Here is a 256,476-nt window from a genome sequence, read left to right on the forward strand (position 1 = left end):
GAGAGAGTCATACTGAAGATTCTTTGTCCCAAAAATGTTGATGAGGCTATAAAATGACGTGCTCAAAGTCATCCAGCCAGTGAATAAGGATGTGTATAAGAAATATCAACATAGCAAAACTGAATCAGCTTGTAGCTAATAATACATGCTAAGGGGAAAACTGAAATGATCTTGAAAATTATTTCTTTAGTGTTTTCACATATAGGGCATTATCAGAATTGCTGTTAAATCAAAAAAATTCAACACAGATGTTGTTAAATAGTTATTATTAAATTTACTCTTACATACCCCAGTTTACATAGGACAAAACTGATGTTCAGAGGAGTTAAGTGCTTTGTTTGAGATTACTCCAAAACAGTAGCAAAACTGGGAGTAGGACTCAGGACTACTGAATCCACATCTTGTGTTCTGTCCATGAAGCATGTCCCACGTGGTGCTTATCTGATTCTTTAAATTCATGTTCAAGACTGGGTCCCAGGGAACAAGCCAGAGGATGAAAACTTTTCTGTAAAACTGCCCTTGAGCTGTTATTGAGGCATATAAATGACAGCGAAGGAGAAGATGTGAGGTAGATTTTATAAATTATTCTAATAAATGGCAAGTCATTAGATTATTCATGCAAATGCATGATCAATCTTGAATTTTTACAAAGGAAAGAAAACAAAACATCTTTCACCACTGAAAGGTAATTTGAAATTTGTTACACTTAAGATGTTAAAAAATCGAGGCAAACCTTAGCTGTGCATGCTTTGATTTTAAAAAGCTTTCACTCTTGGGTGGAAAATTAAACGTTCTTATTCCTATCCCTCATGAGAGGAAAAGAAAAACTTGAAGGAATATAGAGGAATTGTTTTCTTTTTTCACATAAACAATGTTCTGCTGTTGAGTTGTTCTTGTAAAAAAAAAAAGTAGCTTTAAGCAACGTCAAGAAATGCAAATGGGGTTTCATCAGAATGGTATTCTTGACAATAAAGGAGAAGGAAATCTCATGAGAAAAAAGGAGCCATAGAAGAGAGACGAGAGTCCCCTCAAAGTCATTTGGCTCCAGAGGCTGAAGGATCACATCAGTTGTGCCACAGCAAGAGTTACTGGATGGCCTCAGCTCTGCTTCCATTAGCAGGACCCACCTTCCCTCTCGAGTGCTGTCTTCCTTCTCTACACAACCCATGGTGGCTGTTGAGATCTCCTGGGCCTCAAGGAATGCGGTTGTGACCCTGGACATGGTCTCTGCCTCCCTGGACATTAGAGCTCATTGAAACTCCCTGCCACATCATAATCACTATCAATTTTGTCCTCTGCTCTGCATCTTTTCCCTACCTTATACCTCTGCTTCCTCATACTTTTAGATGACCATTGCTTTGGTTTGTTTACAGCCCCACTAGGCCTCTGTGGCCCTAAGGCCTCAGTCTACCTGAGTTCTGTCCATGGGAGTTTTTGGCGTCAGCCCCTGCCTTCTATATTTCCATTCTATATTCCTCAATTCGCACCATGAGCGAAAACCTGATTGGCCTGGTGAATGGGCCCCATTCTGATTTTGACACAGCTGTATCTAACAGGTCCTGCCACTGACTGCTGTTGGGCTATGGATTCACCACCCTTGGCTCAGGCAGTCACCACTCCCCCAGCAAGCTATAGCCAAGGGTAACATCATGGAGAGTAACATGGCATACGACATGAAGACAAGCTCTGATCTGAAGTCCGTGTTAAAATGCCAGCTCTGTCAGCCATGGGACTTTGGGCAAATCCCTAAAGGCTTCTTCTATAAAAGGAGGGGGATTGTAACGTCTGTCTCACTGGGTTGTCGTGAGCACTAAATGAAGTAACACATGGAAAACCTTACCACTGTGTTTAGTACCCAGTAAGGGCTCCATTGGTATCAGCTGCTATTACTGTGGGTTTCTACTGACAGTCCTCAGCAAGTGGCCACGAGCAGGCCAACTGCCCTTGGCTGGGGACTGTGGATCCAGAGAAAGTCATCAAGGACCCTGCTCAATCACAAGTATACAATGTCTTCAACCTCGGCTCTACCTGTCGAAGCTCACTCACAGATCTTTTTAAGTGGGGAAGATGCTGAGAGGGCTTTGGATTTTTTTTCTACACGAACACTTTTCACATGACCAATTTAATCCACAAAATCAATATACACAAATGTGGGTAACTGCGGGAATAGGCTGTCAAAAGTGCCCTTTTTCAGTTGAGCCTTCTGTGACATACTCCTGGTTGTTTAGCCAGGTTTTTATGGTTGTTTAGGTATTTGTGTGTGTGTGTGTGTATGTACAGGTGTGTTTTAACAAGAACCCCCTCATTATTATGTGACCTGTTGAGATCTACAGGAATTATCTGGTAACCTGGGAAATTAGTTTATTTAAATCTGGTTCAATCAGGCCTGTTAAGTCACCTAAGTAGAACTAACTAAGTATTTTCATTTGAATTAACAATTGTAACTGTTATATAACAATACAGAAATGGGTTTGGTCCAAGGCAGGGTGGTTAGTCTCTGACCCCATCTGAACTGGGTTAGACATGAAATGGCCTGTGACACCAGCTGACTCTTGAGATGACATGAAATCACTGCATTCCATTGTCTGACTCCAGGGAAGCACCTTTCACACTATGTTCTAGTATATACCATGACAAAAAACAGCGACTTCTGAAGTCTAGATGATGCAGAAAAATCTCACTAGGGAAGGGAGGGGGGCAGCGTTTGTCAGAGGTTGAAGTATAGCTCTCCCACACAAAAACCTGAAAATTATAAATTGGATTATGATAATTCCCATTTTCAATGCTTCCAATAGCACAGACATGAGTTCTTTACCGTGTGAGAGTGCTGCTGCCTCTCTTTCTCTAACTCGTGGTTCAATACACGTAAGCTGCTCTGCTTCCAACCTGTGCCCAGCACATACCAAGGTCTTTCCCAGCTCAGGGGCCCAGTCCCCTGTGAGTCCTCTCCCTCACCACCCACCTGAGATTCCTCCAGCACAGCCAACTCATTATTTCCTATCTCGATAAGCACCCTAATGTGTTTCTTACATAGCACCTGTCATGATTTATAATTATTTTATTTATAAGCTCACTTGAATTCTGAGATCTTTGTTCCTAGACTCAAGGCTTTCTGAAAGCAGAGACCATCTCTGTTTTATTTACTGTTAGACCTCCAACATTTCGCCCAATGCCTAGCCCACAGGAGGTACTCAATAAATATTTGTTGAATAAATTAAAGACAAGAGGGAAATCGAAGGGCAATTCACATGCTATAGGGAAATAAATAGATGTCTTGTTCTTTAAATGGGTGAATCGTATGGTGTAAATTGTATGTTATGTGAACTATGTATCAAAAGAACTGTTCTCAGAAGAACAAAAACTTACAAATGGAATCTGTGCTCAGAACTTTGAGGCTCCTTATAGGATTGTGGCATGCAACTTCATTTCGTGCACAAGTAACGTGGAGAATTGTGTTAATAACAAAGAAACAGTGAACTGCTGCACCATTCGTTGGTTATGAAAGGGCACACCAGTCCTTAACAGAAACTAGAGATCAACAAACCGCAATTAGAGGGTGGCTGATAATACGTGTGCCTAGACAGGGAGTCCCGTGATGCCTACTCACCCTTTGGAAGACCAGAGACTGGACGAGGTAAAGAGGAAAGTGAACTTTGTTTCTGCTGCAGTGGGATCCAAGAGGTTGGTTGGGAGTGGAGGGCAGGGGAGGATTAATATCTTCTCCCCATCAGCTGTGTTCACTGCTTGATCTCCTAAAGCATTCAAATGTTAAAATCTGATTACAGAAAAGCTTTTATTTCGTTTTTGCCACTCGTGTATCTATACCACTTGAATATGGGCAAAGCAATCTGTAGTTATTATTTTTTGCCCTTATTCAAAGTACTTTTATGCTGAACAGGTAGGTTGATGTTTCAAACTCAGCTATATCTGGGCCCTTTGTATGATGAGAATAACAGAATGTCCCAATCAACTTAAAATAACTCACTTGGGGGCTATCTTCTTAGGAGATGCCTGTCCTATCTGTAGATAAAGCTACTTATGGGATTTTGTAAGCTGTTTTATGGACCCTTAGAGCTCTCTAAAATTTTTTCTGGATCAAGGTGAGCATTTACAAAATAAACCATCAGTAACCATTGGTAAGATAAATAGGGTGTAAGTAGCTCCTTGTTCCATCCTATAATAGCAGAGAGTCCCTTGGCTTAAAGGAATCAGGTCTTTGGTGGAATGTCCTTGGCTCTTTCTTTACAGAAAATGGTAGAAAGTAAAATTCCCCTTACAGAATTAACCATCTCTTAAAGGTTAAGATACCGCTTGGATTCAACACCTCCACAGATCCTAGAAACTGACTAATAACAGGTGCTAAATTAAAACTAACTTGGGTCTGATCCTAACTCAACCACTCCGTGAGATTATATATGACATAGACAAGTTATTTAGCCTCTTTAAGACTATCTTCCCATCCGTATGATGGAAATAGGAATATTTACTACCTTCTCTCGGAATAAGAATACTACTACTTCACGGATGAAGTAAAACAGAACACAGCAATCACAGTGCCTGGCTCACAGAAGGCACCGCAATAGTAGGCCTTAGTTGTTATTGTTATTCCAGGAGAAAGTTCTGTCAAAATCATACGGTGTTTCCCCACACACCAAAATACTGTATGATGAAAGCGAAACCCCTCCAAACCTCAGTTTCCCCATTTTTAAATAAAAATAAAACAAAGAGCAAAAGTAAGAATTAAAGAAGAAAATACATATGACAGCCATCTGTAAATTATACAGCTGCATTAGCCTTATTTAATATATTGGTTTTATCATTGGTGCTATCGGTACTATAATACTGGAAGCAATCATAACTCCTGTCATATACCACAAAAATCCACAACCAGTTCAGCCTCAGGATTAAAGATAATGAAGAGACACTATTTTGTTTCCTGAAGGGAGGAAAAAAAAAACACAAAAGAAAAGAATCATTATGGAATGCAACAGCACATATCAGTGTTAATTTTTTAAAAGGGCAAAATCTGTTAACGTTTTCAGCCTTACAGTTTGCACCAATGAGGAGGGAAATAAGTTAAATATTTGTATGCACATGCAGGGAGAGTAAGACAGGATTTGGTCGTAAGAAGGATTCCAAATCCTATTGGTTTCCCTGGGGCAAAAATGCAGGGATAATATGACAAAATATAGATGGCCGTCAAAAACGATATCATGAATCTGATCTCAAAATTTGGTCCTTGGCAACAAGTGCAAAAGCATCTCCATGGCACAGAGGTGACCTATTTTTGAGGCTAGAGGAAGGAATTCTCAACTTTGAGCAAGCATCAGAATCATGCAGAAGGCTTGTTAAAACACAAATCGTGGGGCCCTACCATGTCATCTGAATGAGCAGGTTGTGGTGCAGGCCAAGAATTTGTGACGCCGACACTGGTTTCTACTTTGAAGACACCGGATCGATAATGTAGGTATTTCTGTAGTAATGCTCAACTCCATGAGGATGGTTGGAAGGAAAACATGATAGTATTTTGTTTTGTTTTTTAATTTTATTAAGGAATAATTAGCATAATTATTATATGCTATTATATACACAATAAATATAATTGTGTGTATTTAAGGTGTATGACATGATGATTTGACATATATATATGTTGTAAGATTATTACCAAGATCAACATAATTAAATACATCCATCACCTAACATGCTTATGCTGTACTCCTTTTTTCATTGTGTGTGCGCGTGTGTGTGTGTGTGTGTGTGTGTGTGTGTGTGTGTGGTTAAGAATGCTTGTGATCTACTCTCAGCAACTTTCAAGTACCTAATACCATATTATTAACTACAGTCAAGATGCTGTACTTTAGATCCTCAGAATCCATTCTTCTTATAACTGAAAATGTGTACCCTTTGACCTGTATCACCCCATTTCCCTTCCCCCAGCTCCTGTCAACCACCACTCTGCTGCCTGTTTTTATGAATGCATCTTATTTTATATTCCACATATAAGTGATATCATACAGTATTTGTGTTTCTCTGTTTGGCTTATTTCACTTAGCATAATGTCCTCTGGTTTCATCCATGTTATTGCAAATGGCAGGATTTCCTGCTTTTTTATGTCTGGATCCTATTCCATTGTGTGTGTGTGTGTGTGTGTGTGTGTGTGTGTGTGTGTGACTATGTGTATACCACATTTCCCTTATCCACTCATCCATCAAAGGACATTTCAGTTGTTTGCAAATCTTGGCTATTGTGAGTAATGCTTCAATGAAAGGGGAGTGCAGATATCTCTTCAAGATACCAATTTCAATTCCTTCATATATATATACCCAGGGATGGGATTGCTGAACCATATGGTAGTTCGCTTTAAAATTTCTGAGGAACTACCATATTGTTTTCTATAATGACTGTACCAATTTACCTTTCCACCAACAGTGTATAAGGGCTCCCTTTTCTCCACACCCTTGCTAACATTTCTTATCTCTTGTCTTTTTGGTAAGAGCGATCCTAAGTGGTGAGAGATGATACCTCATTGTGATTTTATTTGCATTTCCTTGATTATCAGTGATATTAAGCACTTTTCATATACCTATCGGTATGCCATTTGTATGTCTTTGGAAGAATGTCTATTCAGGTCATTTGCTCATGTTTTATTGTATTATTTGCTTTTTTGCTATTGAGTTATATGAGGTGTTTTTTTTTTAAATATATTTTGGACATGGACCCCTTATCAGATATATGGCTTGCAAGCACTTTCTCCTCATCTACAACTTATATTTTCAATTTACTGATTGTTTTCTTTCCTATGCAGAAGCTCGTTAGTTTGATGTGGCCTCACTTGTTTATTTTCATTTTTGTTGCCTTTGCTTTTGGTGTCTAAGAATCATTGTGAAGGCCAATGTCAAAGATCCTTTTACCTATGTTTTCTTCTAGGAGTTTTATGGTTTCACGTCTTACATTTAAGTCTCTGATCTATTTGTGAGTCGTGTAAGACAGGGGTCCAGTTTCATGCTTTCACATGTAGATATCCAGGGGTGCCTGGGAGGTTCAGTCAGTAAAGCCTCTGACTTCAGCTCAGGTCGTGATCTCGAGGTTCTTGGGTTCGAGCCCGCATCAGGCTCTGTGCTAACAGCTCAGAACCAGAGCTTGTTTTGAGTTCTGTGTCTCCCTCTCTCTCTCTCTCTGCCCCTCTCCCACTCTCAAAAATAAACAAACATTAAAAAAAGTTTTTAAAAAAAGATGACATGTAGATATCCAGTTTTCCCAGCAGCATTTATTGAAGAGACTACCCTTGCTATCCTTTCCACATTTTTCATTCTTGGAGCCATTGTCAAAAACTGGTTGACCCTATACATGTGAGTTTATGCATGGGCTCTCTATTCTGTTCCTCTTTTATACCCCTACCACACTGTTTTGATTACTATTGCTTTGTAATATAGCTTGAAATCAGGAAGTATGATGCTTTCAGCTTTGTTCTTCTTTGTCAGGATTGCTTTGGCTATTCAGAGTCCTTTGTGGTTCCATAAAAAATTTTAGGATAGTCTTTTCCTATTTCTGTGAAAAATGCCATTGATATTTTGATAAGGATTGCATTGAATCTATAGATCATTTGGGGCGGTATTGACATTTTCACAATATTAATACTTCCCATCCAAGAAAATGAGAGATCTTTCTATTTATTTGTCTTCTTCAGTTTTTTCTTCAATGTCTTATAGTCTTCAGTGTACAGGTTTTTCACTTCCTTGGTTAAATTTATTCCAAAGTATCTTATTGTTTTGATGTTATTGTAAATGAAATTGTTTTCTTAATTTCTCTGTCGTATAGTATGCTTTTAGTGTCTAGAAATGTAACTGATTTTTCTATGCTGATTTTGTATCCTATAACTGTAGTGAATTCATTTATTCTAATAGTTCTTTAGAATGTTCTATATATAAGATCATATCATCTGCAGAGATAATTTTATTTTTTTCTTTTCTAATTTGGATGATTTTTAGTTCTTTTTCTTGCCTAATGGCTATGGCTAGGACTTCCAGTACTATGTTGAACAGAAATGGTGAGAGTAGGCATGCTTGTCTTTTTCCTAATCTTATTGGAAAGGTTTTTATCTTGTCACCATTATGCTGTTAGCTGTGGGCCTGTCAAATATGGCCTTTATTATGTTGAGAAGTATTTCTTCTATAATTAATTTGTTAAAAGTTTTTATCATGAAAAGACGTTAAATTGTGTCAAGTCCTTTTTCTGCACTTCTTGAAATGATATGATACTTATCCTTCATTCTATTAATGTGGTATGTCAGATTCATTGATTTGCATATGTTGACTCACCCTTGTATCCCAGCTTGAATCCCACTTGATTATGGCAAACGACCCCTTTAATGTGCTCTTGAATTCAGTTTGCTAGTATTTTATCGAGAATTTTTGCATCTATGTTTATCGGGGATATTGGCCCATAATTTTCTTAGAGTGTCCTTGCCTTGATATCAGCGTAATACTGGCCTCATAAAATGAATTTGGAAGAGTTCCTTCATCTTCAATTTTTTTGAAAGAGTTTGAGAAGGATTGGAATTAATTCTTCTTTAAGTGTTTGGTATGATTCACCCATGAAGCCATATGGTCGTGGGCTTTTATCTGTTAGGAAATTTTTCATTACAGAATATAAGGGTGTTTGATTTAATTTTTTTATTTTTTTATTTTTTTTAACGTTTATTTATTTTTGGGACAGAGAGAGACAGAGCATGAACGGGGGAGGGGCAGAGAGAGAGGGAGACACAGAATCGGGAACAGGCTCCAGGCTCTGAGCCATCAGCCCAGAGCCTGACGCGGGGCTCGAACTCGTGGACCGCGAGATCGTGACCTGGCTGAAGTCAGACGCTTAACCGACTGCACCACCCAGGCGCCCCAAGGGTGTTTGATTTTAAATGGAAGTATCGCCATAAAAGATGGGGAATGGGAGGTAAAAAAATTGAAATTATGATCAAGATGCTGTTATTTGTGGAATATCTTTTCTGTGAATCAGTGGAAACCAGGGATTCCTCTGACCCTACTGGCTTGGTGAAGTCTCAAAGTATTGGCAGGCTCCCAAATGATCCCCCAAAATGCAACTTAAGTGCAAACGAAAGTCAGTTTGGCCTGATGAAGACACCACAATCCTGGGCACTGTTGAAAGGATGTGAAAGGATGGGAGAAAGTCATTCAGCAGAGACCTGAATGTTGTTCTGTCTCTTTATTATTCAAGTTGAGCAATTTCCTCTGGTATTACCAGATTCCCAGCTGTGACTGAATTCCAGGCCCACAAAAAGCACTTTCGCTATTGCAACTGGGCAAAATTAGGGATCATAATGGCCAGTACCTGTCTGGGGCTCACTATGCACTGGGCACTTTACATGCAGTATCCTATATAATCCTTATATCAGTCTGTAAAGTAAGAACTACTATAATTCCGCACGCCTCCCCCCGCCCCCCATTGTTTAAGGGAGCAAACCGAGTCTAAGCAAGTGGCTCTGAGTCACAAAGCCAGTAAATAACAGAGCTGTATTTGAAAACAGAGCTCACTCACTCCTGAGCCTGGTCTACATCCAGACAGAACTTGGCACACATGAAGGATGATCTGTGAGGTACATATCAGGAAGACTTCACCGGCGCCTAAGAGCCTTTAGAAATCAAACACATTTCTCTAAGTGTATCTTCCCACTCCTCCTGAAACACATGATTATTTCTTGTTGCCATTATACAACAAACTACACAGAGAGAAACAAACGGAATTCCCTTTGTTCCATCAGCCTCATAAATATTTTTTATGCTATTACAACAGCAGGAATTCTCTTTGTCCATAGACTGTACGTTGATTTCTACCGAGGCTGGGAGGTCCTCTTCCCTTCTTTTATAGGAATCTTGGTCTTTCTCTTAGTCGCCATATGTCCCTAAGCTAAGGAAACAAACATCTGAAGAAAGCACATGGTTTCCATAATTCAGCACCTAAAAATACTTCATGGGTTTGCCTTCTTTAATATTCCCAACAATCTGCAAAGCAGACACTGTCCCCCCCGTGTCATGCATGAAGAAATGAGTGCAGGAGTATTGGGTAGCGTGGTTAATATCATGGAGCCAGCTGAGATGCTCTCTGTGTCCAGGTCCTTTGACAATAAAGCCTCTTTTTCTTTCTGCCTATTCTCCTTGCTCTTTCCACTGCTTCTGCACTTTTCAAGCATCAATTCCATAAAGCCTACATAGGAAGGGGGAGTGCAACGTCAAGAGGAAAAAGAAATTTTGTAAATAAAAATAAAGTCCTGGTTTTTCAAGGTCTTGGTAGAGCACTTACCCCTGAAACCCCACAGCATTGGGACCACTATTGTTATTCACCTGAGGTCTCTGATGATTCTTTTCCCTTGGATTACCCAGAGAGGAATGAATTCCACGTGTTTGCTTGCATGACAGGATAAACTGCCAAGGCCAGTCTTACTAGCAAGGGTTTCTCTGTCTGACATTTCCGCCTGACCTGGTGAAAAGCAGTCGGGAAGGTACAGACCTTGTCCCCCATGTTTGAACTGTGTAATGTTATACTGCCACCTTGTGGTCCCTTCGTTGCGAGCTCAAAAACAAAGCCAGAGCTTGACAAAACCAGCAGTGGTGGAAACCAGTTTTGCAACTCGGGCTGAAGAAGTCGAAGTTTGGGAGAGAATATAGGAGAGATGTCCTAATTTGTCAGGAAAAACGTTAAGTCATATATGTCATAAAATAATTTCCTGGTCAAGGGTACAGGACCTGGAGTCAGATGACCACAGTTTAAACTTACCCACTAAATAACTCCTTCTTTGGGCATTTTTCTTGTCTATATCATGGGAATAGTAATAATGTCTCAGGACTGCTATAAGAATTAAATGAGATCATGCCTGCAAAGTGTGTGGCCTTAAGCCTGGCACATAAGTTTCGCTGTTACTGTGGAGCCCAGACAAGAAAGCACGCTGTCCTCTCCAAAGCTCAAAAAGGTCCTCTCTTCCCTGTCACTTCCTGGGACCTAACCCTAACCCTCTCCCTTCCCACTCTGCTGTTCTTTGGTTTGAGGCTTAAACATTTCATCTTTCCCTACCCCTGAAGCGTGACTTTGGGGGAGTCAAGCAGAACACATTTCAAATTTCATCTTAATCCTCTAGCAGGTTTATGACTTTTGCCAAGTCATGTAAACTTCCTGAGCCCAAATTTCCTCCTCTGTAAAATAGGGTGAATAATACCCATGTCTCCAGATTATAGAAAGAACTGGAAATAACATATACAAAGCATCTGGCTCAGTGTATTTCTCATAGTTGTGGATTTTTTTTTGTTTTTTTTGTTAGTTTTTTTAAGTTTGTTTGTTTGTTTGTTTGTTTTACTTATGTATTTTGAGGGAGAGAGAGTGAAGGAGGGACAGAGAAAGGGAGAGAGAGAGAATCCCAAGCAGGCTCCACACCGTCAGCACAGAGCCCTATGCAAGGCCTGAACTCATGAACCATGAGATCATGACCTGAGCCAAAATCAAGAGTCAGATGCTCAACTTACAGAACCACCCAGGCGTCCCATCACATAGTTGTTTTATTCTTCATGGTGACATTATTATTGTCATTATTACCTGTATGTATCCTTCCCCAATCCTTCCCTTGTCCTTCAAGAAACAATAAAACCTTTAAGCTCATCTTACCCATCAAAGGTCCACCAAGTAATTGGAAAAGAAAGAACCAGTCCTTCCGGTGTCTCATTATGCAGCTCCAATAAAACATTATTTTCCCATGATTTCATAACATATTTATTTTCTCAAGGCTAAAATTGTTCAAGGCAATTTGCTCACATTTTGATGTTTCTAATATGGAAGTATATTTTATAATCAATAGGTACTTCTATATTTGTTTCTTCTCTCCAACCCCTAACTCCCTCAAAAAAAAAAAAAGATATAAAGGTACTACTAAATCAAGGTTAATCTTATATTTAATGACAACTTAGGACTCAAGAATATAAGTGGATTCTGCTTTCATCCACCCTAACATCCCAAAGTCTGGATCTATGGTGACATCTTAAATGTTCTTAGCCATATGAATAGGAATTTCAAAGGTACAATGCTCTTGTATGTGAAGCAGTAATGCTAAGGAGACTGGGGTGAGGGGGTGGGGGGACCCAACAGCCCCACCCACTCAGCAATATGACGATCCTCTTCCCTTGCAGCACAGAATGAGATTGGAACTCTTGTTTTTCCCACTTCTCCATGTCCCAGAAACAAATGACAAGCCCTGAGCCCTCTAAACTCAGGTGGGAAAGATTTGCACTTTCTTCTGCATATGCAGACAGCTAATCACCCCCAGGACACCCGAGCTGGCAGGGCAGATGCCGAACACTGAAACTGCACGACCTTGAGCCAAGTAGGAACCGGTACATTCGGTCACTAAGGTACAGCCGGGATCACTGCCTGGGTTTCTAATGAATGAGGACTTGTTGCCTAATTGAAAACAAGCCTAACATGCTTCATTCATTAGTGTTAGAAGAAAGAAAAAGAGAGAGAGAGAGATCCTGATGCCAACTTTTCAAAATTCCCCCTGGTCAGTTTTCCTGTATAAAAACCAGCCCATCATCCCCAGTCAGTGCGAGACTTGGCAGCAACTTTTTGGGTCCACCCCTTCGCACTGAAGATAAATGACCTTTGTAGTTGCTTCTTTGGAAAGGTAACTTCAGTGCAGTGGAATAACTAATAGGGAAGAAGGAATAAGTAAACATTTCACTCTGGCCTCGACAGGCTGTTTCAGCCACAGAGTGCGGCCGGTAGGTCAGCCAACCAATACCTTTTGCTAATTCTTCCAAAGAAAAACAAAGTGAACTTGGACACCCCCGGGGCCCTAGAGAATGTTGCTGGCAGCCAAGCTCAGCTACCGCCAGTAACTGCAATATCTTAAGCGCTAACGGCTTACTCTTTCTTTTCTCTTCTCCATGCACCTCTCCTGAGGTTCCTTCTCACTGTCAGTTGTCCAGGGCACCTGAGAGGGAGAGACACCCACTAAGACACAGGTGGAAGTCGTCAAACAGATTGCCTTTAGCTGCCATCTTCACCTGAGCTAAGTGGACACTGTGACCCCAATGCACAGATTTTGTGCACAAGTTCCTTCTCAAGATAAGCCATTAAAGGCAATTAAAATGAGTGATCACAGCTGAGTTATTATGTCAGGGTGGCGCCCCCGCTGCCGGGAGCAAAGCAAAAGCTAAAGAGGGCTTGGTTTCAACTGAATAAAGATTTTTCTGAGAGAAGTCGCTGCTGGGTTGCCTTCAACCCAACTGTGGGCCTGTGGGAAGGCTCCAACTCCTGTGTCTCCATAGCCAAAGTCAATCTCCACAGAAATAAAGAAAGCTCATCAAAGAGCTGGTCTAGAAAATGGCCTGCATTCTGGGCTACTCAATGACAGCACGAGCAGAAAGATCTTAATCCCGAACAAGTGAAAACTCTCCAGCTGAGGAGTACCAGACGGGAAAGGGATAACAGGAGGATCATGGGAGGCTTGCAACGATAAAAATAGTAAATCATTTATCTTCAAGGAACTAAACCTCTCTTGCTGGAGAGAGACTCTTACAAGATGAATTAACCGCACTCCTCACATCTTTTAACTCCGTGTCACTTCCTAAAAGCATCAAGGAGTTAAGCCAACTTATGACACAGTTTATTTCATTTATTCCACAAATATTACTTGAGGTCCTACCACACGCCAAGCATTCTACAACGGCAAAGACGCTAAACCAATCTCAGTCTGCACAGAATATACAGTCCCTTGGAGCTGACTGCCCCTGCAGTGAGGTCATGCACTCTGGTCAGAGTCCAGGCAAGTGAGGTCAAGTTTAGGCTCTGCCATTGACCTTATGTATGACCATGAGCCAATCGTATAGGTCTCCCCAGCCCTTAGTAAAATGAGGGCTATTTTTGAGCTGCCACACTGTTTAAGCTCAGGGCATCTTGAAGGCAAGATGAAACTTGTGGGAGCAGGCTGGCCACAGATCTTCTGCCCTCAACTTTGACCTCAGTTCTTCTGCTTGCTTCTGGTTTAATACACTGGAGGTCAGGGGCACCAGGGTGGCCCAGTCGGGTAAGCATCCTACTTTGGCTCAGGTCACGGTCTCACAGTTGTGAGTTCAAGCCCAGCATCGGGCTCTGTGCTGATGGCTCAGAGCCTGGAGCCTGCTTCACATTCTGTGTCTCCCTCCCCCCCCACTCATGCTCTGTCTGTCTGTCTCTCTCTCAAAAACAAACATTAAAAAAATAATACGTTGGAGTTCATAGTATTGTTTTTAATATTTTTTAAGTTTGTTTATTCATTTTGAGAGCGAGAGGGAGCACAGGAGGGTCAGAGATAGAGGCAGAAAGAGAATCCCAGGCACTATCAGTGCAGAGCCCAGCGTGGGGCTTGAACTCACGAATCGCGAAATTATGACCTGATTAGAAATCAAGAGTCAGATGCGTAACCAACTGAGTCACCCAGGCATCCCTTGGAGTTCAGAGTATTTGAAGGAAAAAAATTCAACAGCTAAAATGAGTTTTGAAAACTATTGCCCTATGATTTTAATATATTTTTTAATGTCTATTTATTTATTTTGAGAGAGAGAGCGCAAGCAGGGGAGAGGCAGAGAGAGAGGGAGAGAGAGAATCCCAAGCAGGCTCCGTGGTGTCAACACAGAGCCCGATACAGGGCTCAAACTCACTAACTTCGAGATCATGACCTCAGCCAGAATAAAGAGTCGTATGCTTAACTGACTGAGTCACCCAGACACCCCTGCCTTAAATGATATTAAAGTCCATTCCCATTCTGTGGTTTGTTTTCCCAGATTTCATGGAGTTTTTCATCTCTGGCAGATAAATCACCCAGGGAAATCTCTCTGAAAATAGTTCCTCTCCTTGGAACACAGACTTCTCTCATGAATATTATCCTACCACAACCTTGCATGGCTTGTCCATCTCTCCTCTGAACCCAGATTTCCTCTTTTCCTCCATCAAATATAAGTTCACCAATATATGGTCATCGCTGGTATGATCAGCTCATTTCCTCTCTAAATTACCATACTTGACATCTTTTTCCTAACATAAACCACGGTGTTTCCTATTTTTGCCAACATTATAGGCAGCTTGTCCTTCCTGGGGAAGATTTTGGGTTTTGTTTCTTCACTGTCTTATATTCCAACTTATTCTCAGAAAGGATCTGCAGGAATGCATAACATACAAGTGCACGACATCTTTAATCGATATCAAAGTAATTTATATATACACATTTAAAAAAATAGTCTGAAGAGAATTTTAAAAATAGTCCCACTTCCCAAAGCCAACTACTTTAAATCATGTAGCTGTTTTTTGACAAATCCTGGCCATTGCTTTCCTATCTCTTAATAATATGCTGATATTGCTATTTGTTGATTTTTACACTTTTTTTTTTGCCAGATCCATTGATTTCTGCTATTATGAATGAGGAGTTAACACTCACCTTCCCCATTTTCCCTAGATAAGTGTGCCACTATTTTACGTAAATCAATATACATTTTTCTACTGTGATGATTATGTATATGTCGTTTCTGGAAAGGCCAAGCAGGTTGCTAAGCATGCAGCTTAAATGGGAATCTAAAAGTGGAGAAATAAAGGCGAGGAAATAAAAGAGAGCTGGCAATAATTTAAGATTTAAATGCATACTCGACAATATATGAGTATTTCTCTGCTTCCATGAATAAACCACCACTGAGATCAGTCTCGGACTTAGAACGTGCATAAAAATCACATGGGATCTTGTTAAAATGCAGATTCTGATGCAGTAGGTCTGGGTGGGACTTGAGATTCTTGCATGTCTGACAAGCTCCCAGGTGATGTCGATGCTGCCCGCCTATGAACTACGTTTGCAGTAGCAAGACTGCCTCTGATGATTTCCAACTCTTCTCCACAGAGAGCCCTGGCTCTTCTCAATAATCCCAGTCTGTTCCGTTTTCTATTCCAGAGTGAGCGGCAACATGGCATTCACCATAAGTACTTGCATGTGGGGAGGAACAGGTGTCCCATCTCTGTCTTGCAGATGGGAAACGCTTTGGCAGGTAAGGGACTCATGCGGAGCTAAATGACAAAATTCTCTAATATAGAAAGAGTGCTTCAATTTCTACCTTCCTTGCTAACAGTCTCAGATGACGTTTAAACACTTGGAAACAAGCTACAGAGCATGTCTACCTTGCATCTGATGGAGGTGCAAGTCCCTAGGGTAAGCAGAGGATCAGCCATACTTCCTGTTTCTTTTTAATTATCTCCATTTCTTTGCATTTCTCCAGGGTGCCCTCTCTTTGCTCATATCCACCTGGGCTGCCAGAAATCTAGAGACACAGGTTGATGGAAAAGATACCAAAGGAAGCCCTGCTCTCCTCTATTATGGCTGTCCTCCATCACGAAAGAAACTTCCTCCGAATAGTCTTAGAAAGTGGTACCTGTCATTTGTTACAGATATAAAGGCCAGTGGGTGCTATAAATGTTTAACCACTAACTGGCAAAAAAATGAGGCCCTGATTTGTAGCATTGCCAAATGCCATGGTGTAAATATTCCCACTCTGGCCAATTTCAAGCAACCAATGTGACTTTTCTGAACATGGAATTAGAAGGGGACGAGTACAGTCGGCTCTCACGAGCTGGTCCAAGCTGGCTCCAGCACATTGCAAGAAAAGCCTATCAGTTTAAAGCCAGACAATTAAAGCTGTTTATTCAGTAAAGATTTACAGCTGTTTTATCAACCTTTTCATCACCTCCCTTTACTACCAGAAGAAGCTGACCTGGCAAGGTCTTTAACAGTTGATAATTTTTCTTTATTACAAAGTATTTGGCAGAAATGTTCCCACCACATAAATTAGGCCCTTGGTCTGTAGATAAATAGCTTTCTTTGTCTCCTATTGAATATTGCTTTGGACCAGAGAAATAGAATTCCCTTCCTGATGGTTCCCATGCATTTGGCAACCCTCTGGAAAGAGGAGGGGGAAAAAATTTGCTACTCGTATGCTAAAATTAAAATTAAAAACATTCTATTATGTGCTTGTTGTATATCTCAAGTTTATTTCTGATATTATAAAGGTGTGTTTTAAATAAACACATTCATGGGGCACTTGGGTGGCTCAGTCGGTTGAGCATCCAACTCTCAATTTTGGCGTGGGTCAAGATCTCGCGGTTCATGTGTTCGAGCCCCACATCAGGCTCTGCGCTGACAGTGTGTAGCCTGCTTGGTATTCTCTCTCTCCCCCTTCCCTCTGCCCCTCCCCCACTCATGCCCTTGCATGTTCTTGCTCTCTCTCTCTCTCTCTTAAAATAAATAAATAACCTTTTAAAAAACACATTCATAAACTGAATTTGCTGTCTGAAGGAAACTTGAGAAAAAATTTGTATACAGAAACAGAAAGATCTTATGCCTTTTGATCCACTGGATCTTAAAACTTTATGAGTGATCAATCTCTAGTAGTTTAAGAATTGTTAGTTTAAGCTGAAAATAGAAACTTCAGGAAATATATATACTTGACAGCTAGTCGGGGTTACGGAAGTTCAAACATATTTGCCTGAGAATAAATGGAAGGTGAAGCTAAGTGGATTGCTAAACGACCACAAATTATGTCCCTCCTTGTATAGCCGCGTCCTTTGCTATATGACTTCGCAACTCCTCCCATTAATAGGTGAGGTTTACTTCTAGCTCTTGAATGTGAGCTGGCCTTGTGACTTCTTTGGCCAATTAGAACATGACAAAGGGCACGTGTGGTGCACGACTAGGCTTCAGGAGGACTTGCAGGAGTTCCCACTTGCTCCTTTGGGGAACCTGGCATCATGGGAACCAACCCTCCCGGGAGACAAGAGACTTCTGACCCAGCACCTAATCACACCCGCACCCAGCCCTACTTGCCAAGCTATGGAATCTCATGCTAAATGAAAGAGTGTTTAAGTGTTTATGTACTTAGTTTTATGGGGATTGCACAGCAAAAAGTGCTACAATCACTTCTAGATTAGAGAAATCTCAAAAGACACACACCACAAAATGTGATATGTGGATCTTTTATTTTCTGGACACTGATTGAAATCAACTGTAAAAAAACATTACTAAGATAAATGGGAGAAATTAAAATGAAATGAGTATTGAGGAATTATTGCCAATGTTGTGAGATGTAATAATGGCACTGTGCTTAGGTTCATAAAAAGTCCTTGTCTCTTAGGGATATATATATATATAATATTAATTATTATTTATTAAATTGTATAAATATATAATTATAAATATAATTATATCATGTGATATAATTATATTAATTAAAATATTCATATATTATTAATTAATAATAACTAATATAAATTAATTTATATATAATAAATATAAATATATATATATTAAACATGTACCTACACACACACATATACACATACATACACATAGAAATATTTAAGAGCCAGAGCACCTGGATGGCTCAATCAGTTGTGCATCTGACTTTGGCTCAGGTCATGATCTCCAGGTTCGGTTTGTGAGTTCAAGACCCACATCGGGTTCCCTGCTGTCAGCGCAGAGCCTGCTTCAGATCCTCTGTTCCTCTCTCTTCTGCCCCTCCCCCACTTGCACTCTCTCAAAAATAAATTTAAAAAACATTAAAAAAAAAAAAAGAAAAGAAATGTGTAGGGGTAAAACAGCATTATGCTTGGAATTTGCTTTAACATTCTCCAGTAAAGCAAAGAAGGGGGGTGGGCAGTGAATAAGAGATAAAACAGGCAAATGTTACAGTGATAATGTTTGGTGGTTGATAATGGCCACGTGGCAGTTTGTTATACTATTCTCTCTTTTGCATATGTTTGAAAACTTCCAAAGTAGTTTCTGAAAATATTTCACCTGGGAAGAGGTTCTTAAGGTTATTTCTGGGATTTTTCCAAGTACCTGGAAAGAAAGCAATCACTGAATAGAAAGTCCATGTAATACAATCACTGGCCTGATTGTCTGCTCAAATAAATAGCAATAAATTTCACAATGCCACTGTGGAAGCAGAAGAAATCAAGTAATGGAGGTGGCGATTAGATTAGCTGGAAAGCCATGGTAAAAGTCAAACCCCAGAAAGTAAATCAGTTTACAACTGTAAACCCAACATGCACTGAATGGAAATTACAAAGTGGATAGGGCAAGGACAGGGAACGTGGCTATTCTGATTTTAAGGCCAGTATTTTTCCACCGCAACATGGCCGCGGCTTCACTTCATGACATTGGAACGGCCAAGAGTTGCAAGCAGGGCTCTTGTGGTGGTGAGTGAAAAATGCAAACTAAGTTAGCCTAAGCAGTGAAAGGTTAACTACTAGATTTGTTAGTTAAGGTGTTCATCAGTAGCTGCTTAAAAAGTTAAATCCCCAGATCTCGGTGTCTTCACCCAATGAACGTTTATTTTATGCTGACGCAACTGTTCAAGGGCGGTATCCTAGACAGATGGCTGCAGGAGCCGCCCTTCCCCAGAGCCCTGGTCTCTCACCCAAAGGATAGGGACATGAAATGAAAGATCCCTTATGGGATGTGTCTGCAGGCTAAGCCTGGAAAGAGGCTATATGTGCTTTGGCCACATTTGGTGAAAACTCTAGGCCATATCCAACTGCAAAGAGGGCTGGGAACTGTAGGCTAGCTGTGTGAACTAGAGGAAGAAGTGGGTCTTGGTGAATATATTGCCCTTTCTGCACAACTGGACTTCACTCCTGGCGAGACAGAAGTGATACATTCCGCACAACTGGGTCCAGGCTCCCACCATGATGAGAGGTCTCTCTCACACTCTCTTTTCCTACCTTGTTTCTATCATGTTCCATCTCGCCTCTGCCTTATTCTGTCTGCTGTCTGTTTTTTCATTGCTTGATTTGTCATCTGCAGGATGCTCAGGCATCGTATTGCTTATAAATGTAGCCAGCAGGCAGGACGTAGACACTGACTTTCCTTCTACATCACAAAATTCAGTTTCAGCCATTCATCGAAACATCCTTGTTTCCAGTGGAGTCCCATCTAACAGAAATCGCAAAGGTGGTATGCGAAGCGTGAACATTTAGGAAAAGCTGAAATAACATGATCCCTCCCTCTTCATGTTTTGTGGGCAGGAGGACATACAAGTAACAGAGAAGACAGACAAGATGGTGTGTGTTATGCAAGAATTATAAACAAAGTGCTCTAAGAATCCAGAGAAGAGTGCACGCATGGCCCAGAGTTGGAAGAACTTCCCAGAAGGGTATGGTCACATTCCTCTACAGAAGGAGGGCCATTCAGAAAGAGGAATCAGTGTCCAGAAAAGTATAGAACTGAGACCGTACGTGCATTTGAAGGAGAAAATTAATGCATTTGGACCACAAAGGCCACAGGGTAAGTGAACAACAACAAAGATATAAAGAAGTCTAAATACACAAGGTCTTTTCTACCAAGCTCAAGAGTTTGATTTTGTTTTCACTTAGACTCTCTCCTTGACCAGACTCTAGCCAGGCTCCACTGAGGACTCTTCTGAACTAGGCTTCAATGTGGCCGAGGAAAATCTGAACAAATAACTAACATGATCTCTAACAGCTCAAGGCTGTGCCCCTAGGATGACCCTCGTCCCTCCTAAGGTGCCTGCCCAAGGAAATTCAAGGCTGCCAAGAGAATTTATTATTTGTTCCAGCCAACACCTGAAGGTAGAGCCACTTCCTGTCCCCTCACCTCCAGGGACGCGGAGGAGCCTAACTTGAATAAGTGCCAACTAGCAAAACCGGATGGGTTTCACACAGACCCAACCCCCTTTCCACTTTTATAATTTGTCACTGCCCTGACCCTAGTGAGCCCACCAATCCTTCCCTGTTCCTCATTCTCCCCTTAAAACACCCAGTCACCCCTGTACAAACCAAAATTGTGTTCAGTTCACGCTGGACTCTTTTCCCCAGGGTGGCAATAGATTAGTGACTAGAATCTGCTCTCACCACTTCCCCTAGTATCCAGCTTTGTTTATCTTCCACCGTTACCATATATATAGGGAATGGAGGCTTTTGATTCAGAAAATAACCCAATGTGGGGCTCACGTGGGGCTCTTTGTTTCAGTTTTGTTGCTGTTCCTCTTGTTGTTTTAGGTCTAAGAAGATGTAATCTGATGGAGTGTAGCAGGTGACTTGGAGCAAGATGACACCAGACACCTGAGGTCCAGAGAGGAAGATGATAGAAATAATGCAGGCAAAGGAAGGTGAAGCCTGAGCTAAGTCTCTGTCTGTCTGAAAAAGAAAAGAGAGAGAGAGAGAGCAATTTCTCAATTAGAATTTGCAAGATTTGGCTACTGAGTGGATGAGGTCAATGAGACACAGAGGAGCTGGAAAAGTACCTGAAGTTTCCAGATGGAGACACGGATGGAGGACCCCACTGAGTTGTTGTTTCAAAAAGAAACATAATTCATGTGAGCCATATTTCCACATGCTTAAGTTGTAAGAAGAACATCACCAAAGAAAATTCACTGCGAAGAGATTTGTGTATCAGAGGCTTCCAAAGCGATTATAGAGCACAAGACAAATTAAAATAGCAGGGATTACATCATGCGAAGTTTGATTGCTAAATAGTACGTACGGTGTTTCCAAATGAAAACCAAGGTCAGAAATCGAAGCCCACAACTCTTATCTCACTAAATATTCTAAGTTTGAAGAGCTGAACCCCCCCCCCCACACACACACACAGAATGTTATACTTTAAAAAAAAAATTCATTCCTTTTTTGCATGAAATCCAGATTAAAAATTAAGGGAATCCAGAAATTTATGCTGGCTGCTACCTGCAGTAATTTTAGTTTAGAAATGTTTAACAGGAAACAAATCACAAGACTAAACATTTCAGTGGAGAATTTCTACATGGCATTACCTGGAATGCTGCACAAGAATGGACTAGTGATGTTTTATAAGAAACTCACAGCAAAGGTTTTAGAAAAATAAGAGCCATATTTTTTTTTAAATATTTACCACAAATATTGGAAACTAAAATTGAGAAAAGTGTCTAAAGGACTTTAATCCTTAAAGTCCTTTTGAAAAAGGATATAAAATGCCTCATGTTTCCCCTGAGCCAACTAAATGTGGCAGAATTGAGCCCAGGGAAGAGACTTGGAAACCAGAATACTTCTTTAAGATTATTCAGAAAAAGTAATTATGCCCTCATTTGTTCTAAAAACATTTTATATAGTTTTAATAAAAACAAGATACTTGCACCATTCATTGATTTTGCCTAATTATCTATTGCAAATGTTGGAAATGTAACAAAATCCCCACCGTGGGGAGCTCCCCATTCCCACAGTGCCTCCTTTGCAGAAGATGAAGGGAAAAAGCAAACACTCTTCCTCCTGGCTTTGAAAAAGCATCCTACACCATAGGCAAAGCCCAAGCACAGTTGCTCTGAGGGGCTGCAGAGCAGTGGTGGAAGGCAGGGAGGCCCCGAGAAAGCACTGAATCTGCCCTCCCAAGACACGAGTGGACAGTCTTTCCTCTATACCAACTATCCATGGGACTCGGAGCAAGTCAATGAAACCCTCTGCAGCCCTAAATGGTGAACGATTAAAGCTTGTCTTTATTAGATCTTTGCTTCTGAGTGCATGTGTAAGGACAAAGTCACATAATTCATGCTAGTTTGGGCCATCATGTCAGTTTCCTCTTCGAATGTGGTAGATTCATAATGGTTTTCTTGTCGTGTTGACCAATGTGTATCTTTTGTATACAGTTTAAGTATATGACACAAGAGAATGGAGTGAGAATAAGCAAAATATCGCTCAGGAAGCCCTAAAAAATAGCACACTGGATAAATCTTAATCATCCAGCTCTGTTAAGAGGGAAAAATCAACAAAAGAACCTGCACAACTTTCTTGAGAATGATCTAGGAGATCAACAGATTTGATGACTCCCAAAACATAAGTAATCACTATCATTTTATTAATAGGAGTGTAGTATCTATGAAGTGTAACATTCAATTCCCTCCCCTTCCATCTAAATTTGCATTCGTTATATCCCCACATAAATTAAGGGATTTTAATAATTTTCTCACAGTTATCACCTTTATAGTTGCAAAAAACAAATGCTTGTTCATTTGCTGTTCATTAAAGAACATGAAAAGGGCATATGGGAAATGGAGTCAACATCGATCTGTTACACCAAACAATACGCTTTGTCTCAGTTCTAGCTAGGAGACATCATTATTGGGACAATATAGGCCTTTGCAAAACCTCTTTCATGTCTATGGAGTCAGGCACTTGCAAACGTGCTCACAGACCGCAGCAAGTAGAGGCAGAGCAACTAGATTTGTGGGTCTTGAATAATGCTGTTTACTTGGGATTTCAGTGCTCAAACAAGTGATTCTGAAGACTTTTATTGCTCTTTAACAACCCATCAAATATGGCCAAAATAACAACTGAGGGATAATAATAATTTTAGAAACATGATTTTCCTTCCCACCTTGCCTATGAGCCTCTCAGATCACTGCCTCCCCCTCTCCTCCTGTCCAGTTCCCCCTCACAGAGGACGACTTCATGTGCATGCCCAGGCTCTTTTTTTTTTCTCCTATTAAAGCTGTATCTTCAATCCTCTACCCCCTCCCCCAACTTCCATCCCTAGTTCTCTATCTTCTCTCCCCACAAAAAAAAAAAAAAAAAAAAAAAAAAAAAAAATGTCAACCATGAAACCGTCTGCTTGCCAGAACCCCCCAGCCTGGTCAATTTTGCTATCTGTGGTTACGCATCATTTTGTGTCATGGCCCTCCTAGTTGGGTGAGGATCACTGTCTTTTCATGGCCATCCATTGCCAAGCTGACCCTCTGTTCACATGTGACCCAGAGGCAGGGACGTGACTGTGGTGACAAGACTGGAAGGAAGGGTTGCTGTAGAGCAAAAGATTGCTCAATTTGATCACTTTCTCCAAACTGATGCCTTTTCAAAAATTTTAAGCCAATATGTTGACATAATGATTAAGATGTACTAAACATCATCACAAAAAGGAATGTAAGGTGAAAGTTGTAGTTAGATGGTAGTTAACCTTCCTTCCGAAAGCGGACCCCGTTTGGTGCTTGCTTTTCTGTCAATCAGTGGACATCGGCACAGGCCCCTCCCACTCTCCCATCCTCCCCCTCCTAGGCCCACCCTCAAGGCTGAGAGACCTGTGTTATCTGTGCACTTCCTCCGCTGCTATGAGAACAAGGTTCTGCTGGTATTTGATATTGGAATGAACTTTTAAATTTTAAAAAACTTGTCAAGGTAAGACAAGAAAGGACAACAATAATTTAATGTGCTTATATGTGGTTTGTTAATACTTGCCAAATTCCTTTTTATCCTTTAATATCTTGTGTAGTGGGTATATGTCTCCTTATATTGATGAGAAAACTGAGGTTCATGGTAGTGAAGTCAGTGACCTAAAATCACACCATCATTAGGATCCAATCCCTGGACTTCAACTCCACGTCACTGGCAAATATAATAAGTTGGTTCCCAACCTATGTTGGGATTAACATAAGTTAATAGATCTTAAATTATGAAAGATATTAAAAGAGTCTAAAAGAAACCAGACTAAAGGCAAGTGAATATTTTAGTACTTTTCTATTATTATTTTCATTATTATTAATGACCCCCTGGTGGGATATTTTAGGATATTGATGAGCCTTGACCTTGGATGCCACACCATCATGCAATTATTAAGTGTCAGAAGAATTGATAGCTTTTAGAAAGTAACAGCAAGGCTGAAATTAACTCCCAGCCAGTATGCAGTTGACAGCCGCTGATGGATGAGGGTGAGTTCAAGAAAGATGTGGTTGCAAAGGAAATCACATGTTCCTGCCCCCTGAATCAACCAAATCAACTCAACTTGGCTCAGATTAGCATCTGTGTTTTCCCCACTCTCACTTGAACTCTGGTAATGGAAGGAAGTGAAGGCCTTCCCTGTTTCTTCCATTGACCACTGAGCTGAAGGACATTCATCTGTGGGTTCCCTTGTTCAATGTAAAGAACTGTTAACCATGGAAGAGATTTTACAGCCAGTTGGAGCTCAGAAGGCTCTGTTGTCTTCTGGTTTTGTCAACGTGATCTGAATGTAAGTTAGAAACAAGCAGTCCAAATAAAAACTTGGAAAGGGAAAATAGATGTCAGGAAAAAGATGCCCTTTAACACATAGGGACTTTTTTTTTTTTTTTTAACTCCAGAAGACAAACAATTCCTGGAAGAGTGGAGTTTTTTATATCAAAGTTAGCTTTGACCTTTGGCTTGACTGGCATATTCCTTCTGATGGCTCCTAAATAGAACCTCTCCCACTGTGGGGTGATTCTGAGCCCCGTTCCTTGGATAAAAATCAGAGACTCTAGTCTCCAGCTCTTGGTGTTTGGGCTGGCACTCCATTCCCATCCCTCTTGCCAGTTCTCTGCCGGATCTAACATCTTTTGCAAAAGAGGAGGAAAAAAACCCCAGGGAGACTTTGGGAAAGCTTGCAACATCAGTCTTGCAAAGGGCACCATGACACTGTAAGCACTGGTCAGGACACAAGCGGAACCTGAAGACATTTAGCCAGAAAACCTCAACCACATAATCACGAAGATGATTATGACCTTCTCAGAAGGCCACACTTTTCTTCTTCTTTGGGCAGATGTTGGAAAACTGTGGAGGAGGAGAAGTGTACAGATACATGAGGTCTAACTCAGGACTGTGAGGAGGGAGGGAGAGACTGGGAGAGGAAGAGCAGGACCAGTCTGCATACTGGCGACTCTGTAAGAAAACCATCTTGCTGTTCGGTGATGTGGCTTCTTGCTGAAGCATTGGATGTGACTGCCAGTCCTTAAAGGAGAAAGCCGTGCCCCGAGCAAGACACAAAATAAGAAACCAAAGATTGAAAACAATGCCCTTCCAGTGCTGCGGCTCCAAGCCCATGGACCCCTGTTTCCCCGGGGGTATGCCGCCCCAACTCTCAATGTCTCCTCTTGGTGACTGCCATCTGAATCATGGAGCGAGATGAGCCTCGAGTCCTAAGTAGGAAAGCGGGCTTCTGGCAAGTGAGCGTTCCGGAGCCCGGGTTGGGGGACTGTGACAGAGAAACCGGGAGCAGTTCCAAAGCTAGGGAGAAAAACTGATCGTGGGAGGGGTGGTAACAGGAACTTTCGAACTTCCTCCACCCTCCACCCCTCACGGGTCCCGGCTCGAAGAGCTTCCCCACATCCTATTCTCAGCTGTCTTGCTTTCTACCACACTTTCAGCAACCTCAGAAGACCCTCTTCTTCCCCCTCCCGTTTCTTACCCATCTCTTCCCTCCCATTTGAGTGGTTGGGGGGTTGCCGCTCATTGTTTTAAGCCACCCCAAGCCCACTTTTCTAAGTAGTAGGAGTAAATAACTAAACACTCACATGAGTAAGTAAACAAGGTCAGCCTTAATCTCAACCAGCCTCCAGGCTTTAACTCTCCCCGTGAACAGGATCCCCGAACCTGAGTGTTCAGGCCCAAAGCTTTGTCCCACAGTCAGGTCTGCTGGCTCGGCTCTCTGCTCAACATCTCTACCCGGTGCCCGATGAGCAAATGGCACGCAGAGCCCAGAGCCCCAGAGAGCCCTCCTCCCCGCATCCGTCCCAAACTTGCACTGTCCCTGCACTCCTGACTTAGAGCATGATGATCACTGTCCACCCTTCAGCCACACCAACACTCCAAGCCACCTGTGATTCCTCTCAAATGGGACATCTCGATGGACTAATGACTAATCAGCCATGATCACACATGGGCTAAATATCTGCGTAGTTGTGAAATACCCTCATCCTTGAATCCACCTCCTCTCTCTCTCTCTCTCTCCCTCTCTCTCTCTCTCTCTCTCTCTCTGCAAGCCCTTTCACAGTCCCAGAACTCTGTACCCTTCCCTATGGTATTGCAACAACTTCTTTCCCAGCCTGCCTCTTTCCTACCACTGACCCCGCCTGCATAGGGTGCACATTCAGTTCATCATCCAGACCAGGACTCTTCTGAGTGGAAGGGGCTCTATACGTGATCACCCCGGGACAACAGGCGTAACCCAGGTCTATTCTGGATGTATGGGTACGTTGATCCTATAGCCTTCTGGGCAGCCTGATCTTCCTAAGGCTGAACTCTGATCTTGCACAGCCTGAATGAAAACCTGCGCTAATTCATTGGCACATATCAAATAGATGTCTTAACACAGCGTTCAAGAACATAGCATTCAAAGCTCTGCCCCAGCCCTCCATCCCATGATTTCTCGCTACCTTTCTTCCTTCCCTGCCACTTCCACCAAGCTCAGGAGTCTATGCCCTCCTATCCCCAGTGTTTGACATTTGCCTTTATCTTTAATATCCTCCCCTCCCCCCAACCACCACCCATCTCCCAATATCCAAACCTTATCTAGTTTCCAAGGTCCATGGTAAAGGCCACCTCCTCCAGGAAGCCATGCCTATGGTCAACATGGCAGACTCTGGAATCAAGCTCAAGCTGCCTCAGTTAAGACGGCAGCCCATCCATTTACAAGTAGGCCATTTGACAGCTTACTTCTGTGTTGTTCTCCTCCTCTGTGAAAGCTCACAGAGATGCTCTGGGGATTAACTAAGTATAGGCTGAAAGGTGTTTAGAGCAGTGTCTGACCCACAGAGAGTACCTGACAAACGTGGGCTATCATGGTTACCTCCAGATGTATCTTTCCTACATATGTGCAGAGCCCTGCTTTCTATATAGCTCCCATAGACCCTCACCACATTCTACTCTGTACTTCAGTGTTTCCCAAGATGAAATATTAAGACTCTTAATCACAGTAAACAACACAAAAACAACAGAGACGCTACTTCATGGGTCCACCCCACCTGATATGCAGATCCTCCAGGTAGTCCGTATTATTCCCAAAGGTAGTCAGAATTTTGGAGGAAGGGCTCCCTCATGGATCTTATGGTATTGGGGGATGGGGCCACAGTGAACACAGCCGCCATAAGTGCTGTGCAGGACCAGCACTGTGGCGACTGGAAGCCTGAGAAAGTGACAACAGAGCAGAAGGAAGGTGAAGAGGGTAACAGGCGAATATGGGAGGGGACGAAGGAATTCTCCACAGGGAGGGAAGCTTGTCTAAAGATCCTGTGGCAGAAAGGACCACGTCACGTTCAGGCGGCCAGGGAGTGACAGCACAGAGAGCAAAGGACAGTGTGAAGTGAGGTGGCAGCCAGAACACCCCATGGGCTGTGTTGAAGAGATTTCACCTCATCCTGAGAGCAATGGGGAGTCACTGAAGGGCGCTGAGTGGAGACCGGGCAGGTTATTTGTCTTTTGAAGCAGTCCCTCTAGGGTGGAGAATGCAGGGTCTATGCTAATCCAGAAAGCAAAGGGAAGTTGAGCAAAGGGAATCCACCTTCCTTTCTTATGAGACTTCTCCAAGTCTGTAAGATCGAACATGCACGGGGATCTCTAGGGAGATGGGGCAGTTAAGATGCAGATTTTCACACATTTGACCGTGGAACTCTAATTGTTCCTCTTCAAGCCATCTATGATCATCTCTTAAAACATTGTTCCTTGGAACACCAGTTTGGGAAACACTGGCTAGGCTTAAACTAGAGTCCAGGCTACTCAGGTGTTTATGTGTGTGAACCACACATAAAGTCTCCAGGGCAGACCTATTCACTGAATTTTCCCACAGTTCCTAGCAGGCAGCTTTCCTTGCAATGTGTGTAAATGATGGTCCTATTGACAGTATTATTATTGCCATTATTGCTATTATGACCATTAGTTAGTATTTATTGAGAACTTGCTGTATAGGTGGTTGACACTAAGTGCTTCACATATCTTATCTCATTTTTTCCTCATAAAGTCCCTCTTAACTTAGTGGATGGTTAGCAGATGAAAATAAATTTCCATGCGGTTTTAGCAAAGACATCATGAAGCCATCCAACGATAATCTCAAATTCTTAGCAATTAATTTCACTGATTTTATTTTCCTTTCCTGTTTTACTTTTTTTTCTTTTCGAAGAGGGGAGGGGTGGTGGCATTTTAAACCCATCAGCGAAAGCTCTCTGTAGCATTCTCTGCCCCTGTCAGGTGTGGCTTTTTGGTAATGCTGCAATTATAATTATGACAAACTTGAACAGCTAATTTTAGAAAATGTTTTTCCACAAAGCAGGAGTGAAATGACAGCTTGCTCGCAGATGAGGAGATGATTCAATATGCAAAGGACTTTTATATGAGAACCGGGAGCTAGAAGATTTAATGATCAGGTACTAAAATCCTTTTTGGCCACCCGCCCAGCAGTCTCCTCCCGGAGCTCAGCTCAGCCACCATCAGGCAGCCACCCTCCCGCACTGGCTGCTCCCCCTCTGGCCTGGGAGGAGGGGAGCGCTGCGTGGGAAGTCCCCCGGTCCCCAGGGCTTGCAGTAACACCATCAGCCTTCAGGAGTCACACCAGCTCTATTCACTCGAAAGCGAACCGGAGAAAAGCACCACGGATCACTTAATCCCCAAATGCGGCCTGAATCGCCCCCACAAAGGTGCAAGATGTCTCCTGAGAAACAGAAGGTTGAGTTGGTTCCAGAGAAATGCATGTTTTCGTGTTCGTTTTGACCTTCACAAATACCTGGGCCAGTTTGCGCCCCTGACTGACCAATAACAACGATGATGGTGGGGGGTGGTGAGGGGAGCGCAGAAGGGACGCTTTTTCTCTCTGTGCGGAATTATTCGGAACGTGCAGATAGATAAAGATCAGAGTAGCAGTTTTATTACTGACAGCTGGACGGGAGAATGTGACATTAGGGCTACCTGAGAATCCCCCTCTCCGAAGAATTTACCCCCCCCCCCCCAAAAGCAGTAAGGATCCCCATTGACAGGACAGAATGTACCTAGATAAACTTTCAGTACAGTAAGGAGCAAGTGAAAAGGTGCTCCCAATGCACAGGGAGGTGAGCAGGCTCGGTTTTTCTCCGCAATCTCTAGTCAGAGAAGCCATTCCTCCCCTTGTAGGAAGGAGGGAGAAGAGGCACAGAGAGGAGGTGGAGGTCTTCTTCCTGATCTTTTTTAATTCTGGGGATTGGGGTAAAAATCCCAGTCCTTCTACTAAACCAAGAGGTACGGAACTTTCCCACAGACGTAATCAGCACTGGAACCACAGCCATGCAGGCTAACCTTTACCTATCACCAGGGATGCCAGAGCTCACGTCAACCCCAGGAGGGCAGTGCTAATTCCAGTCCCCATTTTACAGGTGAGAAAAGCCGGACTTTGTGAGGTTAATTGACTTATTATCTACAGAGTTAGTAGGTCAGCACTCACATTCAGGGTCAGGGTCTGACCCTGAAGGCCATTTTCAACCACTTTTCTTTGCTGCCTTAAAATGGGGCCACTAAGTAAACCCAAAGGTCTGATCTCCATAAGAATTAGTGCTAAAAGAAAGACTTTGGGTCTGTGATTATAAACTAGAAGATGAAGTTATCTACAAGTAAGTGCTTCTGACTCCCAGGGGCCAAGAAAGTCTTTCAGTGGCTTCGGCCTATGTGGGGAGACTTTTCAAAGCTGTGTGGCTGGTTTCCCAGCTGCTACCAGTGACAGTGCAAGGCACCAGTGCCTGACAACCTGCTGTGCCCGCTGCCCCCAACCACCAAGGGCGTGGCCTTCAGAGTTGGACGAAGAGCCAAGGGCTGGAGACGTTACTCACAGTAGCTGGATCTAAATCCCATGTTTGCTTCAGGTGGAATGTCTCAGAGGCCAATATAAGGAGGAGCCCACAAAGCAGGAGCTCATCTGGACTCTGTTCCCTCGAGCTCCCCTGAGATGTGATTTGGGGGGAACAGATTGCCCACTTCATAAGCAAGCGGTCCATCCCTAGGTGTAAGTAGGCACCCTCTGAGATGGCCCTGATGTGGGAAACAAAGGCAGAAGGAAATGGCAGATAAAATTAAATTTCTCTATAACCTGAAGCCCATTGACAAATACTTGAAGCAGGCAAACTGGAAGTTTCTCTAGGCACTCCCTACTGTCTTAAGGCTGATGCTTTGCTAGAGGGAAAAAGCTTAGCTTGACAATTGCTAGGCTTCAGTATCCTGTGAGTCTTCTGTAGCATATGAAAATCTCATTGGAAACTTCCCCTGGACTTTACCTCCCTCGACCCCATAGTATATAACCAGTCTCTCCATCCATCGCGGACAGCTCTTTCTGCCCACAGGTCCTGTCCCCATGCTTTAATAAAATGACCTTTTGGCAACAAAGATGTCTTCAAAAATTCCCTCTTGGTCGTCGGCTCTGGACCACCCCACCATCTCCCCAAATACCTCATCAGCCCCCAGTGAACCTAACCCCCTAGCACTCGTCTTGAGTGTGTGTGTGGCCTGGACCTAGCAACTCACTTCTTGCCACCTCCAAAATTAGATTACAAAAAGACCATGACCTCTGTCTTGAACACTCAGCCCATCCTGGGACACCCGCTCTGAGGGAAGCCAGCTGCTATGTTGTGAGCCGCCCTAGGGAGAGGCCCACTTAGCAAGAAGTGATTTCTGTAGCCAACAGTCAGGAAGGAGTTGAGACTGCCAAGTGACCCTCTTCCACTGGAGCCTCAAGGTGATCACAGCCCTGGCCAACCCTTTGCTTGCAGCCTCTTGAGAGGCCTGAGTCAGAGGCTCCCCGCTAGGCTGCCCCTGTGGGGTTTTGACCCACAGAAACTGTGAGATAGTAAACATTTCTTGGTTTGTTTTTGTTTGTTTTTTGTTTTAATTTTTTAATGTTTATTTATTTTTGAGAGAGACAGAGACAGAATGCAAGTGGGTTAGGGGCAGAGACAGAGGGGGAGACACAGAGCTCTGAGCTGTCAGCACAGAGCCCGACGCAGGGCTCGAACTCACGAGCCGTGAGATCATGACCTGAGCCAAAGTCGGATGCTCAACCGACTGAGCCACCCAGGCGCCCCAATATTTCTTGTTTCAAAGTCACTAAGTTGTGGGATAATTTGATCTATAATGAGGAGACAAATCCATGGTTGAACGCGAAATGGTGACCCCTAATGCTTCTAACAGATTCACCTGTTAATACTCTTCTCCCTATGATTATCTGTGGGGGAGCAGAATTTCTTTGGGTCCCTGACATGGTAGCAAATAGGGCTTGGTGAGTTTGTACTTGAAATTTCAAATATAAAAAGCTCTGCTTTCCTGTCCTTATCTGCCCCTGTCTAGCCCAGCACCTGCCTCTTCTAGAAGAGCAAATCATGTCTGTGTCATCAGCTTCCTTTCTGAGGACCTCTCCTAAATTATTAAGTGTCTTTTTTTGTATGTTTCTGTTCTTCTTTAAGTCTCTCTATACATAAGCATGTATATGACATATTTTCCTTATATATTGATACAAACTGTCAGCTCAATTATATGAATGAATGAATAGGATTGCATTAAATGTGCTGTACATTTAATAAAGATGTGCCTTTATCCACAGGGAAACTGCAGAGTCATTGTGCTAACTGGTAAGTGCTGTAGCAAAAAAGGAATGGAAAACTGCCTTTGCTTTACTAAGGAGCAATGGAGCAGATTTGCACCACATAGAACAATTTACCTCCTAACCGAATATGAAAACAGAAATCGTTAAGTGTCATTTCATCACCAAATAGTTCATCAGTAAGAGTTCTTTTTCAGCATCTCTCACTTTCCCATTATAGCTGCCTCTCCATGAGTTTTATTTTCCTCATATAAAGAAATAATTTTTGCAGACAAACACTCTCTCCCATTTGTTCAAACTCAACTCTCAAACTCTGAAAAGCTCATGACCCCATTTGGCTCTGGAAAAGAGAGAATGAGGATCCTCTACAAATGAACCCTACTATAGAAAGACAACTAATTGGTCTTCCATGGTGGGTCAGAAGGATGAACACCACTGTGAATACAGAATAAGATATCCTTGCTCTTGTGAGGCATATGCACACACTCTCAATCTCTTCCCCCAAAGTAGCTATACTTTTCCCAATTAAAATCTGAACAGTGATAAGGATTTAAACCTCAGTGCGTAATTGGTTACTATGTGATGCTTAAGATCTCCCGAAATACAAGAGAGTTTCCAAAGCCGGATAGGCTCTGTAATGCCACACATTAACTTTCCCAGAGGAGAAAGCAGGTAAAATATCCTGCCTCATAAGCAAACGAGGCACTGACTTTCATGCTTTAGGGATCACATTTGCACATTCTGGAAGCAAACATTGTGTACAAAACTGTCACCAGATTGACCCTTTCCTCACAATGCTTCCGCCTGATGCAATTTCCGTCTCATTAGAGCCATCTATGCAAATAAGATGGAAAAACAGGCAGCCAGGTTACCATTAACAATGAGGCGATGCAGTGTGGATGTGTGTTGTGCTTGCACGCACACACAGCTGTTAAAGGTGGGGCTGGGACCAGGCGATGTACGGTTTTGTCAGCCCGGCAATTCTCTGCACGTAGAAGGCACTCAGTAAATACTTGTTGAGCGAACATTCTCACAACAAGTTATGAATTAGAGCTGGTGTTCTTCCATTTTACAGATGGGAAATCAGAGATTCACAGGAAAAAAGTGTCTAAACTTACATAACAAAGAATTAGAAAATCTGGAAATCAAATCTGATCTTTCCACTTTTGAGTTCGTGCCTCTCTCTATCATTAAGTAAAAGCACTCAGTAGACGGAATCTACTGTGTTTACAAAGTGTCTATAACAGTGCAATGCTATGACTGTTTTCATTACTTTGTTATTATTGCTAATATTGCATCTTAAGATCTTTTAGATGAACAAAATGTACATGAGCATTGCCTTGCAGGAGTATATCATTTGGGAAATAGAATAAGACAAGTACATAAATAAGTATTTGTGGGGCAGGCACCTGGGTGGCTCAGTCGGTTAAGCCTCCGACTTTGGTTGAGGTCATGATCTCGCAGTTCATGGGTTCAAGCCCCGCATTGAGCTCACTGCTGTCAGCCCGTTTGAGATCCTCCGTTCCCCTCTCTCTCTGTCCCTTCCTTGCTCTCTAAATAAATAAATAAATAAATAAATAAATAAATAACTATTTGCTGTTGCTGCAACCTGGACAAGCTTGGCTTGAACCACTTTCCAAGATTCAACAGGGGCCCCAAGCTTTCCGCCGGGTCCAGTGGGAGTGGGCACATCCAAGCTCTTTCTTTGCTGCCTGCGCCGGCTCACTTTGGGACCACGCTGCAACAGACAGACATGTGCACACGGCCACACACCGAAAAGATTTCCGGTTATGGTAGAATTTACTGAAGGTTTACAATAGCAAGGTTAACATCTAGTGGTGCATTCCACTTCAAATTCAACCGCCGGTTCAGGTTAGACAGTAGGTCTCTCCGTTCTTAAGATGCCTTTTAGCCAACCAAGCATCCAGGAAGTTTGGCCACTTCACCCCTGAGGAAACCCAGCCACAGTGCTTGTCTGGATGTCTTCTTACTACCTGCACACACACACACCCCTCTTGCTCCTCTGTCCTTTATCTCCTTCCATTTATCTTTCCTAAAGCATAAGACCTTCATCTGATTGTCCCCTTTATAGGAGTATAACCACACCTTTGTTCTCTTGGCTCCTGCTGAACGCCAGCACCATCTTGGCCTGCAAGAACCTTATCAGCGTATCAGTGTTTTTTCCTCTTGAAGAGTTAGTCCAGCTGTTCAAATAATCCAGCTGTTAAAATAATCCACTAAATACCTTGTTACAACTGTATTATTCCAAGGTTGATTGAGAAGCTTAAGAAGATAAAACAAAATTTGTAGATAGAAAGAAAAGGAAGACTTCCAGTTATAGATATTGAAATCCAAAGTGAGGAGGTTAGAAGGCAGAAGGGAATCCCAGGCAATGGGGACCCCATAAGCAGAAAAGGGGCGCAGTTCTACCTGGGAAAGATGTTTGTTCCAGGACCCAGGATTACAGAGATAGAAATGGGGGAAAGGATGGGGAAAGCACTCTGAAGTCAGAGTGTGGAGGGGTTCGAAGAGAACTTCATTTCAGTGTATAGGAAGTGGGAAGCTATTTTTGAGCAGGAAATGATTTTACAGTCTCAGGGTAGGGATGAGAAATAGAGAAGATCATTTATCAGCACAGAAATAGCTTTCCACAATAGCAAAGAAATGTGCACGAAGGATGAAGGAAGACCAGAGTTCAGGTTCAAGAGTTCTCCAGACCATTTCCTTGGCTCCTTAGGGAGCTCCTTAACTGTGCTGACCACAAGGTAAGCAATCGCTCGTGTCTGCCACTGTTGTCCGTCAACAGTTGTGATCATCCACTGATTACGATTTTACCGCTGGTAGTTTTCCTCCAGCTTGGAATAGAACAAGGATCTCACCCTGCCTGTGATACTCCTCCTAACTATGAAGAGACTTTGGCCAGGAGGTGCCAGTTGCGAAGGTGTCTGAAGGCATAATACATAGGAGAGGGTGGAATCTGACTATTGATACACGAACAATTTGTACATAGACTTTAGAGTGGGACAGATTTGAGATTAAACCTAGTTCTGTATTTACCAGCCATGCGACCACAAGCAGGTCAATTAACTTCTTTCTGAGGACCAGATACAATTGTAGCCTAGATTAAATGAGTGAACCTCCGTCAAACAAAGAGACAACGTATGCAAATATGAAATGCTCACTAAATAAAAGCTATCTTCATCATTATCGTCACCTTACTCTTCCTACACCAAGGTGCTAGGGAATTGAGCAGAAATGCCATGTGTAGGTCTCTCCTACTGTACTTTCCTGGGCATCAGGATCCCTACATAAATCACGTTAGGGTGCTGCTCATCCTGGCCTTGCCAGTGATAAAAGATGGCTGACCCCAGGTCTGTTCAACTTTCCTGTCAGCACACCCTTCTGCCCTGTCACCACCTCGTGCCCACCTCCTTCCCCAGCACATCCTGTTCATACTCAACTCCAGGTTTTATTGGAAAGCCCTTCTACTTCTCTGTGCTTAGCCAAATCCCAATGCTACTGCAGACAGGAACTGGGCCAGGTGCTGGGACAAACACCAAGATAAACGAGGCCTAGCCATGCCCTCAAGGAGCCTGCAAATTAGCAGCAACTGTGTCTTATTCATCATTCTGCCTCTGAATCTTGGCACAAAGAACTCTTCGTTGCTGTTGCCACTATTGTTGTTATTGCTTTTGTTAATATTTAAATGCTTGCTATCCTGAAGTAGTAAATTAGTCTTCACTTCCAATGTGGAACTTTTTTCTTGCACTGGAACACTTACTGGTGTATATTTGATCAGGAAGTACCGTGGCTCATGAACCAAATGTTAGAATCAGAACAATCTATAGTAAGCTTCTTGGAGCCAACTCTCAGAGATAATGACAGAAGCAGGGGAGCAAGAAAGGATCAGAGAAATCTATAAAATAAATAATAATAAATACTACTAATAAAAATCTAATACCTAGATCCATAAAATAGAGATACTCTATGACCACATAGTCATTTTGCTTCTCCCAAATCAAAAGCCATTGTTTCTCACTATTTCTTGGGCGCAACAGGTGCTGTGAACTCACACAAGACTACGCCCTGAGATGGTTCTTCAGTTCTGATAAGAATGACCCCTCCTTTGTTGCTCAGACCTCCACAGGATAGAAAATTCTTAAAACATGGCCAAAGACAAAGCTGCCAGAATAAGTGTTGCCGTTAAGTTCTTTGGTGTCACAGATAGTGGTTATAAGGCCTGTGGATGTCTTGGCTTACCTGAAAAAGGTAAAAATGAGGATTCTTGAGATGCTAATTGATGAAGGAAAAGTCATAAAATATACATGGTGGTATCATCGTCCTCAACATTTACTATGAGTGGCTTTACAACAAAGGCTTGGCCAGTGACAGGCTTTGGAGAGAGCACTGAACACGGAACCAGAAGTCAGGATTCCCAGGTTTCGATGCCAGCAGCACACTGGAAGCTGAGTCATCCATTTAATATCACTGGGCTTTCTTTCCATGATTGAAAAATGAAGGTGTTTTGACTGGTGACTCTGTACCTTCCTCCGAGGAAGTTCTCTTGAGAAGGCTGTGCCAGGAGGAGAAGCCATTGTCACCATCCATATTTTCGGTGACTTTCTTTTTGTTTTCAGCCAAATGGAAATTTTTGAGACTGATTTTGCTGCCGGCAGAAACCACGGGAAAGGAAGGAAGCATGTAGGAGTTTTGACCAAAGGTATCTAGAAGCTAAGAAATAAAAACATGAGAAAAAAAATAGATATAATGAGCCAGGATAACTCAGTCATGGACCTTCTCAAGGTTTATTTATTTTTGGGACAGAGAGAGACAAAGCATGAACGGGGGTGGGGCAGAGAGAGAGGGAGACACAGAATCGGAAACAGGCTCCAGGCTCTGAGCCATCAGCCCAGAGCCTGATGCGGGGCTCGAACTCACGGACCGCGAGATCGTGACCTGGCTGAAGTCGGACGCTTAACCGACTGCGCCACCCAGGCGCCCCAGTCATGGACCTTCTAATGAGACAACTGTGTCTGCAAAACAGTGAAGTAAAACCACGTTCAGAACCAAGGAAAACATGTTGGAACAATGAGTGAAGGATGCTTCCATTTCCCTAATCTCTGGACAATGCTAATATCAGGAGAGAATAATTAGAGCCAAAATTTAGCAAAGTTAGCCTTAGTTTATGGATCCATTGAATTAGAAATGCTTAAATAGGGGTACCTGGGTGGCTCAGTCGGTTAAACGTCCGACTTGTCATGATCTCACGGTTTGTGGGTTAGAGCCCCACATCAGGCTCTGTGCTGACAGCTTGCTCAGAGTCTGGAGCCTGCTCCGGATTCTGTCTCCCTTTCTCTCTGCCCCTCCCCCCACTCACACTCTCTCTCTGTCTCTCTCAAAAATAAAGAAACATTTAAAAAAATTAGAATTGCTTGTATATCCTTCAACAACAACAACAAAAAAAAACAGGGTTCTGCTGATGAGAAAATGTCACAGACATCAAAGTGGTGCCTTAAACATTTTGAAATCCAGTCATTTGGGAGTAGAACAAGAATTCACTTGAAATAATCCCAGATGGGGCGCCTGGGTGGCGCAGTCGGTTAAGCGTCCGACTTCAGCCAGGTCACGATCTCGCGGTCTGTGAGTTCGAGCCCCGCGTCAGGCTCTGGGCTGATGGCTCGGAGCCTGGAGCCTGTTTCCGATTCTGTGTCTCCCTCTCTCTCTGCCCCTCCCCCGTTCATGCTCTGTCTCTCTCTGTCCCAAAAATAAATAAAAAACGTTGAAAAAAAATTAAAAAAAAAAAGAAAGAATCCCAGAAATAAATAATATGAAGGATCTGTCCTGATAAATGTCAAGACTCTATTCCTGTGGTCTTCCCAGGACAGTTTTAAGTGAGAAATATATATGGCAGTGAACGGCCATTGGAGTACATCTGCTTGTAGTGTGAATAGGTTCGTTCCATATAACAAAGGTGCCATTATTATGCCTTGTGACTTATAAGTTCCAACGTCCTTCTCCTGACAAATGTTACTAGTCCAATGACTGAGAGAAGCAGAAGTCAGATAGATCTGGTTTGAGTTACAGCTCTGCCATTCATTAGCTAAGAGCTGAGTGACAATTTGGACAATGTACTTTACTTCTCGGAACTTCAACTTCTACATCTATAAAACAAGGATATGATAGTGCCTTCCTCCTGTGGATTTTGAGCATGGGTTTAGAAGACTACCTAAAATATAATACAGGGACAATAGATTGCTTTTATCTTGTTGTTGTTGTTGTTGTTGTTGTTGTTGTTGTTGTTGTTATAACCCGCATGGGCATGGTCCTGGAAGACTTTTTTTTTAAATACCAAAAAGCTATGTGTATATCCATTTGTTTGTGAGTTCCCAGTGACTTAGAAGGGTTGAAATATATGGGCCTTATATGAATTCAGGGTGGAGGTGGTTGGGGGAAGCTGCTATGAATTACTGGGTCCAAGATATTTCTTTCATCTAGTAGTGGCAGTAGCAGCAGAAGTAGCTAACAGTACTAGTAACGAGGCATCATTTCAGCTGAAATACTAGAAAAAACGAAAAGACCTTTCTATGTAAACTGAGACTGTTAGCTATGTTCCTCCCTGGAGACATACGCTAAATCTTGCATGAGTTGAAGACTGGCTTGACAAAAGCAGAGGGACACAGCTAGAAGCTGAGAAAAAAAACAACCCAGTTTTTGATAGTTACATGAGCTGGCATTACAGATGAAATCCAGAAAGCCCTAAATGCATGGCCATTTTTCCCTAAGGCATTTATGCAGTTTCCCACAGTCTCACGATGCCTAGGTGATGAAATTTCACAGAAAGGAGTGCTCTGTGACAAGCATGCCATAGACCTCATCCTTGAGACATCTAACAGAGGTGGACTAAAGTTAACTAAATTCAGTGTTTACATATGTGATACCAAGTCAAAAAACTACAAGACATGTCAACAGTCATGAAAAACAGGCTAGTAATCAAGAGCAAGAAAAAAGCAATACAATTAGGTCCACATATGACCCATACATTGGAGTCAGCAGACAAAAACTTTAAAATAGCTATAATAAATATAATAAATGTGCCCCCCAAATGGTAGAAAGCTGAGAAAAATAAAAAGGAAGGTAACACAGAATCGTATCTATTAAATAAAATAAGAATGGAAGTTCTAGAACTGAATGAATAAAATATCTGAAATTAAGAATTCATGGGTGGGTTTGACAGTAGACTAAAAGTGGAAGACAGAATTAGTAAAATCAAAAATAGGTCAATAAAAAATTTGCAGACTGAAGCCCTGAATTTTAAAAAAGGGGGGGTGGGAAGAGAATGTTAAAACAATGTTCCAATGTTAAAACAATTTTGTATTCTTAGAATAAGAATATTCTTTGAATATTCTTTGAATTCTTAGAATAAGCCACCCCCACTGCAGTCGAGCAGCGCCTCTCCAACTTATGTCAGTCCAGCTCTTTCCCCTCTTAGAAGGTCAAAACATTACAGCTGACATCCCTTGGCTTGCCCCAAGCTAGAGCCTGAGCTTCCCTCATCCCATTATCACCACCCTTAAAGACCTGAGGACCAGGAGCTGGGCCACAGCCACAGGTATCCTTGGTTAGCATAGAAGTTTCTTGCTACCATATTACTGCTCTAGGATGTAGCCTTCTGAACACTTATGAAGCAGATCTTCATTCTGACACAGCCCTAAGTGTTACAAGTTTTTATTTATTTAGAGCCAAAATCTGCCTCTCTCTAAATTACAACCTAATTCTGGTATGAAGCTATCCAGAATAAGACTATTACCACACAAAAGTTGTTTAAACGCATATACTCCCAGCTGTCTCATATAAGCTAAACATCTCCATTTCTGTTGACTAAACCTTACCTCTCTGTTAATTGCGACTCTTTTAGATATCTGTGATAGAAACCTAGCTAACCTCGGCTTTAAAAGGGAGAATTTATGTCACAGCTGGGAAATGTAAGGGATTAGAACTGGCTTCATGCATCCATATGCTTTATTTTCCTTGAGTTGACGTCACTTTGGAGAAGGTGTTCCCAAATGGTAGCAGGTATGGCCACGAGCAAAGCCCAGTTGATGCCATCTTCACAGCATGTGATTGACGATCAAGCAGTACCTGCTTCTTGGAACCCTAGCAAAAGTCTTGATTGAGCTGGATGGTAATTCTTGTCAACTACCAACCAATGACATTGGTGATAAACTGTTCTGACTGACCAGCCCTGGTTCTGTGTTGAGTGGAAGAGGGAAGGAAAATCAGCCCCATTCCAACCAAAAGAAAAGGGATACAATTACCAGAAGGGGCTGAAGAAAACCACTCTCATCTAGCAATGTCCTGCTACAGATTACAGTGATATCAACAGTCTTGATTACATTTTTTAAAGTCTGCACAATGGTGTTGGAACTTGTGAAATAATAAGAAATATATATTTTGGTTTCTGCCCCTGGGTCCTGACACAGAACTCCTAAAACCCTTGTCATCCCCTAAGCAGTAGGGGTTCTTAGAGCATCTTTTGTTCTAACATTTGGTCTTTGACCTGAGTTCCTGACACAAAACTCCTAAATCCCTTGGAATTTCCTGGGTGATAGCAATGTCTTTTGTTCTAATGAGATGACTCTGGGTGGGCTCCAGAATAGCTCTCGGATGGGGCTGGTTATGAGAAAGACCAGTCATAATCAGCAGCCTGGAATGTTCAACCCCATCCTCTATCCTCTGAGGAGGGGAGAAAGACCAGATATGGAGTAATAATCTAGGCAGTAGTAATGAAGCTTCAATAAAAATCTCTAAAGTAGAAGTTTGGAGAGCTGCCAGGTTGGTGAATATATGTATGTGGCAGGAAAGTGGCATACCCCAAATCCATGGGGACAGAGTCATTCTTGTATTCCTTATCATAGCCTTTATTACATAATAAACCAGTACATGTAAGTATCTCCCTGGGTTCTGTGAGCTGTTCTAGCAAATTATTGAACCCAAGGAGAGGGTTGTGCGACCTCAATTTACAGCCAATTGATCAGCAACACAGGGTACAACCTAGGATTTGTAATTGGCGTCTGAAGCGGGCACAGTCTTGTGGGCTGAGCCCCTGACTCGTGGAATCTGCCGAATTCCAGGCAGATCGTGTCAGACCTGCACTGAGTTGTAGGACACCAACTTGGTGTCAGAGAATTGGTCAGCATGTAAAAAACCCACATATCTGGGTACAGAGTGTTGGTGTGAGTAGGACTAGTGGAAGCAGAGGGAGAAAACAGTACCAGTCCCATCCATAAGGGTCATGACCTAATCGCTTCCCTGAGTCCTCACCTAATACCATCATATTTGAGGGTTAGGTTCCAACATATGGATTTGGGGAGGACATGTGCAGACTATAACGGGACCTAACTTCACCTATATATTTTTCACAGAGCAATGTGGGGAATAAGTTTAGGAGTTCCCTGAGCTTGCACCAATGGGTTAACAAGGCTTCGGACGAAAGCGTATAGAACGGGCAAACAGGTAAACAGGGTGATAGACCACCACAGCAGCGTGAAATTGCCTGGAGATAATTAACAAAAGAAAGGTACCTTGTTAAGCCTGAGGTAGCATGTGCTGTCCATCTTATCCCCTCGAAAAGTTAAGATCAACAGACACGCCACCCGGTGCCTGCCATAGACAGCCATCTGCTCAGCACCAGGATTTTGTTTTGTATTGACCCAAACCCCTAACACCACATATCTTCAAACCCCCCTTTCTCTCATACACATGAGTTAATAATCACTGTTTCTCTGTCTCTTTCTGCATGTCCATCACGTTTGTAAGCCTTCTGATCCTAATAGATATGGAGCAAGGACCCTTGCTCGGGGTGGGGGGGGGGGGGTCTTGTCTCCTCCTAGACATTAGCCTCTCTCGTATTCAATTCTGCATCTGCTGTCTGGCTGACAAGAGAGAACTCCAGACTCAAAGTCTGTCACAGGGCAACACGTTTCTGTATTGCTTATATACATCCACAATATATAAATATAAATACATGTATGAGCATGTACACACACATACACGCTCATATTCTTTTTAAAAATCTATAAAGCATGCTGAAATGCTACAGTTAGGAAGTGAGTACATGAGAAACTTATTTTCTTTTTTGTATGATTTAAAAAAAATTTTTTTTAATATTTATCTTGAAGGAGAGAGAGAGCGTGAGCAGGGGAGGGGCAGACAGAGAGGGAGGCGGAGACAGAGAATCTGAAGCAGGCTCCAGGCTCTGAGCTGTCAGCACAGAGCCTGACACGGGGCTCGAACTCATGAGTGGTGAGATCATGACTGAGCTGAAGTTGGACGTTCAGCCAACTGAGCCACCCAGGAGCCCCTGTATGATTTTTAAACACTTCTTTAAAAACTTATTTTTGAGAGAGAGAGAGCAAGGGAGGGGCAGAGAGAGAGGGGAACAGAGGATCTGAAATGGGCTCTGTGCTGTCAGCCATCAGCCTGATGCAGGGCTCAAACCCATGAACTGTGAGATCATGACCTGAGCCGAAGTCAGACCTTTAACTCACTGAGCCACCCAGGCACCCCAATTTTGATACATTTTTAGTATCTAAAAATAAAATGTAATAAAGAAAAATTTTAATCTCTTTCATTGTGTATCCTAGTCATACACCATTTTCTTGGATTTCTGTCCTACTTCAATCAGTGAGGGGGGTTGTCTTGTGTAATTTTGATCATCTGTCCATTTCATCAGCCACACCATCTCTCAGGGGCATCCACAAATCTGATAAACAGGACTTCTAATCCATCATACAAACATTTATAAAAATGTTGATTGACACAGAAACTTGTGACCCCTCTGTATAGCCTGCTGTCCAACTTACCTTCATGGGTTTTTTCAGGGTACAATTGGTCCCCATTATCCTACCTGAACTCCAATTTAGCCCACATTTGCCCTGAAAGATAGCTGGAAAATCTTTGTTAATTTCCACGTTAAAATTAAAGTATACCTCATACACATACAAAATTCTCCTTACATATGAAAAGCAGAAAATAAGAATATAAAGCATTGGTTTTTCAGACAGTGACATATAGATCCCTGGAATCTTTCCTGAGTTGATTGACCCTGTGAGCTGAGTTTCTAACCATGTACAAAGAGCACTCCTAGGCTAAAACAAATTGGATAGCCACCAAATACAGCTATCTCTGGCTGCTAAAAGAAACAAGAAATGAAACTAAGTAATTCCAAGTGATTATTTAACTTTCTAATGTATTATCAGCCTTGTACACTGATAATTCCCCAACAAATGCACTTGCCATGCTAATCAGTTTCTGATTATAATAATCTCCGGAACAACAACCTGAGAAATATTCCTGCATGCAAAGAAATAAAAAATATTATCAGGTAAGGTGCTTTTAGTCATAAAAGTTTAAAGATGACTTTATTTTTATATAATAACTGTAGGTTGTACAACAAATAGTATATACCTATTACATTTTGAAAACTAGTTCCATCTATATACAACAAGACAGAAATATGACCTATCTCACAAAGTCCCTTTGCTTGAGAAGGACTCATAATTGTCATTTGAGAAAATGGATCCACCTTCTTTCCATTTAGAAATGATTCTAGTTTGGGACACCTGAGTGGCTCAGTCATTAAGCATCTGGCTTCAGCTCAGGTCATGAACTCACCATTCGTGAGTTTGGGTCCCACTTTGGGTGAGCTAGAGCCCCACTTTAGTAAAACACAAGCCCTTCATGAGCCCCACTTCTCTCTCTCTCTCTCTCTCTCTCTCTCTCTCTCTCTCTCTCTGCCCCTCGCTCACTTGCACTCTCTCTGTCAAAACAAACAAACAAACAAACAAAAGAAATGATTCTAGTTTATGTAACAAACCATGTTTTCTCTCTCCACCCCCCACTTCCTTTGCTGTCCTCAGGAACATTTTCAGAAGAGCAGAAGGTTTATGCCTCTCCGTTTCTAGAGCTCCCGCTGCTTCTGCTTATTCACCTCCTGAAGTCTTAATTCTCTGTTTATAACACCACAGTTGGCTACTGTGGAGATAATTTTGACATAATCACACTAGAATTATGACTTGGGGACAGAGAACATAGTGAGGTGGGGGAAGTCTTACAATGGTTCCTAAACCACAACGAAAAACCAAAACCAGGATAATTTTCAGCCAAATTATCTGTTCTAGCTTTACTACATTTACAAATAAAATTCACAGACTCATTTTCCCCCCTATTGGGCTTTTAAGACTCATTTCTAGGGTTATTATTGCAGTCATTAACTTCTTCACAGCCAGAATTCTGACAAGGGAGGCAAACTCAGTCACTTTTAAAATGTCATTACAAAAAATTGGTTGAGTCAAGCTGGATGAAATGTGCTGGGTAAGCCAGCAGCAGCTCAGGACTTCAGCACCAGACAGAAATGAATTTCACACGTAAATCTCATCTCCACTCTTTCCAAAGTAGGCGATTTGCTGCTGGTTTAAGCAACATCAGTAGAAATTCATTCACGGAAGTCTAAGTGTTACTGTAAGCCCCTGTTGAACGTCAAAGCAAAATTCAAAGCAGCCCACACTACAATTAAACGAAAGAAATAGACCCCACGGTGCCTCCGTTGGGTGTAGGCAAACACAGATGGGCTGGTACAGAGCCAGGGCCAGCCTAAGGAATTGTGAAATCGTAACTGTGCCTACTTCGTGGGTTTCTGTGATGTGTGGTTGCTTGGTTTATTTCCACTTCTCCAACTGGCTTCTATCCCTCAGAAACACTAAAATCATACTTCAGGCCAATCTGATGTCAAAGAGTAAAAGAAAGATATGGCTCAAGAGGTTGGGGATGTCTCTGGCATAGCTACATACCAATTCAAAAACGTTTTTTTTAAATACTTTAAAATTTAAATTTTAAATTTTAAAATAATTTTCAAAAGTTAAATTACTATCGAAAAGACTGTAGTTGGCACCACCTATTGGGCCCCCCTCCCCAAGTCACACTCTTGAGTAATCCCTTCCCTAAGAAAGTGGGTAGGACCTATGATTTGCTTCTAATCTATAGAATATGACAAAGGTGATGGAATGTCACCCCTGTGCTTATGTTACAATAAATCTACAAGACTCTATCTTACCAGACTGGAGGGAAAAACTGCCCCCTGGCCTTGAAGAAGCAGGCTGTAGTATGATCTGCCTATGGAGAGGAGAGTATGGCAGGGAATTATGGGTGGCTTCTAGGACTGGAGATCCTCAGATCTACCATTACAAGGAACTGAATTCTTCTGACAACCACATGAGAATTCCATATCCAGGATTCCTAGATGATGGCAAAATGAAGACAATTTCAGATATGAAACTGTTTGGAATATGTACTGCCTAGAAACCTTTTGTTTTTTTTTTTAATGTGTTTTATTTATTTTTTGAGAGAGAGAGAGAGAAAAAGAGTGCTAGCAGGGGAGGGGCAGAGAGAAAGAGGGACAGAGGATCTGAAGCAGGCTTTGTGCTGACAGCAGAGAGCCCAACATGGGGCTCAAACTCATGAACCATGAGATCATGACCTGAGCCAAAGTCAGATGCTTAAACAACTGAGCCACCCAGGTGCCCCAGCCTAGAAAACTTTCTTAAATAAGTACCTCAAAGAGGTTGAGATATATTTAGAGGCATGGAGACTAATAATTTTAAACCTGGTTTCATTGAGTTGTATAACCCTAAAACCTACAAGAAAACTCAAATAAAAATCCTACCTCTTTCAAACACTAGGGAAAAATTTTTTTTAGAAATTGGCCAATTCAAAGATATGTATTAGCCAGCAAGTCATATAAACAAGTAAGCAAACCAGGATATAATCTGTCAGCCCAGACATACTTTTTTAAGGACACTATTTACTCAAGCAGAGCATACATAAACAAAAAAGTGCTCCTAGCATGAGCATACCAGAGAATGCATTTCCACAAAGACAATATGCCCAGGTACCAGCACACAGATCAGAAAATTGAACATATAAGCATCCCAGAAGCCACGCTCCTGCCTCCCCCCAAAGATAAAAACCATCATCCTAACTTGTAAGACTATTGATGAACTCTGCCCATTCTTGTTCATGTGAATGGAATCACAGAGTCTGGCTTCTTTCATTGAACATCATGTTTGAGGCTAGAGCAATTGTTCCTTTACTTTCATAGGTGAGTATATCAGTGTATCTGTCAGTTGGCGATGGACATGATATTGAAATTAGCACTGGGGTTTTTCCAGTTTGGGGCTATTATTTGTAGTGTTGTCAGAAGAAATAAGACCACATACACAATGACAAATAGGACGCAACACTAGCCTCAGGAATATTGTAGGAACTGGCAGAGAACGTGATGAAATGGATGCTGTTTGTCCCATCTGAAACATAAAGCCTGTCCTCAGGTCTACTCCTTTTATATAGATATGGAAGTATTGGAATATGGACATCGCGTTGTCAGATTAGTTAATACAATTCACATTTTCTTTTTTTAATTAGTTAATTTTTAAATTTACATCCAAGTTAGCATATAATGCAAAAATTATTTCAGGAGTAGACTCCTTAATGCCCCTTACCCATTTAGCCCATCCCCCCTCCCACAACCCCTCCAGAAACCCTGTCTTTGTTCTCTGTATTTGAGTCTCTTACGTTTTGTCCCCCGCCCTGTTTTTATATTATTTTTGTTTCCCTTCCCTTATGTTCATGTTTTGTCTCTTAAAGACCTCATATGAGTGAAGTCATAGGATTTTTGTCTTTCTCTGACTAATTTCACTTAGCATAATACCCTCCAGTTCTATCCACAGAGTTGCAAATGGCAAGACTGCATTCTTTTTGATTGCCAAGTAGTACTCCATTGTATATGTATACCACACCTTCTTTATCCATTCATCCATCGATGGACATTTGGGCTCTTTCCATACTTTGGCTATTATTGATAGTGCTACTATAAACATGGGGGTGCATGTGCCCCTTCAAAACAGCACACCCGTATTCCTTGGATAAATACCTAGTAGTGCAGTTGCTGGGTCATAGTGTAGTTCTATTTTTAATTTTTTGAGGAAACTCCCTACTGTTTTCCAGAGTGGCTGCACCAGTTTGCATCCCCACCAGCAGTGCAAAAGAGATCCTCTTTCTCCGCATCCTCACCAACATCTGTTGTTTCCTGAGTGATTAATTTTAGTCATTCTGACAGGCGTGAGGTATCTCGTTGTGGTTTTGATTTGTATTTCCCTGATGATGAGTGATGTTGAGCATTTTTTCATGTGTCGTTTGGCCATCTGGATGTCTTCTTTGGAGAAGTGTCTATTCATGTCTTTTGCCCATTTCTTCACTGGATTATTTGTTTGTTGGGGTGTTGAGTTTGATAAGTTCTTTATAGATTTTGGATACTAACCCTTTTTCTGATACGTCATTTGCAAATATCTTCTCCCATTCTGTCGGTTGCCTTTCAGTTTTGCTGATTGTTTCCTTCACTGTGTAGAAGCTTTTTATTTTGATGAGCTCCCAACAGTTCATTTTTGCTTTTGTTTCCCTTGCCTCTGGAGACGTGTTGAGTAAGAAGTTGCTGTGGCCAAGGTCAAAGAGGTTTTTGCATGCTTTCTCCTCAAGGATTTTGATGACTTCCTGTCTTACGTTTAGGTTTCTCATCCATTTTGAGTTTATTTTTGTGTATGGTGTAAGAAAGTGGTCCAGGTTCATTTTTCTGCAGGTCGCTGTCCAGTTCTCCCAGCACCATTTGCTAAAGAGACTGTCTTTATTCCACTGGATATTCTTTCCTGCTTTGTCAAAGATTAGTTGGCCATACATTTGTATGTCCATTTCTGGGTTCATTCTCTATTCTGTTCCATTGATCTGAGTGTCTGTTTTTGTACCAGTACCATACTGTCTTGATGATTACAGCTTTGTAGTATAGCTTGAAGTCCGGGATTGTGATGCCTCCTGCTTTGGTTCTTTTTCAAGACTGCTTTGGCGATTCAGGGTCTTTTCTGGTTCCATACAAGTTTTAGGATTGTTTGTTCTAGCTCTGTGAAGAATGCTGGTGTTATTTTGAAAAGGAATGCAAAAATAAACATTTTCTTTAAAAAGCTTGCAATCCAAATTTTTCTGTAAAATCTCTTAATTTTTAACGTTGGGTTAATTTTTTTTAAGCTAAAGGACCAATCAGAACTCCAGAGCTTTATGTCTCAGATGCAGATATTGATGAAAGAAAAATAGCTTGTGGACTTTAGACTGCATGGGACACATCCCGGGTGGCTTTCTCCACAACCAAGATTTATCCTGATCCAATAACCTAGACCAGAGACAAAAGCATGCAGAGAGCTCCCCCTCTACAGTATAGGAGAGAATCTTCACGTGTCACACTGAGACCTAAAGGGCCACCTTCATTTTCAAGGCAGTTGCCCCAGGGTCTTGAAGGAAAAGCTGACCTAAGGATTGCCTGGTCAGCCAGGGCTCCCCCTCCCCATCCAAAATTCCTCCCAACTGCCCTTCTCCTTAGAAGTTGCGCTATTTTCTTTCTTGGTAATACCTTTGTGACCTTTCTGTAGACTCTTAATTTTCCTATTTAAGTTACAACCAGAGGTTGGAAGTTTCTGGATGGGGATCAAATATTCCATTATCATGTCCCCCGGGAGAGACAGTTTTATAATCATGCATGCATGAGGAGACTAGGAGATAAAGGACAACCTTCCTTCTACAAACCAAAAGCTGAAACATTCTATTCATTTTTCTTTCTTCCTAAAGTGAAACAATTCATTTCTAGCCTTGGCAGGAACTCAGACTCTTTTTTGTACTGGCTTCATGCTGGTAAAATAGAGAAATGCCCTTGATGCCTCATTTTTGGTACGGTGGTGGGGAGAGTGGTAATGGTTGAAAAGGGAGGAGTTCAAGTCATTTTCCACAGTTCTAAGTGAGTGATGTTCTAATAAGGCCAAAAGGGGAACATTAAAGACTAATGCAAAGTTTATCGCAAAGCCAAGATGGATAAAATTAGACCCGGTTTTCCCTATGGCAACAGTTCTCAAATTTCTAACAAATGTGAAAATCCCCCCAGGAGGACTTGTTAAAACACAGACAGGCAGCCCCACCCCAGCATTTCCAGTGCAGGAGGTGGGGGAAGGTGAAAGTTTGCCTTCCAAAGGAGTTATCAAGAGATGCTCATGCTGCTGACCCAGGCACCCCACTCTGAGAACCACTGACAGCAGAAACCTTCACAAGAAGTACATGTAATGATTCTAAGCAATGAACACATCAGTAAGTTAGGCTTAATTCAAGTTTGTTTGAATTTGCTTTTATAAAGATTCCGCAGATATTCTGTAGCATTGCATACATTCTTGGGTCCTGCTTAAATGGGAATGCTGTACCTGCACATATTTTTCCATTCCCATTTTAATTATTTGAAGATTAACATTCACAGATTTGTTCCCAAGTACGATGATCATTTCCTCTATTATTCAGTGCTTATCAAAACAGCCCACGAATTAAATAGAGCCACACAAAATGTTTTCAGATGCAAGCAAAGTCAAGTTGAAAGGAATGATTCTCACAACTTTAGAGAAAATAAAGAGAAGAGAACCACCTCGCCGAACAATCAGTGATTATTACTGAACACCTGGAGGTAAGGAAAAAGCCACATTTGCATCATTTCTGAATCGGATCATCCATTGTTCAACAAAAACAAATCACCAGACTTTGTCTTAGCCGGTCTTAGTCTTAGATTCTGAACTTTCTTTCCTTTGGGCTTTTTCATAAACAAATAACTAGAAAAGTCTCTAAGGAGGAGAAAGGCCAGTTCCTCATTCAAACTCGCCTCAAGTTCACCTGCACTCGGCCTGGAGAGTCCATAGTTACAGGTGTGGAACCTGTTCTTCCGAGCCTTTGCCTGGCCATTCACTCTGGATCTGCTAACTCCCCTGTCAGGCCACACTGGGACAACGTCACCTTCGGAGGTAGACCATCCCAATGGTGGTAAAGCCAACATTCTGGGGCTGTTTCCCTCTCAGACTTTCCATTTGTTTAGATCCTGTTGCTACCAGTTTCTCTTGGTTCTGGCTGGCTGGTCTCTTCAGGTCTGAGTAGAACCGGTGAATCATTAATCTGTGTGGTTTAAATTTGAGGACACGGAGATTCCTTCCCCGACTGTGTGGGTGGTGTTTCCTAGGTTCTTACAACGCTTGGGAGGTCAAAGCCTGGTAAATCTTTTTAATGATCATGTGTTGTGTTTGTCTTTCAGAGAATATAAAGGAGAAGAGTTAGCCTTACTTTTCTGATACCTTTTGACTCCTTACCAGATCCATGGGGGTAATCATTTGGGGAGGGCCTCCCAGGAGCCCATGCATTATATCCACTAATCCCTGCAGCCATCCAGGGAGGGAGGTACTCTGACGCCCTTTCATAAATGTGGCCTGGAGGCTGACAGAGGGGGTCACAGGCTAGCTGGCAGTGAGGTGGGGATAGCCAGCAGGTGGTAGACTCCAGAGGCTGGGCTCTCTGCTCTCCGCAAACTGCCATCCAGAGACCTGCTATATTTAAAGTTTCTCCAGTTCTGCGGTGAATCATGTCAGCCATCGCTACTGCTTTAGTTCCAATAGTTCAGACACCGACCAATAAATAGTATTTAATGATCCTTACATTATATGGGACATAATGACTTCCTACTGGCCACAACAACTGGAAACAAAATCCAAAGCAGGGTCCTAAACCCTCAGAGGAGGAGAAAGAAGTCACAAAGACCAAGGGGAAACCCAAGGACTAAGAATTCTGATAAAGCTCTTCTGCAAGTGCCTATGGAAACGTACTGAATCCTTTAGTGGTGTTGCTGCCTAGAACTTGGACGTGGCTATAAAGGAGAAAATAATACAATTTCCTGGGTGTGTATGTATGTAAAAGTACCTGTACCTCAACTTGGCCATTTGTTCCTTGAGAGAATGAGGAACAGGCCGCTCCAATTCAGGAGCTGAAAAGAAACCTAGTATCATCAATGGTGACCATAGACCTCTCATTCTTCTCCATCAAAGCTGGTAGCAGCCTTTCAAGCAGCAGCCAGAAATTATTAATCTTAGAACAAAATCAGTTCAACCGCATTGTAGCTAAAATGTAGGTTTCTGGGGCGCCTGGGTGGCGCAGTCGGTTAAGCGTCCGACTTCAGCCAGGTCACGATCTCGCGGTCCGTGAGTTCGAGCCCCGCGTCGGGCTCTGGGCTGATGGCTCAGAGCCTGGAGCCTGTTTCCGATTCTGTGTCTGCCTCTCTCTCTGCCCCTCCCCCATTCATGCTCTGTCTCTCTCTGTCCCAAAAATAAATAAACGTTGAAAAAAAAATTTTTTTTTTTTAAAATAAAAAATAAAAAATAAAATGTAAGTTTCTTCGCTGGTATCACCCTCTTCCATCGTCCCCAAAATAAGGTACGTCACACATTTTTGTCCTACATGTGAAGTTTTGTAACTCCACTGAAAATATTAAAGCAAATATTTTTTTAATTTAATATTTATTTTTGAGAGAGAGAGAGAGAGAGAGAGAGATCGAGAGAGAGGGCGCAAGTGGAGAAGGGGCAGAGAGAGAGAGGAAGACACAGAATCTGAAACAGGCTCCAGGCTCTGAGCTGTCAGCACAGAGCCCGAGGCAGGGCTTGAACCCACGAACTGTGAGATCATGACCTGAGCCGAAGTCAGATGCTGAATCAACTGAGCTACCCAGGCGCCCCTCAGCAACTCAGTATTAAGAATTGCAGATTTCTTTTGTAGGTAAGAATTGAATTGACTTTAATTTGTATCTAAGAAGTTCCTTGAACAACTCTCCAGTCTAAAATCTAGTATCTGTTAGTTTCATTTGGCCTTAAACCAGATGAGAACCAGACAGTAAACATAAGAGAACATGGAGTCCCCCAAGTCAATGTCACAGTATTTTCATGACAACATCATAACATTGGACTCCTATTCTTTATTGATGTAAGAACCTATGAATCCTCTCTACATAGGGTCATTGGACTTCTATGCCTGAAACAGACTGGAAGAAACAAAGGGGAGAGAGGCTGCTTTAGGCAAGTACCCCAACTGTAATGAGAAATAATGAATAAAAATTTGAGAATATATCGGTGTGAAGCCATTTAGTCATATGCTATAAAAATCTGTAACAATTATTGTATTCTTCATAAAGCTATGGTAAACATAGTAACAACCATTGCATGTCAACTAGTACTATGAGTGATAATCAACATAAAGAGGCTAGGTCATCAAGAAAAGATATACAGCTGTTCAGTGTTCTCTATTATCAAGTTGAGGAGGTAAATAATACACTGTAGAAAAAGATCTACTAAAAAGTGTTGTCAGTGCAATTAAAATCATGGAGTACTAAAGAAAATTATTAGTTATCCTTAAAATTTGGCCATTCAAATGTGTTCATTCCCAATGCATTCCAGATGGCTGAGTTTTGCTTTAGAATTACAGACTTGCTAAAATTGTTACTGGAGATCTCATAATATGTGATCAATTACTGATACGTCATCTATAAACAAGCCATGCACAGTCTGAAACCGCTTCCCACATTGTCCATTGCAAAGGAAGATAGTATCTTATCCACAGCCCCACACCAGGCCTGTAAGTAATTGAGAGGTGACTCTTACACAATCTTTAGCAGGATGAGCAAGGATCAATGCTTTCCCACACAAAGCTACTTTCTTCATACGGTAAACTACAAAATAACAGAGCTGTAGTAAGTCGTTTCCATGTTGTCATGGATCAAGTTGTCAAATGGTAAAATCAGTTTACCTTGAGGATGAGAAAAATATAATTGAGAGATCATTCTGCATTAGTGAGTCCTATAAAGCACCTCTAATCACAAGAAGGGCATTTGGGTGACATATGGGTTTTTCTTTTCAGATTTACAAGTTATTTTTCCAAAATACAAGGATAGACAAAAACCTAGAATGCCTTTTGCAAAATTCTTTACAGCGATGACTGAAACCATGCTTCATCCTGTAATTTAAATCTTGAGGGAAAGGGTTTTGTTGTCGTTGTTGTTTTTTTCTTAATACATATATATTTTTAAACTTTTATTTATTTATTTTTAAAAGAGAGAGACAGGGAGCATGAGCCGGGGAGGGGCAGAGAGAGAGGGGGAATAGAAGATCCAAAGGTGGCTCTCCATGGACAGCAGAGAGCCTGATGCAGGGTTCGAACTCAAGAACTGCGAGATCATGACCTGAGCCAAAAGCAGACACTTAACCAACTGAGCCACACAGGCTCCCTGTTCTCCTTGTTCTTATAGCCTTATATCCCTGAAATACACCAAAGCATAAGATAGATAGATGATAGATTAGATTAGATAGATAGATAGATAGATAGAGAATGTAAGAAATGTTAATGTATATTTAATTGTCTTAAAATGGAATAATCAAAAGGTGTTGAGCTTTGTGGCTTTGGAAAGTCTCGTAGGTCACTAAGGTTCTTAAAACATTCTTTGTTTCAACCTGGAAGGCATAAGTAAACAGTATACAAATTTCAACATACAAACTATTCAGATGGGAAGGTTGGAATCGTTTATGTTATTTATCCTCAAAACTTAAAGGATGCTAATAACTGGTCTCTACCGATGTCCCATGACAAATTAGAGGTTTTCACCTGAAATTTCAGATACCTTTTTTTCTCATGTTGCTCTCCCTCATTTGCAAAAGACTGCACACTCTGGTCTTCCTCACTAAAAAATGCAACAACCTGCATGTAAATTTTTCCTCTGGAAAAGGGCAGACATACCAGAGGAAGAGTGGCACTTGAATTCAGAAACTGAACAACCCCAGTGTGGTCCCAGGAACAGCAAGTCCAACAATGTCCCCTGGAAGCTTCCAGCAATAGGGTCTCTTAGCTGCATAGGAAAGATGGAGCCACCCTGCCCAGAGGTGCAGATAAGAGGCTGTGGGGTGTCTCCTCGGTTCTCTGTGAGGAGTCGGTCAAAGAAGCACTGCGAGAACCAGGACAATCTTCTCCACTCTGACCAGCAAGCCCCAGACCGCATCTCTACGTCTCCCACTTACAGGAGATTAAGGGGCAATGTCTGTGGAGCATCACACTGCTGCCTCAGCAAGAGACCTAGGAAGTGCTCACCCGGAAGGAGCCTGGAAGCCAGCAGGAGCCTGCAGGCTCTCCATGTTACCTCTCCAAGAGTCCGCCTGGAAGCCCAAAGAATTCTTCACATTCTCTATCGCCCTTGAGACTCCAACCAAGATTCCCTCCAGATCCCCAAAGGTCCTCAACACAACTGGCTCATTTGAACCCCTTCTCCTATCTACGGCCATACCACCCTGAACACATCCAATCTTATCTGAACCCCTTCCCCTGCTTCAGCCCATCAGTAGGGGGTCTTTTTCCCAGGCCTCTCTTCCAGAGAGAGGAAGCCACTCACCACCCAGCCCTGCCACAAGGCCTCCTGGTTCTCGGGTAATACGGTGTCGGACCTCCCATGCTCGATCAGAGCACTACAAGGCAAGATGGGTCTCTGGGTTGCCATATTACCCCAAATGCCACGAGGTCCTATGATGGGAGACAGCACAGGAAGTCACACACTTTTCAGGACATGTTGGCTCCAAGTAGTTTAGAGAAGAGGGAGAACAGAGGTCTAGTTCACTTTCTTCTTCTAGAGTAGAAGGTCAGGTTAGCGATGGTCTGCCGGCCATTAGGTATAGTAAAGGCAGCCCTCTTGCGATCCAGGCCATTGAAGACAACCTGGTAGGGCTAGTTTAAAAGCAGAGAAAGAACAAATTGTTCAAATATCTAATCTTCTCCCCCTCCTCACTAAAAAGAAAATATCCAGAACATTTTAGCTAGGAAAGTTCATTGCCTCTCTTTTCCAGATGTCTGCTTTCGAATTTGGGGTGGATTTAAGCAAAACTGAAACATACATTTGAAAAACTTATTTCAGAGAGAATTGCACCCAGCCAGCTGGGCACGTCTTTATTTTCTCTAATGCTGTGAAAACTGTCCACTGCTGACTTTTCTCTCTCTGTGGCTGTTCTGACATAGCAAACCTGATGGCACATTAATCAGGGCACTTTGCTTTACAGCCCCCGAGTCGCTTAACATTTATGGGTGACAGAGTCTTAATTTCAAGAATCTCCTTGAAGGCAGAGCATTTTGCTGTGGCTTTTTGGGGCAAGGTATGACGGCCACATGCGGTCATGGTTTTCATTTTGAATTGCCAATGACTTGGCCCTGTGGCTTAATTAACATCCACTTAGTAATTGGTTTTGTCAGGCTGAGAAAATATAAAGGCCAGAAACATTCAACAGCTCTTCAAAGAGAAACTCAGAGGACAAGGATAAAAACAGCAAGATGCTCTGTTTGAAGCTAGGACGACCTTTCAAAGGTCTCTTCTGACAGATCGTGTCTGTATTTGAGAAGCAGGTAGGCTGTGTCAGAAACCAGCTCTGGATTTTCAGCATGGTCCCCAGGGATGCGCCGGGGGGCTTGCCATTCTTCGCGGGGATGAAGAGCCTCTATGACAGCAAGGGAAAGATCCATGCTCAGTTTCACCCACCCCGTTTGCAAGCTGGGCAGGAAAGCCCTTATTTCACTTGGAAAGTCACAGAGAAATTGTCAGGAAGTGGCCATTGTTTTATTACAGGACCTCGATCCTCAAGCAAAATATTACTGTTTTCAGTCGGAGGAATGAGATCCGTGTATGCCATCTTTGTTGATCCTAACCCTCTTAACCCCAGCTGACCTAAACATATCGACTAAGGCTGAGGACATTTACAAAGCCACACGGGAAAATGCGGATTATTGCGTTAGTGTTTCCATTAGCTATTCCTATATGACCAACCACCCCGAACCTCAGGGGCTTAAAACAACAACCAGCTATTTTTTCTTATGTATCTGTGCATCTATCAGGTGTGAGTTGAAGTAGGCTGGTCTCAGCTGGGTAGATCCATTCTGCATGTTCCTCATCCTTTTCATGGAACGAAAGGGTATATTCTTCTTATGGTGAAAGGAGAGGTTCGGGAAGACACTTGCAGCATGGGCTCGGTGTCTGTCCTAATTCTACTGGCCAAAGCAAGTCACATGACTGAACTCAGTGGGGGTGGGGTAGGAAATTATGTGTCACCTACATGGGAGAGCACGGAAGTGTTACTTGGTAAAGGGTGTGGATACAAAAGTTGGTGAAGAATGGAATTATTGATACAAATCTTCTACAGACACAAATGAGAATAAAGCTCTAAAATAATACCTGATTCAGGTGTGTCAGAGGAAGGGAAAGAGAGAGCAGTCTCAGAGGAAGATGATGATGTTAGAGTCGATCATGCAGAGTCTAATAGGGTGTTTGGGATTTTGTTCCTTACCCTAAGAGCAGTCTGAAACCACTGACTGGACGGACACGGCCAGATGGATAAAGGGTAGACATGACATTTAGGTGAGAGAGGACTCCAGCAGAACAATTAGAATGTTCAGATATGAGAAGTTAGTAGGCTAGGCTCTGATGAACGCACTGGAATTAAAAAGAAGTATTTCAGTTGAGGAGGTATTAGGAGGTAGAATCATCTAGACTTTGGGAATAGTAGACCATCAGGGTGAGAGGAAGGAAGTTGTCAAGAATGATCTCCAAGCTTCTGGCTCGCATCTCTGGGTGGCAGATAGTTCCATTGACCAATCTAGGTAACCATGTGCGGACGGGTGAGGGAGGAGAAGAATTGGGGAGGGCGGGTTATAGGTCTTGATGTCAAGTTTGGGCATCTGACCTCGGCTCAGGTCATGATGCTGTTCACAAGTTTGAGCCCTATGTTGGGCTCTGTGCTGACAGCTCAGAGCCTGGAGCCTACTTCGGATTTTGTCTCCCTCTCTCTCTGCCCCTCCCCCTCTCGTTCTCTCCGTCTCTCTCTCTCTCTCCTCTTTCTCAAAAATAAAACATTAAAATAAATTAAAATTTTAAAAAAGAATGCTTCCCAGAGCAGGTAAAATCTGTGTGTAGCTCTGATTATAAGATAAGTTAGCAGACATATAGTTTAAGTGATAGGACACAAACAACCAGCCAGTTGCAAAAGATAGCAGGCAGGTAATTTTTACTGACATGCAGAATCTTTGTAAGATGATAACAAAACTAGTTTTGGTAAATTCAAAGGAACAACTTGGCAGGGAACCTGGGTGACTTAGTCAGTTACTTGTCCGATTCTTGATTTTGGCTCAAGTCATGATCTCACGGTGGTGACATTGAGCCCCGCATCAGGCTCCACACTGAGCATGAGCCTACTTAAAGTTCTCTTTCCCTCTGCCCCTCTCCCCTGCTCTGTTTTTTTCTCTCTCAAAAAAGTGTTTTTAATAAAATAAATGAATGAATGACTAAATAATATGTCTATTAAATGATATAAAGCATGAGCTAGCAAACTACGGCCTCTAGGCCAAATTCAGTCCTCCATCTGTTTTCGTAAATACTTTCGCTGGAACACAGCCACACCCTCTGATTTGAAAACTGGTCTTGGCCGCTCTTACAAGCCAATGGCAGAGTTGCACTACAGTCATTACACAGACCATAGTGCCCATCAAAGCGTAAAATGTTAACAACCTGGCAGTTTATTAAAAAAGTTTGCTGACCCCTAGGATATTCAATGAAGAAGTGCTTGCCTATATGTGTATCAGTCAGTCACAACATTTTTTGCCTTATAGAATAGACATGAACCCTTTTGTAAAAATACTGATTCTTCTTTTATTATGGGGTTTTAACATGTGGCCTGACAATTGAGCAGGCTCATCTCAGTTCTGAAATCAGCTCAGGGTTATGACCTTGATTCCAGGTTTTCGTGAACTTTTTTTTTCTTGCTGCCATTCCCTCTCTCCCTCTGTACTATTCCTTTGAACTCACACTCACTCCAAACCTTCTCCTATCACCAAAATACACCTTCTGGAAAAAAAATCTTTATAGTTCATTCTTACTAAAGTGTGAAGGACTTTAGGCTTAAGGGATATCTGTGCCCATCTTTCCAAATAGAGCAGTGTATCCTTTCCTTTTGGGGGAGGAATTCCTCCCTAAACCTATGTCTAAGACACTGATGCATTTCTTTTCCATTTGTCCGCTTCCAGAGTCAAGACCTTCCTGAGGGCAGAGACCTCTTATTTACCTTTAATCTTTGTAAGACGATGCCTAGGTCACGTAGTCGGTTGGCAGGCAGGCTGGCAGGTGGCTTGACTTACAGTGTCACTTATCAATCCCTGATTTGTGTTTTGACAGAGGACATGACTTGAGGCCAAATGATGAAGGTGTGTTGGTGGGATTTCAAACATCAGGAAGCAAACAGGGAGATTTTATGGGCAGGGAGATCTTTCTAGCCCCCTTAAAATTTGTAACAGAAAGCCGTCTGCCTCACTTAATTTTTCAGTCTTCCCTGAAGCTGAAAACGGAAATGGACAAACCACCTCTAGGAACCATGCTGGGCGTGTCTGACCACAGCAAACCCCTCAGGCATAGGCTCCTCTTAAGAATGTAACAGACCCCACCTACTCTCTCTGAGGTTTCCCTTAGGAATTTGACAAAAGACCTAAGTATGGCCCCAGACCACCCCTCATACAATGGAAATGAGCCAATCAGGAATGGACAACCCAGCACCTAGAGCTCTTGGGGTAGAACCTGAGAAGGAACAAGGGGGAAGGGAGGGGGTGGTGACCGGAACCTTATAAACAAGGACCCTCCCCTATACTCCTGGGGCATCACTTTGGAATGTCCCCTCTCTGTAAAAAGAGCTGTCCTACTATTCTCCTTTTCTAATCTTATATTCTAATAAATTTTTGCCTGCTGCTCATTTCGTGTCCACCTCTTCTTTCTTTGAAGCGGTGAGACAATGAATCCTGAGTATTGTGGTAAAAAGCCCTACAACAGTAACATCGGCACAAAACCCAAATAGCAAGATACGCAAAAATCTCTCGAGGAAGAAACCAGACAAAAACATTGAATGCCAGTAAGACATCCCCCACCCCCCCCCCCCACCCCCAAGTCAGATCTGAAGTAGCACAACATAGTGTTAGGGAGCTTTTAGAATCAAACTCCCTGAGTTTGAACCCTGTTTCTCTCTGGCAGTGTGGTCTCAGGCATGGTTTAACTCAAAACCTCAAAATCTTCAGCTGTGAAATGGGGATGCAAATAGTACTCATCTAATAGGCTTTGGATGTGGTAAATAGAGCAACACAAATATTAGTGTTTTGTTTTTTTTTAAACCATGTACTCATTCATTCATCAAGCACTTCCTGTATGCAAGTTACGGACCTATTCTTTCTAAGATATTCTGATCTCAGAGTAAAATGGTCTATCACCCGAAGTTCACCTGAGGTGTCTGAACATTAGATTCAATACAATGTTATATCCTCCACAGACTTTTATTTAAAACCTGACATACACGTAGCACTGTCTCTAAAGCTTGGGTGGCACCCAAGAGGGAGAACACCCTGTCCTGGCTCTTGCAGAGCCTAGAAGCTTGTTAGAAATGTATTAACTAGAGACTAATAGATTGTATATTGATCGTTGGGTTGTTTAGGGTTTTTTTTAGCTGTTTTGAAAGATTTTACACTCCACAGCATCATATTTTACTGGATTGCACTTTCTCTTTTTCTCTCCATGTTATTGCGATATAATTGACATACAACATAGTGTAAGTTTAAGGTGTATATTACAACGATTTGATATATGTATATATTGCAAACTGATCACCACCATAAGTTTAGTTAACATCCATCACCTCATATAGTTGCAACTTTTTTGCCCTTTGTGGTAAGATAGACGGCATGTTGTTACTTAGTCAGAAGGGGAGACTGGGGTCTCAGGGAGGCTGAGCTGGGCGTGGCTGGAGGGCAAGGCTGCCGGCCAGCTTCCTTTCACAGCAGGAACCGTGTGTTACTCTTCCACTGGCATCGGCTCCTCTAGAACGGACGCTCCATGTACGCAGGGATCATGTCTGTTTTGTTCATTCCTATATCCTTAGTGCCTAGAACACAGCCTGGCGCATAGTGCATGTTTATTTAAGAAAAAAGGAAGTTAGTCGGTGAGTTAGTTAAGTTAGGACAAGCCTGGTAGGGGAAATTGTATGATCCCTTTTGTGTTTTGTATATTTTCTCCTCCGGATACTTTTCTCCCTCCAGCATCTTGTAACCTTCCCCATCTTCCCAGTCTGAATTGTGTTTCTCTCTTAAGTGTACCTGGAGTTGCTGGGCATTTGCACAACTATTGCCTCTTCCCCCTGGGCTGTGTTGCAACTTCCATTCCACAAGGACAGTAGCCTGAAAAGCTGGTGAGAGCGGGCAGCTACCAGTACCAGCAGCTGCCCTGGGGCCTGGCCCACACATGTGTTTGGTAACTACTGCGGGGTGAGCCCTGGAGGTCACAGCTTTGGGAGTTCTCCACACTGATGAGACTTCACAGGCTGGCTCTGTTCTGTGTTGAAACTGGCTTGTCAGGGATGAGTCTTCTGTATGTTCACTCTACATTCATGAAGGGGCCACTATGTATCAGGCCCTGGACAAGAGCCACAGGCTCACTGTCCTTTCTGAAGTCTCAGTTGGATTCTAGAAAATGGAATCTTTTGGTAGAAAGTTGAGCTGGAAATTATAGTCAAACAGGAAAAGGAACGTTCCCAATTATCTTCTGAGACTCGTAACGGAAAAATATATCCCAGATTTCACCGACTGGCAATCTATTTGTCATTTCTCTGTTGATTATTTTAAAAGGGGATATTTGGGGCGCCTGGGTGGCTCAGTCAGTTGAGAGTCCAACTCTTGGTTTTGTCTCAAGTCATGATCCCAGGGTCGTGGGATCAAACCCATGTGAGGCTCCGGGCTGAGTGTGGCACTTGCTTAAGATTCTCTCTCTCCCTCTGCCCCTCTCCACCGCTCATGTGCTCTCTCTCTCTCTCTTTCTCTCTCTCTCTCCCTTTGGCCCTCTCTCCCCTGCCTATTCTCTCTCTTTAAAAATAAAATTAGGGGCAACTGGGTGGCTCAGTCCATTAAGTGTCCAGCTTCGGCTCAGGTCATGATCTCACGGTTTGTGGATTCAAGCCCCACGTCAGGCTTTGTGTTGACAGCTCAGAGCTTGGAGCCTGCTTCGGATTCTGTCTCTCTTTCATTCTGCCCCTCCCCCTCTCATTCTCTCTCTCTCTCTCTCTCTCTCTCTCTCTCTCTCTCGAATAAACATTAAAAATAATAAAAAAATTAAAATTAAAAAATAAGAAAAAATAAAAGGAGATAGATATTTTTTAAGATTGTTGCTGATTCTTAATTTGCTCGTCTTGTATAATCAACCCATAGTTCTAAGCAAGCATTCCAAATTGCACTGTCTCTCTTGCATAGAGTAAAACACCATGGTTCTTAAAATAGAATACCTACCTTGTCTAGTCACACAATTACTGGAAAACCACCTGCTGGAAAAGGTGTATTTACCATGAATTTTACTATCAGGCAAGGATATCACATCCGAGGAATGCAGCCTGATGAGCTTGCCTGGTAAGAAAGAAACCACTGGGCAACATTCATAACAGGAGGAAGAGTTAGATTATGCCTTATCCAAAATATAGTACCTTCAATAAGATTTTTATGTCATTAAGACACACATATCACCATAGGGCAGCAAGTAACCCCCGTAATCTCTAGTATTTTTCATTATTTTCCTTTAAAATTTGCACCCAGGAATTAGAAGCCAACAGTTCTTGGTTTAAGCCCATTGCAAAAAAATGCAAATGATGCACTAGTCATATTTCTAAAGGAGGAGCTTTAATTATTCATCTTCAAACATTTCTGCCAAGATAAAGGTCACCGTATAATTACTGCTCCCACCCACTGGCCACTGGCATGGAAACTGAGAGCAGTGCTCCTAAATCCTTGATTCACCAGAGACAGAAAGGGTCTCACTACGGGTGTTTTCCACATAAGGAAGCTGAGGCCCAGGAAGACCCCATGCCAAGGTCAAACGTAATGAAGGTCAGAGTTGGGAATCAAGTTGGCCAGTGCCCTTGCCACTCACTCGCACTACCCCCTTTATTAGTCTTCTGTGGCCTCTATAATAAATTACCACTAACCAGGAGACTTAAACAAAGAGAAATTTACGCTTTCACAGTTCTGGAAGTCAGAAATCCAAAATCAAGGAACTGGCAGAGCTGGGCTCCTTCCGAAGGTTCTAGGGAAGGACCTTTCCTTGCTTCTTCATCCGGGTGTTCCTTGGCTGGGGCTGCACCACTTTAATCTCTGCCTCTATCTTCAGATAACCTTCTTTCCTCTCTATGTCTATTCTCACCCTGTCTCTTATTAGTACACGTGTAGATGGATTTAGGGCCCACCCAGATAATCCAGAACAATCTCATCTCTAGTTCTTTCATTTAATTACACCTGCAAAGACTTTAGCCAAATAAGATCCCAGGTACGGGTTCCAGAGTTTAAGACATGGACCTATCTTTCGAGGAGCTTCCATTCAACCCACTCCGTTTCTTCTTCTACCCAATGTAACCATCATTATATCAATTAAAAAATAAATAAATAAATGTAGTGCTCTAACATGGTTTGTAGTATCTTTCTCTTCCCCCTATTTACAAGTCCAACTTGCATATTTAAACTTTGAATTCTGGCTCTGTGTTCACTAGCAAGGCAACCTTAAGTAAGTTGTTTATCTTTCCCTATAAGCTTCAGCTTTCTTGGCTCTAGAATGAGAACAGTAAATTCTACTTTGCAGGGTGCTTGGGAAAATCTACATGATAATGATGTTAAAATACTTAAGTGGCCAATAAGTGCCAGCTGATTTTAAATTAGAATAAAATATTTACCAAGACCAATCTGTTCTTTACCATGTGTATGCATTCGAGGTCCACGGTATGGGGGTTGGGGACACATCTCCACCTGCCAGAAACTTTTCTGGCACTAACGTGTAAGAGTAGGCTCATTGTTGACTGTTGATGCATGGGTGTGTGGCCTGCTCAGCAGTGGGAGGAGAATTCTCTGGATTCTCTAAATTGTTGCTGTCCCAGCCCACACCACGGACCTTTGAATCTTCAGTGGAAGATAGAATAAGGAGACGTTCTGGTACCAGAAAGGAGACAAGATTATTCCAGCAACTATGGGACTAGTCCCTTGGTATACGACTCCCCTGGGGCAACGCAACTCAGGATTAGAGTGGTTGTGTTTGGGTTTCTGGATGCTGTGTGGGGTGGAGAGGGAGGGGAGGGGGGATAGGCCGACCAGCCCAAGAGGGCTGCAAAGTCTGGGTCAGGTACCTGGTTACACAACCTCCTGGGTCCAGAATTTCATCCTGAAGCAAATAACCAGAATAGCCAAGCATCGAACGAGCAAACAAAAAAGAAAAATGCGTTTCTCAAGGATGTTTGTTTAGTTGTGCGCTTCCAAACAAATAAAGGCAGCATAAGTTATACTGTATTTACACAGAGACAACAGACTGCCAGCCACACCCCAAACCCCAAACATGTTTGTATTTATTGTTAGTCCATCTCCTAGTCTGACCTCTCTGTGAGGAAATTAGGTTTCAAAACCTTCCTTCCACCCCCTTCCACACAGTATGCCACTACCCTATGCACACACCATTTTGTTTGGGAGAGGGAAATAAAAAATTCTGAATTTGTTCCAGTAATTGTTTCTAGTGAATAATCAGTCCAGAACTAGACACAAGGATCCTGCACGCATGCCATTTTTCCATAGAAAGCAATTCTATTTGTAAGAACAAAACGAAGATAACCAGTTTGGAATCACCAACACCCCTCTTACCATGAGACCTAAATTCAAAGTCATTCTGAATTCTCTGCAACCATTTGCATTAACGTCATTAATCCAATGATCCTAACAGGCCTGGCTGCCACAGACATGGGGTTCTTGAGAGAGTACCCAGAAATCTAATCCACTGTCAGGCATGGGTGATGCAGGGGCAGGTTTTCTATACCAATTCGTGTCTCTTCATGTTACTATATGCAGATGTTCTTTCTTATTGTTTTCCTAGGTCTTCATATAATTACCCTGTGGTTCTTGATATTTTTATTAACCCATGGCTGCTTCTTATGAACATAAAAGGGCCATGTCCACACAGATTCTGTTTTCCCCTTCCAGGGCATGCCCACCTTTCCAGAATGAGCATCATTGGGTTTTGAACACCAAGGCAACAAAGCCGAGGTCAGGGCTCAAGGGCTGTGCCAGCCAGTTGTCTTCCCCCTGCTCCATATGTGCAAACTGAACTCCCAAACCTGGTCTGTGTGCTCCTAAATGGATGCTTTATGTCAGAAGGTATCCTGGATAAGGTAGAAATGGATAGAGTAATTTAACTACCTCTAATGAGGGGGGGGGGGGAGGGGGGAGGAGGATTCATACTGCACTTTGTTGTTGTGAATGCATATGATTATTTATTTATGACTTAGAATGGGAAAGCACATTCATTAGAGGACTGTCTGTGTATCTTTCTATAGATCAACGTGTCTATTCCTTTAAGAAGCTTATTTGAATACCTGCTCTATGTCAAGTGCTATGCGAGGTACTTGGGTTCTGTAATATATAAGACACAGCATGAGCCTTCCTGAAATCATTATAGAGTAAAAAGACAAGGTGAGGGTAGAAGAGGGAGGGAGAGAGAGGGATGGCTCTTCCTGAGAGGATCAGAACAGACTTTTGGAGGAAGAGAGTCAAAGCTGGAATTTAGACATGTATGTGGGTTTGTTTGCCAGGCAAAATGGAGATCGGAAGGCAGATGGGAGCTACCTGAGCCAAGGTGCGGAGACGTGAAGGGCAGGGTACATTTAAAGAACAGCGAGCAGCTTGCTATCACTGGATTACACATTCTGCAAGAGTTCATATCAGGAAACGACAAATGACGATTCTGGGCATGTGAGAACCCTCACATGAAATGCTTACGTTTCATTTATTCAAGAAATGTTTGTTGAGCTCATACTAAACAGAAGGATTTAGAACAGGAGCTAGGAGCTTAGGGTAAGGGAGGAGATAAGACATAAATCTGCAAACCACCTTATAAAGTAAGACACTTTCCACGAGGGAGGCAACATCAGAGAGGTATTTCATTCGTGTGCCTCAATAACGATGGATTGAATACTAAATGGATACTCACTACATTAAGAAATAAGACATGTTTGGCAAGGAGCTGGCAATCTAGTAGAATAAATAGAACATCATATCACAGTTTATTCAATAAGCAATGTAATAGCGTTTATTGACAGCTTACTAAGTTCCAGACACCGATCTAAGTGCTTTATGTTGATTAACTTCAATCGTCCTCACCCAATAGGTAAATATCATTATTGTCTACATTTCACAAATGGCAACATCAGGCCCAGAGAGGTTATTAACTCCCTCAATCACAGCTAAGATTAAAATCCAGACAATTTGTCTCTACATTCTTACCCATCACTCCAGAGAACTATGAAAGCAGGGGAGAGAAACACAAGCCAGCCTAGACATGGCTGGGGAAGACTCGTCCTTTTATTCCACGAGTAGTTATAGGATTATAGTTATCGCTTATAGAATCTTAGGAAACTACCAAACTTCTGATACTCACCAGATTATGAAACATCTAGAGTTCAAGTTCAAGGGTAAACCTTTTCCCCAAAATCCAACTAGGTTACATTTCTCACTCACATGATTAAAATTTTTCCATGCCCCATCCAATCCAGGTTCATCTATCCCCTCAAACACCAACTCTAATCATATGCTTCTAGGATCTTTATCAAGAGAAGTATAAATTTAATGGGGAAACTGCTAATATTTCTTTTCAGGGATCCCCTTACAGGCTCCCAGCATTTTATGTTATCTAATGGCTTTGGAATGGCACTGTGAAAATTCCTGGCCGGATGTGCAAACTGTTCATTTATTATGTATCAGTTGAATTATCTTACATCCAATGAAATTAGAATATATTTCTCATTCAAATCACTGTAACTTTTCCATCTCCGAATTCAGCCCCCTCTATCCTCATAACCACTATAGGCATTGGGTTGGCAAATAGCAAGAAGGGGAGAATTGTAAGAAGTTAATGATTTTCGAATCATCTCTAATGATCTTATTATGAAACCTCATCATATATAGATGGTAAAAGAGTCACAAGAGGTCCAAATGCCAAAAGATGACCTTGTTCTTAGAGAAGGAAGTCCAGGATGGAGAGATCTGTGTAAGTTAGGATAGCATTTGCCTGCAGGTAACAGAATCCAACTAGAATGACCTAGACAAATAAAGAGTGTTTCTCCTGTAATATGACCAGAGCCCAGGCCAGGTGTCAGCAACCTGCCAGGCTCCTTCTGTTTTTCTGTTCTGCTGTTATCTTTGCAAGACCACTGGTATGCTTTCAGATACCAAGCCATATTCCAGACCACAAGAAGAGCAAAGATCAGGGATGCCTGGGTGGCTTCGTTGGTTGAGTGTCATGACTTGGGTCATGATCTCACAGTTCATGAGTTCGAGCCTCACCTCAAGCCCCATGTCAGGCTCTGTGCTGATAGCTCAGATTCTGTGTCTCCCTCTCTCTGTACCTCCCCTGTTTGTTCTCTGATTCTCTCTTTCAAAAATAAATAAACATACCATATATATATATAAATATTATATATATTTTTTATATATATATTATGGCTATATGTATATATAAAAGACAGAAGCTACCAACTCTGTCCCCTTTGAGAAAGTTTTTCCAGAAGCCGCATCCTGCAACTCCTGCTTAAACCTCATTGCCATATTTGAGTCACATGGCCTCAGAGCAAGTCAGCATGTTAATTCTGCACCTGCCGCCAAGCAAAGCAGGGTTTTTGTAGCAAGAAAAATGGAGAGCACACATGTTGGGTTAGTGCCTAGCAGTACCTGCACCATTATCTTAAAATTTTCCAATGAAGATAATAGAGAGGGAGAAGACCAGAGAAAGATCAAGTCAAAACAGATTTTAAAACTCAAGGGCACACAGCTAATTAAACACCAGCCTAATGTGAAGTATTTTCCCTTTTAAGTTACTTAACAGATAATCCCTGGCCCTAAATCTCACAAGATGACTAGGAGTCGGGCTTGGGGAGGGCAGGAAGAGGGCAAACACCGCCAGTGTGGGCCGCTCTGTGTGGAAATTACAATCCATTCCCTGTTTCCAGAAAACAAATTGCAAACTAAGGAATATCAAGAAGGTAAATGGGCCACATCATGAGAGGCTCATGTGTGTGCTTAAAAACATGTCTTTCTGGTACAAGACAAAGAGCCAGTGAAGTGTCTGAAGCCAAGAAGGACTCAGTCACGCATACATTTTAGATAACTTGGATTCCAAGGGGGGTGCTGGTGGCCACATCCATGGATCCTACTCACCTGGGAGGCAGTGTGCATCTTTTGCACATGATTTACTTCTGCCTTTGAGGGCTTTCTCCTGGTATCCTTCTGAGTCAGAACATTTCAGTCAGGTATGTTTGCATTGACATTTCCAGGTGAGCTCTCCCGTTTGCGGGTCAATCAAAATCGTGAATGGTCAATAAGCCTCCCAAAGGTGTTGAGTACATGCGAGTGAGTGAGTGAGTGAGTGTGTGTGTGTGTGTGTGTGTGTGTAAGAGAGAGAGAGAGAGAGAGAGATCACAGCCTTCCTGTGCTTGGAATGTGTAGTGGCCTCCAAGTCCTTCTGAGAAAGCGGCCATTAACCAGGCGGCTGGCAGTCATTTCCAGATGCCCAAAGGAGGCCCAAGGGAGGACCCTCTCTGTGTGCCAGCTCTAAGCTCTCCTTTCATCTCTCAAGCACAGGTTCTATGAGCATGGGCAGGGTTTTGCGGTGCTCAACTTCCCTGGACTTGAGGTGTTCCCATGGGAACATTCTGGTGTCAGATGTAGCTGCAGATTACCTGTGCCACCCCCTTCTGCTACCGAATTCAGGTCCCATTTGCTCCTTCTCCTTTCACTGCAGACATGTCATGGGGACAGCTATTGTGACGAGTAGGGAAGGGGGTCTTCAAAATATTTCATAACTAATAGAACGTGTGCAGCAACCAGTTAGAATGCATGTGTCACCAATCAGGACAGGCATCGGCCATGAATTATTGGAACCAGCTGAATACCAGTCTTGGTATTAGGCGTTAACTTACAGAGATGTATAAGGTATGGGTCTTCTCTCAAAATCTCCTCTTGTCAAATAATTTACCCCAGGTCTAGGACCTAGAATAGGTTCACCAGTGACAGTCACCATCGGGGAGCAGAATGCTCTCTCTGTGCTGGGGGGCACCTTCCCATCATTGTTGTATTGGTGACCCCACCTCCCTCCTGGCCTTCAGACTGGCACTGATTTTCCATCCAGGGTGGTGGCATGTGGAGGCAGAGGTCTTGGTGACAACAGATTACTGTTAGAGCAGATTAGAGAGGGGCAGGTTTAGGGCTAAATTGTCTGCATCTTCAACTTGGTTGTGAAAGAAAAGAACAATCGTGCTGTTCTGGGGACATCCTCCATGAGTCTGAACGTGAACTTTGAAAGCTGAAGGTTATCCTTCCTGGTAGTCTTTAAATGGGTTTTGTTTTTAGCGGTGCCCTCTTTACAAAAGCATTCTTATTTGGAAATCCAATCCAGGTGGAATTGCATTGCTGGAAGCTGGGGAAAGTCCCACAGGCTCACCTTCAAGGCATCCCCAGAAGCCCTGGACCCCTGACAACACCAGGCTCATTCCTCATTCACAAAAGGGGGAAAGCGAGACTCGGAAGTGATCTAGGCCTGGTGTCGGACGGCTTGAGTCAGACAAATGGCACCTAGGCTTTTAACTGCTAACCATACCCTTCCTCCCCCTCCGTCCCCTTTCCCCCCTTCCCCCTCCAGCCAGCTTGCTTCGGCCACTCAGCATGGGCAGCGGCAGGTTCTGTGTGTGGAACCAGGAAGCCACTAGTGAATAAATCATAGCTAATATTTGTTTGCTCCTCACTCTTTAGGGATCCCTTTCACCTCTTCTGTCTTATATGACACAACAATCTGAAAGGGCGGACCTATGCCACCGACCATGCCTCCTCCCCTTGAGTAACCTCCCACTCACCTGTTCAAACTTCCGGATCAAAACACACCCGGCGACCTGCATAACAGGACTCCGACCCTTCCCCAGCCAATTGGCTGAGGCCACAGCCATTACCTCACCAACTGCCCCTAGACCCCAATAAAACCTTTGTGCTTTTGAAACTCGCTCTCTCTCCCTGGTATCTCACCGCTGCGTCGATGCAGGTAGGGGATTGAGCTCGAGCTAGCTCGAATAAAGGCTCTTTTGCTTTTGCATCAGACTCGGCTCCCTGGTGGTCTTTGGGGATCACGAATTCTGGGCATAACAAATCCACATGAACATGTACTGTCTTGTAGGACATAATAACCCAAATGAAACAATCAAGTGGGGTTAAGCAATCTACTCAAGGACAGATCCCTAGAAATTAGAACTCATTCTAAACACAGCAGACGCTTAGCACAAGTTAGTACACTTTGAGAGCAAATGCTCTGCATGGATTAACACCCAGAGCGGTGTTTCCCAAAGACTGGTGGCCCCAGAGCAGAGCTTCCATATTAACTTGAGAAACTGTCAGAAATGCAGATTCCGGGGCCCATGCCAGACCTTTTAAATTAGAAACTTCAGGGGTGGAGCCCCAAACACAGCAACCTATTTTTTTTAACAAGACCTCCAGTTGATTCTGATGCCAGCTAAAAAGTTTGGGAACCTCCACACTAAGGAACACAGTCATATTTCGATCTCCCATGCAGCCCTTACTGGGGGGCCCTCTGAAGAGCAAATGGGAGATGTCCCTTCCCCTGGGACCTCAGACCTCAGCGGTAACTGGCCCTGCCTGCATTTATGTCAGGAAGGAGCCCAGGAAAGTCTGCACCATTCATGGTGCTTCTAAATCATACTAATTGTTCTCTCTTGTGTGCCTACCATCATGGGAAATACCACATAGTATAAGATATGCAACATCTTCCACGGTACCCCACCGCATCTCCTTTTCAAGGAGTTTCGAACAGAGTCTCCAAGTCCCAAAATCATGGTACGTGCAGTGCTTCCCAAGCTTTGATGTGCAAATGTGTCATTTAAAGATATTGTTGAAATAGAGATTCTGTTTCAGCAAAACTCAGTACTTGATACAGATAATAAGATTGTGGATTCAATAAAGACTTTCAAGCTTCTCCTGAACACTTGTGTCTCTTCCCCAAGGCCCTAAAATTATCCCCAAAGTTAGAAAAGCAGAGAGAAATTTGCTAAGACCAGAGACCCCAATTATTGCCGTTCAAATTGGACATAATAATTTACCACTGGGCATTCGAGGGCTAAGAGTTGCGAAGCTGATTCGTCCCTACCGAGATTCCACCATCTCTCCTTTAAAAAGATCAATAAGGTGGTCAGAATGAGCGAGATAATCAGCTAGACAGTTGCCTTTCAGGGTTCCAGTAGGAAAAGTCCCTCAAGCGCATCCTTTGTAGTAAGTGCTGCTTGGGTAATTGCTTCTATTTGATTGAAGTATTCTGCAGAGTCTCCTGATGAATTTAATAGATAGGAGACAGACCCACAAGACATTCATTTTGTAGACTGAGTCATCAGAGCATTTCGTCTAAACCTAAGAGACAGTTCCCAGCTTTTTCTGAGTAGCATTGCAAGTTGATGCAAATGACATAAAAATCGAGAGGCCAGAATCTAATCCCCACTTCCTGATAATCCCCAAAATGACTTTCTTCTCAATTGAAAGAAACTCCCAAGGATTATTTGGATGGTGGTCAAGGACAATAGGGCTCCTATTTCAGGAGTCCTCCTAACCACACCTGGGGATTATCAGGTCCATGCAATCTCCATGTATCAAGTCTGGCCAGGCTACTGAAGTTGCAGGTGCTGGCCTGGTGTAGGGTAGAACGGTAGAAACAGGACTTTCTGACTTCAAGAAATTACTGGACATCTTTAACGCAGTTCATAAGTTTCTCCTCAAGTGATGGGGGAAGAAAGCTAAACAATACTACAAGAGTAAAGAAGCAGGGCAATGTCACCTTAAGGTAGCCAGAGGACACCGACCTTTAAGTTGTGACATTGCTTTATTTGCTCATCTGCATAAATATAAATATTCATTCTGTGATTCTCAAGAGGAGAATCAAAGCAGGATAAATTCTGTTGGGCTCATTTGAAAGGGCAGGTTTAGTAAACCGCTGTAATGATCTGTCACCAGTTACTTGAATTACTAATATATGTTCTTTCATTTCACCTGGCAGAATCCCAAAAGCCAAGATGGTGTTTCTCCCAGAGAGGCACGGAGAGTGTTGCACATAGTCATTTTTGTTTCCATTAAGCCTCTGGTAGCTAAGAAAGTAAGAGATGGCCAAAGAGCCCCCTTCATCCCACTTTATCTTTGCGTGATAGCAGATGGCACGTGGAGTTTAACTGATATCATCGCATCCGTGACAGTGGCCGCAGAAGGTGCCAAATGATGCCATTTTGTGCAGCGAAACATGCTAATTGCCAGTGGCTAATGAGCTCTGCAAAAACAAACAAACAAACAAACAAGGAATCCTAATATTGTGATGCTTCACAACCCCAGATTTACAACTTGATACAGCTTAGGAAACAGCCCGCTCGTTGAAGTAAACTTGCACAAGCGTATGCCCCAGCTTGCAATCAGCGCCATGCACATTGGGAACGCTGAAAAATTAATGAGCTATTACAGAAACACATTCCACACGTACACATCTACTTCTGGGAAAGCCAGCTGGATTAATCCTAATAGGTTTTTAAAATTCATTCTTGATTCCATCAATTATTGAAGAGTTATAAGTCAAGATCAATGATCCCTGGTTCTTTACTACCTCAGACAAGGACTGGCCATAATCCAGCCTTTCCTTCAGGCCTGCTTCATTGACGTATAGACACGCCTACAGCCAGCAGAGCGGTAGGCCTTATGGGTAGTGGCTGTACCTCGTTCTAATAAAAAATCTACCCACGTGGCCTCCAATCAGTTTGTCATCCGTGGACACACACACACACTGATATTTTTTTTATAAGTCCTATAGTGAAATCAAAAGCCCTCTGAGGTTCCAATCTATGCTGTTCTGACTACTGCTCTGTGACCTTGGCCAAATGAATTACCCTCTCTCAGCTTCAGGTCTTTCCCTGTAAGGAAGGGATGGTAATAGTGCCTGTCTCATAAGGTGGTCATGATGAGTAAATCAGATAATGTTTGTAGGAGCTTACCACAGAGCTGGGCATGTGGTAGACACTCAGTCAGTACTGGCCACATTATTGGCAGTATTATTTTAATTGGAATTTGTAAAACTACTTGTTCTCCTAACTGAATATATGAATGACTTTCACATAATTTTTTCAAGCATAAGAAATCTATATGAGTGTCTTCGTCAGCTTGGACTGCTACCACAGACTGGCTGGCCAAAACAGCAAACACTTATTTCTCACATTCTGAAGGCTAGGAAGTCCAAGATCAAGGTGCCAGCATGGTTGAGTTATGGTGAGGGCTCTCTTCCTGGTTTGTAGGTGGCCACCTTCTCCCTGCAGCCTCACATGGCTGAGAGAGAGCACACTGGTATCTCTTCCTCTTTTTATAAGCGCCCAGGTCCTATCACAGGGGCCCCAACCTCATGACCTCATCTAAACCTAATTACCTCCCAAAGGCCCCGTCTCCAAATGTACCAATGCATTTGGCAGTTAGGGCTTTGACATACAAGTTTGGGAAAGACACATTCAGTTTGTAGGGACACAGTCTAAACATCACAAGCTTCAAATCATAAACTACTGGTTCAGTTCTGACACTGTTTGCACCAGGGTTGTTGCTCATTGTTCATTCTCATTTAACCCTTCTTTAGGGACATGATTGGGCTGTTTTCCTGGCAGATCTGAGACTGCCTGCAGTGCAGCCTTTCCTGGGCTCCTTCCTCATAAAAATGGAGGCAGGGCCCATTACTAGTCGGGTGTGAGGTGCCAGGAGAAGGGGAATCTCCCACCAGCTCTTCTCCAGAACAGGGAAGTTCTAAGAACTGCCAGGGAGATAGAACGTGCTATCAGACGAGAGAGACTTACCTAAGGAAGGGATGCTCCTACAAGTCTACTCCTAGAAGATGTCCAATCTATTTTTAAATCCGACAGGTCTAGTTTTCCCCCTAAAGGAGCAACATGTTCCACATGTGCTGGGTGACTGTATGTGCCAAGCACTGGGCTAGATATCTAAGACACCAAGATGCCCTCTCCTAACTCACAATTAAGAAGGTTGGACTGACATGAAAATGAGAAAAAAAAGAACGTGCTAAATGGCTTGCACAATGTTGGAGGTGAGTAGGCAGTGGTGGAGATCCACAAAGAGAATAATTAGGGGAATGACAAAACGTTCAGCAAATGTTCTCAGTAGTGAAGGGAAATTCATTTCTTGAAGCCTCATTTTCAAAAGGATGCAATATTTTCTCCTCTTCAAATTGACTTGTCTACTCGCTCCTTCATCTTTGGAGCCTTATTTATCAAGTAATTCATATCTCCATAAATGATAATCCACAAGAACATAACAAACGCACTGCTATGTTGTAACAGATTCCCCCAATCTATTACAGATTTTTCCTTTCTTGCCATCCTTCCTTCTCTCCTTCATTTCTTCCCAACGATCAACAGCAATATTAGTGGGGTGCTTGGGTGGCTCAGTTGGTTAAGCATCTGACTCTTGGTTTCAGCTCAAGTCATGATCTCATAGTTTGTGAGACCCAGCCCCTCATCGGGCTCCACACTGATGGCGAAGAGCCTTCTTGGGATTCTTTCTCTGCCCCTTCTCTCTCTCTCTCTCTCTCTCTCTCTCTCTGTCTGTCTCTCTCTCTCTCAAAAATAAATATATAAACTTCAAAAAAACAATATTAGCAATAAAAGCAAACACATATATCATGTTTCCAGCTACCAGGCACTGATTCTGTTATACGTGTTCCTGTTTATATATGTCACAGTTTACACATGTTGATTCATTAATTCTCACAACAATCCAACAAGGTAGGTCACATGACTATCCCCTTTTGCAAATGGGTAAGTCAAGGTTTGGAGAGGCTCAATAGCTTGCTTGAGTCACACCGCTCTTAAATGGTAGGGTGGGGTCTTGTCCCCTCCCCAGCAGTCCCAGACAATCTGGCTCTGAGTCTGTTTCGGTCCTGACATTGCCCTGCTTCTCCAAACGTGGGGCTTCACGACCAGACCTGAACAGTCTTCATTCGTTTCTCTTATCAGAGCTCTCAAAAACCTTGCCTGTTCCTACCGATTCAATGTCATTTTTGTCAACCACTCCAAAATGTATATATCCACATATGTCCATTTTACTCTAGCTCCAAGATACCAGTGGCTACTGCAAACTTCCATTCCATCCACCTTTTAATTATTAAGTTTGAGACCCCAAAATTAACCTTGGCTTATTCCTTTTCTTTACCCTCTATATCCTTTCAAATATGCTTCAAATGCTTTTCATTGCCTCTCCTAACCAATACCACCAAAGCAGAAGCAACAAGGTTTCCAACAATGGGTCTGTTACCCTAAAGAGCTAATATGACCTCTCAAATGACTGTCCCCTCCCTCCTCACTGGTATGTCCACCAAGCATTTTGGTCAAGAGGTTGGTCAGACCCATGGAAAGTAACAGTGAGTGCCCCTGAAGATAGAGGGCTGGTGCCCACTTTCCCATAGCTCCAACACTGCTTCTATTGTCTCAGTTTCTTTATTTTCCCACTGCCTGCTGATTTTTTAATTTCCACAACATGCAGTCACTATGGTTTCAGACAGCAACAAAAGGCATATGTCCTAAATCCTGTAGGAGGTCTCCAGCTGGCTGCAAGATTCCTTTGCTACTGTGGAAGCTAATGAGCCTCTAATAGATTTCTTTCTCCAGTGCCATAACCCTACCAGAAAAACCAGCCACAGCCCGTGAGCACATTCTAGAACTATTACAGTTCTCCTTTCACATATATACAGGGAGCCATCTGCCCACAGCAGCAGATAACTCATGCCTTCTCTTGCTCCTTAACGTAAAGTTGAGTAACTTCACCAAACTGCTTAGATCCACCATTATGCACCATACATCATGCACCCTGAGGCAACAGAACAAGTTAAAAAATTATCTGTGATAAACGTTCTTTTGAAATGCAGCCAAGTAGACTTCAGAAAGCCCTCCACATTGTTATGAGCGTTTCTTCCCGGTTTCGTTGGTAAAATGAACTGTTTAAGTGGATAATTCATGATGTTGCAACAGACTACTGAATGAGTCAAATAAAAATATAAAAAGATCGCAACATATTAAGTTTAAAAACCAAGTTGCAAAAGGATGGGTAAATATGACACCATTAAATATGAATCATAAATACCATCAGAAAAAGGTTTTCAGGAGTTATCTAGACATAGGGATTATGGGTTACTTTGATTTTGTGTGTCTCTCAAATTTTCTGTCATAACCATGATTATCTTTGTAATCAGATTTTTTAAACTAACATTATTTTTAAAAAATTGTAACAATAGCAACAATGACAACAAAAAATGTGGGTGGTTCCATTCTAAGGAAACTAGAGTTTCTAGAATATTCTGATATTCTTTAGCACAGAATTATCATGTTGGACAGTCCTTTAACACTGGGCTTTATTTAGTCATCTGCTAAATGATGAGTTGAAATAAGACATCAGAGGCACCTTCTGTTAAAGTTCTATGATCCAGTATTTGGAGAAGTTAGGATTGAGAAGGACGTTCTGTCTCCCACAAGGCAAGAGAGAAACTAAAGTTTATCTGTCTGCTGAGTCTGCTATATATGATTGTCCTGAGTCTTGGATTTTTTTCCTTTTTATAAGTAAAACAAGATACTTAGACTAGACATCCTCAGCGGTCAATGTCCTCTGGATCTAAAATTCTGTGGTTCTATGGGTCAGACTATGACTCAGAAATGGCTTTTTTTTTAACTTTTTTATGTTTATTTATTTTTTGAGAGAGAGAGAGAGAGAGAGGCAGAGAGAGAGGGAAAGAGAAATCCCAAGAAGGCTCCATGCTGTCAGCACAGAGCCCAATGCAGGACTCAAACTCACTAACTGTGAGATCATGACCTGAGCCCCAGAAATGGCTTTTCAAGTGTTAGTGGCTTACAGACAAAATGTGCAATCTTTTCTCATGCATATTAGAGAATGGAAGATGCTGTGGCTACTAAAGTTGTGTCCTTAAAGAATTTGTGTTTGCAAATCCTATTTCTAATGTTCTTTAAGCAGGGCAAAGACAAATACAGGCACATACCTGACCTGGAGAACTGCCTGTCCTCAGTGAAAATTACAGACTTCAGGGACTGTGAGTTCCACTGCCATAACGTAACTCAACTTGTTTGCTGTAAGGCTGGGTTTTTTTTTTTTTTTCTTGTAGTCATTATTTTAAGTTGTCAGATTATTCCCTTGTTCATAATACCAGCAGAAAGCAGGAGACAAGCTGAGGCTGAGCAGAACATGGTCTGCTCTCTCTAATGCACACTGAAATCTGGGAGAAGCTATTTTATCTTAACAAAGGTAATGGCTATAACAGCACTTTGTAGACCAGAAATCCCTGTACAAATGTGGAAAGTTATTATTATTCACATCTCTGGGCCTTTTTTAAAAATGTTTATTTAGTTTTTGACACAGAGAGAGAGAGAGAGACAGACAGAGCATGAGTGGGGGAGGGGCAGAGAGAGAGGGAGACACAGAATCTGAAACAGGCTCCAGGCTCTGTCAGCACAGAGCCCAACACGGGGCTTGAACTCACGGACAGCGAGATCATGACCTGAGCCGAAGTCGGACGCTCAACTGACTGAGCCACCCAGGGGCCCCTCTAAGCCTTTTTTGATAAGATAACTTTTTTCTTAAACTCAAGTTGGTTAACATACAATGTAGTCTTGGCTTCAGGGGTAGAATCCAGTGACTCCTCTCTTATGTATAACACGCAGTGCTTATCCTGGAAAGTACCTTCCTTAATGACAGTCACCCATTTAGCTCATTCCCAACCATCCCCCTCCAGCAACCCTGTTTGTTCTCTGTATTTAAGTCTTTTATGGTTTGCCTTCTTCTCTGTTTTTACCTTAGTTTTCCTTCCCTTCCCCTAGTTGATCTGTTGAGTTTCTCAAATTCCACATATGAGTGAAATCACATATCTTTCTGTCTCTGACTGACTTATTTCATTTACTATAATACCCTCTAGTTTCATCCATGTTGTTGTAAATGGCAAGATTTCCATTTACATATAAATGGAAATATAAATTTTACATAAATATAAAATATTCCATTTTATGTATCTCTTTACCCATTCATCAGTCAATGGACATTTGGGCTCTTTCCACCTTTTGGCTATTGTCGATAGCACTGCTATAAACATTGGGGTGCATGTACCCCTTCAAATCAGCATTTTTGTCTCCTTTGGATAAATACCTAGTAGTACAATTGCTGGGTCATGGGGTAGTTCATTTTTAATTTTTTGAGGAACCTCCATACTGTTTTCCAGAGAGGCTGCACCAGTTTACATTCCCACCAATAGTGTAAGAGGGTTCCCCTTCCTCCGCATCCTTTCCAACATCTGTTGCTTCCTGAGTTGTTAATGTTAGCCATTCTGACAGGTTTGAAGTGGTGTCTCATTGTGGTTTTGATTTGTATTTCCCTGATGATGGGTGATGTTGAATGTCTTTTCATGTGTCTGTTGGCCATCTGAATGTCTTCTTTGAAAAAGTGTCTAAGGGATGCCTGGGTGGCTCAGTTGGTTGAGCGTCTGACTTCGGCTCAGGTCATGATCTCGCCGTCCATGAGTTCAAGCCCCGCGTTGGGCTCCGTGCAGACAGCTTGGAGACTGGAGCCTGCTTCGGATTCTGTGTCTCCCTCTGTCTCTGCCCCTCCCCTGCTCATGCTCTGTCTCTCTCACTCTCAAAAATGAATAAATGTTAAAAAAAATTTTTTTAATTAAAAAAAAAAAGAAAAAGTGTCTATTCATGTCTTTTGCCCATTTCTTCACTAGACTGCTTGTTTTTTTTTGGTGTTGATAAGACAAATTCTCAAGGTCTCTTTAAACGTTAAAACTATTATTTCATGATGCTTCAGTAGTTAATTTCAACAAGCATTGCCAGTGGAACCTGGATCAGACTTCCCAATTCTGAGGTTGGGGTTCTTTGAGGGTTTGGGGCAATAAACTGGAGAGGGCTCATTAAATTCTGAAGCATAATTCAAAACAACATCAATTTAGATTTCTTCTCATTATGGATACTATGCTTCCCATGCTTTGCATCAGGAGGAATTGGCACCCCAAAGTCCCTCAGAGAGAGGAAACTTCTTTCTAACTGATATGTAAGTTCTACAGTCTGAGTAGCTTGCAGAACCACTAGCAAGAGGAATGCCCGGGGCCTGCAGTGGGAAACATGGTTTTGGAAATCACCTGTTCCTGCTGCTTTGCAAGTCAACTCACCGAGGTGGAAATGTTTTGTTCTCCCTTTTCTCCCATGTCCTGGATAAAACCTGGAATGAAATCATGGAAACATATCAAAAACTTCCTACCAATTAATTAGACTTGAGAAAGCAGCAAGTGGCCGTGTTGGAAGTCTTCACGGGTGAATGCATTGATTCCTTGGACCATTTTATCAGTTCCTAAGATGGTAATGTGGCTTTCAGTTTCATAGTAGATGGAAAATATTAATTTGATTCTTTGGGGACTCATTTCTCCCTGCCATGCTAAAAAAAGGAAGTTGAGGGGAAGGTCCCTTCTTTCAGGGAATCTGAAGAAAATTGCATTTATGGTGTATTTTTGTTTATCTGCTGCTTGGTGTCTCTTTGTTCCTTTTTTTAAACATGGCCTGTTTGGTTTGTGTGAGATCTTCTGAGTAAACTAGTCCAGCTCCCCATCTGATGTCTGAATCTCTTCTGCCTTCTCACCTCATGTTCACACACTTCTAGAGTGGGGGAGCTCACCGCCATCCTCAAAGTACCTGTCCCACCTTCAGTCAGTTCCCTCTTTTGGAGCTCTTGTTCCCTCTGAACAATGCCAAGCAAATCTTCTTATCAGCCACAGGTCACAGATTTCTGGGGCAACCATCACACGTGATGCAGTGGGGTCAGATTCCACAGTATATTCGTGGTATCTGTGGGAGAAATGGTGCCCCCGACGTTGTGTGCTGCTGCAGCCGTGATTGAGTGCAGTTATGAGCAGAGAATTTCATGGCAAAGGATTCCTTTCCAGGGCAAAGGATGGGCAGGGAGTAGCTCCCTTCCAAGATGACAGGGGAGGAAGAGCCACATTGCTGCCAAGGTTGCCTCTGCCCATAAGGCTTTGGCACTCAGGCTACTCTGTTACACAGGAAAAAATGCTGTGCTTGGAGACTTGGGTTCAAGTTCTGGATCTGCCTCTGGCTTTGACCTTAAGAAAGTCTAGTCCACCATTTCCTAAATCCGGGGTTGGCAACATTTTCATAAAGGTCCAGACAGTAAATATGTTAGGCTTTGCAGGTCACGTGGTCTTTATTGCAACTACTCAACTTTTTTGTTGCAGTGCCAAAGAAGCTATAGATAATTTGTAGGAAAGAAAGAAAGAAAGAAAGAAAGAAAGAAAGAAAGAAAGAAAGACAGACTGAGGGAGGGAGAGAGGAAGGAAGGAAGGAAGGAAGGAAGGAAGGAAGGAAGGAAGGAAGAAAAAAGAAAAATAATGTGCATAGCTGTATTACAATAAAACATTATTTGAGTAGCAGGCCTGGCTGATCCCACAAGTTGTCATTTACCAATCCCTCCCCTAAGATATAAAAGAGGGATGACGATACCATCTCTGGCTATCTCATAACATCTAATCATTGCCATGATCAGATTAGCTTTCTTTGACATCTATCAGGTGCTATATAAATGTCGGTTAAAATGTAAATAATATTGATTGGGTAGGTCACAATGTTATGTACTTTACTGGCAAAATTTAAACCACAAAGACACTCAGAAAATTAAGACTTAGAGATGATATCTGTTAGGGTACAGAAAACTAGCTTAAGTAATGTAGGATTTTATTGGCCCATGTGGCTGTAAATGTCACAGGTGGGAGAGAGTTCAAGGTTGGTTTGATCAAGGAATTCAAAACCAAGGAAAAATTTCTTTCCATCTCTTATCCCTGCTTTCCATAGCATCAGTCTCATCTTATGACAGGCTTCTGTTATAGTCACAGTTGGCTGCTGTCCTTGAGGCCATAGAGAGAGAGAGAGGGACAGAGGAGATCTCTTCTCAGCATTCATAGCCAAAGTCTTCATTTTCATTCTGATTGGACTGGCTTAAGTCACATGCCCTCTCCTGAACCAACCACTCTGATGAGGAAGGAAAGTGCTAATTGGCTTAAAACAATGAAGACCCATCTCTAAGAGTAAGGTCATTGTGATACATGGCACATCCGAGGCATAGGGACGAGTAGATCCTGAGGTGAATACCAGAAGATGTTAGGGAAGGGGAGTTTTGGGTGGTAACCAATAGATGTTCACTATGGAGCACTAACCCCCTGAGCTATGCTACCGCCCTTGCCCTAATAAACAGCATAAGAATTATTTAATCCCACTGTAAGCTACAGAAGCTTTTCAAACTAGCATTTTCTGGGGGTTTTTTAAGGTCAATTTGAGTTTATTTATTTTCAAATGTCCCAGTGTATTTAGAGGATACATATCTTCCTTTACACAATCAATACAAGTTTCCCAAAGTTATTTGTTGTAAGTCAAGTGGTAAAATAAATCTACCAGAGGACTCACTATTTTTTTAAGTGGCAAAATTTTGTATAAGGTTAAGAATCTTATAGCAGAAATACTATTTCTTCTAAATTTTCTCAAAGATTCTGTAGCAATGACTTCTGTCTCTTACAATTATGGTTTTTAAATACTTGGATGTTTCCAGATTTCCAGACAACAATACTCAAGGCATACCTCAGAGATATTGTGGGTTTGGTTCCTGCCCACCATGATAAATGAATATGGCAATAAAGCAAGTCAAATGAATCTTTGGGTTTCCCAGTGCATATGAAAGTTATATTTACACTATATTGTAGTCTATCAAGTATGCAATAGCAGTATGTCTAAAAAACAGTGGTTTACCTTAATTTAAAAATACTTTATTGCTAAAAAATGCTAACCACCATCTGTCTGAGCTTTCAGCATGTCATAACCCTCATGCTGGTAGAGTGTGTCGCTTCAGTGTTGATGGCTGCTGACTGCCTAGGGTGGTGGTTGCTGATGGCTGAGGAGGCTGGGACAATTTCTCAAAGCAACAATGAAGTTTGTCACATCAATTGACTCTTCCTTTCACTTGAACACTTAGAGACCACTGTAAGACTATTAATTGCCTACTTTCAATATTGTTGTGTCTCAAGGAATAGGGAGGCCAGAGGAGAGGGAGAGAGATGGGGGGAATGACTGATTTGGGGGGAACAGTCAGAACACACACAACATTGATCGATTTTAACTTCACCCTTTTATATGGATGTAGTTCGTGGCACCCTAAAACAATCACAATAGTAACATCAAAGATCATGGATCACAGATCACCATACAAAATATAATAATAATGAAAAAGTTTGAAACATGAGATTTATGAAAATGTGACACAAGGATAGAAAGTGAGTAAATGCTATTGGAAAATGGCACCAATAGACTTGATCAACACAGGATTGCCACAGACCATCAATTTGTAAAGAATGATATATCTGTGAAGTGCAAGAAAATGAGGTTTGCCTGTACATGAACTTTGGGAAGCTCTAAGTCAGTGGTTCTCATAGTGGGGGTCCCTACACTGGCAACATCAGAATCACTTGGGAACTTACTAGAAATATATATTCTCAGACCCCATCAGAGACCTACCGAATCAGATACTTGGGGGTTGACACTAATGTCTGATTTAACAAGGCCTCTAGGTGATTCTGATGCAAGTTCTAGAACCATTCACTGCATTAATTAATTTTTTTTAACCTTTATTTATTTTTGAGACAGAGAGAGACAAAGCATGAATGGGGGCGGGGCAGAGAGAGAGGGAGACACAGAATCTGAAACAGGCTCCGGGCCCTGAGATGTCAGCACAGAGCCCGACACAGGGCTCGAACTCACGGACCGCGAGATCATGACCTGAGCCGAAGCCGGACGCTCCACCGGCTGAGCCACCCAGGCGCCTCCACTGCATTAATTAATATGAAAATGGAAACTGGAGAAGACTGGTGGTCTAAAGTCTAGTTTTTTCACACCTAAGCTCTTTGAAATAATTGGCCCCTTTGAATGTTTCATCATATTTTTACAAAGTAGTCCTGTTTCAATAAATTGATCTCTAGTGTATAGAATGAGGGCAAGTTATCTGGAGAAGTATAGTTCCTTCTTGATTTGCTGTTGCTTTCCTATTGTATGAAAGCATCTGATCAAGTAATAATAACATAAAGACTCCCTTAATGTCTCATTAATATTTATGCCTTTCTCCAAATCTAAACATCTTCCCTGTTATCAGATATTAACTCATTAATTGTTTATTTTTAGTTTCCTGAATGTACAGGATATTTGGGTCTTTTGCAGAGGAAGGAACAAATGAAAATTTAGTATGAATGTTGTTTTGGTCTCAAGTTAGTGCCATGGCAGGAAGAGAACCTTTGAGACTTTTCTGGCCCCCAGAAGCAGAGAAGGCCCATTTGAACAGATTATGTTCAGCAGGACTGTTGAGGGGGCTCATGCAAGCAACAGCGACTTCGTACAGAACAGCACCTTTCCCATATGTGTTCTATGGAGCTTAAATGTCATCATTTGTATTTAGTAAAATTCTTAAACCTTGAAAATACTGGTTGCTACCTTGTTTTGTAAAGTTATACTCAAGTTTATGTTCAATGTTCTCCCAAAGGGCAAGTTTCAAAATTGAAAAATATAAAGTAATGTGCATTGCATTTTCTAAAAAGATCTTCATGAATACACTAAAATATCTACAAACTCATGAATATCTTCTGGATGTAGATTTATAGAGACTTTTTGCAAACCTAGAAGAGTTAAGTCAGGTGAGTCAAAGCAGGAAGGTTCCAGTAGCCATGTTTTAAAATTAACCAGAAGGGGGCATCTGGGTGGCTCAGTCAGTTAAGCTTCTGACTTCAGCTCAGGTCATGATCTCGAGGTTCATGAGTTTGAACCCCATGTCGGGCTGGGTGCTGACAGCTCAGGGCCTGGAGCCTGCTTCAGATTCTGTATCTCCCTATCTCTCTCTTCCTCCCCTGCTCATGCTCTGTCTCTGTCTCTCAAAAATAAATAAATGTTAAAAAATTTTTTAAAATTGTTTATTCCTTACCCTTGGAAGTATGTGTACTCTTGTCTTCTTTCTCTCTGACCCTAGACAAGCTTCGATTTTGTAAACAGTGTTTTTGGCATCATCAAGGACTATGCTGAGCCTTCTGAGACCTCACTACTGGTAGATTTCATCTCCATGCTCACAAAGGCAAAATCCTTCTGGGACATCCCAGTTTCATGCAGTAAATTCACCCACCTCCCAGGATAGCTGTTTACATCCCCTTGATGTGTGCGTGTGTGTTATTGTGCTTGAGAAAGTTCCATCAGCACCCTCCCACAAAGGAACCATCATCTGATGCTCTGTCAGTTGACATTTTCAAAAATAACTGGCAGATTTCTGTTTGCCATTGTCACCTCTCCTGTGTGGGTTTTATTAACAGAAAATTCTGCATTCATGGAAAAACCATTTCCAAGTCTGTTTTTTTAAATTGCTTCAACTTACAGCAATATTCATGGCAATAGTTAGTGTAGGCTAATTACATGGTTCAGTTCTTCTTCTAACGAGGTTCCTGGCTCTCAGAAAGGAACAAAATAAACCTTCACATTTATCAACACCCTTAATAAGACTTCTGTATGGAAGGAGAAGAAAAGAGGAAAGTCTGTACCTTTGGTATGATAAATGCTATTTACTTCCTGAGTAGATATTTGGACTTTCTCCCCCACTTTTCCACTTTGACCTTTTTAATCCATATCCTCATTCAGCAAAATTTAAATTTTTACAATCCATTTAAAAAAATGTAGGAAAAAATTTAAAAATAAAGTAAAATAAACATAGATTGAGATTTATTGAGCGCTTACTAAGTGCTTAGGTGTGGAGCTGAGACCCTATACATGGTAATGTGCAAAATTAGATACACTCCCTGGTCCCGGGGAGTTTTCAGTCTAGTGGGGGAGAAATTAATCCAATAATGATGCTAATGATACAATCAAATTGAGATAAATGCTGGGGGGCAGGAAAGGAACATAGATATTATGAAAGAAAGCTTCTAGGTTGGGGCAGATGGTGAAGTAGTTACAGATAAAAGATTCTTTGGAAGGCAGTGACACTCGAGGTGAGATATGGAGGAAGTACTTACTAAGGTGAAACAAGCATGAAATTAGGTGATAGTAAGGAGATCTTTAGTAAATTTTGAAAACAGATTTGAATAAGAAATGCTTTGAAAAACAAGAGGAAGAATGTAGCATTGGGAATTAGGTAAAATCTCAATCCTTCAGAGTCGGAACGTATTTACATGTAGTTTTTAGTAAATAGTCTGGAGAAATAGCAACTTCTCATCAAAACACATAAGTTGTATTCATCTGCTCCAGCTGCTATAACAAAATATCACAAGAGTGGGCAGCTTTGAAACAACAGAAATTTATTGCTCATAGTTCCGGAAGGTGGAAGACTGAGATGAGGGTGCCAGCGTGGTCAGGTGAGGGTCCCTTCTGGTCCCATTGTATCCTCACAGGGCAGAAGGAGGTAGAGATCTCTCTGGAGCATCTTTTATAAAGGCACTAATCCCATTCACAAGGTGTCTACCCTCATGACCTATTCTCCTAAGGGCCCACTTCCTAATACTGTCACATTAGGGGTTAGTATTTAACATATGAGTTTGAGGGGACACCAATATTCAGACCACAGCATGAGAGCACTTTACAGACTACTAAAGCATGGTGCATCAATAGACTGTTTGCCAAAGTCTATAATATAACCCACACGTGAATGCTTCACATAATGTTACAAGTGTGCAAAGATGGATTATAAAAGCTTTTCCTGAATTTAAAAAGTCCTCTATCGGTCAGGTTAAATTCATTTTTGTACCACAATAACAGTCCCCAAATCTCAGTGGCTTGGCTCATATCTCACTTATGCTCTGTTTCCATTTTTTTGTCACTGACCTCGCTCTGGGACCCATGCTGAGGGAGCAGCCACCACCTGGAATGTTACCAGTCTTCATGGCAAAGACATAAGAGATCAGCGCAAAGCACTCACTGACTCTTCAAGTTTCTGCCTGAAGCAACGCACGGCATGTCTGTTGATACTTCAAAGGTCAAAGACAGGCACGTGGCCAAGCTCACCCTCAGTGGAGTGGGTACGTGCAATCCTCCCCAGGAAGGGGAAGCAGACGAAGGGTAATACCACAGTGCCTCACAAGAAGCTCACCAGAGCAAGACTGGGACATTTGTTATTCACACGGGAGCCATTTAGTGCGTCACCATGAAGGAAAATGGGGGTTGCAGAGGTTAGATAATTTGGCCAAGGTCACAGAGCTAGTAGGTTGTGGACCTGGATATCTAAGCCTGAGTCTGCGTGGTCTTAATGATAGCCTCTGGGCAATGGCAGTTCTCCAGCATCTCAGTGCCTCCTGAGAAGACCTGCTCTCTATTTCCCCACCCAGGCATCAAAGCCCGCTACTCGAAAATAAACTCACATCATTGTCTTTCAAATTACTTCTTGTTGAAGCCAAACTGTGACCTTTCTCCCCATAGCATTTTGTCTGCCGAGGTCCTATAACAAAAATATTTTCTGGGTTTTTGTTATCTCTGTCTTTACTGCTGTCACTTCCTTTAGTGGCTTTTTACACTGGGTCCGCTGTCTCTACTCCCTAGAGTGGTAACATTATCAGAAGCACATCTGTCTTCCTTCTCTCGCTCCATCACATTGTCACACTGTTGGAAAACTCTTAATGGGACACATTACTCATTATTTTAATAAATAGGTCTATCAAGGAGCACGTAGGTTTAGCAACATGGTAGGCACTATGGAATCCTGAAGAAGAGTGTCTGAAGCATTGGCAACAAGAAAAGAGTGACTGTCATCCCAAAGACACACTTTGCTAGGCTGGTGGCACTTTGTATGATGTGTTCTGTTTGACCCTTAGATATATGAACATATACATATGAATTGGCCATCTGCCTTATGCTAAAATAAATTTGAGATGGCTTACAAATGTGAAGTCTTTTTTTTAATGTTTATTTTTGAGAGAGAGCACAAGCAGGGGAGGGGCAGAGAGATACGGGGACAGAGGGTCTGAGGCAAGCTCTGTGCGGAGAGCAGAGAGCCTAATGCAGGGCTCGAACTAACGGACCGTGAGATCACGACCTGAGTCTGACGCTTAGCCAACAGAGCCACCCAGACACCCCCCAAATGTGAAGTCTTTAGAGCAGGTTTCAGACATTAAACAAGAACAATGAAGACAAGGGAAGAGAAGTGCTAAGCCCAGTACATTTAATAGATGCCCCCCCCCCCAAATTTAATGCTATATTTTTAGAAGCCAGCAGGAAAATTAACTTTATGGATATTTTTGAGGACTATTGGATGAAGTGTAAAATGTTGCTACTTTAATCACTTACTACTAACACCAGCTTAACTAATCAACCAACATGAGCACTGAAATCAAAGGTGATATTTGTATCAGAAACCATGCGGGATATGTAGGTCTCAACAAAGCCAACCAGAGGTAAATGGTGAATTAAATTAAGATATCCAAAGGAGGGGTACCTTGGCGGCTTAGTCGGTTAAGCTTCAGACTTCAGTTCAGGTCATGATCTCATGGCTCATTAGTTCAAGCCCCACCTCAGGCTCACTGCTGTCAGCACAGAGCCCTCTTCAGATCTTCTGTCCCTTCTCTCTCTGCTCCTCCCCTACTCATTCTCTCTCTCTCTCTCAAAAATAAACATTAAAAAAAAAAAAAAAGATGTCTTAAGTAGAATTTTCTTTAAGCATGTGGGAGATGGGGGGAGTTGGTTTCTTGAGGAGTGAACTGTTTATTATGGGAATACCATTTCGGTTTTTAAAATGTTTATAATGAAGACGACCTGTTTCTATCCACGTAGTCACAGCTCCTGCTTGATAACGGTGACTTTCCAGTTTTCCCTGTTGTGATTAACGGTACAGGTGAAGAGAAAGTCCATGCTTTCCTTGACTATGAGTCTCCTTCTGCTTCTCTTCCTGCGGTGTTTCTGAGGCAGCCTCTGTCAGAGCCACCAGACCTACTGCCTGAATTACTTAGTCACTGTCTTTTATCTTGAAAGCCTGAGGCAAAGAGATGACTTTGGAATTTATTTAAAAGGAAAGTACCATTTTCTTTTATATTTTTCCTAAGACTCTTTGGACATAACAGGTACTGGGAATTATTACACCCCAATTAAATGGGAAAGAAGATGAATGCTCAACAATACATTTTAACTACAAATCTGCTTTCCCCATAAATACATGGTCCACTGCACACTTTGGAATTTTAAATGGTGCACATCTGGAAACATTACATCATCTTCCTTTCCTGAAATTTGGGTAGGGCTTAAAAATGTTTTCTTTGTTCATTGGTTTGTTTGTGGAAGAAATTGGTACAGTGTAAGGAGAAAATAGAACAAAAAACGAGGCTTTGTTTGTGACCAGAAGTTTGGCTATTGTGCGATTTGGTTACAGGAAAATCCTAGTGCGCAAAAGCCTGAAGGACCCTTTACGTTGTAGTCTATGTGAATGGCGGCCCCTTGGACACCTCATGGAGCACAATGGAAATGTTGGCCCTGACCTTGTACAACATGGCAGCAGTGGCTTCCAAAGTGCCAGAACAAGGAATTTCTGCTGGGGAACTTAAACATTTGTTAATAAGCAAATCTTGAAGGAATTTTCCTTGACTTCTCTAGCTCCTTTGACCAACCCCCTTCCTTTGATATTTCTTTAGTCTGACCTGTACCTTTTCAGTAGCATGCCAGAGCCCTTCTGTGTGATCCAGAGAAAATGGTCCAAGCTTTTCCAGAAAACCAGCTCTTCCCTGCAGCTGCAAGTAGCCCCGCCAGAGCATCAGCTCAGAGGCAAAGCAAAGGAGGAAAGGCTGCCATTTTCCCCAAAAACTTCGCTGTGGATCAGTGCACCTTTGCCATGGCCCAGATGTGCCAGAAAGCCTGGATGTGGAATGACCCAAGAAAAGAAAAATGATCTTTGGGAAGAGACTTGGCTCCATTTTTGTAGCTTCAGCCTTTCAGTATTTAATTTGCTACTCAAACTGAAGCTCATTAGATTTCCAAATATATGAATAACCCTACTGCAAAAGTTTTCCCTGGAAGCTGATGGATTAGACTCTTAGCCAGGGACCCAAACTGGGAAGAATCCAGGTCCATTTCTCTCCCTTCCAAGCTAGGACAGAGATTAATTTAACAAAGCTCAGCCACTGCTTCCAAACGACTGTGGAAAAATCTCATATCAACTGGTTTACATTTACACGTGAAATATATATAGCAGCCAAAGATAGTTAGGGAAAAGAAATAGGGGGTGAAATGTTGTAATGGTAACATACCATACCCTTACAATGCATAATACTTTACCAGGCACTTTGTCAAGCATTTCTTTTAATCCTTAGCACAAAACTATGAAGTTGATTACATGTTCCCCATAAGTCCCTGAGGCTAAGAAAGATTATGTGACTTTATAAGGTCACATGGCCAGTAGGTGGCAAAAAAGAACCTGGATAAAAGTCTTCAGGCAAAAAAAAAAAAAAAAAAAAAAAATCCAATGGTCTTTCCACCAGAACTATTTCCAGCTCCTCAGGTAAATTTCCCATTGCTGGGGAGCTGTTAGCCTCATGAAACAAAACTGAGGAGTCAGGTAGAGGCTTTGGAAGAATGAAAGGTGCATCTGCCTTCCTCAGTCCCATGGTACGAAGCAAAAGCATCACCACAGGTAGTTAATCATAATATTACAATACATATAAGATATACAATACATATAAGAATACATATAAGAATCATAATGCTTATAACATGTAATAATTATAAAATAATAATAATAATAATGTAATAGTAAGTAAAAATAATAAAGGTGACTCATTCTTGAGCCCTTGTTATGGCCAGGCACTGTGCTGCGTACTAGACATCTATGATCTCTTTGTCGATACAGTGCCCCTGTGAGATCTGATATTATCCTCATTTTTCAGGAGGTTAGATAAATTAGGCAACTTGCTGGAAGATACAGTCGTTCAAGGAAGAGGCCGGCAGGATTCCAGTTCAGTCCTATCTGAAGCTGACATTCGTTCTCCTACTATGCTCTGATGTAAGCGTGGTTGGCACACCTGCGTGGCTCATCAGTTAAGGGTCTGACTTCAGTTCAGGTCATGATCTGAATCGTGGGTTGTGAGCTCGAGCCCCACATCAGGTAAGGTCGAGCCCCACTTCAGGTAAAACACGAGCCCTGCTTCTCTCTCTCTCTCTCTCTCTCTCTCTCTCTCTTCTCTGCCCCTCACTCACTTGCACCCTCTCTCTCAAACAAACAAACAGACAACAAACAGCGTGGTTGGAGAACTGAAATCTGTGTCATGCTATGGGTTGCCTGGAATTGGGCTCTGAATGCACTGGGATGAATTTACCCCCGTACCACATGGGCCTGGGCTCTATGAGTGTCTGTACGTTGTGTTGGCAAACACTGATGGGAATAGAATGCTCCCTGCTCTTTCCTAAACAGTCAGGACAAGACAGAGAAAGAGACAAAACTTTATACTAGGTCTCTTTGTGCGATTCAACTAAACAATGGCTAAGACCTCTCTCTACCTACCATAGACCGAGTGTTTGAGAAATACCAGACACTGTTCTGGGCACTTTGCGTAGATTAGCTCATCAAAACCCCTCACCAACCTGATGAAATCATCATTCTCATTATCCATTTCACAGATGAGGTTTAGGGAGCTTAAGCATATTTCCCAAGATCCCACAAACGCTGGCTGCCCAGCACCATGCTGTGTCCCACCAAGACAGATTTATGAGAAGAATGTTTGATTTGGGGCCCTGAATTCCTTTCACTGATCCCCTAAACACATTGGATACTTAGTATAAAACAAAAGCAGATCCTATTGATCTAGACCTATCCATTGAAAGGCCTTTTATGTCCACTCTTTCTTGATAGAGATGTTCTTTTCTTCCCTAATGCACCTGAAAAATAAAGCCAAAAGGGGAGATAAAAGAAAAACTCATAGCTACTTTTAGAATCATCAAATAGCTTTATTCTCTCTTCTGAGGACTTTCAAAACTCTAAAAGCTTCCAATTACCTGCCTGGATCTTTGTCTAAATTATTTACCACTGATACTTCTTGCCTGATATTGTTATGTGGGGGGAGATTGCGTGTTGCTACGTTTACCTGCACTAAAAGTGGGTGCTGGCCACCAGAGCTGTCCCCCGAGGCGTGGAAATATGGGGCCATGGCCTGGGTCTGTGTGTTTTGAGGAAATCCATTACTGGAGCTCCCAGCCACCCTGGCTGGAATGCAGCTGCCAGTGAGTCAGCATAGAAATCAGCCACTAAGCCCACAAATGAAGGCCCTCTACCCCCACTCCTCTTCTCACAGTTGCCACCCCCAGCCTCTCCACACCTGCAGTTCCAGCGTCCTTCCTCATCCTTCCCAACCTTGATGAGAATCGCAGCCATTTTGACCAGATGAGAACTTGGAGGTGGTCTAGAGACTTCTGCAGTTTTCCAAAACAGGAATCTGGGGTGCATAGAAGGGAAGGGGATCCTCAGAAAACCTTGAAGCCTTGCTCCTAGAGTTCCATTCATCATGCACCCAAGTACTCACTTTCATGACCTGCCATTGGTATATGGGGAAGTGGAAAAGACTGTGTCTGGCAGAATTCCTGTGAGGAATGAGCCCTGAATGTTTTCAGAAGAAATACTTTGATAAAGCTGCTAGCCTGGCCAGATGAGAAGCCTGTCCGTGGTGGACAAGGTCAAACTGTGAAAGACAAGCATAAATTGCTAAGCAAGAGGCTGAGAGAGAAAGGGGGCAAAGTTCAGGGGTAAGGAAGACAAAGAGCTCTCTTTTCAGAGAAGAGAATGGCACCAGAAAAATGGCGGAGGGCTGTGGGCCGTGTATTTGACCCCTCCCCACAACCCAAAATCTTCAGTAAAATAAATAACGTAATTCATAAAGTGTTTGGCAGGAGGGGGTTAACAGTGGAAACCAACATAGGAAACCAACCAATGGACCTGGCTTGGCATTTGTCCCATGCTGTTCAAAAAAGAAGTATGTGTGCAAACAGGAGTCCAGGGGCCAGAGAAAGCCATTGGAATCTCCGTGTCTCTCAGTGAGTTTCTAAATATCTACATAAGGGCTTTGGACTTCCCTGGGCCATTGAGTCAGCTGTACCCAGATCTCCAAAATGCAAGGGCTGACATGTGGGCATAAAGATGGATGCAGCTGTCTTTGGGGAAGCCAAGAGAATCTCTATAGTGTGCCTTAGCCCACTTGAGGCTGGTCCTGGAGTGCCTTGGTCACAAGACAAAGGATTTAACCTGGGCCTGGACTGAGCATAAAAGTGGAAAAGGGGCAATAGCCTGCAGCACAAAAAAATGTTTTAAAAATTTTTTAATGTTTATTTATTTATTTGGGAAGAGAGAGCACAAGCATGGGGGGCGAAGAGAGAGAAAAAATATCAAGAATCCCAAGCAGGTTCTGCGCCATCAGCTCAGAGCCCGATGTGGGGCTCGATCTCACGAACCATAAGATCATGACCTGAGCTGAAATCGAGTCAGATGCTCAACTGTATGAGCCACCCACGTGCCCCAAGAAAAACATTTAGTTAAGGGTAGGACCCTTTTACAGCTCAACTCAGGTGGGAGAAGAGAAGAGGGAGAGAACACACTAACAGTACTAATAGTACTCTTTGATGCACCTGTGTGCATAGCAGCCAAACACTGGGTTCCACTCGTCATGTGTCATCAAAAGCCAGGGCCCCTCCGTTCAAGACCATGTCGCATTCCAAAAAACAGTCCAGCAGATGAAAGAAATGGAAGAGCCGTTAGCACCTTCACTTGTGTCTCTCAAATGCCTTTGATGGAAATTCAGTGTATAACCCATAGCAGTACTTACTAAAATCTTCCCGGTGCTTGCACACCTTGCAACTGCCTTTTGGCCCAACCTCTCCCTATTGAAAATTGTCTTTATCCCTCCTCGTTCCTGTCTCTGCTCTATATCATGTAGATCGACTTAGCCTCTTGACTTCTGTTTTCACTTTCTCTTCATTGCCCTGAATCTCAGTGACAAAGGAGACTTGAAGAACTGCCCCAAGGAACAAAATTCCTTCCTTTCCCTTTTACCCCCATGTGCATCCTCAGTTCTCCTAACTGTGCATCACAGTGAGGATGGGAGCAGAGCTGGTGAAACCAGAAATCTCCACCAAGGGCCAGGGAGAAGGGAGAAACCAATGGGTGAAACTAAACTCTTAAGTGAGAAGGGCAGACAAAGCTGGAACATGTATATTAATATATCTTATCACTGCCATGGGTAGACCATGCATTCTCTGGGAGATTTAACAAATTTCACACTTTTCCAGCACATCAAAATCATGATGAATTTCCAAACTATTTAGGAGGATTGGGTGGTGTTACATGGAGGGCTGAGGACGGCTGCCTTCATCACCATTACTGGGGAGACAAGACATCTGAACAAGGAGTCTTTTGTTTCTTTAACTGGAAAGTAACAAGTCAGTAATATTCAATAATACTTCTTTTTTTAAATTTTGTTAATGTTTATTTATGAGAGAGAGAGAGAGAGAGAGAGAGCAAGCAGGGAAGGGGCAGAGAGAGGGAGACAGAGAATCAGAATCAAGGTCCAGGCTCCAAGCTGTCAGCACAGAGCCCGACGTAGGGCTCGAACCCACGAACCCTGAGATCATGACCTGAGCTGAAGTCAGACACTTAACCAACTGAGCCACCCAGGCGCCCCTCAACAGTACTTCTTAACCATATTTAACGACCCCATTTCCAACCCTGATTTTGGCACTGGTGGGTAGATACTTGCTAAAGACAGTTTAATATGGAATTTTCAAAACCAAAGTCTAGTCCGCGGCTTATAAACTTTCCTAGCAAGCTCACAGGTATGTCATAGAATTACTGAATAAAGTCTCTAAGAGTTTCCCGTGTCCAGGCTTCTCAGTGCCTTAATAGGAGAAGTGATATTCTGAAAGTCTGCTTTTGACTTCTGCAGTGGTGTGAGCAAAATGAACAGTGAGGACAGCTCCACCTGCCTGAGCTGCTGGTGGCCACTGGACAGGTGGGGTGACTCGGCACCTTGTTGCTGAAGAATGTCTGGAAATGGAGTAGAGACTCTATGGAGAAAATCATGATCTACAGCATCAAGGAAAAGATGGAAAGGTCAATCAGTAAGCCCCTGAGATAGGTGACCCAGAGCTCCAGTCTAAGTTTACTCAAAGCGATGGAGGGCCCCGTGGCTGCTGGGAACCATTTGGACTTCCACACTAGAAGGCAATTCCATTGACTTGAGGTCATGGCTCTCGGAAACATGGATTCGAGTGGGAGCGCATTGTAAATCAAACACACAAAACAATGGACTCCAGTCACATCCTGGCAGACCCGATGAGAACTCCCACGCCAAGTTTGTGCAGGACGTGGCTCTGTCTCCAAGACGTTCAGAAGTGAGTTCAGGCAGGAAAGACCTACTTCCCAGATGATTGAAAGCACTTTGTGTTTCACATCCATGCTGAACCCACACACAAAGCAAATGGGGGTAAACACCATGGGGAGCCTTTCCGGAGGCTAAATTATCATTCATCTTTTTTTTTTTTTTTTTAGGTCACTGAAATCCAGAGCTCATCTAAAATTATGCCAGCTGCAATCTCGAGAACTGAAATTTGGGAATAGGAACTAAGCAAGTCCTCTGATGCCTTAAGTTTATTTGTGGAGCTTTCTATGACTAAATTCAAATAAAGAAATCTTTGATATATGCCCATAAACCAAGATTTTCTGGGAAGCATCCAAAGGGAGCAACTCAAATTGACGATTATCAGCTGTACAGAAATAATACTTTTTGCAAGTTTCAAAGTAAAATGGCCATTCAGTTGGGAGTTTCTTCCCTCTTTCTAAATTTTTTGTTCAAATTCTAAAATGACCCTAGGAACTTGAATTGAGCTTATTAAGTGAACAAGACAAAAACTCAAAGCAAGACTTTTTAAAACTTTGCAGATTATTACTCATTTTGATAGGTTTGTGAGATGGGGAACAGCATCTCTTCTGGAGATTTCTCAATAAAAAAAAATAGATCCTTATCATTGAGGAAGAGACTCCTGTGGTTTCCTATAAGTCTATGAGCTTAAAGATGAATTCTCAAGAATCCCACCCACCATGTGATTCTGTGGGTCTATGACTTGCCCTCCATACTTCCAAAAATTATTTCAAAAGCTCATTAGTAATATGTTATTTTAATGTGGGAAAATTAATATAAACCTTCAGAAGAGAAAATGAGTTCTTGTCAAAAAGCAATAATCATCCTTATGAAGTTAATGTAGGTTTTACGATTAGTACAAAAGATACGTTTGTCCTTGTTTGTCTGATTTTCCCACCTCTAATTAAAGACTATATGGTGTAGGGACGAAGAGAAACCTACAAAGGCTTTATTAATATTATTGAAATAAAAATGCACAATACATTTCCAACTTACTGAATTAAATTAATTAAGCTTCATTTTTCTCTTCAAGAGGCTGATTTCAAATTAGTGCATTTTTCTAAGACATTTAAACAACAAGCAATATGTTAAATGAACCTAAGATATGGTTTGGCTCCAGGGATAGTCAGTGTTTCTAAATGATTTCTGTGGATCTTGGTTAACTTTTATGCTGCAATGTCACATGCATTTAAAAATATATTGATTGTGTCTTGTTTTTCAGGGATCCTTGAAGGAAAAGTGAAGTGGCTTGACAATTGCCAAAAATGTAGACATCTACGGAAGATTATTGTGTGGCCTCTACTATGGGATAGAAACAAAAAGCTTCATTCCAGAGGTACACAAATGTTCAATTAGGACTTATGTCCCTCCCCAGAAGTTTGGTATGTAGATGGAAATTGTTAAACTAGTCTTACAAAGTCCCCAGCTGTCCACTTGAATAATAAATCTAATTTTATGAACCAGAAGTAAAGCCTTCATCCACATGGCATTGTATGTGGGAGGCTGACATCATCAGACATTCGTGGGGTGGCCCTTCTGAGCAGTTTTCCATTCTTTCCCATTCTCAGGTCCACTTTCCAGCATTTCCTAATGTTGCAAACCTTCTAGGTAAAATGTGCTGCCCCGGTTCCTGGAATATGTTCTCTTTTAATCACTAACAGTATCTCTGTGATTTTCTCTCCTTGTTTTGCCTGAAACATATTTTTAAAGAACACATGGCAGAAAACATCTTGTCACCAACCACCAGACACATTTTCTATGAAGGAAAATTAACTCTTGCAGGCAAATAGCTGCTTCCTTTAAAAATTCAACATCTAGGGGCGCCTGGGTGGCGCAGTCGGTTGAGCGTCCGACTTCAGCCAGGTCACGATCTCGCGGTCCGGGAGTTCGAGCCCCGCGTCGGGCTCTGGGCTGATGGCTCAGAGCCTGGAGCCTGTTTCCAATTCTGTGTCTCCCTCTCTCTCTGCCCCTCCCCCGTTCATGCTCTGTCTCTCTCTGTCCCAAAAATAAAATAAAAAACGCTGAAAAAAAATTTAAAAAAAAATTCAACATCTTTGGGGGCACCTGGGTGGCTCAGTCAGTTAAGCATTCAACTTGGGTCATGATCTCATGGTTTGTGGGTTGGAGCCCCATGTCGGGCTCTGTGCTGACAGCTTGGAGCCTGGAGACTGCTTCAGATTCTGTATCTCTTTCTCTCTCTGCCCCTCTCCCACTTGTGCTCTGTCTCTCTCTCAAAAATAAATAAACATTAAAACAAAATTTTTTTTGATTCAACATCTATGCTATCTTGTAACTTGTCCAATCATTACTAATTGAAGTGTGGGAGGAATCGCATTTGCTCTGTATGGCTGAGGCAATGGAAAATGTGGATCAGAGCATCCTAGGGACTCATGCAGACTCTGGCTTGATCAAAGACTTCACAGCATAACTAGCTCCAGGCCCTCCATTTTCTCCCTATGAAATGGGATGACCATAAGGCCGTTGTTAAAATGAAGTAATATACATGAAGAGCTTCGCTCATGGTCTGAAATACAGTAAACACTCGACATCACCTGTTATCATCATCATTTTACTCCCCCAGTGACTGGGGCGGCCACCCTGTCAATTGGGACCCTATTATGTAATACACGCTGTGCTAGGTAGATACCATTGGAGAATATAAAGTAATTGTTCTGTATAATCCTTTCCCTCTGGCTGAGAAGCTCTGCCATAATGAGCAGACCTGCAGCGTAAGTTCAGAAAAGCTAAGAGTCTGTGAAGCTGGCGTACTGGGGTGGTCCATGGGGCTGGAGGTGGGTTTGGGGGTATAGAAAGGATAGAGGTCCCTGGAAGGACAGGAGGGATTACATCCCAGATGAGAAGCATAGCAGGAAGAAAGGCTTGGAGGCAGAAGCCACCCGGCAGGTGGAGACTCTAGCAACATGGTTTGAGGTCCAGAGGGCGAGCCCCCCAGGCTGACTGCCAGGCTCGCTTCCTGGCTCAGCCTGTTGTGCCTGTGTGACCTCGGGCCCCTACAGCAATCCTGCCACACTTCAGTTTCCTCTCTTTGTTGTGTGGATTCAATGAGCTGATGGATAGGCACTCGAAAGAATGGCTGGCACCCAGCCGGTGCTCAGTAAATACTATCATGATCAGAAAGGGCTGCCAGACTGAAATAAGATTTGCATTCACTCATTTATTCATGTCTGCATAGACTCTTGATTAGTCACCTGCTGTGTGTGAAGCCCTGCCGGAAGTGGGGTTGCCTATTTATGGTCATGTGATCCAGGGGGCGGAGCTGGGCGCTAATTCCTTACTGAATACACCTCGTTGTATTCAGGGAGAGAGCTAGATGGCAGTTCAGGACACAATGCCCACCTGGCAACTGCCGTTTAGGAAAGATAGACATGCCCAGCAATGGACCTCAAGGGGCCGTTTCATGCATTTTCTCCTTCCAGTGAGTTATGCAGAGAAGTTACACTTAATCCCATGTTATAGGTAAGGAATCTGAGGCTTAGGGAGGTTCTAGAATCGTCCTCAAGGCCACCTGGCTGATTAAATGGCAGAGATCAGACCTGCACCAGGCCACCTTAGCATAGCAGGCTTCCAGAATCACAGCAACTACCTTGGAAACCAAGCAGAGGGACCCAGCCAGAAAACTACTGGCAACAAGAAGTCATTGAGCTCTTGGATAGGAGCATGATAGGTTTAAAGGGCTGTTGAAGAAAGAGTTATCAGAAGCAAAGCACAAAACGGCACGGAGCTGCAGGAGGGTACCAGAGCACAGAGACCCGCTGCAAATTCCTCAGTGAAGCAGGGTGGGGAGCCGGGCCTGGGCTTCTCAACTGTTCTTGACCTGCAGGCCACGCCCCTCCCACTTCCTTTCGAAAAGATGACAATTTTAATTTTCTTTGATGTTATCACCACTTTAAAAATAATTTTGCATTGTGACAAAACCAAACCAAAGTAATGAAGCAAAACACAGCTCTGTGCTCAAACCTGACTCTCCCTCCAAAATCGGCCTCCACCTGGAATTATCAGAGATTTTTATGGACCCCTGCCTTCTATCTACCAAATTCCCAACACTGTAAGGGGCACTGACCTATCCTAAAATGTTAGAAATGGACACAAATAGAAAAAGATAAATGGGAGAGATGTTTCAAAGGCAAAAGCAGGAGGACCTTTTGATGGACAAAGTGGGTGAAGAGGGAACAAGTCGAGGCGGTCCCCGGGTGTCCTAACCTATGTGCTGAAAGGCTGGTTGAGCAACACTGAGACTGGCGGAGAGAGTGGGTCAGAGAGTCAGTTTTGAGGCTCGGGTTTGGGCATCATGAGAAGTCAGGTGGAAGCTGGAGGGCATGCCCATGACCATCTCTCGGTGAAGAGCCACGTGAAGATGTGCATTCATGTGGGAGCGAGGTGTTTGTCGTGGAAACCTGGATGGGATGCTGGCTCTGCCATCCCTGGGAAATCGCTTTTTCTGTGTGGTCCAAAACGAGTCACCGGCATGTCTCCATTCTAGCCGGGGAGAAGTGGAAAGGGGGACAGGAGATCAGAGCCTTGCTGTTTAAGGACATGGCCCAGAAGCTGCACACTTTTGTTCATATTCATTGGTCAGATTTAGTCGCTTGGTCATATTTAACTACAGGGGAGCTTGGAGATGTAGTATTTATTGGAAATGGACATGTACCCACTAAAACTCAGAAATGCTGCTACTACAAAGGAGGGGTGAAAAGTTTTTGAGGGACAACCAGCAAGCAGTCTTTGCCACAACCTCATTTGCAAAAAGTAAGTTTCGTAGTGATGAAATAAAATTTGTAAAAAATATTCAAGGACAGGGGTACCTGGGTGGCTCAGTTTGTTAAGCGTGCAACTTCAGCTTGGGTCATGATCTCATGGTTCATGGGTTTGGGCCCCACACCTGGCTCTGTGCTGACAGCGCAAAGCCTAGAGCCTGCTTCAGATTCCGTATCACCCTGTCTCTCTGCCCCTCCCCCATTCGTGCTCCCTGTCTCCCAAAAATGAATAAATGTTAAAAAAAATTTTTTTAATTTCTTTTTAATGTTTATTTATTTTTGAGAGAGAGACAGAGCATGAAGGGGGAGCGGCAGAGAGAGAGGGAGACACAGAATCTGAAGCAGGCTCTGAGCTGTCAGCACAGAGCCCAATGCAGGGCTTGAACCTGCAAACTGCGAGATCATGACCTGAGCTGAAGTCAAACGCTTAACCAACTGAGCCACCCAGGCGCCCCAAATTTTTTTTTAAAAAATTCAAGGATAGGGGCACCTGCATGGCTCAGTTGGTTAAGCATCTGACTCTTGATTTCAGCTTAGGTCATGATCTCATCGTTAGTGAGACTGAGCCCCACATTGGGCTCTGTGCTGAGTGGGGAGCCTGCTTGGGATTCTCTCTCTCCCTCTCTCTCTCTCTCTGCACTGCCCTCACTCATGCTCTCTGTCTGTCTCAAAATAAATAAACATTTAAAAAATATATTCAAGGACAATTCCAGATTGAATAAAATATCTGATATGCAAATATAGAATCTTTCCTCTAAACTTAAAGGAGAGGAGAAAATAGAATTGAATTCTAAATATTTTATCTACCAACTTAACCTTAGGCCACATAGTTTCCTGGGGTTACAGCACCTGAGAAAGAACTCCTAGACTAATATTAATTAACTTTTTAATTAATTTACTTATTTTTTTATATTTATTTTAAACATATGTTACATCTGCCTCTGAATGGACTGCTTTTTCCTCTGAAATCATTTATATTTAACCATTTATTTTTCTAATTTCTAAGGGATAGAGTAGAATAGGGAGGCGCAATTCCTCATTTTATTATTTTTTTAAGTTTATTTGTTTAGTTTGAGAGAGACAGAGTGGGGGTGGGGCAGAGGGAGAGAGACAGAATCCCAAGCAGATTGCAAGTTGTCAGCGCAGGGCCCAACGCGAGGCTCGAACTCATGAACCGTGAGATCATGACCTGAGCGGAAACCAAGAGTCAGACGCTTAACCGACTGAGCTACCCAGGCGCCCCTCCCCATTCTATTTGATTTCTCTTCTACTACTATCCCTTTCTTAGGGAAAAATATAAAAGGCCATTTGCTTTCAGTAACTATGAAAAGTGATACCAGAAAAGTTTATAAATATAAAGCTACATGAAGAACGTTTAAACATGGATGGACACACTGCAAAACTCGAGGGGCAGGTCGCTTTACCGACTGTCTTAATCAGCTAACGCTGTCATAACAAAATACCACAGACGGGGCCACTGTAAGGACAGCAATTTATTTCTCCCAGTTCTGGAGGCTGGGAGTGCTTGATCAAGTTCCCAGCCAATTCAGTGACTGATGAGGGCTCTCTTCTCAGCTTGCAGATGGCCTCACTCTCAGTGCCCACGCGTGGCAGAGAGAATCGGCTGGCTTGTACATCCTCTTGCGACGGCACTAATCCTAATGGACCAGGGTTCCACCCTTAAGCCCTCACTTCATTTTACTTACCCCTCGTAAATCCACATTGGAGGTTAGGGCTACAACATATGAGTTGGGGGAGTGGGCGGGGGACACAATTCAGCTCACAACAATAATAAAATGCCTTTTTTTCTGGTCAAGTATGCCTTGGCCAATGACCACCCGGATGGGTCGAGAGGCGAAAATATTGCAAATTCCATTAGTGGATAGATGTGTCCTAGGCTTAGCTGAAACCATTGCAGATACCAACTGAGTTACCTTGGATCCACATGAAATACATCACAAATACAATGTCTTTAAAGGCGGAAGCATGGGCTCACATCAAGTCTCTGCTTGAGGGGGAAATCGGTTTAACAGTAATGCAATTTTCTGATCCACATGATTGGAGTTTCCCAAGCTGCGAGCCTCCTGTGCCCTGACACTGCCCTGTCTTGTTTTCTAAGGGATTCTTTGATTCAAAAAACACCACCTTCTGCATACTATTTCCAGCCCCAATTACACCTTTTTCTCCTCAGAAAGCACAAGATTCCTAGGTGTTTATCTGTTTCTCTTTGATGATTTCCTCTTAGTTGTGAAAACTAATTGCAACAAAAAGGTAAAATGCTGCTATTTCTAAATAAGTCTGCTAAATAAGCTTAGAAATATTTCTAAATAAGTTGTGTTAAAAAATATAGAAGATTGTTATACATAAGATTGGATTTCATCCTCTAAAAAATGGAGGCATGATGAAACGGAGGCATCCTCTAAAAAATGGAGGCTTTTTTAGTCTTGCAGCTCTGAACTGAAAAACAATACCAAAAGCAAATTACATTTCTTAAAGACGTCAAAGAATGCACACATTTTTAGAACGACTTCGTCTGTGTACTAGTGAGGTAAGTCCCAGAAGCCTGGACTTTTGGCCTCACCTGCCTAAGCAAATGAAACAAACGAAAACAAACCACTTTCATCCATGGTGGCCTTTGTCCACCACGGCGGCCTTGCTGGGATAGCAATGCGCATCAGTGCCTCCCCAGGTTGTCCGCCACAGCAAAAGCAGCTGCTGTCCTGTGCTGAGGGGATCTCCATCCCTCATTCTGATTTGAAAGCTCACGGGGGTTCTGAGAAATGACGATTTGGGAGCCAGGGGTGGGAGAGAGTCCCGAGCTCTCAGTGCCTACTTGTATATAAGAGCTGCAGAAGCCAATTCATGGCTGGCTGGCGTCACAAAAGTGTGTGTGTGTGTGTGTGTGTGTGTGTGTGTGTGTGTGTGTGTGTGTGGCTAATGCCACAAAATCTCTTCTGAGAACAGGGATTTTTCCCATCACTTAAGTGTTGATGGTTACCACGACGGTTGTTGTTACCGCACGTTAAGCAACAGCCTTGGGGTCTACTAAAGGCTTTCTGATCTCCCACTTCCTAGTGTGCTCCAAGTGGTAGCGGGAGGGGGGCCTCCTCAAAGGCTCTCAGACACCTGCCCTTAGAGTGGGGAGGAGGAGCTACGGTCTGTCTTAGGTCCTTGGAGATGTCCAATGTTGTTTCATTCTGCCTCTTTACCAAATGACTAGCTTTGCACAGATATAAGATCGCGAACTAGATAGTTCACATCTTTTAATAACCTAAGCTTCTAGGCAGCATGGTGGTAAGCTGCGCTAAATAATTTAAGGCTCTTTAAGCAATAAAATAGATACCCATTAATCAATCTATGAATAGCTGATCGGTGTTTGGGAAGGGAACGGTGCCACCAAATATGAAGAGTCACAGTTTGGAAGGTCAGATGGCCTCCTATTTTAAGCTACCCAGACCATCCTATCTGAATAAGTCAAGCCCTAAAAAATCTCTATCCCCTTCACAAACCTTGATGCGAACACAGCTTGCTTTCACTTCAAATAGTGGCAGAAATGAGAACAAGTGAACGAATGGCAGCCCGTATTAACCACAAGCTAATATGCTGGTTTCATGCTTCACAACCGGATTCCAAAACAAAGAATGGCATGTTTTAAATTCCTCTCTCTATTTTTTCCTCTTTGCTATTTGATGCACAATATATGTCGTGCAAATCACAATCTTTGACATTCTTTTTAAAAAACTCAGCATCTTATATTCAGCGTCTTAAATAATTCAATTATTTACAAATAATAGGCATGGAATCTATTTATCAGTGTTAGATTCCACGGATGGATGGAGTTGGCCAAAATGGGGCTCCCCTTTCTGATTCATCTAGCATAGTACTAGAGAGACTGGAACTGAAAATCTTCCCACTCATGTGATGGAAATTTAAATGTTTCCCAGTCATGGACCTCACCCATTATTTATACAGACAATTAAACTTGGGGACCTGGAACACTATGTACTTTACGGCTTTAAATCACTATGTATTGGGGCGCCTGGGTGGCGCAGTCGGTTAGGCGTCCGACTTCAGCCAGGTCACGATCTCGCGGTCCGTGAGTTCGAGCCCCGCGTCAGGCTCTGGGCTGATGGCTCAGAGCCGGGAGCCTGTTTCCGATTCTGTGTCTCCCTCTCTCTCTGGCCCTCCCCCGTTCATGCTCTGTCTCTCTCTGTCCCAAAAATAAATAAACGTTGAAAAAAAAAATATTAAAAAAAAAAAATCACTATGTATTGATGGAAGGCTTTTGTGTGTCTCGCGTCCATGAAATACAGCCAGACCAACACTAAACCATCCTACACACCTAGAAAACTGATTGGAGAATTAACACAACAATCTGCACAACCTGAACCACAGAATTCAGCAGGTACGCAGCGCGGAGAAGTGAACTTGGGGAGCGAGAAGGTGCAGGAAGGGTGGTACTTTTGCGAGTGGAGAGAGGATGGAAACTGGGTGGGGTAGGGGGGTGGAAAATACGGGAAAGGCACCCCTCCCCAAAAGCAGCTGGAGAGAAAGTAGAAAATTGGAAACAGCCGCAGGGACTAAACTAAAAAGGGAGAAAGAAGGAAGGAGAGGGTTTAAATTCAATTAAGACTGTAAACAAGGGGAGCGCAAAGGCTGCAACTCCACAGCTCCATACCTGGAGGCGCTCTGGTGGGAAGGGCAAATCCCCAGGAACAGAGTGGGGTCCGGGAGGTTCTCGGGCCACACAGGGAACAGCAGTTCCACTGCTGGAAGGACATTTGGTAGAGACTGTTGAAGCCACCTGGTCCCAGCAGACCCCAGAAAACGGCCACATTCGCTGGTGCTGGAACAAGGTCCTTAAGGGTGAAGCCTGGTGCCCGATGTGTGTTGTGATTTTCCATAATCCCTGATGCGCTGCGGCAACACTATCTCGCGAACTTTTTCTGAGGCGGGCTGGCACCTGGCTGTAGTCCTGGGGCACCAGCAGCAGCAGGGTCCAGCTGGCATTCCTGGGTGCAACCGGCATTCGGCCATTGCTCATTCAGCCATTGCTCAGTGAGACCCTCCTGCAGAGAGGTGGAATGGGTCAAAGCCGTAGTCCTTCAGAAGTAAGGAGCCGGAGAAAACAGCCCCATCTGAGACAAAATTTGGGAGAGAGGTACTGCCTGGGGCCTGGTCACAGAGAGTGAAAAAGCGGGGAGTGGATGAAAGCTGAAGACAGAGGACGGGTCCGCGATTGCTGATCCTGGAGAACAGACTAACTGAGTGGCGCCATTTTTCACCACCCCTGCGCAAGCGCACCCGCACCTATGAGCGCCGCAACAATCCACCCCAGTAGGCTAGCAGCGCCATCTAGTGGAAAGAGGCGCCGTTACACTGAGCCCCACCCAACCGGGCCAACTTCGATCTTCAAGGACACAAGTCTCATTGCCGGCTTAGTTTATCAACTATAAAGCACGGACTTTAAACTACAAAACACTGACTATGAAACACTGACTTCTAGGGGAAAACGAAGTAATTTTAGTCCTACTTCAGTCTGTTAATAGGTCCATCTATTCAATTTTCTTTTTTTTCTCTTAAACTTATTTTTCTTGAATACAGAAAGAGAAAAAATTCATTTTTATTTTCAATTTTTACTAAAAATATTTTTCTTTAATTTTTATCACAATATTTTTTACTTTTGTGTAAATTTTTTCAAATTCTATTTCACTTCCATTATTTTATTTTAGTCTACTTCAGTGTATTCACCTTTTCAAATTTTCAAGTGATCTCCTTTTTTTCTTTTCTTTTTTCTTTTTCTTTTTTCTTTCCTCATTTCTTTTTTTTTCTTGAATGCAGAAAGAGAAAAACCTCATTTTTACCTTCAATTTCTATTAAAAATATTTTTCTTTACTTTTTTTACTATATTTTTTGCTTTTATGTAAATTCTTTCAAATTCTGTTTTACTTCCATCATTTTATTTTAGTCTACTACAGTGTATTCACTTTTACAAATTTTCAAATGATTTGCTTTTTTCCTTTTTTTCTTTTTTTCTTTTTTCTCTTTCTCATTTCTTTTCTTTTTCTTGAATATAGAAAAAGAAAAAATTCATTTTTATTTTTAATTTTTAATAAAAATATTTTTCTTTAATTTTTTTCTACTACATTCTTTACTTCTGTGTATATTTTTTCAAATTCTATTTTACCTCCATCATCTCATTTTAGTCTACTTCAGTGTATTCATTTTTTCAAATTCTCAAACAATTTCCTTTTTTTTTCTCCCCCCCCCCAATTTTTTTTCTCTGTCAAAGCACTTTCAACACCCAGACCAAAACACACCTAGGATCTAGCATCATTTATTCGATTTGTGTGTGTGTGTGTGTAATTTTTTTTATTTTAATTTTTCTACCTCATTAATTCCTTTACTCCCTTCAAAATGACAAAACGAAGGAATTCACCCCAAAAGAAAGAGCATGAAGAAATGACAGCCAGGGATTTAACCAACACAGATACAAACAAGATGTCTGAACCAGAATTTAGAATCACAATAATAAGAATACTAGCTGGAGTTGAAAATAGATTAGAATCCCTTCCTACAGAGATAAAAGAAGTAAAAAATAGCCAGAATGAAATTAAAAATCCTATAACTGAGCTGCAATCACGGATAGATGCAGCGGCGGCAAGGATGGATGAGGCAGAACAGAGAATCAGCAATATAGAGGACAAGTTTATAGAGAACAGTGAAGCAGAAAAAAAGAGGGAGATTAAGGCAAAAGAGAATGATTTAAGAATTAGAGAAATCAGTGACTCATTAAAAAGGAATAACATCAGAATCCTAGGGGTCCCAGAAGAGGAAGAGGAAAACTTCCAAACTCTTTCTATGAAGCCAGCATTACCTTGATTCCAAAACCAGACAAAGACCCCACTAAAAAGGAGAACTATAGACCAATTTCCCTGATGAACATGGATACAAAAATCCTCAATGAGATATTAGCCAACCGGATCCAACAATACATTAAAAAAATTATTCACCATGACCAAATGGGATTTATACCTGGGATGCAGGGCTGGTTCCATATCCACCAAACAATGTGATTCATCACATCGATGAAAGAAAGGACAAGAACCATATGATCCTCTCAATAGATGCAGAGAAAGCATTTGACAAAATACAGCATCCTTTCTTGATAAAAACCCCCAAGAAAGTAGGGAGAGAAGGAGCATACCTCGAGATCATAAAAGCCATATATGAACGACCCAATGCTAATATCATTCTCAATGGGGAAAAACTGAGAGCTTTCCCCCTAAGGTCAGGAACAAGACAGAGATGTCCACTCTTGTCACTGCTATTCAACATAGTGTTGGAAGTCTTAGCCTCTGCAATCAGATAACACAAAGAAATAAAAGGCATCCAAATCGGCCAGGAGGAAGTCATACTTTCTTCTGCGCAGACGGCATGATACTTTATATGGAAAACCCAAAAGATTCCACCAAAAAACTGCTAGAATTGGTTCATGAATTCAGCAAAGTTGTAGGATATAAAATCAATGCACAGAAATCGGTTTCATTCCTCTGCTTCAACAATGAAGCGACAGAAAGAGAAATCAAGGAATCGATCTCATTTACAGTTGCACCAAAAACCATAAAATACCTAGGAATAAGTCTAACCAAAGAGGTGAAAAATCTATACACTGAAAACTATAGAAAGCTTATGAAAGAAATTGAAGAGACACACACAAAAAATGGAAAAAAGATTCCATGCTCCTGGATAGGAAGAACAAATATTGTTACAATATTGATACTACCCAAAGCAATCTGCATATTCAATGCAATCCCTATCAAATAACACCAGCATTCTTCAGAGAGCTAGCACAAATAATCCTAAAATTTTTATGGAACCAGAAAAGACCCCGAATAGCCAAAGCGATCTTGAAAAAGAAAACCAAAGCAGGAGGCATCACAATCCCAGACTTCAAGCTATACTACAAAGCTGTAATCATCAAGACAGTATGGTATTGGCACAAGAACAGACACTCAGATCAGTGGAACAGAATAGAGAACCCAGAAACAGACCCACAAACGTGTGGCCAACTAATCTTTGACAAAGCAGGAAAGAATATCCAATGGAATAAAGACAGTCTCTTCAGCAAGTAGTGCTGGGAAAACTGGACAGCAACATGCAGAAGAATGAACCTGGACCACTTTCTTACACCATATACAAAAAAAAAAAACCCTCAAAATGGATGAAAGACCTAAATGTAAGACAGGAAGCCATCAAAATCCTCGAGGAGAAAGCAGGCAAAAACCTCTTTGATCTTGGCCACAGCAACTTCTTACTCAACACGTCTCCAGAGGCAAGGGAAACAAAAACAAAAATGAACTACTGGGACGTCATCAAGATAAAAATCTTCTGCACAATGAAGGAAACAATCAGCAAAACTAAAAGGCAACCAACAGAATGGGAGAAGATATTTGCAAATGACATATCGGATAAAGGGTTAGTATCCAAAACCTATAAATAACTTATCCAACTCAACACCCAACAAACAAATAATCCAATGAAGAAATGGGCAAAAGACATGAATAGACACTTCTCCAAAGAAGACATCCAGATGGCCATCATCAGGGAAATACAAATCAAAACCACAATGAGATACCACCTCACACCTGTCAGAATAGCTAATATTAACAACTCGGGCAATGACAGATGTTGGCGAGGATGCAGAGAAAGAGTAGCTCTTTTGCATTGTTAGTGGCAATGCAAGCTGGTGTAGCCACTCTGGAAAACAGTATGGAGGTTCCTCAAAAAACTAAAAATAGAACTACCCTACGACCCAGCAATTGCACCTCTAGGCATTTATCCATGGGATACAGGTGTGCTGTTTTGAAGGGACACAAGCACCCCCATGTTTATAGCAGCACTATCCACAATAGCCAAAGTGTGGAAAGAGCCCAAATGTCCATCAATGGATGAATGGGTAAAGAAAATGTGGTATATATATACAACGGAGTATTACTCGGCAATCAAAAAGAATGAAATCTTGCCATTTGCAACTACATGGATGGAACTGGAGGGTATTATGCTAAGTGAAATTAGTCAGAGAAAGACAAAAATCCTATGACTTCACTCATATGAGGACTTTAAGAGACAAAACAGATGAACATAAGGGAAGGGAAACAAAAATAATATAAAAACAGGGAGGGGACAAAACATAAGAGACTCTTAAATATGGAGAACAGAGGGTTACTGGAGGGGTTGTGGGAAGGGGGATGGGCTAAATGGGTAAGGGGCACTAAGGAATCTACTCCTGAAATCATTGTTGCACTATATGCTAAGTAATTTGGATGTAAATTTTAAAAAATAAAATAAAATTTAAAAAAAATACGTGGTATTAAATAAATAAATAAATAAATAAATACACTATGTATTGGAGGGAAGTGCTTTTCAAGATCCAGAAAGAATCGTTAGCTGGAGTTTAAGCAATTGTTTCTAAAAATTGATTTGGTTAAGGACGCACCTTAGGTATGTGCATCAGTGTCGATTTCCTATTTATTGCATTATTTTCTTCTTTGCTTTGGGAAACTTGGAGGTTCAGGCACTGGTTTAATGTGTCCTTCGCTTACTGCTGAGCCGTGAACAGTAATAAAAGAGGGTGGTTCTTGTATGGTACTTGATCAGCCCATTCCACTAGACCGATTGGTGGTCAAAAGTATCGATCCACTCCACGTGTCTGGCATGTGTCTATTTTCATCAGTCAGCTTAGCTGTTTGCCGTCATGGAGTTTTATATTGGCCTTGTTTTGGTAATAAGACATGAATCCAATTTAAATCTTCGTAAGATACGCCTGGTTCCCATGTGACTAGCACTCACTCTATGAATTAATTCTGAAAAAACTGTTGGACTTGGTTTCCAGTGCTTGGATAACTCAACTCTACCACTCACTAACTGTGGCTTTTTTTTTTTTTTAATGTTTATTATTTTTGAGAGAGAGAGAGAGAGAGAGAGAGCAGGAAAGGGGCAGCAAGGGAGACCCAGAATCCGGAAGCAGGCTCCAGGCTCTGAGCTGTCAGCACAGAGCCCAACGTGGGGTTCGAACCCACAAACTGTGAGATCATGAACTGAGCCGAAGTTGGAGGCTTAGCCAGACTGAGCCACCCAGGTGCCCCAACTGTGGGGTTTTTTTAGTCCCATAGCTCTGAACTGAAAAACAATACCAAAAGCAAATTCCATTTCTTAAGGATGTCAAGAAATGCGAGGCATTTGAATCTTCTCAGCCACAGATTTCTCCTGGTGAAACAGGAATATCTACCTCTGTGGTCAGGAGAGTGAGATGGAATAACGCCTGTAAAGCACTCAATACACTATTATCAGTATTTTGATATCACTATTAGTGCAATTGGTATTGTTAAAGCACTGGTAAACAATGATATGCCTGCCTTACAAGTCTAAGATGTTGTAATAGCTCTGTGGAAAGAAATATGTCAGAAATGAAGATATATATATATAGAGAGAGAGATGGAGAGAGAGAGAGAGATGCGCATGTGCACATAAAAATGTAGGTGTATATGTCAAAAATACATATCATCTTATTCATTTGCTCAAGCATTCCCTGAGTGTCTCCTGAGAACCAGGCACTCTGTGGGCACCCTGGAGTTAGAAAGACAAATAAGAAACAGCCCTTGTTTTGGGGGGAGTCCTCAGAATAATCAAAGATCAATAGTAAACCCTGATGTGGAAGCCCTGGGACTCAGTTTCCTCAGTGCTGGGGGAATGGCCTGTGTTCAGAAGGAAGCAGAAGGGGGTTCTGCCGCATGTACAGGCTCCTAGGAGACCTGCTGAAGCCAGGCTGGCGGGGGTGAGGGGATCACCTTTCTGTCCTAAGGGAGGAGCAGGAAAAAACAGGAGCACTACCCATGGTTCTCAACTCCCAAACCAGCAGCCAAGCCCAGAGCTTTACTGACAAGCGTAGGGTGACCTTAAACACGGCAGAGAAACACTACACAGTGAATGAATGAAAACACACCTGAATAATAATAATGGCAAACATTGACATCGTTGTGTTATGTAACTAAGTTATATATGTCAATGCTTTGCATGTTAACTCATGAGTGGAAGCAAACTTTCCCCAAGAGCAGATGGGCTCCACGAAGAGGCAACATCTAGAACCCGAGCCTTCTGCCCTCTTGTCTGTTCTTTCCACTTCTGCTGGGATTTGCTGAAACGTGACCTGCGCAGGCTGAAAGGCCTCGTATTTGAATCGACTGTGACCCCTTGGGGTCTGTGTAAGCTGAAGTCTGCCTAAGGCCAGAAGACATTTCTAGAGGAAATGTCCCCTTAAAAGGGGAGCAAAGCCTTTGTCCGTGAGTGTGCTCCCCAGCCTCATCCCTGCCACTGCCCCCGGGGAGCCCCCCTCCCTGGTCAGCGATGGCAGAGGGGGTGTTGATAGGCAGAGAGTCAGCACGGGGGGCCCAGAAGTACTTCTGTCTGCTTGCTTAGTTTACTTTTTCATGGGGAAAAATGCCATCACCAGAGGCCATCCTAGGGCAGGAAATTTTTGTCACTCCAGCGGCCACAGTCAGAAGGTGGTAAACGGACTTGAGGGCAGGAGGCTGTCAGAACCCCAGGGCAGGAGTGGAAGCGGCTTACTTAGGCTGGGGGCTCAGGTTAGTGTTGGCCCTGCCGGCTCTAGGAACTCGACTTTCTGGGAAATCTCACATCCCTGGATTACCTTGGGAGATGCAGGTTTTTTCTTCTCTATTCCTTTTTTTTTTTTTTTTAATAAAAACTATCTTTTTTTAAAGCTGTGTTTCCACCATTTTTTTGTTATTTTCTAATTTGTTACTACCATCTCGTCCTCTATACATTCATGTATTTTTTTCCTCATTCCTCTCATCTATTATTTTGACTGTCCAGATAGTACATGAACCAAAATAGCTGTAGGATGGGAGAGAATAAAGGGCTAAAAAAGAAGAGATGGGGCTTTGGAGTGATTGACAACCTAGTTTCAAATCCCGGCTGTATCATTTGCAAGCTGTGTGACCTGGGGAAAATGAAATCTGCTTCCTTATTCGTAAGTAGGAACGAGATGACTTAGTTGCTGTGTGGTTTAAATGATACAAAAAGGAGGGGGAAAAATATACAGTGCCCAGGAATAAGGATTTAATAAATGGTGTCAGTTGTATCAATTATTGTTAATTGCTATATTAGAATGTCAGGCAAGAAAAAGGGCGATTCTTGACCACATATTTTCTCTCCTCGTTTTATTTTACCAGCCTCGCTGGACCAGTTCCCCTGCTTATAATGTTCCCTGTACCCATGTTACAAATCAAGCAGATGACGGATACCTTGAATAATTGAGAACTACAGTTACAATTTTTGAGGATAACGGATTCCAAAATCCAGCCAAGAACAACCACCTCATCTGAAAAGCCTCACTCCCTACAGAATATTTATAAGGAGAAAAATCAAGGGGTAAAACAAATTCACTCAGATCTTTTTTCCCCAGAAAGTTATTTTAATAGTCCTCCCATCTCAGAGAAGCTGACAGAATGTCATGCCCTTAACAGACTTTGTTGTGGTAGAATTCAGGAATTAGGAACTTTAGACTGCTATGAGTATTACCTGTGATACTAGAATAGTTCTTGCAGTTAAGAAAATGAAAGTCTTGGGGCATCTGGGTGGCTCAGTCAGTGGAGCGTCCGACTTTGGCTCAGGTCATGATCTCGCCGTTCACAAGTTCGAGCCCCACGCCAGGCTCTGTGCTGACAGCTCAGAGCCTGGAGCCTGTTTCAGATTCTGTGTCTCCCTCTCTCTGACCCTCCCCCTCCCTCTGTCTCTCTGTCTCAAAAATAAATAAACGTTAAAAAAATAAGAAAAAAATAAAAGAAAGAAAGAAAGTCTTGCATTTGCTCTGATTTTGAAATGAGGCCCAACCTCTTCCGGTGAGTCTGAGTTAAACCCACACATTTCATCAAATACAAATAATGACAGGGGACATGCATCAGCTTATGATCCGCCAGGAATAAAAAGTCAGTGCTCTCCTCCTTCTCTCTGAAGTACTCCTTGGTATGACCAGAAAGAAGACAAGCCTGGTTTGGTTTTTGTTTGTTCCCACACATAAATTAACTGCATGGACTGCAGAATTTTACTCCCTGTGTTGTATTAATAATTCAAGGAAGACGTTTTTATTTTAAAACCACCTGCCACATCAAAAAAAAAAAAAAAACCAAACAATAAAACAAAATAAAAACACGAGAATTACTCTCTCAGTATCTCCTGTCATTTCTCCAAGAGACCAGCTAGGTAATGACAGAACAGACTTTCTTTTACAAGCACAGAAACCACACCAACACTTGTTTTTGTTTGTTTCACATCTCACATAATTTGTAGATGCTGAATTTTGAGTCAATTTTTTGGCCTGTTAATGAAGCACTCAGGAGACTTGGTATTTTTGGTACATCTTACTTTGTCTATAGCCCTTGCTTCGATGGGATTTCACTTTAAATACAACAGTAACATTTTAAACAGGAGTGGTGGATGAAAGAGACAACAGTTACGTTGTTTTCCATCTTTTTATTATCTGTATTTTACATACACACTATCCACCTAGCATGCTAAATTTCTTCTAGAAGGTGCCCATTTTCCATCACATAAGCCATAACTGCATTTCATCAAGCTGCAGAAGTTGTTAGCTAAGGAAGAAAGGGTTCTCATATTTAAGTGGGCTCTCTTTGGGCATGGTAGTGAAGTCTTGCTCTCGGAATCAATTCTTTTTGTTTGTTATCTACATAAACTTTCCATATTCATTGAGAATATTCAAAAACTCTAGGTTCTTGTCCTGAGAAACTGGATTTAATATTAAACGATTTCTTTTGCCTATGTAACCTTTTTCTAGCGTTTGGGCTGAGAAATGCTTTCCTTGTACAACATGAAAACAGATATCGACGGTGTGTACAGCAATGTTCTTATTCCAAACCCAAAGAGAAAATATCAAAGTATGTATCTCAGTTGTGCAGGTTTTGATTCTTCAGACCTGACATAAGGAAGAATCTCCCCCCACCCCCCACCCCACCCCCCAAGCTTCTTAAGTAATGGGAAATGGGAAAGTTTGTGTATTTCCTTCGCCGGCTTTGGGAAGGGCAGAGGTTAAGAGGGGGAAGGATGTGGACATCTAGTCCCTATCATGCTCAGAAATCTCAAGAACTGACCACCTCTTCACACTCACAGAGCCGACACAGCTCCTTCATTTTCGCCTGGAGCAGAACCTCAAGCAGCCTTGGAGTTGCACAGCTTACGTGAAACAATGGGAAAGAACTGCTTTGGATTGCATGATTGACTTTTAAGGTGTTCCGACTGTGAACGTCCTGGTATGCAAATTATGTGACGTCAGCTCAAATGAGGGGCCACCGCAATAACGAACCACCTTTGAAGATACGCCAGCGTTCAGAAAAGAGGCCAGTGTTGACTCAGCTATGGCACTGAGAAGCAGCCGCCTGACTGGTTTCTCCATCTTAGAAGTTTTCTTTCCCCAGGAAGGTTTTCATCACGGCAACAACGTAGCCAATTAACGCGGTGTTGCTTTAGCCCTAATAACTCAATTTCCAGGGTCACCTCCGTCAGTCGGCTTTGCAAATTATGCCACTTGTTAAGAACTATTCCCATACAAAATGGAAATTCAAGGAATTCAATTTTCAAACTATTTATATTCTCAGTGCTCGTTTTTCTAGACATCACGGACTATTATGATTCCTTGATTATTCATAACTCTTTTCCCAACTTCCATACCATTCTCATTTAATCCACTTCCATTTTCAGATGATTAGAGGTATTTATGACATATTAAAGAAAACGGGAAACATGCAAGTGTTTCGTTAGTCTTCAGTTTTAAAGAGCAAGTCAATAAATACAAAGGAAAATATTAGTCCAAATATGTGAATAATTGTCAACATTCTCTCCCTATATATTATATATATAGTATATATGTATTATATATTATTTTTAACAGAAAACATGGATGACAAAAATAACAGCAGCAATATCTTGCTTCACCAAGAACCAGGAAACCAAGAAGATATCTTTATTTACGTCGCCTGCAGAATCCTCTGAAATGTAAGAACCTAAAACAAATGGTGCATTTTTTAGACATTAGGATTAAGGTATTCTTTCATTCAAACTTTTCTAACACTTATTTAATGATGAGCTAGAAAGAAATGTGCATTTTATTTTTTTTTCAACGTTTATTTATTTTTGGGACAGAGAGAGACAGAGCATGAACGGGGGAGGGTCAGAGAGAGAGAGGGAGACAAAATCGGAAACAGGCTCCAGGCTCTGAGCCATCAGCCCAGAGCCCGACGCGGGGCTCGAACTCACGGACCCCGCGAGATCGTGACCTGGCTGAAGTCAGACGCTTAACCGACTGCGCCACCCAGGCACCCCAAAATGTGCATTTTAAAGGAGTTCCAGAATCTGAGGATTTGAGCTAGGAAAATCCTCATTACAGAGGAATAATGACCGCAACAAATTTGAACTCTGAGCAATTTTTTGGCAGGTATATAACTGATACCTTATCATGTTTCAGTAGGGCTCGCAAGAGGTTTGAGTGAAGTATGGTGCTATTAGAATTTGTAAAGGGTGAAAGATCAGATGAATGGAGGGTCAGAAGGAAAGCAATGTCCACTGCTTGTGCTCAGTGTGAATTCTAGCATCTCACTTTTGTGTATGTCAATAATGAAACCATATTTCCTACATGGCTCATAAACCAGTCTTAACTGCTTTACAGTCCTACCTCACATGCAATGATAATTCTTTTTTTTAACTTTTTTAAATGTTTATTTTTGAGACACAGAGAGAGAGAGAAATGAGCAGGGAGGGGCAGAGAGGGAGACACAGAATCTGAAGCAGGCTCCAGGCTCTGAGCTGTCAGCACACAGCCCAACGCGGGGCTTGAACTTCCGAACCGTGAGATCATGACCTGAGCTAAAGTTGGATGCTCAACCCACTGAGCCATCCAGGCACCCCTAAAGCGCATTGATAATTCTGATACAACTTTGGTTGCTTTTTTAACAGATTAAGCAATCAATAAGGTCTATATTTAACAGTTTTTAAATTCCTATTTGCCAACAGTTTACTTACCTCAGGTATACTTGGTAATACCCTAAATTGAAAGTAGAAAATCCCAGAGATTAAATGCCCTTATTTTAAGGGGGAAAAAAGCAAGTGTCTGTTCCAGTTTCACCAGTTAACACTTTTATATGGAAGATTTTCATTGAAATAGTTAAGGTAGCTTTCTCTGAACCTCATTTTTTGAGGAATGAACGATGAAGTTTGTCATAAAACCACTTTCTGGTTTGAGTGTTGTGTGTGCTGGCATAGAACAGCCAAGTTTATTTGGCAGAGAGCACTTGAAATGTCATTAGAATCTTTATCAAGTAAAAGTAGCTTGAATTATATTGTCATGGTGGAATATACTATTAACTTCATTTAAAAAAATGGGTTCTTATAGTCAGATCATATCAAAAGGAAATCCACAAATTTCAATTTCAGGAATGGTAACTTCTGCAATTTCCAAAACGGACGTATTGCACTTTTCAATTTGGGCTGGAAGGTAAGTGATACGTTAACTGATCTCCTTAAGTTGGAGGATGAGACAGAGAGGATGGGGCTTGAGGAAGTCATGACGTGCAGTTAATTCTTTGAGGAAAACACGGATTTCGCCGCACTGCAGCATAAAGGCTCTTGTGCAAGGGCCAAGCACTATTGGAAGGGAGGGGCAGTCTCTATATAATTTCAGATATTTATTAAGAATAAGTTGAATTAAAAGGAGAATCTCGAAAGCAATTAACTACTGTTAATGTCTAAGAATAAATGAGAAAAAAAAAAAGGGAGGGCCAAGAATGGGGACTAGACTGCAGATGAGTTCCTAGAGAGGGGACCTGGATGGGATTGAAAGCAATTACATCCAGAAGACAATACAGATATGTGCAAGAGAAGATTTAGGAAGAAATATCTGACCAAAAAATAATATATATTTTTTAGAAAAAAAAAATCAACAATCATCTTGTAGAAACTTTTAAATATTTAAAACCAACCTAAGAGGAAGGACACGGACCGGGACTAAGTGATCTCTCAAGATTCCTTTTAAAATCTTCTAAGTCCAGGGGCACCTGGGTGGCTCAATCTGTTAAGTGTCTAACTTCAGCTCAGGTCATGATCTCACAGCTTATGAGTTCGAGCCCCGAGCTGGGCTCTGTGCTGACACCTCAAAGCCTGCAGCCTGCTTCAGATTCTATGTCTCCCCCTCTCTCTGCCCCACCCCTGCTCACACTCTGTCTCTCCTTCAAAAATAAATAAACATTAAAATTTTTTTTAAAAATCCTGTGAGTCCAATAGGTAATTGTATGTATAAAGAACTCATTTACCCTTAAATCTCATTAAAGGGAAAGACTGAGTAAATTAACATCAAGATGGAAAACAGCTGAAGAAGAATACACTAGACGCAAAGAACTATTAGTATTCCCATGTTCATCACAGCACTATTCACAATAGCCAAGAAGTGGAAAAACCCTTAATGTCCACCAACAGATGAACGGGTAAAGAAAATATGGCATATACATACAATGGAATACTATTCAGCCTTTGAGAAGAAGAAAATTCTGCAATTTGCAACAACAGAGATGAACCTCGGACATCACGCTAAAAGAAGTCAATCAGTCACAGAGAGACAAATACTGTATGACTCCACTGACGTGAGGTATCGAAAGTAGTCAGACGCATAGAATCAGAGTAGAATAGAGGTTGCCAAGGGAGGGAGAAATGGGAAGTCACCAGTCAACAGCATAACGTTTCAGTGAAGTGAGATGAGGAAGCTCTACAGGTCTGCTCTACTAGAATTTAAAAGCTGTCAAAGAGGGTAGATCTGTTAAATGTGATCACAATAAAATAAAATTTAAAAAAGAATATGCTACATATTTAAACTGAAATTCTATAGCACTCACAAAAGAACATGTCTAATATATAATCTAGGAAGTTCTTGAGGATATACACATTGAACTCTTCAGAGGGAAGCACATTAGAGTCAAATAAAAAAAAAACAAAAAACACTTCTGGAATTTTGGTTCCCAGGGAAAACACAGTAATAAGCGACTGGTATACTGAGTCCTCAGAAAAGTGTCTTTAAATGGTCACCTGGGTACTAAACTTAGATGAACAATGAAAGAAGGAATGACTTTAATATTGTTTAGTATTTCTTTGTAGTTTTGTTAATTCTTCACAATAATGAATGGAATAAGAAGGGAATGTCTTAAGCAAAATGGCTTTAGAAATTTCTCTTGCAATTATGAACTTCATTCCTAATTCCTAAATTGAACATCAAAGCATACCCACGGTCTACATCCATGTGGAAAGTTCTAGCAATCTGTAAATAAGTACAAAATGGTTAATATTTTGTATTCTTTTTCATTTATTTTTATTTGAGAGAGAGAGAGGGTGTGCACGAGCCAGAGAGAGGGGTGGGGGGAGAGAGAGAATCTCAAGCAGGCTTCACACTCGGTGAGGAGTCCGGTGCAGGGCTTGACCCCATGACCCTGGGATCATGACCTGAGCCAAAATCAAGAGTCGGACGCTCAACCAACTGAGCCACCCCGGCGCCCCATGTACTTTTTTTTTTTAATAGAAAAAAATAATTTACAGTCACAGAATACATCTACTAGAAAGAAATGGTTTTTTAATATCATCTTTAACAAATTAAAAAAAAACAAAATCAACAATTCAATAAGGATCCTTCCATTTTTCTTTATACAGATTTAAATGCTGTTGTGTAATTTATCAGTTACATTTATAATCGATAACCTTCCACTCACTGAGTTTAGAAATTACAGTATTTACTGAGCTAAACTCTCTCACAAAATAAGGCACAACTACATGATCACAAGTAGTAAACACAATACAAACAACGAATCCAAAACCTAAATGAGAAAATATTCATGCAAAAGTTTCTATAGAAACTATGAATATATGATCCAGTTCAAGGAAGTACAGAATGTCATATACATAACTGCATCATGTTACAATAAATTCATTACTTCTACACAGAAAGAACTTAGCTATTTCCAATTCTATTTTATACAATTTTACATAAATTTAGTAAGTTTATGCACAATATTCACATCTGCAACAATAACAAATTGATCATTAAAATTCAGGCAAAGGGCAATTAAGACACGATAATGTGTGGCACATTATAATTACAGAATGCCATTCATCAAGCTCATGTCTAGGAATACTAAATTGATGGCACATTTAACTCTTATGGATCAAATCATCCATGGTTTTATAGCCAAAGTGCATTAAAAAAAATTGCTATAGTCAAATAGGTCATGAATATCAAAATATATGATCATAATTTGCTCTCCACTTAGAAGCTAAACATTTTTATGCAAATGCAAAGTTAAAAAAAGTGGCTTCAAAGTTCTCAAAACTATAAAATAATCCAAAGCCTTTCTAAGAGAGATGGGAAACTAACAAATTTGGCAGTTACTATTTAACATTACTGTGAGGAAACTATCAAACTAGCTAAATCCACATTAAGAGGTAGTTGAACAAAATGTTATTTGTACACTGCATTGAGGTCTTTGTGTTTCCCTCTTTTTTCTTCAAAATGAACTAATCCTATACCAGCAGCTTTGTCTTCTTCCTATTAAAAAAAAAAAAATCTGTAGGTATACTTTATTGTACTCTAACCCAGCAAAACTTGATTTTAATTCACATTTCTATGCTGGGGTTTGGAATTTACTAACATGTGATGCCAACAGGCTTCGCATTAGAGCCAAGAGCTGGGATATGCCACCCCTAACTCACTGACAAATAGTACCAGCAAACATCTAAAATGTAGAGCCAGTAAGAACTCAGAAGATGACTTTTTAGTTAAAAGAAAAAGAAAACCCTTTTTGTTTTCTTTAAAAACACGTTAAATTAGTGAGAGTTAATAAGCACACACACAAAAAAGGTTCATTTCTGATAGCATTAGTGTAGTAGCCTATGGTAAATTATTCAGGACCTATAAAATGAGATTTAGCTAGATGAAAACTAGTGATTACTCAAACACATACCTCCCGACATTTTTTTTTGTGAGTATGTGGGTGGGTGGATAAGATGGGAAAAGGCCTTCAGCACACCCAGTTAGGAGATGAAGTGAACAAACATTCTAACCTAGAATCCTCATGAAGTTTTACTATCTTAAAAAAAAAAAAAAAAAAAAAAAAAGGTACTGTGAATATCTATTTTTGCAACATAGAAAATTTCTAAGTTTCATATTAACTTCCTTATATTTAAAGTGTAGAATTAAGACTCTTTGAAAGGATTTATAAGCATATGAAAATGCATAAATAATTTTAGCTCAATTTATATCATCCAGCTGTTGTTTTTAATAAAGAGTCATTGTATTTCTTCTTTATGTATGCTCAAGGATGTATGTCTATCCTAGTCTAGGGACACCATCAGGGTCCTTAATAGCTACTGACAGCAGGATTTACTTAACTGAGTTTTGTAAAATAATTAAATGAATATGACAATCTCTTCATTTATCAATGTTACAGGTAAAGCATAAACACGATAACTTTATTTTGGCATGATATTTGAAAGCAAGTGTATATTATAGACTATTGCAAACGAAATATTAACTCCCATTCTTCCTTATTATTACCAGATGATTACACTGCACAAATGTATAACTTTATATTTTTTCTCTAGAAAGAATAAACCAATATTAATGACCTCTCTACAGATGTTTCCCAAATTAAGAAGACTATGATAAATTAAAGTTCAATTCCATTGTTCAGCATACCAATAAGCTAACTTTTAATTACCCTTAATTAGCCATTCTGTTTCAGTTCTGATTATAACTTTGGGATTCCGAAATATATTTGTTTTTGGTGATACTCTATTCTCCAGCTGTTACTTTAAAGCAATTTCATAGCAGTATTTTTGCAAAGTGAAAAGATTTACCAGTTAATATGGAACCCCAAATTCATAACCATTTTAAATTTAAGTCAACTTCACAACTTTCAAAAATGTTTCCCTATTAGGTAAGAAGATGTAAAGTCGAATATTTAATGTCTCCTTCCCACGTGTATTTGTTTTCACAGATAAGACTACAGCAATATCAGTTACTGGCTTTAAGATGCAAAATTATAAAACTATTACAGTGAAGCTGAGCTATGGTTCGAAAGGTTAAACCAAATAAAGGGAAAAATAGATCCATTAAAAAAGCAAACTCAGATTCCCAAAATGCTGGAGAGACAATCCGAGGTTATAACATAAAGGCTAATCTCCAAAACCTTCCTACTTACAAGAAACTGACAATAGAACCATTATACAATTTTTACGATTCATCCTCCAGCTGGGGGGTGAGGGTGGGTAGTTTTATAGAATTCTTAACAGTATGTGAGAGTTTAAACATGAGATAGAAAAAGACAAAGAAAAATTAACCCTAATCTTTAAAATACAACCCCAGGATAACCATAAAGTAAGCAAACTGATTTTACAGAGGTTTTCATAAAATCTACCCAAGAGAATTTAATCAATATCGTTAAAACAAAAACCATGTTCAAATTCATGGTTAGTACATATTTCAACATAAACTGTACTTAGAACACATGAGTAGTAAATTTATAACATAACAATGCAACTGAGCTATGGACCTATATATAAGAAAAAAAGAAAGTTTTATAGTTCTGTGCATGACTTCACCAAGAGAGTATCTAATATAATAATAATATAATGTGCTATTGTGCAACATATATGATGTGATAACATCACCCATGTACATTTTTGTATACTAAATTTGGGAGAAAAAAGTAAGCTATGGAAGCATATATTCATGTCATTTGTGAACAATGAAATCATATTTAAAAAAATACATTGCTATTTTCTGTCCAAAGTTTATTTACATTTCATTGGCTAATCCTAAACTTGGCATGAAAGCTGTTCCAGGGGTTAAATGGAAAAAAGTAATGAAAGATGAGCCCAAGTCTCACAAAAATAGAAGAGTTTTACTTGATATTGATAACATTCCAAAATATATGAATTCTAATTTGGTCTAATATTGCAACCACTGTCCAAATCAAATAGTAGTCCAAGACCTCTATTAAGTGCATTTATTAAAAATCTAATGTTAGTGTAATACTATTCTGAAGTTGTGATAACCCATTATCCTTGCAAGTCATTGAAACATGCATCACAGACACGAACAGGCTTCTTAGAAGATGGAGTTAAGGCATTTTTGGCCGAACACTCAGCACAGAAGATATTTCCACATTGTCTGCAGTGATGCTGTAAATGACAAAAATTAAACAATTTCAAGCATAAAAACTACACCAAAAGCATGATGAGATATAAGAATACTGCAAACTGCACTGTGAAGGTATATTAACTTTCAAGGGATTAGTGTATTATTTAGTAATATTTCAACATGTCAATTTAATCTCTTAATTTGAATGCTTTCTATTTCTCAGATACTGTGCCAAACATCTGATATAAAATTCATCAAGAATTCTCAAAAGAACCTTCAGAGGCATTTAAAAAGTGATAATAAAGCACCTCGACCAGCTGAAAACCATTTCTATTTGCCAAGTGTTTCAGGCATAATTTCTTCAATAGGAATATAAACTTCACATGGTATTATTCAGAATAAATATTTTTTTCATCTCTGCTTTTTCTTTAAAATAACCCAATGATGACTAAAACATATGAGTTAAACACATAATGACTAAACATATGGCCCAGTGGTTCAGAAAATGACTATTCCAGAGAGTAACTGAGTAGGAAGGCAAGAACTATACTTAAAACTAAAATTGAAATACATATGCTGACCAGAAACTAGACTGCATAAAATTTAATTATTCTATGTAGTTGTAAAGTTAACCAATAAATAGAAAAAAATTTTTAATCTGTCAAATACAAGATTTTGATGGTTAAAACATTAATTGATACTGAGAAATAAAATCCAGAACCACAGCAATATGAACAAAATCATTTACCCGTCTCACTGTTACTGAAAAGCCTTTCCCACAGGCCATGCAGTTTTGTACTTCATTGTCTTCCGCCCACTTCCTATTTAATGCTTGCGTGTGTTTGATCTATCAAAAAAAAAAAAAGGGGGGGGCGTCCATACATTATAATACTCAACATTGTAAAGAATGATGGATAATTTCTAATTGGTGCCCAAGTTTCTCAAAATTTAGACTTATAGGCACCATGGGATAAAATTTTAAAAATCAGAAATACTTTGGTTGGCTTCCATTGTCAAAAGCTGCTACACTCTTAAGTCTGAATGACAAATTAAGTCAAATTTTTACCCTCAAAGGCACCGGCAATTTCTAATCTTTGGTGATTTCCCATCCCTTCTAACCCTAATGATCAATCCTTCCTAAGTACCCTGAGCACATATTCAGATCACTTCTTTAACACATAGCAGCTCGTCTATTCCTTGATGTTCCTCAATTTTCCCAGAGCTGCCAATTCGTGAATGACAAGGCTTTCTAACTGATCCCTGGGGTCTCTCAGATTAATTCTTTATCACTTTTATTCAACTATCCATAACACCTACAATACTGCTATACAGATAGTAACCATTCAAAAGTTATTTATTAAATACAGGAGATTTTTTTTAAAGATTGAAAATACGCTGGGGTGCCTGGGTGGCTCAGGTGGTTAAACATCTGACACTTGGTTTTGGCTCAGGTCATGTTCTTGCCATCTGTGAGATCAACCCCATGTCGGGCTCTGCGCTGATGGCGTGGAGCCTGCTTGGGATCCTGTCTCCCCCCTCTCTCTCTGCCCCTCCCTTACTCAGGTTCTCTCTCTCTCAAAACAAAAAATAAAAAAGATTGCAAATATGCTTTTTACTAAGAGTTAACTCTAGACTGAAAAACAGCCTCACATTACCAGATGACTTACTTGAAGGGATTGATTTTCTCTGCCCAGCTCCTGCACCGCTGCAGTCGTATTATCCAGCTTTCTTTGCAATTCTAGTACTTTGGTTTGAAGCTTTTCTATTTCACCTTCTCCTTTAAGACATCTAGAACAGATTGCAAAGCAATCATTAATTTTTTTAAAAAATTATCAAAGATCCTTCTAGAACAGAGATAAGAAACTACTTCGTAACCTCAAATATAATACTTTAATTTCAACTATCTGATTGTTTTAAGAGTTAGTTTTTAAATGGCTGCTTAAATACCTGTGGGACCAATGTACTCTTCTCAAGACTCTTCTATTTAAAAAAATGTGAAAAAAGACAATCTTCTTGTCACTTAGAATGGAAACACACTAATTTTACTAGACATCAATCACCTTTCTAGTAGTGCTCTCCTTTCATCCTGATTATTCTGAACTGTGGCTTCTAATACTGCAATTTCACCCCGTAAGTCGTCCGTCTGTTTCTCGAGCTCGCTGACTCTACGTTGACTAGACTGCCACTCCTTCTTTACGGTGCCCAAGTTTTCATTTAATGCTGTAATCTGCATGGTAAGTTTAGCTTCATTTTCTTCATGCTTCTTCATTCCTATTTCTTTTTCTTTTATTTCGGAATGCTGAGAAAAGGAAGAACAGTGAGGAAAAAACCTATTCCTAAAGTAATGCAAAATAAATTTAAGTTAGCTATTGAACTTAAAATACTGGCAACATAAGTAATACTACTTCTTCAGGAAAGAAGGCAGGAGAATGTATTCATCTCATACTAATAAAATTGATTCCACAAACATCTGTGTAATCTGAACTGGCTCAAAGGCCATAATGCTGAAATGAGAGTCAGCAAGCCTCTAAGAAGAACCACTAACATACAGCAATTTGAGGTTTTCGTTTTCCTCACTAGAACAGGGGAATAACACAGTTAGGGATAGCAAGGTGCCCTGGACACAAAGCTGGCATTTTCAGTCTCAAAATCCACATGTACCTTTTCTTCTATCAACCTGCCAAAAAACCAATTCCAAGCCATTCAACTCACTGTGTGAACTTGAAATCGCAAATCTTCAACTAAAACATTCAGCCCTCAAGTTATGTGGGGATATTTGGACTTAATTCAACAGAGGAAAGCCAGATGCTTCCCATTTTGGCATGCACAATTTAGGGAAGGAAAAGTAGACTTTGGTCATCAAAATTCCACACTGAAGTTTCCGTTCTCCCTTATCAACACTCACTTCGACCAAACAAATGAGTTTAACATCATCAGCATTCACGCCATTTACCTCAATCTACATAGCTGTGGATTTGTTTTTCTGGCACTAAAAGTGTGTTTATTTTATGAATTATGTTTCATTGAATTTTCACTTCTCTAAACCAAAATATAATTACAGACTAAAATATTTCCAATCACATATCAGCTATTTAACAAATCAGATCTCCTTTCTCAATCAAAAAGTAAAATGCTAGGTAAGAGCACTTAACTCCTAACTTCCAAGTAGAAAAATCCTCTCTTACTGGATTGACTTACAAAATCAATTACAAAACACACTCCCCACCATTAACTTACTGACCAGTTTAGCCTCCTTCTCAGTAAACTCTTTCTTTAGTTCATCTTCTTCCTTTTTCACCTGCTCTTTTAGCATTTGCTGGTTTCTCTTCTCCTGGTCAAGGGTTGCCTTCAGGGAATCTACTTTCCCTTGAAGCTCGAGTTTCTGCTGAATCAAAAGCTGTTTGGCATCCTTGAGATTTGTTACCTCCTATTGAAAAAGGCCGGAACGAAATCATCCTTTACAGTGAATATTTCAAAATGTAGCTGAAATTTATACAACTTATCCTAACAATATAAAAGAGTTTTAGCCTCTTCTCTTATGAGATTCTTAAAGTTCAGTATTTCAAACAACTGGTTAAAAAGACGCAAGATTATTTACTTCCTGCTCAACAATCATTTAAACTCAAGTGACACTTTACATGCACGTTTTGATGAAATTATGTGAAGAACCTCTACCCCTTATTTTCCCTTTTCTCACTTAGCAACATTTATTTATTGGTCACCACTGAGGCATCACACACTGTGTTAGGTTTTAAGGATGCAGATAAAGATTATATACATTACCTGCTTTAAGGAAGTCACAGTGTGTAAGAATATAATAACATAAAGAGGTAATAAATTATAAAGCAAAATGGGAAGTATACTGATAGACATAAAAGGTGTTATTGAGAGCATTCAAGAGAGAATCTAACCTTTGAGAAAATGAATAACATTTTTACAAAGCAAATGATAGACAATTAGTTTCTTCAGCTGGCACCCTAGGTACACTTATGACAGGAAAAATGTTCCAAACAGAGTATTAAAAGATTTTAGGAAGAAAAACAACTGAAACAACAGAATCCCCTAAAAATCTTAATTCTAAACATAGGCATAATTTTCTTTAATTTTTTTTAACATTTATTTTTGGAGAGACAGAGAGAGACAGAGCACGAGTGGGGTAGGGGCAGAGAGAGGCAGGGACACAGAATCCAAAGTAGGCTCCAGGCTCTGAGCTGTCAGCACAGAGCCCAAGGCGGGGCTCAAACCCATGAACCCTGAGATCAAGACCTGAGCCGAAGTCGGACACTTAACCGACTGAGCCACCCAGGCGCCCCAACATAGGCACAATTTTCTAAATCAACAGCTCTGTTGATTATCATCTCAACAAATCTAAACTTTTAGACTTACTTTGCTTTATTCACTAATCTGCAAACCAAAGGAACATAGTTTCAACACATGTATATGGATAACACACAACACAGGGATGAGAGCAAGAGTATTTGTCAAAACAACAAAACTGCGTCTAGCACATAGTAGATTCTCAGTAAGATATATATACATATTTTTTATTTAAATGACAATAATACAGGATAGAAGGAGGGACAATGATTATCTTAACATACCTTTATGCTTTCTTGCTTGTGGGACTTGAGTTCTTCACTCAATTTAGCAATTTCTTTTTCCTGTCTACACTTAATTTCCTCTATCTCTGCCAATTTAGACTTTTCATTTACCAGTTCTTTTTCTTTCAGTGACTGTAGAAAAATAATTTAAAAATAATTTTAAGTAAATACTTAGCTTAAAACTAATGTCATGAGAATAACTGCTACTAGGCATGATATGGTCTCTGCCCCTTTCTACCTAAGTTAACGTGAGCAAACTACTTACCTTCACTTGCCTCTGTGTCCTTATTTACACAATGTGAACAACTAATAAGATCTTCATAAGCATTAGTTACTGTTAATACTGTGAAATAAATAGTGTCTAAGCAAGGAAAGAACACTATAAAATTTAGCCTATCGTTCTTATTCTTAATGCTATTATCATTATTACTATTATTACTATCAATGCCTTTATTTAAGGCGCCTAGCTAGTAGTGTGACATATTACCTAATTTAATATCAATACTAAATATAAATAGCTCTTTTTAATCCTCATGTGATAAGGAACAAAGGTTTAGAGAATAAAGGTTTGGAGAGGTGAAATAAGCTATTAGAGATATAGTCAAAATTACAACAGTTCTGACTGAGCTAAAGCCCTTGTAACAAAGGCCTATGAAACTATAGTTCTCTCAGAATTTTCTAAACCCAAGACACAAATCATGAATATCATACCAGCTTCAATACCTCTACCTCCCCACAAAAACATCCCTTAATTTTTTTAACTAAAAAGACTTTCAGGAATTGCACAATTAAGATACACCACAAACTTCTGGAATTGTATACTTCAGAATAATATCTTATCAGCTAGTGGAAATATATTTCAACCATGAAACCAAAAATAAAGTGCTTCCTAGAATCTTAATTTCTCTTTCATATAGCATCTTAACTTTTAAACATAGTGGTCTTATAATACAAGGCTTTAACTTTATTTTTTTTAAGTTTACTTTTATTTATTTTGAGAGAGAAAGAGAGAGAGAGAGAGAGAGAGAGAATGAGAATGGGGAAAGGGCAGAGAGAGAGGGGAGAGACAGAATCCCAGGCAGGCTCTGCACTGTTAGCATCATGGGGCTCAAGCTCACAAACAGGGAGATCATGTCCTGAGCCAAAATCAAGAGTCAGACGCTTAACCAACTGAGTGACCCAGGTCCCAAGGCTTTCAACCGTATAACTCAGCATCATTTATGTAAAATACACTCCCATTTCCCTAAGAAAAAGCTGGCTCTAAATTTTAAGAATTGTAAGAATAAGAGGAGCCTGGCTGGCTCAGTTGGAACAGCATGAGACTTTCGATATGGGGGTTGTGAGTTTAAGCCCCATGTTGGGTGTAGAAATTGCTGACCAAAAAAAAAAAAAAGAAAGTAATAATAATAATAATAATTTTAAAAAAGAATTATAAGCATAAGAAGTATTTCTAGATCTTTTAATCTCATTCACACATCTAAAGAATGTTATATAATAGTGGTGGAGCTACAATACCTGTTTTTAAATAACCAGGGGTCTACAATGTGAAAAAGATTTGTTTATAAAACTAAAAAGAGCAGTAAGAAAAATGAGTAGAAATGACAAGGGGGCTGTTAAGAAGTACTTCCCGGCATTAACATTCCAATTACCACGGTGTTGTATCAGAAACTAGAAGTCCATCTAAGGAGAGCTATTGAAGTAAAGTGATGCCCATATCGGAGAAGAGTTTTGACTAGATGATTTCTAAAGATACGGCAACTCTCAGATTCTAGATTCAGTCAGAAAATGAAATACCTTTTCTTTTTTAATATCTTGTAGCGTTTTACACTGCTCCTTCAACTGTTGCTCTTTCTTTGCTAAATCCTGCTCCAACGTAGCCGTGGAACTCTTCAGTTCTTGAATTAATTTATTTTGGTTTCCAATTTGATTTCTGTTTGAAATCAAGTCCTCCTGTGCTAGAGAAAGCTTCTCTTCTACAGACTTACAAAAAACAAACAAACAAACAAAAAACCAATTTCCCCAAATTATTGTATGTCTTTTTTTGTTGTTTTTAGCAAATTTCAACAGAAACATAACAGCGTAAGTATAGTAGAAAGCAATATACTATAAAAGGATAGCTTGTTATGCCCTTTAGTAATATGTAAAAGAGAAAGGACACTAGACCATTAACTCTCTTGCCTACGAAAAACATTTTAGTGTAAAATATTTAATAAAACTGAAGCAATTCCAAAACCTCTAGAATAGTAAGTATTACTAGCTAAGTGATATTAGGGAATATCAAATAAAAAGGGATCATATCGAACACACTTGTAATATATGAAAATATATACATATATGTCCCTTGACATGCTGAAATCCCCAATAAATAGTTTTTGTCTTGGGAAAAAAACAAAAAACAAAAACCAACAACTGTATTTCACATCTGCAAACCTGATCAAGTGAACCAACAGAAGCAAGTCAACCAGATACATGGGGTTCTGTTTCTGAGAAGGCCATCACCCCATCCTCTTTACTTCCCATCGATGTGGCAGCAACAGTGTTGTCAGTTAACAATGCCCACAGTTACTGACTGTTCTAAAGCCCAGATATTTTGAGAAGCCAAAGCTTATGAAAAGGGCAAGCTTTGTGGCCCCTTAGATTTCAGACTGGGGTAGATATGGTAACAGGTGAGTAGTGGAAACTGGCAGGGACCTTGCCACTCTCAGCTGCAACTGCAAAGAATCAGAAGGGAAGGCAATGAACTCCACGATGCTCTTCTACCATTTGGAAGAAGTTAATCTTTCTTATTCTGGAGATACAGTTCCTTTGAAAAGGAGGGAGAAGATCTAATTTGGGAAGGATCCCTGTTGGCTAGGCTTGACTATAGTAAGCATCCATTGGAAAATAAATAAATAAATACTTTTTAAATGAAGACTGTATTTAAAGGGTTTCTCAAGGTTCCCTAAAGAGACAGTTTATTCCTTACAAATAAACCCAGTTCTGAAGTCTTTCTGATATCAATGAAGTTTGATTTCCAGTGGCTTCCAGAGAACACTAAAAATCCCAAGGCTTCTTTTTAAAGAATCCTAAAGTCATCTAGTCCTTTACTAATCAAGCTGTTAGCCATTAACTGAGTATACTGGTAAGGTAAAAGACAGTCCTTAACTTAAAGAAGCTGGCTATGTAGCCCGAAAAACAGAACCACCACATAAAATGGAAGCTGTACGTAGCAGAAGAGCACTTGCTATAATGCCAAACGCACAGAAAAAGTGAGTGCGAGAACTTTCCCTGAAATGTGTTTATGTAAGGCTTCATGGTACATGTGGGAACTGACATAAGCATCACAAAGGGTGAGAATGATTTCAAATAAAGATAATAAAATTTGACAAAGCCTAGCCCATACGGTCTATAGCAATTATTATCAGGTAACAGAGGTCGTGATCTAATACTAAAGAATACCAAGGCTTGCTAGAGCCTGAAATTAACAGCTCCCCCAATCTCTGACCACAAGAATTCCAAACTGCCCACGGTTTAAATAATACTCAATAAAATTTTAAACTCCCAAGACCCAATGACTAAATCTTTAAAGTCAAGCTCAAAATCTGGGCTATGCTGACATACTGCTCTTGTCTCTGAATATTTGTTAATGCCATTCAGTGATACACTGCCATGTATTTTAAATATTCCTTTTATCTTTCTTGTTATAGGCCATTTTATTTTCACCTACTCAGCATATCTTCCTTTGGGGAACTCCCGTCTCCCATTCAACAGTTTTGTGGGCCTATCTTTAACCCACTGACTCCCACTGGAACAAGCAAATCCCTGAGTAGATCAACTACCAATCTTGACCCTGAATACCACAATCAAATTACAGCAGTGTAGCTAAAAAAGAAATTTCTGCAGTGTTTTCTGGTAGCTATTGTTTTTTGTCTGCTCCACAATTTTACTCTTCTTTCAAAATAAACTTTTAAAATGTTTATTATTTTCTTGATGTCTGATTAAATGATATAAGGAATAGTATAAAGATTTATATTTAATTCTAAACTTGTTATCCTAGAATTTTCACTTTACTCAGGGTGCAAAATGTACAGTTACATTCCACTTCTACCTTTCTTCGACAGCAAAGAATAGCACACAGCACAGCCGTTTTGAAATATACAGTCAACATAAGTATTTCATAAATAATCCAGCAGATGGGGCTAAAAGCATGGATCAGGCCAGCCTGTTTTCCATTCTACTGGTATCTAGATGTACAATGTCAGCCCACAGATGGCAGCCTTGACTTAGGTAGGTGTCATGCTACAAAGTTCTCAACCTCTCCCCTTCTCTCTCACATGCAACAAGATCATTCATCACTGAAGCAAAAGAAAAATAATGGCTGATAACCATCTCTTATTCTGGTCCATAAATATCATTTCAAGTTCTCAAGGAGTTTACTTCTTCTTCTTCTTCTTCTTCTTCTTTTTTTTTTTTTTTTTTTTAGCTTCCTAAGTAGTTCAGATACTTCTCATTTTGGAAACATTAATAATAGAATTTAGCAATATTCTATTTCATATTTAAAAATCCTAGTCATGATAAAAGAGTAAAGGGCTGTGAATCACAAGAACTGAGGTCTAATCATGGTTCTGTTATTGTGCAATTCTGGGTCTGTCACAAACCATGCCAGGCCTCATTCAGTCTTGTCTGCAAAAGGAGGCTTTGGAATAGAGGACCTAGCCATGCCTCTTAACAACTGGAAAACTCCTCAGCAGGCTTGACTCTCTGCCCTTCTCTTTTTTCTCCATGCCTTTGATTTGTTTTCATGTATAAAATTATTAGTATACAACATAGCTTTTGAGCATAATAAAAACCACTGTTGGCTTAATGAAAGAATACTGATCAAAGATCTAAGTCCTGTCACCATGTAATGCCCTTGGGTAAATAATATATCTGTACGAAAAAAAAGTGTGATTTCTATAGGACTTGTACAATCCATCATTAAGTTTCATCTCTTTGATCAGCTAAACACCCTTCTAATCCATCCATATTCCCCATCCTTACTGTTACTGCCCACACCGCCATCGTGTGCACCTGGACCAAGTGCCGTCTCCTCTCTGGTCTCTACACTCAGCCCTATTGCTCCATGATCCACTCCTTACTCTCAGCCAGTCACTGGCCCAACCTACAGATCTGAGCAAATCTTTTCTGTGGTTCCCTACTGCTTTTACAATAAAGCCCAAACTCTTCCACAGACCTTCCATGACTTTTAATAGTGTTCTAAAGGAAAAAAAAAAAAAAAGAAAGAAAGAAAGAAAAAAAGAAAAAGAATTTAAAGCTACTAAGGGAGCATAGCAAATAAGACATTTTCTAAATGTCAGGTGGTATTTTTTTTCTTATAACAACTGGGCACCATGAAAATTTTTTGACCCAAGTTTCCTATTTCTTTGTCAAATCATTAGTCACTCCTAGTTCCCTCAGTGCCCTTGCAGCCTGTCTGCATCCAGCCCTCCTGTTTCATCCTGTCTCTCTCATTAATCTCTTCTGCTCCATCCTCTTGAACTTTAAGCCCAGTTCTAGTCAATTCACACCTTGATTAATGGAATTTGTGGAGGAAGGGAGACAGCCTCTTCACTAATCTTCCTACGTCTTGTTTCCCCGGGTCCAATCCAAGCTATCTATAAACCTCTTCCTGGTTAAGTTGTCCAAAGTACTGTCTTCTTCATTTTATTCCTCTGCTTAGACTCTTCACTCCCTCTCCACCCCCAAATATAAACTCTAATCATCTTTGCTCCGCATCTAAGAAACCTCACAATTTGTTCCCAATCTTTCCAAATTTATCCTCCAAACACAAACCAGCATGCTAGCAACTGGTAACTGTCTCCTGCCTTTGTTCATTCCCTGCAGTACCTTTTCTCAAATGTGCCCCTGAGTGAAATGACCTTCCTCAGGACTCTCTATATATTCAAATTCTATATATCCTTGAGCACCTGTTCAAGTCCCACCTCCTTCAGAAAGCCTTCCTTATAACAGCCTATGATAAAATATAGACACAGTATATTTATGTTGTCTAAAAATATCCTGTGATTTTCAACAAAATTCTTCAATAATGTACTTTAACAAATTAAAAGAAACCAGAAAGGAAAGAAACAAAAAGCATAACATTTCATGATGACAAAAAAATAAAAAAAAGAAAGAAAGAAAAGAAAAAAAAAAAAGAACTAGCTGAATCTTGTGGGAAAGAACACAAACGTTCCATTTATCTTAGGGAACTCATACTTTAATAACACTGCATAAAAATTATTTATCTTTTTTCCATATTCTTCATTTTAATAAACATGATACATTAATCAAATAGATTTGTCAAGAACAAACAATATATGTTTAGATAATTATTATTTTTTTAATATATGAAATTTATTGTCAAATTGGTTTCCATACAACACCCAGTGCTCATCCCAAAAGTGTTTAGATAATTAGATTAAGGTTAAGTTTACTTTGAGCTATAATCTCCTAATTTTAATCATTAAACATTCTGGTAGTCTTGGGAAGCTGACCAACATAAAAACTAAAGTCAAAGTTATCTTTTTACATTTATAAGAAGACAGCTTTAGATAAGCTAATAATGTAGCAATTAGTATATTTCCAAATAATTTTACTGTTATGGATGTTATTTTTAAATGCCCATATTTAACATATATCATATTTTGTTATAATATAAAACAATTTCGTTATTAAAAAGCATATTACTCCAAAAATAATAATTTAATAGAAAACAAGCATGATATTCCACAAATACTAACATTACCTTGTCTATCTGGTCTCAAATCAACCATTTAATGAATGCCTATAAACAACTTCCTAATATTTTTATGATATATTTTACTATACCTTAAGATCTTGCCTTGTGGCAAGAAGTTCAGATTCCTTCCCATAGAAATCAGATTGAAGCTGTTTTAGATTTTCCTGACTTTTTTCATAGGTAATTTGTAACACTGACATTTTCTCTTTCTCTGCTGCAAGTTCCTGGGCTGCTTGTGTTGACTGCTGCTGTAATTTATTCTCAAGCTCTGTCTGGAACACACAATAGTTATTTAGAACAGTATGCGTATCACAAACCAGTCACAAATACAAAATGAAATCCACACAAGAAGATCCCTGAGAACAAATTAAACTGTATTTATGCCCTAAAAAACTTAAGAGATTTACAAAATACAAAATCCAACAAGTCCCAATTTAAAAACCAAAAAATGAAAAAGCATTACATACAGAAAAAAGCATTTCACTGGATAGTCCCAAGTATCAATGTCTCAGGAGACTGAGAGTAACAACCACATTCTGATGGAAGATACAGTGCTAGATGCTTTAAAGATGATATAATTTAAGGTTGAACTAAGGGAAATTTCTATAGGAAAGAAAAAAGTCATTACTGCGTTCATCATTTCTACTCCCTGAAATTCTAGAATAACTTAGGACATTTCTACAAGATTGTGTTTATTAACAACAAGACAGAAAAAATAAATCTTGCAAAGATCTAACTCCTCTAAACGCTAAACTTGTCTTTAGTCTTTACGAAGACTCAGAAGATATACACAAATTATGACATAATTAAAATATATGTGTGCAGAGTATGAAAATAAGCACTGGCTTTTAAAATAAATACACTACCCCAATGCAACGTCTATTTAAATGACCAGTGACCCCCTTGTTCCAAAACCCACTATTCATGTCCTTGTCCACAGCTGACTTCACCTCCCAGCAGTACTTGAAACAGTTGATGATGTTCCCTCCTAGAAACATTCTTCAACCTGGTTTCCAGGGCACTTATCTCATTGGTCATTCCGTCTTAAATTTTTTTACCAGCTCCTCTTCTTCTGTTTAACTTCTCAATATTGTAGGATGCCAGGGTTCTGACCTTCTTTTATTCCATATACAGTCTCTCTCTCTCTAGAAGATCTCAACTATACTCAACTATGGCTTTAAATATCATTTATTGACAACTGACTCCAGAATTTGTGTCTCTAGCCCTGATCTCTCTGCCTGAACTCTGGGCTCATTATAACTGAGTACTTCCCTGACCTCTCCATCTCAGTAACTGACAGAGATCTATCTCAAGCAGAACTCTTGATTCCTGACAGCAAGGCTGCTCATCAAAAAGCTTCTTTCCTCCAATAAATATGGTCATCTATCCACTTGCACAAGCCACAAATGTAGAGTTTTTTTTTTTTTTTAAGGTTGATTTATTTTTGAGAGAGAGAAAAGAGAGACAGAGTGTGAGTGGGGGAGGGGCAGAGAGAGAGGGAAACACAGAATCCGAAGCAGGCTCCAGGCTCTGAGCTGTCAGCACAGAGCCCGATGCAGGCTCGAACCTACAGGCTGCGAGATCATGACCTGGGACAAAGTCGGCCGCCCAACCGACTGAGCCACCCAGATGCCCCTGCAGAGTTATTCTTGATTCCTCTTTCCATCACCTCTCATCATCTAATCTATCAGCAAGTCCTGATGACCCAAACTTCCAAAATAGATTTTCAAATCATCCACTTCTAACACTTTAATTCATTCTATCATCATGTACTGTCTGGAGTATTGCAACCATTTTTCAATGTCTTCTCTGCTTTCTCCTTTATCTCTCTGTAGTTAGACTGCACCATTTTCTGCTCAAAATTCTCCAATCGATTCTAATTATCCTTAGAACAAAGTATATTATTCTCTGTTACCTTCTAATCTATAAATTTTCATGCATATGCTTTGGCCCTTATTTACTTCTCTGAGCTCATTTCATATTACTCTTCCTCTCTTCCACCACACTTAACCTACATTGGTCTTCTGTTTTTAGAAAATACCCAGTTTGTCATAGCTTGAGGTCTTTGCACTAGTTGTCCCCTTGGACCTTTGTATGGACAGCTCTTGTCTTTCAAGCTCAAATCTCTTCAGGGAAGCTTCTTTGGTCACCCAACATTTAGCAGGACTCAGTCCCATCACTGTCTTTCCCATCACCCTGTTTAGTTTCTTTCCCAGGAAAGTGTAAGCTCCACGAGAACAGGTTCCTTATCTGTTCATGACTAGATCTCCAGAACCCGAAACTGTGCCATGGCATAACACAGGTGCCTAGTAATATTTCTTAAGGGAATGAATGGCAAATAGATTGGAGGTGGAAAAGCATGGAATGACTCTTAAGAGGCTGTTATAATAGCCTGGTTAAGAGAACAAAATGGCCTGGACTAAGACTGTGACCGTGGGAAATGAGAAAAGGGAATGGATTCAAGAGAGTTAGGAGGTAGGTTGACAGGAGGTGTGCTAACTGCCGATGGAGGAAAGGGGGTTTGATCTCCCTGTATGTTATCTCAGAACACCCCATGTCACCTCCTTTTCATTCCCTCCAATTTAGATTCTTCATGATGAAGAATTCCTGTACGTCTTTCTTCATCTTGAAGACTATACTGCACTTATATATTTTCTTTTATAGAATACTATTTTTTTTCTTTTTTTTTCCTCCCCACAAATCTAGTTTTCTTTCCCTTTAGTCACCTTCATGGCTCTCAACCAAGCCCTGTGCAAAGTCTCAGTAATGACCATAAAAGCCCTTTGGGTTCATACTTGGGCCTTCATTATCTTTACTCTGACAGGCTGACTCATTCATTTAAAAAAATTATCAATGGCTTGTCAAAACACACAGTTCTCTGACTTTGAGAAACTCAAATCTATTAGTGGAGAAGTCAATTTAAAACAAAAACAAAAACAAAACCAGACCAATGCAGCAGTTTGATAATTGCTTTAACAGATATACATCCAAACTTCCAAAGAAGGATACAGGAGGGTCAGTCATTTACAATTCATCCTTCACAAACCGACCAGTTTTTGCTGTAAAACAGGTCTGATCACACTCCTCCCTTCTTAAAAATCTTTAATATTCCAATATTAAAATTGTAAAATGGAAACAACTATACAACATCTACTGTGATCTGACTTCACCTGATTCTTATTCTCCCTTATTCGCCCTATTCTCCCCTTGCTTCTTCACTTATCATGTACTCCAACAGCTAACCTTCTATAATAACATTTTCTAAGCCTTGCAAACTTTGCTAATATTGTTTTATCTCCTTGAAATATCTAAATTCCTCTTGTTTAACCTTTCACAATTATAATCATCTTCAAAGGCCCAGTGCAAATGCTAGTTCCTTAGAAAGCCAGTCAAAATTTCCATTGAGTTATAATTTTTCTATTTCTGTTTAAGTTCTGGTTTCATTCTCCTTTATACATTAGGGTTTTTTTTTTTTTTTCTCTTTACATATCTACTTCCTCATTAAATTACAAACTGATTGAGAGTTGGGGGCCATATCTTATTCATTCTGAATTCCCATAACAGATTCCAAATAAAGTTGGTGCAGGGGCCAATGACTTATAACCTACTTGCCGAATTCTTGATCTTTGGCTCTCAAACAATCATTTCCAAAGTGTGTGTGTGTGTAGCCACGCATTATGTAAGTGTACACACACACATATTTATACCCATTTAAACATTATCTTTGTTTTTCCTATTTCACTGTGGGCCAGTGATTAACTGTCACAGACCATCGCTGCATAGTCGACCATGCACACTGACACACTTAGATCATAGTTTGCTATATTTCCACTTAATAGCCAAGAACCACTTTGCTTCCGTACTGCACTGGGCACAGTAGTAGGCATTTTAAATACATTTTCTCAATCTTTACAACAACTCTATGATTCTATTTCATTTATCTCGGAAAGATAACCACTTCCCTGTGACCATAACCCTAAGGTGTGTCACATGAAACTTAAACTCAGATCTGACTAGCTACAACATGTCCTTCTTTCCATACTACACTGCTTCTCAATAAAACCAAACCATACTTGCCTTTCAGTGATTCTCCAGTTAGTCTAAATTTATTTTTTTAAGTTTTATTTATTTTGAGAGAGAGAAAGAACAAGCAGTGGAGGGGTAGAGAGAAAGGAAAGAGAATCCCAAGCACTGCACTGAAAGTGCAGAGCCCAACATGGGGCTCGATCTCATGAATCGTGAGATCATGACGAGCTGAAATCAAGAGTCAGATGTTCAACTGACTAAGCCACCCAGGGGCACCTAGTTACTCTAAATTTAAAGTCTTAATTTATAGCGACTGGCTAGCCATTCAAAATTCCCCCCAATTTAAAAAGTGTGCTCCTTATTTTAGCATCCATACACTAACATAAATTAACTATATCCATGGCTGAATGCTTGTGTCTCTCCAAAAGTTCATGTTGAAGCCTAGATCCACAATGTGATAATATTTGGAAATAGGACCTTTTTTTAAAAAAATATTTTAAAGTTTACTTATTTCTTTTGAGAGACAGAGAGAGAGCATGCACATGCGAGTGCACACACATGCAGATGGGGGAGGGACAGACAAAGGGAGAGAGAATCCCAAGCAAGCTCCACACCGTCAGTGCAGAGCCAGAAGTGGTGCTCAGACTTATGAACCATGAGATCATGGTTTCCTGAGCTGAAATCAAGAGGCGGATGCTTAAGTGACTGAGCCCCCAGGTGCTCCTGGAGGTCATTTAGCCCTCATACATGGGATTAGTATCCTTAAAAGAAGAAACACAAGAGAAATAATCTCTCTTTCAGCCTTATGAGGCTACAGCAAAAAGCATCTACCTACAAGCCAGGAAATGGGTCTTCATATCACTGGATATGCCAGTGTCTTTATATTGGACTGCCCAGCCTACAGAACTGTGAGAAATAAACATTTACTGTTTAAGCCACCTAGTCTATGGTATTTTTGTTATAGCAACCCAAACTAAGACAACTATCAATAAAAACATTTCCTTTAAATCTCATAATTCTTATGGTGTCAACTAGTAAAGTCATACAAAGTATGGGCACATACATTAATCATAAACCTAAAAGAAATCATATTGTAATGAATAATTCAAGAGAAAATGTGTTCAAAATAGTTGGGCTTTTTTTTTTTTAATTCATGAAGTTATGATGCTATAAAAATGAAGATTTGGGGAATACCTGAATATGAGGCTAATAGATTTGGGAGAAAAGAATGACCTCAAGACATCAAATCATACAACAAAATATGTACTGTGATAATTACATCCTGACTTAGAATTATATGTAACACCAAAAATGCACAGGCAAATTTGTCTACTCTTGTTTATTAGAAAATTACTCTTTTGTAAAGTGGCATTAATAATGGTTATAAAAACAGTGGTCAACATAAATTACCTATTTGCAAGGTTAATTTTATTTTCTCTAGTAATATGATAGCCAACTCTTAATGATATGACATACTTTGTTCTACATAATAGAGATTTCACTTTTCTCTTTTCCATGGACCAACTGATATGCACATACCAACAGTAGGGAAAAGCTTTTTGTTCAAATATTAAGTATAATACAACTCTGTCAACTCTTGGTGTGGACAAGTATTAAAACATACTTAAGAATAAAAAAATAGATACTTAATAAAATATTAGAATAGTTTAGAAATGGAAACCATTAAAGATGTAACTTAAAATATCAAATAGTTATAACTCTATGAAACCTACATTCCTTAATTTTTTAAATGCATACCATTTTGTGGTTTTTGTTCTTATCTTCCCTTGGTAAGGATAATTTATTTTTAAATTCCTTTAAAATTTTCTAATACACTAGAGAGGTTATATAAATTACTCCCATCTCATTAAATGTTGTTATTTATGTCTATCAAATCATTAGTACTAGAATTTTAAATAAACATTATCTAAAAACATGGTTATAGTGAATGGAAATCCAGATTTATATTATTTAATTACATATTTAAGTGCTTTTATACATTAGAAAATACTTTAAAAAATTGTGAGCACATGTAAATTTTTCCCTGTTGCAACTCATCTGTGTTATATTATCTTAACTGCAAAGACTGTCTTCCCATAGAAAGTAAACACATATCATATTACTACCTTCTGTGAAACAGCAATTTTAATTTCTCCTTGGAGTGCTTCAATTTGCTTTTTCTTCTGTTCAGTCAATTGCTTCAGCTCATTTATGTTCCCCTGAAGTTGCTGTTCTTCTTTTTCCTTTTGTTTTAAAGTATTCTGGGCCTGTGCCACTTGTCCCTGCATTGAACTGAGTTCCAAATTCAACTGATGAGAAGTCTAAAGAAAATAAAATCTGTTTAGCATTCATTCCATGAAGACACATTTAGTACCTACTACACACCAAGCACTACTCAGGTAGAAACCACCACTCCCCTGATGGCCATAGGAGATCAACAGTAACCAAAAAAAAAAAAAAAAAAAACACCTGCCTTCATGGAGCTTTCATAACTGACACTATTTGCTATTAGATGACATGCTGGATTAATCGTCAATATTTGTTTAATCTTACCTTCCTTTCTAACTTGTAAATATATATTTGGATAGAGCTTATAAATGAACGAAACTGCTATTACCTTGTATCATAGGAAATAGGAATATCAACATCAATCTTTAGACTGCTGGAATGTCTACTGACTTTCAAGAATATTCTCAAAATGCTAACTTAGTCTGATGGCCATGGTTAACCAAAAAGAACAGCTCCATATGAACTATGATAAAACTAAAATCATTTTTCGCAAGTATGTTTAGTATCTGTCTGATGACACTAAACTATACCATTCAATAGTTTCCTTATTTAGAGATCTGGGACATATTGTGCTATTACTTTGTTTTTACAGTCTACTAGGATCTATTTCTGTTCAAAATTAGGTATCATAAAAAGTCACACTGAGGTTCCTCTGTGGTCAGCGTGAACCACTATGATCTCCCATCCTTCCAGCCAAAGTCATGTTTTCATGTTTTATACATATTATGAACCTAATTTGAGCATTTGACTATATTCAAAGTTAATTTTGAAAAGTTTCACTGCTACATATGGTTGCTTCAGCTCACCTCCAACACAAAGGGAAGTATTTTTGTGCAAAACAGAAGACGGGTAGTGTAACAATAATGATGATTATAATATGATAACCAATGAGAAACTGACAGCTAACATTTGAGCTTTTATTTGCTTATTTTGTTAAGTGTTCTACGGACTTGGAAATATATTAACCCATTTATCTCTTATAATAATCCTCTGGCACAGATTCTCTTATTCGCCCCATTTTACTGCTGAGGAAACAGGAACACAGAGAAATTAATGTGCCTAAAGCAAGGCAAGTCAGCATAACGAGCAAATGGCACAGGCAGGATATAAATCTGGACAATCTGAACTCAGAGCTCGGGTAGTAAGTCACCATAATTTTTCCACTTAAAGGCTGGCATCTAAAACACAGGTGTCAGGGGCGCCTGGGTGGCGCAGTCGGTTAAGCGTCCGACTTCAGCCAGGTCACGATCTCGCGGTCCGTGAGTTCGAGCCCCGCGTCAGGCTCTGGGCTGATGGCTCAGAGCCTGGAGCCTGTTTCCGATTCTGTGTCTCCCTCTCTCTCTGCCCCTCCCCCATTCATGCTCTGTCTCTCTCTGTCCCAAAAATAAACGTTGAAAAAAAAAATAATAATAAAATAAAACACAGGTGTCTTCTCTCCATCAACAACCAGACTACAATCACATTAAAGATTTCTCAGGACTAGGTTTTGCTGCTTTTATCAAATCATAGCTCTAGAAAAACTATATACCTGGGTTCTAACCGCAAGAGGTAGGTCTTCAGAGAATAACAGCTGTATATTATACCCATTTATTTACTCATTTGCTGGTTTGTTTTTTATGGACAGCAATAAAAGCATTAACCATAAAAGAATCTGTTGTTATATAACCATTAACATACCATTAAATATAAGTGTCCATGAAATAAAGAGCCCTTAAAATGTTATTTCTATTAAAAGCCTATCTAGATATTTTTTCAATCATAATAATGTACCCAAATCTAAGTTATCTAATTATAACTCTATAGTAAGTTGATTCAATTAACTTTATTAATTATAATCCTTTATTTTGGGTCTTTTATTATGAACTAGCTTAAATCTTTTTAGTAGTAGGTAGAACGCAAATGACAATTTTATACTATCTTTTTGTGATCCATTATGTTTCAGAGAAATAAACCTCCTTTGATTTAAGTATCAGTGTGAAAATATTTTGTAAATATAGAACTTATTATTCTTTACATATTTTATGTTGCAGAAAAAGAAAATCTTACTTGCTTCTCTTTTTCAAGTGACTTTTTCAGTTCATTCTGTTCCTTAAGTGCATTTTCTGTCTGTACTTGAAGCTGATGCTTTAATTCTTTGCAAATTTTTTCCTAAAACAAACAAACAAAAAACTACATTATGCAGAAGATACTTGTAGTAGGTTTAAGAACTCTGATTTATACACTTAGTAAGATCCACACATAGAAATAAACCAGAATCACTGATGGTTTAGAATGGGATAGAATCATCCATTTCAGTTACAAAACTGGCAAATATTACAGCAATAAAGGTAGAGGGACGGGAAAAGGTTAAGAACTTCTATCATCAACCAACAGCAGAATACTCTGGAATTCTCTGGAATCCACATTTTATATCACATAATTAATTATAATTAACTTGTCATGCTATTTTAAAAGCATAACAATCCTTAAGAAAATGGAAAAAAGGAAATTTTTGTGAAAGAAAGCATTAAAAGAATAAATAAGGAATAATCACATATAACTTAAGAGGGACGATGTACATGTAGGAGATGATTTCTCCAAACAGAAAGAAACATAAAAGTAACATACTAATACCATATATCTTTTGTGCTACTAAACACTTTCACTGATCTTCACATTGAGAACAAAAGAATTTTACCTTTGCTGCTACTCTGTTATTCTGGGTTAAAGTATTTCTGAGAATACATTCCCCGTTAAGAATTTCCTGCGACTGTGTGACTTTTTTTCCATATAGTTTAAATGTGTTTTATGGTATCTCCAAGGCATGGTATTATCTAGAGTTTTAGAATATTCAGTCGAGAAGTAGAAAGTTTATAGTGCCAGAATTAAAAGTCACGATCTTTCTGATCCTTTTCTGGTTTTTAGGCAAGTGAATAATGTCTGAACCAGCAGCTATATTCTCTGTGAAAATCTCTCTGAGGACAAACAGGAGGCAGTCTCCCAAATCTAGCATCATACCAGCAATAAAGAAAAACTGTTTATTCAACTGAAAGTTTCCTGGGCCTCTGGAAAATTATACTTACAAACACCAATATCTTTTTCTCAGGTTAAGCAATCCCAGTTCATTTCCTCGCAAGAATGAAAATCATTTAAATGTAGGATAAAAAGTCATCAGTGAATTAAGCAGAAACAAAAGTACATTTTAAATAAAAATCATTTCTACCTAACCAAGTAAACATAAACAACTAACCAAATCTAATATAGCAGCTTTTCCTTTCTGGTTTTCCTTTTCAAATTCACTTTTGGAGTTCTTCAAAGAATCAGAAACTTTTGATAAATTCTCTTTGGCTGCAGAAAGCTCTGTCATTAGAGTTTCTTTCTCCATCTTCGATTTTTGCAGTTCTGCTGCTGCTGTTTGAATTTTGTTATTCAATTCCTTGTGCTGCATCTTTGCATCTTGACTTAAATTTTCAATTTCTTGTTCAAGGATTTTTTTTTCTTCCTCTTGCTTGGTAAGCATTTGCTTAATATTTTCAAGAGCTTCAGATTTTTTCTGTAGTTCCAACTTTGTACTGGATACTCTAGATATTTAAGAAACAACTTTTTAAATGATGCATAATTTACCACGAAAAATTAATAATTATTGAGTTTTGAAACTTCCTTGTGTAGCTCAGAATAAAAATAAATTAATGTCATAAAACCACACAACTGAAAAAACCTTAAATGTGATCTGATCATTTAACAGAGATGATTTTCTTTGAGTCAAATAAGTTAGTGGTAAAGCTAAGACTACCTAACAATTCTCCTGACTTAATCCAGTCTTATCTATTGCAATAGATGCCCCCCCCCCAAACTGTACATATAGCAGACCTTCTAACATATAGCACACTCTCTAATCTACAATAGCCAGAAAAGTTTTTCGTGTACCTTAAAGAACCTACTCACTGTTAGCCCCCAAGCATATAGAGAATTTTGCCTCATTCCTTGAAAACATACAACACATTATGCTGTCTTTTAGGTATTAAACTTCAAACATGATTAACCCAGAAAAAAATAAGGCAAATTTCATCTCAAGCACAGAGAAAAAAGGTTTACTTTAATCCTAGAGCCTAACAGATTATTCAAGAAACTTGTTATCATTTGTCCCTTAACATAAATTTGCTACACCTGAATGAAAAAGCTGTAAGAATAAGGAAATGAAAATATAGCTTCAAGAAAGTTAAAAACTTCTATTGTTTTGACAAAATTATGAACAAAATTATGAACCAAATTCAGTGAAATTATGCACTAAAAGAAAAACACATTAAAGATAAACAATTCTAAAAGTGAAAATGAAACTGGATGCAAAGTAATATTTCTTGAATACATACTATTTCTGATGCTTTATAATCAGCATAAATTCAATAATATGCTAAAGAGAGGTTGTTAAAAGATGTACTAAACACATATTTGTGGAGTTAGGTATTCATACAATACCAGAATATTTACACTTTGAAAATTTTCAACTTTTAGTCCCAGAAACTTACTTTTACTTTCTAAGTGGCTAGAAAAGATGGGAGTTGGGTGCATTCATAGGATACTGCACCTCACCGATTTTCAAAGGTATAAACAGAAGTCATTACACTGGGGCACCTGGGTGGCTCAGTCGATTAAGTGACAGACTGTTGATTTCAGCTCAGGTCATGATCTCATGGTTGGTCATGAGATCGTGCCCACATCAGGCTCCGTGCTGGGCATGGAGCCTCCTTAAGATTCTTTTTCTCCCTCTCCCTTTATCCCACTCCTGTTCACACTCTCTAAATAAATAAAATAAATTAATTACACAAATAAATAAATAAATTAATTAATTAATTTAAAAACAATCAGAAAAGTCATTACATTAATATTATTTTACCTTTTTAATACAGTTATAATTCCTATCAAGCAACCGTAAATTAGGACTTGATATATATTACTATGCTACTTAACTTCCCCATAAATAATTATTATAAAATCATAAGATTATGTAAACCAAAGAAGGCAAAACAGAAATAAAGGCTTTCATGGTCACTATAAAACTTTATTTTTAAAAAGGGTACTAAAGTAATAAATCCACAATCATAGTTGGAAACTTTAACACCCCTTCTCAGAAACTGACAGAACAACCAGAGGGAAAAAAATGGCAAAGATACAGAAGGTTAAACAACTTTACTTGGAATGAATAAGTCAAGGGAACAAAATGTACAGTATAGGGAACACAGCCAATGGTACTATAATAATGTTGTCTGGTGACAGATGGTAGCTACCATTTTGGTGAACACAGCATAACATACAGAGATGTTAAATCACTACGCTGTGCACCCTAATGTAACATTGTCTGTCAACTATACTCAAACAAAAAGAATTTTTTTAAACATTATCAACCACCTTGATTTAATTGATAGTTATAAAACACTTTATCTAACACAGAATACACATATGTGCACATGGAAAATTAACCAAGATAAGCCATACACTGGGTCATAAATAAGATAGTTTGAAAAGCTGAATTTTATAGAGTATGTTCTCTGTTCGCAATGGAATTAAATTAGAAGTCAATAAGTGTAAGCTATCTAGAAAATCTCCAAGTATTTGGAAAGTAAGCAATATACTTTTAACTAACCCAATATACTTCTAAATAACCCCATGCATCAAAAAAAAAAAAATCTCAAAGGAGATTAGAAAAAATATTAACTGTACAGTAATGAAAATACATCATAAGATGAGAGATGGAAAGAGAATTAGATACATAGGTGTAGGTGGGCCTTGGGAAAGGGAAAACTTTACCCTGTTCTTTGGGTTGAGCCCTGGGATCAGAGATAAGGTTCAGTCAAATCCCAGATGTGTTTCCTGGGCCCTTTTTTTCCTATGTAGTACAGTAGAAATGCAAGACTCCACATAAAAAACATTTCCATAAAGTATATAGGCAAAAAAAAAAAAAAACCCTTTAATATTAAAAGGTTTCCCTACCTCAAAATGATATAGAAGTCTCTGAGTGAGTTCTGAACCATACATTATTAGAACATAGACTAGAAATGGGCACATTTACACTGAACCCATTAGAAATAGAAAGAAACACTGGGCCCATAGGGACCTCGGGAAGGAGAATAAGAACTAACTCAGAGGTGATCTTCATGGACTGATGACTGGGTTCCAGAGAAGACAAACTACTCAATGGGTGATATGAAGGATCAGATGTGCTCCCCAAATACCTGTGCACTGGTGTGAGAAGGAATGCCATTTAAGGTATCTAATGTACCTCTACATCCTCAAATTCAAAGCATCAGGATCCACTCCACTAGATGTGAAAACAAGAAATCTTTCATCATGACTTCCAAAGACAAAACCATGAAGGTGTCAAACAACTTAATTATCATCAGTCTGATGGGTTTTATTTCATTTTCCTGAAGGGTACCTTTCCCAGGCTCTCAGCTTCCATCTGTAGGACTGAGAGTCAAAACTCTTCATACCCTTGTTACAGATCAAGTCTGTCAACTCACAGTGGCCTACTTAACATTTAAAGGCAAAGTCGACTGTAATGTGACTGGTCACAAGCCCTCCCATAAGACATCCAGATGAATGGGGTGGAACTGGTTTTTACCCATCATAATTCTAGTGAGTTTTGTGTCCATTGTAGATCTTGTAGCAAGACCCAATCCAAGCATCAACATCAAGAACAAGCTAAGAGATTAATTCTATCTTCGTAGTGAACAAAAGATAGCTCATCTTTGCAGCTTTAATCACTATTTAGGTTATGTCTGGAAGCACATACCCTCTCGGCCACCAAGGACATCTGAAATTTCATGCATAAATTACTATTTTAGATTCTAATATCTTCTAAACTAATTCATCCTTATACTCAGAGCTTTCATAAGCCCATTAAGCACTTAGTGCAAAATAGAAAAAAGACAATCTTCCTCAAGGTAATTTACTCCATCTGTTAAAAAACTGTCTACTATACTGATTTCACTAGACTAAGACATGTAACTACCATCTGCAGAAGCCTGACATCTGGCATTGACAAAATACAAAGAGGGTGAGGAACTGAAAAAATGAAACAGATACTACAAAAGGTAAACATTCACAGGGAAGGTTTCACATTAAAAAACTATAAAGAGAAGAGCAAACTAAACCCAAAATCTAAGGAAGAAACTACTAAAGAGAAGATGAGATATAAATTAAACACAAAAGTGACAAAATCAAATTATAAGATTCTTTTAGAAAATTGACAAACCCCAAATTAGACTGACCAAGAAAAAGAGAACACCAATTACTGCTATTAAGAATAAGACATCACTATAGACCTTACAGACCTTAAAAAGTATAATGATACTATGAACATTATACCAATAAATTTGAAGTTTAGATGAAATGGATGTATTCCTTCAAAAACACAAATTACCAAAACTGACTCAACTAAAATGTTAGAAAACAATAATAGCCCTGTATCTATTAAATAAATTGAACTCCAAATTAAGAAGCAACCCAGAGAGAACTTCAGGCCAGTTGGTTCATTGGTGAATTCAATAAAACATTTAACAAATAAATAATACTCATCACATACAAACTCTTTAAGAAAGGAGGGGAAGAGGGAATACTATCAATTTATTTTTAAGACCAACATAACCATGATTCCAAAGAACACTGCAAACCAATAGTCCTCATGAATGCAAAGAAAATTTTAAACAAAGTATTATCAAGTCAAATAGAGTAATATATAAAAAGAATAATACAGGATGATCAAGTGGGATTTATCCCAGGAAAGCAAAGTTATTTAATATTTAAAAAGCAATCAATAAAATTCACCATATTAACAGAATACAGGAGAAAAAAACATATGATCATGACAATAGATGCAGAAAAAAGTTAATAAAAAAATTTAAGAAAACTAGCATATACAGAAATGTGCTCAATCTGATAAAGGAATCCACAAAAAACCTACAGCTAATTTCAAAATTAACAATGAAGTATTTCATGTTTCCTGCTCAAGGCTGGAAAGGAATCTACTTTCCTATCAAGGATATCTACTATCTTTTTACATTCAAATGTTCACTGGAGGTGTTGGCTAGCAGTTAAGTCAAGAAAAAAGAAAAAACATCAGAGACCTACATACTGAAGAAAAAAAAAAAGGATAACTGTTGCTAATTCACATATATCAAGACTGTCCACTTGGAAAATTCTAAAAACTCTAGAAAACAAAAATGCAAACTTAACAAGGCTAGTCAACAGATAAGACTCAATTGTATGTTTATGCTAGCCACAAGTGATCACAAATTTATATTTAAAAAACAATTCCACTTGCAATAAAATTGAAAACCAAAGTTTCTAGGATTAAATTTAGCAACAGATATTCAAGATCCCTATTTTAAAAACAACAAAATGTTGACCAGAGATATTAAAGAAGACATAATTATTAGAAATATACTATGTTCACAGATTAGAAGACTCAGCATTGTTAAAACATTAATTCTCTCCCAAAGTGAACTAGAGATTCACTGAAATTCCAATCAAAACCCAATAATTTTATTTGTAGAAATGGACAAGTTAATACTAAAATTTATATGTAAAAAGCAATGAACTTAACCAAGACAACCTTGAAAAAGAATTAAGTTGCAGGGCCGATACAGCCTGATATCAATACCTATACCAAGAAGATACAAAAATCAAAATAGGACGGTATTGATGTCAGGATATCATATAGACACATAGACCAATAAAACAGAATAAAGCCCACAAATAAACTCACACATATTAGGTAAACTGCTTTTGACAAAGGCACCAAAGGCCACTCACTGGAAGAAAAAGTTTTATCCACAAATGGTACCAAAACAACTTAATGATGTACAGGAAAAAAAGGTGATTGATCCTGGACTCCATCTCAGACCTCTCACAAAAATAAGTTCAACATAGATCCTAGACCTAAGTGTAAAAACTAAAAGTGTAAAACTTCCAGAAGAAAACATAAGAGAATTCTTCATAAACCCTGGGGATAGGCAGAGGTTTTTTCGAAATGACACAAAACATTAAACATAAAATAAAAATAAATGGCAAATTGAATTCAAGCAAAATTTAAAACTTTTCACTTAAAGATATCACCAAAAAACAAAAAACAAAACAAAACAAAAAAAAGCTGTTAGGAAAAGTCTTGATAATCTATTTGGTTAACTCACTGGCTATCTGGCAAAGAATCAGAACTTTGCATATATAAAGAACTCCTACAAATCAGTAATAAAAAGACCCAATGGGGAAAAATTTTGTAATAGGTGAAATAATTTAACAGACACTCCACAGTGAAGAAACGCAAATTAAACCCACAATAAGACCCCATTTCATATTCAATAAATAGCTAAAATTAAAGGACCAACAACACCAAATACTAGCAAGGATATGAAGCAATGAAACATTCCCAGTAGAAGTATAAAATGGTACAGCCATTTTGGGAAAAGGTTTCGTAATTTCTCATACAGTTAAACATACATCTACTCCACCACGGCCCTGTACTTTCACAAAAATACTTGTATAAGAACGGATAGCATCTTTATTCATAACACCTAAAAACTGCAAACCTAAAAATACTCACCAACAGAAAACAGATAAACAAACTGTAATGCATTCAGTGGAATAATATTCAACTATACAGACAAAACTAAAAATAGTGCATTGAGAAAAAAAAAAAAGCCAGTCATAAAAAAAAGAACATACTTGTATGATTTCATTTCAAAAACACACAACATTAATCTATGAAGGCTGAAAACAGAACTGTGGTTTTCTACAAGGTATTGACTAGAAGGGCACCCGAGGAAACTCCATGGGTATGAAAATGTTGTGGGTGGGAGGGCATATTATTACACAGAGTATACACTTACTAAAACTCAAAATTTTATATGTAAGATCTGTGCATTTAACAGTATGTAAATTTTACTTCAATAATTGTTAAAAGGTACACTGATTCTGGTGTTTCCCTTGTGTTCATAAATACGATCTGTCAAGATGTACCACAAAGCTAAAATAAGTCATTTCTTGTAAGAAAGTATACATTCCCTACTTGGTATAGTCCCTCAACGCAGAAGCCTGATTGCTCTTGGGTGATATATATAAATACTCCTCTATTTGTTAATTTCAGAGTAATTTATTCAAATCAGTGAACAACTCAAAACAATTGCTTTAACCCAGATAAATGAATACCCTATTACTGTTGAAAAGAGACTAGATGACCCAAATTTTCAGTCCTTTCTAGTGAAAGTAAATTTAACCGTACTATGATGGTTTTATTTTTCATTCAATATTAACATCAGATTATAGAACCAATAGGAAAAAACATTTAATAAATCTTTAAGCACTGTGATAGCAAAACTGAAATCCCAAGAGTTTTTTAAAATGATTGAGAGGGAAAGAGAAAATGGGAACGCGCGTGCACACACACATACACATACACACACACACACACACACACACACACACACACACACACACAACACGGGGGTGGTGGGCAGAGAGAGAATCCCAAGCAGGTTCTGTCAACGCAGAGCCTCACACAGGGCTTGATCCCACAAACCATGACATCATGACCTGAGCTGAAATCAAGAGTGGCACGCTTAACTGACTGAGCCTCCCAGGCACACCTGAAATCAGAAGATTTTAACACTTAGTTTATAATCCTCTCCCTTAAGTAGTTTAGCTTACATTTCTTTCTCCATTTCAAGTTGTTTACTCAATTCTGTGGCTCTAAGCTCTAAATCTGTATTCAGCTGTCTTTGCAGTTGTAGATCCTGCAAAGCTTGCTCCTTGTTTCCTTTAATTTCAAGAGTATCAGCTTCTAGTTTCTATGAAAGAAACAGAATACAGTAACCATTTTCATGTCAATAATTATCCATTTATTATTAAATATAACATTTTTGTTTATACTCAAATTGGTGTTGACATAACACAGAGTAATAACCATAAAATGTTTATGTTATAACAAAAAATACATTTTCCATTCTGAAGCCACTGCTAAGTAAAGGAACTATTTATTTTGGAATCTTTCAGAGGACCTACCAGCAGGCTTTGTACATGACAGGCAGTCACCAAGTTTCTGTTTTTTAAAATTAACTCCAAATAACAGAATAAACTTAAAATAATTGTGTCTATTGCTAGGGTAAAAGTTATTAAGTCAAGTACGAAAAAACTAGGTAACAGGTTCATACATAGGCTCATTAACATATATTATCCTTTATATCCAGTAAACGACACTGATGTAATTGTAAATATTCAAAACTAAAATGGAGTTGTCATATCATCCTTCTCCTTAGTACCTATTGCCGCTAAATATAAAGACAGCTGAATTCCTGATATTGCACCTTTAAATTCTCAGTTTAGAGACTGTTGTTCCTCACAGTGTAGTTTCTGTCTCATACATATACATATAACTGTGTGCATTTTTGCAAATTTGCAAAATCAAACTGTTAAATATAAAGTTTGAATATATAGGAGTAATGCATTTTCTTGCATAGTTGTAATAATTTTGCACCCTAAATATTTTATAAACCAACCTAGGTATCTATAGCTCTTATGCAACTCTTACAATAGATTTTGATGCAACTGTAAAATTTTGTAACAAATAATTACAAAAAAACATATGGAATACTCCCTAAAATAATTACCAAATGTTAAAGATCTGATTATCACAAGAGACACTCTCGGTTCTAAACAATTATTTGTAAAAGATACCCAAAAAGAATTCTCATTGGATACTTTTCAGTAAAATCGTTTTTCTGTTCTTTTCAAATTATTACAAAAAGTAATGTGTCATTACTATCATCACTGGCCATAAAGAAAAAGAAACTCATAAATAGAATTAAAAATGTAATTCTTTTTCCATGTTATATTGGTGTGGATATACACATATACATGTCTACAGAAGTGTTCTGTTTGTGAAGGTATAATTTACATATATATAGTAATTTGAGAAATCTTTGTTTAATCAATAGTAGATCCCATTTCAAGGACAAAAGACTCAGGTCAAACCCTTGTCTGATAGGTCTACTCATTTAATCTCTTTAGTACATCAACAATTTCACTTGGAATTGAAGTTAAGAAGCAGTTTACCACAGCATAAACTTATTATTAAACTAAAGACAAAATCCAAAAGATATAAATGTAAAATTTAAAAAGTGAAGAGGTCTGTCATATGTGAAATATATTCTGAAATAAGGAGGGAAGGAGATAGGAATGATGGAACAGAAGAGGCTTCATAACAACAACGACGACAACAAAATGGTAAGTTCCTTGTAATTACAGAGTAAATCCCTGGTTGGTTGTTTTTTGTGAAACATTACAAAGGAACCAGTATAACTGTCATTTGTAAAAGCCACTCATTAATAAAGAAATTAAAATTAAGAATGGAATTCAAAATTAAGACCAGAAAAATTCCAGGTAATTTAAAATTCTATAACACAACTTCACCTTTGTTTGCAAATTTAAAACCTTTGATTCCTTCTAGGTCATCAGTTTCCATTACTACAGTAGCAGAAAATATAAGTAATACACTCAATATCTTTTATACAAACCTTAATTTGACCTTCTAATTCTTCAGTTTTTTGTTCTAAAGAAAGGTGTTTCTCTTTATATTCTTTAAGATGACTTTCCAACTGACTGCAATGTTCTTGCTTATCCTGTAACTTTGCAGTGACTTGATCCAACTGAGTAGTGATCTTATTTAACTCCTATAGAAAAGTACAATTGAAAACTTTGGTAAGGTTTTCTTTCTTGTATTCCCAAATGTTTGATCAAAGTACTACTGAAAACTCTAATTCTATTTAAGAAACTATTTGAAGGTTAAGAAACTATCAGAGGTTATTTCACTAGTACAAAGGACCTGAACTGAAATTGTACATAGCATGAGATATTAAGTTTATATGCATCACCACTTAACTTTTTCTAGGAAGAGTTATTTTAGGACTCAAAAGATACAATAGAACCTTAAATATACTAATAATAAAATAACACTTTTATATTATAATTAAATGTTTTCAATGTTCAAGATGCTATTTTTATGTTGGGATGAGCACTGGGTGTTGTATGGAAATCAATTTGACAATAAATTTCATACTTAAAAAAAGATGCTATTTTTAAAAATAACATTTAAAAACTATTACGGTGACTACATCTATGAAACTTGTTCATTTGTAATATCTAGAGGCACTGAAAGAATTAAAATCACTAGTAAACCCACCACACACAGATAATCACTATTAATGTTTTGATAACTTTCCTTTCAGTCTTTTCTGTATGTTTCCATTTTTTAATTTACACTTTTGTTTTTACTTGATTTACTATTGGTATTATTTCTTTTTTTTTAATATGAACTTTATTGCCAAATTGGTTTCCATACACCCAGTGCTCATCCCAACAGGTGCCCTCCTCAATGCCCATCACCCCTTTCCCCTCCCTCCCACCATCAACCCTCAGTTTATTCTCAGTATTTAAGAGTCTCTTATGGTTTGCCTCCTTCCTTCTCTGTAACTTTCCCCACCCCTTCTCCTCCCCCCACCCCCACGCGCCCCGGTCTTCTATTGAGTTTTTCAGGATCCACATATGAGTGAAAACATATGGTATGTGTCTTTCTCTGCCTGACTTATTTCACTTAGCATAAACTCTCCAGTTCCATCTACGTTGCTACAAAAGACCAGATTTCATTCTTTCTCATTGCCAAGCTGCTAGGAATTTAGCCAAGGGATATGGGAGTGCTGATGCATAGGGGCACTGGTATCCCAATGTTTATAGCAGCACTTTCAACAATAGCCAAATTATGGAAAGAGCCTACATGTCCATCAACTGACAAATGGATAAAGAAGTTGTGGTTTATATTTACATTTTTAAAATAGAAGTAGAACCTCACTTTATATACTACAGGTTTGTAAGCCATACAAAGGTTTTATTATAACCTTTGTTTTTACATAACAATGCATCATGAAATTGTGTCGTTATTTTCTAAAATATTGTATTTGACTGCATAAATTCCCATTTTATTGATTCAGACCTTTTATTAGCCAAATGTCCTATTTTAGATTCTTAGATTGCTACTAAACTTTCCGTATTTTATTAACAGAAATGTAAATAGCATCCTAAAAGCTATGATTATTCCCTTAGCATAAACAACTAAAAGTGAGCTAAGGAATATGAAAAACCCTAAAGTTCTTGAAATACATTGGCAAACAGCTCTCCCTATCACCATTAAAAGGTTGAACTTACCTACCACCAGCAACGTATGAAAGTGACTTACTCTTCCTCTTCTACACCATCTCCAATCCTTCCAGTATTAAACAAACACATTTCACCTCAACAAGGGCATACTGTCTTAATTTACAATTGATTGTCTTAATTTACAATTGATTCTTAATCTGAACATTCACTAATATATTTTTGATCATTTACTCTTCTGTAGCTTCATGCAATTCCTATCTGTTTTAAATATCGAAGATATTAATCCTTCATTGGACATATTTCAGAAAGTGTATTATTCTTTTGCTATGTGCTTTCTAATTTTGTTAGTAATATTTTTGCCAAAAAATTTTTAAACTTTTATGTGATTATTCTTATCAATAATCTTTTCATTACAGTTTCTAGCACTGATCTTGTGATTAGATCATTATTTTCCAGATGTATGCAGCAATGAGTCAAAAGTTGCAAAACATGCATACACAGTAATTCTACGTGCATGAAAGAAAATATTAGTGTGTGTGTGTTATATATGAACATACACACACATATTTGCCCAATGCTTATAGATCTCTGTACAGGTACATACCAAATTTAAGAGCAAACATTCCCTCTAAGAAGGAAAATAGGACTGAAGTTTAGGGTAAATATAGAAAACAAAGCTTTTATTTTGTTAACTTGATATATTACTAAATTGATTAAAAAAAAATTGGGCCAACAACCAGTGTTACCACTCAGATAAAAAGTAAATTTAAAAAATGTCATTTGCTAAAAGGGAAGAAAAATCTATCAGCATTTTGACCTTGGCCCTTAAGTGGGAAGCCTTTATTCTATTAGAAGTATTGAGAAAAGTAACTTATGTATTCCCTGCAGCCTTACTTATTCTTATCCCCAAAATAAAAGAGGAACTCTTACTGCATTGGAATACATGGTGCTCTTTTCCTGCTTCCAAGAGGTAAGTAAATCTAGGTCATGGCCCAGATTACCTACTAAGAACAGGTGTGAGAGTCTGTCTCCCTTTACCAATCATTGGCACTTGATGCAATGAAGCAACAATTCAACAATTAGGAACAGATATTTCAGCTGCACACCTCAGTCAACACTAAGGACTAATACAAAATTAAGAAGCCCAACCATGCTTACAAACCAGTTGCGCTTTATCAAAAACAAAAATGATATTTTTATCTTCATCTGTCTGACTCCTGCATCTAGAACTGGTTCTGAACTCAGGCAGAAATTAAGGGGAATAAGCAAGTAGATCACAATATTAATAAAATTGAGTATCACTTTCATACATGTTTGCAATTAATTTATCTACCAAAACATTAGGTTATGGGATGAGACTGTATCACGTTCACCTACCTGCTGTTTATCTTGTAATGCATTTTGGGCTGTGTCCAAATGATTCTGAAGATCTGCTCTTTGAGCAGTTTTTGCTGCTTCTGCTGATAGCAATAATTCAGTTTTGGCTTTAATCTGTAACAAAATTTGCCAGTCATTTAATGTGTACTTATTTCTTGATTTTCTCTTGCTTCAACATGCATTGCTTTTGTCAAATTATTTTAAAAATTAAGCCCTTTGTCAAAAAAAAACATAAGGATTTAGACACTGAAAAATAAGTATGTAATAATCCCAAAACAGGAATGAATATCCTAACAATGTTTGGACAAATGATGAGATTTATTATGATATATATGATGATATATAGGTCCCTATATGACACCAAAACACTTCTCCCTCTTTCAAACTGGACTTCCAAATATTGGGTTATCATGTAACCCACCTAACAAATATTTATATTTTAATTAGAAAGAAATGTGTATCCTCTTCCTCCAAGTTAATATGTATGCCTGTTATTTTATATTTCTTACTTTCAATAGAATTGTCTTCCTAAAATAAAGAAAATCAAGGCTTAGATATGTTTCTATAACTTTCTCTACTATAGTATAGAATAGGAAACCAATGATGACAATGGAAAAACACGTTTTAATTCCCACCCCGTCACTGATGCATTGAACGTGAATTCTGTACTGGCCTCTGAAAGAAGGTTATTAAAAATATATAATGGTAGCATATAAAAGTATTTTTTAAATCTAACCTTTAAAGTAAAATTTAAAAATCAAAGTCAAAAAGTATTTAACATAGAAATCTAATGGTGTAATATCAAATGACTGAATTTCAAAAACAATAATAAGGACTTCATGGAAAAAAAAAAGAAAAGCAAAAGGCTCTGGTGGTTTCAGAAGGTGTAGTTTGCCAGAAGAGATAAAGAGGGAAAAAGGCAAACAGGAAAGCTAAACAAACTGTCTAGATAGCACCTTTATTTAATTCTTGTTCCCAAGGTTTTTCCACTACTAAGTAAAGCAGAGAGTGAGAGAGAGGTCAGAGATTAGGGGGAGAGAGACAAAGAGACAGGGAGACAGAAAGAGAGACGGAAAGAGAGACACAGGGAGAAACAGAATTTAAAACATTTGATGGCCTCAGGGAAATACAAATCAAAACCACAATGAGATACCACCTCACACCTGTCAGAATGCCTAACACTAACAACTCAGGCAACAACAGATGTTGGTGAGGATGCGGAGAAAGAGGAACCCTTTTGCACTGCTGGCGGGAATGCAAACTGGTGCAGCCACTCTGGAAAACAATATGGAAGTCCCTCAAAAAATGAAAAACAGAACTACCCAATGAGCCAGCAATTACACTACTAGGTACTTATACAAAGGATATAGGAGTGCTGATGCAAAGAGGCAAATGCACCCCAATGCTTACAGTAGCACTATCGACAAGAGCCAAAGTATGGAAAGAGCCCAGATGTCCATCGATGGATGAATGGATAAAGAAGATGTGGGATATATATATAAATATCTATCTATATATATGTAGATATCTATAATGGAATATTACTCGGCAATCTAACAAAATGAAATCTTGCCATTTGCAACAATGTGGATGGAACTAGAGTATACTATGTTAAGCGAAATTAAGTCAGAGAAAAACAAATATATGATTTCACTTATACGTGGAATTTAAGAAACAAAACAGGAACACAAGAGAAGGGAAGGAAACATAAGATAAAAACAGAGGGAGATAGGGGCGCCTGGGTGGCTCAGTCAGTTGAGCATCCAACTTTGGCTCAGGTCATGATCTCAACTCAACATTCCGGAGTTCGAGTCCCACATCAGGCTCTGTGCTGACAGCTCAGAGCCTGGAGCCTGTTTCAGATTCTGTGTCTCCCTCTCTGTCTCTGCTCCTCCCCTGCTTGTGCTCTCTTTGTCTCAAAAATAAATAAGTATTAAAATTAAAAAAAATAAAAAAAATAAAAAAAAACGGAGACAAACTTTATATAAGAGAATCTTAAATACAGAGAACTGAGGGTTGATGACGGGGTGTTGGGTGGAGGGATGGGCTAAATGGGTGATGGGCATTAAGGAGGGCACTTATTGGTATGAACACTGGGTGTTATATGTAAGTGATGAATCACTAAATTCTATTCCTGAAATCATTATTACACTATATGTTAACTAACTTGGATTTGAATTAAAAAAAATCTACAGTCTTAAATTTTTGATGGCCTACAATTGGTGTTTTATTCAGAAAAACTCACATTAAATTGAATAATTCAAAATTACCTGTATGTCAAGCTGGGAGACCTTCTCCTTGCTCTCATTTAATTGACTATTTAATTCATTGACACTAGTTTCTAAGGAAAGGACACGGTCTTGTGCAGCTCTAAGATGTGCCTTCTGCTCTTGCACTTGGTCATGCAAATTCTCCTGGGCTTGTTTATGGCTTTCTGACTGATTCTTCAGCTTCTCTGTTAGTTGAGTTACCTATTGTACAAGGAAGACTAATTATGAAGGTCACACATGATATAAGAAGAATTAAAAAAAAAAAAACAAATTTAAGGACCATGAGAGTATTAAAGTGCTCTATAAGTTATCTCATATTTTTAAGAAAATTTATTCATCTTTCCACAAATAAGTAAATAATCTTTCAAAATCATAAGAAAACAACATCAATTCAGAGATTCCTGTTATTTTTAAAACCATCTCTACTGAGCTAGAATTTACATGAAATAAAATTCACCTAGTTTAATTGCACAGCTTGAGGAGATTTGACAAATATATACACTCACTTAACCATTGCCACAATCAGATAGAGAACATTTCGATTACCCCAAAAGGTTTACTCATGCCCCTTTGCAGTCAGTACTCTCCACTCATCTCTAGCCCCAGACAATCATGGATATAATTAATAAGAGTTCCTTATATATTCTGAGTATTTCTGAATTGTCAGATATGTGTATTTCAAGTATTTTCTCCCACTCTGTCTTGACTTTTATTTTTGTAACAGTATCTTATGAAGGGTAAACAATTCTAATTTAGATGAAATCCAATTCATCTAATGTCTCTTTGGTGCACCTTGCTTGGAATTCAATGAGTTTCTTGAATCTGTGCGTTCATATTTTTAATCACATTTAAATTTTTTTCAGCCATTATTTCAATAAATATTTTTCCCCTCCCCACTTTTCTGTCACACCAATTATATGTATGTTAGATTACATGACCTTGTCCCACAGGTCACTAAAGCATAGTTTTTTTTTGGTTTTTAGCCCAGTCTTTTTTCTCTCTGTGCTTCCTTTTGGACAGTTTCAATTGCCTTGTCTTAATGTTCACTTTTGTTTTCTATTTGGTTGATTAAGCACATCCAATGAAATTTTAATTCCATATATAGAGAGAAAAGTTTTTTTTTTAATCATTCCCACTTCTATTTCCATTATAGTTTTTCCTTTACAACCATAAGCATATTTTAAGAGCCATACATGTTTTCTTCTTTGAATGTCTAGAAAGTTTTGATATTTATGGAAACAAATCTTGACTTTGTTGCCTTCTTTCAAAAATGCTTAATTTTGTCCCAGCAGGCAGTTAACCCACATATGGCTCAGCTGGATCCTCTGAGGCTTGTTTTCATGCTTTGTTAAGTCAGGTGTACACCAGCTTTTACCCTAGGGGCTGGTTTATCTTTATCCCAAGGTGTGACATTTCCGGGGTTTCTACTAAATGGCCCCAAAGTGCTCAATCACGTCTTTGTGCTCTTGCATAAACATCTCCAAGCTCTGATAATTTTTCTGTTTGCAACTCCTAACAATTGTTCATTGCCTGGCCACATGAAATCCCACATAAGAATGCAAAGTTTAGCAGTCAGCTGAAGGCTTAAGTTGATCCCAATGCAGATTTTTAGAGCTTCTTCTCTCCACTGTTCCCTCCTCTCTGATATTCTGCCCCACAATTTGAGGTTCCTCAACCTTCCTAAACTTTAATCTCTTAGTACTCTGTTCAATGAGACCACCGTGCTTTCCTTGGATTCCCCCAACCTATACCAGTCTGGAAAATGCCTCTGGGTTACCAGAAGTTGGAATGGTCAAAAGGTTCACTTCCCTTGCTTCTCTTCTCTCAGGAATCAAACCCCTGCATTGCTTGTTGTACAGTATCTGAAAATAGTGATTTGATACTTTTTTTTTCCTTTTCTAGTTGTTTATGGTGAGAGGACAAAATAGGTGTCAGTTACTTCAACATGGCCAGAAGCACAAATAACATAGATTTATTTTTATTTATTATTTTAAAAAGAATTAGAGGAGTGCCTGGGTGGCTCAGTTGGTTAAGTGTCCAACTCTTGGTTTCACTCAGGTCATGATCTCATGGTTTCTGGGTTCAAGCCTCTCATGAGGCTCTGCACTGACAGTGTGGAGCCTGCTTGAGATTCTCATTCTCTCCCTCTCTCTGCCTCTCCCCAGCTTGTGCTCTCTCTCAAAATAAATAAACTCTAAAAATAAAATAAATAAATAAATAAAATTTAAAAAGTGGTTGTTACTTACTGATATTTTGTTTTACTATTTTCTCATTTAGATAATTATAACTCTCTTACTGGGCAATTCTTCCAAAAAAGCAACTATAAATTCTTTCAGTTTGAAAATGGATTAAGCCAAATTTTGTTAAGTTTCTCTTAAACTACATATAAGCAACTTATCAAAATTATTATTAGCTATGTGTTCCAAAGACATAACTACCAAAATATAAGTAACTAGTAAGCCTACATATTAACCAATACATAATAATAACTAGCAGTTGATTAGTGCTTTTAGTTTATAAATATAATTTATTATTCTTTTTCTTTTCAAAACATCACAAAATGCCATGAGGCAAGTATGTATTATTAGCACCATCTCTATTTTTCTAATGAGCCAACAAGATGAAAGTACTTGCTTGTGGTCACACAGGTAGTAGGTTATATACTGGGACATGAACTGAGGTCTTTGTCAAATCATGCTAACTTACTTTTACTACAATAGCAACCCATCTCTAAGGTAAATTGGATGGTATTTGTAAAAAAAAAACATAATATTTAAAAAGTACTAATAATAACCAGAATGAAGAGGCATTTAAATAAAGTACTCAGCAATATTTAGAAAGATAAAAGTGAGTTTTAGAAACAGAACACATTTGGGGCACCTGGGTGGCTCAGTTGGTTAAGTGTCCAAGTCTTGATTTCAGCTCAGGTCATGATTTACTGGTTCATGAGTTTGAGCCCCACATCAGACTCTATGCTGATGGCGCAGAGCCTGCTTGAGATTCTCTCTCTCCCTCTCTCTCTGCACCTCCTGTGCTCATGCACACTCTCTCTCTCAAAATAAATAAATTTAAAAAGAAAAACAAACAAAAATAGAAATAGAACACATTCGACAGGCTTACTTGTTCCTGTAAGGTATGGTTTTTTTCTTGTAACTGGTTGAGAACAGCAGTCTCTCCTTCACCAGCCTGAATTTTTGCATAAAGATCTTCTCTTTCTTTTTCTAGTAAGGAAATATTTTCTTTACTCTTCTGTAACAAGGCCTCAAGGTTCTGGATCTTCTGGTCCTTATCGCCAATTTGACGTAGTACTTGTTCTAAATCATTCTGTAAAGAAGTAAAAACTACTACCTTAACGATAGAGAACTTAAAAAGTTATTCCTCAAACAGAAAATGACTGATAATACATTGTACAACTCAAATTCTGAGTCTTACGTCTTTTTCTACTCGTTACATTTTAACACAGCAAACTTAAGTAATTAGAACTATGTGTTTAATAATATAAATCTACATTATCAATAGTAAACTAGAATTTAACCCCCCCAAACCTTCAATTAACCACATTCTTACTCTAACACTCTGACCTCATTGCCCAGTACCCTCTTGTTTAATCCATTTCAGACACATGGGACTCTCCTTATTCCTTCATCACACCAGGAACACTCCCACCTCAGGGCCTCTGAACTCACTGTTTCTTCTGTCTAGAATACCTCTCCCACAAGGTCACATGGCTTATTCCCTCTCCTTCAAATGTTTGTTCAAGAGATGCCTGGGTGGCTCAGTTGGTTAAGCATCCAGTTCTTGATCTTGGCTCAGGTCATGATCTCATGATCCATTGGATCAAGTCCCATTGACAGCGCAGAGCCTGCTTGGGATCCTCTCTCTCCCTCTCTCTCTCAGCCCCTCCCTGACTAGTGCACATTCTCTATCAAAAAATAAATAAATAAATAAACTTACAAATAAAAAAATGTTTGTTCAAATGTCACCTACTCAATCAGGCCTATCCTGACCACTACATTTAAAATTGCAGCCTTTCCCAATATTCCTTCTCCTGAATATTTTATTTCTTTCCATTGCACTTATCTTTTGACACAATAAATAATTTATTTACTTTTCATGTTTATCTGCTTCCCTCCACCTCACTAGAATATATGCTCCACAAAGATTAGGATTTTTGTCTGTTTTATTCGTTGATGTATCCAAGACACAAATGTTCTACGATATCTGTTGAATGAACAGAAAAATAAAGGGTTGCACTCTAACACACACATACTCATGAAGGCTCACTTCAATACCCCAAGAGGAATCTTCTATCGATACATCAAGGGATCCCTCTTCTTTTACTTTACCGAGGGTCTTAGTGTTTACTTTTTACTAAGTGTTTACTTAGTCTTTACTTCTTTTACTTTACCGAGGGTCTTAGTGTTACACAGAGCACGGTGTATTAGCCCACATCCAGAACAATGTCCATTAATATTCTGGAGCTATCCGACCCACATTCTTTGGCTCTGCCTCACTTCTCCCCAGAACCAGGTCCTAACAAGCCCTTCCACAAACCTTATACCCCATACCACCTTGCTCGGACAGAGTCAGCAACCACCTGGTACTGGTACTCTCCAAAATTTGCACCAATATTACACTATTTGAGATCACTTTCAAACATGTTTCTCATCTAAGTTTCAATCACAAAATGATGAAAGGCAACCTACCTCTCTGCTCTCATTCTCTACTCCTGCCACTAATGACCCTCTTCTCCACATCCCACTCATCTTCTGGAACCACAGTTCCAGGCCTAAGTTTTGTTTCCAGAACAGTCAGAACTGAAATTTTTAGTTCACCCTTTATAGATGCTGATTCCCCTTCAACACTCTCAGATACGTAAGGACCATTCTGCTGGGCAAGCAGGGGAGGTTGACTTCTTCCTGGTTTTTCACCACCATAACTCTCCCCCTCATGTAAAAGCTTCATGCTGCTTTGGGAAGTATGTCGTTCATTTATTCTAGCTTCTATTCTGTGTTGCTATTATCTATAAATCCCTACCTCATTCACTGAAGACTTGAGACCTGATTTAGTCTTTCTCTCAATCCCAATTTCTGCCAATTTCCTGGGAAATACAAAATACACAAAGAATTAAGAGCACAGCCTCAACAGTCATATCATCTTAATTCCTGGACCTCATTCTATTCACTCACTCCCATGTACGATCTTGTAATCACTTGAAATTGTTCCAGATGAAAAATTTCAACTGTCCTACTCTGTGACCACAACTTCCTGACCATCTTCCAATTTCATGACCTCATTTCTGTTCTTCAATGCAATGCCAAAGAGACACTGACCTCAATTTTCTTCTGACTTATATAGCACATGCCTCATTTCTCTTCCTGAACCTCATACATGGATATGAACTAACTTAACTATCCTCTCAACTATTCAACATTCTCCATTTCCTTTCACCTACAAATTCCCCACACAGCCACCCTAAAAAAGCCCAATCCTAGATCAGTGTTGCAATCTTCTTACTCCACAACTTCATTTCTAAGACCTGTTAGAGCAAAATCATAAACCTTCAGAGATTGGTGCCACTACAAAGTTCTAGATCGCAACCTCCATTATATACTTAAAATCATCTTGTCAATCCTTTCACTTGAGTAAGATTCTTACCCACAAACATTCCCCTCAATAACTATTTAAAAGCTTCAAGGGGCACCTGGGTGGCTCAGTCAGTTAAGCATTCGACTTCAGCTCATGTCATGATCTTGCAGATCGTGAGTTTGAGCCCTGCACTAGACTCTGCACTGGTGGTGTTGAGCCTGCTTGGGATTATCTCTCTCTTTCTCTCTCGTCCCCTTCACCACTTTCACTCTCCTTTTCAAAATAAATAAATAAAATAAAAAATAAAAAAAAAAAAAATAAAATCTTCAATATTCTCTCTAGATTTTTAAATCTCTGCCTGCCTTCCATTCAACTATCTCCAACTTTATCCATTAAAAAAAAAGGGAGGGAGAGGGTATCTTCAGGGATGATGCACCTTGATTTTTCACTCTCTTATCTATAAAGATAGACAACAGACAGATAAATCCATATTTAGTTCCTTTCCTCAAGCTTCAAAGAATATCCTTCAGAGAATAAGTTCAAATTTACCACCACCCACTGTATCAATGACCTCACAGCTTATCAATACCCTATTCCTTCAGTCACCTCTCCTTCAATATCCTCAAATGACTCCTTCTCTCCCAGACTATCCCAGACTATAAACATGTTCAGGTATCTCTTGTTTTCAAAACACTTCGCAGACCAAGCCCCACCCACTACTGTGCAGTCTTTACACAATTCATATTTAAATTTCAAAAGGAATTCAAATTTACTTTTGCAAATCTCTCATTTACTCATCAAAAATCAGCCTTTCATCTCTATCACTTTATTGCAATTATGTTTAGCAAGAATATGTAAGAATATTATATAAGAATCCTTCATGTATATAAGAATATACATTTATAATAAATAATTATAGCTTAATATCATGGACATTTTTCACTTATCATACTTGGCATCCCTATTACACATGCACATTTGAAGCTGCTGATTAATCTGAAATTTTGACTCTCCCCATTCCTTTGGCTTCCACTTGGCAGGTTCTCCTTAATTACGCTGATCATGCTCTTCCTTTGGGGTGCGCTTCCTCCAATCCTCCATCCTGTTAGGTGCTAATGTTTCCCAGAAGTCTTGTGTTACCAGTTGTCTATTCTCCTCATTACACTCCCTCCCTGGCTGATCACATCTATTCTAATAATTCCATTTACCCCATATATACTGTGATGTTTCTCACAGCTTTAAATGAATATATACTATAGGTACCTCAACAACGTCCAATATTGAACTCACAACACTGCCCAATGAAATGGCCATTTGTCTCAGATGCACTTACAAAGTTGATGACACCTCCATTTACCATGTACTCAGTGTTATCACTCTGGAAGTCATTTACTTTCTTTCTCATTCCCTGCAACTATTAAGTCCTACTTTTTTTTTTTTTTACTGCCCAGGTATTATTCATATTTGCCCTATAACATCTTTAACAGTTGTTTGAACTAAGGCCATTATTATTTTTCATCCAAACTACTGCATATATTAGTCTTTTAACTGATCTCCTGCTTCAGAATATTCACTCTGAAATCCACCTTTCACACAACCACAGGAATAACTTATTTAAAAATCAAATCTGGGGGGTGCCTGAGTGGCTCAGTCAGTTAAGTGTCTGACTCTTGTTTTCGGCTCAGGTCATGATCTCACGGTTTGTAAATTTGATCCCCACATAGGGTTCAGTGCTGATGGTGCGGAGCCTGCTTGGGATTCTCTCCCTCTCTTTCTGCCCCTTCCCTACACTCTGTCTCTCTCTTTCTAAATACTTAAAAAACAATAATCAAATCTGGCTATGGCACTTCTCTCATGACGTTGAATACTTTTCTATCTTCAAGGACAAATGTCACACAAGACCTTCTATAAACTCACCCATGTCTAATGCTCTGGTCTCTTCTCCAATCTCAGTTTAGTTCATATCAGCTTCACTATCCTTGCCCTTTTAACTCCTTGATTCGGAGTATAATTTTTACTATCACCATCTTCACAACCCAGGAACATCTGCACATGCTCTGCAACTCAAATTGTCATTTTTAAGAAGTTTCCAATGACTGCTCTTTTCCAGACTGAGTTAGAGAACTGTCCTCTGTGCTACCATAATAATTTTACACACATATATACACCTAGAACGACACTGATTCTACCTCTTTAATTAGTTTTTAGGACTTCTGAAATTTCCATAATGAGACACTTTGCCTGGTCTCTTTGTCATCCTTTTCTTATTCTTCTTCCCCAGGGAATGGGGAATTCAATTTAACCAACTGAAAGTCTGGAATAAGAAACTAAGCATGTTTTGCAGAAGAATGAACCTGGACCACTTTCTTACCCATACACAGAAATAAACGCAAAGTGGATGAAAGACCTAAACGTAAGACAGGAAGCCATCAAAATCCTTGACGAGAAAGCAGGCAAAAACCCCTTTGATCTTGGCCACAGCAACTTCTTACCCAACACATCTCCGGAGGCAAGGGAAACAAAAGGAACAATGAACTACTGGGACCTCATCAAAATAAAAAAGCTTCTGCACAGCAAAGGAAACAATCAGCAAAACTAAAAGGCAAGCGATGGAATGGGAGAAGAAATTTGCAAATGACATATCAGATAAAGGTTAGTATCCAAAATCTATGAAGAACTTATCAAACTCAACACCCAACAAACAAATAATCCAGTGAAGAAATGGGCAAAAGACACAAATAGACACTTCTCCAAAGAAGACATCCAGATGGCCAAGCGACACATGAAAAAATGCTCAACATTACTCACCATCAGGGATATACAAATCAAAACTACAAGGAGATACCACCTTACACCTGTCAGAATGGCTAACATTAACAACTCGGGCAACAACAGATGTTGGCGAGGATATGGAGAAAGAGGATCTCTTTTGCATTGTTGGTGGCAATGCAAGCTGGTGCAGCCACTCTGGAAAACAGTATGGAGGTTCCTCAAAAAACTAAAAATACAACTACCCTACGACTCAGCAATTGCACTACTAGGCATTTATCCACGGGACACAGTTGTGCTGTTTCGAAGGGACACATGCACCCGCATGTTTATAGCACATTATCCACAATAGCCAAAGTATGGAAAGAGCCCAAATGTCCATCGATGGATGAATGGATAAAGAAGAGGTGGTAAATATATATACAATGGAGTACGACTTGGCAATCAAAAAGAATGCAATCTTGCCATTTGCAACTACATGGATGGAACTGGAGGGTATTATGCTAAGTGAAATTAGTCAGAGAAAAACAAAAATCCTATGACTTCAGTCATATGAGGACTTTAAGGGACAAAACATGAACATAAGGGAAGGGAAACAAAAATAATATAAAAACAGGGAGGGGGACAAAACAGAAGAGACTCATAAATATGGAGAACAAACTGAGGGTTACTGGAGGGGTTGTGGGGGGGGGGCGGGCTAAATGGGTAAGGGGCACTAAGGAATCTACTCCTGAAATCATTGTTGCACTATATGCTAATTTGGATGTAAATTTTTAAAAATAAAAAATTAAATAAATAAATAAATGGAAAGAAAGAAAGAAAGAAAGAAAGAAAGAAAGAAAGAAAGAAGCTAAGCATGTTTAATTCAGCCCCTTCCTCTCCCCTCAGTCTAAGAGACAACCTGCCTATAAGAAGTTGAAAACCTGTCATTTCCAGCTTTGTCTGTCATTGGATGAATAAATTTAATTCTGGGGCACACTATAAAAAAGCACACTTGGGGGGCGCCTGGGTGTCCAGGTCGATTAAGCTTCCGACTTCGGCTCAGGTCACGATCTCGCGGTCCGTGAGTTCGAGCCCCGCGTCAGGCTCTGGGCTGATGGCTCGGAGCCTGGAGCCTGTTTCCGATTCTGTGTCTCCCTCTCTCTCTGCCCCTCCCCCGTTCATGCTCTGTCTCTCTCTGTCCCAAAAATAAATAAACATTAAAAAAAAAATTTTTTTTTTTTAATTTTTTTTTTTTAAAAAGAGAGGGAGACACAGAATCGGAAACAGGCTCCAGGCTCCGAGCCATCAGCCCAGAGCCTGACGCGGGGCTCGAACTCACGGACCGCGAGATCGTGACCTGAGCCGAAGTCGGAAGCTTAATCGACCTGGACACCCAGGCGCCCCAAAATTTTTTTTTAAAAAAGCACACTTGGGGCTCCTGGGTGGCTCAGTCAGTTAAGCGTCCAATTTCAGCTCATGATAATCACAGTTCGTGAGTTCAAGCTCCACAACAGGCTCCATGTTGACAGTGCAAAGTCTGCTTGAGATTCTCTCTTTTTCCCTCTCTCTCTGCCCCACCCCCACTTGTGTGCACCTCTCTACCCCTCAAAATAAATGAATAAACTTAAAAAAAAAAAGCCCACGGCTGCAGACCTATGCCAAATTCTCTACCTCAGTCTTACTACTCTATTTCTTTGCTACTCTTTATAGTAAAACTCCTACAGTTATCTACATTCATTGTATCAAACTTCTCTTGCCCCATTTTCTCTTGAACCCCTTACATCAGGCTTCCATTCCTACTTCTCTATCCAAGTTGCTCTTATCAATGTAATCAATGACCTCCATGTTGCCAAATCCAATAGATTCTCAGTCTTCATCTTGCTTGACCTCCATCCTCCTCATTAACCAGGCCAAACTTCTTGAAATCATCCTTGACTTCTCTCTATACATATCCCACATCAATCTATTAGTAAATGTGTCAGCTTCACTTTTAAAATATATGTAGAATCTGACCATTTCCCATTACTTGCACTATTTCTACTCTGATCCAAGCCATATGATCTCTATCTGGATTGCTGTAGTTGTTTCATAGCTAATTTCTTTGCTTATAATCACATGTCCCTACAGTCTACTCTCAATACAGCAGCCAGAGTAATCCCGTGAAATTATAAGTCAGATCATGTTACTCCTTTGCTCAGAACCCTGCAATGATTTCTCATGTCACTCACAGTAAAATCCTCAGAATTATCTATGAGGCTTGACATGTTACTCCTCTGTGATCTCCAGGACTCTGTGACCCTCTAACCCTCTCATGTCTCACACCACTCCAGTCACCAGCTTCCCAATAGTCCTTAGACATGTTCCTGCTTCAAGGCTTTTTAATGTATGGATGTTGTTCTCTCTGAAATTCCACATGCCTCACACTTTCTATTCCTTTGGCTCTTTAATCTTCTCAGAGAGGTCTTCCCTGGCAATCCTATCTCACACTGCAGTCCCACCTACAGCTCCCCAGATAATTTCTAATCTCCGTTCCTTTGTCATCTCCATAGCACTGACTGCCATCTAACACACCACACATTTTGCCTATTTACCTTGGCTATTGTTGGTCCCCCTCACTAAACTCCATGAGAACAGACAGCTTTGTCTATTTCATTTGCTGTCACGTCCATAAAATCACTTCCTTGGCTAAGAGTAGATATTAATACATATTTGTTTACTGAATAAATGAAAGAACAAGTACATGAATACAATAGTTTTATCTCTATCCATCTGACTCCCATCCCACTCTCCAAACTCAGAAGGGAAAGAGACATCTTACTTATAGCCTCCTTTAAATAACTCCAACATTGTTTCTGTTTACACATCATTAGACTACCATTTTCTAGAAGGCAAGCACTTTGTCTTACCCATCTCTATTTTCAGTGCTTACCACAGTGCCTGACATGTAGTACTCAACAACATTCAATGAATTAATGAAAGACTGAAGGAATAAACAAATGTCAAAAGAGGGCACCCTCTTCCCCTCGCTGTAACAAAACGAAAATTTAACTTCTTTCAATCTTCTAAGCTATGCTATAGATTCTGTATAAATTTAACCTAATCACTTATATTTTCTATGCCTACAATTCCAATGTTCCTATGATGGTTCTAAAGCAGGAAAGACATGATCAACAAATACTAAGTTCTACTGTAGAATATACAAAATGTTCTTTTTTACTGGGCTAACTAAATCAGGAAATTTGTACTTGTTTTAATTTTTCAAATAAGGTACTTTTAAAAATAATAAATAATAAGCAGTAATATATTTCATCTACATAATAAAGAAATTTAATAAAATTTAAATATTTTATATAAATAAGTACACTTACAATAGCAAATCTAGTTATAATAATTTTAAAATAGAAAATTTCAACATAGCAACCAAAAGAAAAAGATTTTCTGCTCATCTAGATACTGAAAATTATCAAAACCCTTCAGAGTCAAGTTTTTTGCATTATCCAGTTTTAGTACAACAAAAGAATAATGACCTGGTTAATTCCTGTTTAAAAGGCTAATAATTCAAATAATATTCACCTGAGCTTCTCGAAGTTTTGCTGTAGTGCTTTGCTGAAGGGCTTGTTGTTCTTGATGTTGTTGCTTCGTTTTATCTAATTGATGCTGCAATTCTGTGGAATTTGTTACTTTTTCCTTCAACTTAAAAAAAATGTAGATTGTTAGTTAACAACTTAAAAGCATAATGCTATCATTAGTAAATATCTGGCATTACTTCAATTCTCAAAATTCTCGAGTCTGAGTAAAAACCTAAATTCAAGGGGGCGCTTGGGTGGCTCAGTCAGTTAAACATCCGACTTCGGCTCACACGGTTCATGGGTTCGAGCGCTGCATTGGGCTATGCTGACAGCTCGGAGTCTGGAGCCTACTTCAGATTCTGTGTCTCCCTCTCTCTCTGCTCCTCCCCACTCACACTCTCTCTCTCTCTCTCAAAAAATAAACATTAAAAAAAAAGAAAAAAACCCCTAAATTCAGACAATGTATAAAATCAACTTTAAAAGCAATATCTCATTACTTATAGAATCCTAATCTCATGATTATGAAACTATTCCCTAGGTATTCCTAGGGACTCATCCTAAGAACACAATTCTTTCTCTAGGTTGGCATTTAGTTTATTATTGCTTTTTTCTATACTAATATGATCAAGGAATTAATTACATACAATTTTTTTGTAACAACAATCTAAATCACAGTACCAATATTTGTTTTATTTTTTTCCAAAACAATCATAATTATCGCTTATTGGGAAAAAACAGAATCATCTACCATGTCCAAGATTCTGGGTCTAGAAGAAGATCCTTGCTTGATGAAGCTAGATGTAGTTTGATGCAGCTACAGATTTTAACTCTCATTGTTTGTTCAATTTTAGTATAAAAGACATAATTTAATGATAACTTTAACCAAATAATACTTACCATTTTTAGCAACCACACCTTTAATTAGAATAGCATTCAATCTTATGCTTTAATTGAAAGTGAAAATCCATAAGTGCAAACTCAAGGTTTATATGCACCAAATATGTGTCATTAATGATCCTCACCAACTGTGTTCATTTTTCACTGTTCTATTGGGATGCTGTCCTTCCTGGGTAGGGAGACTCTTCCCTCCCAGCAGCCTATGAAAGGTTCACTCCCAGAATCTTTCTTGCCTAAAGCTAAAAGAATAGTCTTCTTAAACACATTTTAGTTGAGAACTTTAGAGGATATAGTCACAACAAAATGACCCATATATAGTGAATAGGAAGTAGGATGTTTCTAGTGGGGAGAAATAAATGTCACAATTTAAAGTTAAAAAAAATGTCCAATTAAAGCTCCCGACAATAAAAAAATTGAACCATCATGAATATTTAACATGCCTCAAATCTATCAATAAACTTACTAACATAAACTCACTTGAAATGTTAGCTTACCTGTTCTTCTAAACGAGAAAGTTTGAGTTGTAGATCAGCCACCTGTTGTTCTTTATCCATCAACTTTTCACTTGAAAGCTGTCTCTGTTCCTTCAGCCTACCGTGAGCTTCACCTAGTTGGCGCTCTGTCTCCAGAAGTTTGCTATGTAACTTTAAAAAAGAAAAAAAAAAAAAAAGGTTGTATACTACCTATGTACAAACACACACTCATCACTACTGTCTAAACAATGTGTTTTTTTTAAATCTTAATTTTCATATACTTTGGGGGAACCTAAGATCCAGCTGAATTTTAATCGCATAAATTATGATGGATCACATAAAACTGTGATTAAGCATCACAGTTTTGGGGGTTTTTGTTCTCTTAAAAATGTAGTGAACCAAAGGCTCTTTTTTGGACTTAAGTATTACAATCACCTGAGGAACTTAAAATAATAAAATGAAATGTAAAAATCAAGACACTCAGGGGCGCCTGGGGTGACACAGGCGGTTAAGCGTCCAACTTCGGCTCAGGTCATGATCTTGTGGTTTGTGAGTTCAAGCTCTATGTTGGGCTCTGTCATCTCAGAGCCTGGATGGAGACTGCTTCAGATTCTGTGTCTCCCTCTCTGCCCTCCCCAGCTCATGCTCTGTCTGCCATTCAAAAATAAACATTAAAAAAAAATTTTTTTTTTTTTTAAATCAAGACAGTCAAGGCACATACAATACTATTCCACAGTATTTTTTTTTTTTTAATTTCATACTGGTTCTTATTTTATCACAGTTATGAACCACCACAATTAACTTCTTACATTTGGGTATTGAATAGAGCACAAAGCACTCCCAAATCCTCAAATTGGCACATAATTTCTTTTTTTTTTTTAATTTTTATTTTTGAGAGAAAGAGAGAGGGCATGAGTGAAGGAGGGGCAGAAAGAGAAGGGGACAGAGGATCCAAAGCAGGCTCTGCCCTGACAGCAGAGATTGGCAAATAATTTTCTAAATAAAAGAGAATAAAGAATATATATTTTTTTAATATTAGGTGGCCCTCATTCATTAACTTTAAAATTACCACCCAGTTAAAACTAATTGAAAGATTTGCCCAGGAGCTAAGAACCATCACTTTCTCAAATTCTTTATTTTCTCTAATACTACCAGAAATAGCAGTCGGTTTCTCTTAGGAGAGGGGGAGTTCTATCAAAAAAAGAAAAAAAGTTTGTATTAATTTCAGAAGAATTACTGCATAAGTGCTGGAAATATAAAACAAAAATGAGCTGTATGATATTTGAAAAAGTTGCAAGACATTTGGCAAGGCTTATACACTATGAGTGCTCCTCCACACCAGCCTCGTAACACATGCATGTGCCTCACTAAAATTAGAAATTAATAAAAAGCATTCTGTACAACTGTTCTCAATCAAAGCTATTCAGGTTAATGGTGAGAATATTAAGAATCCCTAGCCTTTGTGTCATATTTCTATATATATGCTCTATACTTGCATATTTCTCCATAAAAATTCATAGTTGGCCAGGAAAAAACAGAAAAGTTTTATCAGAAAAGTGGACACCCACTATTTTCTTATGCTGTGAAACACCCTGAGGCTATTAGAATATATTCTATCCTTAATAAGGAAAACCAAAGTCAATTTTTAAAGTAAAACATGTTTCCATCTAACTAAAACAAGAATCAGTACTAGTTAAAGAGAATGCATTTATTTTATCTTTGTCCTTAGCCAGCACCCTGACGTCTCTCTTTTGATTCTTCTTGTTAAAATGCAGTGAATTAGCTCTATAAGGTAAGTACCCAAACTTCCTTCTTATTACAAGAATTAGGCAAAATCCTGATATGTAAAAGGGAGGCCTTCAAAGTAAACTCACATTTCAAGCATCTAATGTGTGTGATCTCTTACAAACAGGCATCACCCATATCTAGTTCTTAAAACTTGTTGAATAGGAATCTCCTGCTGATTAAGAGGTATAAACTTCAGTTATAAAATAAGTCAGAGATGAAAAGTACAGCACAGCAAATAGAGTTAATATTAATATTATAATAACATGGTAGGGTGACAGATGGTGACCACACTCCCCATGGTGAGCATTCAGTAATGTATAAAACTGTCAAATCGCTATGCTATACATGCACCAAAAAAATAATATAAAAGGGTCTCCTGATATCATTGTTAATACACAGATAATCAGACTCTTCCCATATAAATTTAGATTTAGTACATTTGAGCTAAAGCCCAGAAATCCATGTTTTCATCACAAGAATCAGATTATACTGAGTTTCAGGAAACTCTTTAGAAAGGACTTACCAAAAAGTAACACTTCAAAAAGCAGCAGTGTTCAATCTCAACTGCATAGTACAATTACAGGGGAAATGTTTAAATATGACAATGCCTAGGACTATGCCAGCGATCAGAAATTAATAGGACCAGGGGTAAGGCCTTGATAATGGTAATTTTTTAAATCTCCCCAGGTGATTCTAATGTGCAGACAGAATTGAGAACCAACCGAATTAAAGAGAACTATTGCTTTAAAGATTTACTAAAGGGGTGAGATAATACTATAAATAACTTTTTCATTCATTATGGCACAATTCCTGGTAAGTCCCTGATCTTGTATTTAAAAAGAATCTCAGGGGCGCCTGGGTGGCGCAGTCGGTTAAGCGTCCGACTTCAGCCAGGTCACGATCTCGCGGTCCGTGAGTTCGAGCCCCGCGTCGGGCTCTGGGCTGATGGCTCAGAGCCTGGAGCTTGTTTCTGATTCTGTGTCTCCCTCTCTCTCTGCCCCTCCCCCGTTCATGCTCTGTCTCTCTCTGTCCCAAAAATAAATAAACGTTGAAAAAAAAAAAAAAATTTAAAAAGAATCTCAAATCAAGGCTGTCCAATGGTGGGAGTAGGCCAAAATCACTTAAACAATGATGTCTATACTATTTGTATAAACATATTAAAAAAGAAGAGGCTAAATCAAGAGTAAAAATCATATACACTGGAATTATTAATAGAATGGTCTGTTCTAAAGTACATTTTAAGATATATATACAATCTATAATAAATTCACTTTGTAAACCTATAGATAATATATAATTCTTTATTCATTTTACTCCTAACATTTACTATGTGCCAACATTTACTATTCTAAATGTAAATATTAACTAATTTAATCCTTATATATATACAGCCTTATGAAGAAGATTCCACTATTACTTATTAGAGATGAGGAAACTGGGTACAAATTAAATAATGTGCCTGGATCACATGGCTTACAAGCCTTAGAAATGGAACCCAGGCAGCTGGTTTCTAAATCCACTATGCTATTCAAGATGTATGTTAGATAATTTTTTTAAATTAAAATGATGACACCTAAGCTTTCAATTATATAACATCATTATTTGCACATTTGTGGCTACTTAAGAAGTGGTCATAAACCCAAATATGAAGAATACAGGCTGCTGTGTTTTCAGGTCCTTTCATGACAATCACCAGCTATCTATCTTTGTCACCACTGAAATGGGTGCTGAGGATACAATGGAGAGCAAGACAAACCCGATTCATGCCTACACTCTTTAAGGATATGAAAAAAGGTTTAAGGTAAGATTCATGTCCATTCTTCCAATAAATATTTGCTGAAAGCCCTAAGTATAGAGGCCGACAGTATAAAATAAAACAAATTCCTCACATTAAGGAATGTGGGAATTGCATCCAATGGGAATGCCAGACAATATGCAAGTAAAACTAATTATATAATGTAAAGTGTTCTAAAGAAGAATATAGGGGTGCCTGGGTGGCTTAGTCAGTTGAGCGTCCAACTCTTGATTTTGGCTCAGGTCATGATCTCATGGGTTCACAAGATAAAGCCCCATGGTGGGCTTTGCACTGACAGCCCATAGCCTGCTTGGGCTTCTCACTCTCCTCCTGTCTCTGCCCTTCTCCCGCTCACACTCTCTTTCTCAAAATAAATATATAAACTTAAAAAAAAAGGGGGGGACGGAGAAGGAGGAGGAGGAAGAAGAGGAGGAGAATAGATTATGGAGATCACTAGAAGGGAAACTTTAAGAAGGCTAATACAGTGGCCTAGGTGAGTAATGATGGTGGCTTAAATTAAGAGCGGTAGCAGTACAGGGGCACCTGAGTGGCTCAGTCGGTTCAGTGTCTGACTTTAGCTCAGGTCATGATCTCGTGGTTCGTGGGTTTGGACCCTGAGCTGGGCTCTGCACTGACAGTGCAGAGCCTGCTTGGGATGGATTCTGTCTTCCCCTCTCTGCCCCTCCCTCGCTTATGCCCACTCTCTCCCTCTCTCTCCTTCTCTCTCTCAAAATAAATAAACATAAAAAAAAAAAAGAGAGTGGTAGCAGTATAGATGAAGAGAAGAGACAGATTTGAGACATATTTTGAAGGTAGAATGCAAACGGCAGGCTAAAAGAAGATAAATGGTGTCACCTCAAGGTCTTCAGTATGACCTCTTTATTTATTACAGAATTGTGACTAAACCAACTAATCACATGCTCAAGTCTTTGTATAAAAATATGTTTGAGTAGGTTCTCAAATTCCTGATACCCCTCCTCCCACTGACAACCAAATAAAGCCCAAATTCCTCAGCTTGCTATTCAACACCCTACACAATAAGGTTCCAAATGCTCTTTCTAATCACAATAGTCCATTCCTATTACACACACCCTATCTTAAGAGGAAATCAGTGTCCCTTCCTGGTTCTTATAATACTTTGCTGACACTAGTTTCTTCTCACTAATCCTTCTGCCTGGAAGATTCTCCTACCTTCAAACTGCCACTTGTCAATACCTACCCAAAATCATAATTTCATGCACCACCTCTATCTCTCACACAAAGCTTTTCCTGATCACATACTGGATAAAATAATTACACAAATGAAGTGCTATAGGAGAAGAAAACAGAAGAGGAACTCTGCAAAATTCCCATCATATATAGGATCATTTTATTATAATCCTCACATTCTTTGGTACAGGATAGTACTTGCCTTGTCCTCAATAAGATTTACATAATGATTTAAGGTAACTACTGTTTCTTTTTTCAGTTCTCTATCTCCCAACAACTAAAACATAATGTATTTTAGAAACCATAAGTACCCAATTTCTTTATCTGAAATGAACATCAAATATCTAAGTTATCCACTAAAATATTTGCTCATTAACATGCAATGTGCCAGGTAGTGAAGGTAAAAAATGAGTAAGACGTGGTCTGTGCATCCAAAGAGTACAGAGTCCAGTGAAGAAAGACACATAAACTATGATAATATACTGTACTGTGGTAAGTAATGCTTAAGCCATCTCTGGGGGATCAGGGTGGGAGAAGTGGCAATGTACAGGAAAGGATTTCTATAGAAGAGCGACAACTGAAGTAAGCCATGTGGTCATCAAGGAGAAGAGGAACAGGAAAAATATCTCAGGCCAAGAAAGAAGGACTGATGCCATGAAAACAAGTATCACTGCAATATTTAAGTGAAAATAGGTGAATATTATCAAAAAAGTGGCTGAGGACTTTAATGTCTCCCAAATATCCATTCTTCAACTGATTTTTAATGTTATCTATAAGCAATAATAAGAATACAGAACTTAATTTAAGTTAATGGCAAAGTCAAACTTTCATTAATCAAATTACTGATTAATCTGATAGACAATTATTTACTTCTAAAAAGTTATTAGGGCTAATTTGTTTTTTCTTTTAATATATCTAATTTTGAGGCACCTGGGTGGCTCAACTGGTTAAGTGTCCTGCTCTTGGTTTTGGCTCAAGTCATGATCTCACAGTTCGTGGGATCAAGCCCTGAGTCAGGCTCTGTGCTGTTAACACAGCGCCTGCGTGGGATTCTCCTCTCTCTACCACTCCCCCTTCACGTGTGCACACACGTGATAAATAAATATTTATCTCTCAAATAAACTTTAAAATAACTAAAATATCTAATGTTTAAATTATTGATTTAACCATAATTATATTTTAAAAATTTAGTAACAAAACATAAGAATTTTTAAATTAAAGAACAGTCAACGATGTGAATTAATTATAGTAACTAATACATGCGGAGTACCCTGTGCCGGGTACCATCTTAAGCAATTTATAGGTATTAATTCATAAATACTTCACAGCAATACTATATGATGGGTGCTAACATTTTTTTCTCATTAAGGAAAACTGAAATGAAAGGAAATGAGATCTGATTCAGTACTACCGGTTATCAAAATTAAGAGTTAATTTTTCAAATGACTGTTTTTTTTAATGAACAATATTATGATCAAATAACTACCAAGCACACAAGAAACCACAGGAGGAATTCCAATAAATTAAAGTAACATCTCTTACTTGATTAATTTCACTTTGGAGTTGTAACCCGTGCTGCTCTTTCTCTTCTCTCTGTTGTTGTAGCTGTTTAAATTCAGCCTTAAGATGCTGGTACTTGGCCTCTACTTCTGATAATTCTTCCTTGAGCTTCTGCGTAGCTTCCCCCTTTTCACCTAGTTCTGCCTGTATTCTCTGCAGGGAGGTTTCAGATGCAGATAATCTTGACTGAAGCTGCTGACAATCTAGGTCTTTTTGATGAAGGCTTGCTTGTATATTCTTTTTACTCACACATTCTTCGTTATGTTTCTCCTCTAACTGAGTACACTCCAGTTCTTTCTTTCGAAGCTTTTCAGTCAAGTTCTGAAATATCGATGAAACAATTTCCTTTCTTAATATTTCTAATTATTCTAATTATTCAAACTCTCTCTACAACAATACCACTAAAATTAGCCACACTGCAATATAAAAACATTTGGCTGAATATATTCTGGCCAAAATAGGACTAAATTATTACATACTAACTTATTTTATTATTGGCCCACTTGACTAAGCTCTACTAATACAAGGATTACCAACTGAATTTTGACATAAAATGAAACACTAAAATCTACTAGATTCTTTAGGGTATACAACATATTTACACTCTCCCATTTGAGTTAAATAATAAAACTACCTTCTATCACTGAGGTGCCTGGGTAGCTTACTCAGTTAAGTGTCTAACTCTTGACTTTGGCTCAGGTCATGATCTCACAGTTCGTGGGCTTGAGCCCTACAGCAGGCTCTGCACCATCAGCTCAGAGCCTGCTTAGGATTCTCTTTCCCTTTCTTTCTCTGACCCTCCCCTGTTCATGCGTTTATTCTCTCTCTCTCTCTCTCTCTCTCTCTCTGTCCCTCAAAATAAATAAACATTAAAAAAAACCTACCTTCTATCATCAAAAATTACTCTGAATAACAATATACAGCAATTGATTTGAGGTGTTGTAATTTCTTTTTTTTAATTTTTTTTTTAACGTTTATTTATTTTTGAGACAGAGAGAGACAGAGCATGAACGGGGGAGGGGCAGAGAGAGAAAGGGAGACACAGAATCCGAAGCAGGCTCCAGGCTCTGAGCCATCAGCCCAGAGCCTGATGCGGGGCTCAAACTCACGGACCACGAGATCGTGACCTGAGCTGAAGTCGGACACTTACCTGACTGAGCCACCCAGGCGCCCTGAGGTGTTGTAATTTCATAGCTGATAAGAGCTTTAGCATAACAATACCACTTGCTGCTTTAGTATGTAGATCCTACTGATTCTTTATTTTTACTCTTCTTGATAAAGACCATTTATAAGAGTCACAAGTTTAAGATTAACTCAAATTTCTTTCTAGGTGTATAAAAATAGTGATCTAAACATAATTTACTTGCCTTATGTTTTATTATTTTAATCAGTACTATCAAGTACAAAATACAAAAAAATGACACCTCCAATTAAAGATCTGGATCAACTAGCCTATTCAAATGTTGACATCTAGTCTCAGTGGAGTTGTTACAATTAATATAGAACATTTTAAGTCAACACACATATATAAGACCTGAATCAGAACTCTGACTCAATGCTAAAAGAACGATAGCTAGGATAAAAAGCTACTATAAGCATCTGAGAAGTCAAGCTGTGGATGTTGATTATACTCACTTTTTATATGCAGTGTGCTAGAAGGGACTAAATATAGAAATAGTAGAGGACAATCAAAGCCTCTGGTCTCTAAATAATCTAAATGAAATACACACATTAAAGAAAAAAAAACTTTTCCAAGAAAGTTAAAACATAACTCTCTCAAACAAAAATGAATTAATACAGGGGCACCTAGGTGGCTCAGTCGGTTAAGCATCAGACTCTTGGTTTTGGCTCAGGTCATGATTTCATGGTTCATGAGTCTGAGCCCTACATGGGGCTCTGTGCTGACAGTGTGGGGCCTGCTTGGGATTCTCTCTCTCTCTCTCTCTCTCTCTCTCTCTCTCTCTCCCTCTCCCTCTCGCCCTGCCCCTCCCACGCTCCTTTTCTCTCTCTCAAAAAATAAATAAATAAGCTTTTTAAAAAAATGAATACAAAACGTGTGTCAGAAGTGAATAATTTTTCTTTTTTGATAAAATAAGCAAAGTCAGATGGGGCTAACTAGTAATTATAATCACTTGAAAATAAAGTTTGAGCTTAGTAAAGTGGTGATAGGAGTTAAATAATACGTATGCATGACTCACACCATGTCATTGAAACAGACACAAAAATTTACATAAAAAGACACAAGGGAACAAGAGACAAGCAACATACATGTGGGGAAAGAGCAAACACTGTTACCTCAAGGGGAGTAATAAATCTAGGTACCAATGTAGCAAAGTTAGCAGTAAAGATTCTTGAACACCATCTGAGAAAAGGTACATTAATGTAGATAGATTACCAGGCAGGAATATACTACAGAAAAAGCAGTGTCCAGAAGATGCTATAGGTATATGTAAAAAAGACAAGATGTGAGACAAACTTAAAGGTAAGAAGAGCACACAGAAGAGATGTGTGCCTTGGCCAACCAACAGAAACAAAGAAAGAGTAAGAGTCGAAAGACTAGAGGGAAAAAAACAACTTTTGAGTTAAACTATCTGTTAAGAAAATGTTTTTATAAACATTTCTTTGTTACTGGCTAGTAACTCCAGATCTTTCTGGATGTAATTTTACATTTTTTTCTTTTAAGAAAATTACATTTATTTTGGACTTTGTATGTTAAACTAAGGCTATTCATTGATGTATAACTGTATTGCATCTTTTTACATTTTCCCCCCGACCCTGACATCCCCCCTCCCCCACTCAAAGCTGTGCTGCATCTTTTTAAAGAAAATTCTAAGTCACTGAATTTCATGAAGGCCGCCATGTTCACATATACTAAGAATGTGGGCAGGATATAATTTTAAAACATGCTGCAAAAATTGAAGGCTAGTAATGAGCTAGCAAGGCTTCTCCACAGGCTTATTTCTGGTGTGACCAAATATTCCCACCAATTTATACACAGATGACCCCTCAGACAGCTTCAACCTTTAAGAAGTAAAGGCACATAACAACCGTAGACTTTAAAATTCACTTGTCCTAAAAAATTAACTGGAAGCTACCGGGCTTTATAGCACAGATGAGAGATAATTAAATTTTCCTTAAAAGAACCTCAACCACTTTCTTTTAAAAGACCTAATCCAGGGGCACCTGAGTGGCTCAGTCAGTTAAGTGACCAATTCTTGATCTTAGCTCATGATCTCACAGTTCATGGGATCGAGCCCTGAGTTGGACTCTGTGCTGACAGCACAGAGCCTGCTTGAGATTCTCAATCTCTCTCTCTCTTTGCCCCTCCCCCACTAATGCATGCACACGCGCACACACACACACTCTCTCAAAATGAATAAATTAAAAAATATATTCTAAAAAAAAAGACTTAATCCACTCACACTGCATAATTTTTACATGCAGAAGGCTAACTATATTTAGTACTACAAATTTTCATTCTTACTACAGTCTTCCCATGAAATCTGAAGCAAAATATTATAGCAAATACATGGTTTTTGAAAACTGATTTAAGTATAGTGAGAGTCATTAAAGAACATAGTAATTGTACTTTCACATGTCCATATTAATTCTTAAAACAAAACATGAGATACATTATTATCTCCATTTTCTGAATGAGGAAGTGAAAACTGAAAGAACCTCTATGACCTGGCCAAGTGGCAGAGTCATATATTATGATTCCAAGTCCAGTAAATTGTCACAACACAATTTAGACACGCAGTGAGTCAATTCATGCTTCCCCCAAAACACTCTATTCAAGTTTAAATTCCAAAATGATTGTTAAGCCTAACTCATAACATAATTATCGTTTGGGTAAGCAAAACTCCTTCCTTCCAAATGTTGTCCCGTCCTCTTGATTTCCTCACCAACTGCTCTCAACAGATTTTCTTACAGAGATAATTTCCTTATATTAGACTCCAGTTTTCACTTATTACTTGCCCAAGTAATGAGAATGAATGCAAAAAGATGGCATTTTTTTAGCTTACAAAGTAGTTTCAGGCATCTCATTTGTTCTTCAAAACAGCTTGGTGAGAAAAAACAAATTGAACTACTATAGCTCTCCAACATCTCATATTCTCTTGTGCTCTTACATGTTCCCATGCCTTCTGCATATCTAACTCTCAAAATAAATGCCATCAACCCCTCTGCCATGTGAAACGTTCCTTAACATCCTTGAAGACTAAGCTAAAAAGTTGTCTTCTACAAAAGCATTTGCTGATTTACTAGGCAGTAAGTTAGGAAAACTTCCACCTTGGTCTTGACCCAACACTGCACCAACACTTACCAAATAAAAACAAAAACAACAAACATTGACTGGGATGTTTACTAAAAGCCAGACACTGGTCTAAGCACTTAAACATCTATTAATTTATTTAAGACCCATGCCACTCCTAAGAGGCAAATGGGTAGGAAAGGAAACAAACTTGGAGAGGCTGTCACAGTCAGTCAGTGGCAAAGCTGGGATTTAAACATGCCTTCCACCACTGTACTACATACACCATTCCTCAGTGCACCACTCTGCAATAAATATAGTGGTAATACACAACAACAGAACTACTTGTCACATCTGGCTCTTGCTTTGGACTATGAGCACCTTAATACTAGGACTACCGGAAAGGGAAAGCAATGAAAGGATGGAAAAAGGATGAGAGGTAAAACCCAAAAAATAACTCAGTCTCTTACAATGACCTATCTAGTAGCTTTAACTAAGCATATTATTTTGTTCAGAATTTACATAAAAATAACTGAGTTGCAGAACTGTGTTCAAATGTTAGTGTACAAATGAATGAATGAATGAATATCAGACTATGATTCTTATTTTAAACTAAGAAGAAAGTTTTTTCAATATTCCCTTTTATTTTTAAGTTTTCAAAAGCAGTAATTACAAAACACTGGTCTAATACTGAGGATACCTTGATATTAGTGCAAAAGCAATTATTGTTTCCATTCATTATGTATTAAAATATTGTCTATCCACCTTGATGCTGCTATATAACCTATAATAAATGCCCAAGGCATTTCATGTAATGGTCTTCCTAAGACCAAATACAAAGATTTCCAAATTCAAAACACGTGGATATCACCACTGTCAGCAATCATAGTTTGCCAAGGACATGGGATGAGGAGAGGTGGGAGAGGCAGATAGCAAGGATAATAAGAAAAGGATGCATTTCTGCACTTAACTTTAACCGGTGAGCAAATCCTAAACAGGAAAACATTTTGGAAAAAAAATTGTTAAGTCTTACACTGATGTAAGGATTATTAAGATGAGTAGAAGATGCTATATTATTCCCTAATCAATCATATTCCAGTCTTACCACACTAAATCATCTTGATTCTATATACTATTTATCAAATTCTCATAGTACTTCTTTTAATAATACGTGTGTGTGTATACATACAATCTGTGCTTCATTATCTGACCATACATTTCAGTCTATCAATGTCAAATCATGTCCTTTATTAATAGTTTAATGCTTCAAAATTATATAATAAATGACACTGATCATAAACATCCACTTTATGTACACATCTTGGTCAATTTCCAAAAAGTAGAACGTCAATTTTTAAGAAATTAAAAATCAAACTGAGAGAGAAAGATAAAACTAAATTGTATATAGAAGTTTTCCATATATAGCTTGACAGGAGACAAAAGGGGGAGGGGGATGGACAGGTTTTCATAAAGCCAGAGAAAAAGATCAAGTCAGCATCAAGAGTTGACAGAGAAATGGGCAACGGTAAACTGATAGAATTACTTCAGAAAATTGAGGTCATGTACTAAACTTGAACGTGTGTAGCCTGCACCCCAGCCATTTCACTTGGGAGACATAACAAAGAAATTTTTGCACAAATGCATGAGATTTATATGTGAATGTTCACAGCTGCAATATTTGTAATAGCAAGGAAAAATAAAATCTATGTGAAAAAGTAGAAGTATGCATAGATCACTTCTGCTGCATACCAAACAATAGAAGAATTGTCACATGGAAAAGCATTTATGGTCTTAAATTACAAGCTGAGCTAGTTGCTGTTTTTCATAAAACACCATTTTTACTGGCAAGAATAACAAACTATGATTATTCATACTTGGTAGGAAAAGAACCTATCACGTAAGAAAACAGAATTGATACTATTTGTTTCCAATAATAAAATTCAAGCTTTCAAAGAAGGGCAGAATTTTGGAAAACTAGTATCCATCACCATGAGCTTGACACTTCCTCATACTTAAAGCCTATTCAGCGACTGATGGAGATATTGACAAATGATACTGTTTTTATATTGCACAAGGTAATGTGTTAATAAGATAATATGAAGGGTTAATAAGAAGATATGCATAACCAATATTTTACACCAATATTTTACATGATGTTATAAAACCCACTCAAAAGGCAAAAAAAAAAAAAAAAACTAATAAATTTAATGTTACAAATATATAAACAGCATTGATATGGTTTCAGATTCTAGACTGTATCTAGCTAATGAGAAACTATGCCTTATCTAGTTTTGGTATAGTATCAAATAAAAATAGCTATAATTATCCAAAAAAAAAAAAAAAAAAAAAAAAGCTATTCAGAGATTCCTCTTCTTCCCAACTACATACCTATGTGAGATTGAATTTTCTTCATACCCTTCAACCATATCACAACAGATGAAATGTAAAAGCAGATGTGAGAATCCATCTGTCCTAATATTAAGCTAGACATTAAAGAGGTTTGCAAAAATATAAAACACCACCACTATTTTTTGTTTTAGAAAATAGTCATCTTTCATAAGAAATAGTATTGTTAATATTTATTAATTAATGTTTTAAAAACACATATTTTTTAAATTTATGTTTTAATTTCTAATATACTAAATATCCATAGATATAACCCCAAAAATAAAAGCTCTTTGGAGTCTATAACAATTTTGAAAATATACAGCTTTCCTGAGATCAAGAGGTTTGAGGTTGGCCAAGGGCACAAGCAACAAATTACCCTAAAACTTAGCAGGTTAAAATTGTGTCTATTATCTCACACAGTTTCTGAGGGTCAGGAATCCAGAAGCAGCTCAGCTGACGGTTATACCTCAGGGTCTCTCATGAGACTGTTGTAGTAAGCTGTGGGCCAGAGCAGAGCTACAGTCTCTGACGATTTGAAAAGAACTGGAGGATGAGGATCTGCTTCTAAGCCCATTCGCCTGGCTGTTGGCAGGAGGCCTCATATTTCCAACCAATTATACTTACTTCTTTTTCCCCTCTACCATGTTCTTTTCTTTGGTTCTTCCCTTGCTATATTTCATCAAAATATCAGGTTCAACTTATTAAAAAGCAAGCCAACAAATTCACCATACCATTGAATATAAGGGTTTAGTGACTCTACTCCCCCACGACCAAAAAAGTAAAGACACAGAAAAAAAGTACTAACCAATACTTGCCCTGCCCCCAAACTTAATATTATCTGTTGCTCATCTATAAAGAAACAACGTGGGAAATAACAACATTTCAAAATAAAGAACAAGGCTGAAGGTCTCACATTCCCTGATTTAAAACTTACTGAAGGCTATAGTAGTCAGAGACACGGGGGTGGCTCAGGAGGTTAAGCGTCTGACTTGGGCTCAACTCATGATCTCGCGGACTGTGGGTTCAAACCCCGTGTAGGGCTCTGTGCTGGCAGCTCAGAGACGGCAGCCTGCTTTGGATTCTGTGTATGTCTCTCTCTCTCTCTCTGTCCCTCCCCACTCATGCTCTGCCTCTCTCTTTCTTTCTTAAAAATAAGTAAACATTAAAAACAAAGATTTTTTTTCAAAGTTACAGTAGTCAAAACAGTAGAGTACTAGCATGAAGACAGACATATCAACTAATGGTATAAAAATACAAAGCCCATAAGTAAACATTCACATACATGGTCAAATGATTTTTAACAAGGGTGCCAAGACCACAGTAAAGGACAGTCTTTTCAACAAATGGTGCAGGAGAAACTGTTTATCTATATGCAAAAGAATGAAACTAAACCCTTAAGCTTTCACTATTAAAAAAAATTAACTCAAAAATGAATCAAAGACCTAAACATAAGACCTAAAAGTATAAAACCATTAAAAGAAAACAGGGGAAAAGCTGCCTGACATTGGATTTGGCAATGATCTCTTAAATATGCCACCAAAAGCACTGGCAACAAAAGTAAAAACAGACACTAGATTACATCAAATCAAAAACTCTGTGCATCAAAGGTGTGATAGTAACATATAAAAAGAAATATACATTTGGTGTTCATCTCCATTTCTGGAACAGAACTCCAAAAACCCTTGCAATTTCCTAAGTGAAAAGAGTAGCAAAGATGTCTTTTGTTAGTCATAACAACTCCCTTTCAACCACCAATGAGTTTATGTTAATGAAGTGGTTTTTTTTTTTAGAAAGCTCCTAAGGATGGGGGCTGGTTGCCATGGTAACCAACCAAAATGAAAGGGTTGGAATTTTCAACCCCACCCCCTACCTCAGAAAGGGGACAGGAGCTGGAGGTCAAATTAATCAGCAATGGCCAATAAATTAATCAATCATGCCTCTGTAAGGAGGCCTCAATAAAAACCCACAAGGACGGGGTTTAGGGAGATTCTAAGTTGGCGAACACATAGAAAGCACCCAAAGAGAGCATGGGAGCTCCATGACCTCTCCCATACATCTTACTCTACCGATCTCTTTCATCTAGCTATTCTTGAGTTCTAATCTTTTATTTTTAATGTTTATTTATTTATTTATTTTGAGAGAGAGAGAGAGAGCACGAGCGGGGTAGGGACAGAGAGAGAGGAAGAGAGAGAATCCCAAGCGGGCTCCACTGTCAGCACAGAGTCTGACATGGAGCTCCATCTTATGATCTGTGAAATCACAAGCCAAATCAAAATCAAGAGTCGGAAGCTTAAGCAACCCAGACACCCCCTGAATTATAATCTTTTAAAATAAATCATTAATCTAGTAAGTAAAATGTTTTTCTGAGTTCTGTGAGTCATTCTAGCAAATTAATCCAATCTAAGGCAAGGGTTGTGGGAACCTCCCATTTACAGCCACAGTCATTTGGTAAGAAGTACAGGTAACAAGTTGGACTTTGAACTGGTATTTGTGGGGGGAGGGGGCAGCTAAACCCCTGTGGGATCTGACACTATTTCCCACTATCTCCAAGTCAATGGTGGTAGAACTGAGTTACACTGTAGGTCATCCACTGGTGTCACAGAACTGCTGATATGTGGAACACTCATATGTCTGGTGTCAGAAGTAAAGGTGTAGTAAAGTACTGAGAGTAGAGGAGACACACAGGAGCGTTTTTCCTCTACAAAAGGTGGTGGTGAATGGGGTGTTGTTCAGAGTACAGAATTTTAGTTCTGGAAGATGGAAAGAGTTCTGAAGATCGGTTCTGTAACAATGTGAATGTACTTAACACTTAAAAAAAAAAACAACAGAGTAATAAGTCACACTGTACTCATGCCAATATATAAATAACATACACAAGATTAAAATTTAAGATACATAAAACCAATTTACCACTCTATGTAGTTTTTAAATACTCACCTGATTTTTTTGTGTTAATTCATTAAGTGAACTTTTAAGTTTTTGTAGTTCCTGCACATATACAGCAACTTCCTGGGGGCCTTTGGCAAGTTCACTCCTTAGCTGGCTTATTGTGGCCTTAAGAAAAAAAGAAAAAAAAAAAGAAAAAAAAAATTAGAGGGAACTAAAATGGAAAAGAGAATGGAAGTATCCAAAGGTTTTAAAGTTACACAGAATTTTGTCACTGTTGTTGTTAAATTGATATAATACTTCGAAGTTTCGATTTAGTTCTTTTTCCTACCACCCTACTGCCACCCCACATCATTTTTGACTGAAAATTAATTTTTAAAATTTATCCAAAATGTTTAACCTCATTTATTTAATAATGAATGGAATGAATAGTTGGCATCCTACTTTATGTATCTGAGTCAGCATCAAACTACCAACCTGAATTTACTGGCTTTGAAACTCTGTACTTTAATCCTTCTGAATTTAAAGAACATATGCAAGTTACTGCCTACCTTTTATCCCAACTTCTACAGGATAGCCTTTCGTTTTACTTTAAAAACATGTTAAATAAACACAAACACACAATACAGAATCACCTTGGAAAGGTAGCGAATCATCTTTTTGACTGTATGGAAAGTATCTGTCCAAAGAAGTTATACAGAGTTTTATTAGATATAATTTTATTAAGCTGGGTCATTCCATGACTAGGTATAATAGCTGGACACAAATTTGCTTTAATGCATCTTAACGAAATTAAGACAAAGGTTTGATCATTTAAAAGTAAGAGAAAATTAAGCAAAGTCTCATAAATAGAAACTTCCTATACATGAAAATTTCAGTGACCAGAGAGAGAGACTAAGTACTGCTTTTTAAGTATGGTTTCTTGCAAGTGACATTAACAAAAGAACTTTCTATTTCTAATATTTAGCTTATTGACTTCACTTTTTACATTCTTAAAGCTACATTTTCATTGTCTATATTCTTTATTAGTAAATAAATTTTATTATGGAAAACATTTTAAAAAAATTTTTAATAAACACAAGAGTAGTTATCTACATCAAATATTACAAATACATCTTCAAGGGAGAAACCTTAGAAGGCTACTGATTTATTTTGACAGTAACGCCAAGAGATCTGCTACTCTTCTCTTAAAAACCCTTCCAGTATGTGTGGCACTTTTTTTTTTTTTTTTTTTTTTTTAAAGGATTCTCTTTGGTGGTATATCTTCATCTATTACAGTGCTTTGGTTTTAAGTTTTGGAAAACCATCTAGTAAAGAAGGTAAGTGATTGAACTGAACGATTAAACACTTGGGCTTCTATTATTTTAATAACCATAAGTTGATGAAACTAGTTTTTTGAGTGTTTTCCAAACTGGTTTAAAGTCAACTAAAAGAGGTTTCAAAAAAGTTTTTACAAATAGCAGCATGTCTAAGATATCTTCCTGGCCTAACCTTTTAAGGAAAACATTCATGTAAATAAACCAATTCTGATATACTGACAGGCAATCTGTCATATTGCTTTACAGTTACAGCTTCTACACAGGGTGTTTCAACATATAACAACATATATATATGTACACACACACACACACATATATATATAATATATGCCATATATATCCTATGCTTCAAAGAAGGAAATGTTTAAATATTCATTATTTTTAACTATATTCAAGTTAAAGGCATATCCTAATAATTTCTTTCTTAAACTGATCATGTAATCTTTTCATTGATACTGGGAGTTTATTTCAAACTGCTATCCCTAATAACTTTGAATCTCAGGATCATTTTCTGTTAGTAACATTATGGATGTTCAGAGAAATATTAGGAACAGTTTGGCTATTTTAAGTTACCCTATTTTAATCATTAGCATAGATGCCAACTTATCACAAAAGAAGATATATTATTGTATTTAAATCTTGACTTGTAAATATCTTATCAAAGGATTTAGCAGAGTGACACATAATAAAAAGAAATAATAGTGCATATTAAGATGCAAATTAGGAGTATATTTCATTAAAAAACCATGATTCCACATTAAAGTTTATAAGATATAGTAAGCCAAGAGTAACATCTGTCTTGCTGATTAACTCCAACATGTAGAAAAAACTAAACAAGCAAAATGTAAAGCAAATATATTCAACAATATCTTGTTATATTTTAGTTTTAAAATATGTTCTTATAAATAACTATATTATAATACCTAAAGAATTAAACATTAGGTATATCATTTATCCTTTGTACAAATATGTATATTTTTAACTATAATTTTTTTTAAAAGCAACATTTGAAATTTTTTAGTTTACTCAAGGGTGGAAAAAAGAAAGATGTGGGAAGAGTTTACACCAAAAGGTATACTTTAGTCATGGAGAGGGGAAGGAGGGGAATGAACTACAGATAAGGTTCATTTTCTCTGTTGTACATCATGAATCATTTCAATGTTTTACAATGATCATGCATTATGTTTGTATTGGGGGAATATACAAATTGAAAAGTCAAAATGTGCAAGAAAATATATTCCCTGTTCAAATATGACTATGGGTCAAATTCAAACAAAAATGGCTCTCCACTCCAGCCACAAAGACATTCCTCACTGTTTAACAGGCCAAACTCATCTGCGCTTTGAGACTTTACAGTTGGACTCCCTCTTCCTGAGAATGCTTACTCCCAATTCTTCACCCTCTTGCTTACTTCTCACACATTCCTCCTTGAGAAGACCTTCCCTGATCATTCTATCTAAAACTGTCATACATTATTGCCAGCTCCACTACTGCCCATACATACCCTGCTTTATTTTTCTTTATAGCATTTATTATTACCTGATTTTCCATCATGATTTGATTTATTCATGTATTATCTGGCTTCCACAAAAGACTATAAGCTTTATGAGAGCAGGCACTCTGTCTTATTCACTGTTGTATTCCCCACACCTAAAACAGCTACTGACCCTAGGCATTCAAAAACTACTCTCTAAAGGAATGAGTGATTCGTCTCCAAGGAGTTAATAGATATTTGTTCCCAGTATCTGAGACCCGATAAAATAGCCTCCATTTCCTTGAAACCATGTTACTGAATTCAAGTTAGACTTTTACGAAAAAATTTTAAATTAAAAAATAATTAGAGATATTTTGAGCAAATATCCTGCTAGTGTTTTAGAATTATAATTATTGTCCTAATAATATTCTACTACAATTTGTATGTAATTATTTAAAGATGATTGAAAATTCACTTGATTAACAAAAATAAGCATATCTTTGAAGTTCTGAGATTGCCTTACAACACAAAATTTCCATTTGACAATAGAAGGAGCTATATTAAAGGTATTACTAACATTAAAAAGCCTTCCCAAAACACATTACCTCAAGTTTAAGCATCTCCATTAGAAAGCAGAAAAAAAAAATAATAAAATGATGGATGAAAGGTGGAAGACTGACAAAAGTACACACTGAACACATAATAAAAATGTCCAAACATACTGCTAAAACTGATCTCTAATATTAGTACACTTATAAAAGATATTTAAGTACTCTTTAATAACTATGCATGAGTATAACCATTTTTATTCCATATCTTTGTAAATATTTTAGCTTTTAAAATGAGTTTATTTGGAATTCAAATAAAATTCTTAAAAAACCATTTACATTAAAGACCACACCAAATGTAAGTTGATTATAGCTTTGATATTTTCGGTAATGTAAATTTTTAAAAATAATACTTATTTTAACCCTTAAATCCTCAATTTCTGATGATAACTATAAAGTACTTTCAAATGCTTTAGAATGAATTATTTTTCTATATGCCTTCTAAAATATCTAAACCAAAAACACAACAAAACAAAACCAAACCTGTCAATGAATTCATAGGCATATCTAAATGAATGTAACAGAACATAAGGACACACTTAACAATGTATATTACATCATATGTCTTTAGCTTCAATTAGAAATACCAAACAAATCATTACATTTTTAGCTCCTTTAACTCCTGTTCGTGTATTTTGTTTCAGATACCAGTATTTAGGTTCAGTAAAGTAGTAATAAATACATAAAGTAAGTTTTTCATTAAGTGCTATAATTCACCAACAAATTTAAGAATAGGATTTAATTTTAATAAATTAATAAAATACATGCCACATATTTAAAAAGTAAGCACAAGCTAAAAACAAATGGTTTATAACATTGTTATAAACAAATGAGATGGAATATCTAGACATTAATTGTTTTAATATAAAAATGGTGTGAAACAACTCAAAAGTATTTTAAGTTGTACTCAATATAAATATTACATCATATAATATGGCAAAATATAAAAAGTAATAACAGTAAGTATTAGGTCAAAATTAAGAGCACAAATTTACTTATAAGGCAATTATCAGACCACCCTAAATGAGAGAGAACATGATTCAGAAAAGACTTGAGGCTTTGGAGGAGACCTGGGATCCAATCCTAGCTTCCTTTATATGAGGTACATGAACTTACACAAGTTATTTCACTTCACTGAGCTTCAGATTCCTTACACATAAAACAAACTTAATACTTAATTTACAGAGTTAAAAGAAACAAGAGACCATATATTTAAAGTACCTGGCATATTATCCAAAACTTGGTGGTGCTCAAAACCTAAGAGCTTGTTTCCAATAATAATATTACTCTGACTCATGCTACCACTTCCTAAACTTGTTCAACATAATCTGAAGTCTCAATCATTACACACCTATTAGTTAACTACTAGAAAGTAAATATTACCCTTGTTTTACTAAAATGATGATGAAATGTTAAGTGCTATTCAGCAAATCTCTTTATTTTAACATTTATTTCAAAACATTTAAAAAGATAAACCTTTATGAAAATGTAAAAGTTAAGATGTGAAGAATGAATTTCTATGCCATTTTTCTTCTTTTCCAGAAACATCTTTTTGAGAGAGAAAAAAAAATTGTTTCCCACAATTACTCTTGTTGATAGGAGGACAGTACCTGGAAGTCACTAAATCCTTTTCCCCCAAATCTTATAACTCTAGTTATACTTTTTCATCTTAAATGACTTCTTCCCATAACATAGAAGATAATCCAATCTACATGAATAAAAATACAAATTTACAAAAATCCTCCATATTAAAGTAATTCTTAAATATTACTCAGAAATATTTTCCCACATATATTTTTCCCAAAATGCAAGCAAATATATAAATTTCTTCTCCCTGTTCAAATTCTATTTGTATAACAAGTATATGTATAACTCCACAATTCTCAGCAGGAAACAGTCAGAAAGGATTATACTTTAAAAGAGATATATTCTAAAAGTGCCATTGCTGTAATTCAATTTTAGTCAACCTGTTACATTTGATTTGAAACCTCATATAATATTAAAGGAATTTTTAACCAAAAGAGAGTACAATTTTTTAAAAATTTGAGAAATACCAGTGGGCAGGCAGATTTAATCAAAAGTAATTCTTATTAAAACACAGAAATAAATGACTTGATTCACTCAGATTCAAGCATTTCTACTTTCACATTATCTGAATGGGACTTTTCCTCATGAGCCTTCTTTGATTCAGCATCTCCTTGACTGCACATTAAAAGCTTTTAACTGCCTTCAATAAATTTATGAACTCCCTAAAATTGTCTGAAAAATTGTGGGGTCAAGTGTCATTGGGCTAAAAAGATCACTTTTGGGAAGTCTGCACCTGAAGTTCATAAACTTTAAAGTCTAAAGTGTTAAGTAAGCATCATAAAGCTTCACATGCCTATGCATGTTGTACCTACAAAGGTTCACCATTCCCCCTTTACAAAGATACAGGAAGAAGTAAAATAAAGGGTGACATGGTTATCTATAATATTTATACTCCATAGCTCATTATGTTACTAATTATGAATAGAATGGCTTTTAAGATCACCAGCTTAAAAACTCTAAGAAAAGCAAACTGCAACGTTACTATAACAACCTCTTAAACTGAAAATATGAAAAATAGAGGTCCATGTCACATAAGGCAGCTTAAGAACTACAAATATCTATTAATATTTTGTTAACTGTTAACAAAATATCCTCTATAATACTTTAGTAAAAAAGACAAAGGCTACATTTTTAAGCAAATATATTTACTAAAAATCCTAGAGCTTGCCATATACTAACATAATTATATCAAGGATTTACAGGTCAAAATCAAGTCATGTGACAAATGGTGGAAGGAACTGAATATGTTTATCCTGAAAAAGAAAGAACTCAGAGTAAATATGAACAGTCTCCAAATATCTCATGTGGAAAAAAGGAACAATTTATTCTGTGTAATTCCTAAGGAGAACTGGAATCAGTGCATGGAAATTCTAGGGAAACAAATGTCAATTCAATGGAACGGCTGACTTATGAAGAAATAAGCATCCCTACACCACCTAGCAAGAGTTGGGGATCACTTATCAGAGAGACTACAAAGGAGGGTCCTGGGTGAAGTGTTAGTCTAACAGATTTTTAAGATTTCTTTCAACAACATAATTCAATAATCGATAAGTGAAAAACAAGCCTACTAGAAAATAAGTTTTCCTAAATATTTTTCCTAAACAACACTGATAATACAATTGTAAAAAAATGAAATCATGCTTCCTTTACTCCTACACCAAACTGAGATAAACTCAATTACCACTTATTGACTAGCCTGGATCAAATTTAACTTTAAATAATCATTTCTCCACAATATGTACATTTATTAAATGGACAATACTCTTTTATACATTCTTCTCTAAATGTCTAGCTTTATAAAGCAAAATTAAATATTGTCTCTCAGACTATACTGACTATACACAAATATCACTCAGGGCAAATGAAAGTCAAGTATTGTTTTGATAGATCGCTTGGAAAAATTTCAACTGCTGGCTTCACTCAACAGTATACACTAAACAAGTTAACAACAATCACATTTAGGCACACTGAACTTATTTACCTCTGAGTTAGCATATTCTGCTTGTAACTTTTTACACTCATCTTTGAGTTTTTCAGATTCTTTTTCACGCTCCAATGTCATGTTGTCCATTAGTGTTTGAACTTGGACCAGTTCTTTCTTTAGCACAGCAACATCTTCTATACCAGGCCTCTGAAGCTGTGAAGCATGTTCATTAAAAATTATAGTGAAAAACGAAAATATGGTTTTACTACAAAGAAATCAAAATGAAAATAATCTTTAGTATCAATTGTTAGACTGCAAATGTTGACCACTGATACCTTTTTCCCAAAAAGCCTTTCCTCTTCCCAATCTTTGTCATATTTAATAGTATCACCACAATGTGAAAGAGAGCAAATTCACAATTATCCTTAGTGCTTTATTTGCTTTCTTTTCCTTCACAAACTGCACTCCATGGTTATAACAATCACTTAATAAATGCCACATTTTGAAGCATAAATGCCCCATTTTCTATCCTAGGAAACTGATAATAAAAATAAAGGAGCAGATGTAAGCATAATTAGGGTCTGTTGCTAATGGATATGGATATGCATATGGTTGATTTTATTCATATATTTATTGAGTGCTAAATAAAGGGCAGAGAGGCACCTGGGTGGCTCAGTCGGTTGAGTGTCCGACTCTTGGTTTCAGGTCAGGTCATGATCTCATGGTTCATCAGATCGTGCCCTATTTCGGGCTCCTCGCTGACAGCACAGAGCCTGCCTAGGATTCTCTCTCTCCATTTCTCTCTCTGCCCCTCCCCTGCTCACGCTCTCTCACTCTCTCTCTCAAAATAAATAAACATACATACATACATACATACAGGACAGAAAGGAGACAAGGACAGATCCAAAGTTGTACACCTTGGGAGAGCACTGAAGACATATAGTACCAATGACAGAAATAGTTGGGGAGGAAATACGATGACCTGATGCTACACTTGTTGAATCCGAAATGAAGCTAGAAATGCAATCAGAAGTTTTCTAAAAGTAGGTGGATTTATAAAACTAAAGGGCAGGGAAAGGTCAGGATCAGAGACGCAGATAAGGAAACTAGTAAAAAGACACATGATATTAAGATAGAAACAACAAAAATGTTAAGGTAATAAATTTTGTATCACACATTCCATTTTTATTTAAAAAATCACATTGGTATATGTGTAAAGGATAGAACTAGAGGGAATTTTCCTTTCCTTCATTTTACTGAAGCAATACTTTTAACATTTTTTCAGAGTATATATTTTTCATTTAGAAAATTATAAAAGTACATTTCAATAAGGTTTCTGAATTACCAGTTCAGTCTTCAGATCTTGAATTATAATTGTTTCTTTGTTTAATTCCTCTGTCAGATATGTCGCTTTTTGTTCAGCAGCTTCTCGAAGACTCCTTTCTTCATCATATTTTGACTTTATATCTAATTAAAGATAGTTATATAAATATTAGTTTTATGACATTAACTCTAGGAAAGGGTAGTTTTATAAATTCTTATCTATTACATTGCATATCTACATATTATTAATATGTATTAATGACATGTTATGTATGCATAACTACATATTACTAATATGTACATATTATTAATATTAATTCAAATTCACATTCCTTAGATAACCCTAAATATACAATAAACTTTTACTTCTGATTAAATGATAAACTTAAAATAATCAGATGTTTTTGTCTAAATTCCATACAGCACTGTCACTAATTATCATCTTAATGTATACTTAATCACATATAATAGTTTAACCTAAAAGCATGTAGTTAAAGAAAAAGTAATTGATTGCATAACCAAATGTTAAATCTAACTGTATTATTTAATTTCTTCAAAATGTTACTTGTTAATCTTTAAGCATGCCCCAAAGAAAATTCACCTTTTCTAAATTAGAAGAAAAATTCTACAGAGAAAATCGATCCTTTGAAAGGAAGAGGTGAGAGGACAAACAAAATAATTTATACAGCAACTCTATTATTAAATTCCAATAATCACTACCATAGTCTATAACAAATGTTTTACCACACCAAAATACAATACACTAAAATACAATGCCTTATTTCCAAGATATACAATGGCAAAAAGGTAACGAGACTCATCATTGGCTAAAAAGATCTGATTCAATTTACCTGCAATTTCAGTGGCAAGTTGGGCTGCTTTCTGTTCAAATAAGTCTTTCATTTGCTTAATATTAAAATTTTCTGTTTGGGCTTCTTCTAATTGTTGTTCCAAAGACTGTAGTTCTACAAAAATGTATCATAGCTATTTAAATACATAATTAATGCTAATTACATTTCCTAAACTGTTATTACTTATATCCTAATCATTGTTGTAGTTAAAGACAATCAACATGAAAAGAAAAAACAAAAAAAGAGAATCAACATGAGTCTATCATCCAGTTATAATTGGAGAATCTTCATATTTCAAGAATTAAGCATATCTGATTCATTTAAACACAAGTCATAATTTATAAATATATAAAACAAATTAAAGGAATATTTAGCATCATACTCAAATAATCTATAAATATTTGCTTCAAAAGTATTTTGCTTTTACATTTCAGTTATTTTCCTATAACCATCAACTGTCCAAAAAGGAACATATTCTGGCTTTCTAAATAAAATTGATTATATTGAGAAACAAAATTAGAAATGGTTTAAGAACAGGGAGCCTGGGTTAAGCATCAGTTAAGCATCCGACTTTGGCCCAGGTCATGATCTCACAGTTTGTGAGTTCGAGCCCAGAGTAGGCTCTGTGCTGACAGTTCAGAGCCTGGAGCCTGTTTCAGATTCTGTGCCTCCCTCTCCCCCTCCCCCACTCTCTTCCCCTCTCCTCCCCTCCCCCACTCACACTGTATCTCTCTGTCAAAAATAAACATTAAAAAAAGAAAGAAATGGTTTAAGAACAATCCAAGTCTTAAATAAAATAATTAAAATATGCAGTCAACTCCTAATACTCCATTCTCCTAAAGAGATTTCAAAAAAAAAGGGCGAGACAGATTTCAGAGGGAAAGTAAATACAACAGCTAACCTCAAAATACAAATCTGATTATTCATTGAGCACTCCTCCAAAGTCAATTACAAAGATGCTAGCTTCATCATTTTATTTCAAGAGAAAAAGAGGACATCATTCTTCAAACTAGATTTAACTTTTCACTAAAATGTACTAATGTGATATTTCAGAAGTTTATAACTTCAGAATATACAGAACAAAGAAAACACTAAGATTTTTATCAACTGATTAAACTATAAAGTTCACAAATAATATTCTAAACCTAAAATATGACTATTAGCTTCACTGTTTTAAAGCCAGAAAGTACAATCACAATACAAATTCATGTAGCAGGGATCAGAGAAAAAGAAAGTAAAAAGTAAAAAAGAAGAATGAGAGGGGTGCCTGGGTGGCTCAGACAGTTAAGCTTCTAACTCTTGATTTGGGCTCAGGTCATGATCTCACCGGTTCCTGAGTTTGAGCCTCTAGCTCTGCTCTGCACTGACCATGTGAAGCCTGCTTGGGATTCTCTGTCTCCCTCTCTCTCTGCCCCTCCCCTGCTTGAGCTCTCTCTCTCAAAAATAAGTAAATAAACACTTGAAGAAGAAAAAAAAGAAAAATGAAGAAATATCTGCTTTAAGCAAAGTTCAAAGTTACCTGCTGATGAATCAGCCACCAATCCATCAGGTTTAGACTCCTCAATGGAAACAAGACATAAACAAACGCATTAAAAGAAAAAGACAATACTATTATAATTGCCAATGTGAAAAAAGTCTCTACAAGCCACATTCTATCAGGTAAGTAGCAAGATTCTGATTAAATTTTGGTCTGTTCACAATCTTCCAGATTTCTAAAGTACCATTAGGCAGACTGGCATAATGATCTAGCTGCAGTCACTGGTTCTAAGAATTTTTTTTATGTTAACATATATTTAAATTATTGTGAATCTTATAATAGGTACCATCTTAAGTTCTATAAATTCAGTAAAGATTTTAAAATAATATAAATTATAATTATAAATATAGATTCTAAAGCCAATACTGAAGTCAGCAAATAAGAGTCAATACTATAATATATAAAAATCTGCAGAAGTGAAAACATGCCACGAACTATCACTACTATAAAGTTTGGCATTAAAAGCACAAATTTTTAATTCATGATTATAAATCATCTTTTAAAAAAGCAGAAATAAAGAATATATTCCATAAGGTTTAATTTATTATGTGCATTAGGAATAAAATACTATACTGCCAAGTCATTATTTCCACATTCTAAAGAATTACACATATCTTCAAGAGTTTAATAAAGCAACTCCTAGTGTATCTGACTTATTTTCCTATACATTAGATTTAGACATATTGGTTGCTAAGAACCATCAATATTTTAAATACATTTTCCCCAAGGTAAATTTCCTACCAAGGCAATTTCTCCTTGCACTGTGGAGAATTTAATTTATTAAATGTGAAATAGTCATCTCAAATGTGGTAAACAATTTCCTCTGTTTTCAAGTACAAAAAAATAATACAGCACATGTTTGATTATTTGTTAATGGCATTTATGTAAAACAGAGTAAATGAACTTTAAGTACTTTAGATTACTAAAAACCTCTTTCACAGCCTCAAATAGAGAAGCTGAGTAGTAATAAGACGAATAATATCTTGTTATCCATTTATTAGGGATTTTTTTTTCTAGTCCAAATGACAATTTTTGGTGAAAAAACAAAAAGGCAAAAAGATAGACTGAGAGTCACAATGTACTAAGATAACAGGCAACAGGATCACTAATTTATAAAAATATTAGAACTATTATTGAAGGTTATCCACTTTATTCTTACAAATGAAAACTACATTTAGTAAAATTTATTACTCTATGATCCTTCATGTAATTGTAGTGCAAAAGCCAATATAATTGTAATATAAAAATCATAGTTGGTTAAGACATTTAGAAAATACATTAAATTATGTATCAACAGAATCTTACTCCAAAGTAACCACTTTTGTTACCCATGATTTTCGTTTTTTCTACATATTATTTTTATATAAAGCTGTGTGTGTTTGTATGTATACATACACATATACATAAATACCTTTATTCTGTTTTTAAAAACCCAATACTGTTTAAAAAAATAACTAAAATTGTTAATACAACCATTTCCCCACATTTTCAAACAATCTTCAGTAATATTAACAGGGGTGCCTGGGTGGCTCAATCGGTTGAGCAACTGACTCTTGATTTCGGCTCAGGTCGTGATCTCACTATTGGCGAGATCAAGCTCATGTCGGGCTCCATGCTGAGAGTGCAGAGCCTGCTTGGGATTCTCTCTCTCTCTTTTTATCTCTCTCCCCCTCCTTCCCTCCCTCAAAAATAAGTAAACTTTAAAAATTTTTTTTAAAAAGAATATAAACAGTAAACAGTTAATAATAGTTCTTTCCCTACTAGTAGACAATTTAGTGATCTCCCATTTGTCACAACACAAATGCTCTGAAGAATCTCACTATTGTCTGAACCTGTATTTTTTAACCATTTAGGGATATTTCAGAAAATAAGAATAATGCAGCCTGGTATTAAGAAAAAAAAAAAAAAAACCACAGGTAACTGATTCTTAATGGAGCACCTTTAAGAAATAACACCTGAGCTTCCAAAATATTTGTCTGCATTCATTAGAATTACAAAGGCTATACACTGTAGGCTATTAAATACAGATAAATTCATTAGGAAGTTATTTATATCAGGCCACCTGCTTACAAAATGCTTATTTTTAACAATGAAAATAAACATCTAATAAACACACTTCAAGTATTTAAAAGCATTTACTTGCTGTTGCAGCCCTTGAAATTTTTCTAATTCTTTCTTTAATTCTTCTGAGTACCATTTTTCTTCCTAAGGAAAAAGAAAAAGATTTTTAATTAAATTTCAAAAGATTTATTATCTGAAACACTGAAAATACACAAATGTAATCATTTCTACTCTTACCTTAAGTGAAGCCTGAAGGTCTTGGACCTCTTGTCTAAGTAGTGTTAAATCATCTCTAAACATATATTGGAGAAAAAAGGAATTAATAATTAATGTTCTCTAACAACCTGGTCTCTTAATAAATCATGGCTAGTGACTGCACATTAATTTCTAGTTTTCGCAATTCTTAAAAAAAAAAGCTGCTTAGAATTTTATGTATACTGGCATATATATATAACCCTTAGAAAAATAATTTTATTCTGAAAGCTCCTCATTCATAAATGGAAAAACACTTTATCACAGAAATGATATAATCATTAACTGCCTTAGGCCAGAAACAAAATATCTCCCATTAAATTACTAACCATAAGGATCAATACCTTCCTATTGTAGTTAGCATAAAATCTAAACTCATTAACAAGGACTATACAATCTATACAATCTAGTCCCTGTCTTAACACTCTCCTGCTCATTCACTCAGCTCAAGCAACACTGGCTTCTTTCTGTTCCTTGAGTCTTGTCAAACTTCTTACATTCTGTTCTCCTCACCTAAGAGTCAGTCTGACAAGGAATGGTGAGCACACTCTCAAGGCCCTAACACAGGAAAGAGGTAAGATCACGTGCATTCACAATAGCATTACACTTCAAACCAATTGTACTGTACCGCTTCAGAGCAAGAGCCTCTCCTCCATGACTTGAATCATTACCAGCATCATGAACTACCTCATAGTGTTTGAAAAGTTCATCAGCAGACCCAAGTGATTTCATACACTGGGGACATATGAAACCCTATAGAAAGAGGGAGAAAAAGGTTACAAAACTGTGTTGAATACTGTAAAATAGCAATTTGTATGTTATGAAATACGGTCTAATGTCTTACACCAATGGTGCCATTAGTAAATTGTAACTTACGATGTTAAGCCCAAATTCAGGTATTGTGCAAAAGTACATCACCATCTATTCTGATTGAAGTTTACAAAATATAAAAAAAAAAAAAAAAAAAAAAAAAAAAACCCTTACAACTATCTTTTAGGTTGAGTAAATTGATGGCTAGAGTACAGAATTCTAATTTGAGAAGTTCTAACCTAGGAGACTAGTTGAGAAGTCTGCCATCATATTCCCACTCCTCTCTCTAGATATCCCCTTAGTAAAATAACAGCTGTTCCAATCTACTTCCTAGTAATGATAACCAAAAAATTAAGAATATAAAGCATTCTGATCACTGAGGGAAAAGGTACTGTATTAAATAACTCATAATTACCACAGAGTATCCACAATGCTTGAGTAGTATTCTAATCAGTAAATTCTTTGCTAACCTAAGATGAACACTATAAAAGCCTAAAATTAATAGACCCATAAAATATTAAACACTTATAAATATTCTCAGAATTATATGGTTATGGCATACAAGGTCCTACATGAATATTTCCTCAATGAGCTAATAATCACTCTGATGCTGGGGCACCTCTCACTCTCCACAACTATACTGACACTTTCAACTATTCAGATTTACCTACGTTCTCCAAACCCACCACGGTATCCCACATTTCCGGGCCTTTGCATATACTGATTTTCCCTCCAGCACTACCCTTAGTAGCTTGTCAAGTTTCTACATTCCCTATAATACACAACACACTGGAGCTTTTCATCCATGTTTCCCTAATGGCTACCGTAGTATTTTTGAACACACTCTATATTTTCTATGTTATATATTTATTTTTAAAATATGAATAAAATAAATTAACGACTGGCTGGCTCAGTTGTTAGAGCATGAGACTCTTGATCTCAGGGTGGTGAGTTAAAACCTCACATTGGGCATGGAGCCTACTTAAAAAATAGATAAAAATAAAAAAACAAAAATATGAATGAACCTGGCAGGGCAGAATTTGGCAAAAAGACAGAAGAGCTTTAACATCTTGCAGGTTATAAAACTTTCCAAGGAATAGAGTGAAGTAATAAGTACTCCGAACAAGTAAAAACTTAAAAATAAAGAAACTTCTCCTTAATTGGGTGCTATACAAATAGCATATATTCATTTATTTATGTACATTATGTAGCAGAATGAAGGCTCACTGAGTACTAGGGAATACTGATATGTAGACAAACATTACCAGACAGTGGTATAACATAAGTAAATATAAGGAACTATAGGAACACAGGAAAAAAAGAATCCAACTCTGTCTGTTGCAGGAGTTAGTGTTTTACAAAAACTACACAGAAACTCATTTATGTTATATGTATGTGTATATACACTGGACACTGGAATTGGGTACTGAAGAACGAGTAGGAGTCACTTGTCAGAAATAAAAGAGAGGCATTCTAACAAAGGTGTGGAAAGAGGTTTGAAACACAGACGTGCTGCATTTGGAAAACAGAGGTATGTTCTGATCATAGAAGTAGAGCGAAGGGCAAGGGCACAACAGGTTAGTGAACGCAATGATCACCTATGAAACTCTGCAATAAGCAAAGGTAGTAGTACTAAGTACTCAGGATGTACCTTTGCACATCTGAATGACGCCATTAGGCTCCAGAGATATTTGATGCGCAGCACTGTCTTTTGAATGAATGAATGTCCCCAGCCTATGTGTTAACCTAGCTCATGTTATGCTCTTTCTTCAAAATCATCTATTATCTACCATTATGTTTTAGGACGGCTCCACTTTATACCTAATTTGCCATTCTTATAACTTCTACTCAGTAACTGTTGCACCACAATAGTTAACATGCTTTTAGTGCAACAGCTATACTATTTAGCCGGTCATTTCTCTTTTGCATGTCAGCTTCTACTAGTATCTAGAAGGCAAATTTCAGAATGTTCGCCAGAGAAGCCACAGACCAATTACACTATTTAATCTTTACAACTTTGGCTTTTTGACTATTGTCTCTACTTCCAGATTTTGGGTCTAGATATCTAAAGATACCAAGAAAGCTCACGATCACATTAAGGTATGCCATACCTTCTTAAAGCTTCTAAATATTACCAGGTTAATACTCCAGAAAGAACTGATTCATCCCTAAAGAGAAATTTTAGAAATTCAGTAATATATATTTAATCATAGAAATATTTCACCTAAGTGAATTTTCCATATGATTCACCTAAATGAATTTTCCATGTTTAAATAACACTTTAATTTTGGGACATTTCTAATAAAAATAAATCTTTCTAAAATACATATACTTTCTCACCTTCTTAAATAGAAGATACTAAACTGTTGTTTGGTGTTTCAGATGCATAAATATTTATCACTGAACGGGTGACTTTTACTCTATTAATTCTGGCCTCTTTAATGTCTGGACCCACAGTTTATAGTTTTTTCTTACACCCTGTTTTGTCTTTCCACAATCATTTCTTAAAATTATTCACATAGTGGGGCGCCTGGGTGACTCAGTCGGTTAAGCACACAACTCTTGGTCTCGGCTCAGGTCATGATCTCGCGGTTGGTGAGTTTGAGCCCCGTGTTGGGCTCCACACTGATGGTGCAGAGCCCGCTTGGAATTCTCTCTCTCTCCCTCTCTCTGTCCCTCCCCCACTTGCAGACTCTGTCTCTCAGAATAAATAAACGCAGACAAAAATGTTTTAAAAATATTATTCAAGTGCTATTTCTAGTAATGCTAGCCTGACATAGATGGGAAGGATAAAGAAAAAAGCCTATCAAGACCACATCACTCATTTATAATAAAAGTAACATAAGCTCAGAGTGAATATCTGAGGGATGCCCCCTGAATACAGTGCATGATCTTTCATTCATGGGCTTTGTAATACTAATAGTGGATATTAAGAGACTGCTTCTCTATTTCTTCGCAACCACCTTCAAGGGTAGATCGATAACTTCCACAAAAATGCTGTTAGTAAACAGTAAAACGCTAAAAACAGCCAGCTACATTTTTCCCTTAATTATTCCAAATTTCTCACCAACTTCCAAACATGCACACACCCAGACATACACACACACTCTACTTAAGATTAAGCGATCTCTAATCCTTTCTCAGATACACTAAAGAACTTACCTTAACTTGATATTTATGGTATCCTTCTTATACCAAGTGCCCTTTCAGTTAAAAATAAAGTTCTTATTTAAATGACAAGTAGGTGATATTGTCACTTTTGATTTTGGCTAACCCATAAAGAAGAAAAGTTGGCACAAGAGGTATGAAAGACAAGTGGTAAAATGCTAAGGAGAGCTCCAAGAATCTTTTAGGTCTCTCTTTTTGCTTGCACCAGTTAGCTAGTTTAACCAGTTGTGTCTTCCTATATTGCACCCATTTTCCGTATCACCCTAGAAAATGTCTGGTTTAACTGTTCCCCAGTAAAGCTTTTCTGGGGTTCTCCTCAGGTTGAATCACCACTGCACTCTTTTTACAAATAATATTTATCACAGAAATTGCCTGGGATAGAGATCATATCTTTTTTTATATTCTTTACTTACCAAAATATATGATGCATAAGAAGTACACTACAAATATGCCAAATAAGTGAATGTTTGGTGAAATCCTTTCTTATATATATAATTGCCAGACAGAAAAACACATGTCTTTTTTTTTTTCTTTTGTCTTTCTGGGTACAAGGAGTTTCATTCTTTTGTGAGACTTGCAAAAGAATCAGAAAAGCTATGTTTCTCTTTGTTTTTAGATTATTGCAGTGATTTTCAAAAGAAAGAGATCAAGATCATCTAAGAAACTTTTTCCAGCCTGCAAAAGGGCAATACTTGCCCTCACTGGCTTCCACCCTCAGCCTTAGATATGGGCCGTCCCACACACTACAGAGAGACATTTGGATGATACACTGTTAATGATGAGTATGTGCCATTTGTCACCTTCCTCAAGTCTAGGGAGTCAAAACAAAGACTGAAACAATGGTACATCCAGGCTCTAATGCTGGATACTTTCTCAAATAAAAACAGCAACAATTAATATGCAAAGTCCTCTTTCTATATACGAGTATAAAGCATTTTAACCCAAAGCATTTTTAAATATGCTTTAATAAAACATTAACTAAATGATAAAGATACAACTTACAAATGGTGAAATCAGGCATCATTCACTTTATATTTTGAATTTCATGGCAAAATTTATGCAAAGATATTAACTTAAACTTTTATATTTGTTTACAGATTCACAAAAAAGACAGCTGCAAACAGTAAGAGCAATGAACCCAACTTCCCAAGAGCCTGCTTTCCTTATTGAACCTTCTTTTAAGCATGCATGATTAAAGCAATCCATATTCCCTTTGTAGCAGAAAAAGTTAAGCAACACCAAGGCAAGGAAAAACAAAGCTATTCTGCAACCCATAACCAAGCTGCTAAAGCAAAATATACAGGACCCACAGTAACACTGGAGTCATTAAGAAGTTCCTGTCCTCTTGTTTCATTTTCAGCGTGCACTTGCTGGTAATGCTCCGACAAATCACTAGCAGTTATACATCTTTTCATACATAATGGACAGATGAAACCCTGTGAAATAACAACTTTTAGGAGGATATACATAAAAAGTTATTTATAAAACAAAATACAGACAATGAAAACAGACATAACAGGAAAATAATTAGTATATCTCTTTTTAGTATACATAAGGGAAATTTTCAAGTAGTAACTATATACAAAAACTGAAAGATCTATCCAAAGTAGGACGTCTAAAAGTAGCTCCCATCCTTATGCTGGAAATTCCCATTGGTTCAATTTTTTTACAATTGCCAGTTGCTTTAGTTGGAATATTATTATTCTTTTTGTTTATGACAGTCTGTCCTTACTTATCTAAGAGCCATTATTGGCAAGTTAGCTTTTATTTTCGATCGAGAAATGACAGGCAGTTATAACAAATAGCTTTATGCGACATCATGTTCTCAACAAAAAAAGTCCTTACAATGAAAGCAATTTTTAGTCTTTACCATAATCCACTAGCCTAAGACCCCATATTTGCCCATAGCCGTAATTCCCAGTAGGGGACTCTTCCTTCTAAATTTATGAACCAAATAAAACCATTTTATGTCAATCTCCCCAATTCCCTATTCCTAACAGTATCTGTATTTTCAAATGTGGGCCATTACACTGATCTATGGTTTAATGTTTTGTCAGACAGGAAAGTAGAGGGATAAGAGAACAGAGGAACTGAGAGTATCGGAAAGTGAATAAAATGGAGAGTGTAGTGAAGGACAATAGGTTATAAATGCCATGGGTTTTTGTGTCAAAAATAATGTGGATTTGAGACTCAACCAATGCTAACTATATGACTTAAGGAAGTTACTTTACTTTGCTAGACGTCAACTTCCTCATCTATAAAATGGGGTTAATGTTAGTACCTATTCCTCTAGAGTTATCATGAAGTACATAAAATTCTTAGTCTAGTCATAAGGCATTGTTCAATAAATATTCTGTCATTAGATGTATGGTTAGAGAGGAAAGGAAATGAAGCCAGGAAAGGTTGAAAGACCAGAAGATAGGAATTAAAAACCTGAAATATTCAGCAAGGCCAAAGAAGTAGTAAGAACATGAGAAAGTTTTTGAGAAGACAGGTAGTTGGAAAGATACAGTTTTGACATCTCAGGTGAACTATTCTACTGCATAAGATGGAAGGTACTGCCATGAACTTGAGTAGCCAGAAAAAATTAATAAAGATCACTGGCATTGAAAACATTAAAAACTGGGAGACTTGGATGTTCCTTGAGTCACTAATGTCACTAAGGATATAACAAAGGAGAGGATGACTGTAAATAAGGACCCAAAGTGGGAGGGCAGGGCAGTAGTTAAGAGCTAGGCTTTGAATCCTGGATTCACACCACTCTTAGTAGATTATATGACCTTCAATTTCCTCATCTGTGAAATGGGGTAACAGTAACACCTACTTCATGGGGGGGGGGGGGTCTCATGAAAATTAAATGAGATAGTACATGCAAAGTGCTTATCATAGCATCTGATACAAAGAAAACATTCAATAAATGTTAGCAATGATTAATATCATTAATTCCTTTTGTTAACAACCCTTAATAAAGGAGATTAGCCAGAGGATGAAAGTGAGGAACGTGAATTCTTTCTTTGTGGTTTTCTCTTTTTACTGATGAAAGAGTTGTCTTCTAGGCAACCACAGTCCAAAGTGCTGGAACCACAGAATAGTAATTCCTTAAAGGAATGCATCATTTGCATATTTTTTGTGTCATGATAGCTTTGTTCTGCCTTTGACTTTACTAGTTTCTTCACTGTAAGTTTCCACATACAATATTCAATCATTCACTCAAAATGTGTGTACCGAGTGTGATTACTGTGTTCCAGCCATTATTCTACGGTGCTGAGAACAAAATGATAAAATAAGGCACAAAGTCCCATCCTCAGGAAGCTTACAGGCTTCTTGAAAAAGTTATGAAAGAAAGTAATTACATTTTAGAGCACACTAATCAGAAAATGCCAGTAGAGGGGCGCCTGGGTGGCTCAGTCGGTTAAGCGTCCGACTTCAGCCAGGTCACGATCTCGCAGTCCGTGAGTTCGAGCCCCGCGTCAGACTCTGGGCTGATGGCTCGGAGCCTGGAGCCTGTTTCCGATTCTGTGTCTCCCTCTCTCTCTGCCCCTCCCCCGTTCATGCTCTGTCTCTCTCTGTCCCAAAAATAAATAAAACAAAACAAAACAAAACAAAAAAAACCAAAGTCTGTACAAAGGTCTGAAAGGCCCTGCATAAGGTGGACCTGATTAGCTCACAGACCCAAACTCTCTTCACTCACTGTGCTGGAGCCACACTAGCCTCCCTGCTGGTTTTTCAACATGCCAAGCATGCTCCTACCTCAGAGACTTTCCACTTGTTCCACGTGAATGAAACATGGTTGTTCCAGAAACCCACATGACTCATTTCCTCACTTCTTTCAGTTCTTCCTGAGCTATGCCCTTCTCAGAGAAGTCTTCCCTGACAATCCTATTTGAAATTGCAACCACCCAAAACACTTCTTATGCCTCCTTCCCTGCTTTATTTTTCTCAATAACACCAGTTGTTTCTCTCTGTCCGTTTTCGTATGTTTGGGGGGTTTTTGCCTATTTCCACCTACAAGAATATAAGCTTTACCAGGATAAAGATTTTTTTTTAATGTTTATTTATTTTTGAGAGAGGAAGAGAGAGAGAAACAGAGCACAACCAGGGGAGGGGCAGAGAGAGGGAGACACAGAATCCAAAGCAGGCTCCAGGCTCTGAGCTGTCAGCACAGAGCCAGATGCAGGGCCCAACTCACGTACGGCAAGATCATGACCTGAGTGGAAGTCGGACGCTTAACCGACTGAGCCACCCAGGTGCCCCTACCAGGATAAAGACTGTTGACTATTTTACTCACTGTCATATCTCCAGCATCCAGAACAGTGTCTGACAACAATAGATATTTGATAAATAAGCGTATCTCAGAATAATCATTATCAAAAGGATAGGAAATACAATTCCCCAGAAGCACATGGAATAAGCATCTATCCTACATGTGAGTCAAGTGAAGTTTACTGAAAAAGTAATTATCTGTAATGAGACCTGAAGGATAATAAGGTATTAACCAGGCAGAAAAGTAAAAGAACAGGTAAGACATGGGGATCAGCATACAGATGTCCAGAGATAAGAAAAAACTTGGCACACCTTAAAAGCGGGAAATCTGTATGCCTGGATCAAAGAGCATAAAGAAACAGAACCATACATATAAGGTCAATTGATTTCCCACAAAAGCAAAAATTTAATTCAATAGGAAAAGGTAACATTTCAACAAATAGTACTGAAACAACTATATAAAAAGCTGTGGTTTCCATATCCATGTGGAAAAAATGAACCTCAACCACTATCCCATACCATACACAATATTTTAAAAGAAACCACAGACTTAAATATACACATTAAAATGAATTTTTTTAAGTACCATTGGTACACATAGGAGAAAGCCTCTATGACACTGAGCTAGGCAAAAAAAATTCATAGAACGACCCAAAAAGCACTATCCATAAGAGAAAAGGCTGACAAACTGGACTTCACCAAAATTAAAAACTTCTCTTTGAAAGACACCATGAACAAAATGAAAAGCAAACCACAGACTAAGAAAAAAACATAACATCACATATATCTGATTGTGGTGTAAAGTCGAAAATTGAGACCCAGTATTATGCACTCCTTTGTCAACAGGTGAGGGGAGAGCTTCACGTGGCCTAACTACAAGTTCCCTCCCCACTCTGCTCCCACAGATAGGGGCCTGCAGTCAAACACCCCTCCTCTTCACAGAGCCTGCGTATGCCTAAACAGCAGGTTTCAGTTCCCTGTCAGCCCACAGAATTATTCTAACAAGCCAATCATATGCTCCAGGAACCAAGGGGCACCTCATCCTCTTGATACTATAAACCTTGCCTCTCTCAGCCCGCGGTTGTTCATTTCGTTCCCGAGTCCAATCCTCATATGGCTCTTCATGGCATACAGTGTCCTCCTGGGCCATGAGTCTTTTGAATAATAAACTGCTGTTGACTTCATCTGTCCAGTGTCAGGTTAGTTTATGTTCAGCCATCCCTGTGAGCCCAGAACAGGAATCCTTCCCTAGCCAACAGGGCAAATAGGAGGCAATCAAACTATCGACAAGACTTGCACCCAGAGTAGATAAATAACTCTTACAATTCAATAATAAAAAGAGAAATAATCCAACTTTTAAAGTGGTGAGATTTCCAGTTGCAGACAGAAAGGAATAGATACACTTTTCCCTGTTCTTCCTGTTGAGCACACCTAACATCCCTAGACATTATATATAAAACAAACATAAGAAAACTCTGAAAGGTGAAGAGAAGGAAGACCAGCTAAGGATCTTGGGATCCAAGCACTGATACAATGATGAATACTCTGGGTTTTCTTTTGCATCATATATTCCAGACTGGGTGCTGGAGAAGCTGGCAACCTGGAAACTTCAGTGAGCGCTTACAAAAAAACCTGCCCTCTCTAGCCAAAGGAGCAGGAAAATGTGGGTCATCAATGAGTAGTTCAGTGGGTACTAAGGATGGAAGCCAGACTAGAAAGGGATAAAGAGTGAACAAAGACATCTCCTTCTGGCGATTCATTATACTAAATACTCTGAACAACCATCCTGGTGATAACTAAAGGATATAAAAAATCACTTATTACATTACATATTATACACATTACATGTCTGATATAAACTGAATGTGTATCCTCATATTGGAATTATGCTGAAGTTATATTGAAATCCTAACTCCCAATGTGATGGTATTAGGAGATGGGGTTTTAGGGAGGTGATTAGGTCAGAAGGGTGGAACCCTCAGGAATGTGATTAGTGCCCTTGTAAAAGATCTCAGACAGCTCTCTTGCCACTTCAGCAATATGAGGATGGCCACCTATAAACCAGGAAGCAGGCCCTCACCAGACACAGAATCTGCCTTGATCTTGAATTTCCCAACCTCCAGAACTCTTGAGAAGTAAATGTTTGTTGTTTAAGCCACCGAGTCTATAGCACTTTTGTTATAACAGCCCATACGAAGACAATATTACACATTATCTTAAATAATAAAATATGACATAAATATCATATGAATAAAGCAAGGTATTGCTTTATTTCTATTTCTTTTTTAAGTTTTTTATTTTGAGGAGGGGAGGGGCAGAGAGAAAGGGAGAAACAATCCCAAGCAGCTTCTTCACTGTCAGTACCAAGCCTGACATGGGTTCAGTCTCACAAACTGTGAGATCATGACCTGGACCAAAATCAAGAGTAGGACGCTTAATGGACTGAGCTACCCAGGTGCCCTTCTGACTATTTCTTTAAAGTCCCAGAGACATTTCAAATTCCATATAGATGGCTGCTAAGGGCACAGAGTTAAAACCTAGGGTTTGTACAAAGTGGGATGCCAAGGTAAAAGGGAAACAAACTGAAAGAGAGACTGATAGAAAGAGACAGAGAGAGAGAGACAGAGAGAGAGATAGAGATCACCCAAGACCTTGACAAATATGTACCCAAGCACTGGGCATATGAACCTCTAGAGCAGTATTATATGCCAATAGGAATAATTCATGACATGGGTAAAAACTAGTGGCAGGAGGGACAGAAAATAAAATGAGAATGTGAGAGAATGGAATCCAGAGCACAAGAGAACGGATTGAAATTTGATAAGAAAAGGAACTGTTTTCTGTGTACTAAAAAAAGAGAGAACAAAGGTGCCAAGTATAGCTTTGGACATTCAGCCAATACTTCCTATGATATAGAAGGTGACTGAGGGAAGATGGGAGAGGGTAGCACACACGAGAGATGTGAGGATATAGAAGGCAGTAAAACTATCTCAAAGAGTAGGAAAATGACCCTAAGAAAATACAGCAGGATCACCAGGCACTGCTCACTACGCACTAGAGACTCTTTTTTTTTTTTTTTTTTTTTTGATCCAACTGAGGTCAACAATTAAACTTGCTCTTAATAAAGTTCAACTGATACTTTTATTCTCACTCTCATGGTCTTTTAGATCTTCTCAAGGTTAATACCCATATACATGAAATCAGATGGCCAGAAAGAGGCAAAACAGGGAGATGAATGCATAGAGACAAAACCAGAAATACACAAGACAGAAAACAGACTCACCAGCAAACAGGTGTGGAAAGGGGAGCACAGAAAAGGGGAACTAGGTAGGCAGTACAACTGGCCCAGAAAGGGGCAAGTGACAAAAACTGTCAGAGCAGAATGTGAGTGCATCCATATCTTAAGGACATTATTGGTGGTTTTTATGTTCTTCTCTTCCCTTTTCTCATTTTTCTATAATGAGCAAACAATGTTTGTTAAAAATAATTAATCATAATAAAGCAAATACTAAGGCTAACTTCTCAAAAATATTGAGTTCTTTCTTACTTTCCCCATTACTTTTTAATAAACTATGAAAGATAAAAGTTCTTGCAAAGTTGTAAAGACAGCAAATAATGTATAAACTTTATAGATAAGTTAATCTAATTTTTCATTAACTCAGTAGTTCATGCCAGTACAAACACTAATTAATTGGTAATTTTTATAAACAGATGTCAAAATCTTCCTTAAGTTCAGATGACATTAGCAATGAAGACAAATTAACAATATTAATTTTCAATTTTAATATACACTTTCTTAGTCTTAGAACTAAACACCGTATTTTTCTAGAAGTGTGACTCAAAAGTCATTTCAGTTTGTAAGAAGGATGAGACCTTTCCTACGAAAGTTTAAATTACTGACCACTACTTCAAGCCTCTGCTCGTTTTCCTTTAATAATACCAAATTTTATTGCCAAATTATTATTTCCATACCTCTGAAGAGCTTTCATTATTGACATCCACTGTGTTTATAGGAGCAGCTGATGAATCTAAATCAGAACCTTGAGAGCCAACTCTCCCAGGAGTCTGAAACAGAGAAGAGAGAAAAAAAATTCAAAGTAGGTATTAATAATATATTCATAAACTACTTAATAATCTAAACAGTAAACAGGGCTAGCCTTACACATAAAAGGAGAAGACAAATACCACTAGCAGCTATCCTTCATTGCAGAGTGTGCCCAATACTGTATCAAGGTCTCTGTATGCATTCTCTCATTTTTAGTCTTTTTAAATTAATAAAAAGCTTACATTTGTATATAGTGCCTTAAGTCTTCAACTCACTTTAGTCATAATGACATCTCTGAGAGAGGAAGGGTAAATGTTATCTCTAGAGATGAGAAAACAGATTCAAAGTGGCTAAAAGACTTCTCAAGATTGTACTGTTAACAAAAATCAGAAAGAAGACCTTAGAGAAAAACTGAGAGCTTTCCCCTAAGATCAGGAACACAACAGGGATGTCCATTCTCACCACTTTTGTTCAACATGGTGTTAGAAGTCCTAGCCTCAGCAGGCAGACAACACAAAGAAATAAAAGGCATCCAAGTTGGCAAAGAAATCAAACTTCCACTCTTTGCAGATGACATGATACTCTACATGGAAAACCTGACAGACTCCACCAAAAAACTGCTAGAGCTGATACATGAATTCAGCAAAGTTGCAGGATATAAAAAATCAATGTACAGAAACCGGTTGCATTTCTATACACCAATAATGAAGCAAAATAGAAAGAGGTATCAAGGAATCGATCCTATTTACAATAGCACCAAAAACCATAAAATACCTAAGAATACACCTAACCAAAGAGGTAAAAGATCTGTACACTAAAAACTAGAAAGCTTATGAAAGAAACTGAAGAAGACACAAAGAAATGGAAAAATATTCCATGCTCATGGATTGGAAGGACAAATATTGTTAAAATGTCAATATTACCCAAAGCAATTCTACTTATTCAATGCAATCCCCGTCAAAATTCTTCACAGAGCTAGAACAAACAATCCTAAAGTTTGTATGGAACCAGAAAAGATACCGAATAGCCAAGGTAATGTTGAAAAAGAAAACCAAAGCTAGAGGCATCACAATCCCAGACTTTAACCTATATTACAAAGCTGTAATCATGAAGATGGTTTGGTACTGGCACAAAAACAGACACGGAGACCAACGGAACAGAACAGAGAACCCAGAAATGGACCCACAAATGTATGGTCAACTAATCTTCAGCAAAGCAGAAAAGAGCATCCAATGGAAAAAAGGCAGTCTCTTTAGCAAATGGTGCTGGGAGAACTGGACAGCAACAACATGCACAAGAATGAAACTGGACCACTTTCTTATACCACACACAAAAATAAATTCTAAATGGATGAAAGACCTAAATGTGAGACAGGAAACCATCAAAATCCTATAGAAGAAAACAGGAAGCAACATCTTTGACCTCAGCCACATCAACTTCTTACTTGACACATCTCCAGAGGCAATGGAAACAAAAGCAAAAATGAACTATTGGGACCTCATCAAGATAAAAAGCTTCTCTGCACAGCGAAGGAAACAATTAGCAGAACTAAAAGGCAGACTATGGAATGGGAGAAGATATTTGCAAATGATATATATCAGATAAAGGGTTAGTATCCAAAATCTATAAAAAACTTACAAAACTCAACACACACCAAAAATAAATAATCCAGAGAAGAAATGGGCAGAAAACATGAATAGACACTTTTCCAAAGAAGACATCCGGATGGCAAACAGACACATGAAAAGACGCTCAACATCACTCATCATCAGGGAAATACAAATCAAAACCACAATGAGATAATACCTCACACCTGTCAGAATGGCTAAAATTAACACCTCAGGCAACAACAGATGTTGGCAAGAATGTGGAGAAAGGAGAACCCTTTTGCACTGTTGATGGGAATGCAAATTGGTGCAGCCACTCTGGAAAACAGTATGCAGGTTCCTCAAAAAATTAAAAACAGAACTACCCTATGACCCAGCAATTGCACTACTAGATATTTATCCAAAGGATACAGGAGCACTGCATCGAAGGGGCACATACACCCAAGTGTTTATAGCAGTGCTATTGACAATAGCCAAAGTGTGGAAAGGGCCCAAATGTCCATCAATGGATGAAAGGATAAAGAAGATGTGGTGTATATATATACAATTGAATATTACTCAGCAATCAAAATGAATGAAATCTTGCTATTTGCAACAACGTGGATGGAACTAGAGTGTATTATGCTAAGCAAAATAAGTCAGTCAGAGAAAGACAAATACTGTATGATTGCACTCATCAATGGAATATAAAAAACAAACAGATGAACTAGGGGAAAGGAAGGAAAACTAAGATAAAAACAGAGAGAGGCAAACTGTAAGAGACTCTTAAATACAGAGAACAAGCTGAGAGTTGCTGGAAGGGGGTGGGGGGATTTTAAATGGGTGACGGGCATTAAGGAGCACACTTTTCAGATGAGCACCAGGTATCATATGTAAGAGATGAATCACTGGGTTCGACTCCTGAAGCCAAGACTACACTGTATGTTAACTAACTTGAATATAAATTAAAAAAAAAAAAATCTAAAATGCTAATCTTCTGATTCCTCTTGCATTGCTCTCTCTACTACACCAACTAAACTACAATCATTTGAGGGTTGCTAAAAAGATCAACACAGCCCATCCATCTGCCATTCATGCCAACCATTACCAATCTGTCTCTAATACTTGATATTCCATCCCAATGATGGAATCTGGAGGATTCCATACAATCTGGAGGATTAAAGGTCTTCTTTTTCTCCTATAACATCATCATTCATTACTATCTAGATGTTACCTTAAAGGAACTGAAAATCTAGTAAAACAATGGGCAAGATTCAGAGCACAACAACTAACTTAATAATCCTCAGCAAAAAAACATTAATGGTACATACTATCATTATTTCCATTTCACACGAGAGAAATGAGGTGTGGAAATAAGTAATTTGCCCAAAGTCACATGGCTAATTAATGCAAGAAAGGATTTTAACTTGAGCAAACCAGCTCATCATCACTAAACCATACTGCTTCTCTGCTGGACATCTCCACTGAGATGCACCGTAAGCACCCAAGACTGAGAGCAATTCACTACACATTTGTCTCAACAAGCAAACATCCTATTCATAACTATTAAATACTTAACATAAAATGCCAAGTAAGGAAAAAGTGATACTACTTTCAAATTCATCCATTAAAATGATTATAAAAGCTGCACAGAAAAAAAAGAAAACATACACACTGTAATTATAATTGTGTACAAAAACTATTTATATGAGAGATTCAAAGGATATATATCCCAAAATATAAATAATGATTTCTGTAGCAAAACAGTTATGGATATTTTGGTTTTTAGTTTTTCTGGTTTTGGTGTTGCTAATTTTTTTTTTTTTTCGGAATTTTAGATCCATAGTCAAATTACTTTTACAGTGAAACTTTTCTTGATATTAAAAAGAAAAAAAAAAAAAGAAGCAAACCTCAATAGATGATCCACATTCCTGTCACATTTTCCCAAAATGTAACCTTCTAAAATGTTCTAAACTTATCCAGAGTCTGTCTTTATTGTGTTCATTTAAAATCCATAAGATTCTCATGTGTTAACGATTCTACCATCTATTATCTACCCTACTCTAAAAAACATAGTAAGATTCTTTCCCAAAATGGTATGCTTGAGACATGAATTTATAAATAAAAGTCAGGTATCTGGATCTGATGACAACTCCTGCATCTGAGAAAAAAAGAAAGGAGCTGAATGGTGAAAAAGTTAAAGAGCCTTTAAATTACATACTTAATATAAAGAACTGTATAAAACTAGCAATTCATTTTTGACCCATCAACATTTCAACAGTTTCATCCCACAAGAGGTTTAAAAACTAGTGACCCCATCCTCAAAAGCACTGGAAACAAAAGCTGTACCTCCCAAGAACTACATTTTCCCCATTTCTGTATCCTTTATTTTTCCAGAGTAGAGGTGGCTTTTCTTCTGGGATTTACCTTCCCAGAAAAGTAAGCAAGTCAAAGATATAACTACATAATCCTACTACCACCAGCAAAAAAATCTTTTATCAAGTTTGCCAAAAATAGTCCTAGTAAACAGACCTAAGTAAGCCCAAGAAGCCTAGGGAGTAAAAGGAAAGAACAGGGGACTAGCCATATTTTGCTAATCCATAGAATATAATGCAGTTATTAAAAACAAACAAATAATAAAAGAAGTAGTTCTGAAAGTGCTGGTACTTAAAGATCTCCAAACTATATTAAGTGAAAAAAATTCAAAGCCAATATGAAGACTATGATCATATCTGTATAATATTAATGGATATATGCGTCAGAAAATTGTGGAAAAATACAAAGACACTATTACCAGTGTTCCCTAGGGAGGGGACCTTCTACTTTTCATTTCACACCTCCTGTATTCCTAATTCTAACTCCGGGCTGTCAGCCTCAAACTTCACATAAAACTTGTCTCTTAAGTCCTTCTTACTTGCTCTAAGTCTTCAACCTTGAAAATGGTCACTAATACTCTTTATTCTCACCTCCATTATAATTCTAACACCTTTAAACTTGTTTCATAATTCATTTTTGCTAATTACTTTTTTTTTTTTGTCCTGAAACTTCCTTCTTATTTCTCTGCCTTCTTAAAACAGAATATATCCTGAAGGAAGAAAGCTTACTCAGACTTTTGCAATAATATGACCTAGAAAACTTATGGTACCAATGACTTCACGGAAGCTTCTCTATCCATCATACAACCACATAAAATAATAGTAAGCTTCTCAGGACATCTGGCTGGCTCAATCGGTAGAGCGTGTGACTCTTGATCTCGGGGTCATGAGTTCCAGCCCCATGCTGGGTGGAGAGGTTACTTAAGATAAATTAATAAATAATTTTTAAAAATGGCAAGCTTCTTTGCCAACATACCACATTTAACTAACTCATTTTCATCAGCTTTCAACTGAGAACAATTCCTATTTTCTGAAATGTGAGCAATTCCACCTAACCTGGAACCATCCTACAACTTTAATGAGTAAGCAAATACAATCACTCATGTTGTTAAATTATTAATGCTAAATTGAGTGCAATTCCTATTCAATTTGTCTTTCAAAGGGGCTTCTAAGAGGCTATCCCCCGGTTGTATCTAATTTCAACCCTCTCCAAAATTTCCTAAGTACTAACACACAATATACTTCTGAATCCTAAGTCTTTCCTGGCTAACATACTGACACGCAATACTACCCTATGCCAGAGACGGGTGTCAGAAGCATATATTTACCTAATGCAACTGGCTCCTATTTTCAGCAGCGCCTATTAAGTGTTCCAAAAGCAAAAGTCCACCTAAATCTAGGAATAGTGATTCAGAATACAGAAGCCGGAGTCTCACAGATCTGCATTCATTCCAGTTACCCACTAAGAAGCTTTGTAGATTTATTTAACTTCTCTAAGCCCCAAATTCCCATTTGTAAAGTGGAACTAATAATGTCAGCCTCACAGAACTGTTGTAAGAATTACATGAAATAATACACTTAAAATGTTTAAAACACTGCCTAGCATTTGGTAGATATACTGTACATAGTAGTCATTCATATCATTAAGACAAGAAACAAAGTTTAAAAGTTGGAAAACATCTCAGAAATTATATTCCAATTGTATCACTTCATAGATGATGAAACTAGCCCTAGAAACTAAGCTTACTTGATTGACATCACTCTGGTAATGGTAAAGTTGCAATTAAAACAGGTTTCCCAGGTCCCAATTCAATATTCTCTCTACTAACCAAAATATTTCTTGGTCATCTGTCTGATCCCCATCAAGACAATTTCTCTAATCTCAACTTCTTCAAGGAAGAATTACAGGGACAGGACAAGATCACGGGTCCTTCCAGCTCTAAAATTCTCATTCCATGATTCATTTGAGTCCTAAACTGGCTAACTTAAAAGCACGTCCAGGGGCGCCTGGGTGTTCGGTCAGTTAAGCTTCCAGCTCCTTTTTGGCTCAGGTCATGATCTCACGGCCCATGAGATCAATTCCCATGTGGGGCTCTGTGCTGATAGCAAGGAGCCTGCTTGGCATTCTCTCTCTTTTTCTCTCTGCTCCTCCCCTGTGCTCCCTCACTCTCTCTCAAAATAAACAGGAAGAAAAACACAGAAACAATCAACCATATTTCCAATCTCTATGTACACTTTACTTTCTTATGGACATTTTCAAAACTCTAAAACTTTTACCAGTTATTAATGGTTATGTGAAACTAACATCTCTCAAAAGCAGCCAATCAAAAAGAAAAAAAAAGAAAAAGAAAAAGGCAGTCAAATCAGTAAGAGACTGAGACTATTAAAACTAATTACAGATAAGTTATTAGTAACTAAATTGGGCTTACAGACATCATACAATTAAGTCAATATTAAGTAAAGGAGTAAAGGTATTTAATATCCAACATTTTTTAAATATCTAACATATAATCACAATTGAGCTATACATTTGAAGCAAATTTAGAGTATCAGGTGTTTTGATTCAAAAAATACAGATAGGCAGACACAAAAATATACCAAAATAGGGTTCAAAATCTAGTTTTAAGAAGAGGCCACTTTTCAAGGCACCTGGGTGGTTCAGTTGGATAGCGTCCAACTTCAGCTCAGGTCATGATCTCACAGTTCGTGAGCTCGGGCCCCACATCAGGCTCTATCCTGACAGCTCGGAGCCTGAAGCGTGCTTCAGATTCTGTGTCTCCCTCTCTCTCTGCCCTTACCCCACTCACACTGGTCTCTTTCTCTCAAAAATAAATAAACATTACAAAAATAAAAAGAAGAAGCCACTTTTCATTCTTTAAGTCTTAAAATCTGTTGAGGGAACTGGGAATGGTGCTGATAATAAAACCTCCCGAACAGAGCATCAGTGTGCTCCACTCAAAATCCCAGCAAATGGTCTTGCATGGTACTTTAGAATCTAACAAATTCTAATCTACTGACTACAGATTCCTTTTCTAAGAGATCTATAGAGGATCCGTTTAAAGAAGTAGAACACAAAGATAATAAAATTAAAATCCATCCTGAATATAATCATGTTTTATGACACAAAAATCTCTAAGACACACTATCCAAATAGCAGATGATTCATAATCTGGGCTCCCAAGGAAACAGACTCTGAGGCCCTGAAAACTACAAGCAGTTTTACTGGGCAGTGCTCCCAAGAACACCTGTACGGGCACAGGGGCAATATGACAGGGCAGAGAAAGCAGACGAAAGTACTAATCAGTAGCACAGTTGTAACAGTGGCCTTAGTTAATCCCACCAAGAGTCCTAAAGCTGGATGGCCCTTCACAGAAGTCCCTAACCAAGGCAAGAGGAGGATTCTTTGTATTCTCCACATCAACCAGTAATGAAGTACAGGCTGTTTCCAGGAAAGGGACATAATCTTGGATCAGGCAGCTTCTTTCTGTTAGGGCAACTCCCAGAGAAGGATGCAGCCAAGAGCCATCGGCAGCCATGACTCCAGGCAGCTAGGGGAATGTGACTCCATCTTAAAGGAAGATCTAGGTGCTGCATCAAAGCATCTACTGCAATGAATGTCCCTTACTTGCATCTGAGATACTTATAAAGGGCTACACGCTGGGGGCAAGGAAGATCTCAGTAGAGAAGGGGACCTACTATCTTCTGGAAACTACTACATGGCAGTGCTGTGACAGTAACCTTACACGAGTTATCAAAATTTATCACTGAATTCTTGCTCTAAAGACAGGTTTTTTTTTTTTCCTTAGCAAAGATGCTAGAAAATAGGTTAAAAGTTATTTTGATTTGTTATATAACACTTAAAATGCTACCTCAGGGCTGCAAATGATCTGCAGACTCAAAATCTTGGTACTCTTTTGGTTTTCAAGTAACAGGCTTACCCTGAAAAGCACTTTAGAAATTGCCTAGGTGATGATGCCCTCAGTGGACAGATAAGGAAAGTGAAGTCAAGAGAAACTCCATGATTTGCCTAAGATCACACTGACTGCAGAGATAGAGAACATGAACTCAAGTCTTCTGATTCAAATTCAGGGATTTCTCTACTTGCCCAGGTGCTTTTATACTCAAAAATTTAACAAAATCAAAATAACCCATGAATCTTATTGTAAAGCTCAGAGTATCCACTTCTAGATTATTTGCATTTTTAAAATGATACAAGTAAGAAACTTGAATTTTATACTACAAAAATGTCAATCGGTCGTCTGCTAAATGAAATATTCTATCTTTCTGTTAACAACAGTAACATATAACCTCTATGACAGGCATAATGCCAACCAAGCACTTTGTCTACACTATATCATTTAATGCTTTTAGCAATCCTTGAATAAAGTCAAAGGGATTGTTCCCATTTAGCCAAGGGGGGAAATACAGTTAAAAAAAGTTAAATAAATTGTCAGCTAAGCTTACAAATATAATAACACACTGGGGCGCTGGGTGGCTCAGTCAGTTAAGTGTCCAACTTCAGCACAGGTCATGATCTCGCAGTTCGCAAGTATGAGTCCCACATTGGGCTCTGTGTTGACACCTCAGAATCCGGAGCCTGCTTCGGATTCTCTGTCTCCCTCTCTCTCTGCCCCCTGCCTGTTTACACTGTCCCTCTCTCTCTCTCCCTCAAAAATACACATTAAAAAATGTATTTTTTAATGTAATAATGCATAAAGCTGGGATTCCATCTGACTTCAAAGCTTGTGCTCTTAATGTTAAACCATCCACAATGCTATAGCCCTGTTGCTTCTCACTTTTCCTTTTATGATATATTCAAACTTCTATGATATACATGGTTTATTTTCATAACCAGAAACATATTTTATTATTTTTAAATATTTTTATTTCAAAACTAGATCATTGCTTCAAATATTTAAAAGGTACAAGCAGGGGCGCCTGGGTGGCGCAGTCGGTTAAGCGTCTGACTTCAGCCAGGTCACGATCTCACGGTCCGTGAGTTCGAGCCCCGTGTCAGGCTCTGGGCTGATGGCTCAGAGGCTGGAGCCTGTTTCCGATTCTGTGTCTCCCTCTCTCTCTGCCCCTCCCCCATTCATGCTCTGTCTCTCTCTGTCCCAAAGATAAATAAACGTTGAAAAAAAAAATTAAAAAAAAAAAAAAAAGGTACAAGCAGATATGAGGTTAAATTAAAAAAAATGTCTCACAGGACAAAACAAATGCATACTTCCTTATCAGAGATCTGACTCAATATGATTTACCATTTAATCCATCTCACAAGACAATGTATTCTGACATAGCACTGTATAAAGACAGAAATTCTTAATACATTTTCCAAATATTATTTAGCCAATAAAGTCCAAATAAAGTATCAATGAAACTCTAAAAACTTTTATATTAGCATATTTATGTAAAACTTAGCCATAGTCTGATATTAGAAACTGAAATGATGGGGGAAAGGGTGGTTTTAAATTTCAACTACTGCTACAGTCCATGCAACACTTAAACAGATGTCAGTGCAACTAAATTATTCATGTTATTGTATTAAATATGTCAATCAATCATAGTACAGGCAATGGCCACGGTTCCATCCTAAAGTAAACTATCCTACCATAGTCCAGGTTGAGAATACAGTCCAAGACAGCCAGGTTATATGACCCCATGTCTACTGCCATGACAAAAGATGTGATCACCTGGACCAAACAGCAAATATTCACAAGCTAGCTAGCAGCCAATAACATGGCCGCGTGGCAAAAAAAAAAAAAAGAAAAAGAAAAAGAAAAAAAGAAAAAAAAAAAGCACCCCAATACCAAGAATGAACTACTGCTGAGTTCCATGCTTATTAGGCCTTTGAACTGCAAACCATGAAGAAAAGTGATCAATTAGCCACATAAACTGGCACTAAGTAGATAAACAGTGTAATCAGGAGATAAAGTAAAAGTACATGAAAGACTTCAGCAAATCAAAGCTATAAACCAGCTAAGGTTTCAAAAGACCATAGACTCTGAGTATGTAGAAGCCATGAAGAAAAAAAAAAAAAAAAAAACACTAGAATAGAGGGTAAGAAAATTAGCTGAGAGCAAAATCAAAAGTAGATAGATATAGGGGACACAAATATATGAAGAGTTACTGAGTCCTTTAATAGCTCAACTCTAGAGTGATAATCTATAAAGCCCTGTCATGAAGTTCCGAATAGCACTGCCTTAGAGCCTTCAAAGCCTTCCAGTAAAAATGTCTGAGAGGCTCAGCACCATATTAAATGTTTGGTTTTGAAATTCTACGAAATTCCATCTTATTGCCAAGTGCATCCTTATAACCACTACTATGCTATTTTTGAGCTAAGCTGATGGATCCTTTATTCCTAGAACCAAATGAACTTAATCATAACTATTATCACTATTTCAGAGCCATGGTAAAGCTTATTTCTAGAAGAATGATATGTAAAATGTGTGTTTCATGATACCACTCTTAGAAGGAACAGTCCTAAGTATCATATGACCAACTCCACTTCCAGCCTCAGTTGACTAAACCATCAATGAACACCTTTGGCCAGCCAGAGACCTATGCACAACCCAACAAGAAAAGATGCTGAGGACATTTTAGTCTTCTCTTGGATTTTGGGAATTGAGACACTGAGTCAGTTGGCTACACAAAACTAAGGTGAAAAGTAAGTAGAACTGTGTGGTCAGATGACCATTTGGGGTCTTGAGCATACTGAGTAGGCAGCAATGAGGAGGATGCACACAGAGACACAATGATGCCAGTGGTCCATGAAAGAGTGAGGCAAAGAGAAAAACTCCCTCTGTCCCTGACACCATTCTCTTCAGACCCAACTGTATAGCAATTCTTATTCATGGATCACTTTGAAATTTTACAATAAATCCCCCTTTCAACTTAAACTGATTTGAGGAAGTTTATAATTCTTGAAAATAAAAATCATTAGGGGTACCTGGGTGGGTCAGTTGGTTAAGCAACTGAATTTGGCTTGGGTCATGATCTCACAGTTCATGGATTCAAGCCACACATCGGGCTCCACGCTGGCAGTGTGTGTGGAGCCTGCTTCGGATTCTCTTGCTCTTCCTCTCTCTCTGCCCCTTCCCCCACTTGTGCTTTCTCTTTCTCTCTCTCTCTCTCTCTCTCTCTCAAAAAAAAAACAGGGGTCCCTGGGTGGCTCAGTCTGTTAAGCGTCCGACTTCAGCCAGATCACAATCTCGCGGTCCGTGAGTTCGAGCCCCGCGTCGGGCTCTGGGCTGATGGCTCGGAGCCTGGAGCCTGTTTCAGATTCTGTGTCTCCCTCTCTCTCTGCCCCTCCCCTGTTCATGCTCTGTCTCTCTCTGTCTCAAAAATAAACATTAAAAAAAATTTTTTAAACCTTTAAAATAAGATAAAATCATTTATTAGAATGTGGTCTAAGGATGACAAATTTCATTCATGCATTTAATATTAAGTTAGTTTCTGCTTCCTCTACTCTATATTCCTCAGGAAGTAATCTGTGCTCCCTGCTTCTACTTCCTTACTTCCCAATTTATCCCTATGACTCTCCTGAAACTGAACTAGGTATGACTCAACTGTTCCATTCAGTGGACACTTCTCTGTACTTATTTGACTTGACTTCTCTACAACATCTATACGTATCTAATACTTGCCTCCACTTGTCTCCTGTGTGTTGGACCTATATTTCCACTTGCCTCGTGAACATCTCCACTGGGATGGCCACACCTCTAGTTCACATTCATCTTCCTCCCCAAACTGCTCTTCTTCCTCCTCTACTCTTTACCTTAGTCCATTCCATCATCCTCTCAGTTACCCAAACTACTCACAAGTCCAAAAACCCTATCAATTTTACACCTTAATTTTCTTGAAAATCATTCTATTCTTTCTCTATCCCCAAAGCCATTGTCTAAATTCAAGCTTTAACCATCTCCTAAACTGAAAACTAGAGATCCAGAAATTCTGTTTCAATGGAAGAATTTGGATAAGAATTCCAAATGATTCTAATGTGCAGCAATTTTAGGAATAAAAGGGTATTATTCTCTAGCCAGTCTCTCCCCTAATGTAGCCATCCTCTCTACACAGCCACCAAGTAGTCAGAGTATGTTAGTGAAAAACCACCAAGCATCAAACACTAACTTAGAGCCTACCCACTAAAAAAGAAAACAAAATCCCCACCATAAGAGAGCTCAAGTCTAGTAGACAAAGAGTCAAGTAAACAAATTACAAAAACAACATAAAAATTTTTCTAGAGACCTGAAGTATAATAGCTCTTAAATACTAAATGTGTACCGAATGCTAGATACTGTGGTGAGTGCTTCATGAACATTATTTCATTTAATCCTTCCACAACACTTGAGGTATATAAAATCCCCCATTTACAGATAAAGCAACTGGGTCTCAGAGAGCCTGAAATTTTGTGCAAGATCTCACCCTCATGAGTGGAGGAGCCCAGACCTTAAATGATAGTCTAATACCAAAAGCCTGTTCTCCTAATTGGTATGGGATGTTTTGGGAGAAGAGGAGGGAAAAAAAAAAAAAAAGCAGGCAAGTAAGTCCCAGTGTCATCTGAACTGAGCAATGCCTACAAGTGATGGTAGGACACTGTGAGCAGAACGAAGCACTTCTACAGAGGTATGAAGGGATGAGAGAACAGGGTAAACACAACTGGTGGGAAACACAACTGGTGAGAAAGGCAGGGGCAGAGCATGTGCAGTAGATGGAGATGAGCCTGGAATCCTATAAAGGGATCAGAGCATTATGGGCCTTGTGTGCCAAAGTAAAAAGTTTGGACATCTCCTGTGGGCAGTGATTAGTCACCAACAGATTTTAGACAAAAGAGTGGTTTACCCAATTTACTTTTTATAAAGATTACCTGGAAAAAATATTTTTGGAGGGTTTTCCTTATTACAGATTTCATCATTTAAAAAATTCCAAGGCTCCTTATCGCCTGTGGTATGTATATAGACCAAAACTTTCCAGTCTCATCTCTTATAACTACCCCCATCCACATACAGAAATGTTCACAATTCCCCTAATGCTGTGCTCGGCTATTTCATGCTCTTGCATTTGCTTGGCCCCCGTCTCTAAAGATGGCTTCTCTCCCTTGCTCCTCTTGGCCTGTCACTGCCAGTGTCAGTAAGGCCTTCAACAGTCTCCACCCACCCCTCCCCTCACAGAATTCCTCTTTCTTTTGTGCTCACAAACTCTTCCTCTGTGTATCTATTAACACTTAGCACATTACATTGTGGGTTTTTTTAGTTTTTATTTATTTATTTTGAAAGAGGGAGAGCACACATAAGCAGGGAAGGTCAGGGAGAGAGAGAGAGAGAGAGAGGAAGAGAGAGACAGAGAGACAGAGAGAGACAGAGAGAGACAGAGAGAGACAGAGAGAGACAGAGACAGAGAGAGAGAGAGAGAGAATCCCAAGGAGGCTCTGCACTGTCAGCCCAGAGCCTGATGTGGGGCTCGAACTCACAAACTGTGAGATCATGACCTGAGCCTAAACTGAGAGTTGGAGGCTTAACCAACTGAGCCACCCAGGTGCCCCAACATCTTCTAAATTACTTTGTAATTATTTAAGTATCTGTCTCCCTCATTAAAACTCCGCAAGAATTTTTATCCCCAAGCCCAGCAATTTGCACAGAATAAATGCCCAATAGTATGATGAATGACTGTACACACATGTATACACACACATACACAAGGAGATTGATAAGAAAAGTGTTCCTTGAAGGAACCTGGAGTATATAGTAACAAAATACCAACATCAGCAATAGCTAACATTTAAAGAGAGGTAGTTACTCTGTGCCAGATACTGTCAGAGACGTTTACGTGTATTAATTCAGTCCCCCCTCACAACAACCCTATGAGACAGGTACTATTATTATTAAGGAAACAGAGAAATCAAGTAACTTGCCCAAAGCTACTCAGCTAGTAACTAGGAAACAATATCAGCCTAGACAGTCTGGCTCGAGAGTTCAGACTGTTAACCACTAATTATATTGTCTCTTTAGCTCAAGCAAAAGACCACCAGGATAAGAAGAGAAAACTTAGTTCAAGCCCTGGTTCTTTTGTATCTCAATCGCTATTCTTAGCACACTAAAAATAAATCTCCACAGAGAGAAAATAATACCACTTTTTAAAATGTGTTTCATAAATTAGTAGTAACTGCATCAAACTTAAATGTGTAACCAATCTAGGAAGCCTTCCCTAACATCTTAGTTTAGATCAGGTCCCTCTTGCTGTATGCTCTTGGGGGTCCCTGTGCTTTTCCTTCCTAGGACTCACCCACATGACCATATAGCTATGGGATTTTTGAACAGTTTCTCTTACACCAAGCTCCACGGGGGTTTATGTCTTTTACTCATCAGTGTGTCCACAACACACAGTGGGCCCACACCAGACATGTGAGGAAGAGATATGTTCAAAAGGTCTTCCTTATACATTACCTTTTTCTGCACACACTGTCGTCATTCTAATGTAAATTATAATTTCTGAGCGCCTAAATATCAAAATCTCTCCTATCTCATCTCTACCTATACTCTCCTATGGTTTTAATCCATCACATGCAACACTGACAAATTGCTCTTCCTTAAAACATTCCTCTCATACTCATTCCACAAACTTTTTAACTCCCAACTCTGTGCCTGAAGAAAGCCAGAATGTCATTCCAAAATATGCCAGGTTAGCATATTGATTATCTTTAATTAAAGGCACTAAAACAGCAGGTATAAGAACACTCTGACCCTCTTTTTTCTTTTTGAAAGCAAGAGATAAAACTCTCATGTGAAAGGCACCCTCGCTGTACCGGGAGGAAAAAAGATTTTCTCATCAGTAGACACAGAGAATTTGGAACTGAGAAATCTGCATAAACAAACCTCTTCAACTAAGCTTTATCTTCTTGGCTACTTCTTCACCATTTACTACCCTTAACCCAAACCCACTGTCTTGTCAATTCTTCACAAACGTATTGTTTCTTTGTCTACAAGGTATAAACACCTGGTCTGGTCACTTCTTTGGGTCCTCATACTCTTGTGAAGCTTCTCATATACATGCAAAAATTTAATAAAACTTGCATGCTTTTCTCCTGTTAGTCTGCCTTATGTCAGTTAAATTCTTAGGCCCAGCCAGACACACCCGAAGAAGGTAGAGGAAAATTTTGCCTGTCTTGCATACCAGATATATTTCACTGCTTAATAAAACCTTTTTTTTTTTTTTTTAGATTTTATTTTTGTAATCTCTACACCCAACATGGGCTCGAACTCACAACCCCAAGACCAAGTATTGCATGCTCTTACAACTGAGCCAGCCAGGCACCCCTGCTTAATAAAATCTTACTGATTTCATAATGCCTACAGAATAAAGTTCAAAATGTCAGATTTGTCTGCTGAAATAAACAAGAAGAAAAGTTACCCCAGATCTGGATCCCCACTAAAAGACACAGGGCTCCTCAGAGAATTGGCTATTTTCTAGGAAAGAGTAATGGATGAGCTTAGAATACACTGTTATACCAAAAAGTAGCGAAGAGGTTAAAAAAAAATTATTGGAGAATGTCAAAAGGACACAGGGCCACCCTAATGGGCTCCCACTGTTCAAATCTGACACAATTAGAGCACCAAAATAATTAAGAACAGTGATGAGTTATAAACCATTTTTAAAAACTGAAATTAGTGAAGAAAAAAGGAAGCTGACAGAAAGGAAATGGAGAGGGAGGGAGCGAGGGAAGGAGGAACGGGAAACCCAATGACCAATTGGTGAAGGAGAAGGGAATGCTGGAGTGGGAAAATCGTCATTTTGCAGTCATTATGGTGAAGACTAGATAGGCAATGAACAACAAAGAATGAACAATGGATGCTAAATTTAAGGGAAATTTTTGATAAGGAGCAAGATATTTGCAGGGTCTTATAAGTAGATGCCTACTAATGGCAAAAGAAAGAATAGTATTATACAGTCAAAAATGGGCTACACCTTGACCTTTGACAAGGTAATCAAATCTAACAGCACCTACGGAGGACAGAAAGACACCCTGGGTCTCCAGATGTGAGGCAACATCTTCTAGGCAACATCCTGGCCAAGAATGCATAATCTCAATCTAATCACAAGAAAATATCACATAAACATAACATGAAGAACAGTGTAGGGGGAAAAAAAGCAGGAGGGGATCTGTACTCTTCATAAATACAAACAAATGCTGTGGAAATGTTCCAGATAAAAAGAGACTATAGCAATATGACAACTAAATATACTACCTAATCCTAACTGGACCCTAAACTGGTGAGGGCAAAATGTTACAAAGGACATACCAGATCAACTGACAAAACTGGAATTATAGATAGTAACTGAACCAAAGTATATTTATGAAGTTGGCAACTATACAGTGGCTAGGTAAATAAATATCCCTATTCTTCCTTGAAGTATTCAGAGGTAAAAGACCATAACTGATCCTCAAATGAGTCAGAGAAGAAAAAAAAAAAAAAAGACAGAAAAAGAAGAGAGAAGAAAGTGAGAAAAATGTTCCTTGTAGTGGCACCTAGGTGCTCAGTAGGTTAAGCATCTGACTCTTAATCTCAGCCCAGGTCATGATCTCACAGTTTGTGAGTTCAAGCCCCACATCTGAAAGTCTGCTTGGGATTCACTCTCCCTCTCTCTCTGCCCCTCCTCTGTCCTTTCTCTCTCTCTGTCTCAAAATAAATAAATAAACTTGAAAAAAAAATTTAAAAAGCTGTTCCTTGTTCCTATTATTTTATTCTTGCAACTTTTTGTAAGTTTGAAACTAGTTCCAAATAAAAAGTTTAAAGTTAAATATGTATTCAACTAAAACGGCACCACCCAATACATAGGGCTATAGAATAATTGAAATATGATTAGTACAAATTGAGCTTTGCTGTTAGTACAAAATACACACCAGATTTCAGATACCTAGTTAAAAAAGAGAGAGAGGGAGAATGTAAGATATATCATAATTTTTATATTGAATATTTTAGATACATGGTCAAAATAAATATGTTTTAAAAATTAATTTCACCTGTTTTTACTTTATCTTTTTTCACCTCTTCTTACTTTAAATGTGGCTACTAGAAACTTCAAATTACATATGAAATTCACATTTGCATTGAACAGGGATGAGCTAGAAAAGCAAGCATCTCCACAATGGGGTGTCACACTATCTTTGTAAATTTCTCTCTCAATTTCTCCGTGCTGTAAACAGATCTCTTCTCTCTAAAAGTCACTTGGTGTAAGCTACTTGAGTGTAAGGACTGTATCTTATTCATTGCTGTATCCCCAGTTTCTAGCACATAGCCAAGTGTTACAAATATCTGCTTACTGAAAAGTAATATGTAAAGGAAGGAGGAAGAATGAACTCATTCCCATCTCTGCATCTTTACTTATACTGTAACTCCTTCCTAAAAAGAAACCTTCCTAAGACCTCTCCTACACACACACATTCTCCAAAACCCCACCTCATGCTCATTTTCTCCAAGGAGACTACCCACTCACACAGGATCATTCCGATCTTTCCTCTTCTGTACCACTACAGCCTTCATTGTCTGTACCAATTTCTCTGGCACTTAATCATATCCTTGAGGAAGAAGTTAAGTCTCATATTTTCCCAATATCTTCCACTGTGATTAGCAGAGTGCTAACCATATCAATTGAGGAGTAGTGGAAAGGGCAACAAGGTACCAGAAAAAGAGAAATGGATTGAGTTGGGAAAATCTGGCTCTTGGCTCAGTTTTGACATCTACTAACCGTGTTGCCCTTAGATAAATCACTTAATCTGTTTATACTTCCTCATTTTTAAAATCAAATAAAAAAAAATAAATAAAAATAAAATCAAATAGACCTGCTGACCATAAAAGAAGCCTTTTATTTCTACAATTCTAGAATACTTAAGTCCATTTTTTTCTTTAGCAATGTTATTGGCATATACCAGCAAAAGGAAATCTAATACTCCAAACCACTGTAAATTCCTTAAGAAAGAAATAGCAACGAAGTTTACATACTGCCTAAAGTACTAAATGCTGATCATCTACCTGTCTGGTCATCAAGCACTTTATTATTTTTTTTTAAGATTTTATTTTTAAGGAATCTCTATACCCAACGTGGAGCTCAAACCTACAACCCCAAGATCAAGAATTGCATATTCCACCAATTAAACCAGCCAGACACCCCATGGTCATCAAGCACTTTAAATTCGTAATTCTCTTCAAAGGACCATTAAGCGAAATAGTCAATACATACATGTTGAAGCAACCATAAAAAGATTTTTTTTTCTAAATCAGACCCTTTCAAGCCTCAGAAAGACAACTTATAGTAAGCTAATGGAAACAAAAAAGAAAAAGGAAGAAGAAAACAGAAACATTTTCTGTAAAGTACCCTGGGACCTTATTGGTGATGTTCAGTGACTCAGAGTTACAACTGACTGCAAGCACATTGTCTGTTTCTTCTTTAAAAATGCTTTTTAAAGGACACTATTCAGAAGAAAATAACAGCAGTTAAAATGAAAAGGTCATCTAAAAAGAGAACGCTAAAGCATGGAGACCATTTCAAACAAATCCCTAAATTAGCAACTTTCATCTTAATATCTTATCACCTCCGCTGAGAAATAAGATTATCAGGGTGGGGTAAAATAAAATGGTTGCCATGTTACATAATTTAAAGATTCTAGTTATACTTGTTAGTGAATACCACCTGTGGAGTCAATAAAGTATATACTGTAGGAATATGCCCTCCGACCAGAAGTTTTCCTGATGGTCCCAACACCCTGACCCAGAGTGGCACCCCGGGGAACTCTGTAATTACTTTTAAATGGTCGACATCCTCTATCTGGCTGTGAGTTTTAAAGGGAGGACCCATTTATCAAGTGTATCCCAGCCCCTTGCATATGTCTGACTTTTACTGACACTCAATAAATACACAGGGAACAAAAAGTAACTGAGAAACAATTCAAATTTTATACGTATAAAAGAGTATACATATTTAACACAGTGGCTCTCAATCAAGGGCAATTTTGTCCGTAGGGGAATATGGTAAAGTACGGAGATATTTTTGGTTGTCACGAGGGGAAAGGGAATGGGGGAAGGGTGCTACTGGTCTGAAGTGAGGAGAAGCCAGGGATCCTCCTAAACATCTTAGAATTCAAAGGACAGCCCCCCACAACAAAGAATTATCCAGTCACAAATGTCAATAATGCCTTGGTTAAGAAAGTCAGTCTTCAACTGACTTAGTCATATGTGATGATTCTATACCACATCTCAGTAATAACCAGAACAAATTCCAATTTTGCAGTTTTAATTAAAACTTCGGTCACAGTTGATGTGTATGTATCAACACGTGGTCTTTATATAAAAATAGTCCTAATATGATGGTAATGCTTAACAACATTAAACCAAGAGTACTGGAAAGTATTCCATATTTCTGAAAACGAATCTATAAATGCCAGAATACTTTTTTTTTTATTAATCTTTTTTTTTTTTTTTAAGTAATCTTTACACCCAACATGGGGCTCGAACTCACAACTTGAACCCAAGCTCAAGAGTCGCATGCTCCCCAGACTGAGCCAGCCAGGCAACCCTAGCAGAAGCTGCTGCTAAGTCAGTAAACACTTTGTTTTATTTATAAACTGTAAAGCAGACCATAGGCAAACTAATTTTCAGATGTGGAACTACGACAGAAACACAATCTGAAGCATGAGCTAATCCGTTCCTCCAGGTCCCATAAAAGAAAAATCTCCAAGGACTACAAGCAAATCACGCACAGATGTCCTTACTATCGAACACAGGAACTGAGGGCAAGGGTAAAGGGCATGCCCTTGCTACTGCCAAAATCATCAGCTTATCAAGATTTTAAAAGACTCTGACAAAACCACTGCAGAAAATCATCAAATGTCAATACAGGGTGGTAGATTCAAAAGTTAACTATTTCTCCCCCAGACGGATGACCAAGTTTCACATGACTTGAACATTTCACAAAGCTATGCAGGAGCCAAGAATACTCCCTTTCCATATAGTGGATGACTCAACTGTCTTTGGCACATTCCTTGGCTGAATACTACAAACGCACTAATTTCTTTTGTCCTTTGAACTAGTGAGGCTACTTCCCCAGCAACCATCTAATGAGTTTGGCCCCAACTTTTCAATCATTTACATTTTGTTGCACCGCTCCCCCATCACTTTCAAAAAAAAAAAAAAAAAAAAAAAAAGCTATCCAAAACAAAAACTTGAGTACAGTAACTCTTGTAGGAAAATATGCCCTATTATTATTCCAGGAACTGATTTCTAAACAACACACCTACAGCTTTCCAATGTTCTTATTTTTTATATCTTAAGGGGTTTTTGTTGTTGTTCCCCCTCCCCCCCCCCCCCCCCCCCCCCCAGATTTCCAATAGGGATAGTAGCACTGGCAGAAAGTGAAGGAGTATGCGTATATCATTGGATAAGGCTTACTGCGAATTTATTCTTGGAGAGCTCAAAAAGGGTCCTGGGCTGAGAGGGGGAAACGCATTTTCAATTGGGGGTTGGGGGGCGGGGGTTCCAAGAGTGAGTAATATCTTCTTCCTCAGCTGACTTTGCCAGTAAGTGTCGGTACCACGATTGGGCCCGAGCTAGGCCGGGTTTAACCACATTACCCTGCAATACTGTCCAGCCGAGTGTGGCAGGTGCGTGCAAAGTTGGGGGGCGCGGTGGGCGCGAAGGATGCAGAGGCTGAGCAAGCCTCCCGCGATCTCCCACGGGGCGCTCTCCACCCGTCTGGACGCACTAACTCCCTTTGCGTTGCCATTCCCGGAGCTGGAAGGAACGCGCCGGCACCACACCCTCCCACCCCGCCGCCCGTCGCACTGACAGCCCCGCGCGGGAGCGCGGCGCCGGGCCTGGGCGCGCGGGGCCGCCGGGGACTCGGCGCCGGCCCGGGCTCCGGCCTGCCGCCCCGCCGCCGCCGCCCCACCCGCCCTCCCTGCCCTCGCGGCCCGCCCCCGGAGAGGACGGCCGAGGCCTAACCGCCTCCCGGGGCTGCGGGGCCTACAGAAGGAAGGAGCCCGCGCTGAGGAGGGGCGTCCACGCCGCCTCCTGGGCTCCTCAGCTCGGCGGCGGCGCCCGCAGCCCCGGACTCGGGCTCTCCCGCTCACGTGCTGCCGGAAAGACGGTTTCACTCTCTTACCCTCTGCAAAATCCTCCTAAACATGGTTTAAACACCACCCGGGCCGCCGCGGTGACTCTCCGGACCTTACGCGGGACCACTCACTACTCGGGGGTGCGCGGGCGGGAGAGACTGAGCCGGGAAGGGACCGGGGAGGAGGTCGGGGCGAGGCGGTGGCGGCAGCCGCTCGGGCGGCCCCGACTTCCCCACAGGCGGCGAGAGGGAGCGCGCGCGAGCGAGAGACGAGGTAGCCAGCGAGCGCCCGCCCGCCGGCCGGGCCGCCCCCGTAACTGACAGCTGGGCGGACCCGCCCGTCGCGCCACGCCCTCCCGGCCTGTCCATCCGCGGGGGGCGGGGCCCTAAGGGGCCCGGCCCGGCCTGCGACCAATCCGAAGCGACGGCGGCGTGGGCGGCTGCGTGACGGACAGGCGGCAGGACGCTGGCGCCGCCGCTCCTTCCGGCGGGCAAGGGGACGCCGCGGCCGCCGAGCGCACGCCCGCGCTCCGTCAGAGGCCGTGCCCGCGCGCCGACCGCGTGCCCGCCGGGGAGGTGGATGGGGAGACCTGGGCCGCGGCCTGGGGTGGTCCCAGACCTCGGCGGGTGAAGAGGTTACGGGGTGCGCACCTGCGACCAAAACTCAGGCTGCTTCGTCAAATTTGTCAACGTGACCCTGGTCTCGACCGAGCCTGGACTGCATCTTCATTTCTGCTGGAAGAGCTTAGCCCCTGGGTGAAAGCAGAGAATCGCAGACAGGATTAACCTATCTGTTGGGCTTTCCTCCTCCTCTTCAACCCCTGCTTTCCTTTCTCTACTCCCTTTTTGCTTCCAATTTCAGCCAAAGAGAAAGTATAGAATCAGAAGAAAGGATAGGAAGAAACTGGACTTTGAGTTGGCAAGAGAAGTTTAGGGTTCTCCTTTCTGGACCATAACAACATTTAATGGACTGATGTCGCTAACATGATACACTTTGTCTTTCTAAAGCACATGTGTGGCCCATTCTCCTAAGGAATTTTAAGTCCTATTCGAATAATAGGTATATGAGTTGAGTCAACATTAATGCGTATGTTTCATAAAGAAAAAATAAGAAGGTCACAGATAAACAGTGTGCCAAAACAAGGACGTGGACTTCAAATTGACTTCCAGGCACCATGTCATCATTTAAACTCAACAATCACAGCTCCAGAGTCCTACCATTCTGCTAATATTCACAAGCTAAGAGGTTCAGAAGTTTTACCCTGAGAAGAAGAGAAAACTTTAATATTATTTAAATAGGAAAAGAAGGAGTAATGCAATTGACCTTGTCTACCCAAGCAATGAATGGAGTGGTTTTTGGAAAGTACTTCCAGATTGTTTGAAAAGATGCAGCAAATACTATTTTCAAATGAGTTAATGTAAAAGTGTTTTTTTCTAAAGTGTAAAGCATATGATATAATATGTTTCTATTCCAAACATGTTCTGTGTTTTAGTGTGTGTGTCTATAGTGCAACAAAATAGTCACACCTAAAACTAATACATTATTAATCACTATTGATTATTGCACTTAAATATTTCCAGACAAACATAGCAAAGCACACACTTTTCCATCTTTCCAGACACAGGGTGCTTTATTTTCAGACAACATGGGAAATACTTTGACCAACATAGGGTGATAAAACTATGTGGCATAATAAATACATACTTGGTCTCTGTACCAAGATCCTGACACAGACTTTGTAAGACCCTTGTAATTTCCTGACTGACAGGATGCTAGAAGCATCTTTTGTTCTAATATTTAATCTTTGACCCTAATTCCTGACACCAAAGCTTCTAAGACCCTTGAAAGAGAGCAAGAGCCAGCAGGGAAGAGGTGCAGAGGGAGAGAGAGAGAATGAATGAATGAATCAGCATGGAACACTGAGTCTGCTCACCTCAGAGCCCAACACAGGGCCCAATCCCAGGACCATGGAATCATGACCTGAGCTGAATTAAGAATTGAATGCTCAAGGGTCTGAGCCACCCAGGTGCCCCTTGAGTGTCTTTTTGTGTGCTAATGGGATGACTGGTGGTTGGGGTCCCTAGATAGCTTTCTCATAGGAGCTAATCTCCAGAAAGGTCAAGGCATGATTAGAAGGTTGCAATTTTTGAGGCCCCCCATCCCCCCACCTCCTGTAGGAAAGAGGGACTGAAAGAGTTAATCACTAATGGTCATTGATTTAATCAACCATAGCTATGTAATAGAACCTCTATAAAGATCCTAAACCCAGGAGAGCTTCCAGGTTAGCCAACACAAGAAGGTACTAGAAGAATGATATGCCCAAAGAGGGAACCCCTCCCCCTTCCCCCATAGCTTGCCCTACGAATCCCTTCCATTTGGCTGTTCCTGAGTTGCATCTTTTATAATAAATCAGTAATGGTAAGTAAAGAGTTTCCCTGAGATCTGTGAGCTGTTATAGCAAATTATCAAACCTGAGGAGGGTGTTGTGGGAACCTCCAATTTATAGCCAACTGGTCCAAAGTAAAGGTGACAACCTGAGCCTTGTGAATGGTGTCTGAAGTGGGGGCAATCTTGTGGACTGAGCCCTGAACCTGGAGGGTCTGCACGGGCTCCAGGTAGTTTGTATCAGAATCGAATTAAATTGTAGGACATGTTACAGAACCAAGCCGGAACGCTGGTGGAAAAACCAAGCGGCACTTGGAGATCTTGGTGGATCGGAGATTTATTTAGCACCAACGGGCTCAGAGGAGACCGTTTCTCCAAGATCTGAGCCCCGAATGAAGGGGGGAAGGGTAATTTATAGTTGTCAGCTTCCATATCTGTGATGGGTTTTCACTTGCGCGGCAAACGGCAAAAAGAACCCGGAAGAGGGGTCTCTAAACTAGAGACCAGAGCTTGTTTTAGTCCCATCAGCCATCTTGTGGTGTAAAATTTTATTCATTTTCCCAACAGACACCCAGCTGCTATCCAGAAAACTGGCAAATTACCTGGTGTGGAATAAAACCCCGCACATTGGGTGTTGGAAGTGTTAGAAGTAGGGGTTCCTGACTGATACATTCAGTAGAGTGTGTGACTCTTGATCTCAGGGTTGTGGGTTCAAGCCCCATGCTGGGTGTTGAGATTGCTTAAAAATAAAAATAAAAAAATCTTAAAAAAATAAAAGGGTTGTAAGTAGAGAAAGGAAACAAGTGTTTTTTGTAGTTGTGAAATCAACATATATATTTTTTTGTTTTTTCTTATTTAACCCTTTTTCTTTTTTTTTTTAATTTTCTTTTTTCTTTTTTAAAATTTACATGCAAATTACTTAGCATACAATGCAACAATGATTTCAGGAGTAGATTCCTTAGTGCCCCTTACCCATCCCCCTCCCACAACCCCTTCAGTTACCCTCAGTTTGTTCTCCATATTTATGAGTCTCTTCTGTTTTGTCCCCCTCCCTGTTTTTATATTATTTTTGTTTCCCTTCCCTTATGTTGATCTGTTTTTTCTCTTAAAGTCCTCATATGAGTGGAGTCATAGGATTTTTGTCTTTCTCTGACTGACTAATTTCACTTAGCATAATACCCTCCAGTTCCATCCACATAGTTGCAAATGGCAACTTTGCAATCATTCTTTTTGATTGCCGAGTAAGAGGCCATTGTGTGTGTGTGTGTGTGTGTGTGTGTGTGTGTACACATACACCACATCTTCTTTATCCATTCATCCATCGATGGACATTTGGGCTCTTTCCATACTTTAGCTATTGTTCGTAGTGCTGCTATAAACATGGGGGTGTATGTGTCCCTTCAAAACAGCACACCTGTATCCCATGGATAAATGCCAAGTAGTGCAATTGTTGGGTCATAGGGTAGTTGTATTTTTAGTTTTTTGAGGAACCTCCATACTGTTTTCCAGAGTGGCTGCACCAGCTTGCATTCCCAACAAGTTTCTTTTTTTTAAGTGACATTTGTTTCTCTTTTTTGTTTATTTTCCAAAAGTTTATTTAGTTTAAAGCTGTTTGTTAATGTCACATGCTAAGGCCTTCTACACTGGAATTCTGCAGAATCTTTTTTTTTTTTTTTTTTTTTTTTAGTAATCTCTATACCTAACGTGGCGCTTGAACTCACAGCTCAGAGATCAAGAGTCTTACACTATTCTGACTGAACCAGACAGGTGCCCCTCCTGTGGAATATAATAATATTATAATATGTAGTTAATATAATAATAACATATAATTAATATAATAATAATATAATTATTATGTAATTAATATAACAATAATATAAGAGACTCATCTGCTCAGCTAGGTGGATTTTTCAAAAGTTTGTGTGCTCCCCTGCAGCTTATGATCTGACTGGAATAATACACTAGAGAACGTAATTGCTCAAAAGTAAATAAACACTGGGTGAGACATAATAATGTAAGAATAATCTTCACTAATTTAGCATCTTCCCACACATAACTGCTTACTCTCTCTGGCCACTAATCCCTATCTATTCACCTCTCTTACATTAATATTCCATTAATTCTTTGACTCCGTCAAGATCTTCACTCCATTGGCTCCTCTCACTTTCTAACTATCAATCATTTCCCTAGCATCCTCATTTCCACCAAAACCTAACTTAAAGCCACGATCCAGCTTCATAGCCACCCCCACCCCCTTATGAATATACTTAACACCTTCACCTCCCTCTACTTCCTCCACTGTTTTCATCTAGCAGAACCCAAACCCAACTACCCATCTACTATGTGCTGCACAGGAGGAGCTGAATGTTGTTAGAGGTGCACACAAATGTACCACAGGGGCTATTGTGCTCATTTTACATTAATAGCCACAGAGCTCGGGGGCACCTGGGTGGCTCAGTCAGTTGAGCATCCAACTGTCCATTTGGGCTCAGGTCATGATCTCACAGTTCCTGAGTCCAGCCCCAAGTCCTGCTCTGGGCTCTGTGCTTACAGCTGGGAGCCTGCTTGGGATTCTCTCTCTCTCTGCCCCTCTCTGTGCTCCCCCTCTCTCAAAATAAATAAATGAACTGAAAAAAAAATACCACAGAGCTCAGAGAGTCACTGAACATGATCTGGCAGCAGTCTTGCTACCCTTTCCCTACCTTCCTTCTCTTCTCTGGTCTTTGTCCACAATGGCTATCACACCGATAGTGGTTTCACTGTCTTACCTTGCATTTTCTTCCTAACTCACTCCAATCAAGCCTCCTTCTCACCTACTCCAATGAGACTACTCATGTTAATGCTAATGACCTACCTGTTGCCAAATCCACAGACAAGTTTATTGCTTTGACTTTGTTACTGACACTGAGAACAATTGACTACTCTCTCCTCAAATCATTTTATTCTCTTGGCTTCCTTGACAATCCACTTTCTGGCTTTTCTCCTTGAGGGCCGTTCCTTCCAGACTCCTTTGACTTCTCTACTGCATAACTTAATGTTACAGTGTCCCTGCTCTGTTCTAGGGTCCCTCCTTTTATCTGTCCCACAGAGCCTAGAAGTGATCTCAACCAGTCTCCTGGCTTTAAATTTCATCTGTCTGCCCAAAGATCCCCCAATCTATATCTCCTGCGCTGACCTCTCCCCAGATTTCCAGACCTCCACAACAAACCATCTGCATAGTTCTCCTTGGATGTCTAATGAGCATCTCAAACTTAACATGGCCCAAACAAAACGGCTTCATTTTTATTATCAAAATGTTTCTCTGCCAGTTTTCTTGTCTCTCTATATACTTCCACTAGGAACTTGGGTGGATCAAACCCAAAATCTTGGAGTTTGAGTTCTCTCTTTATCTTATCACTTCCCCTTCCACCAGTCAATCCATCTGAAGGAAAATCCCAACAGGTCTACCTTCAAAGCTAATCCTAAATCTGCCACTTCTTTCCATTATCACCCTAGTCTGTAGCACCTTCATCTCCTGTCCAGACCACTGTAAGAATTTCCTGGTCAGTCTCCCTGTTTTCACTTTGACTTCCCTATCATCCATAAACTACAGAGCAACTAGGAACAACTTTTTAAAATGCAAATCAAATAATGTCACTGTCCTCCTTCATTGAAGCTTCCAATTACAATCACAATAAAATCCAAAGACTTTATCCTGGCTCACGCACCCTGTCCATCTGGCCCTGCCCGCTTCTCTGTCTTCCATTTATAACAGTCTCTCCTTGGTTTACTATGCCCCAGACTTTGAACTTTTATTCTTCCATTGCGCAGAGGTCATTCCTGCCTTTGTGCCAACCTGTTCCGATTTAGGAAATGTTGTTCCCTGAGATCTTATGGCTAACTTTACGGCATTCATGTTGCACCTTATAAGTCACTTCTTCAGGGGCATCTGGCAGGCACAGTCAGAAGAGCATGTGACTCTTGATCTCAGGTTCTAAGTTCAAACCCCATGCTGGGTGTAGATATTACTAAAAAAAAAAAAAAAAAAAAAAAAATTGAAAGCTTTAAAAAAAAAAGTCACCTCCTCAGAAATATCTTCAAGGATCACCTCTTCTAATGGGTCTCCAGTCCATCACATCACCCATTTTACTTCTCTGCATAGCAAAAAAAAACTATCATTTCTGACTTTTCTTGTTTGTCTATTTATGTCTCCCCAAAGAATGTAAGTTCCCTGAGTATAAGGACCTTGACTCTTGTTCAATGCTGAATCCTCAATAATTTAAACAGTGCTCAATAAATATTTGTTGAGGAAGGAGGGAAGGAAGGGAAGAAAGATGGAAAGGAGGAAAGATTGAAAGAAGGGAAGGAGGAAGGGAAGAGAGAAGGAAGGAAGGGAGGAAGGAAGGAAAGGGAGATAGAGGAAAGGAGGGAGGAAAGAAAAAAGGAAGGAAAGGGGCTATGGTTTGAATGTTTGTGCCCCCACCCAAAATTCACATGTATCCTAACCCCCAAAGGTGATACTAGTAGGTAGGGCCTTTGAGAGGTAATTAGGTCATGAGGGTGGAAGCTTCATGAATGAGAGTAGTGTTCTTATAAAAGAAATCATAGAGTTCTCTAGGCCCTTCCTCCATGTGAAGATCCAAGAAGTCTGCAGTCCAAAAGATGGCCCTCAGCCAACCATGCTGGCACCCTCATCTCAGACTTCCAGCCTCCAGAACGGTGAGTGATACATTTCTGACACCTGCTCGGTAGAGTTTTGTTACAGCAGTGCAAACTAAGATAGAAGGGTATACAATTATTCTTATAACGGCTGCCTTACAAGGTACCTCAAACTAGTATCTTCCTTCTTGTGAAGATATGGTCCAAATCCAACAATCTTGAGAGCAGTTCAATAATCTTTCGATCCTATTTGGTCATCGTTTTTCTTTTCCTTTAGTATGTATGTATGTTGCTTGACTCTTGAAAATTTCCCAGCGTTTCTGGGAAACAAACTATTCCTGACCCTCTGTAAATTAAAACATTTTTCTTCTTGTCAATTTAACATGTGACAACCAAATAATTCATTTGCAATTAGAAGCAAAGCAAACCCATGAAAATTCACAACACAATAAGCAAAATGCAGATGATGGCTTTGTATATGTAAGACAAAAATAGTTTAGAGATCCTAAGGTATATACACAGGACTACCAGACAGCTATTTGTCATCAAGTAGATTTTAGATTTTTTTTTTAACTTAACTGAATTGTTCACTTTGAACAAATTATATTAGCAGCACTGAACCAATTGAAGCCTACTCTCAAGTTGTGCTTCTTTTAGCCTTTGAGGGGATCATGAGGAGGGAGGCAAAGGCAAGGACTTCCAAAGCGTGGGAGATACGTGAATTCTCCAGAAGTCTCTGTTGGTTTTTTCCATATTCTAGTTGACTTGATTAACCTCAAAAAAAGTATCAGGTCACCACTGAATTTCTTTGGAGGCAGGTTTAGGGAAGATCCAAAATAACAGTTATATTTTAAGATGTAATAAAAATGACGCCCTTAATATATACGTGATAGGCCATGGCCAATTGCATTTAAACCACACGTTCATGGACAATGAAACAAACCAGGGGATCACGTAGAGGTGGCACAACAAAAATTCCCATTTATGATAACAGGGCAGAACTCTTGAGTGCTGAGATGGTTCATCCAATCCAAAGTTTACGGTTGGGATTTCTGACCTGGTAGACTTCTCGTTCTGCATGGGTTTTCCAAAACCACACATTCTGGGAACTAAGCAAACAGTGGCAAGCTAGGATAACTTATTTTTTTTTTTTTTATCTTGTGAATATTCTCTACATTGTGTATTTGAAGAAAAAATTCAATAGTAAATCAAAGTGAGATTGATGTTAGGCCAAATCCAAATAATCACTTTTAAAAAAATGTATTTGTATATTTTTGAGAGAGAGAGAGAAAGCAGGGGAGGGGCAGAGAGAGACGAAGAGAGAAAATCCCAAGCAGGCTCAGCTCTGTCCACGCAGAGAGGCTGACACCACAGAGCTGGGACTCACAAACCGTGAGATCGTGACCTGAGCCAAAATCAAGAGTCAGAGACCACCAACTGAGCCACCGAGATACCCCCAAATCATCATTCTTATCAGCCTTTAGACTGAGAAACCAACCTGTAGACCCCCTCGCTGAAACAGCTAACCAAATGTAATAAGTAAGGCACATGGACTACTATAAGAGACAGTGCGGATGCCTTGTAGAAATGGAACCAGGATCTAAAGTTGTGCTCTCACATGTTTCCCAAGGGTGTGTGTGTGAGGTCAGGTGAATTTATTTCATGAGTTTGGTAGAGACACGCCATCCAAACATGGGTCAGGGCTGGCATTTCCTTGGATTTTCTCAGTCCAGTGTTTTCCTAAGTGTGTCCCTCCAAACCCTAAGTTCTCAGAAGTCACCTCAGTCGATGGGGAGAAGCAAGCAGTTGAGGCCCTGTATTATTCACCCTTGCATCAGCTGATGCAGCTTCATTTTTATCTTTTTTGCACAATAGAATTCTGAGTAAGATTTGTTACAAAAAAAAAAAAAAAACAAAAAAACAAAAAAACAAAGGAACATATCAATCAGGGGCCCAGAAAGAAAAAGTGTAATTGAAAACATTTTGGAGGCACCTGGGTGGCTCAGTCGGTTGGGCTTCCGACTTCAGCTCAGGTCATGATCTCACAGTTCACGAGTTGAAGGCCTGCGTCGGGCTCTGTGCTGACAGCTCAAAGCCTGGAGCCTGCTTCAGATTCTGTGTCTTCCTCTCTGCCCCTCCTCAGCTCACGCTCTGTCTCACTCTCTCTCATGCAGAAATAAATAAACATTAAAAAAAAATTAGAAAATATTTTGAAGGAGGGAACTGTTTAAATGGGTATGGTCAGAGGTTGAGAAAACCAGTAAGAAATGGGAAAGCACACCTTTGTTAGCAACAGAAGGAGTTCCCGCAGATCTAGTTGGACTAGTGCCTAAAGGGGCAAGAGGAGGAAGCCGTTACCAGAACTCAAGGAGAACTATGCGACAGACTGGCGGCAGCAGGACAGGAGCTGTGACCTTCAGTAAAGGAATATTTAGAGAACACTTAGACATGAAAGGGAGGATACCAAGGAAGTATACGTCCTGTCCTCTCTCCCTTCCACCTTCAGGATTTCCCGCAGGTGCTTCCCACTGGTCCAGCCAAACAAGGAGCCAAAGAGCAAGGGAGCCAGTGGACGTAGCGAGCAGATCAAGTTCAGTCTCCGGAAGCCGGGCAGTTAAGATCTCACGTTAAATAGGAGTCGAGCTATCTTCCTTCTGGAGAACTGTTGGAAAATAAACTAGATTTGGAGCGCCCGGGGGGCTCAGTTGGTTAAGCATCAGATTTCAGCTCGATTCAGCTCAGATCATGATTTCACAGTTTATGAGATCGAGCCCCATGTCTGGCTCTGTGATGACAGCATGGAGCCTGCTTGGATTCTCTCTCTGTCTCTCTCTGTCTCTCTCTCTCCTCTCTTTGCCCCTCTCCCTCTTTCTGCTCTCTCTCTCTCTCTCAAAATAAAAAATTTAAAAAAACCTTAAAAAAAAGAAAATAAACTAGATTCTATATGTTCATATACACTAGATCTAAATAAACTATTAAAAGCAAAGAGCCTGGCCTAGTTCTAGACACCTCATTTATGCTGTCTACAACTCTATCTAAGTATCATAGGTGAATTCACTGAGGATCAGAAGTTGGAAACTTGTCCATGCCTACCAAGCTCTGATTCTTCCCATATACCACATTGAAGGTAATGATAAAAATAATGGTCAGGGTGCCTGGGTGACTCAGTCGGTGAAGCATCCCACTCTTGCTTTCAGCTCAGGTCATGATCTCACAGTTGTGGGATCCAGCTCCTTGTCGGCCTCTGCACCGGGCATGGAGCCTGCTTTGGATTCTCTCTCTCCCTCTCTCTTTGCCCTCCACCCACTTATGCTCTCTGCTTTCTCTCTCTCTCTCTCAAAATAATAATAATAATAATAATAATAATAAGGGTCAACATTTTAAAACTCTTTTCAATTAAAAAGTTCTGGAAATAGGGGCGCCTGGGTGGCTCAGTCGGTGGGGCGGCCGACTTTGGCTCAGGTCACGATCTCGCGGTCCGTGAGTTCGAGCTCCGCCTCCGGCTCTGGGCTGATGGCTCAGAGCCTGGAGCCTTCTTCCGATTCTGTGTCTCCCTCTTTCTCTGCCCCTCCCCCGTTCATGCTCTGTCTCTCTCTGTCTCAAAAATAAATAAATGTTAAAAAAAAAAATTAAAAAAAAAAGTTCTGGAAATAGATGGTAGGAATGGTTATCCAATGATGTGTATGTATTGTATGCCACTTAAAAATAATTAAAATGCTAAATTTGACGTTAGGGACATTTTACCACAATTAAAAAAATCAGAGAGATTTGAGACACAGGGGGAAGTGGAATGTGTGACAACGGAAATAAGGGGTTGCAACTGATGCCAGCAGGCCGGGTCCAAGGACTCAGAGGGGGGGGGCGTCCCACAGGACCAGCCAAGGGGGGTCCTTGGCTGCATGCAGGATCGAAATCAAATGTAAGCCAGCAGGAAGCGAGAGCAGAGTTTTTTGAAGACCTAAAGAGAGAGAGCAGATACAGAGGGAACGAATGTCTGGGAGACTCAGAAAAGAAAGAATGAATGTCGTCTTTGCTTGGGGTCTAGGGCTTTTATGGAGGATGATGATCTGGGGCACATGTCCTCACAGGCATCCGGGAACTTAGCGAACGAGCCCTTGCTCAGGTGTCCTCTATATGCCACTTATGCTCTGGAGCCAGGGGTCTTAGAAAACGTACATGATGACCTCAACTGATCACTCTGTAAGTATTCTGTCTGTTGGGCTGGAAGGGTCCAAAGAAATCCTTAACTTCTTGACCTTCATAAAGAGGAAAGAAAGAAAGAAAGAAAGAAAGAAAGAAAGAAAGAAAGAAAAAATTAAAAAATAGTAAAATAAAAGGAGGACATACATTAAGGTATGTGGAAGGCAGGGGTGCAAGTCTTAGGTAGAATAGAAGCAAGAAAAGGAAAGGAAAAAAAAAACAGCTTGTTTTTCGCAGATTCCCTTCAGTTTCCTTGTCTTGGAATGATGTGAGGAAGGGGTCATGAGCCAAGGAGTACAGCCAGGCTCCAGAAGCTGGAAAAGGCAGAGAAACATTCTCTCTTTGAGTCTCCAGAGGGAATCAACCCCTGAAGACACCTTTGACTTAAGTCTAGTGAACTGTAGATGTCTTGCCTCCAGAACCATAAGATAATAAATTTGCATTGTTTAAAAAAATTTTTTTAAAGAAAGATATGTGCTTTCAATTTGGAATTTTTTTATTGTGACAAGATGGTAGCCAATCTCTGTAAATAAGTTTTGAAGGAAGGAAGGAAGGAAGGAAGGAAGGAAGGATTAAATTTCAGGCTACTTATTCATAGTAAACTTACTGGGTAAAGCCTCCAAAACATGTAGCCTATGTTTTCTCTGACTGTAATGATTTTAAACTATATCTGCAGATTATTTGACACTCCTCCCACCAAAAGGTAGGCTCTCATTCTTCCCTTGAAGGTGGGCGGGACTTAGTGACTTGCTCCAAATGAGTAGTTGTTGTGTGACTTCTGAAGCTACTTTAAGGCTGTTTAACAAACACAAGTGAAATGTTTTTGTTTTATGTGATTGTTAGCTCAATAAGTCTTCCAAGAGGTTGCCTTGTTTGAAAACAAATCTTGTCATGAACCTGGACTCAAAGCCTCTAGTCATGTACTAGAACTACTCAACTCTGGAAGGAGGTTGCCAGAAGGCACCCAGAAGAGTGATTGGTATTATTATTATTACCTACCTCCTATATCTTCTCAATGGGTCACCACACATTCTTATGGTTTCTATTACATACTATTTATTTGCTGGTGATCCCCAAATCTGCAGTCTGGCTTTCTCCTCTAAATATGAAGCTTAAATATTTAATAGCCTGCTAGACAAATCCACTTCAATCTACAGAATCCTCAAGCTCAATTCAATATGTCTAAACTCTAAACTGACTCATCATCTGCCTCTTCTGCTCACAATTTCATCTAATTTCCTGTGACCTCCAGGGTTCCTGTATCAGTGCTGGCATGCTCAAGCCAGAAATTGTCTTCTTTGTTCCCTTTTTATTTTGTCCATATTCAATTAATCACCCACTCCTGCAAATTCTTTTTTTTTTTTTAACGTTTATTTATTTTGAGAGAAAGAGAGAGAGTGTGAGTGGGGGAAGGCAAAGACAGAGGAAGAGTGAAAATCCCACACAGGCTCCATGCTGCCAGCACAGAGCCCCACGCAGGGGCTCTCATGAACCAGGAAATCATGACCCGAGCCGAAATCAAGAGCCAGGCGCTTTAACCAACTGAGCCACCCATGTGCCCCCCAGTCCTGCAGATTCTATCCCGCATCATCCCATTTTTTGAGTCATTCCATTGTAACCTGAGATTCCAGCTCATCTCTGTTTTTGGTCTGCATTCTTCTAATTCATTCTCTACAGTGCTGCTGGAATGATCTTTCTAAAGCACAAATCTGATCATCATTATTCCCTTGCTTAAAATTTTTCATGAGTTCTCCATGATTTTGAGGATACAGATTCAAATCCCTTACTGTGGCTTACAAGGCCATCACATGCTCTTGCTCCAGCTACCTCTGAGTTCTTACCTCTTGACATTATTTTCCTTGCACTATACAATTCAGGCATGCTGAACTATTGCAGTTTCCTGATTCATCAGTCTTTCCCCTACTCTTGGTCATTACATATGCTTGAAATGTTCCCTACGTTCATCCTCCCTTTGTCCAATTCCCACTCATGCCCAACTCTTATCCCCACCACATACCCCCAACTAAGCTACACAACCTATGTGCACCCCAATTTTGTACTCAATCCTATTCTGGGGGAAAAGAGACCCTGGCGGTCTCAAAACACTCTAGGCTACAGGGCAAGTCTGTCCCTAAGGTACATCAACCTTCAACTGCCTCCTCTTGTTTGAATACAGACCCCCTCCCCACCCCTGCCAATTTTTCAATTATAATTGGCTTGCCAGGCAGTGTTGTCTGTAAAGAGTAAATGCCCCAGTCCTGTTGATGCAAGCGTAACAATCTGCATGAATATTTTATTGCCCACTGTAAATTAATAAAATGACATTTCAGTCTCGGTGAGCTTGGATAATATGAGTTTGCCAAGAGAAAACTTTACTTTCAATGTGCTGACAAAAGTTCAAGTTCTGAGCCTGCAAAGCAAAGATTCAGAGCTTGTACCACAGCAAATTTACCAATGTAAATGAACTTCCCGAGGTCTCTTGACAGCCAGTTGCCTTCCCTGGGCTGCATAATTCGAATGATAAGTTGTATAGAATTTAGACCTACCTCACTTCCATCTCTCCTTATGAGTTGATAGAAACTCAGTGCTAGAAGATTCCAGAGGCCATCTATTTCAAACACTACATTGCTTAAGAGCATGAATTGCTTTAGAATTGTCTGAAAATCTAAAGTAGAACATTATTGTCAGGACTCAAATAAATGATCCTTTATAATATACTAATCTGAAAATGCCTTGCCACAGAAAAGGTGGGATGAATAAGAAATGAGAGATGATAAAGTACTTTACTTAATATTATTATTATTAATAGTTAAATTATTATTATGTAGAAAATATTCTGGGTGGAAGAGGAGCTCTTTCTCACACACTTTCTCTCCTTCCTCTAAATCTACCTGTACTTCAAAAAAGAAAATAGAAAAAGAAAAACCTCTTTTCTTTTTACAGGAGAAAAAAAAATCAACCTTATAATTTAGGGCAATCACCTCATTCATGCTGTCACTTCTACATATATTTAATATCAGCACTTGCAAGATTACATAAAAAATACAAGGTACACCTTTAAAAAATGCTTTAAGGACAATGCTTTTTACAGGTTAGTTGACTAAAAAATGAGATCCAAAAATGCATTTCATTTGGCAGATTTCAGTCAATATATAAAATGGACAAGCAAACAAAGTAATCTGGTGAGAAAATTAAAGGCAACTTTGGGGAAATACCATCTCCTCTCCTTTTTACCTTGTAGAAGAAGAAAAACTTTCCCTTTCCCTTCTCTCTCTTTTTTTAAATGTATATTTATTTATTTTCAAAGAGAGACAGAGAGAGAAAGCAGGGAACAGGGGGGAGGGGCAGAGAAGGAGAGGGAGAGAGAGAATCCCAAGCAGGCTCCACACCGTCAGCACAGAGCCCAACACAGGGCTCGATCTCACCAACCGTGAGATAATGACCTGAGCGAAATGAAGAGTCAAAAGCTTAACCAACTGAGCCACCCATGCACCCTTTCTTCTTGTCTTTTTTAATGTTTATTTATTTTGAGAAAACGTTTCCTCTACTTTCTCATCTTAAGTACTACCTGAGGATGTGCAAAGTAAAGTAACAAAAGATTAACAGAAGAACCAGACCATTTCTATTGATACTCATTTATATGTGCATAAGGTCTTCATGAAGGAAAAAAGACAAGAAGGAGGAGGAAGAGGACGAGGAAGAGGAAGAAGAAGAGGGAGAGAAAAACCCAAAGAAGCGGTTGGATTTTCAGGCTTATGTATCATTTTAATATAGGGTGACTTTGAGAAGTGACTATGCAAAGGGAAAAGAGTTTTGGTTTCTTGGGCAGATAAATGGTGGGGAAAGGGCAGGCTGCCCCTAGACAGGCCACTTCAGCATGTGGATTATTTTGAGCTAAAGGCAATCAAGACCCCAAGGGCTCAAGGAAACTTTTACCCCTCCTTAAATCACCTAGAAGAATCTAAATTGGAGGTCTTTTCCAGAATAAGAACCATTAGTAGAGACGAATGTTATCTGAGTGGCCCTTCAGGAGCCCAGGGCAAATATTTGTTTACCACATGTTTACTCTTTTTCATCTTCCTGTGAATTGCATTCCTTCCCTTTGAAGTCCCAGGCCCCTACCCCTCCTCAAACACACCTCATTTGCCTGTCTTTGGAATTTCCAAGTCTATGTGGATTTCCCATATATAACACTTTTAAGTTTGGTTTTCTCATGTTAATCTGTCTCATGCCAATTTGATTCTTAGTTCAGCTAGCAGGCTCTTGAAGGGGACAGGAATTCTTGCTCCCCAAGAATAGGAAACATAAGTCTTGCCCTTGGCTAGGTGGGTAGAATGCTAACCACTTCTGATTTGGAACTGCCCAACGCTAATAAACTTTGCTCAACTAAACTCTTAAAATTTTTAATAAGCCTCAGTTTATCTTTTAACAAGTAGTAACGAGAGCTTTCCTTAGCTGGTACCGGGAGGAAAGTTTATAACCTGCTTTTAGGCAGAAAAAGATGCTAAAAAGATGATTGAAGGGGTGCCTGGCTGACTCAGTGGAGTGTGCAACTCTTGATCTTGTGTTGTGAGTTCAAGATTGTGTAGAGATTGCTTTAAGAACATTAAAAATCTTGAAAAAAAAAAGATGATTCAAGAAGACAATTTAAGCTGGGACACCTGGGTGGCTAAGTCGGTTAAGTGTTCAACTCTTGATTTCAGCTCAGGTCATTATCTCAAAGTTCATGAGTTGGAGCCCCAGGTCCGTCTCTGTGCTGACAGCATGAAAAGTCTGCTTAAGATTCTCTCCTTCTCTCTCTGCCCCTCCCCTGCTCATGCTTTCTCTCTCTCCCTCGAAATAAATAAATAACCTTAAAAATAAAATAAATTGGACAATTCAGGTTATATGAATGAACTTTATTTAACATTTCATTAAGTGGACAGTGTTTCAGAGAATGGCAAAATGGAGCAAAAGGCGAGAGGCTTTTACAGGATAAAGAACAAAGAACAAGGAAGAGACAAGTAGAAAACATCTGGGGACCTGGGTGGCTCTTCCAACTTCCAACTTCGGTGGAACTTCCAACTTCGGCTCAGGTCATGATCTCACGGTTCATTGAGTTCGAGCCCCATGTCAGGCTCTGTGCTGACAGCTCAGAGCCTGGAGCCTGTTTGGGATTCTGTGTCTCCTTCTTTCTCTGCCCCTCCCTCACTCATGCTCTGTCTCTCTCTCAAAAATAAATAAACATTAAAAAAATAAAAATTTAAAAAATTTAGAAAATTCATTTATTAAAAAAAAAAAAAAGAAAATATCTGATTGGTGGGGGCCACGTCATCAATTTCAGTGAGAAGGCCCATGGTTGCCTTGGCATTAAGGGACTAGTTAACTGGGTATGCTATGTTTCTGGTCGGGCTCCCACTGGAAAGGTTATCTGAGCTTTGATTTGCTTACATGGTAGTCCCCACCCCTCCCTGGTCCCTACAGAAGCAGCTCCATCTTGGGCCCAGAAATTTATTTCAACGTCTCTGGCTCTTTCTGCTATTTCTCAGTTGCCTTTAGCTCAAAATAATTAATACACTCAAGCGGCATATTCCAATCCCCTTCAACCTCATACATCTTGCTCAAGGTGTGGAGCATGGTGGGGCCTTCAAAAACAATGGTTAATTTGCCCCATTCAACTTGAAATCCAGATGAGAACTTTGTTCTCATAGATAGCAGGATTTGTCACCCCAAAATATACCTCTTTGGCAGAAGGATTATTTAGAACTGATTATTTTGAGAAGTGGCTGATGCAGGAACACCTGAGTGGCTCAGTTGGTTAAGCTCTTGGTTTCAGCTTAGGTCATGAACTTACAATTTGTGAGTTCAAGCCCCGCATCGGGCTCCGTGCTGGCAGTGTGGAGCCTGCTTGGGATTCTGTGTCTCGCTCCCTCTCTGCCCCTCCCTCACACTGTCTCTGTCTCTCTCAAAAATAAATAAACTTAAAAAAAAAAAAGTGGCCGATGGAGATGCTGTGTAAAAAGGGTATAAGTTATCATTTTGTAAGGAAGTCTCTATTTGTAAGAGTGTCCTCTCTCAGTACCAGGAAGAGGGAATATGGCTTTTCCTGGTTACCTCCCAGAACTGGCTTCCCTCCCCCACCCAGTGAGAAATAAGCCCACCGACCCAGTCCAAGGATGGACACAGAGACTTAGAGCACAGTGAAGCAAGGCTTTAATCAACATTCTTACAAGAGCAAGTGTCTGAGGGACAGGCACACTTGGGGCAGTTACAGCAGACAATTTATCTCCTAGCATGCAAGCCCCTCCCCCCCATTCCTCATTGGCTGAGTACTAGAGATTACAGCATTAATCCAGTCAACACCTGTGCCCACGTAAGGCAAAAAGTAGTCTGATTGGAGCAAATGTACATTCCTTGAGGTGATGCAGAGACTTTAATTCCCTCCTCCCTTTGTTTTTTTGGTGCATGCTCATTGTAAAGCCCACAAAAATAAGTCCTCAAAAAGGAGAGGGGAAGAATCAGGAAGTAAAGTGTCTAAGGGTTTGGGACTCCACTGTGGGGAGGAGGGGGTTCATCAATATTTCCAATAGGTTGTCAACCTGCTGTTAACTAGACAGCACAGCTTTTATTTGGTATTTCTGAAGATGAATCATCTCCCTTAAGTCTCACAACCTACCAGCAACCAACACATCTGTCTGCCTTTCTTTCATCTTTAGCTGAAGATGGGTTTTGTTTTGTTTTGCTTTCTTTTGTTTTGTCATTTTGAGACATTTTGAGAGAGAGAGAGAGAGAGAGAGAGAGAGAGAGAGAGAGAGAGAAAGTGGGTGACCAGGGGAGGGCAGAGGGAGAGGGAGAGAGAATCTGAAGCAGCCCCACTCAGGGCATGGAGATCTCACAACCGTGGTGTTGCAGGATATTTTACCTCAGTACCCAGGGTTCATTGTCTTACCACTTCAAAGAATGAAGAGGTGGACACAAAATAAAGTGAGCTGCAGGCAAAAGCTTATTAGAGTATAAGATTAGAAAGAAAGAATTAGTAGGAAAGCTCTCTTAACAGAAAGGGGACATTTGAAGGTGAATGTCCCAGGACTCTAAGCAAGGGTTCTTGTTTTATAAGGTTCTGGTCACCGCCCCCTTCCTTCCCCCTTGTTCCTTCTCAGGTCCCACCCTTACTGGCTTGACAACTCTAGGTGCTGGGTTGTCCATTCCTGATTGGCTCCACTCCATTGTGTGAGGAGTCAGACTGGTCCTACTATCCCTCATGTAACATAAGTTTTATGGTTTAGGTATTTTGATTGTCAAATTCCTGAGGGGAACCTGAGGGGGAGTAGGTGGTGTCTGTTATGTTCTTAACAGGGATAAGGTCTCAAACTGCTCAGGCAGTTTGCTGTAGTCAGACATTCCCAGCATAGTTCCAAAATGTATGTCTTCCCCCACCCAGGGACCTCAGGTGCCAATCCTTTCTCCCTCTGCCTAGTCTATCCTATTTTCCCCTATCATAGTGAGATCACGACCTGGGCCGAAATCAAGAGTTGGATGCTTAACTGACTGAGCCACCCAGGAGCCCCTGAAGATGGTTTTTGAACTGGCAGCTTAGGCCTCCTTGGGAAGCTGCTCATTTCTCCCTGGCATCTCTCTCTCATGTGTACATGTTAATACAGTTCTATTTGTTTTTCTCTTCATCTGCCTTTTATTACAGGGTGTCTCAGCCAACAACTCAGAGGGTGAAGGGAAAGTTATTTTTCCTCCCCTACAGTTCACTCAAGAAACTACTACATATAACACAATTGGATTATAACATCCTAAGATGAAATTTGTTTTTAAAAAAATTCAGCTAAGTTGAATTTTAAAGATCTAATTGGCTTTATGCAATGACTTCAGAAGCAGGCAGCACCCCACATAGCAAAGAGAGGGGAGCTCTCCACAAGTTGTAGAAAATGGAAGTTTTTATGGGCAGAAGGAGGGTGGGACAAGGAAGTTAAAAGTGGATTGCTTCAAGCAGGGTTACCTTCCCCCAGAGGAAGGCAGGGATGCATCAGACAGATTACCTCATTGGTGCTAACCAGGAAATTCCAGACTGATTGGATTAAAATTCCACCCCTGGGAGAGGCTGGAACTGCCATTAGGTTAGGTATTAAGTCTTGGCAGGGCTTAGCAAAAGTGACTATTTGGGGCCCATTGTTTCTTTTTAACAAATTGAAAGCTAATAATAAATACTTTCATCCTGTGATGAGAAATAATCGACAAAAACCATCTTTAAATCCTTTTATATATGGAAGAAAAGTTTTAAGGTAATGTGTCACCAACTTAGTGGAGCAATTTTAAAATGGAAAGTTAAAGGAATTGTTAGTACATCAAGATTTCTGTCCCTCGATTTTGACAATCTGGGTGTCAAATACCAGGAGGTAGAATAGAATCAAGGGATCTGTTGTATCTTCTGCTGTGACCTGGAAAGTTGAAGACACTTGAAAAGACCAAGTTACTTTTCCAGCCTGCATAGTATTTGCTGAACCCAATTAGTACGTTGGCTTGAATCATTATGTCAACCGTCTAAAGGGAGCTGTATCTATTTTTGTTTTGTTTCATTTTATTGTATTTAATTTGGGGCATGTATTTTATTCTGTTTGGGAAATTATTAACTGCTAACATTTTGCAGAAGTGGGTTCACTCATAAACACTCCAAAGAAATGTTTGCCTCATCTTTCGTTTGTATTGCCAACTGCTTACTCAAGTAACAGTTAGTTTAGGAGGTTTCTTTTTCATGCCAAAAAAGTACTATTTCTTGAGACATAGATTTGACTAGAAAACAACATTTAATTGTGGTTGTAAAATGTTCTGTTATTCTATAAAATAAAAATAAAATAGAGGACTATTTGGATGGATGAGAATCCATATTGATTTGAAAGATTTGATTTGGTAACTAGAATTTTTCAATATTGAGAAATGTCATTCTGTTAAACATTGCAAACATTGTGTATTGTTTTTATTTTATTTTATTTTATTTTATTTTATTTTATTTTATTTTATTTTTTATTTGAGAGACAGAGTGTGTGAGTGGGGGACACAGAAGGAGAGACAGAGAGAGAGAGAATCTAAAGAAGGTTCCATGCTCAGTCAGAAGCCCAGTATGGGACTCAGTCCCACAACCTGAGCCAAAATCAAGAGTCCAACACTCAAGGGACTGAGCCACCTGGGTGTCTCTGTGTATTGTTTTTAAATAAAGTTGCAATGGTTACTTACTTGTTCTACATTGCTTTGTGTATCATAACTTTTCAAGGACAGAGTAACCCAACAGACAGCTTACAGGTAACATGAATTGAGCACTTACTAGCACTGCTCAGAACTCCTTACATTACTTCATTTATTCCTCATGATAATCCTACGAGACTGAGAGAGATTAAATAACTCTTCCAGGGGTTCATGGATGGCTCAGTTGATTAACAGTTCCTGTCATGGTCTTGAGGTTCGTGGGATGGAGCCCCAAATCAGGCTCCATGCTGACAGCACAGAGTCTGCTCAGGATTCTCCCTCCCTCTTCCTCTGCCCCTCCCCTGATCGCTCCATATGGGCACAGGCACACTCTTTCTTTCTCTCAAAATACATAAACATTTTTATAAATAAATAAATAAATAAATAAATAAACTTTTCCGAACCAAGAAGTGATTGAGCAGTGGTTGAAGGTGGGCAGTCTTTTTTATTTATTTATTTATTTGTTTATTTATGTTATTATTATTATTTATTTTAGAGAGAGAGCATGCATGCGTGAGCTGGGGAGAGGGTCAGAGGGAGAGGGGGGTGGGGAATTCTAAGCAGGCTCCGTGCTCAGTGTGAAGCCCTACAGGGGGCTCCATCCCACAACCCTGGGATCATGACCTGAGCCAAAATCAAGAGTCAGGCGCTCAACCGACTGAGCTGCCCACGCACTCCAGATGCAGACAGTCTAACTCCAGAGCCTGTACTACTAATGATTTCAAATACTTCAATATCTAGTGGATTGGTATAAGATACCAGTGAAGTAGCCGATATTATTCTAGGGTTCAAATGTTTTATTTATTTGCCTAAATTACTTAAACAAAGAGGTCATTGATGAGGTGACTTTAACACCTCAGCAGCCTACCCAAGCAAACCAAAGCCTATACCTGAAATGCTTCAAGATTAAGAAATCAAAACCTAAGGACATCTAATCACAAACAGCCAAAGAGACTTTTCCAAGTAAGGCAAATGCTTACGCTGTAGCCAATCAAATAATTCCCTTGCTTTCCTCCTGCACTTGCACCCGATCTATGTAAGTTTCCCCCTACTCCTGTTGGTAGAGCACTGCTAACCACTTCTCATTTGACATTGCCAGATTCAAATGGATTTTTGCTCAAATAAACTTAAAAAGTTTAATATGCCTCCATGTATCTCTTAACACTACATATTTTTGAAACATTCTCAGAACCTTTCATCCCTTATAACTCCATGGTCTTCAGGATTTCCATTTTTAATGCCTAATATTCCATCAACATGAGAATATTAAAAGTCAACCCATAAGGTTTTTTTATTTCTAGTTTTATTTTTTTAACATACATATTTTTAGCATATATATTTTAGTTATTTGTTTGCTCATTAAAGATGGTTGGTCAGGGCATCTGGGTGGCTCAGTTGGTTAAGCGTCCAACTTCAGCTCAGGTCATGATCTTATGGTTTGTGGGTTCGAGCCCCATCTCGGGCTCTGTACTGACAGCTCAGAGCCTGGAGCCTGCTGAGGATTCTGTGTGCCTCTCTCTCTCTCTGCCCCTCCCCCGTTCATGCTCTGTCTTTCTCTGTCTCAAAAATAAATAAAGCATGAAAAAAAAACTTAAAAAAAATTTTTTTTTAATGTTTATTTATTTTTGAGACAGAGAGAGACAGAGCATGAACGGGGGAGGGTCAGAGAGAGAGGGAGACACAGAATCGCAAGCAGGCTCCAGGCTCTGAGCCATCAGCCCAGAGCCTGACGCGGGGCTCGAACTCATGAACCGCGAGATCGTGACCTGAGCTGAAGTCGGACGCTCAACGGACTGAGCCACCCAGGCGCCCCAAAAAACTTTTTTTAAAGATGGTTGGCAAATCAGAGCTATATAAATCACTTCTATATCTTAATATAGAATTTTCAGAAAGTTAAGCCCATGATGCTCAGAGGGCACATATAGAGTCAAAGAGCTGTTTACCTCATTAATGAGAGTCATAAAGATGACACCCCAGGTTCAAAAAGGAGTAAGACATACAAAGTATTTCTAGTCACTGGGGTGGGGGGAATGCTGGAATAAGATTACTAAATGACATAAAAATTGGCTAACACCCCACTGGGCAATAAATCTAATCTTTGGGTTGTAGTATTCTACCTGACACAAATCATTTGAATCTCTAGGGGACAAAGGTTATTTGCATATCCCTAAACTTAGGGATTATTTGCATCAATCACTGTCTCGTTTTCTACGATTTACCATCTACTCTTACAGTCATTGTTACCATTTGTCACTATTACAGTACATGTTTTACGTATTTATTTTGTTTATCGTCTACTCCCTCCATTAAAATATAAAGGTAGTGTATCTTCCCCCTTTTGTACATTATAGTATCCCTAATCCCTAAAACAGTACCTGGCACATAACAGGCATTCAAACATATGCCTTGAATGAATAAATGAGTAAAATCAAAGAAGGCTGTGGTTCACTTTGGCCTTAAGAACACAAACCATTTTAAGAGAAAAACTGAAAAAATGTACCTAGGCCCAAGGTAAATTAAAAAGTAAACTAAGCTGGATGCCTGAAGGATACTCAAGCCCTTAATAGCAGTGCTTGAATAGAGGAGATTCCCCACCCAACTTTCTACGCAAAGATTAATAGAAACGACATATGATGAAGTAGAAAAATAAGCGGCATCTGGGGAAAATCTGTTCGCCTCTCATTTCCAAAGTGGAGAAGAAATGTCTGTGCTCTCTGAAGAGGGCTGGGGTGGGGGGGAGGGGAGCAGATCCAGATTGTAAAACTCACCAAGATAAATCCTGCCTCAGGAAGCCACTTGTAGTTGAAGAGGACCAGAACATGCCACCCCAAAATATGCTACTTTGGCAAAATGACTATTCTGAATTGAAGGCAATTAAGGAACTGCAGTCTTGGGGGAAATCTCTCTGCCCTCCTCTCATCTAGCTAAAAGCAGGACAAATATTGCCATTCGTAGAGGTGGAAGAGAAAAACAACTGTTAATCCCTGGGACTCTGAATCACTGGAGACAGCTCCAGACCAGAGACTGCTACCTGACGAGTCTGCATGACACAGTTTGCAAAATCCCCTTACTTCCTTCTTCCTAGAAGCGCAAATCCCTTTTCCTTTGTCTTGTCAATTCTCCGCAAATATATTGTTCTTTGTTAAAAGAATATATAAGCCTTTGGGTCTGATCTTCTCTTTGGGGCTTTCACTTCATTTCTGTGAGGACTCTCATACATATATAAAATAAACATTTTTCTATTTATCTGTCTTTGGTCATTGCAGTTTGCAGGGCTCTAGGCACAGAACTTAAGAGAGTAGAGGAAAAACAATTTTCGTCCCCTACATTTTCCAGCCACTAATCTCCCTTGCTGGCATTGTCTCTGAAAATGGGGTAATATTTTTGGCATAATATTTTTTAGGCTATTACCTAAATAATCTTAAATCACTTTATCAATAATATATTAACTCACTTCAGTGCAAAACATTTGATAATTATATGAAAGGAAGCAATTTATCAAGATAAATCCAAGTTGACCATCTTTTTATGTATAAACATTTTGCTGTCTCAGTTGTAGACTTATTTCATATCATAATAGAAAATGTGGCTCTTAAACAGCTCCTTAAACCCTCAAAAAAACCCATACACATACAACATTTCATCCAGTCTTTAGCATAAAGACTGATTTGTAAAATCAAATCTCTAGTCTCTAGGCATCTTTTTAAAATTTTTTAAATGTTTATTCATTTTTGAGAAACAGACACAGAGCATGAGCTGGGAGGGACAGAGAGAGAGAGACATAGAATCTGAAGCAGTTTCCAGACTCTGAGGTGTCAGCAGAACCTGATGTGGGGCTCAAACCCATGAACTGTAAGATCATGACCTGAGCCCAAGCCGGACGCTTAACCGACCAAGCCACCCAGGAGCCCCTATAGGCATCTGTCAAAGTAAGGCAGTAATTCTCATAACTTTTTAAATGCTAATATATTTGTGATATGATTTTATTTGTAAGTGTAACATTTATGAGCTTTATAGCAAGGATTGGAGAA

At 39.2% G+C, this 256,476-nt stretch overlaps 2 protein-coding genes across 6 annotated transcripts; one reads left to right on the forward strand and one right to left on the reverse strand.

Moving 5' to 3' along the window:
- Positions 1-54,228: 54,228 nt before the first annotated feature.
- Positions 54,229-113,879, forward strand: PLEKHG7 (pleckstrin homology and RhoGEF domain containing G7). Its single transcript, XM_043564289.1, is given in 19 exon segments — positions 54,229-54,413; positions 54,455-54,595; positions 68,069-68,129; positions 68,131-68,197; positions 71,532-71,578; positions 76,529-76,619; positions 78,769-78,906; positions 83,176-83,297; positions 83,627-83,728; positions 84,070-84,085; positions 87,531-87,626; positions 93,529-93,711; positions 95,233-95,333; positions 95,684-95,792; positions 100,977-101,055; positions 108,346-108,500; positions 112,662-112,720; positions 112,723-112,761; positions 113,772-113,879. Coding segments are annotated over 19 exon segments (1,899 nt in total).
- Positions 113,880-117,468: 3,589 nt separating this feature from the next.
- EEA1 (early endosome antigen 1) lies at positions 117,469-232,325 on the reverse strand. Of its 5 annotated transcripts, XM_043562089.1 has the most exons (31): positions 232,042-232,308; positions 210,860-210,952; positions 203,935-204,060; positions 199,275-199,399; positions 198,632-198,686; positions 198,473-198,538; positions 196,316-196,355; positions 194,797-194,910; positions 193,968-194,089; positions 192,680-192,835; positions 189,109-189,123; positions 185,762-185,878; positions 176,167-176,505; positions 169,854-170,003; positions 168,467-168,586; positions 159,674-159,877; positions 156,554-156,754; positions 154,284-154,397; positions 151,271-151,426; positions 149,406-149,545; positions 141,955-142,285; positions 140,772-140,873; positions 138,563-138,757; positions 132,500-132,682; positions 127,448-127,633; positions 125,654-125,785; positions 124,294-124,479; positions 123,113-123,351; positions 122,720-122,840; positions 121,801-121,899; positions 117,469-121,093 (listed from the first exon to the last, which is right to left on the reverse strand). In XM_043562089.1, the coding sequence occupies exons 1-31, from the start codon at positions 232,063-232,065 to the stop codon at positions 120,971-120,973; spliced, it is 4,374 nt and encodes a 1,457-aa protein (XP_043418024.1). In that variant the 5' UTR covers positions 232,066-232,308; the 3' UTR covers positions 117,469-120,970. The 5 variants fall into 5 exon arrangements, with proteins under 5 accessions (XP_043418024.1, XP_043418025.1, XP_043418026.1 ...); XM_043562090.1 differs by lacking the exon at positions 189,109-189,123 and having other exon boundaries at positions 232,042-232,310; XM_043562091.1 differs by lacking the exon at positions 203,935-204,060.
- Positions 232,326-256,476: the final 24,151 nt, after the last annotated feature.

The sequence above is a fragment of the Prionailurus bengalensis genome, chromosome B4 (genome assembly GCF_016509475.1).
Source record: "Prionailurus bengalensis isolate Pbe53 chromosome B4, Fcat_Pben_1.1_paternal_pri, whole genome shotgun sequence".
NCBI lineage: Eukaryota > Metazoa > Chordata > Mammalia > Carnivora > Felidae > Prionailurus > Prionailurus bengalensis.

Excerpts from the sequence above, each read along its gene's own strand:
- EEA1 (XM_043562089.1), bottom strand. The coding sequence starts at position 232,065 with ATGTTTAGGAGGATTTTGCAGAGG. Across the intron at positions 192,836-193,967 it reads AAGATCTGAAGACTGAACTG|CTTCAGAGGCCTGGTATAGA; the intron begins GTAATTCAGAAA and ends CATGCTTCACAG. Across the intron at positions 123,352-124,293 it reads CTGAGAAGGAGGCTAAACTG|CATTCCGAAATAAAAGAAAA; the intron begins GTCAGTAAGTTA and ends TCCTTTTCTCAG.